The sequence below is a fragment of the Schistocerca americana genome, chromosome 7 (genome assembly GCF_021461395.2).
Source record: "Schistocerca americana isolate TAMUIC-IGC-003095 chromosome 7, iqSchAmer2.1, whole genome shotgun sequence".
Taxonomy (NCBI): Eukaryota; Metazoa; Arthropoda; class Insecta; order Orthoptera; family Acrididae; genus Schistocerca; species Schistocerca americana.
Window position 1 is genome coordinate 616,652,434 of NC_060125.1, and position 243,793 is coordinate 616,896,226.

Consider the following 243,793-nt stretch of genomic DNA (forward strand, 5'->3'; position numbering starts at 1 on the left):
GATCTCGACATTTCAGTCTGTTCGTTGACGTGTTCATGGTATTGTATGTACGCCAATTGTCTTCCGCTAACGCCATCTGTTATCTGACCGCGTAAACTCCGGCTACTGCCAGCCGCATTCTCCATTTCGCTTGGCGCATCTACCCCGTCTACGTTTCTGTCCATACTAAATGCCAATTGTACCACACTACTATACTTGACGCACACTGCAATTTACTTTGCTAAATATTATTGTAATTCGTGCCACTGAACATCCACTGTTCGGTATTTACATTAATTTGTAACCGACAACAACTGGATGTCCTGTCACCGGGAAACTACTTGTAACGCTTCCTCCCTGCTCGGACGTACGTTAGCTCTATAAAGCCTGTACTGTAATAAGTTCACGGGCTTCACCTTATAAACAAGGATTTTAGTACATTAGTTGACCGCGTGTACCTAATAGAAGCAAGATCGGACTTATACTCAGGCAATAACTACAGTGATGCATCAAGCAAATGTAAAGTATAATTACTCTTTCGCATGGACAAGAAGTACTCACAGTAAATGCTACCAATAATTAATAGTTCGGTCGCCAGCCTAGTTGGCAATGAGTGAGTTTTTCCTTGTACGAGTGGGTGCATGTACAAGCATAGTAACACGTAGTAATGATGCGTTATATGGCAAAGTTTGAAACCAGAAAAATCCACTGAACTAAAGTTTTCTCTTTTTGTACTAATTTGGACGAGCTAAATTTACACAACACCACACAGCAATGATTACTACGAACTGCATTTTGTATATTGATCAGACTGAAATCGGGCGTGGATTACCCTAGAATTAGCAATCTTGAAAGTACACACACAATGTCACTATTAAAGATGGAAAAACACTAATATACTTAAGATTAATATAGAACTTAGCTTTACTAGTCAAATCCGATCAGTACACTTCAAGGTTTGAAAGAATGGACAAGAGAAGGGGGGGAGGGGGCCTGAAACTGTTATAGTCGTTATACTGAAACTGTTAAGTACTGAAGGCAAATTAACACTCAAAATTATCAATCTATGGATAACTACTCTTTTGTCTTACTTCGGAATAATTTAACTGTCATTATTTCTGTCTCAAATTAATTAAATAACATCGTTAACTCAATTAAAAAAAAACTCTCTTCCAATTTAGTCATACTTTTGTTCTTTCTCAACATTTGCAATAACACACGGAACTTTAGACTTCTTTATTGCATAGATTAATCTGCTGATAATTTTCGTTAACACTAACATTAAACTTTCAGTTCAGGATACTCGGGTTGCACAAGACGAGGTAAGGACCCTGTCTAGGACAGTGATCAGGATCAGTAATGGCTAAGGCAATTCTGGTAAAAGTCACGTTATTATTGAACAGTTAGAAACAGTTTCGACACTGGTCCACACAGATACACTTCTAAAGATGAAATAAATATTTGACCTGTGCAAGTCGGTGCGGCGGTTGGCGGGCAGCGAGATAGCGGGCAGCACGGCGCACATACAAGCACGGCTAATGCTCACACTACATCGGCACTTTCCATCTTCTTAGCGTCGTAATCTTTCCAATTTTTGTGCCTCAGAATATAGCCATGCCAAGTAGTCGTCGGAATCGGCCCATCCGAGGCTCAATGGCATCCACTTTTCCTGGGTAGCCTCCTCGGTACAGTACGTGTTCCTCTGACCGATTCCCAACTCCGACTGTTGCTCGCCTCCGACTGTGTTACTGAGCCCGTTGTGCCGAACCGCGCCAGTGTGCGTTTTCCCGCCTCGCCTGCATCCACCTTTTCCCGCTCCCCTACAGGTAGGGTATTCACCACAGGTTTTCCACTACACATATCCTACTGCATTACCTACGTATGGACCAAGTGTATAAATTACAATTTTCACATCTTACAATAGTTTTAACCTTAAGTACACTTCCCTTTGATTACCACATTATTTAAAATCTAACATAAATAATAATATTCATTTCAAAAGTTGCTCACAGTTTCTTTAACACAACGATACGAAAAGAAAAAGAAGTTCAAAACATTGCTTACATTAATTTATCTAAATTCATAAAGAAAAAATTATTATATGTACAGTTGTCGTTACAGCTGCTTACAAAATTTCCTTAACTGTTTACTGGGGATACGATCATTTCGAGTCACTGAATCATTTATTAATGCGTAATAAAAGTATTTTTTTTTCTAAGTGTGTAACTGAGAACATAACAGTTCTCGAAGCAGACAGTGCCAGATCCGCGTCTTAATGGTGTTGCCTGCCCTACGTTTTATGTACTGGCGGAAGAAAGTTGCAACACCAAGAAGGATTTATGCGACATACAGGAAGTTTGGTGGGGCGTTTTCACATCTGAAACATGATTTCTATTCAGATTTCTCGCCGTCACATTAATGTGGCACTATTAACGCCACTATGTGAATGCAAATCAGGTTTGCTTTAAATACACGCTGCAGCGGTCCTGAGAGTGAGTTACCTTCTGAGATTGGATGTCGTGAGTTATGTTAGTGAACAATGACCTTAAGACGACAGAGACGCCACTGTCAACACCTCACCGACTCTGAATGAGGTCGTGTAATGGATGTTCCTCCAGCGCGGCTGTCAGGAATGTAGCCACCGTACATGGCTGCTCGCAGGTGTGATCATGAGAATGTACGGTCGCTAGTGGACCGGGCTCAGGACGGGCACGTGGCATTACTGAGAAGGAAGACATCGTGTTCTGTCGCATCGTATTGCATCTGCCGCAGCAATCTGAGCAACAGTTCGCACCGTAATGACAAACGAACTGTTACAAATTGGCTTCTTGAAGGACAGCTCCGAGCTAGACGCCGTGTAGCGTGCATTCTAATAAACCAAACCATCGCTATTTGCGACTTCCGTGGTGTCAAACGAGAGCTCATTGGAGGGCAGTGTAGAGGTCTGCTGCGTTTTTTTTTTGGTGAAAGCTTGTTGTGGCTCGGAGCCAGTGATGGCCGTGTGTTCGGACGCCAGTTGAGGTGGCGCAACCACCTTGACTGCGTGCTAGAGTCACTAGACCTATACCTGGAGTTATGGTCTGGGGAGCCATTTCATATGACTGCAGGAGCACTCTTGTGGTTACCCCACGCACCGTGACTGCAAATTTGTACGTCAGTCTGGTGATTCGACCTGTTCGGCTACGATTCATGAACAGATCTTTAGGGGGTGTTTTGCAACAGGATAGCGCTCACCCACACACCGCTGTTGTAACCATCGTGTGTTGAGATGTTCCCCTGGTCTGCTCAAACACCAGCCGAGTACATGTGGTACATCATCGGACGTCAATTCCAGCGTCACCTGCAAACAGCGTTAACCGGCTCTGCATTGACCGACAAAGTTCAATAGGCATGGGACTCTATCGAAAACAGTGACATCCAGCAGCTGTATAACACAATACATGCTCGTTTGCATGCTTGCATTCAACATTCTTGCGGCTACACACGTTATTTACGCACCTGCTTCTCAGATTTGCAATGGGTTATCTCGCGCTTACATTAACCTGTCATCTTGCAATCTTAATCACTTAAATATTTTAGCTTGACAAATTTACGCGAATTTCTGAAATTCTGTTACTGTAGATTCATTATTTTTTGAGTTTACGAAGCCGGCCGCTGTGGCCCAGCGGTTCTAGGCGTTTCAGTCCGGAACCGTGCTGCTGCTACGGTCGCAGGTCGAATCCTGCCTCGGGCATGGATGTGTGCGATGTCCTTAGGTTAGTTAGGTTTAAGTAGTTCTAAGTTCTAGGGGACTGATGACCTCAGATGTTAAGTCCTATAGTGCTTAGAGCCATTTGAAATTTGAGGTTACGAATTTTTCCGTCAGTGTGTATTATAAATGTGAATATTTTTGAATGTGTGTGTGTGTGTGTTTTTTACTATGTTTCTTACTCATCCACGCTGAATTGGCTAGACGGATTTGGATGATTTTTGAAATGGAAGCAGTTCATACCTTGAATAAAGAAGTATGATGACTTATATATGTCTACCTGTCAAAGGGGTGGAGGTATGGGTGGAAAATAACGGCAGTCCACAACGCACGAATATTCATATATTATTCATCCAGTATTTTAGAATGACTAGTAATAAACTGTACACATGATAACAAAACTTTATTAAACTTTTCCTCACTGACATCCCAATGATATAAAATAAATAATGTAGCGCTTTTAACATTTTCGCTGTTTATGTAGCAAAACTGACCAATCAAAATGGTTCAAATGGCTCTGAGCACTATGGGACTTAACATCTATGGTCATCAGTCCCCTAGAACTTAGAACTACTTAAGCCTAACTAACCTAAGGACATCACACAACACCCAGCCATCACGAGGCAGAGAAAATCCCTGACCCCGCCGGGAATCGAACCCGGACTGACCAATCAAGAATGACGTTTTAATTTGTTACTTGTTTCCTACTGACTGTATTAGCTACATATTTTGCAGGCGTATTCACTTATTCCAGTGAATGTACCATCAAAATCATCTTGCAGTGCGACATACAGTTCAGAAGAAATGACGTCGTAAACACTCAGATGCATGAAAAGCTGCGCGTCATGCATGAAGTTTAAAGATGTTTTTTCTTTACCACAAACTATATCTGCAACCATTTCGCAGACAGTATCAACATATTTTGCCGAATTTACCTGCAAAACTGTATCATCGCGTGGAGGTACGAGGTCTTCAACATTGAGCTGCTTGAAAATGAAACTGTATGGCAAAATTCTCTAGAGATACAGGTGAAATATGTGTACAAATGTTAAATACATGTGAAATACGTCTAACACGTGAGCATGTGGTCGAAATAATGGGTACAAAGCTCACGCTAAACGCATGGAGTGATTCCAAGGAAATTGTGTACACATATTTTCTTACGATCGGAAGAGAAATATCATGGGGGTAAGAACCACAATCTTCCTGTTGTTATGGAGCTGACAACATGGAGAGAGGAGGTGGGAAGAGCAGAAGGAAGACAGAGAGGGGAAGGCGGTAGTGGATGTTTATGGGGGAGCAGGAGATGGAGAGAGACATCGAGGAGCAGGTAATGGACAGAGAAAGAGATGAGGAGCAGATGGAAAGAGAGAGAGAGAGGAGAGAAGATGGACAGATAGAAGTATTAGGAGGGGATGAAGAGGGTGAGGGAGGAGGAAAGGTTGAGATGTGAGATGGGGGAGGAGGAGACAAATGAGGATGGGTGGGCGAGTTGACAGAGTGAGTGGGTGAAGACAGAAAGAGAAGATGCACAGAGAGAGGAAGGAGGAGAAAACCGACAAAGAGTTGGGGATGGAAGAGGTGGACAGAGAGTGGGGAAAGACGAGATAGAGAGAGTGGGGAAAGGAGGAGATGGACAGTGGGGCGGAAGGAGAAGGTCGCCTAATAGAAGATTGGAATAAATAAATGCCGAGGCATTTTTTATGAATCGCCGGTAACAGCGTAGATAGAGCTAGTAGAAAATTTGAGGACGTGCTGCGAAGTAACGCATCCGAAATTGTTAAATGAGCAATCTTAGGGATTTTTAAATAAAACAAATTTTATTGACAATCTTCATCTTTATTCTTCATGTCATAATATATGCAGCCCTTTGTCGGTAGAGGGTCCTGATCTGTAGTGTGTGACCTGGCGGTTTGTAATGCATCTATATCAGTGCATGAGAAAGAATGTCCTGTAATCGAGTTGCGAGTTGTAAAAGTACGTCACACGTGGAGCACATCCTCCCACATCCTCCCAGAACACGCACGAGCTCTGCGATACCTGCAGAATTCCAGTGTCTTCGGTTTGCTGTCATCAATCATCCTTAATACAGTCTCCAATTGGCTCTCTCCAATTTTCATCTGCTTTTAGAACTTAAAGAACACAATCGATGACTGAACTTTGATAATAAGGAAGGGAAGCAAGCTGAGGTGAGGCAGTGGCTCCAGCAACAAAGGCTAACATTCTACATGCGCGGTATCAGCAAAATAGTTTCACCGTTGGGAGAAATGGGTTCTTTAAGCAGGAGACTATGTTGAGAAATAAATCTGTAGACATCAAAAATAAAGACGTAGGGTACTAATAACGTTTGTTTCATGTAAAAATCCTTAATAAGAGTTTCCACATTAAAAATTTGGAGGCATTACTTTTCAGTACACCCATCTACAATATCCAAGGAGTCCGGTGGCAGAGAAAAGTAAACACATTACAAATCAATTTATGATGACCAACAAAAGTTTCAACTAAAAAGTTGACTGTATTCAGTATTTTAGCGTGAAGTATGCATTTTAATTTGACATTTTTAATCTGATTCCCAGCTGTGTAAGATGCAAAACATTCAACCATATATCATTCATGGCAAAAACATACCAAAGAAAGCAACTTTTCTCTTTGTCCAAACCAACAGAAATAAAAATAATAAAATATGTGTTTCAAGAAATTTCGATCGTTAGTGTTAATATTCGCGCTATGTATATGTGAATATGGCTGCATTTTGAGTGTCAAAGAATAAACAGTACCAAATCTTATATGCCTCATTGCATCAAAGACTCCTCATAAAATACTAATATGAGCTCACCAGTTCCAAAACGCCCACTGTGGTATTGCATTTCGAACCACCCTACCGGCCTCTTTAAGGTAGCGAAGGAACTGCCATTTTCCGTCAAACGCTGATAGTGATAGTATGGGATCCAGCAGACCCAATGGTGCAGGTCCACTGAGCCTCGGCTCCAGCAGCTCTGGACATTGAGAGCCATCTGCTGGCACAATACTGGACGACGGGCGGCAGCCATTCAGTCCATTTGCACTTTGAGCCACTTCACTGCATGATGCTACACATGCCATGATTTGTGCATAGTTCAGACACTCTCATCCTTGTTGATATTGTATCAGCTGGACTCTTAATTCTTGCTGCATTACACTGATGTGACAGAAGTCATGGCATGACTTCTGATGTCGTGTCGGAACTTGACGTGGCATGGACTCAAGAAGTCGTTCCAAGCCCCTGCAGAAATAATGAGCCATGTTGACTCTATAGCCATCGGTAACTGGGGAAGAGTTGCTGTTGCTGAATTTTGTGCATGAACTGACCTCGCGATAATGACCTGATGTCGGGTGATTTTGGTGGCCAAATCATTCACTCTAATTGTCTATAATGTTCTTCAATGCCATTGCGAGTAATTGTGGCCTGGTAACTGGGCGCATTTTCATCTATAAAAATTTTGTTTTCTTATTGCGGAACATGAAGTCCATGAATAACAGTATATGGTCTCCATGCAGCCGACCATAAATATTTCCAGTCAATGATCGATTCTGTTGGACCAGAAGATCTAGTCCATTCCATGTAAACACAGCCACACCATTTTTTCATCACCACTTCGTACAGTGCCTTGTTGACAACTTGGGTGATGGCTTCGTGAGGTCAGTTCTCACCAAACGAAATCGGGACTCGTTTGACCTGGCTCCAAGCGATATGTCACAAGACCTTAAGAGGCACTGCAAGCGACGTCGTGCTGTTAGCAAAGGCACTTGCGTCGGCGTCTGGTGCCACAGACCATTAACACATTTCGTCGCAGTGTCCTAAGGTTTCGTTCGTCATACGTCCCACATTAATAAAAAAATGGCTCTGAGCACTATAGGACTCAACTGCTGTGGTCATAAGTCCCCTAGAACTTAGAACTACTTAAACCTAACTAACCTAAGGACAGCACACAACACCCAGCCATCACGAGGCAGAGAAAATCCCTGACCCCGCCGGGAATCGAACCCGGGAACGCCCACATTAATATCTGCAGTTATTTCACTCAGTGTGAATTATCTGTTAGCACTGACACCACCACGCAAACGCCGCTGCTCTCCATCGTTAAATGAAGGCCATCGGCCACTGCGTTGTCTGTGTTGAATGCTAATAACGAAATTCGGTATTCTCGACACACTCTTGACACTGTGCATCTCGGAATATTGAATTCCCTGACAATTTTCGAAGTAGAGTGTCCCATGCGTCTAGCTCTAACTACAATTCCACTTTCAAACACTGTTACTTCGGTTACGATTATGATTGGGGCCGTAATCAGTTACTATTGGTTGCTTTTTAGAATTACACATAATTCATTTTAAACCAATAATTCCAGACTCAACTATAAATAAAAAATACCAAACGTTATTACTGAAGGAATAAAGAACAGTGTAAATAATAGTGTTTTCAGTGAGTTACTATTTAGCAAATGGCTCTGAGCACTATGGGACTTAACATCTATGGTCATCAGTCCCCTAGAACTCAGAACTACTTAAACCTAACTAACCTAAGGACAGCACACGACACCCAGTCATCATGAGGCAGAGAAATCCCTGACCCCGCCGGGAATCGAACCCGGGAACCCGGGCGTGGGAAGCGAGAACGCTACCGCACGACCACGAGCTGCGGACTACTATTTAGCAAATTACCATTAAATACAGATACAACAGATAATGTTTTAAAAGCAAGTCACTGTGGTCTGGGGAGAAGGCCTTACACGCCAGGAATGGCAATAAATTAAGAATTGTTTAAAACTCGCTACAACTTACAAATTACAGGTATTGAAATATTAAAGGCAAGTCGCCACAAGCACAGCAGTAGGCATCAGACGCCAGTAATTGAAGTAAATAAGGTTTTGAGGCTTACTGCTAAAATACGAATAACAAATTAAAATTTTAAGGCAAATGACCACCATCACGGCTGAAGGCCTTACACGCCAGGAACGGCAATAATATTAAAAAAATTGAAACCTGCTGTAAAAAAGCAATTACAATAGCGAAAGTTAATTAAAAAAGCAACTGATCCAGACGGTGCTCGAGGAATCGACCTCAGAGAATATTCGGCAACAAACACTTTCGCGAGCGATGAGATAGGCAGCCAAGTGTTGCATTCACTTCACAAGACGGTAAGGCAGAATAGTGGCAGTCTAACGAATGACTAATGATAATCTTGCTGAAGCTAACTGACGTCCGATAAACCAAATGCAACGACGGAACAATACGTCAAAGCCGGAACGGGTGGTCAGCACTACATCCCCAGAATACTGTGCTTAGAGCTCCCGGAACGAGAAAGGAATCACTACCACCAGAGCAGAAGAATCACCAACTGGCCCCCAGGGCATGTATCTGGGGCGTTAGCCGGCACCAGGTAAGAAAAATTACCGCTAGTTGAACTTCACAAATTTTAACAAGTTGAACGCAGTAAATACTAATAAGAAGTCGAGGAAAGCTGATCAGACCCGCCTTCCCCAAGCACCCCACTCGCTGCTGGGAGGTAGTGGTGCTCACGTCCGTAGGTTCAACCTTAAAATACCCTACACGTGCCTCCTGGGTGGTGCTAATTGAGCAACAGTGATTGCAGGCAGGATCTCCTGGCAATGACATATCAACTAAATAGCAGAAACAGTTCTTTTCAGAGCTCATCAACAAGAAACATTGGACCAACTATCAGACTCCTTCAACTGAATATCGAAAGCATTATCAGGGCAAAGTGTGACCACCTGTCAACATTTTTGCTGGACAAGAATATCGATGTCGCCGCCATTCAAGAAACTCGTGTTTCCAGCGAAGAAATATTCCGAAGCCGAGGTCGAATTCCTGGATATTCTGCACTTGGTGTAACTTACCACGGGGTGTATGGAATTGCTACATATGTCCGTAACAACATAAACGAAGCTTCACTGATTTCTGTAAGTGTGGAGGCAGATATACATACAGTTGTCATACAATTGCACGGCATTACTATTACAAATGTTTACAAACCACCCAAAACAACATGTCCCGATTTTGTCCTACACACAGCAGAACATCCTGCAATTTTCATAGGAGACTTCAATAGTCACCACGAACTCTGGAAGTACTCTCAAAATGATGAAAACGGGAGCATGCTTGCAGAATGGATCGAAGAGAATAATCTTCATCTAGTGTTTGATGCCAAAGTTCAAGGCACTTTGAGGTCAGCTGCTTGGGACAAGGATTCAAATCCTGACTTATGCTTTGTTAGCTGCAACGAAACTGACTTTCCCATCAACACCACAAGGAAAGTGATAGATGCCTTTCCTCACAGCCAACACAGACCTGTAATAATACAAATTGGCTGCACTGTTCCTGTCAGACGATCAACTCCGCATGATCGATGGAATTTCCAGAAAGCTGACTGGATGAAGTTTTCAACGGAACTGGATAAGACCATTCGATGGATACCTCCATCACATAATAACTATCAACGCTTCATTGGTGCAGTAACAGCAACACCTAAAACGTGTATGCTAAGAGGATACCGAAATGAATATGTTCCAGGATGGAATGATGAAAGTGAAACACTGTACCAACACTTCCAGCAAAGTGGTGACCCAGAGATAGCTACGGAACTATTGTCCAGCTTGGACATGTCTCGGAGGCAGAAATGGACAGTACCTGTCGAAACTATGGACTTTACCCACTCGAGCAGGAAAGCATGGAGTCTCTTGAGAAAACTGGGAGGAAGTGCGCCAGCATGCAGAGAAAATTCCGAAGTAACACCAGACCAAATTGCTTCCCACATCATTACTACCTCAAGAGTACCTCCTGACAAGAAACATACAAGACATATCAAACGACAGCTTCGTGACCTGAAAAAGAAGGCATCTCCCTCATCTGAGTATGCCCATTCCTTCACAGTTTCAGACATTGACTCTGGACTGAAGGACCTCAAACCTCTTTAGGCATCTGGATCCGATTGTATCCATCCAGAATTCCTGATCCATATGGGACGACAAGCTAAGAAATGGCTGGAAGAATTCTTCACTGACATCCTGCTGACTGGTCAACTTCCATCGGAGTTTAAAAAGGCGAAGATAATATCTGTTCTGAAACCTGGCAAACCCAGCAACAAGGTAGAAACATTTGACAGTATATACATATCACATATTTACTGATACCTCATGAAATTGTAGGAAACAGTTCTTTTTCTCATTGCAGCACAAATACACTTTACATGTACTACATTGTGAATGTGGTCTCGACTGAATTTTATTTTTCGCACACATTTCGCATCGTCCTCTTTTACAACTGAACACTACAAAATGGTTTCCTCGGTTGCCAAGACGTACATCCTTCGGAACAGAAATGTTATCCTTCCTTCTCTTTGGGAGAGTTATTTCATCTTTACCAGAGTTTCTCTTTTTGAGATTTGGCACTTGCTGTTCGTTCATTAGCCCTAGTGCCACAGCACACCTGAATTCCAGCAGTGGCAGTGCCCCATGTAGATAACTGAAAATGACGTAAGCATTGACAGAAGCAATTTCTATTGCTCCCCAGAAGAGACGGTACCACCGTTTCTTTGATCGCTTGTCAAGACCATAAGTTGAATGTAATCTGTCTGCATGATCCACACCACCCATGTTTTTATTGTAATCACATACAATAACTGGACATGGTATAGTCATACTAGTTCCATCTTTCTGTTTTCTTGTCACTACGCTCTGTTCAATGCCATGCAAGTTTGACGCAAAATATACTACTTTATTTTCCTTCCATTGAAATACTGTTAGGTCTAAAGATGACTCTCTGTGATTTGATTTAGACATTTTTCCTTAGGTAAATTACCTGGCAAACCTTTCCTGTTTGTTCTAATTGTTCCACAGGCAAATGTATTTACCGATTTCTGTGTGAGAAAAAGTGGACAGAACAACTAGTGAGAGGTAACGCATTGTTGCTACAATAAAGTGTTCGCACAACCTGACGGTACTAATAAGTCCGCTTTATATTTTCCACTTTATCTCATTCACTTGTAACGTAATGCTTCAAACTATTATAAAAAAACAAAGAAGGTAAGTACGTACAATGGAAAGCTCAACGGAAGTTTCAATAAATTGCGCACAAATTCAGGCAACACCATGGAAACAAGCACATACAATCTTCTGTTTTCACAGCAGCGCGCGAAAAACAATTTCAAGCTCTGACCGCCAGAGAGGTCTATGTATTGCACAATAACATCTATGAAACAGTAAAGCAGAGTTACTGTTACGTACCGACAGCCTCTCAGATCACGAAACTGCACCACGAGAAAATAATTAGAGTCAAAACATACTGGTACTTTTAAGTACCGTCAGGCAACAAAGGGTTAAGTCAATCTGTTCTTTAGTGTGTGAACTTCTTCGTTGATATTTCTGCTCTTGCCCAGCCTTCCTACGAAGACAGTTGCGTCATCACTGTGCAGCCGACCTCTCGATACACAACACTCACAAAATGAGCCGACGACACAAATCTCTGTAAATTGGGACGATGATACAACTCGTAATAAGCAAGTGAAACCTGACTCACCCTCTTCCCAGGTGATTTCCTTATTGCAATAGGTGTAGGCCATTCTGTTGTGGTACCTATCAGTCATGGAGTACAAACGAATATTTGAGAGTAACAAAGTTTTCAAATGTGAAGTGGATTCAGTTGCAGCTAAAGTATATAACTGATGACGATTTATTGGCAGCACACCGTGAAGCAGCAGTTCGTCCACTGAAAAGGCTTCATGCGAAACAAGTGCAGCTCGTACTAGGATCGCGCTCAAGTGCATGGGGGCCACATATTAGATCGTACTCACAGGATACACCGAGCGTATACAAAGAGGCGAACCGCCACAGACTTCTTTGACTGGCGAAAGTATGTAACAGAAGGGCTGGTAAATCTAAACAGACAGATATTCAGTAAAACGTGCTGTATTGTTCACAAGAATGGGCTTGTAAAGTTTGAGGACCCGTCTTTCAGCTCATAAACTATGCTTTTCATGTGTCTGTCGTATACAGCGCTCGCAAATAATATTGTACGAGGAACACTTCTTGCTCAGGCTTAGTAGAGGTCATACTACGTACGGTGATATCGCGAACGGAAGGGGATTTATGTACGATTCCAGAAACAGCACTCTCTGCCACTCAATTCTCAGAGATTTGCTGAATGTTTTTGCAAATGTAGACGTAGATGTAGATTGAGATATGCCTTTACTTTTTACTTCGTGAGGCGAAGGCACGTAAATGCAGCCTCCATCTCGTAGCTCAGTCATTTTCAAAGTTCTTTTGAAGACGCAACTCCCGACCTGAAGGCTTACCTCTCACTGTTTTTCCTGCGAGAATTTAAATTTCTCTTTCCCGAGGCAAAATGTCGTCCACACCACTGTGTTCAGATCTGAAGCCAGAATTCCGGCGCAGGTCTAGGTGTTTGTTTATCTAGGGTTCCTACCTTCACTGCCATTTTTATCCTCGGAGAAAAAGGTGCTCTTTTTCAATGCTGGCGAACGAATACCGCCCACAATTTCTTGTTTTCAAAATTAGGCAGGTGCTCAGAAAGTGCGTCAATACCGAATCAGCTTAGAAGAACATACTGACCAAACATTTATTACTTACTAACAAGTCTGAATGAAAATTAGTCGAAGTAAACGATTCTGCCTCTACATCTAGACTGTTTCAGAAGATGTACGAGTGTAAGCTTCGTTCTTTATGAAGTCTTGCGAAAGAAAGCTACAGACGGTTGTCGTTCCATCGTTCCTAGTGTGGAAAGGGAAAATCAATGCTCTCACCTACCCACCGAAATTCCAATGTTATTTATTGACGCTGGTTTACGGTACGGATCATTACCGGGTCATTCGGCGTGTGATTATCTAAATTATCTATAGATTCTTAACGAACTTTCAGCAGTAGAATCACCAGATGCTACGTTATTATTGTTTGCAGATGAAACAAACATTGCAATAAATAGCAAATTAAATCTAGCTTCGGAAAGAACGATTAATAAAAGTTTCACGGACGTCTATGATTGATTCCAACCAAATCAATATCGTTAAACTGAAAAATGTGGTTCAGAATCAATAAACGATTACTACCAACGTATATGAGCACCTCTCAGAGCTTGTGAAGTCGACGAGTATATAACGCATTTAAATTATGTGATGACGACTTGCTAATAACTGTTTCTTACGAAATCATCATCAAAAGATATGTTAAAAACTTAGAGAAGGAAATAGTACAAGACAAACTAACGTCTATTCACATCGATAGGTACGTGTAGACGTTACATAGAAACTTTTCAAAAGAAATCTTGGGTCACCGGGACTAAAGCGTTGTGTTATAGGCTGACATTCACTGAGCTGAAATACTGCAGTTGCCTACAAGGCATTATCCAAATAGCCTTACCGTGGTTTTATCAAGGGTTTCACTAAAACGGAAGCACTCCATTCATCTCGCCTGCTGATAGAAAAACGCCGCTAATCATAAAACAGTGATGATAGTTTTCCAGAAGCCTGATTGCCTAATATCGACTTGGTGTGCTAATGCTCCACACCGGAATAAAAAGAGCAGTGTCCTGAATTGTAACTCCCCACGACGTGTATATGTTACTCAAAGCGAAGCATATTTCACTTAACTGCGTTTGACACAGCAGGAGTCATTATATACGAGTAAATTTGGGATCGAAGCAGTTTAGAAACGTTCCTCGTACGTACATATAGTAATATCGGCATAGTGACAAATTTCTCTTGCTTTTCTCGACGTCTGAAGCAATATAGGCTACTGGCCGATAATGTTGACAAAACTAGCTTTAGCTGTTGGTAACCAAGTGAAACAGCAATGTAATTTGAGTATGGCAATGAAAAATTAATCGTAAGATTCGGAGTTTCTGTAAGACACTAGAACGAAGTAAGAAACCTTTAGGTTGGTGGATTGTAGTGCACCTGATCCACACACACCTTGAGGAGCAGGTGGAAGTACGTGCGAGATCAAATGAAAATTAAGGGTACTGATATTTTTCCATCGGTGTTGGATAATGTTCAAGGAATTATAGAAATCTGGCGTACAGGAGCTCAGGAGGAGGTCATATGCTAACAGGAGAGTAAAACCAGTGAGGATATAGCTCAGTGTGACGCTATAGTAAATGAACAAAATTATAGCAGAGAAAAGGTAGAATAAATTACTTGAATGCAAGATAAAAAGATCAATTGGAAGCATGTTCATCAACATAGCGGGACAATTGACCGAAATGAACAAAACACATATACATAATGAAAGAACATCTGGCAGTAACTAAAATAAAAGAGAAGGAACGCGCGGAGGAAATAAAAAAAAAGCCACATCAGTATTAAAGAGCACAAGCGCGGTTATAAATTCACTCCAGCGTGAAGAGAGTAAGACTAATGAAGATATTGTGATCGCTGTGATCTCTCGAATTTATATAAAGAGAAAGAGGTGGGAAGCAAGTTCTTGGCAGTGGTACAGATGGTAATTCTTTAGCACAGTATAAAGATAGTAGAGGAACCGTAATTAAAAAAGCGATGTTGTACCCATAGAAAAGTTGTTGCTCTCAAAATGACATCATGTCAGCCAGTAATGAGAGCAAGTGGCAGCTAAATCAAATTATTGCTATGTGTACTTGAGAGGATGAACTCAAGTCGAATTCTGCTGATTCATCCACTGATGGAGACGCTAAGGATGGTGAAAGTAGAGAAATAACCGGTAATGGTTTTAAAATAAATGAAAAATATGCAGAGAATGGGAAAAGTCGTTGAAGGAAAAATGGAAGTTACGGATAAAATATCAGATATGTAACTTAATACCGTGTATGAAGTGAAAGACTACGTCACACTAGTGGCAAAAATAAAACCATATCGAATAGCCCCATCCATACGGAATCTACATCTATATCTAAATCTACATGGATACTCTGCAAACCACTTTTAAGTGCCTGGCAGAGGGTTCATCGAACCACCTTCACAATTCTCAATTATTCCAATGTCGTATAGCGTACAGAAAGAACGAACACCAATATCTTCCCGTACGAGCTCTGATTTCCCTTATTTTATCGTGGTGATCATTTCTACAAATGTAGGTCTGTGTCAACAATATATGTTCGCGTTCGGATGAGAAAGCTGGTGATTGGAATTTCGTGAGAAGCTTCCACCGCAACGAAAAACGCCTTTGTTTTAATGATGTCCACCCCAAATCCTGTATCATTTCAGTGTCACTCTCTCCTCTATTTCGCGGTAATACGAAACGTGCTGCCCTTCTTTGAACTTTTTCGATGTACTCCGTCAATCTTGTCTGGTAAGGATCCCACACCGAGCAGCAGTATTCTAAAAGAGGACGGACAAGCGTAGTGTAGGCAGTCTCTTTAGTAGATCTGTTACATTTTCTAGGCGTCCTTCCAATAAAACACAGTCTTTGGTTAGCCTTCCACACGACATTTTCTGTATGTTCCTTCCAATTTAAGTTTTTCGTAATTGTAATTCATAAGTATTTAGTTGAATTTACGGCCTTTATATCTGACTGATTTATCGTGTAAGTGAAATTTAAAGGCTTCATTTAGCACTCATGTGGATGACATCACACTTTTCGTTATTTAGAGTCAACTGCCAATTTTCGCACCATTCAGATATTTTTTCTAATTCGTTTTGCAAATTTTTTGGTGGTTTGATGACTTTATTAGTCGATAAATGACAGCGTCATCTGCAAACGACCTAAGACGGCTACCCAGATTGTCTCTCAAATCGTTTATATAGATAAGGAACAGCAAAGGGACTATAGTACTACCTTGGGAGCCGGCAGGTGTGGCCGAGCGCTTCTAGGCGCTTCAGTCCGGAACCGCGCGACTGCTACGGTCGCAGGTTCGAATCCTGCCTCGGTCATGGACGTGTGTGATGTCCTTAGGTTAGTTAGGTTTAAGTAGTTCTAAGTTCTAGGGGACTGATGACCTGTGATGTTAAGTCCCATAAGCTCAGAGCCATTTCAACCACTACCATGGGGAATGCCACAAATCACATATGTTTTACTCGATGACTTTCCTTCAGTTACTACGAACTGTGACCTCTCTGACAGGAAGTCACAAATCCAGTCACACTACCTGTAATTAAGTGTATTACTCCTACTACCTTTCTTGAATATGGGTGTGACCTGTGCAACTTTCCAGTCTTTGGGTACGGATCTTTCGTCGAGCGGGCGATTGTATATTATTGCCAAGTATGGAGCTAATTCATCAGCATACTTCGAAAGGAACCTATTTGGTATACAGTCTGGACCAGAAGACGTGCTTTTATTAAGTTATTTGAGTTGCTTCACTACTCCGAGGCTATTTACTTCTACGTTACTTATGTTGGCAACTATTCTTAATTCAAATTCTGGAATATGTACTTCGTCTTCTTTTGTGTAGTCGTTTCGGAAGGCTGTGTTTAGTAACTTTGCTTTGTCAGCGCTATCTTCGATAGTTTCTGCATTGCTATCACGCAGAGAAGGCATTGCTTGTTTCTTGCCGCTAACATACCTCACATACGACCAGAATCTCTTTGGATTTTCTGCCAGCTTTCAAGACAAAGTTTCGTTGTGGAAACTGTTGTAATCATATCGCTTTGAAGTCCGCGCTAAATTTCGAGCTTCTGTAAAAGATCGCCAATCTTGGGGCCCTTGCGTCTGTTTATATTTGGCATATTTAATTCGTTGCTTTTGCAACAGTGTTCTGACCCGTTTGTATACCAAGGAGGATCAGCTCCGTCGTTTGTTAATTTATTTGGTATAAATCTCTCAACTGCTGCCGATACTATTTCTCTGAATTCAAGCCGCATCTGGTCTACGCTTGTATCATTAATTTGGAAGGAGCGGAGATTGTCTCTCAGGAAGGCGTCAGCTGAATTTTTATCTGGTTTTCTGGATAGGTATACTTTTCGTTTATTTTTGGAGGACCTGGGGGTTACAATATTCAGTCTCGCTACGACAACCCTGTGATCGCTAATCCCTGTATCCGTTTTGATGCTCGTTATTAACTCAGGATTAGAAGTAGAGCAAACACGCATGTCCGAACGAATAAGCGTTGAAGACCAATGGAAGATAGAGATAGAAACACGTCCACAACATTAAAAAAGTGGTATAAGCAGAAGAAAGTTTTTCTCTTAACATAAAGAAAACTTATAGAGATGAGATGCTGAAAACTAAAGAAGTCTTTAGTGCACTCGCTGTGAAACGGGTAGCTACAAATACAAAACCGCAAACAGTCCCGGAAGAAATGCACAACGTAAGAGGAGAGAAGTAAAAACAAATGGCGACGAAGGTTCGCCGGCCGAGCAAAAACATTAACTCTAAATTGCAGAACGGAAAAAGGCGAAATAATGTTACACAAGAATTGTACCTTGAGTGGAAACGAATTTTAAAATAGTTACTTCACTGATTATGCTTTCTGATGTCAATTTATGTCTGTGAAACAGCCTGGGTTGTCAGGTGATAGTTTATTTACCGAGCTGTTCGGTATTTCAGCTCCTTTCAGTGTTCGGTACCGGAGTTTGAATGGTTCGGTATTTTTAGAATTCCATTCATATCTATAATTTAGAATGTTTATACCAAGGGATCCGCATACTAAGTGAAACTTTGTAACAATTACAAAATCAAATATCTGTATCCACAATCTCGTTCTCGTGGAAAATGTTTTTGAACGGAGAAGAAAGGCCTAACACAAGACATATTGGCAAGAGGATAATGGCGGTTCCATGCAACAATGCCTGTGTGGCAAAAGTCTTTGGTCACATGAATCATGTACGGTCTGACATCTACATCTACACCTACATTTATACTCCACAAGCCACCCAACGGTGTGTGGCGGAGGGCACTTTACGTGCCACTGTCATTACCTCCCTTTCCTGTTCCAGTCGCGTATGGTTCGCGGGAAGAACGACTGTCTGAAAGCCTCCGTGCGCGCTCTAATCTCTCTAATTTTACATTCGTGATCTACTCGGAAAGTATAAGTAGGGGGAAGCAATATATTCGATACCTCATCCAGAAACGCACCCTCTCGAAACCTGACGAGCAATCTACACCGCGATGCAGAGCGCCTCTCTTGCAGAGTCTGCCACTTGAGTTTATTAAACATCTCCGTAACGCTATCACGGTTACCAAATAACCCTGTGACGAAACGCGCCGCTCTTCTTTGGATCTTCTCTATCTCCTCCGTCAGACCGATCTGGTACGGATCCCACACTGATGAGCAATACTCAAGTATAGGTCGAACGAGTGTTTTGTAAGCCACCTCCTTTGTTGATGGACTACATTTTCTAAGCACTCTCCCAATGAATCTCAACCTGGCACCCGCCTTACCAACAATTAATTTTATATGATCATTCCACTTCAAATCGTTCCGTACGCATACTCCCAGATATTTTGCAGAAGTAACTGCTACCAGTGTTTGTTCCGCTATCATATAATCATACAATAAAGGATCCTTCTTTCTATGTATTCGCAATACATTACATTTCTCTATGTTAAGGGTCAGTTGCCACTCCCTGCACCAAGTGCCTATCCGCTGCAGATCTTCCTGCATTTCGCTACAATTTTCTAATGCAGCAACTTCTCTGTATACTACAGCATCATCCGCGAAAAGCCGCATGGAACTTCCGACACTATCTACTAAGTCATTTATATATATTGTGAAAAGCAATGGTCCCATAACACTCCCCTGTGACACGCCAGAGGTTACTTTAACGTCTGTAGACGTCTCTCCATTGATAACAACATGCTGTGTTCTGTTTGCTAAAAACTCTTCAATCCAGCCACACAGCTGGTCTGATATTCCGTAGGCTCTTACTTTGTTTATCAGGCGACAGTGCGGAACTGTATCGAACGCCTTCCGGAAGTCAAGAAAAATAGCATCTACCTGGGAGCCTGTATTTAATATTTTGTGGGTCTCATGAACAAATAAAGCGAGTTGGGTCTCACACGATCGCTGTTTCCGGAATCCATGTTGATTCCTACATAGTAGATTCTGGGTTTCCAAAAACGACATGATACTCGAGCAAAAAACATGTTCTAAAATTCTACAACAGATCGACGTCAGAGATATAGGTCTATAGTTTTGCGCATCTGCTCGACGACCTTTCTTGAAGACTGGGACTACCTGTGCTCTTTTCCAATCATTTGGAACCCTCCGTTCCTCTAGAGACTTGCGGTACACGGCTGTTAGAAGGGGGACAAGTTCTTTAGCGTACTTTGTGTAGAATCGAATTGGTACCCCGTCAGGTCCAGTGGACTTTCTTCTATTGAGTGATCCCAGTTGCTTTTCTATTCCTTGGACACTTATTTCGATGTCAGCCATTTTTGACCCGAGAATAAAAAACTGAGTGTCGATATGACGAAAGCAGAATTATGCATTCCTTGTAATTTGAAGTTTTTGTCGTGCAACAACGACTACGTCCCCCCCCCCCCCTCCCCTCCCAAAAAGAAGGGAACAAAAATTTGTTGCAAGCTGTAACTTGTTTGTAATAATAAACACAATTTTTAATGTTTACAAAGTGTGTTGTTGTGTTCACACTCAGCACAAAATATCATTTCGCGAGATATTGCTCGATAGTTTTTTTTTTTCTCAATTTAATCTGGCAACCGTAGCAGTAGCGCTAGTTTCTTAGAGGACGTGCCGCAACACGACGTGGCATGGACACGACTAATGTCTGAAGTAGTGCTGGAGAGAATTGACACCACGAATCCTGCAGGGCTGTCCACAGATCTGTTGGAGTACGAGGTGGTGGACGTCTCTTCTGAAGAGTATGTGGCAAGCCATCCCAGATATGCTCAATAATGTTCATGTCTGGGGCCAGTGGAAGCGTTTAAACTCAGAAGAGTGTTCCTGCAGCCACTCTGTACCAATTATGGACGTGTGGGGTTTGCGTTGTCCTGCACTAATTGTTCAAGCCCGTTTGAATGCACAATGGACATGAATGGATGCAGGTGATCTTACAGCATGCTTACGTACCTGCCACGTGAGAGTCGTATCTAGGCGTATCGTGGGTCCCATATCACTCCAACTGCAAACGCCTGACACCATTATAGAGCATCCACCAGCTTGAATAGTCTCCTGCTGACATGCAGGGTCCAAGGATTCATGAGATTGTCTCCATACCTGTACACGTCCATCCGCTCGATACAATTTGAAACGAGACTCGTCCGACCATGTTTCCAGCTATCAATAGTCCAATGTCGATGTTGATGGGCCCAGGCAAGGCGTAAAGCTTTGTGTCGTCCAGTCATTAAGGGTACACGAGTGGGCCTTTGGCTCCGAAAGCCCATGTCGATGATGTTTCGTTGAATGGTTGGCACGCTGACACTTGTTGATGGCCCAGCATTGAAATCTGCAGCAATTTTCGGAAGGGTAGCACTTCTGTCACGTTGAACGGCTCTCTTCAGTCATCGTCTGTCCCGTTGTTGCTCGATCTTCTTCCTTCCGCAGCGATGACGGTGATTTAATGTTTTACCGGATTCCTGTGTCCCATCGCTTGTGCGCCAGCTGTAACACCAAGTTCAGACCCACTTAAATATTCATAACCTGCCATTGCAGCAGCAGTAACCGATCTAACAACCGCACCAGACACTTGATGTCTAATATAGACGTCTCCGACCGGAGCGCCATATTCTGCCTGTTTTTTGAATACGCATGCCTATAGCAGTTTCTTAGGCGCTTCAGTGTATAATATAGAGTGGAAGACTAATATGTGTACATCTGGCCAATATTACAGACATGAAAAAGAGTGTTATTTTATGTATGTGATGCCTTTCTGGCTTACTTCGACAAGGAAATTAGGTTCTGTATCTAAGTTTCATGTACAGAATGTGTAAGTAGGCTGTTTATGTGTTTGTATGTTGGCAGCACTGTGTAGCGCTCTCCATTAATAACTCTGACAGCGATGTGTGCACTCTGTAAATTATGTGGCTGGTCGGACTAGCAGTTGGATGATAACAGTCAGTGGTGGTGGAAGTTGGAGGTGAACCGCCAGCAGTGATGGAGATTGGGAGAGATTAATCAGCAGTGATGGAGGTTAGAGGTTAATAATAGGCAATAATGGAGGTTAGAGGTTAATAATTGGCAATAATGGAGGTTAGAGGTTAATAATTAGAGGTGCTGGAGGTTTGCAGTATTAGCACGAGCGAACGGTCTCAATGTGTATCTGCCACAGATATTTATTACTGATGATTATATAATTTTTTTTGGAACTGGTTGTCACTTGATTAAGGTAAAATTTCGTAAATACATTGTTTGCTCCGCAACAAAATCTTTCCTTTGCTAATCACATTCCTGTCAGTAGTTAGAGCCTTCAGTAGTTAGAATCATTTTTTTAGCTGGCAGTATTGGTGCTTGCGGAATTGCTGTAGTTCGTGTAATGAAGATTTTTGTGAGGTAAGTGACATATGAAATGTCTAAGATATTGTTAGGATTTCTACTTATTCAGGGCCTTATTTTTGAATTAATTATCTAAGTCAGATTATCATTTTTGTGCAGTCAGATCTCATTATCGTTGAATATTTTGAGTAATTAATGAATAGAATATGTTTGAGCTGTATTAGTGAAAGCAAATTCTGTAGGTCAGAAATGAAATGACAGATAAAAGCATAGAGATAGTACGTTCAGTTTCACTCAAAAGCTTAAGAACATTGAGTAAGCATTTAGCAGTTTCAGTAAAAAAAAAAAAATTATTAAGAAGTTTCAAACCTCACACAGACATCTCAATAGTACTCCCAGCAGCTTGACGGGCAGGAAAGAAACGTCGAAGAAATTGGATTTTACGCTGTTTACGTACAAGTACGAAACTGCTATGAACGTGTTCTGGAAGGGTTGCACTACGTTTCGATTTTAGTTTTACATGCGATAAAAAATTACTAAGACAGTATACGGGCAGTTTACGAAAATGCATCTTCTGACGATATTAGGTGAACACATTACACTAACTAAATCTTAAGAATATATCACATCGTCATCTCATCCAAACGGGAACACTGTTAAAGTTTTGTAAGACGAGATAATTTTGGGTAAGTATGACTCATAATGTTCCACCAGCTCGTCAAGTACTTAAGCTTGCCTTATGAGAAACCGATGGCTAGGTTTATAATAAACCAGTTACTGATTTCTGTGATTGGCCTACTTATTTCTAAATAACAAAATGTAAGGTCTACGCTGTGAGGCAACAGGACGAGGAACACCTGAAAATGTCAGTTGCCTGGTGTACACCTCAAAAGTCTCCTCCTACACCAGTCCGACGACATGGGTCTGTTAAATGGCATGAAAATCTGTGCGAAATCGTATGGGACTTAACTGCTAAGGTCATCAGTCCCTAAGCTTACACACTACTTAACCTAAATTATCCTAAGGACAAACACACACCCATGCCCGAGGGAGGACTCGAACCTCCGCCGGGACCAGCCGGGCATGAAAATGTTTTCATTTTCGCTTCCTTGAAAAAGGTCATACCTTTTTCTTTCAAGATTTCGGGATGAAATTTCGCCAGCGAAATAATATTTTTATTGTTAAACCTATATAAATTTATGCAGTTGCTCTCTTTACTATTTCTTCTCCCCGCGTACATTTTTCCCTTATGATGAACATACATTCTACTATTTTACTATAAAAAGATTGATATAACTTAATTTCGACAGAACTTACTAACCTCTAAGTCCGCTACATAGCTCACTTCAGAAAGCGGAGTGTGTTCTCCGACTGTGAGAAACCTCTCTAATTTTTTATTCATACGAAATTTGGGAATGTTTTTCGCGTGAGAATCTTCTCCCACCAAGTCAAGTACATTCTCCGACGCTTTTCATTCATGCAAACCTGAGGATGTTCTCCGAAATTCGGAGAATAAAGTACACACTCTGTTTTGTTGTCACTACCGGACGTCTCACGGGCAGTAATGCAGACCCCCAACATCGGCGAATGCGCCTAACCAGAGGTTGACATCGGCTGTGCGGCGCACGCAAAATGCACCACGTAAGCCAAAGTTAAGCGGAAAGAGAAAACAGTCTACCGGGGCAGGTGCTATAAACACATCACATGCAAAGTAGTACGGACCTCCCGCACAGTCAAAACTACCGAACGGAATACCAGTGACGCGTGGCAGAGCGCTGACGTTACGATGGAAGTTGGATCGGGACAGAGCTGCGGGGAAACTGTGGCGGTGACGGTGACCATGGGTTCGAATCCCTCACTCACTATTTGGGGCCTGCTTTTACAGCGTGCGCTTTACCAGCCTCGGACACGAGGGTGTGAGTAGGGGAGCGCACTTCAACCAGAATACTTCAGTTTGGGACCCTCACCACAATGAACCAATTTAAAACTGTTCTATGTGGAAGGTGTTAGTAAAGTGATAACAAAAGTAAGAAAGCATGTAGAGAAATTCTTTCATAGTCGCTGCTATTTTAGACACACAGTAACACATTAACAAAGTATTATAAATGTTATTGTTCAGTATTGTCCTTGTCTCTCGTAAAATGTTACGAGGGCATGCTGAAAAACAATGTCTTCGAATTTTGTATGTCAAGAAAGCCCTATAAATAAAACCAACCTTGTTATAATTATACATCATTATTCTTCAAGTCCACATATTTATATCCCAACACAGACAGCCTGGTAACGAACACATTTCTCCCAAGGAGAGAAGACCAGTTTCTTGATACTATCTCTGTAGAATGCCTGACTTTCTTGACGGAGGCACAAACTAACCTCTGCTTCCACCGCTTGATCGCAGTCAAAGTGAAGTCCTCAAAGGGGTTCTTTAAGTTTTGGTAACAGATGAAAATAGGCTGGGGCAAAGATGTGACTGAAATGAAATTGACTGTATGGAGGTGATCGTTTACAGTGAACCCAGGTCGTCGGATTATTGCAGGTATTGCAGCGCTCATGAGTCGTCTGGCGTTGTCACGCTGAATTAGACCATTCTTCATGTGTGGACGAACTCACCGAATTAGAAACTCGACCATACCACGCTGTTTCTCAAGCACAGAAATAGTTACGTTACACACTGTACGCTACACGCTTCAATTCGGAGCCCTCTAACGGGAGATGGCTGCAAATATGTGGACATGAAGATTAAAGGCATAGAATTTTAATTACTTTTGTTTTATTTAAAAAGCTTTCAGAGCTTTCACATAAAAAAAATTTAGAAACTTTATGTTTCAGCTCGTCCTCGGAATATGTACTAGAATTATATTTTTTACTTTTTGAATGTGCTCTGCACCAAATTCTGATTGGTTGTAGACCGATACCCCAATATATTCCTTAATATGAATAGCCATATTTTTAAGTAAATATTTGACGACATGTTTTCATAATTTAATTCATTTACTAGTAATCAATTTAAATAACGTGATTCTTGAGTTTCAGCCGGCGTATTTGATAATCAAAATATCCACGGGTGTGCTGCCGGTCTATAGTGTCCAACGGGCACAATATTTCGGCGATCATACATGTCGCCATCATCAGGTGAACTGACGGACTGAGCTCCTGTGAACGTGCCGGCACGGAGATCCGTACGCTATGGCTAAGGTTATGCATCACATCGATTCTGCAGCAGCTAAGAGAATCAAGAAACGAGCCAGCCTCGCATTGGTACGTGAGAGAGTGCAATTCACCCGCCGGAGCCTTGAGTTTATCTCACAGGAATTACTCAAACTACATTTGCAACTGGCTAGTAAGTTCACTTCTTGTTCCTGGGATTGGATTGATGGTGTCACCTGGGTGTCAGCTGATTCCGCACATAAGAAGGCTACGGGACGTCAAACAGCTATGTTCTCACGTCTCCTTGACAAACCATCTCTGCAGGTTCCGTGCAAGACTGTCATCAATTTGAGTGGCATGGTGTTGAGTGATGATGCGGTCTCGGTTTTGCAGAAAGGTCTCAACTTCGCTCCCACCCCCAAGATCACTCCGGTCGCAGAAATCGTTAGTGCTGTTGAACAGGTTGCAGCTCGACTTCCGCCAGAATCAGCCGAGGAAATACGTCGTGAAACTTGTCGTGCGTTGACGAAATCCAAGCCGATGAAGTCAAATATCAGCAGTAAAGAGAGGGCGGCCATTCGTGATCTGAGGGAGCGTTCTGAAATTGTAGTCTTACCGGCTGACAAAGGCAATGCTACAGTTGTTGTCTCCCATAAGGACTACACTGATAAGATGCAGAGCCTGCTAAATGACGATTCCTACCGGAAGATCAGCGTTGACCCTACAAAGAAGGTGGAGAACAAGACGAGGGCGCTTCTCAAGGACGCAGATTTACCGGAGGGTGACTCTAAGAAATTGTTACCCCAAGGTCCGGTACCGCCTAGACTATATGGACTCCCGAAGGTTCACAAAGAGGGGGTACCATTACGCCCCATTGTCAGCAACATCAGGGCACCTACATATTTGTTGGCCAAATACCTGACGGGAATATTAAGTCCTTATGTGGGTAAATGCCCTCATCACATCCGTAATTCCGTGGATTTTGTTAAACGCCTTGACAGCTTCAGGTTGGATGAGTCAGCTATCATGGTGAGTTTTGACGTCGTTTCCTTGTTTACGAGGGTACCCCTGCGAGAGTCACTAGAATTGATTAGTCAGAAGTTTGACGAGAAGACCACTGAACTTTTTAGGCATGTCTTTACTTCCACGTATTTTCTTTTAATGGAGAATACTATGAACAAACGGAGGGAGTCGCCATGGGTAGCCCACTCTCACCGGTGGTAGCGAATTTGTACATGGAGAACTTCGAGGAGAAAGCATCCGTATGGAAACCTACTTGCTTTTTCCGTTACGTGGACGACACGTTCGTCATCTGGCTACATGGTATGGATAAACTCCTTGACTTCCTTACCCATCTAATCTCCATACACCCCAACATCAAATTCACTATGGAGACTGCCGGCCGAAGTGGCCGTGCGGTTAAAGGCGCTGCAGTCTGGAACCGCAAGACCGCTACGGTCGCAGGTTCGAATCCTGCCACGGGCATGGATGTTTGTGATGTCCTTAGGTTAGTTAGGTTTAACTAGTTCTAAGTTCTAGGGGACTAATGACCTCAGCAGTTGAGTCCCATAGTGCTCAGAGCCATTTGAACTATGGAGACTGAAACGGAGGGTAAATTACCTTTCCTTGACGTCTTGGTCAAGAGAAGGGCTGACGGCACCCTAGGTCATGGGGTGTATCGGAACACAACGCACACTGATCTGTATTTGCACACAGACAGCTGCCACCACCCTTCACAGAGGAATGGGGTACTTAAACCTCTAGTACATAGGGCGCGCACTATCTCTGACGCAGAGAGTCTACCCCAGGAATTGGAACATCTGAGAACTGTATTTCGAAAAAATGGGCACTCAGAGTGGCAGATTCGACGTGCTCTCCGCCTAACCACTGCAGCACAACTTGTTGAGATGGATGAAGTCACGAGGGAGGAGGTAGGCACTGCATTTACTCCATACACAGGCGCACTCTCGGGGAAAATCGCCCGCATTCTGAAGAAACACAGGGTCGGAACTGTGTTATGTCCTCCAAATAAAACTCGTGCACTGGTGGGGAGCGCCAAAGATGACCTCGGTTTGAGGAAGGCCGGCGTGTACCAGATTCCGTGTCAATGTGGCAAATCGTATATTGGTCAGACGATGCGTACCGTCGAGGATCGATACCGTGAACACCAGAGGCACACTCGACTGATGTATCCGAGCAAGTCGGCGGTCGCTGAACATAGTTTGTCGGAAAATCACGCCATGGAGTATGACCGCACGAGGATTCTGGTACAGACGTCGAGATACTGGGCCAGCGTTGTTAGAGAGGCCATCGAAATTCGCACCAATGACGACCTCATAAACCGTGACTGTGGCTATAATCTTAGCAAGGCTTGGGAACCAGCGATTGGGTTAATCAAAAGTAAATCGAGCAAACGTATAGTTGTGACGACCACGGCGGACAGAGCCATCACACCGACGTCATCTCAGACGCCGTCGCAATTTGTTCCACCGCGCGACCGTGGCGCGGGGCGCGGACGGCGGAGGGAGCGCGCCGCGGGCGGAGGGTATTTAAATCGACCACCGCCGCGACCGAACCCTGTTCCCTCTGAGCAGCCATAGCGTACGGATCTCCGTGCCGGCACGTTCACAGGAGCTCAGTCCGTCAGTTCACCTGATGATGGCGACATGAATGATCGCCGAAATATTGTGCCCATTGGACACTATAGACCGGCAGCACACCCGTGGATATTTTGATTAATTTAAATAACATTTGGAAAGGAACTGAACACTTTTATATAATGGTAAGAAATGAGCTTGAAACTAAAGAATCTGTTTTTCTGTGTGTAATAATAGACTTCATGAGGAACCTTGTACAAAATATGTGATAGGTACTATATGTCCATCTGTCTGTCTCTATATGAAATATGTTTAACTATCTGATTTTGTATAAAGAAATAAACGTGTTGCAAAAACATTGTTACTTTACACGTAGGTATGCATGAACGTTGTAGCCTGCGCAAGAACGACAATGCCAAATTCTTATCATAGTTTTGTTGCTGTGAAAAAGGGTAGAATTTCAGATCGTATTTTACTTCGATTGTGATGTAAGGGAAGCCGTAGGGTCACATTCACGGTTTTGGGGATATGTAAATTGCTGTCGTTTACTTCTTTCATGTGGATAATGGGCTGCATTAGTTCTGAAAAAATTGTATAATTTTTAAAAATAATTAAAAATTGGTAAGTAGGAGTACCATATTTGGGTGACCAAGTTCTGTGCTAAACGCACATTCTTTGGGCATTATACTATTGCCAGTGTAATCTTCTGCGTTGAAGCGCATATGGATTTCCATGTAGTTAATTGGGTCTTATAGTATAGTGGAGGCAGGCAGAATTTTAATGAACGGGATCACTTTAAATGTTATTCATTACAAATTGTAAAATTGATATAGATAGGTAAGCGGTTAATATGGCAAAGATTGATACTAAAGATGTAGCATTAGAGTCAGAAATGGTTCTAGTGGTACGGTTCATAGCTTCGTGGGAATGTTAAGGAACAGTAATTAACATACATGACCTACAGTCTAAACTTCAGTCACTTTCATGGGAAAATTTCTAAAATTACTCTAACCACAGTGAAAACACTATTGTGTAAGAAGTGACGAGAGTCTGTACAAACTGAAACTGTTACAGCCGGCATTTTTGTCAAATAAATAGTGACTGTATTTGCGTAGTTAATTCCTTCTTAATTACTGAACACGAAGCGTATGCATCAGTTTAACAGCAATGAACAACAAACAATTTTTTTTATAAATTTGTCGTTGTGTCAATCGCTAGGGGCGATCTGAAGTATTATATTTTTCTCAAATATTAGATACGCCAAGGTTTCTTGTAAATATTTTTATTGGTTACTGTTTCCGACAGACCTGCGCTGTCAATATCGAATCTTGTTACACGTAACAGAAATTCATGATGTTTACGAACTTGCAATTTTTTAGTGTAAAATGACTCAGCATCACTAATTGGCTTATAAGATTGTAAACATCATGAACCTCTGTTAATTTGTTATAATATCCCGTGATGACAGCACAGAAACTCCGGACTGCTAATGTCCAGCGGACATAGGACGCAAAGAAAGTGAAAGCTCGCACAACAGCTATTCTGATACGCCACATCCACCGACATTGTATGTTGGTAGGGCGTTCTCATTAGGTGAATCCACTAAGATGTCAAATGTCGGACGGTAAGCTGGAAGAACCGTTTAAAGTTCTGTAGTTTGAAGGGAAAACCAAGAAAACTGAATATTTGGAATAGCCACGGCAGACGCAACTACGCAGCCAAACTGACTAGTTCAGCTGTCTTGTCTCGCTTATAAATCGGGATAGCAAGATGTTACCAGAATTTCGGCCGGCCGGTGTGGCCGTGCGGTTCTAAGCGCGTCAGTTTGGGACCGCGTGATCGCTACGGTCGCAGGTTCGAATCCTGCCTCGGACATGGATGTGTGTGATGTCCTTAGGTTAGTTAGGTTTAAGTAGTTCTAAGTTCTAGGGGACTGATGGCCTCAGTAGTTAAGTCCCATAGTGCTCAGAGCCATTTGAACCATTTTGAACCAGAATTTCGTGCACGAGGCAATACTGCATTGCTCAAATGGCGCAGTGCTATAGGACAAAAATATGAAACGTTTTAAATGAAATTGCTCCATACGAATCATAATGGCGGGTAGCTGCAACGAAATATGAAAAGCGCAGCATGGAACTGGAGTGAAAACGATGCGCTGGTATGTGTTAATCATGGGGCCAAAACATATGAAAAATTATCTTGTAAAGGAACGGTTTTAAATGGCAGCGAAGACCAAATAGTAAAGTGAAACGCGGAATATTTCAGTGCGCCTTTAACCTTGACTTAACTTGACAGTGATGTGAAGTTTCACCGGGAGAAAGATGTTGGGATTGCACTTTCTACTGTCGGTATCCTGCGTCCGTTAGGTTTATTGTAGTTCGTTAACAACACTCTTGCCGCCGACGTCGCTCCAGTTTGAGCTTGTACCGATTGTTGAGCCACCGTAAGTTACTGTTGAACCGAAGTGATAACTCCATCGCAATAATAGACTTAAAATACGTCCCATGAATAAGGTGACCGCGTAATTGTTCTAAGAAGCGACGGTTGGAGAAAGTGGTGGAGGGGAACTGCAAAGCTTCAGGCCTCAAACCCAAGGGTGCGGTCAGGAGGAAACTGACCGTAAGTAATCACGTAAGCAGACCATGTACCAGTGGGGGAGACAGATTAGGACAGAAGTTTTAATTCATATTGAATTTTCACCAAAATTAACGGATTAAATTTATTGCTCTGAGAACAACATAAGTCCGAAACTATAAGGCGAATGTAATTAATAAATACAGTGGTGAACAATCATATCAGTTTTTGAGTGTAAGAGTGTACTTTGACACTGAACTTACGACACGAAGCCATCTCCAGAACATTATTATACCTCAGTGCCCTGATTTACAAATTTATTCCAATTTTGACATGCATCGTGTTTTAGGGCTCTAGTAGAAACAGGAGCTACACTGTTGCCATATTTCATTCGGGTTACCATTCTGAGATGCCACGTCAATTGCCGTAGTTGGTGTGTCGGTACCACCACATACAAAGAAGTGCGACTACCAGACTATCAGTCTTAAAATAAACTTTCCTCCAGTACACCGCATTTGTGAACAGTCTCTCTTAGCTGCATCAAGCTGGAACGCCCCATCAGACTGACGCAGCAGTTCCCCATAACAACACGACCTTCCGCATCAGGTAAATTCTAGTATTAATTTTAAATTCCTTCTCCGGAACTACTAATCGGATTTTGAAGACTGAAACACCAGTCAGTTCGTCTTATTTAGGGCTACCACATAGGCAGCAGAAATCGCTTCAACTTAATTTTAATAAAACGAAGTTGATACCGATATTCTGTAATTAATATGGCGTTCACACAGTTCATATGCGTGGAAACAGTATTTTTCCGCCCACCTGGTTGGGAGAGGGCACAGTGTTCCGGATCTGAACTCAGTACTGAAATTGCTTCATGGGTGGTGAAATGCAGATTTGTTGGTTGTCTCGAGGGGCTGAAGGTATTCGTTATCAGAGATCTCGTCGTTCTCTTTTCCTCAAAGAACAAGAGGCAGTAAGAGGCACCCATTTTTTGGAGCTTTTTGAAAATCGCCTTATTGATAGAAGGCGTGATGGCGACCGGCGTAGGATGCATTCAACCTAGCGGACCCACACCTATGCAGTAACATTTTGACAGTGTACCACTCGAGTATAAACTTAGAAATATTTTTGCCTAGCATTTGATGTCCAGGACCCAGTTACTATAAGAAATAGCCACCACAGTGTGCGTTGCACCTTCAGTGCTAGGCAGTTTGGGAGTAGTAAATATCATTATGAGTTTTCTTTCCACAAATATTGGTTAATATTATGCACTGTATATGTTGCACCGTATCGGAAGCATATCTGAATTAGGGCTGGAGTGTAGACGCTAACGTACTTCGATTCCTAGCCACATCATCGTTAAATGTAAGATAATGTAGATAGTTACTGGTCCCTTTCCGCCCATACGTTTCTGAATACAGTGATTTTGAGTGTCGTGTCTCGATTACGTTATTTAGCAGGTACGTGAATTATGTGCCATTGATTACTGCGATAACTACAGTTATCATTCTGCCAACGGCCTTGTCAAAGAGGGCGGAGGAGCGGATAGAGTTTCAGGGCACACTCTTGTCCTAGGAGTGAGAAATTGCCCCTAAAGGCGGAAGAATCGGCAATGATCAACGACATGAGCATGCAGAAGGCAATGGAAACCACTGCATTAAAGACACGTAACGTGTATCACAGGACATGTGGCCTGTAATTGAAGGAGCGTCATGATGATCTCTCCATCGGTAAAAGATTCCGGAATAGTCCCCCATTCGGATCTCCTGGAGGGGACTGCCAAGGGGGAGGCTACCATGAGAAAAATAATCAACGAAAGGGTTACGTTCTACGAGTCGGGGCGTGGAATGTCAGAAGCTTGAACGTGGTAGGGAAACTAGAAAATCTGAAAAGGGAAATGCAAGGGCTCAATCTAGATATGTAGGGGTCAGTGAAGTGAAGTGGAAGGAAGACAAGGATTTCTGGTCAGATGAGTATCGGGTAATATCAACAGCAGCAAAAAATGGTATAACAGGTGTAGGATTCGTTATGAATAGGAAGGTAGGGCAGAGGGTGTGTTACTGTGAACAGTTCAGTGACCGGGTTGTTCTAATCAGAATCGACAGCAGACCAACACCGACAACGATAGTTCAGGTATACATGCCAACGTCGCGAGCTGAAGATGAACAGATAGAGAAAGTGTATGAGGATATTGAAAGGGTAATGCAGTATGTAAAGGGGGACGAAAATCTGATAGCCATGGGCGACTGGAATGCAGTTGTAGGGGAAGGAGTAGAAGAAAAGGTTACAGGAGAATATGGGCTTGGGACAAGGAATGAAAGAGGAGAAAGACTAATTGAGTTCTGTAACAAGTTTCAGCTAGTAATAGCGAATACACTGTTCAAGAATCACAAGAGGAGGAGGTATACTTGGAAAAGGCCGGGAGATACGGGAAGATATCAATTAGATTACATCATGGTCAGACAGAGATTCTGAAATCAGATACTGGATTCTAAGGCGTACTCAGGAGTAGATATAGACTCAGATCACAATATAGTGGTGATGAAGAGTAGGCAGAAGTTCAAGACATTAGTCAGGAAGAATCAATACGCAAAGAAGTGGGATACGGAAGTACTAAGGAATGACGAGATACGTTTCAAGTTCTCTAACGCTATAGATACAGCAATAAGGAATAGCGCAGTAGGCAGTACAGTTGAAGAGGAATGGACATCTCTAAAAAGGGCCATCACAGAAGTTGGGAAGGAAAACATTGGTACAAAGAAGGTAGCTGCGAAGAAACCATGGGTAACAGAAGAAATACTTCACTTGATTTATGAGAGGAGAAAGTACAAACATGTTTCGGGAAAATCAGGAATACAGAAGTACAAGTCGCTGAGGAATGAAATAAATAGGAAGTGATGGGAAGCTAACACGAAATGGCTGCAGGAAAAATGTGAAGACACCGAAAAAGATATGAATGTCGGAAGGACAGACTCAGCATACAGGAAAGTCAAAACAACCTTTGTTGACATTAAAAGCAACGGTGGTAACATTAAGAGTGCAACGGGAATTCCGCTGTTAAATGCAGAGGAGAGTGCAGAAAGGTGGAAAGAATACATTGAAAGCCTCTATGAGGGTGAAGATTTGTCTGATGTGATAGAAGAAGAAACAGGAGTCGATTTAGAAGAGATTGGGGATCCAGTATTAGAATCGGAATTTAAAAGAGCTTTGAAGGACTTACGGTCAAATTAGGCTGAAGGGATAGATAACATTCCATCAGAATTTCTGAAATCATTGGGGGGAAGTGGCAACAAAACGTCTATTCACGTTGGTGTGTAGAATATATGAGTCTGGCGACATACCATCTGACTTTCGGAAAAGCATCATCCACACAATTCCGATGACGGCAAGAGCTGACAAGTGCGAGAATTATCGCACAATCAGTTTAACAGCTCATGCATCGAAGCGGCTTACAAGAATAATATACAGAAGAATAGAAAAGAAAATTGAGAATGCGCTAGGTGACGATCAGTTTGGCTTTAGGAAAAGTTAAGGGACGAGAGAGGCAATTCTGACGTCACGGCTAATAATGGAAGCAAGGCTAAAGAAAAATCAGGACACTTTCATAGGACTTGTCGACCTGGTAAAAGCGTTCGACAATATAACATGGTGCAAGCTGTTCTAGATTCTGAAAAAGTAGGGGTAAGCTATACGGAGAGACGGGTCATATACAATATGTACAACAACCGAGAGGGAATAATAAGAGTGGACGATCAAGAACGATGCGCTCTTATTACGAAGCGCGTAAGACAAGGCTGTAGCCTTTCGCCCCTACTCTTCAATCTGTACATCGAGGAAGCAATGATGGAAATAAAAGAAAGGTTCAGGAGTGGAATTAAAATACAAGGTGAAAGGATATCAGTGATACGATTCGCTGATGACATTGCTATCCTGAGTGAAAGTGAAGAAGAATTAAATGATCTGCTGAACGGAATGAACAGTCTAGTGAGTACACAGTATGGTTTGAGAGTAAATCGGAGAAAGACGAAAGTAATGAGAAGTAGTAGAAATGAGAACAGCGGGAAACTTAACATCAGGATTGATGGTCACGAAGTCAATAAAGTTAAGGAATTCTGCTACCTAGGCAGTAAAATAACCAATGACGGACGGAGCAAGGAGGACATCAAAAGCAGACTCGCTATGGCAAAAAAGGCATTTCTGGCCAAGAGAAGTCTACTAATATCAAATACCGCCCTTAATTTGAGAAAGAAATTTCTGAGGATGTACGTCTGGAGTACAGCATTGTATGGTAGTGAAACATGGACTGTGGGAAAACCGGAACAGAAGAGAATCGAAGCATTTGAGATGTGGTGCTATAGACGAATGTTGAAAATTAGGTGGACTGATAAGGTAAGGAATGAGGAGGTTCTACGCAGAATCGGGGAGGAAAGGAACATGTGGAAAACACTGATAAGAAGAAGGGACAGGATGATAGGACATCTGCTAAGACATGAGGGAATGACCTCCATGGTACTAGAGGGAGCTGTAGAGGGCAAAAACTGTAGAGGAAGACAGAGATTGGAATACGTCAAGCAAATAATTGAGGACGTAGGTTGCAAGTGCTACTCTGAGTTGAAGAGGTTAGCACAGGAAAGGAATTCGTGGCGGGCCTATCAAACCAGTCAGTAGACTGATGACAAAAAAAAAAAAAAAAAACCGAGGGAATTAACGCACGCTTGTGGGTTGTGTTGCGCGGCTCGGAGCTCTACAGTTTGAGTGGTCGTCGTGGAAGGAATTTTCACCGCTAGGTTTTGAACGGGGTTCAGGTGGAGGACGGGTGATCGTATAAAGTTACTGATAATAAGACTTTGCGCCAGAGTTCTGAGTTAATTTTAGAATCTGTCCGCACTGTCTCATGGAGTGAGGTTATGTTTACTGTCGGTGGTGATCTGTTGGTCCGTTGAGCACATTAAGCTCGGTGGGCCGAGTGGTGTAATTCTAGGGGAGAAGGCTGCGTGTGGGCACTGGGTTTAAATTACTGTCTTGAAAAGACATTTTACAACACACGACACCGCACTGTGTGCGTACACTATTGAGTTATCTACACTCAACAGATACAACACCCACATGCAGCAACAAAAGGGGCAGTTGCGTGCAGAAACAGTCAACAACGCTTTCTCGATATTGAGGCCAACGTACCCCGTGGGGTCTCATCAGACACAAATGTCTTTTGCTTGTCTGCAAGTGGTTCAAATGGCTCTGAGCACTATGGGACTTAATATCTGAGGTTATAAGTCCCCTAGAACTTAGAACTACTTAAACTTAACCAACCTAAGGACATCACACACTTCGATGCCAGAGACAGGATTCGAACTTGCAACCGTAGCGGTCGCGCGGTTCCAGACCGAAGCGCCTAGTACCGCTACGCCACAACGGCCGGCTGTCTGCAAGTAATAACATAAAATGTTTACAGGCAGTAAGGCAAATTTTACTTCTAAGCTAAAATATTTGTTCTGGGCGGCTTCTTCTTCACAAAGCATTTTTAGGTGAATAATCGAAGCATTGGTAGGTAAAATACATTTGACTTTATAAGTACATCTACAAGGCACATCTGCGGTTTCAGTCATTCAAATATGTAGGCCGTTTTTCCGCTGTCTGGAAATTTTGCCTCTACCATCGCTGTACGTATACACTCAGCCCACCTGCTCTTAGAAGTTTTAAAACCCTCGAAGATGGGATTTCTTATTGACGGTATTGACTAACCCACAAGAAGTTATATTATCAGTTCACTGAACAACAGAGAGAAAAACGATTTGGGCGTGAATAACACTTTCGAAAGCATAGTAGAAAAAGGGGCAGACCGTCCAACGTCTTTCATATTGAATGGGCTTCCAGAGAAACGGAACAAGTCGAGTGAAAAACCGCTTGTCTGCCAATACAATTTGGAAAGTTTCCTTGTTACAAATTCCTTATATTCTGTAGAGGAGTGCCTCGTAGTAATTGAGAAATTTTCTCTGAAATGCATTGTTTATTCGTACTCTGACTCAAAAATTTTGTGTAGTATTAATTCTTTAATACCTTTCGTGTATGAATTTTCTGATCAACGTTCCGTATACTAGGAACATCGTTCCAGGACCAAGTAGCTTTGGGTCTCTTGGTGACAGGAAACCTCATAAAGAAACAAATAAATATGTCTACTAAAAATTTCTACGTTCACTATTATCCAGTTTTCGCCATGTGTTTTTCGGTATCACGTAAATGAATAGCTTTTAGTAGCTCTTACCGACCATGTAACACCTACATCACCTGAAAATCGATTTGTGGTAAATAATTTCAATACAAACACTGCAACTGATATACAGCGTAGGTAAATAACTGACTAATCAGCTATATTTATCGATATACGATATACCGACTGTTGAAAGTATACTGTTTCACTTGCCATGATAATTCTCAGGTAGTTTTGGCCATAAATGTGAATGAAATTGTGAATCTGATAAATGTACTCAACGTTCGTAGTAACGATATAACCACATTATTTGTAAGTCAGTTCCTGAGACCACAGATGTTGGTCAGAGAGGTTTTACGTTATCAGAGTAGCAGTAAGTGTACGTTAGACAGTCTGGCTACGTAGTTGCTTTGATAAGGGTGGAAGCTGGCGTGCCGTGTAGTGGAGGCGGCATTATTTTAAATTGATCCCGGGTTAATATTCTAAGGAAAAATTTTTTGGAACCAACATGATATGAATGCAGGAATTTCAGAAGGAAAGTATTCAAAGGTAATCCACAGTTTTTTATTTATTCGTAATTGTGTAGTTTCGTATTGTTAGAACATCGTGTACAGTTAAAGTTCACTATACAAATTTTATAGTGAAGCACTGGATTTGTCTTATAATTGGAACAAGAGTCAAGTAATATTTTGCTACCTTTTGTTGTTGTGAGAACTTCATGAAAATGTGTATTACTTTTCTGGCTGAATGAACCATAGTTATGCTTGGAGTCTTCTCGTTTACCTTTCATTAAATTTAGTTCTTCATTTTTCATTCTTTGCCTTTGTGAATATGTTTTCTATACTCGCCATGAAAATTGCGAGATGTGTGCTGCAGAAACTTTTTTGTAAAAATTGGTGAGATACCGTCTTGCACTGCACATCGCAAACACGGTAAATAAATTTGGTTTTGGACAGGGAGATCAATATTTCTAATAGTAACGGTTTCCATGGCGGACCAGCATTTCGCGAGCCACTTCATTTAATTATCATCAAAATGCATCCCCATTGTAAGGCACAGTGATTGTCAGAGTGTTGTTTCCGAAAATAATATACTAGTTCAGAAGCTGAATACCAGCAGATCACGGTAAAGTGTTATCTTACGAATTTTGGAGCATTTCATGAGAAAGTCAGATGAGTTAAATTTCATGTTCATTTGCTGTGTAATTAAATTAATAGTTCTGATAAAGTTACTGTTTGCATGACTAAAGATAAAGATTAATAATATTCAGGGCCAGCATATTTGAGTCATTTGTTTCGCAGTTAAAAAGCATAATCATTGAAAACGGGTTGTTCTCTCGCAGGCGAATTTTTGATGTACTGGTTAGCCTGGATTTCGCATTGTGTAGCATGAGCACCGCATATTTCAGTTCAAAATTTAATTTCAAATTTGTTGCACTGCACTGAGATTTACGTATTTCGGCATCAAAATAACTTTCATACATTTGTCAGAGACCAACGAGACGCAGACACTTGTTTATATAACATTTTTTACCCTAATGTTTCGCTGTGGTCGAAGGGTTTTAACGAATGACGGAAATGTTTCTAGTTATCCTTGTTGGAGATGCTCTTTGAAGGACTGACTGCGAAGAGAAGATATTGGTTCGATAGGAGTTTTCTATGGACATGAAGTAATATAAAACTCTCTTAAAGATGTAATTAAAGCTTTACGACGTCATATTTCATATAGGTGGTAAATCAGATATATCGGTCTATTTGTCTCGCATTCGCTATGGAATAATTAAATTCCGCTATTTCTCATTAAAAACGCAGAGAGCAATGCCGTTTCAACTAGCAACTGACAGACTGTATGAAAAAGGACTGCAGTTTCACGGGATGAAACTGACAGGAGTCCAAGCGCCATACAGTTCGCGTAACTAAGGCCATAGGTAAATAATTATTGTAGGCCGAGTCGAGCTTTGAAACCAACATCAAAGTCTCGTGACGGGTGGAAAAAGGAACGGTACCTCTGCTCTAAGCCGGCAGTCGCAGTGATTTTAATAGCTGAGCGTCTTTTTCCATATGTTGCTCTGAAATTAACATACTATTATTAAATTCGAAATATCAGAGGGATTGTTACCACTATACATTTGATGAGGTAGAGTACTAACAAAAAAAAAGTTTGAAATTACGAGGGTCGTTCAATAAGTAATGGTTCAAATGGCTCTGAGCACTATGGGACTTAACTTCTGAGGTCATCAGTCCACTAGAACTTAGAACTACTTAAACCTAAATAACCTAAGGACATCACACACATGCATGCCCGAGGCAGGATTCGAACCTGCGACCGTAGCGGTCGCGCGGTTCCAGACTGTAGCGCCTAAAACCGCTCGGCCACCCCGGCCGGCAATATGTAATGTCCCACATTTTCTTTCTCATTTGTTGTTAAGAGTCATTATTTGGTTACAATGTACATCAAAATGTCTTGTCCATGTCCTACGTGGCCGTTCTATGGCCGTACCCCAACGTTATGGAAGAGCATGTATTCCCTGCTGGCAAAAGATCTTGTCCTGTAGACGTAGCCATGTTTCGCTGCATGACTGAGGCTCTCGTCATTCTCAAAGCGTGTTTCCCATTGGTCTCAAAGAACTCCAACAATTCAGATGAAATGGACTTTCTTTGGATCTTGTAGTCCGCTGACAGTATGCGTGGAAAGCATCGTGGGCATCTCTTTGAATATCTGAGAGTCTCGATCATTGCAGACGCACTTCCACTGCTGACCGACAACTGTAAAGCCCATTATCGAGTTATGACGCACTGCTCGGCACGAATAATGGCATCCGCACTATTAGTTTTGTCTGGAGCAGTGGCTGATCATTGAGCTCTGCTGCTGTATTTCCTGGGGCTGTAACTTTCTTTATCCATGCCCAACATACACTGAACATGCCATACACTGATGTTCATCACTGTTTCTTTTTCTGCACACAAGAATTCAATAACAACGCACTGCTTGTAACGTGAGTCGTATGTAGACGCCATTTTGACGCTGTACTACCGCTCTGTCATCTGCCAGAACGTTCCGAAACTTCAACGGCGCACAGAACGAACGTCAAATGTTAAGCACCAACAAGGACGTTTGACTGTGTATATTAATGGCTTCTTAAAAAATGTGGGGCATTACTTATTGAACGACCCTCGTACATAACAATTTGTACCTGAAAGTGTTCCCGATGTACCGAGAGTATCTGGTTTGCAGCTAAGGTCTAAACCGCAGACTCAACCGATTTTGTGTTAATCTCGGACGTGGATTCTTCGACATCTGCTGTCGCATAGAGAAACAGATTCCCGCTAAATTGGTGGAGGTGCACTACACAAAGAAAGCTGATACTCGTCGGATAATGGACTACATGTGACTTGGAAGTGGTTTCTTTCTTTTTTTTTTCTTTTCAAGTTTTCATAAGTGATTATCGAATTTCCTGCTGTATTCAGAGACAGACCATCCATGTAAGTCTAGGAGAATGTGCGTCTTCGCAGTTCAGAAAGACAAAATATTGATGCAGGAGCTACCATGGAACAATCCCAGAATGTGTTTCACTTTTTAAGAGTACTGTTGTCCACACAGCATCCCTAAGAGAAATCGTATTGACATCAACAGTAAACAGCCATGAAGCATTAAATTAGTATATTAGTTTGGTGCAAAAGTTCCTAGCGTTTATGTTTTTCGTGTTGGTATTCCTGCTGCTATTGCTTTATTTATCGATTTTGATTTTTATATGTAGTTAAGTGTTGCTATCTGAGTTTACATGTTGTCATTAAGGACATAGACGAGCTGTGGACGCTAGAAAATGGTGTGTCAAGTGGAGAAATCTGAACATTTCTCAAATACTCTTCTGCTTGAGATCAATAGCGATGGCATTAGCGGAGGCAGCCAAAAACATGTGAGTCGCGTATGGGGACAATGCCACTGGACAGAGCACGGGAAAAATGGTTTTCTCGTTTTAAAGACTCAGTGACCCTTCACTCTAGGAAAGCTTCCATGTTTTCCGTGTTTGATGATGATATTTAAACGCATTGATGAACAATGATCAACGTCAATGTACTCGGGAGCCAACAATTGTGATGAACTGTGATCACTCCACCATCGTATGACACTTACGTGCAACGGGGAATATTCAAAAATCGGGTGTGTGTGTACGGCATATTGTAAGCCGAAATTACAAAAATCGTCGGGAGGCCACACGCGTATCTCTGCCTGTTCGTCCCCCAGGCTGTGGCTAAGCCATGTCTCCGCAAATCCTTTCTTTCAGGAGTGCTAGTTCTGCAAGGTTCGCTGGAGAGCTTCTGTAAAGTTTGCAAGGTAGTTGACGAGGTACTGACAGAAGTAAAGTTGTGAGGACGGGGCGTGAGTCGTGCTTGGGTAGCTCAGTGCCGGCACGGTAGCTCAGCGTGTTCGGTCAGAGGGTTAGCTGCCCTCTGTAATAAAAAAAACTGAGTGACTGGATCAATAATGAAATTCAACGGGCGTCACGGGACGTCCGCCACGAACAATTACAACGAACTGTGAAGAACAAAATGAGATTTTTTTAAAAAAAAACTTATTAGAGCACTTGCCCGCGAAAGGCAAAGGTCCCGAGTTCGAGTCTCGGTCCGGCACACAGTTTTATTCCTCCAGAAAAGTTTTATATCAGCGCACTCTCCGCTGTAGAGTGAAAATCTCATTCTGAAAATAATGTTGATGAAATACACTAATCAGGTGTCGATATTTTTAGAGACCACCTGCTTCAGAAACAGTAGCCGTAGAGTGCCTCCTGGAAAACGTGAATCCTACAGTGAAAATGTTTTCCTAACCGTGCTATTGCAACTGGTGGAGAGTTTAATTTGCCAGTTACAAAACTTGAAATTCATGTGACTGAAACTAGTACCAGCGACGTAAATTCATGAGAGACCGTTCTGCTTGTTTTGTAGGAAAACTGCTTCTAGGAGATGGAGAATGGGATCGCGAGGACATCGCAGTGGACATCCTAGTATAACGAACGGACACCAATACTTATCGAATCCGTTAACACAGAGCGTCAGTCATCATAATGCTGCGATGCCCCAGTGCTACGTACTGGTATAAGGAGAGTGCTAAGAAACGCAGCACCTACTTTTGCTTAGCAGAACGGACACAGAATAAAAGTGAATAATCAATATCAAATAATCAGCTCTTTGTGGAATAAAACTGGATAAAATTCGAAGGTACGATACACTTTACTCTTAGACCAATATGTCTCGGACTAGGTTTAAAGGTTGAGGAAGGGCGGCAGTGGTACAATGGAGGTGTTAGAAAGTTGCTAAGAAACCAAGTAGAGTCTCTTCACAGACATAAGTAAAGTCGAAGTATAATCAGCAAATAGAGGCTGGGAGAAGAAAAATTGTTTCTCGGAGTGCGATATGCTAGCTCCTTATAATATTTCAAGCAGTGGCAGAATAGTAAATACTGGAATGAGTGATGGTGGAATAGAAAACCATATAAAATCGTTCAATATGGAAAGGTGATTTAACCAGGTAAAATAACTGAGAGATTCGACTGAGCTTATGCGAAATAGCTTGCTCCCGTTCTAATGATAATTTACGGCAGATGCTGGACAAACTGAGGCTCCCGAGATATTGCAAGAAATAGTGCAGTTTATTCCCGTTTTACAGAAGGGTTGTCGATGCACGTAACTATAAGTCTAATAATACTACCGCCAATGTGTTGCTGATATGTGCTCGTCTGCAACTGGGATCGTATGCTGTTCAAATTCCAAGCGTACTTTCTACAGCAGCGTCCTCTTGCTCCACGACTTGCGAGTTCAATAGTTCAGAATGTTATTAGTCTGTTTTGGAAGATTTTTTTCCATTTGATTAATTAGTAATTAATTTCATATTTGTGGTACTATAAGTAAATGTCAGTTTTCTGTTTTTTTCATACTGCATTTATATGTTATTTTATAAATATAAATGTTTGTGATTATTTTATGATTAATAACATACACTTTCACGAATCCATTCAGAGGTTATATCGTAAGTTTAACACACTTCGAAGACAATATGTGATACAGCTTGCTTCGAGAGCCTAAACGTGTACAGTAGGCTAATAAAGCATCGTCCACTTGGCAAATAACGCTGTTTTAGTGGCAGTCACATGGAAGATTGAATGATTTGTGTAAATATAAGTACTTTTTTCTTTACTTTTCTACCAAAAAGCTGACTCACTTGTTCTAAGTCACTTGGACTCAAACGGATGAAATTCCAGAAACCCATGCTGTCGTCTGCTTTCAAAGTCCACAGTAAATTACAGCCAAAACGAGGCCCGTCCGCAAGTAATTACCGTTTCCACTAACGTCCGTTTTTAGATTTCTTTCGCTATAATGATTACTACTGCACAAACCACAATCCCAACAAAGTCAGCCCTACATAGAAAATCTGACGGAACAAGGCATGTATGTATGTACAAGCGATAACATCCCATGACGTCCATGTACATTGTGTAGCTACATGCCTGTCGACAGTCCCTCTACATTTTTCTACAGACAATCGCTCGATTTTGTATGCAAGCGTTTAACTACTTGTAGCCACTTGTTGCAATTGTGGTGTCACCGCCAGACACCACACTTGCTAGGTGGTAGTCTTTAAATCGGCCGCGGTCCGCTAGTATACGACGGACCCGCGTGTCGCCACTATCAGTGATTGCAGACCGAGCGCCGCCACACGGCAGGCCTAGAGAGACTTCCTAGCACTCGCCCCAGTTGTACAGCCGACTTTGCTAGCGATGGTTCACTGACAAATTACGCTCTCATTTGCCGAGACGATAGTTAGCATAGCCTTCAGCTACGTCATTAGCTATGACCTAGCAAGGCGCCATTGTCATTTGCTATTAATCTTGTGATGCATGTACCGTCAGACCGATGTTAACCAATTATGGATTAAAGTTAAGTATTCCCGAAGCTACGTACTTATTTTACTAGACTCGACTCCTTTGACTGTTCCAGACTTCACGCCAGCCTGCGTGAGCTAAAACGCGTGTCTTTCGGCTACCCGTCATTGTGGATTGGCTGTCTTGCCAGTCCACAACAGCAATATAGCGACATTTAAACATTGTTAATTCTGTAATGAGAAATTACCACCAAAGAAAAAAAGTTGCGCGACATAAAGTTCGTAGTCGTGTATCTACATCTGAAAGATAGTGTCAAAATGGCTCTGAGCACCATGGGACTTAACATCTGAGGTCATGAAACCCCTAAAGATAGTGCCCATTTCAATTTCGCGACAGTCGCAGACGAGTGGCATTAGCAGCCACGGTATGAGGATGCAATTCGGGTTTGCTTTAAATACAAACTGTAACGGACCTGAGCCTCAGTTATCTTTGCCATTGGACTTTTTGAGTTTATGTAGCGAAGAATGCCTCCAAGGCGACAAATATACCATTATCAACACCTCACTAACAAGGGGAGGCCGCCATTTGTGAAATTCAGATTCGATTCATACTGCTCATAATGAAAGCTCATGGCCAGAGGTGTAATGTGGCAAAGCACCAAGATGCACTTCTCAGCCGTTGTCGAGAAAATCGACAATTGAAAGAAACCGTTGCGGTGAAATACTCTCTACGATTAATAACTTTCTACAGCGCCGTGGCTCAGCGGTAAGCGCTCGGGTTCGTAATCTGAAGGTCGCCGGATCGAATCTCGCGCCATGCAACTCTTTTTTTTTTGTTTTAGTATTTGTTTTTTGTAATTCATATATATATATATATATATATATATATATATATATATATATAATTCCCGGCAATCAGTTGCAAAAATTATGCATATAATAAGTTGTTGAAAGTCGTTTGTCGTGGAAAAACTGGCGACTCGAACATCATTATGTTTTCCGCAAACAGAGTTGTATTTCACAAATGTTATTAATTGTCTTCATAATGTTAACCACGTATAGTTAACGGAAGACGTAGAAACTACATTCCGAAACGAATACGTATAGCGTAAGTGAAACGTTCGAATTAGAATAGAGACCCCACGAACACAAATTTGCTGTGGCAGGTATGAAATATAAACTCCGTTACTCGCTCGTTACACTTGAAGGACAGATGTTGAATGGGCCGAAACGAGCCACCGCATAACAGCGTAGTTGCCTGCTAACTTCGAAAGAAGGTAGATGCGGTCCATAGCGCAACTTATAACATCGTCGAAAATCAGTGTGGACGGGAGAGCTTTGGTACACCCTGTTAAAAAAACGGAAAAATGAAGGCGGTGCAATTGGAGAGCGATCCACCTTCACCAACATGCATAAGCAATTCATTAATAATTTATATATATATATTTGAATTATAAAAAACTAATAATAAAAAAAAAGTTGCATGGCGCGAGATACGATCCGGCGACGTTCGGATTACGAGCGCGAGCGCTTACCGCTGCGCCACGACGCTGTAGAAACTCATTAATGGTAAAGAGTATTTCACCGCAACGGTTTCTTTTAACTGTCGATTTTCTCGACAACGGCTGAGAAGTGCATCTTGGTGCTTTGCCACATTACACCTCTGGCCATGAGCCTTTATTATGCGCAGTATGAATCGAATCTGAATTTCACAATTGGCGGCCTCCCCTTGTAAGTTTGAATAGCGCTAGGACAATTTGGATGTTCCTTCTGCCCGTCCGCAGCTCGTGGTCGTGCGGTAGCGTTCTCGTTTCCCGCGCTCGGGTTCCTGTGTTCGATTCCCGGCGGGGTCAGGGATTTTCTCTGTCTTGTGATGACTGGGTGTTGTGTGATGTCCTTAGGTTAGTAAGGTTTAAGTAGTTCTTAGTTCTAGGGGACTGATGACCATAGATGTTAAGTCCGATAGTGCTCGGAGCTATTTTGTTCCTTCTGCGGTATTGCAGGAAGACTTGAAAACAATGTAGCCACCGTACTTGACTGCTGGCAGAGGTGAACGCAAGAACGTACAGACGCAAGAAGACCTGGTCCAGACGGTCACCTGTCACTATCGAGAGAGAAGACCATCGTGTTCAGCGTGTGGCTCTGGCGCATCCTACTGCGTCTGCAGCAGCAATCTGAACAGCAGTTAGCCTCACAGCGACACGATATACCGTTAGAAATTGGTTACTTCAAGGACAGTGCATTCCACCGATCCCAAACCACCACCATTCGCTACTTCAGTGATGTCAAGTGTGAGCTCATGGAGACCAGGCTGGAGGCCTGTTGGTTTTCTGATGAAAAATGGTTCTGCCTCGGTGCCATGATGGCAGTGTGTTGCTTAGAAGGAGCCCAACAGAGGCCGGCAACCTTCCTATCTGCATGCTAGACACAGTGGACAACACCTGGAGCTACTGTCAGGATGCGATTTCGTATGACAGCTGGAGCACTCTCGTGGTTATCCGACGCACCCTGACGGCAAAATTGTACGTCAGTCTGGTGATTCGACCCGTTCATCCGAATTGTTGTGCTGCCATTCGGGAACTGCTTCCCAGTGGGCGTTTTCCAACAGCATAACGCTGCCCACATACTGCTGTTATAATCTAACATGCTATATAGAGTGGCGACATGTTGCCTTGACCTGCTCGGTCTTCAGATCTGACTGCAATCGAGCACATATGGAACATCATCTGACGACAACGCCAGCGTCATCGATAACCAGTGAACATTAATGACTGCTGGAATCCATATATCTCAATAACAAAGAGGGTGTGGAATGGTAGCTGAGCGCAACAGCTATCATTCCTCAGTGCCTCAGATTTATACTTACACTCCTGGAAATTGAAATAAGAACACCGTGAATTCATTGTCCCAGGAAGGGGAAACTTTATTGACACATTCCTGGGGTCAGATACATCACATGATCACACTGACAGAACCACAGGCACATAGACACAGGCAACAGAGCATGCACAATGTCGGCACTAGTACAGTGTATATCCACCTTTCGCAGCAATGCAGGCTGCTATTCTCCCATGGAGACGATCGTAGAGATGCTGGATGTAGTCCTGTGGAACGGCTTGAGATGCCATTTCCACCTGGCGCCTCAGTTGGACCAGCGTTCGTGCTGGACGTGCAGACCGCGTGAGACGACGCTTCATCCAGTCCCAAACATGCTCAACGAGGGACAGATCCGGAGATCTTGCTGGCCAGGGTAATTGACGTACACCTTCTAGAGCACGTTGGGTGGCACGGGATACATGCGGACGTGCATTGTCCTGTTGGAACAGCAAGTTCCCTTGCCGGTCTAGGAATGGTAGAACGATGGGTTCGATGACGGTTTGGATGGACCGTGCACTATTCAGTGTCCCCTCGACGATCACCAGTGGAGTACGGCCAGTGTAGGAGATCGCTCCCCACACCATGATGCCGGGTGTTGGCCCTGTGTGCCTCGGTCGTATGCAGTCCTGATTGTGGCGCTCACCTGCACGGCGCCAAACACGCATACGACCATCATTGGCACCAAGGCAGAAGCGACTCTCATCGCTGAAGACGACACGTCTCCATTCGTCCCTCCATTCACGCCTGTCGCGACACCACTGGAGGCGGGCTGCACGATGTTGGGGCGTGAGCGGAAGACGGCCTAACGGTGTGCGGGACCGTAGCCCAGCTCCATGGAGACGGTTGCGAATGGTCCTCGCCGATACCCCAGGAGCAACAGTGTCCCTAATTTGCTGGGAAGTGGCGGTGCGGTCCCCTACGGCACTGCGTAGGATCCTACGGTCTGGGCGTGCATCCGTGCGTCGCTGCGGTCCGGTCCCAGATCGACGGGCACGTGCACCTTCCGCCGACCACTGGCGACAACATCGATGTACTGTGGAGACCTCACGCCCCACGTGTTGAGCAATTCGGCGGTACGTCCACCCGGCCTCCCGCATGCCCACTATACGCCCTCGCTCAAAGTCCGTCAACTGCACATACAGTTCACGTCCACGTTGTCGCGGCATGCTACCAGTGTTAAAGACTGCGATGGAGCTCCGTATGCCACGGCAAACTGGCTGACACTGACGGCGGCGGTGCACAAATGCTGCGCAGCTAGCGCCATTCGACGGCCAACACCGCGGTTCCTGGTGTGTCCGCTGTGCCGTGCGTGTGATCATTGCTTGTACAGCCCTCTCGCAGTGTCCGGAGCAAGTATGGTGGGTCTGACACACCGGTGTCAATGTGTTCTTTTTTCCATTTCCAGGAGTGTATTTTATTTATTGTACTATTACCATTTTTACATATTTATTAAAGTAATGTAAAATCATCGGACATTTTACGGTCACACAGTAAATGAATGCAGCAGGTAAAGTTTCACATTGTACTATACACTACCATATTGTATTTGTCAAGACTGTCTAACATACTCCCCCGGTCGTTATGACCCATCCTTACTCCTTTCCACGCACGGGGATATCTGACAGAACTAAAGTGCCAGTTAACCCAGGCCCTGCAACGTAAGGAGATCCCTGATGAAGTCGTGGTTAGACATCAAAATAACAGCGGTTCTACATGCCCTAAAATATTTCAGTGGGGAGAGGGATGCCTCTACTCAAGAACACACAAACGACAAAGAATGGTTCAAATGGCTCTGAGCACTATGGGACTTAACATCTATGGTCATCAGTCCCCTAGAACTTAGAACTACTTAAACCTAACTAACCTAAGGACATCACACAACACCCAGCCATCACGAGGCAGAGAAATTCCCTGACCCCGCCGGGAATCGAACCCGGGAACCCGGGCGTGGGAAGCGAGAACGCTACCGCACGACCACGAGATGCGGGCACAAACTACAGTTACCTGTTTTTACTACAGAATCACCATACACATTACGATCAGGTATGTTGTTGATGACGTTGGAAAATCCTTTATGATTAGGAAGATCGTGACAATGACTTCACAAACTAAATGAAGTTAATTGTGATAAACATCAACACGTAAGAACCATTCAAAAGCGATCCTACATGAGAAATGAAACCCTGAAGTAAATTACAATACAATGATCAATGAGAAGAAAATACGTAACACAACTCCAATCTCCAATGCAACTGATATACGCACACAAGCTAGTGACTCCCTTACTGAGCGCCTGACTGGTCGGTAGGAGCGTATGGCCGACCGTTGTGACCGAGCGGTTCTAGGCGCTTCAGTCTGGAACCGCGCGACAGCTACGGTCGCAGGTTCGAATCCTGCCTCGGGCATGGATGTGCGTGATGTCCTTAGGTTAGGTAGGTTTAATTAGGTCTAAGTTCTAGGGGACTGTTGACCTCAGCTGTTAAGTCCCATGGTGCTCAGAGCCATTTTGAACTAGTAGCGTACGATGACGGCGGCGCGTCGGTACTGTGCGGACCTGTAAACCTCAATACTCTTCTGGTCTTGACTGTAATAACAGTCGGACATGCCCTGTTTTCGTGTGGCGAAAAACTGTTTTTTCTTAGCTAAACTACTGACAATGTCTACTCACTCTGGCTTAGCGATGTGTACACCTCTGCCCTCTTTAACTGTTCCGCAGAACGTATCTAACTCTGGTCGAAATCCGTATTATCCACTCTGGAGATGTTACGAGATTTTCGAACACTGTGAACGCAACTGTTCACTAAAAAGCTCTTTTAGGCCGACAGAACGTGAACTACACACAACCATGATCTGAAGATACGTCTCTCCTTCTATCCACGGTCCCGATCTGTATGTTGCTGTTGTTGTTGTGGTATTCAGTCCAAAGACTGGTTTGATGCTGCTCTCCTTGCTACTCTATTCTGTGCAAGTTTCTTCATCTCCCAGTACCTACTGCAACCTACATCCTTCCGAATCTGTTTAGTGTATTCATCTCCTGGTCTCCCTCTACGGTTTTTAAGTTCCACATTGCGCTCCAACACTAAATGCCTCAGAATACGTCCTACCAACCGATCCCTTCTTCCAGTCAAGTTGTGCCACAAATTTCTCTCCTCCCCAATTCTGTTCAGTGCCTCCTCATTAGTTATGTGATCTACCCATCTAATCTTCAGCATTCTTCTGTAGCACCACTTTTCGAAAGCTTCTATTCTCTTCTTGTCTAAACTATTTATCGTCCGCCGGCCAGAGTGGTCGAGCAGTTCTAGGTGCTACAGTCTGGAGCCGCGCGGCCGCTATGGTCGCAGGTTCGAATCCTGCCTCGGGCATTGATGTGTGTGATGTCCTTAGGTTTGTTAGGTTTAAGTAGTTCTAAGTTCTAGGGGACTGATAACCTCAGCAGTTGGGAAAGTCCCATAGTGCTCAGAGCGATTTCAACCATTTTTTTTATTTATCGTCCACGTTTCACTTCCATACATGACCACACTCCATACAAATACTTTCAGAAACGACTTCCTGACACTTAAATCAATACTCGATGTTAACAAATTTCTCTTCTTGAGAAACGCTTTTCTTGCCATTGCCAGTCAACATTTTATATCCTCTCTACTTCGACCATCATCAGTTATTTTGCTCCCCAAATATCAAAACTCCTTTTCTACTTTAAGCCTTTCATTTCCTAATCTAATCCCTTCAGCATCACCCGGTTTAATTGGACTACATTCCATTATCCTCGTGTTTCTTTTGTTGATGTTCATCTTATTACCTCCTTTCAAGACACTGTCCATTCCGTTCAGCTGCTCTTCCAAGTCCTTTGCTGTCTCTGACAGAATTACAATGTTATCGGCGAACCTCAAAGTTTTTATTTCTTGTCCATGAATTTTCATTCCTACTCCGAATTTTTCTTTCGTTTCCTTTACTGCTTGCTCAATTTACAGATTTAATAACATCGGCGATAGGCTACAAACCTGTCTCACTCCCTTCCCAACCACTCCTTCCCTTCATTCCCCTCGACTCTTATTACTGCCATCTGGTTTCTGTACAAGTTGTAAATAGGCGTTTGCTCCCTGTATTTTACCCCTGCCACCTTCAGAATTTGAAAGAGAGTATTTCAGTCAACATAGTCAAAAGCTTTCTCTAACTCTACAAATGCTAGAAACGTAGGTTTGCCTTTCCTTAATCTATTTTCTAAGATAAGTCGTAGGGTCAGTATTGCCTCACGTGTGCCAACATTTCTATAGAATCCAAACTGATCTTCCCCGAGGTCGGCTCCTTCCAGTTTTTCCATTCGTCTGCAAAGAATTCGTGTTAGCACTTCGCATCCATGGCTTATTAAACTGATAGTATATTAGTTTTCACATCTGTCAACATCTGCTTTCTTTGGGAATGGAATTATTATATTCTTCTTCAAGTCTGATGGTATTTTGCCTGTCTCATACATCTTGCTCTCCAGATGGTAGAGTTTTGTCGGGACTGGCTCTCCACAGGCTATCAGTAGTTCTAATGGAATGTTGTCTACTCCTGGGGCCTTGTTTCGACTTAGGTCTTTCGATGCTCTGTCAAACTCATCACGCAGTATCATGTCTCCCATTGGATCTTAATCTACCTCCTCTTCCATTTCCATAATATTGTCCTCAAGAAAATCACCCTTGTATAGGCCGTCTATAAACTCCTTCCACATTTCTGCTTTCCCTTCTTTACTTAGAACTGGGTTTCCATCTAAGCTCTTGATATTCGTACAAGTCGTTCTCTTTTCTCCAAAGGTCTCTTTAATTTTGCTGTGCGCAGTATCTATGTTACGCCTAGTGATATAGGCCTCTAGTTCCTTACATTTGTCCCCTTGCCATCAAAGCTTAGTCATTTTGCACTTCCTGTCGATCTCATTTTTGAGACGTTTGTATTCCTTTTTGCCTGCTTTTTTTACTGCATCTTCGTATTTCCCTTTCATTAACTAGATTCAAGATCTCTTCTGTTACCCAAGGATTTCTATCATCTGTTATATCTGTATATCTGTTTTGTTCTCCCTCTGTACCTGGTGTTCATCCCCTACCACAATTCGTAGCAGTCAATGGTGATTGTGGTACGACTTGCGTCGTTTCTTGGCCCAATGAAGTTTGAGAAGCGTACTGGAGGTGGAAACTATTTACCTTCTGGCCTATAGCTTCATGTTTTGCTCCTATACTCTCAGACTCCGCCTGTACAAGAGCTGTCCACGTGTAACCTCGTGTTCTCCAAGCCTTCATCGCGTAGTATGCGAGTATTTGTTAAAAATAGCCGATTTATGATGTGAAAAAAAAACATAGGGACAATGTTTTCCACGCCTTTCTAAGACCTCCCATTGTCACTATGAAAGCATTCTTTTCCTGGAAGCTTTCCCAGGCATCAGGTGTCGTCTTTCTACATGTGCTCTGTCCAGTCTCTGCTCCGCTATTTACTTTATTGTGTGCGACTCAACATTTTTCGTAAATGCTAGTTCCGTGTATTGGTGCTCTAAGAGCACCCAAGCGGACCCCTGCTATGCTGAGATCTTTCTTTCCGTTCCACGCAAGTGTGAGACAGAGAAGCTCGCTATATGGCTTATTGTTAGCTAATGGTGCCTGCCTCCCGTCTGCGAAGGGTCGGTTTCTATGGCCTCTCTCGAAATGCGTTCCATGTTCTACTTCTCTCGACCGCTGGAAACTCCTTGGGTCCTGTTCAGCGTGACGGCGATACTACATTACTATTAACATGCAAAGTAGAGAATACTTGTTAGTACGAGTTCATGTCAGCCTCTTAGGAGTGATTACTCTCCATACTGTGCAAATTAGTATCACTTTACTTGAAGTAGGGAATGTATGGTATCAGACTCTTCGGCTTGATGAGTAGATTACGTTTCTGATATTTAAAATAGTGTGTTAAGAGGCAAAGTTATACCGCCACGTTACAACTGATAATTAAAATCTCATTTGTTAAATGAATAGTCAGTTTCACCAGCATTAGAAACTATTTTGATGTAAATATCTTTATCATTTGCAGCTGTTATAAGCGCGAATGTGCTACTTACTTGATAAAGTGCTTAAGTGTAAACTCTTATAAATTTTACATAGTCTTTGGTATCAACAGAATCGTAAGATAATGAGCTGTAACTTAGAACATACGTCAGACTTGTATATTTGTTAACAATCAAGTAATGGTCTGTTAACTATATTTTAAGTAGAACTGTGGAGTAGCGATTAGACAGTGAATGTTTCCCATTGGCGTGAGTGGTTCGGTGCGCAAGCGTCCTGATTGGTTCTAGCCAGCTAAGAAAGGTTTCCAAAGCAGTTCTGAGATACACTCTGTGTAGGGACTCCAGAGACAAGACATGGCGTAGACAGAGGTGCGAGACTTTGCGTGGAGTGGACTGTGTACGAGACGCTGAGGTCTGTCTGCACGATTTGGATGAGGTAAAATATTGAGTTCTGCGAGGCAAGCCACCCCAGGTACTTTAAATTTTGCTGATCCTTCTAAATTTTGCGTGTGAATAATTTTGTTACATATTTTTAAAAAAATCTGCAGGACCACCATGTTAACAGTTTCGATGATTTGTCCGATTCAAAAAATAAGTACATACCGCTTCAATCTTTTGTTTTCGCTTACAGCAGTTACTCACTTAAATTCAATTCTGTTTCATGTTTTATTATTAGGTTGGTGCATAAGGTGTAACGTTTTTCATTAAGTTTAATACACATAATAGATACATATAACTGAGAAATGTAGTCATCAATAATATATTGTCCCTAAGTATCTGCAACAGTCTGCCAACCCTGGGATAACTTTCTGATACCACAACTGTTGATGTCACGTGGTACTGAGGCGAGCCATATGCGGAGCACTTTTTCATCCGGAAAGGAAGTTTCTTGAAGGTTGTTCAATAGAGAGCGGAGAAGGTGAATATCTGAGGGCGTAAGATAAGACGAATGAGTTGGGTACGAAGTGACTTACCAAGCCAAACCCTGTATAACGTTTTTTCTCATTCTGGTAGAATGCAGGCGGGCGTTATCGTTGAGTAGCATCAGTTTACACAGTCTGCCTGGTCGTTGTTCTTGGACTACGTCTGCAAGACGTCTCAGTTGTTGACAATAGATGTCACCGGTGATGGCTACACCTCGGCGAGTCAATTCGTAGTACATCACGCAGTCGCTGTTCCGCCAGATGCATAACTTTGTCCTTTGTTGATGTATGCAGGTCTTTCTACCAGGAACTTCCGCTCTCTTTCGGCTCAGCCATTCCTTTTTTCTCCTTATGTTACCATAGATATACTATTCGTCGTCGCCAGTAACGATACAAAAGAGGAATGGTCGGTGTTGTTTACGAGTCAATTAATGGCTAGCAAGCAGAGAAAGAACAGACACCGTATCCATATAAGTATATAGTTCTGGCAATATCGACCATGGCCTTCTTCTTCTGTGCGGATGCACACATATTCCCCGAACTCTTACGGGTCTTGGTAAGAATGTCTTTCACGAGTAATGAGTGTGTTGGGAAGGGACAAATGGTTCAAATGGCTCTGAGCACTATGGGACTCAACTGCTGAGGTCATTAGTCCCCTAGAACTTAGAACTAGTTAAACCTAACTAACCTAAGGACATCACACACATCCATGCCCGAGGCAGGATTCGAACCTGCGACCGTAGCGGTCTTGCGGTTCCAGACTGCAGCGCCAGAACCGCGCGGCCACTTCGGCCGGCTGGGAAGGGACACTACGAATGTAGTGTGCCATACAAGGTGAGAATGTGGGTTTCGCGGGAGGCATGCGCGAGATAGTCCCTGCAGTAGCGCTATCCTCTGTCCCTCGGTGGCTCAGATTGACAGAGCGTCTGCCATGTAAGTAGGAGATCCTGGGTTCGAGTCCCGATCGGGACAGACATTTTGCTGAAGGTATTAATATATAATTCTAATTTAATTCAGATTATTTAATCTCTTTCCCAGAACTTCTGTTATCTTTGCTCCCTACATCAACTTGGACAGTGCTTTTTTCTGGGACTGCTGGAAACACACCGACGGGAAGAATCGCTACGAGATTAAAAAAAAATTCACCTACAGTAGAGTAATGATACTTCGACAATACATAGGTGTAAGTAACTTTTAAGTGATTAACAGTGCAAGATGGCAGGTTAATGCAAGCATAATCCCAAAGGAAGCAGGTGTTGACAGATGTGAAAATTACCGAACAATCAGTTTAATAAGCCACAGCTGCAAAGTACTAACACGAATTCTTTACAGACGAATGGAAAAACTAGTAGAAGCCGACCTCGGGGAAGATCAGTTTGGATTCCGTAGAAATACTGGAACACGTGAGGCAATACTGACCTTACGACTTATCTTAGAAGAAAGATTAAGGAAAGGCAAACCTACGTTTCTAGCATTTGTAGACGTAGAGAAAGCTTTTGACAATGTTGACTGGAATACTCTCTTTCAAATTCTAAAGGTGGCAGGGGTAAAATACAGGGAGCGAAAGGCTATTTACAACTTGTACAGAAACCAGATGTCAGTTATAAGAGTTGAGGGACATGAAAGGGAAGCAGTGGTTGGGAAGGGAGTAAGACAGGGTTGTAGCCTCTCCCCAATGTTATTCAATCTCTATATTGAGCAAGCAGTAAAGGAAACAAAAGAAAAATTTGGAGTAGGTATTAAAATCCATGGAGAAGAAATAAAAACTTTGAGGTTCGCCGATGACATTGCAATTCTGGCAGAGACAGCAAAGGACTTGGAAGAGCAGTTGAACGGAATGGATGGTGTCTTGAAGGGAGGATATAAGATGAACATCAACAAAAGCAAAACGAGGATAATGGAATGTAGTCGAGTTAAGTCGGGTGATGCTGAGGGTATTAGATTAGGAAATGAGACACTTAAAGTAGTAAAGGATTTTTCCTATTTGGGGAGCAAAATAACTGATGATGGACGAAGTAGAGAGGATATAAAATGTAGACTGGCAATGGCAAGGAAAGCGTTTCTGAAGAAGAGAAATTTGTTAACATCGAGTATAGACTTAAGTGTCAGGAAGTCGTTTCTGAAAGTATTTGTATGGAGTGTAGCCATTTATGGAAGTGAAACATGGACGGTAAATAGTTTGGACAAGAAGAGAATAGAAGCTTTTGAAATGTGGTGCTACAGAAGAATGCTGAAGATTAGATGGGTAGATCACATAACTAATGAGGAAGTATTGAAAAGGATTGGGGAGAAGAGAAGTTTGTGGCACAACTTGACCAGAAGAAGGGATCGGTTGGTAGGACATGTTCTGAGGCATCAAGGGATCACCAATTTAGTATTGGAGGGCAGCGTGGAGGGTAAAAATCATAGGGGGAGACCAAGAGATGAATACACTAAGCAGATTCAGAAGGATGTAGGTTGCAGTAGGTACTGGGAGATGAAGAAGCTTGCACAGGATAGAGTAGCATGGAGAGCTGCATCAAACCAGTCCAAGGACTGAAGACCACAACAACAACAACAAGATAAGTCATATAAAAAATGTGAAATGCTGGTACATAATAAGCGGAGTAACAGCCAGAATGTTAAACGCAAGCAATGAAATTCGCATGCATAGTGCTGTACAAGTACCAGGTGTCAGTTTGTGGTATGGAGTTCCTGTTGCACTTAGTCTGTCAATAAAGGGACATTTAATGATGGTTGTGGACGATGGCCAGCTCAGGGCTGTCTTTGGAGTAACCGATTTGTAACGGTTCTTTGTGTCACCGTGATGCCAGTTACCGCTCATATTGCTGCTCTAGATTCAGTGTGATGCTCCAGATCCACCAGCCGAACGTTGCGGTCTTCTCTCACGGTGGTGCCACGTGGCCGTCTGGAGAACGATCGTCTTTCCACCGTACATTCTCGCGACCACCGCTGACAGCAATGCTGTACAGTTACTACAAGCCCGCCAAGTCTTTCACCAATATCGCAGAAGTAACATCCAGTTTCTCTTAGCCCAGTTACACCAGCTTGTTGAAATTCAGTACCTGCTGATAATGGCGTATTTGTCGCCCTAAAGGGGTTGTTGACTAAGATCAACTCTCCAAGTCCAGTGTCAAGGGTAACAAACGCTTTCGGTAGTTACAGCGTGTATTTAAAGCAAACCTGATTTGTATCCTCATATTGGCGGTACTAGCGTCACTCTTACGCGACTAAGCACTAAATCGGAACAGATATCATCTTTCAGGTGTAGACACACGCCTACCAAGTTCCGTTTGAGTCGCAGAACTCCTGCTTGGTGTTGTGATTAATTTTCCGCCAGTGTAGTTTTACAAATATGGAGTCACTTTGGTGTTGACCTTTTTCAAAGGGAAATTCATTGATTTCTTCGACAATAATCACAACGCTGAGGAGGTTTTTATATGTTATATAAAACTTTAATACAGCCCTGTTCTGTTCCTTGCTTTGTTAGAGCTTCAAACACAGATGTGTGACTGATCGAATCGAGTGCCTTTCCTAAATCTATAAAGGGAAGACAGAGACGTAGATAGTATGAAATTGTTCTTCTAATTACAGGGTGATTCAAAAAGAATACCACAACTTTAAAAATGTGTATTTAATGAAAGATACATAATATAACCTTCTGTTATACATCATTACAAAGAGTATTTAAAAAGGTTTTTTTTTTTCACTCAGAAACAAGTTCAGAGATGTTCAATATGGCCCCCTCCAGACACTCGAGCAATATCAACCCGATACTCCAACTCGTTCCACACTCTCTGTAGCATATCAGGCGTAGCAGTTTGGATAGCTGCTGTTATTTCTCGTTTCAAATCATCAATGGTGGCTGGGAGACGTGGCCGAAGCACCATATCCTTAACATACCCCCATAAGAAAAAATCGCAGGGGGTAAGATCAGGGCTTCTTGAAGGCCAGTGATGAAGTGCTCTGTCACGGGCTGCCTGGCGGCCGATCCATCGCCTCGGGTAGTTGACGTTCAGGTAGTTACGGACAGATAAGTGCCAATGTGGTGGCGCTCCATCCTGCTGAAATATGAATTGTTGTGCTTCTTGTTCGAGCTGAGGGAACAGCCAATTCTCTAACATCTCCAGATACTGTAGTCCATTTACAGTAGCACCTTCGAAGAAAAAGGGACCAAAAACTTTATTGGCTGAAATGGCACAGAAAACGTTCATCTTAGGCGAGTCACGTTCATACTGAGTTGTTTCCCGCGAATTCTCAGTGCCCCATATACAGACATTGTGACGGTTGACTTTCCCGTTACTGTGGAAAGTTGCTTCATCACTAAACACAATCTTTGAAACGAAAGATTCATCTGTTTCCATTTGAGCGAGGATAAAATCACAGAAATCGATTCATTTAATCTTATCAGCTGCAGACAGTGCTTGAACCAATTTCAGACGATCAGGTTTCATAACTAACCTTTTTCGTAGGACTCTCCATACAGTTGATTGTGGAATTTCCAGCTCTCTGCTAGCTCTGCGAGTCGATTTTCCTGGGCTGCGAACAAATTCTTGTTGGATGCGTGCTACATTTTCATCACTCGTTCTCGACCGTCCAGAACTTGTCCCTTTGCACAAACACCCATTCTCTGTAAACTGTTTATACCAACGTTTAATACACCACCTATCAGGAGGTTTAACACCATACTTCGTTCGAAATGCACGCTGAACAACTGTCGTCGATTCACTTCTGCCGTACTCAATAACACAAAAAGCTTTCTGTTGAGCGGTCGCCATCTTAGCATCAACTGACGCTGACGCCTAGTCAACAGCGCCTCAAGCGAACAAATGTACAACTAAATGAAACTTTATAGCTCCCTTAATTCGCCGACAGATAGTGCTTAGCTCTGCCTTTTGTCGTTGCAGAGTTTTAAATTCCTAAAGTTGTGGTATTCTTTTTGAATCACCCTGTATATTCCAGAGATTGATGATACTACACGTTGTAATAAATCTTGTGAGAAAAGCAGCTAGCTCGGTAGGTTGAGCAAGGTCAAGTGTGGTGCTTGATTTGGTGGTCATAGTTCTGGTCAAAACTTTGTACAGTATGGACAAAAGACCGATAGGACGATAGTTCCTTACATGTTTAGTATCGCATGTATTGGGATTATTTAGGCTTGGTATGTAACTGAACAAATTCGTCACAAAGTGCGAATATTTTTGGCAGGGCCTAACGCTACTGAGGCCGGTAACAGTTTAATGATGAGAAATTAATCGCCATGTGGGATACGTCTATTTTGTGCAAGAGGGATTCAGTCACGCACTGTTGCTCTAAGCTCCTTAGAAGCAAGCGTCTATCATCAGGTGCATTGAAGTAGCAGATCGGTGAATTAAACAAATAAATTAACAATTGGGCTGAGAATATTAAAAGAGGAAACCTTAGGAATATGATCCCGTAAGATAATAATGTGCGCTACAAGCAAACTACTAATCATGACTATTAATTTATTTAAGTCAGACACAAATTTTCTTCGACGGGAGGCCTCACACAAGTCGTTCTTAAACGTAGTATAGAAATAAGAAAGCAAGTGATTGGCTTTAATAGGAAGAAGAGCGACAGCAGGCAGTAAAATGTATAGAGTAAAAGCATGGAGCGGTGAATTAATTCACTAAAACTGCGTCAAAAACATAAAGTACATTAAGTTCATTCAAGTGTTTGTAGAATAATAAAATTAATCTTCGCTCAAATGTTCACCACTGTTCACCCTGCTGTGAGTCTATGCCCATTGGCACTTACAGTCGCAAAATGTTTCTTAATCACGAACTGGTACACACTGAAATATTCCTAAGTGTGGGGCTGGTACACATCGAAATGTTTATAGGTCAAAAGACTTAACCCCAAGCTGCTCCGCAACACTTCCCAAAGTGAACCTCACCGACCAAGAGACGGAAACCAAAGACCAATTTGTACAAAAATATAAGCTGTAGATGTTACCGTAGGGCACGTTGTGCACATTAACGCCAGTTCGCGATCAGGGCTTACATCACTGTACAAATTTTTGAACGATGTGTTAGTTGATGCCCGAGTTTGGTATACTGAACCATGTTCTGCAAGTTCTAATCTCCCCAGCCGCGCGGGACTAGCCGAGCGGTCTCAGGCGCTGCAGTCATGGACTGTGTGGCTGGTCCCGACGGAGGTTCGAGTCCTCCCTCGGGCATGGGTGTGTGTCTTGGTTCTTAGGATAATTTAGATTACGTAGTGTGTAAGCTTAGGGACTGATAGCCTTAGCAGTTAAGTCCCATAAGATTTCACACACATCCAAGTTCTAATCTTTTTGGTAAATGTACTTTTAAAAATATTTTTAAATTTAAAGTAATCTTTAGTACGTTGTTGTTGTATAGCAAAAGCCTGTCGCTCGTTACGTTCCTCTAATCTTAATTGCATATACCGGACGATGACAGTTGCCCAAAACGCATAGTAAACAAAAAATAGCGATTTAGAATGTTTTGCTCACAAACTATTCATCATGATCGAGGACTCACACAAGAAAATGAATTCCTTGAGTAATGTATTTTTTGGGCTTGACACTTGTCTCAGATATCGTACTCATTGAAACATTGCGCCAAATATTGCAGGACAGTGGATTACTTTGACGGTTTGCATCCGCAGTAGAGATAAACCCTTTAAATTCGGATCAGGCACGGGGTGTTCTCTGTCTTAACAACACCCACTAAACTACACTGGTCTTCAGGATCGTATCAAGTAGCGAGTACTTAAGTTTCTCTACTCGACTTGGCTAGGAAAAATGGTTCAAATGGCTCTGAGCACTATGGAACTCAACTGCTGTGGTCATTAGTCTCCTAGAACTTAGAACTACTTAAACCTAACTATCCTAAGGACATCAGACACACCCATACCCGAGGCAGGATTCGAACCTGCGACCGTAGCAGCAGCGCGGCTCCGGACTGGAGCGCCTAGAACCGCACGGCCACCGCGGCCGGCGGCTAGGCAAACATTATATGAATTCCGACATATCGGTCCTTAGATTGGTCGGCGCCGCCATTCTTCTAATATGCCATAGTCTGGGAAGACAACATTTCGGTGCTACAGTCAGCTGTTAATGCGTTACATACAAAGTGGGTGACGCTCTAACTAGACAGTCAGCTGGGATTCGACAAGCTTCCTGGATTCAAACGTAGTCATCGAATAACACGCGCCCTCTCATGTTATATCTTACTACTGCTTGACAGCGGTACATCACAAATACTTGACTTATGTAATACAACTGGAAGTTATTTAATATTTTCCGAAACACGCCGTAATCCAATACACATTTTGCGGATTTTGAAACCTAGTCAGTTAGGTCAGACAAAACAGTAGTTATTAGTTGATACAAGGTGAGTGAACGTTCACCAGTACAAAACAGTCACATATTTTAGTAAGTAAGATAAGCGCGATCATTATACTCAAAGTTTCTACGAGTAAATTGAACTTTTTCACTAATTGTTACATATGAAAACTACTTCACAGAATGAACAAATCACTCCGGTAATAATTCTCCTGTTTTCTATGGAATACTCATCAACAACATGTCACATCATGACATTAATGTTTACGAAAGTACGCTTGATGTTTCTGAATAAATCAAAAAATGGTTCAAATGGCTCTGAGCACTATGGGACTCAACTTCTGAGGTCATTAGTCCCCTAGAACTTAGAACTAGTTAAACCTAACTAACCTAAGGACATCACAAACATCCATGCCCGAGGCAGGATTCGCACCTGCGACCGTAGCGGTCTTGCGGTTCCAGACTGCACCGCCTTTAACCGCACGGCCACTTCGGCCGGCGAATAAATCAACATAGGAAGTTTTCATGAGGGTTAAACTGCAGACCCACTTCCTTTGCATAGATACTATATTCACAAAAAAAAAGAATCGTAACAACAAGAAGGAGTTTTGCGACGTAAACGAAAGTTGGTGGGCGTGTTTCTACATCTTGAAAGTGACGTCCATTTCAATTTCGCCCGAGTCCTATAAGAGAGCGCCAATACGAGGATGCAAATCAGACTTTCTTTAAATACAAGCTGCAACGGTCGTGAGCGTTAGTAGTTACGTTCGACATTGGACATAGTAGTTTGATGTTACTGACGGATGTCTTTAAGGCGACAATGATGCCATTATCAACACCTCACTGAGTTTGAAAAAGGGCTTCTAGTAAGGTTACGAAAAGCTGGATGTTCCTACTGCGGTATTGCTGAAAGACTTGGAAGTAATGTAGCCACTGTGCATAATTGCGGGCAGCACTGGTCACGAAGATGTACGCTCGCAAGAAGACTGGCCTCCGGACGGTCATGTCTCACTTCCGAGGGGGGAGTGGCTCTGGCGCATCGACTGCATCTGCAGCAGCAATTGAAGAGTAGTTAGCACTAAGGTGACACAACGAACTGCTACAAATAGCTTACTTCAAGGAGAGCTTCCTGACAGCTGCGCCTGTAGCGTGCATTCTACCGATTCCAAATCACCGTTATTTGCTACGACAATGGTGACAAGTATGAGCTCACTGGAGGGCAGGGCGAAGGTGTGTGGTGTTTTCCGATGAAAGCTGGTTCTGCCTCGGTGCCAGTGATGGTTTGAAGAAGGCCAGTGGAGGATCTGCAAGCAACAGGGGTGCGCGCTTGACAGAGTGGCGCTGCACCTGTAGTTATGGTATGGTGGGCGATTTCGTATGAAAGCAGGTGCACTCCTGCGGTTAGCCCACGTACCCTGACTGCCAAATTGTACGTCAGTCTGGTGATTCGATCTGTGCTGTCATTTGTGAACAGCAATCCAAGGATTGCTTTCCTACAGCGTAACGCTCGCCCACATCATTCTGTGGTAACCCAACATGCTCTACAGAGTGTCGACGTGTTGACTTAGCCTGCTCGACTTCAAATCCGTCTCCAATGCAGCACATACGGCACATCATCGGACAACAACTCCAGCGTCATCGACAACGAGGATTAACCATCCTTGTATTGACCGGTCAAGTGCAGTAGACATAGAACTCTATCTCCCAAAGAGACATCCGCCACGAGACAATGCACGCATGTTTGCATGCTTGCATTCATCGGTCTGGAGGTTACACCGGTTATTAATGTACCAGCACTTCACATTTTCGCAATATCTTATCTCGTGCTTACATTAAATATATGTATTCCCAGAATTACATTACTCTACATTATTTATTTTTTGATGCTGCTTTTTCTTCAGTCACTGGTTCGTCGTAGAAGTATCCATTGTAGACCATACTCTGGCACACGTAAACAATGGAATTCTAAACAAAATTGAAACAAAATGGTTCAAATGGCTCAGAGCACTATGGGACTCAACTGCTGTGGTCATCAGTCCCCTAGATCTTAGAACTACTTAAACCTAACTAAACTAAGGACATCCCACACATCCATGCCCGAGGCAGGATTCGAACCTGCGACCGTAGCGGTCGCACAGTTCCGAACTGCGCGCCTAGATCCGCGAGACCACCGCGGCCGGCAAAATTGAAACATTTATTTTAAATTTCTTGAGTATCTCTGTTATTTTCAAATTTATTACTGATTTATTGAATTTCAAACTGTATTTCAGTTCTGCCCAGTAGCTCACTTAAGCCATTTCTTCTTTGCTCAGTCTCTACATTATCTATCAAACAAATCAACTAAATTTCCAGTCTCTGACAATCTATGCTGTTTACTGACTTTCATTACCTTTATAACCCTAAGATTCACAATATACAGGATCATTTAGTAATCGCGAAAAAGTTACGGAGATGATAGATAAACTCCAGTGGAAGACTCTGCAGGAGAGACGCTCAGTAGCTCGGTACGAGCTTTTGTTAAAGTTTCGCCAACATACCTTCACCGAAGAGTCGAGCAGTATATTGCTCCCTCCTACGTATATCTCGCGAAGAGACCATGAGGATACAATCAGAGATTAGAGCCCACACAGAGGCATACCGACAATGCTTCTTTCCACGAACAATACGACACTGGAATAGAGTGGAGAACCGATAGAGGTACTCAAAGTACCCTCCGCCACACATCGTCAGGTGGCTTGCGGAGTATGGATGTAGATGTAGATGTAAGATGGATTTTAGGATTCGGACCAGAATACTATCAGTGTTAAAATTGCGTGAATAAGTGGCAGGCTGCATACAAACATAGCTTAAAAATCTGACAATATATTCACAAGAACCATAAAATAATGTCTGATTCGTTCAGTTTTTCAATGAAAATAATAATTATCCAGAAATCGACGATGTGAAACGCTGTATCAGCGCAGGCGAGTATTATTTAGAGCACACCTCCACCTTTTGCATGCCTCACACATGCTTATTCTTTCAGTTAACCGTTACCGTGGAGCTTACTATCCGCCTCTGCAGCTCAGAGTCTGGCGTAGATGACTGTTCAAAAAATGGCTCTAAGCACTATCGGACTTAACATCTGAGGTCATCAGTCCCCTAGACTTAGAACTACTTAAACCTAACTGACCTAAGGACATCACACACATTCAAGCCCGAGGCAGGATTGGAACCTGCGACCGTAGCAGCAGCGCGGTTCCAGACTGAAGCGCCTAGGACCACCCATCACAGTGGCCGGCGCATATGACTGTCTGAGGGAGGATCCGGGTGTAATTATTTGCCAGCCAGGGTGGCCGAGCAGTTCTAGGTGCTGCAGTCAGGAACCGCGCGACCGCTACGGTCGCAGGTTCGAATCCTGCCTCGGGCATGGATGTGTGTGATGTCCTTAGGTTGGTTAAGTTTATGTAGTTCTAAGTCTAGGGGACTGATGACCACAGCAGTAAAGTCCCATAGTGCTCAGAGCCATTTCTGTAATTGTTTGTAATCGAAGACATTTGAGCCTCATGTCCAGATGGCAACGTGTACAGTGTGTTAATTGTCCACAGACTCGTCCATTGTTCTAATTTCGCGTGATCTCTTCATACCATCCACCCTTTCCTTTGTTGCATTCCCTCGCTAACATAGAGGGAACCCCTTCTGCTTTTCCTGTTCTAATAAGAGACCTCACTACGATCAAACTTTTAAAATTATTTTATAGTTACGGTACGATAGGTTCAGAATTCAAATAACGGTCGCCAAAAACAGTGCGATGGAACTATCAAAACGTCCCGAGGAAACCGGCTTCGAATTCTTACAACCATTTATTTAATACGTTAAAGTAACGTTGAGTTTTCGAGGAATACTGTGGCGTTGTGATAGTGTGCCTGGCTGCCACGTCCAGAAGGGGGGGGGGGTTGATATGTGTTCTATTATAGGCTTGTAGAACATGCCCTTTTCCTTAAAATTTTGAATTTAATGGGAATCGAACTGAGTGGGCAGGGCAGTCATTCGGCCAGTATCCTCTTGTTCCAAGACTTATTCGAGCTGTGAAGTTCAATGCAGTAGTAAGGCCACGCAAATAGAGGGACAAAGTTCGTATTGCCCCACTCTGCATTATTGCCAAATTTATTCAAGATGGCGGATCCAAGATTGGCGGCGATAGATATGGTAACGCCGCAATGACATCATGGAGGGAAGCTCAAATTTTGGCGGGAAGATAGCTCACTTGGGTTACCTCCACTAACGTAACACCGTCCCCCCCCCCCCCCATCCCCCCTCCCCTCCGACAGAAAATGGTGGGAAGTTCAAATTCCAGCAAGACAATGCAATGCACGATTGCTACCTACACTAGCGTAAGAAAATTACGGGTAAAAAGGGCACTTGTGTTACGTCCACTAATCTAAGTCATCCAACCGCCACCTCTTCCTAGGAATTGGCAGGGAAAGGACACAGCCTGTGTTGGGTTGCTGGATAGTATGGACATAAGTCTTTATTATGCATGCAGTGTTCATTTAAGCAATTTGAGGCAGTAGCGCCATCCACTCTGTCCACCATGACGTCTGGAGCCCTAGTACACAGTGCTGCCACCAGATGGCGCTGTCATACCTCCCATGACGTAATCCATAATGGCAGCCTGGGGGCAAAATAGCAGGAAAAGGACTCAGCCTGCGCTGGGCTGCTGGAGACAGAAACGCGTGTACTTTATTTTTGGAACAATTTATTTACGGATTAATTACACATAGTGTATTTGTTACACTGATACAAAACACTCACCCTTACATGCTTGGGGTCACAATACACAGCCTACAGACCTGTTAACAAGTCATAAATTACTGAAACAATGCAGTAGTATACTGATGTGCAGACACGGAATCAACTCGTAAATTATCAAAATAACACATGTAAAACATATTGCTGACACGTTCACTAATTACAAACTGTCCAAATAATGCAGTACATAGCTTACAGACCAGCAAACTCCTCGTAAGTCACCAAAATAAGACATGTATTACGCTCTGCCAACACGCTTACAGTGCTTGAAAACAGAAAATAATGTAGTGCATAAACACTCAGTGCACATATAAAACTCTTTCGAACTATCATCAACCACAACGTATCAGGGGTTACAACACTCGCACATACCGAAGCCGCCGCAAGCCTCTGCCAGACAGATGAGTACAGGGGTGTTAGCCATTAGTCTCTGGCCGCTATCACCTACAACCAGCAGGTAAATGTGGTGTCTTTTTTCAGGTATACAGTTAGAGTTCTTCAAGCGTTACACTGGCATCACGTGCATACGTAAATAAGAGGCAAGTCACCCTCTGAGCTGCACGTGCGTATTTACCATTGCTGGCACCATACCTCTATAACTGTGGATATGACGTCACATGTAGCACTATAGAAATCTGCTCCAAAGCTTCCCAAAATAGCACAGGCTGCATTGTTCCTAGTAATCCTAATGGGACTTGTGAGATGCCTCTGGCTGCGCACGTGTTTACTGAGAGCGACGTCTACCTGCAAGTCCAGCATCAAGCGAGAGATGTCTGCATAGCAGCTCACCCACGGAGATGCATCTAAAGTGTTCTTAGTGCTATACTGACATCACATTTCTATGTAAATAGGAGTCAAGTCGACATCTTGGAAATTGTAAAGTGCCCAGAAATAGTTAACAGTCGCTTTTGTAGGGGCTTTCGTGATGTCTCAGCTTGTCCACAGGGAGACTCTAGCACAAGCAGGAGCTGTTTACAAAAATAGCTCAGAATTAAATCGAATGCATTCTTTCAGTTTGTGCTTACGTGGCACCCCACCTGCCTTCAATAAACATCTCTGAAACAGCAAACGTTCTCACTTGTATGCAGAGGCTTCTATGTCCAGCACAAAGAATGTGAATGAATGGAGCATTCTGATTGACTCTTACTGAATTTACCCACCAACCTGCTGCTGCCAGCGTGGGAGCATTCTCTGCCTCTTTTTTTCTGCAGATAAGGCTTTCAGTGGCAAAACTATTTTGTACAGATTACGATATTGCACTGACAGTTAAACCCTGCCAAAGTGTCATTCAGACTGTCAATTGCAGAGAGACATTTTCTCAGTTATGCTGCTCTGCCACTAACAATGGTAGCTTGAACATTAGAGTGTGAAACCAATCTCCAACCCGGCAATATATCGCTGTGTACAGTGTCGATGTAGTAAACATACAATTCGTATCCTTCGGTGTTGAAATTATTGTAAAATTGCTAAAATTATTTGCACTATCAACTGTGATGTTTACTATTACAGTACATCGATGGTGTCTTTTCCATCCCCTCCATCCACTGGCACACTGGACTCGCTTTCGAGAGGACGACGGTTCAATCCCGAGTCCGGCCATCCTGATTTAGGTTTTCCGTGATTTCCCCAAATCGCTCCAGGCAAATGCTGGGATGGTTCCTTTGAAAGTGCACGGCCGACTTCCTTCCCCATCCTTCCCTAATCCGATGAGACCGATGACCTCGCTGTTTAGTCTCTTCCTCCAAACAATCCAATCCAATCCATCCACTGGTACACTGTTGGTTACCACATAATGATTGACTGACATAGCTTGTTGGAAATGGAGAAAGAGTTTTGGTGGAGGGGCAACACCTTTTGGGGATGGCAGCGCTGAAACAATGATCGCGTATGTGATTTCAATGTGAGGAATCTGTCAAAACGGAATCCAGAGCCATCAGCTATTCTGTCACTGTAACAGATCAGTTTAAATGTCAAAGTCGACAGTCACCTTCGTTCAGCAGATTGGAAACTCTCCATAATGATGCCAATCTCTTCCAGTTTCTTTAAAGTCAGTACCGCTGTTAGGCTGTTGTTTATTTACAGTGTTACGTTTACACTTACACAATCATGATTTCGGCTTCAAAGTGCAATTATCAAGTGTTTCAAGTGTTATAAATTGCTCAAGATAGCATACCGTCCAGTTTCCTTATGTTGTAACTGTCTTTTCTTTAAAATCATCCATTGTGTTATGGTGGCAGCAGTAACAACATGACTTACACCATGCGACATCTACTTTTTTGTGAGAAGCAATGGATCAGAACGTGTTAATGTCAGTTTAGAACCTCACACAGACGTCGAAGTCGTGGTGGAAAAAACAAAATGTATGGTAGTGTACAAAGCATGCTACAGCAGAAAAAAAACAATGTTCCAAACAACGACTGAGGGTCACAGGCAGGGTCTCTTTGACGTAAGTATAGTTTATGGGATACAGCCATCTTCTTACAGTACAGGCGATGCAACTTTACAGTGGAGCAATACCCGTATATTTAATTGGATCATCACATGTGCTCGATGCCTGCACACATATGGTATTAGTTTTCGATATATGGGAGGAAAGACATTTGGTAAAAGTCTTATGGAGTTCTCTATTGGATTAAGTTAGTGGAGCTTTTATAGTTCGTAATTTTGCTCTATTGGATGGTACAGAATAATGAAGATAGCATGTTGGGGTGACAGACGTGAATGGGTCCCGATGGATGTGAATCTGCTTCAGAGTGCTGTACCCGTATGTAGTTTGGAGAAGGACCACAATGCAGTAGCAAAATCATCGTCCTTCTACCAGTTCCTGTGCTGTCTTTTATACTACCTCATGTCAGGAGCAGGTTTCGATTGGCGCTGACCTTACATCTCATGCATAGTTGTGGGAGCTACGACATGTTCCTGTTTCCAGCGAATGGTCAAAATACAGTAAAGTCACACTAACTCAGCTTAGCTTGATTCTATACAGGTTTGCAGAAAGTGGTAGATATAGCTTTCTCACACTTCTACTTAGTTTCGACTTAAATTGGAACGATCACATACACAAAGCTGGAGGAATGGTAACGCAGAGCCTGAGGGGCAAGCTGCATAGAGGCTACCCAAAACCACGTTGGAATTTTATTGTAGCAGATATGGTCGAGAAAGGTGACTCGTATGAGATACGAGAGTTCAGAAAAATGACTCGCTAGTGGCTGTAATAAATAAATAAAAAATTCTCCATGTTCCCAGTTCCACTGAATGATCAAAACAGGGTCCTGTTGCGCTAACTCATATCACTCTGTTTTTAAATACGTTGCAGAAGATAGTGGATATAGCTCTCTTCGACGTAAGCTCAGTCCTGACTTAATCTGGAACGATCACATGAGCATAGCTGCGTAAATAGCAGCAGTTGTAAAGTGCATAGGGACTACCTAAAACCCCGTTGGAATTTTACTGTAGTAGAGAGGTTCGAGAAAGGTGACTCGTTTTGAGATATGAGAGTATAAGAAATATGATTCACTAGTGGCTGTAATCATTAAAGTAGCATAGGTTCCAACGCATGTGTGTGGTTGAATGGAAAGACTTGATTCCAAATCCCAGACAGCATTTCTAGCAGATAGCGTAACACCAGAGATCTGAAAAGCCTGTGTATATTTCTCACAACCACAATCAGTACACCATCTACTGTTTGTGATCCTTCTCAATCACCCTTAGCCTATAGCCCAGAGGATATATTGCAGAACCGCCGGCCGAAGAGGCCGTGCGGTTCTAGGCGCTGCAGTCTGGAACCGCGGGACCGCTACGGTCGCAGGTTCGAACCCTGCCTCGAGCATGGATGTGTGTGATGTCCTTAGGTTAGTTAGGTTTAACTAGTTCTAAGTTCTAGGGGACTAATGACCTCAGCAGTTGAGTCCCATAGTACTCAGAGCCATTTGAACCATTGCAGAACCTTTGACATGGCAATGACACAGAATGCATTACAAATACTGGTGAATTGTGTAGCAGCAGCGTGAGGGAGTTGCAAATACTGGCTTCATACCATGTTCCTTTGCTGAATCACTTTGTAAATTCGGTGATTTATCACGAGGTTGCACTGTCAGCGACGTGTAACCGCACTGTTGGTCTGATAATATATACTTTGACAATCACCGTCTGTATTCAGTGTCGTAGTAATTTGTCTGGAAAAACCACTTCGTTCGGAGGTAAGCCATAACTAGATTTATAATGCTGGTATAACTTTTAACATGGATAGTTTTGTGCGTCTGTAGAACCAAGACCGATTGTGATAGTAATTTGGTCATTGCGATCGTGTTTTATAACATCTGGCAGTTTGTTAGACGATTATGCCTCTCTCTCTAAGACAGGGTGGTACCACTAGCAAGAAAATCGTATGAGATGTGTCCACCCATTGCTTACTTTCTCTCAGTATTATTTAGTGTCACCAGCAGTGTGTGTGTGTGTGTGTGTGTGTGTGTGTGTATGTGTGTGTGTGTGTGTGTGTATGTGTGTGTTCCGACATGTGCAAAGGAAATGACTATTGCCGCGCGGGATTAGCCGAGCGGTCTTATGGTGCTGCAGTCATGGACTGTGCGGCTGGTCCCGGCGGAGGTTCGAGTCCTCCCTCGGGCAAGGGTGTGTGTATTTGTCCTTAGGATAATTTAGGTTACTTAGTGTGTAAGCTTAGGGACTGATGACCTTCGCAGTTAAGTCCAATAAGATTTTACACACATTTTGAACAAATGGCTATGTCCAGTAGTAGGGAAGGTATGGATTTCACGTGGAATACTGTGACACCAAAGGGAAGAGTATGTCAGGTCATAAGAACGGTACAGATTTTTCTATTTCCATAGCCACAGCAATCAACAGGGTGTATTTCCGATACTTCGCTCATTATCCAATGTCGCTCAATTGAGAACTCAGTCGTAATGTTTCATTGTAAGTATAGTTCAAAAATGGTTCAAATGGCTCTGAGCACTATGGGACTTAACTTCTGAGATCATCAGTTCCCTAGAACGTAGAACTACTTAAACCTACCTAACCTAAGGGCATCACACACATCCATGCCCGAGGCAGGATTCGAACGTGCGACTGTAGCGGTCACGCGGCTCCAGACTGTAGCGCATAGAACCGCTCCGCCACCCCGGCCGGTGTAAGTATAGTGATAAAATGTATATGTGGCCAGTATCCCAGGATGATTATGTCTATGCGCACTTGGCATGCAGCGCCAATGACCTGTGATGGGAATGATTCATGCTTCAGGCTAACAGTAGGAGCTGTCCAAACGTAGAGATATGTTGGGATGCAGGAATGTAGCTGACTTAACTCTTTCGTTCTCTAGACGGACGAATAGCCAACTAATACTTAATATGTGTTGAGCAGCTTTCATGAAGGCGTGTAAATTTGAGAAGATTCAATAGGGACATTTGTTTCCACTGGACCGTTATTCCCAACCATGTAAATTGTTTGATTGACTGCTTCTTCACATTTCCCATCTTTATTTACTTGAGAGTACATCGATTGTGGTATGCACATTTAGCAGGTGAAAGAATGGTGGAAGACATGTTTGCTGGTGCTCTAGTCATGAGAAACACCTTAGTTGACTTTGTAAATTATAGGGATGATTTGGAATATCCAGTTTCCTATATTTTTTTCGAGTTTTCATGTAAAGGTCTTTGCAGACAGAATATGTTTCAAGTTACTCAGCGGTTTATAGCCCGCTGCTCCTCGCTAAAGTTTCATATATCTAGAGAAATAATTTCCAGTCTGTATCTTAGGAATTATGTGGTGTGAGCAATTCTGTTATGCAAGCAATATTGCTATGTGCTTGATATCGAGAAGTATCTCGTAAACAGTATAATATTCTGGTAAACCATATGAAAATACATGTGTTCTTGTAACCCCAGAGTCTGGAGGTTGATGTAGAAAACAAGCAGGCAAGAAGGTTGGGACTAGAAACGATGAGGCCTTTGTGCCCAGAAGAACTGACCCAGACTTTGTACAACATTCTTCTCAGTATATGTATGAAAGTCTCGCGAAATTCTCATGATATTCTGGCATACCATGTGAAATTATGTATGTTCTTGTAATCCCAGAGTCTGCAGATTGGTGTAGAAAAGAAGCAAGCAAGCAGGTCAGGACCAGAAATGCTGATGCCTTTGTGCCAAGGGGAACCGACTTGCCTTTGTACAACAATTTGGGCAGTGACTTCGGTCCGCCGAGGGCGCTCTGGCCACGTGTCACAAGTGGATGACTTGTGACCGTTTGCTGTGGGGAAATATCTAGTGCTGCGAGGAGTATATATGGTGCTCTCAGTCTTTGCAATATATGTAGGAGTGTCTGGCAGTTGATAGCTATATACCTGATGCATAAGGGGCTATTTTGTGTCGCACAGGATACGAATTGTATGTTTACTACGTCGACATGGTACACAGTAATATATTGCCAGGTTAGAGATCGTTATCTCGCTCTAATATTCAAGCCTCTATACTCTGTGGCAGAGTAGCATAATTCAGCAAGTGTCTTTCTGTATTTGACGATTTGTATCCCACTTTTGCAGGGTTTAACTGTCTGTGCACTTTGGTGATCTGTACAAAATAGTTTTGCTGCTGAAAGCCTCATCTACAGAAAAACGGCGGACAGCGCTCCCGCACCTGCAGCAGCAGCAATTGGGCCAGTAAACTCAGTAAGAGCCAATCAGAATGCACCATTCTTTCACAAGACATTCTTTGTGCTGGGACATAGACCTCTTTACATACCAGTGAGAAACTATGCAGTTTCAGAGATGTTTGTTGAAAGCAGGACATAACGATTTCTGGAGGGGTAACATGTGATGGGCTGGGTGCCACATTAGGACCATCAGAAAGAATGCATTCAGTGTTATTCTGAGCTGTTTGGGCCAGAATATCCTTGCAGACAAGCTGAGACATCATGAAAGCTCCTACAGAATCAACCATTAACTATTCCTGGGCACTTTACCATTTGCAAGAGCCATGTGACGTCAGTATAACAATATCTTTTAGATGCAACGGTGCAGGTGAGCCGCTATGCAGACATCTCTCACTTGACACTGGACTTTCAGGTATATGACGGTCACAATAAGAACTTCTGTGGCTGGAGGCGACTCACATGTCCCATTAGGATCACTAGGAACAATGCACTCTGTGCTATTCTGGGAAACATTAGAAATCGATTTGTATAGTGTGATCTGTGTGTCAGTATCCTCAGATAGAAGGGTATTGTGCCAGCAATGGTAAACACGTGCGAGTGGGCCAGAGGGTGAATAGGTTCTTATTTACATATGCATGTGACATCAGCACAACACTCGAAGGACTTTAACTGTATAAACGAAAATAGACGCGACTTTTCCCTGCTGGCTGTAGGCAACAGCAGCCTGAGAGCAATGGCTTGTGCCCCTGCACTCATCTGTCTGACAGAGGCTTGCGGTGGTTTTGGTATTTGCACAGGTTGGAGCCTCTGATATGTTGGGGTTGATGATAGTTCTAAACCGTTTTTTATGTGCACTGAGTGTTTGTGCAGTACATTATTTTCCATTGTCTAAGCGTTGTAAGCATTTGGCAGAGAGTTATAAACGCATTATTTCAGTAATTTACGAGTAGTTTGCTGGTCAGTAGACAATGTACTAGATTATTTGGACAGCTTAGAATTGCTGAGCGTGTCTGCTGAGTGTTTTACATTCGTTATTTTGTTAATTTATGAGTTGTTTTCATGTCTGCATGTCAGTGTACTGCATTATTTCAGTGATCGACAAGTAGTTTGCAGGTCTGTGGGATGTGTATTGTGACCCCAAGCAAGTCAGGGTGAGTGTTTCATGTCAGTGTAGTAAATAAAGTATGTGAAATTCGTCCCTAAATAAATTGATCCAAAAATAAATAAATTACACACCTTCCTGTCTCCAGCAGCCCAGCACAGGCTGAGTCCTTTTCCCACCATTTTGCCCCCAGAGTGTCATCTTGGATTACATCAAGGGAGGAATGACAGTGCCCTCTGGTGGCAGTACTGTGTACTAGGGCCATTGGGCTCCATGCATCGTGGTGGACACACTGGATGGAGATACTTCCTCAAATCGTTTAGATGAACACTGCATGCAAGATAAAGACTGATGTCCATCCTATCCAGCAGCCCAGCACAGGCTGAGTCCTATCCCTGCCAATTCCTAGGAAGAGGTGGCGATTGGATGACTTAGGTTAGTGGTCGTAGCCCAAGTGTCCTTGTTTTCCCGCCATTTTCTTAGGTTATTGGAGGTATAAATGGTATGTTGCTTTATCCTGTTGGAATTTGAACTTCCCGCCATTTTCTGGAGGAGCGGAAGGTGGCGAGGTGGGAATGGTGTATGTCAGTGGAGGTAGCCCAATTGACCCATCTTCCCACAAAAATTTGAACTTCCCGCCATGATGTCATTGAGATGTGGCCATATCTATCGCTGCAATCTTGGATTCACCATCTTGAACAAATTTGGCAACAATGCAGAGTGGGGCAATACGAACATTGTGCAACTAGTCACACAACCTTCTGAGTGCCCACATCATAACAAATGGATCAACAAAATGACCATGGTGGACAAAATTCATGGGTGTGTTACGTTTTTCCACTTCTCACTAAATCTGCTCTCATTCAAGAAAAGTTCGTGACCCCATTCCTTCCTAGTCTAGTCTGTATGCCTTTGGCTCCACCACAGATGGTACTACTTACTGATGTACAGGTGTGAACATAACTGAAAGTATAGGTCATCGAGCAAAGAACCACTGCCATTGTGGAGCGTGACGTTTCGTGCTTGCTCTGTTGTTAAATGTGACTACAGTTGCACCTGCTGTTTTAAGTGGGTCCGTTTTTGGATGATGCACATTGTTGCTGTCATCTGCTGCTACAGCTGACTGTAGTCGACCATCTCCTTGTGTTCGGGAAGCAGTGTGTGTTTTTGGCAATACTCTTTATGCATGTGACACAATGTTGTGAGTAATAATAAATGCCTAATTGCGTTCCTCACACCTCGTTGATCATGGCATTTCTCGATGGTTTTTCGTGTGCCAAGTCATAGAGGTGTTGTCTCTAGGCCTTATTGTAATGAAGGACATAACCACAGGCTACCATAACTGCTCACCTCCCTGATTGAACACACTGTCTTTGCCCGTTCCTTCAACTGCCTCATATTGTAGAGGCAGTCCCATTTGGCACAGTAGTCATGTTCACCTCATACCATGTAAGTTCCAACATTCTGTGTACAAGTGGTGGACTTTTGGCATCATGCTCTCGGGCTTTCATTCACTTTCACCGAGTAGTTCTTACGATATGGTATTTCATCTTTTCCATCCTTAAGTTTTGCGGAGCGGCGTATATTACACAGGTACAGAATTGCAGTCAAGAATGGATAGCGCACTTGGAATCTGTCAACGTTTCCCGGATTCTGTGCTACAATCTGACACTTGTTGCCAAGTAAAACGGCTCTGCCCTTGTCAGGCCCACCGTGCTGAGGAATACACTGGGATCAAATGTACTGTGAAGAGCCAAAGAAACTGGTATACCTGGATAATATCGTGTAGAGTCCCGCGGACACGCAGAAGTGCCGCAGCACGACGTGGCACGGACTCGACTAATATGTGAAGTAGTGCTGGAAGGTATCAACACCCATGAATCCTGAAAGGCTGTCCACAGATCCATAAGACTACGAGGGGGTGGAGATCTCCTCTGAACAGCACGCTGCAAGGCATCCCAGTACTGCTCAATAAAATTCATATCTGGGGAGTTTGCCGAGCAGAGAAAGTGTTTAAACTCAGAAGAGTGTTCCTGCAGCCACCCTGCAGCACTTCTGGACGTGTGAAGTGTCGCAACTCCTTCGGAATCCACAATGGATATGAATGGATGCAGGCTATCAGACAGAATGCTTACATACGACTCCTCTGTCAGAGTCGTATCTATAACTATTAGGGCTCCCATAGTACTCCAGCTGCATACGCTCCACACCATTAGAGAGCCTCCACAAGCTTAAACAGTACCATGCTGACCTGTAGGGTTCATGGATTCATGAGGTTGTCTCCATAACAGTTCACGTCCATCCTCTTGGTACAATCTGATAAGAGACTCGTCCGATCTGGCAACATGTTTCCAGTCATCAACAGTCCAATGTCGGTGTTGACGGGCTGGGGCGAGGCGTAAAGATTTGTCCCGTGCTGTTGTCAAGGGTACACGAGTGGGCCTTCGGCTCCGAAAGCCGATCTCGATGGTGTTTCGTTGAATGATTCCCACGCTGACACTCGTCGAGGGACCGCCATTGAAATCTGTAGCAGTTTGCGGAAGGGTTGCACTTCTGTCACGTTGAACCATTCTCTTCAGTCGTCGTTGGTCCCGTTCTTGCAGGATCTTTTTCCGGCCGCAGCGATATCGGAGATTTGATGTTTTACGGGATTCCTGATGTTCACGGTAGACTCGCGAAATGGTCCTACGGAAAATCCCCCCTTTTTCGCTACGTCGGAGATGCTGTATCCCACCGCTCGTGCACCGACTATAACGCCACGTTCTAACGCACTGACATTTTCGTAACTTGCCACTATAGCAGCAGTAACCGATCTAACAACTGCGCGAGACACTTGTTGTCTTATACAGGCCATGCCGACAGCAGCGCCACATTCTACCTGTTTACATTTCTCTGCATTTGAAAACACATGCCTATACCAGTTTCTTTCGCACTTCAATGTATTTCAGTAGCGAGTAGATCGCGGACCTGTTGATGAATCGAGGCTGCCGAACGGAAAGTGTGTTTTGGAACGTTCAGATGGTGGCTTTACAGTAGTAAAGCACTTATTATACATTTCGTATCGATTCGTTTAAAATTACTAAAACTTTGACAGTAGGAAGAAAACTTTTCTAATAAAAATAGGGTAGTTTTGTTGATACTATCCGAAAATTAAATGGCTGGCGATAACTTGTTTTTAAAATTAAAAATTCAGTAGCTTAAAGCGTCGAAAGTCTTGTTTGCTTAGTAATGCTTAGTAGGTACGATACTGTAATAAATTGGTTTCAGTAGTTACGCTACATATGGCCTGTTTTAGTAACGGCGAAAGCCTCCACCTGCAGTCTATTTTCCTTTTGCAGAATCGAAGTCCGCAGGGCGGAAAGTGCCCCCAAAACGTACGCAAGTGGGGAAGCCCCGAGCGGCACAACAAAGGCCACCGTCTCGGCTGCCCACCTCTCTGTCTCTCTCTCTCTCTTTCTCTCTCTCTCCTGACTGGAGAAGAGGGCCGTCGCGTGCTGGAAGGAGTAGACGGCACGTGCCAGCAAGACGAGGGGACGACGGGGAAGCAAAGAACGTGGCCGCACCTGTGAGGCTGCCAGGAAGAGACGACGGCGGCACGGGAAGACAGACACGTGGAGAGCTGCACACAGGAGCCAAACTGGCCGCCGCTCTATGCGGCGGTGAAGGCACAGGCACGCCAGCTGCAGCGAGGGCTACCAACACCGACTCAAAGGAAGGCCTCGGCGCTTGTTCGTGACGTCACATCAGCTAGGCACAGAAAACGCCAGGTCTGTTGCAGGCATACTCATAATGGTGGTGACTCCCTCCCTGACACAGGAAAATGTGAAACTATTGGCGGTAGTTGACCAACACACGTTGTTCAAAATTGGTTCAAATGGCTCTGAGCACTATGCGACTTAACTTCTGGGGTCATCAGTCGCCTAGAACTTAGAACAAATTAAACCTAACTATTCTAAGAACATCACACACGTCCATGCCCGAGCCAGGATTCGAATCTGCGACCGTAGCGGTCCCTCGGTTCCAGACTGTAGCGCATAGAACCGCACGGCCACTCCGGTCGGCCCAACATACATTGTTCTGAGAGATTTCTGCAATCAATTAATTGTGCCATTCATTACACTTCTTAACAAATAGTGTACTCTTGATCTTAAATTTCCACCTGTTTTCAGGATTGACATACAAAAACAACTTCATGGTCCAGCAGCAACAGAATTCGTGCCTCTTTACCTTATTTGTAAATCTGAGGAAGTTACTGGGTTGCTTTTACAAGAAACTGTGAACATATTGGTGCTCTTCTTTAGGTATCTTGGCTGACTATGGGGTGAGGAGCACTTAATGTTAATGAAATATCTTGCGATTGTACACGTTTACACGTTAGGGGGGGGGGGGGGGGGGGGGGAGACAGAAGAAGAGGTAAAACAGAGATACTTGTTTTATCAAATAAAATTTTTTTAACTTATAAAGTTTCTCCTTTCAGTTGCAAGAGGGGAATATTTATCTTTTCTAATGTGCATGTTTAAAAATGTTTAAGCTCAGCAGTATTTTCGAAGTATGAAGCTATTTTGTTTCCAGTTCAGAATTCTTTCGTTGAAAACGACTGTAATCTAATGACTTGCAACAGTTGGACATTTACACATGTAAATTAGTTCACGTTTCCAGCTACGATGTCAAACGAAAATAAATAAATAAATAAAAGAAACGAGTTCATTGTACGGGGGTTGGAGTAAGTTTCGATAACAAAACGGATCAAGTAAATATACACTCCTGGAAATTAAAATAAGAACACCGTGAATTCGTTGTCCCAGGAAGGGGAAACTTTATTGACACATTCGTGGGGTCAGATACATCACATGATCACACTGACAGAAGCACAGGCACATAGACACAGGCAACAGAGCATGCACAATGTCGGCACTAGTACAGTGTATATCCACCTTTCGCAGCAATGCAGGCTGTTATTCTCCCATGGAGACGATCGTAGAGATGCTGGATGTAGTCCTGTGGAACGACTTGCCATGCCATTTCCACTTGGCGCCTCAGTTGGACCAGCGTTCGTGCTGGACGTGCAGACCGCGTGAGACGACGCTTCATCCAGTCCCAAACATGCTCAATGGGGGACAGATCCGGAGATCTTGCTGGCCAGGGTAGTTGACTTACACCTTCTAGAGCACGTTGGGTGGCACGGGATACATGGGAACGTGCATTGTACTGTTGGAACAGCAAGTTCCCTTGCCGGTCTAGGAATGGTAGAACGATGGGTTCGATGACGGTTTGGATGTACCGTGCACTATTCAGTGTCCCCTCGACGATCACCAGTGGTGTACGGCCAGTGTAGGAGATCGCTCCCCACACCATGATGCCGGGTGTTGGCCCTGTGTGCCTCGGTCGTATGCAGTCCTGATTGTGGCGCTCACCTGCACGGCGCCAAACACGCATACGACCATCATTGGCACCAAGGCAGAAGCGACTCTCATCGCTGAAGACGACACGTCTCCATTCGTCCCTCCATTCACGCCTGTCGCGACACCACTGGAGGCGGGCTGCACGATGTTGGGGCGTGAGCGGAAGACGGCCTAGCGGTGTGCGGGACCGTGGCACAGCTTCATGGAGACGGTTGCGAATGGTCCTCGCCGATACCCCAGGAGCAACAGTGTCCCTAATTTGCTGGGAAGTGGCGGTGCGGTCCCCTACGGCACTGCGTAGGATCCTACGGTCTTGGCGTGCATCCGTGCGTCGCTGCGGTCCGGTCCCAGGTCGACGGGCACGTGCACCTTCCGCCGACCACTGGCGACAACATCGATGTACTGTGGAGACCTCACGCCCCACGTGTTGAGCAATTCGGCGGTACGTCCACCCGGCCTCCCGCATGCCCACTATATGCCCTCGCTCAAAGTCCGTCAACTGCACATACGGTTCACGTCCACGCTGTCGCGGCATGCTACCAGTGTTAAAGACTGCGATGGAGCTCCGTATGCCACGGCAAACTGGCTGACACTGACGGCGGCGGTGCACAAATGCTGCGCAGCTAGCGCGATTCGACGGCCAACACCGCGGTTCCTGGTGTGTCCGCTGTGCCGTGCGTGTGATCATTGCTTGTACAGCCCTCTCGCAGTGTCCGGAGCAAGTATGGTGGGTCTGACACACCGGTGTCAATGTGTTCTTTTTTCCATTTCCAGGAGTGTAGTTACTTGAATGTAAAATTTCCGAAGCTTGCAATGGGGCAAAGCATCTTCTCATATTGATCAACGTTTGTTTCGACAGGATTCAGTAATACAGAACTATGATCTTCATTTCTAGCTTTACGACACTAATAAAATCTTTCATCTAAATAAAACTGCAAAACCCAAAACAATACCTAACATTTTGTCCAAAAATAAGAGATTTATAGTGATAAGCACCCCCAGGCGTTTCTGCCTGCAACAGACCTGGCGTTCGCCGTGCCTAGCTGACGTGACGTCACCAACAAGCGCCGAGGCCTTCCTTTGAGTCAGTCTTGGGTCTACACACTGGGTGGAGAATTTCTCCCGTTGTTAACAGAGCCAGAGGTCTGATTCTCTGAGGAGATGGTTCCACTTCAACGTCAACAGATCATGCTAGTTATATGAGCTTAATGCTAGCCTGCATTATCTGCTGAATCACTGAGCACACATTCCCACATCTGTTTGTCTGATGCTGGGAAGAGCGGTTGCAAAACTACTGTTCCCCACACGGCGACAGATGTGAAGCTCCTCGTCTCTCGTTAATGACTTTTTCTAGTTGATTTTCGTAGCTGCCGTACTCACGTATCGGAGCTTTGCATGGAGCTCACGATTCGTTAAGAAAATAACCTGACCATGTGCCTAATACGAATACGTCTCTCTTATACGTTGAAAATATTGATGTAATTTAATTGAAGGATTGAAAATATCACTTCGAAATGATAAAGGTCAAATTACTTTGGTTTATTGTACATTTTGCACATACACACTTACATAAGAATGTCTACGCTCGTCCAGTCGAGTGTAATAGTTATGTTTGTTTCACATTCGCACTGAAGTAACCATTTTTACTTTGCGTTTACACATTAATTGAAAAGGTAAGCACTGATCACGGATTCCTTTCCATTTACGTTCTACTAACAATATGTTTCTCCATGGCAATTACTGATTCTCAAACACGACACTGTATCAACCGTAAATCTCTTAATTAATGGCTCACATCTTTCCGCGGAATAACTGAAATACTTTTCTGCTACCAACAAAGATAACCCTTTTAACTACTCATTCCACTTCCTAGGAAATTCTGTGCCGCACTTACCGTCAATACGGCTTGGCACGTAATGAAAGAACACAAAATAGTTGTTCTTCTGACTAAATTTTACCTACGGAGAGAAAAAAGAGAGTCGTAAAAGTCCAGTTCTCTTTAAATTTAATGGATTTACACAATTAATTTTTACATTTGTGTATATTCTGCTCTGATGTTACATGTATTTTTCACCTTCTTCTAAAAGATATTGTTATTAGTAAAATTGGATCAAAACATGAACATGTTCGTTCCCAAATTCAAGGGCTGCGTGGCAATGGAACGTCTACACCAAAATTGCTCATACATTGGGAGTTGATCAAAAAAACCTTCTTCGTACAAGTTAGTAGAGGCAATGATTACATTATTGACAGTAACAGAGTTGGCGGCCCGAGATAACTCACTCCAAACACTAAAAACGAAACTAGACATACAGTGAAATATCTGTCGTTGGTCTTGGGTCGGAAGACTGTATTTCTCAGGTGGCTACAAGCATAGACAGAAGACCACCTGTCCAGTAACTGTTAAAGAGTATATTCATAGAAAAACCAACAAAGTCCATGTGGTCAGAAATAAAACTTTGTTGATCGCCATGAATTTTCTGAAAGAGTGATATCCAATGGTTTCTGTGATGCCGACCATGAAGTAAACAGGGATACGGGTACGTTTTGTTTCTAGACGAGTCTCCAACAGAACTTTAGCTAAAGCTCAACAATCTTCGCAGTTCATAGACCAAAGTAAAGATGGAAGAAAATAGAGGCTGATTAGAAAGAATTTATAACGAGCTTCTGACATTACATAGCGATTTTGAGCTAAAACGTACTATTTATGGAAAATTTTAATATAAAACATACTTTAAACTGTCATAGGCAAAAGGGTGTCATACCCATATATTTTTAACCAAGGATGAAAGACTCCTCTCGAATTATGACAATAGCCATTTTATTTGTTACGAGTATAAAGTACTTTTTAGCTGGATAATTTGTGTATAGCAGTTTCATAGATAATAATCAAAACCACTGTGGCAGTTCATTATCTCTGCCTGTGGTACAAGTTTAGTTTTGTAAACTAATGTATTTTCCGAAGCGACAAACGTATTTTTCATTGTTGCTTTGAATGGTGTTTTACTTATTGCCACTATTGCCTAACATCCTTACTGTAATTGAAGGTTGTTCAAAATTATGTGCATAAGAATGTATATGCTAGGATGTGTCATAAATTTGAGATTATTTTTTCATGTCGTTACGTTCACTTTTAACTTGTAGGTGAGCAATGCTGAAACCAGAGAGGCTGGTAACGGGAATCCTTCCCTCCGCTGCATGCGAGGTGGACGTTCTCGAACAAGAAAACTGTGAGTTACTACTCCTCTCGTATCACTGGACAAGAGTGTTCTGTTAATTTACTTCAAATCTGTTTTACAATTAATTCTTTTCGGTTCTTTACTTATGTTAGGTACAGGTTTTGTAATCCTTGTGCTCCTTTCCTATCCTTAATTTTCTTAAATAAATTCACGCGCTGAATGTGACTCTGTGTGACCTGCATTGTGTCGTTAGGGAAGCCGTTAAACTTATGCTCTCTTGGGTACAATGCTAAAGTATAATGGTCATCTGTATTTGCAGTGTGTTGCTATTCTTTCCTTATTTGTATGCAGAGTTCTAAAGGGTGTATTTTCTCATATTTTCATAGAGTTTTCTTCGTCTGAATGATGGCCCTCAGCTGAATTCTTGGCCATTATTTAAATTTTATTGATTAATGGCCTAACGTAAACTATAGAACTTAAATTTCGGGCCATAAAGAGTACTTACTCGCAACTGAAAATTGCTTTCCAGTTTATGAAATTATTGGACTTTATTTAAATTCTGTCCCTTATCCAGTCACGCGGCCTTTTCTTGAAGTTTATTGATAGCTGTTATTGCTTCAACAATGGAACTGAAAGTGTTGAGAATAACGAATATTCACATGATTGACAAATTTCTATTTATTTCACGAATTCTGATTTTATTGTTGATAGCACAAAATTGTTGCTCTCAGTGAACTTTGTACACACAGGTCGCTCATCGCCAGCATCTGATGCAAATAGTGTTTGACACTGGTTAATTGTGAATATAGTGCCGACCTCTATATGTTTAACATTTCTTCAGCTTACTGGTTTCTATGTATATATGTGCCACTTTATTGAATGGCTGTAGCTGTGCCTCAGCCGACCAGCTGTAGTCCCCTAAAACTCCTACTCACTCTCTGCGACTCAGTAAGCTGGTGTAAGGTAGACCTGCAGTTGTTGGGGACCCTGCATGAGTCAGTGTTTCAATAATAAATGTTCTCCGCTACAATTTCCTACATTGTTTTCGTGTACTTGCATGTGAGACTTGGCTTGATTAGGTGAGGCATTTTGTTCTTCCCAGTTCATAAACCACTATTCAAAATGTTCAAATGTGTGTGAAACGTTATAGGAATTAACTACTAAGGTCATCAGTCCCTAAGCTTACACAATACTTAACTTAAATTATCCTAAGGACAAACACACACTAATGCCCGAGGGAGGACTCGAAACTCCGCCGGGACCAGCCGCACAGTCCATGACTGCAGCGCCTAAGACCGCTCGGCTAATCCCGCGCAGCAACCACTGTTCATTAAGAGTTCTTAGAAGAACGGAATTATATTCATGTTGTCCATATGTGCCAACGGCCTTGTCGCAGTGGTAACACTGGTTCGTGTCAGATCACCGACGTTAAGCGCTGTCGGGCTGGGCTAGCACTTGGATGGTTGACCATCTGGTCTGCCGAGTGCAGGTGGCAAGCGGGGTGCACTCAGCCCTTGTGGGGAAAACTGATCAGCTACTTGCTTGAGAAGTAGCAGCTCCGGTCTCGGAAACTGACATACGGCCTGGAGAGCGGGGTGCTGACCACATGCTCCTCCATATCAGCATCCGGTGATGCCTATGGGCTGAGGATGACACGGCGGCCGGTCGGTACCTTAGGGCCTTGAAGGCCTCTGCGAGAGGAGTTGTCCATATATGGCAGGACTATACCCTGTTAGCCTTACCATGTTCTGTAATTAATAATGATAGATGAATGAAACTCATGTTTATGATGTCCTTAGGTTAGTTAGGTTTAAGTAGTTCTAAGTTCTATTGGACTGATGACCTCAGAAGTTAAGTCCCATAGTGCTCAGAGCCATTGGAACCATTTGTACTTAATGAACTTCCAAGTAATTGGTCGCATCCTAGTAGCCCATAATCTGTCTCCCACATCCGTACTGTCTGAGACTCGAAAGTACAAGTCTTTCTTTATACAGAGCCCATTCAAATTAAGGTGCCCGCGCGACAAAAGCCTGGACAGCCACCTTCTGCAGCAAAAAATACTACAAGACGTGTAGCAAGAGAGTCGATTTGGCTCTGCAAGGTGCGGTCAGGGATGTGGGCCATGGTTGTTCCATCGCCGTGACCAGCTGCTCTAGGTTTCTCGGTTGAGGATCCATGGCGTGAACAGCCCGATAGAGGTGGTCCCACAGATCCGCGACTGGGATCTTGGTGGCCGGTGAAGTACGGTAAACTCATCCCGGTGATCTTCGAACCATGCAAGTGTACTACGACCTGTGTGACTCGTTGCATTGTCCTACTGGTAGACGCCATAGCGCCGAGGATTATCAAACTCCAATCCTTTAGGATTGGACATAGTCGCCAAGAATAGTTGCATACTTGTGTTGATCCCTTCCAGAATGACGAGATCATCCAGGAAATGCCAAGGAAACATTCCCCAGACCATAACGCTCCCTCCTCCGGCCTGGATGCATCTGACTACTGATTCAGGATGTTAGCTTTCAGACGTTTTACGCGTACACACATGCGACCATCTGTCATCTGAAATGGAAACCTGTCGCCACTCACTGGACATCCATTTGCGGTGCTGGGGTGCGGAGAACAGCCTTCGTCGCCGCTTATCAGCAGTCAGTATGGGTGAGTGAACCAGGCATCTGCTGCGTTGGTCCATACGCAGCAGTGTTCGCTGTACGGCTTTTGAGGAGACACCGTTGGTAGCCCCTTGTTTCGTTAGGGTGGTCAGTTGCTCAACAGTTGCACTTCTATCTGCACAGCCGACGTTCACTCCTGTCATCTATGGCACGTACTGCACCACAGTTTCCTGGTTCTGAATGAACCGAAACCGGTCATATGAATAAAAAATTTTCAATCAAGACGGATTATAAGTAACAGTTTAGGGATGATCTGAAGAAGTAAACTATAACATAGACGTTTACCAGCACAGTCATTCATAATTTTTCTAAGGGGACGTTTCACAATTTTAGAGAAAGGAAATAAAATAACCCTTGAAGGTAGCACAAAAAGAGCTGAAAGGTATCTGGGTAAAATGAAAACTCCATAGGTGTCTTGTGTAAGGCGGAATTCCTCATCTTGGGACCGGAACCTTCTACCTACCAATCACCGCGGTTTCAGAAAGCATCGCTAGTTCGAAATTCAGCTTGCGCTTTCCTCACATGATATTCTGCGAGCTATGGATGAAGGGCAACAAGAAAATTTCATACTTCTAGATTTCCAAAAAAAGTTGAACAGGGTTCTCCACTGCCGACTGCTAACGAAAGTAGGAACATACGGAATATGTCCGTCAGTAGTGCCTCACGCAAGGGCGATAGAACTACTTTTTATTTTCTATATACGTAAATGATCTAGCGTACAGGCTGGGAGGCGATGTGCGTGGTTGTTTGCTGATGACGTTGTGGTGTATGGTAAGGGGTCGAAGTTGAGTGACAGTAGAAGGGGACAAGATCACTCAGCAAAAATTTCTAGATGGTGAGCTGGATGGCAGCTTGCTCCAAAATGAAGAGCAATGCAGGTTAATGTGGTTGACTAGGAAAATCAAACCAGTAATATTCGGCTACAGCATGAGTAGTGTCCTAGTTGACACAGTCACATCATTTAAATATCTGAGCGTAACATTGCAGAGCGGCATGAAATGGAGTCAGCATGCGAGAAACGTGTTGGAAAGGCGAATGGCAGACTTCAGTTCAAAAATGTTCATATGTGTGTGAAATCTTATGGGACTTAACTGCTAAGGTCATCAGCCCCTAAGCTTACACACTACTTAACCTAAACTATCCTAAGGACAAACACACACACCCATGCCCGGCGGATGACTCGAACCTCCGCCGGGACCAGCCGCACAGTACAAGACTTCAGTTCATTCGAAGAACTTTGGGAAAGTCTCGTTCATCTGTAAAGCAGACCACATACAGGATGCTAGTGCGAACTGTTCTTGAGTACTGCTCGAGTGTTTGGGACACGTACCAGGTCGGATTAAAGGAAGACATCGAAGCAGTTCAGAGGCGGGCTGCTAGGGCTGATGCTGTTATGACCGAACAACACGCAAATATTATGGAGATAATTCGTGTGCTCAAATTGGAATCCCTGGAGGGAAGGCGACGTTCTTCTCGAGATACGTTGTTGAGAAAATCTAGAGAACAGATATTTGAGGCTCACTGCTGAAAGATTCTCCTGCCGTAAACATACGTTTCGAGTAAGAACCACGAAGATGTGATACGAGAAATTAGGGCTCATACGGAGGCATATAGACAGTCGTGTTTCCCTCGCTCTGTTTGCAAGTGGAGCAGGAAAAGAAATGACTGGCAGTGGCAGAAGGCATCCTCTGCCACCCACCGTACGGTGGCTTGCGGAGTATTTAGGTATATGTAGATGTAGAACACTCACGTAACGCGTTGCTTATGTTGCCCATTCTACAGAGCACAAGTGTCGTGCACACTGCTAGTAAATATTACACGAGTTCACAGATGAGACTATTGTGAAGCGATGCCTTGGAGGATCGAATTTTTGGATTTATTGAAACTGACAGTGAGAATGAGGGGGACGCTAGAACCGATTGAGGTCATTCAGATGTCGCTCGTGACTATTATATTTACATCCCTGAATGCCCATCGGACAACCTTACGTTAAAAAATTGTACCTGGCCCAATGCGTAAGACGTTATTCATCGTATTTCACGTGCAGCGGATAACTAAAATGAGCACGTTCTGAATACTCGGAAGACGTTTTGGATGAAGGAAGCTGTTGTCATGAACAGTGCAATACTTTCCTGTTTCGTCGTTAAATTTTTTGAAACGAAACCACCCTTTCTTTAACTCATGGTACATACACGATACAGTCACATTAACGTAAGCACAGCCTATAATCTACGTCCATGTGCAGTAACCACTCACGGACAGCAGGTAGTAGCACCAGTAAATGTAGAAATCGGGGCGGTCGCTCTCGTAATGCGGAAACAGAACGATTTATCTGACGTCAAACCCGGCACGATGATTGGATTTCGGGACAAGAGTGGAAGCATTTCCGTAATGGTGAAGTTCTTAATATCTTCAGCTGCCGAGGTGGTTGAGGTATACCGTGCGTGGCAGAATGTCGCTATCCAAAATTGGCGCTGCAAATTTCACATGCTGCGCCACAGCATGTGAAAGTTGCTGGACTTGGACGAGTTACTCCTGTAACTGAAATATCAGATCTGAAGATGGTTCTGAATTAACCGAAACCGGTCATATGAATAAAAAATTTTCAATCAAGACGGATTATAAGTAACATTATAACATCACTGATAGCTGTTATCCCATCAAGCATTATGTCTGTTTTTGCATCACTAAACTGACACACAATATTTTTAAGCGCAACGCAATCTGACTTTCAATAATCTCTACAACATAATGGGCCTGACTAACAATAACCTATACCTTTCATGAATCGCTTACCTCTGAAAAATCTTCGTTACTGGAACTACTGCCATACAGCGAGCGCCAATACTGCCAGCTAAATAAAAGATTCTAACTACTGAAGGCACTAACTACTGATAGGCATAGTTAGCAAATGAAAGATTTTGATAGAGAACAAACAATGTATTTACCCTAATAAAGTTCAAAAGTCATCATATATATATCTATCAATTCATGACATACATCTTTACACATTTCCTCTTTCTGGCGATAGCAACGTCTCAAAACTCTGGCATCTCTCTCTCTCCACATACACCACTGTTGGCGGCTCACCTCCAACTGCACAACGCTACGCGCTGTCCACATCCAACTGCCCAACACTACTCAAGCGAATATTCCAACAAAGAGTCCAGCCAACCACAGACTGCACACAGCACACTCAGTCATTTTCATACAGAGCACTACGTGGCGTTACCAACATAAAAACGTAAACAGCCTAGTTACAGTTGTTATTACATATTAGCGTTTGGAGAAAACATTTGGTACAAAGTATTTTCATTTGTGAATAGAGAGATTGTTGACTAAATATTATACATGGCTTGTTTACACTTCACAGTAGAGGTATGCATCAACCCAGTAATACGTATTTCATCTGTGAACTGTAAACAAACCATGTATAATACAGGGTGTTACAAAAAGGTACGGCCAAACTTTCAGGAAACATTCCTCACACACAAAGAAAGAAAATATGTTATGTGGACATGTGTCCTGAAACGCTTACTTTCCATGTTAGAACTCATTTTATTACTTCTCTTCAAATCACATTAATCATGGAATGGAAACACACAGCAACAGAACGTACCAGCTTGATTTCAATCACTTTGTTACAGGAAATGGTGAAAATGTCCTCCGTTAGCGAGGATACACGCATCCACCCTCCGTCGCATGGAATCCCTGATGCGCTGATGCAGCCCTGGAGAATGGGGTGTTGTATCACAGCCGTCCACAACACGAGCACGAAGAGTCTCTACAATTGTTACCGGGGTTGCGTAGACAAGAGCTTTCAAATGCCCCCATAAACGAAAGCCAAGAGGGTTGAGGTCAGGAGAGCGTGGAGGCCATGGAATTGGTCCGCCTCTACCAATCCATCGGTCACCGAATCTGTTGTTGAGAAGCGTACGAACACTTCGACTGAAATGTGCAGGAGCTCCATCGTGCAAGAACCACATGTTGTGTCGTACTTGTAAAGGCACATGTTCTAGCAGCACAGGTAGAGTGTCCTGTATGAAATCATGATAACGTGTTCCATTGATAGTAGGTGGAAGAACATACTGACGAAACTAAAATGAGCTCTAACATGTAAATTAAGCGTTTCCGGACACGTGTCCACATAACATCTTTTCTTTATTTGTGTGTGAGGAATGTTTCCTGAAAGTTTGGCCGTACCTTTTTGTAACACCCTGTATACTGACAACGCTCACTTCATTCACAAATGTAGATCTTTTTTACCAAATGTATTCTCCAGACTCTAAATTGTAATAATTTTAGAGAATGGAAATAAAGTGACACACTGAAGATAGCACAGAAAGTGCTGAAGCGCGTCTGGGTAAAACAAAACTCCAAACGTGTCTTGCATAAGACGGAATTCCTCATCCAGTGTCCTTATCAAGCACGGGAAATAAGAAGAGCTGCAACACCAAAAGATGAAAATCTATTATATTCGAACTGAGAATAATTTAAACTATTCTGCGGCAAATCGGTGTTGGGAATATTGGCCTGTAATTTTAGCTGGTCCGTTCTTTTACCCTTCTTATACGGGGAATCAGCTGCGCTTATTTACAGTCTCTTTGGACCTCAGCGCTGCACGAGATACTCGCGATACAAGGCCACGCCATAGTTTACTCTTTGTACAACCGAACTGGGATTCCACCCGGACCTGCCGACTGAACAGTAGGCGACTTTTCTCGCCTTGATGCGATGCGACGCTGCGAGCGTGGTATAGTAGATGCGACGGCAGGCGTTGTGTGGCGGGCTGCCGAAATTCCCGGCGCCCGGCCAGACCGCGAAATGAAGTACACAGCAAACTAGGTCGCCGGCGGCGGCGGCCATTAAATTAACCCCTGGCGTCGCTAAGCAGGCGGCGTTAATGCGGCGCCGGCTTAAGCCCGCTTTTTGCCGCCGCCCGCTGTCTGGTGGGCTTATCAGGAGGCGCGCGCCGCGTCTTACTGCGCGAGGAGGCGCTCCAGCAAGTGCTCCGGGTGTAAATCTGAGATTCCGCTGGAGATGAGCGCCAGTCTCCCTCTCTCTCTCTCTCTCTCTCTCTCTCTCTCCGGTACTACCACTAACGGCAGCCTCTGATGTTTCGTGTCACACTCGCTCTTTTGTCTAATTCTACAGTCTGGGGAGTTAGAAAGGATATTTCTTTTAACATTTCCCGTATATTATCTCCCTTACGGAATTTGAAAGTTTGTTAATAAAACGGTATATAAGTCACACATGTTCATGAGAGACGTTTCATTTCCTTCATTCAAACTAAAAAAAATCGTCTACATGTGTTCAGTGTGTTAAAAATTTTGCACGCATTACGTCAAGATCAAATAAAGACAGTAGCTTTATATACTACTGGTCATTAAAATTGCTACACCAAGAAGAAATGCAGATGATAAACGGGTATTCATTGGACAGATATATTATAAAAGAATTAACATGTGATTACATTTTCACGCAATTTGGTTGCACATATCCTGAGAAATCAGTACCCGGAACAACCACCTCTGGCTTCAATAAGAGCCTTGATACGCCTGGGCATTGAGTGAAACAGAGCTTGTATGACGTATACAGGTACAGCTGCCCATGCAGCTTCAACACGATACCACAGTTCATCAAGAGTAGTGACTGGCGTACTGTGACGAGCCAGATGCTCGGCCACCATTGACCAGACGTTTTCAGTCAGTGAGAGATCTGGAGAATGTGCTGGCCAGTGCAGCAGTCGAACATTTTCTGTATCCAGAAACGCCAGTACAGGACCTGCAACGTCCGGTCGTTCATTATCCTGCTGAAATGTAGGGTTTCGCAGGGATCGAATGAAGGGTAGAGCCACGGGTCGTAACACAATTGAAATGTAACGTCCACTGTTCAAAGTGCCGTCAATACGCCAGTATGGCGATGACGAATACACGCTTCCAATGTGCGTTCACCGCGATGTCGCCAAACACGGATGCCCCACCATGATGCTGTAAACATAAAAAAATGACGTTTTACCATTCGTGCTCCCAGGTTCGTCGTTGAGTACACCATCACAGGCGCTCCTATCTGTGATGCAGCGTCAAGGTCAACCGCAGCCATGGGCTCCGAGCTGATAGTCTATGGTGCTGCAAACGTCATCGAACTGTTGGTGCAAATAGTTGTTGTCTTGCAAACGTCCCCATCTGTTGACTCAGGGATCGAGACGTGCCTGCACGATCCGTTACAGACATGCGGATTAGATGCCTGTCATCTCGACTGCTAGTGATACGAGGCCGTTTTGATCCAACACGGCGTTCCGTATTACTCTTCTGAACCCACCGATTCCATATTCTACTAACAGTCATTGGATCTCGATCAACGCGAGCAGCAATGTCGCGATACGATAAACCGCAATCGCGATAGGCTACAATCCGACCTTTATCAAAGTCGGAAACGTGATGGTACGCATTTCTCCTCCTTACACGAGGCATCAGAACAACGTTTCACCAGGGAACGCCGGTCACCTGCTGTTTGTGTATGAGAAATCGGTTGGAAACTTTCCTCATGTCAGCACGTTGTAGGTGTCTCCACCGGCGCCAACGTTGTGTGAATGCTCTGAAAAGCTAATCGTTTGCACATTACAGCAGCTTCTTCCTGTCGGTTAAATTTCGCGTCTGTAGCGCCTCATCGTTGTGGTGTAGCAAATTTTGATGGCCAGTAGTGTATATAGAAGGCCGTGGATTGCAGTAAACGGAACGCAAAATTACGTTGTATCTGTTGGTAGCACTTTCGAAAATGATATTGTGGCTTTTCATAAGCGCAACGGAATTAAAGCATCACTTTCTTGAAACCTCGTAACTGTCTCCAATTCTGCATCTACATCTACATGGATACTCTGCAAATCACATTTAAGTTCCTGGCAGAGTGTTCATCATATCACCTTCACAGTTCTGTATTATTCCAATCTCGTATTGTGCGCGGAAAGAACGAACACCTATATCTTTCCGTGCGACCTCTGTTTTCCCTTATCTTATCATGGTGATCGTTTCTCCCTATGTGGGTCGGTGTCAATAAAATATTTTCACATTCGGAGAAGAAAGTTGACGATTGGAATTTCGCACCTTCGTTTTAACGATGTCCATCCTAGATCCTGTATCGTACCAGTGACACTCTCTTCCCTACTTCGTGGTAATACGAAATGTGCTGCCCTTCTTTGAATTTTTTCGATGTTCTCCGCCAATCTGATCTGGTAAGGATCCCATACCGCACAGCAGTATTCTAAAAGAGGACGTAAAAGTGTAGTGTAGGCAGTCTCCTTAGTAGATCTGTTAAATTTTCTAAGTGTCCTGCCAATAAAACGCTGTCTTTGGTTAGGCTTCCCCACAACATTTTCTGCTACCATTTTAAGTTGTTCGTAATTGTAACTCCTATGTATTTAGTTGAATTTACGGCCTTTTGATTTGACTAATATATCGTGTAACTTAGGTTTAACGATTTCCTTTCAGCACTCTTGTGGATGACCTCACACTTTTTGTTATTTAGGGTAAAGTGCCATTTTTCGCACCATACAGATGTCTTTTGTAAATCGCTTTGCAGTTTCTTTTCATCTTCTGATGACTTTACTAGTCGATAAACGACAGCGGAATCTGCAAACAACCTACGACTGCTACTAAAAAAAAATGGCTCTGAGCACTATGGGACTCAACTGCTGAGGTAATTAGTCCCCTAGAACTTAGAACTAGTTAAACCTAACTAACCTAAGGACATCACAAACATCCATGCCCGAGGCAGGATTCGAACCTGCGACCGTAGCGGTCTTGCGGTTCCAGACTGCAGCGCCTTTAACCGCACTGCCACTTCGGCCGGCGACTGGTACTCAGATTGTCTCCCAAATCGTTTGTATAGATAAGGAACAGAAAAGGCCTATAACAATACATAGGGGAACGTCAGAAATCACTTCCGTTTCACTCGTTCACTTTTCGTCAATCACTACGAACTGTGACCTCTCTGAGAGGAAATCACAAATACAGTGACATAACTGAGACGATGTTCCATAAGCATGAAATTTCACTACAAGCCGCTTGTGTAGTACAGTGTAAAAAGCCTTCCGGATTTCCAGAAATATGGAATAAATGTGTAATCCCTTGTCAATAGCACTCAACATTTCATGCGAGTGAAGAGCTATTTATATTTCACAAGAACGATATTTTTTAAATCCATGTTGACTGCGTGTCAATAGACCGTTTTCTTCTAGGTAATTCATAATGTTCGACACATTATGTGTTCCTAAACACTGCTGCATATCAACGTTAATGATACAGGCCTGTAATTTAGGGAATTATTCCTACAACCTTTCTTGAATATTGGTATGAGCTGTGCTACTTGTCAGTCTTTGGGGACGGATCTTTCGTCAAGCAAACGGTTGCGTATGATTATTAAATATGGAACTATTGCATCAGCATACTCTGAAACGAATCTAGCTGGTGTACCGTCTGGGCCAGAAGACTGGCTTTTATTAACTGATTTAAGTTACAAAGGACAAGTTGCCTACAAGCTACCTCTGTAAAGCTACAAAAGCCTGGAGCCCTGCTACGTCATCCTTGGGCTCTACGACCCTTGAAACAGCAAGGTGTCGACACATGTGAAAAAAATGACAGAGTTCAGAATTTCGTGTGGGGAGTAAACTGGGTTAATGATGTTTGGACCAAATTTCACCACAACTCTTCCCAACGCCAGGGTACACGTGTCACTCCATAGGAAGGTACTCACTCATAGGACTGTACTTCACTCTGTGAAGCCCCCCTTACCTACATTTCACCCCTTATTTTGACACCTCTGTGATGGAGGTCAGAACCGCGACGCCCAGCATTGAAATCATACGGTTTTCTAACGGGTGACCGAGGAAAATATTTCAGACACCTCGCCATTCGGAGCTGAAACGTAAGGCCTCAAGGTCAATCATAAAGGGTGTTCATGAAACTTTTGTAAATCCTGGTCCTCAGTTTTGTAAAAGCCTCGTCCCTACTGCTGCGCAGGCCGAGTTTCCACTATTGTTATCTGTAGGCAGAGTTTGTGAGATCGTGAAACGGCTTCTTGTGCAGTACACAGCTAAGACAATTTCTCCCTGCCACTATTACCCAGCTAACGCCCCAGAGTCAGGTAACAGGATAGGAGAACGAAGTTTCTACAACATTCCAACAAATTAGTCTTTGTGACTAGTTGAATAAAGAAGTATGCAACACTGCAGGTAATATAATACTAAAAAGGCCTAAATGGCTACGTGAAAATAATCGTAGGTGAATTTCACAGTACATAGCAAATGCAATTTACAACAGTCTGTTCACTTCTAAGAGCTGACTAAACGGCGTTCCCTGTGTAAGTCAGCCCTGGAGGATGATCTTTAACCAAGTGGGCGAGAGGTGCTCTTCTATTTTCCGAGTAGGCTTCTGTGCGTTGTCGTCAGCTCATTGGCGGATTGTACTCGGTCGGCAATTTTCCGAGGCGAAGTCGACATCTTTATCCTCTGCCCGCCCGTGTCTCTGGACCAAGTAGCGAGTCTCTAAGTCACTGGCACCAGCTCGCACTTATGCGCCTGTGACGCTTTTTCCCTGGCTGTGTCGTGTTCGGAAGACACAGCAGCAATCTCGCTTTTTCTTGGGACGTTGATACCCACACCTTCCGCTTTCGACCACGACAGTTCGTAGTGCGATGAGGAGCACGAAGACATCCTTGACAACTTATGACGTCACTGACACCTTCGGACCTGCAGCCCCTCTCCATGGACTTTGTGAGGTTGCAAAACAATTGAACATCGTCTCACCCCTTCGCAGCGCAGAGTAATTTTTTCTCAAGTGTACACGGCGGAACCACTAGAGACCACTGAAACTGATTCGACAGAATTTGAAAGTTCTCTGAAAGCGACAGAGAGTCCTTAAGCTTTTTCATTGCTCCTGCTTCACACCATCCTGTGGTGTGATCACGGAGGGGTGAATTATTGACACACGAGAGGATAAAACGCCAAAGCGTCCCTCTAAGAACCCCATCCCCCCCTCCACCGATCAGCAAAACCCTAGGCCACACATGACCACCAATAGGGAGAACTTTAAAAACGTGCCTTTACAGAAAAAACCTGCGAAGTCCCTGTAGGGAGGCCTGGCCTCGATGGCGCATGAATTGGTTTCCTACCTGCAGGTACCTCACAGCTTTTCTCTGTGAAAGTACCCTCCTCAGTTGATGTGGATGGGTGCCACCGAGGGTTGTGCGTAACTGGGGGGTCTTATGGGGTCCTTTTGCCGTTTTACTCTCGCAAATGTCAATGACGCACCCCTCCATGATCACACCACAGGAAGACGTGGAACAGAGACAAGGAAAAATCATAAGGACCCTTAGCTGCTTCGGATCATCTACATCTACATCTACATCTACATCTACATTCATACTCCGCAAGCCACCTGACTGTGTGTGGCGGAGGGTACCTTGAGTACCTCTATCGGTTCTCCCTTCTATTCCAGTCTCGTATTGTTCGTGGAAAGAAGGATTGTCGGTATGCCTCTGTGTGGGCTCTAATCTCTCTGATTTTATCCTCATGGTCTCTTCGCGAGATATACGTAGGAGGGAGCAATATACTGCTTGACTCTTCGGTGAAGGTATGTTCTCGAAACTTTGACAAAAGCCCGTACCGAGCTACTGAGCGTCTCTCCTGCAGAGTCTTCCACTGGAGTTTACCTATCATCTCCGTAACGCTTTCGCGATTACTAAATGATCCTGTAACGAAGCGCGCTGCTCGCCGTTGGATCTTCTCTATCTCTTCTGTCAACCCTATCTGGTACGGATCCCACACTGCTGAGCAGTATTCAAGCAGTGGGCGAACAAGCGTACTGTAACCTACTTCCTTTGTTTTCGGATTGCATTTCCTTAGGATTCTTCCAATGAGTCTCAGTCTGGCATTCGCTTTACCGACGATCAACTTTATATGATCATTCCATTTGAAATCACTCCTAATGCGCACTCCCAAATAATTTATGGTATTAACTGCTTCCAGTTGCTGACCTGCTATCTTGTAGCTAAATGATAAAGGATCTATCTTTCTGTGTAATCGCAGCACATTACACTTGTCTACATTGAGATTCAATTGCCATTCCCTGCACCATGCGTCAATTCGCTGCAGATCCTCCTGCATTTCAGTACAATTTTCCATTGTTACAACCTCTCGATACACCACAGCATCATCTGCAAAAAGCCTCAGTGAACTTCCGATGTCATCCACAAGGTTATTTATGTGTATTGTGAATAGCAACGGTCCTATGACACTCCCCTGCGGCACACCTGAAATCACTCTTACTTCGGATGACTTCTCTCCATTGAGAATGACATGCTGCGTCCTGTTATCTAGGAACTCCTCAATCCAATCCCACAATTGGTCTGATAGTCCATATGCTCTTACTTTGTTCATTAAACGACTGGGGGGAACTGTATCGAACGCCTTGTGGAAGTCAAGAAACACGGCATCTACCTGTGAACCCGTGTCCATGGCTCTCTGAGTCTCGTGGACGAATAGCGCGAGCTGGGTTTCACATGACCGTCTTTTTCGAAACCCATGCTGATTCCTACAGAGTAGATTTCTAGTCTCCAGAAAAGTCATTATACTCGAACACAATACGTGTTCCAAAATTCTACAACTGATCGACGTTAGAGATATAGGTCTATAGTTCTGCACATCTGCTCGACGTCCCTTCTTGAAAACGGGGATGACCTGTGCCCTTTTCCAATCCTTTGGAACGCTACGCTCTTCTAGAGACCTACGGTACACCGCTGCAAGATGAAGATCATGATGGAATAACGTGGAATGTTTTCGAATGGTCCCTAGAAGTTCCATCCTCCACACAACTGCGGTCGTACTGCACTCCAAACGGGTGAGACGACGTTAAATAAGGTTCACGACTGTTATCAATATGGTCGAGTTAAAACGTCCTGGGGAATTACCGATGTCAAACATTGTCAACTACGTCTTCCCGTTTCTCATCGCACAACGGACTGTCGTTTTCTATCGCTAAATGTGTGGGAATCAACGTCCCAAGGAATGAGGTGGTTTCTCTGACACCCTTTATGGCACCCCCTAAGGCCTTTTCATTTCGATTGTGAGCGGCGGTGTGTCGAGAATATTTCATTCTGACTTCCATAAGAAAACCGAATGATTTCAACGCAGGTCGTCTCGCCGGCCGGGGTGGCCGAGCGATTCTAGGCGCTACAGTCTGGAACCGCGCGACCGCTGCGGTCGCATGTTCGAATCGTGCCTAAGGCATGGATCTGTATGATGTCCTTATGTTAGTTAGGTTTAAGTAGTTCTAAGTTCTAGGGGACTGATGACCTCAGATGTTAAGTCCCATAGTGCTCAGAGCCATTTGAGCTGGTCGTCTCGGTTCTGACCTCCCTCGCAGAGGCGTCAAAAGAAGGGGTGAAATGTGGGTAAGAGCCGCTGAAACTATCTTCCTATCGTGTGACACGCGCATGGTGGCACTAGGCACAATTTTGGTGAAGTTTGGTGCGAATGTGACATCGTTAACACATTTCAGACATCACATGAACTTCTGAACTCTGACCTTTCTTGCCCACGTGTCGACACCTTGCTGGGTGAAGCGTCATCGAGCCTGAGGGTGATGTCGCACACCTTTGAGCGAACGTTCGAACTTATCCCTCGGAAATGGAGACATTAACGGAGTTACGATGAAGCGGTTCATTAATCCTTTTGTGCAGTGTTTGTTAAAGTTCAAAGTGATCTGTTACTATGGTATCCAGTGTGGATACGGAAAGGATGATCGATTTTCCTTATGTAACAAACATTGTTATAAATGTAAATCAAGAAAGGAACTATGAAGGAATAAGTGAGGGGATGGAGGTGTCTGCAGGTATCGAAATTTTCAATCATTCCATAAATGAAACGGGTGTTTGTTACTCTAAGTTCTTAGATGATGGTGACTGAAAAGTATACAACAGTGTTGTGGCAACTTGCCCTTACTGTGACAATATTATAACAAAAAACGGAGTGTGTACGTCATTTCCAGGAGGGCGTCGGCACCAGCCGGATGTGGAAGTTGAAATAAAGTTTGAGAAACAAAAAATCTTTCTGATGGTAAAGCAATAACGGGTAGACTGACAGACAAAATTAATGATGAACTACGATGCCATGGGATAGCCTTTAGAAATAATGCTGATGATTTTTTCAGAATGAGACAAGCAGTATGGACTGCCTTCTTCCACAATCTGTCAACGTACCAGATCCACGAAGCAAGTAATGCAACAGCCAATACTCAAACCACTCACACAGCCGAAGTATTCCATTCCACAAGCAGTCATGGAAGTCTTAGAGCCCTTTTACAGAGCTTTGGCACAACATCACTGGTTGAAAAAGTGTCTTTTAATGTGGATGACAGATTGACATACTTATCGTGTATAGTCTGGAACATGAAATGTCAACCAGTTTTCTCGCTTCGCTTGTAAACACCTTGCAGCCAAGGTTAACTCTACGCTTTGTGTTGTGGCAACAACGTGATTTTATCTAGAGTTATAGTTGTTCGTAAAGAGGATCTGTCAGTTTCGTCCGAACAAAATGCAATTTCGTCAGTGCAAACACCAAGCCGCAGAAGCCCCGCGAGCTGCGATGTGCTGCATACAGAACTTAAGGCGTACTTGTGGACGACGAGATGTAATGATTAAATCGGTTGTAGTCAGCACATTTGTTTACAATAGCTCAACAAATTCCTCTGTTTTACCTAAAGGAGCAACAACATTTACAGATCTTACTTATACTTTCTCTCTGTTGTTATTAAATGGGTTTACCACGTATTCTTCTTCTCTACAGGCTCGGTCATCCACAGCTATCCAGAACGTATTACATAAATATCTCTAATCTCGCTATAGGAAACGTTTCTTTAAACAAAAATTTTAAAAATCTTCTCTACTTCTTTTTTTATCCTCTCTTTTTCTTCACTTTCTCTTATTTGTAACCCTTGTAGTATGGGGTTCCTTTCTTTTCCAGAGTTTCGAAGTTTCAGTTGCTTACAAGTACCTAAGTATGCTCAAGCAATATTTACCGGCATTCGCTTGAATGAGTAAGAAATGTGACGACTTGAGACCTTAACTTTTTCCGGCGAATCGAATGTTCAAATAACTTGTGGGTTTACTGCCGGGTGACGTCGTCGAACACCACCGATATTTCGGCAGGAGCACACCCTGCCATTCTCAAGGCACAAATGCAAGGAAGAAAAAATGTGCAAGCAAATTTAATACCACGGTTCACAGAAGACAAACAAGGAAGACACCATACACAGAACAAGTGTCAACACAACCAAAGGTAACCAACATCAGAAATATCGATAGTTACTATTAATCAACAGGTGAGGTAGCACTAATTCTGTCCCTCTGTTTTTTGATGAGAGACAGAGCCGGATTCCAAGCGGCATTTAAACAAAATCCAACATCTCTGTTAATATGGTTGCTTGATGTCAACAGCTTCCTTAATAACACTATCCCAATAGCTGGACGTGCAAGCCAGAATCTCCGTGTTGTTGTATTCCATAGGATGACCGGTGTCAAGGCAATCTTCTGCAATAGCGGATCCGCACGGCTGTTGTAAGCGTATGTTCAATACACCGGTCTTCCACAGTCCTGATTGTCTGACCGATATATGACGTTCCACAACTGCAAGGAATACGATAGACACTAGCCTTACGCAAACCAAGCTCATCTTTTACGGACGCCAACAGGGCCTTAATCTTAGAAGGTGGTCGAAAAACACATTTCACATCATATTTCCGCAAAATACGGCCAATCTTGTTGGAAATGCTTCCTGCGTAAGGCAAAAAGGCCGTAGACTTAGGTGCCACTTCGTTGCTATCGTCACTCACCCGTTGCACAGAAGGCTGATGGCGCAACGCACGTTTGATTTGCCTCTCACTATAACCATTCTGACGAAAGGTGACTTCGAGATGTGCTAGCTCAGCTGCCAAACTTTCAGGGTCTGAGATAACGTGGGCCCTGTGAACCAAGGTGCGAAGTACCCCTTCACGCTGAGCTGGATGGTGACAACTATCAGCTCGCTGATACAAGTCAGTGTGAGTGGGCTTCCTATAAACGGAATGTCCCAACGTACCATCAGTCTTCCTTTTGACCAACACATCAAGGAAGGGAAGGCATCCATTCTTTTCCACCTACTTAGTGAACTCCTTGGTTGACCCTGAAAGTTTGGCAGCTGAGCTAGCACATCTCGAAGTCATCTTTCGTCAGAATGGTTATAGTGAGAGGCAGATCAAACGTGCGTTGCGCCATCAGCCTTCTGTGCAACGGGTGAGTGACGATAGCAACGAAGTGGCACCTAAGTCTACTTCCTCTTTGCCTTACGTAGGAAGCATTTCCAACAGGATTGGCTGTATTTTGCGGAAATATGATGTGAAACGTGTTTTTCGACCACCTTCTAAGATTAAGGCCCTGTTGGCGTCCGTAAAAGATGATCTCGGTTTGCGTAAGGCTGGTGTCTATCGTATTCCTTGCAGTTGTGGCATGTCATATATCGGTCAGACAATCAGGACTGTGGAAGACCGGTGTATTGAACATACGCTTACAACAGCCGTGCAGATCCGCTATTGCGGAAGATTGCCTTGACACCGGTCATCCTATGGAATACAACAACACGGAGATTCTGGCTTGCACGTCCAGCTATTGGGATAGTGTTATTAAGGAAGCTGTTGACATCAAGCCACCTTATTAACAGAGATGGTGGATTTTGTTTAAATGCTGCTTGGAATCCGGCTCTGTCTCTCATCAAAAAACAGAGGGACGGAGTTAGTGCTGCCTCACCTGTTGATTAATAGTAACTATCGATATTTCTGATGTTGGTTGCCTTTGGTTGTGTTGACACTTCTTCTGTGTATGGTGTCTTCCTTGTTTGTCCTCTGTGAACCGAGATATTAAATTTGCTTGCACATTTTTTCTTCCTTGCAGTTGTGCCTTGAGAATGGCAGGGTGTGCTCCTGTCGAAATACCGGCGGTGTTCGAGGACGTCACCCGGCAGCAAACCCGTAAGTTATTTTAATGTGACGACTGAATAACAATGTTTTTACGTCACCCAAAATCTCGGCAGATGTATGTTCTACCTATACTATGTGCGAATAACTTGATGGAGAAGAAGTTTAATATTGTTAACATTGAGTAATAAGTGATTAGCATCAAGGTACGCAGCTGTACCTGGCTCATCAGCGTCCACAGCACATGTAATGGGAACAACAAGCATGGCTCCTGGGCTCCTGAAACAGAAAGCAACAAGTAGAAATCAGTCGATGTTTTTCGTTCCTCCTGAGATCCCTTATAAGAAATAGTGTAAAAATTTTCGGGAGTACATTTGGCTAGGTAACATATTTACCTTTTTATGGACTTGCATTACAAAAACTTGTTTCCGTTGGAAGGATGAAACTAAAATGGGGGACAAGTGATGCCGTTATTGCTTTTGTTGTATGCAGCTTCATACACAGCGGTAAGGAGAGGCGCGCTACAGAATGGCGCGGTAGCTGTCGTCATAGGCAAGCTGGACATGAGCAGAAATGATTAGCGAACAAGTTAACGCAAGAAACAGAAGTGCTACTTAACTTGCATATTTCTAAGCGAAAGAAGAATCTTACAAATAAGCAACAATAGAGTCCAGCCTATACAACTGCAACTACCATGAGGCTCGCTGTCCAAAGCACGAATGAAGGTGTCGTTTCGTAGTGGTTCCACGTGCAAATGGGCAGAGCGGCTGCTGCCGGCCGCCCTATTTCGCGGTGGCAGAGGGCGCTCGTAGCATATAGCTACTGGAGGTGTGGCTCAGCGGGCGCGCACACTGGGTCCGCCGGATTCCACGCGACATCTGTCGGCATTAGACGGAAAATTCATATCCGTTCAAAAATGGTTCAAATGGCTCTAAGCACTATTGGACTTAACATCTGAGGTTATTAGTCCCCTACACTTAGAACTACTTACACCTAACTAACCTAACGACATCACACACACCCATGTCCGAGGTAGGATTCAAACCTGCTACCGCAGCAGCAGCGCGGTTTCACATCTGTCACCAGGCTTGATATGCCATGGGGGTTGGGGGGAGAGAATCGATGTATGATACCACAGTTTGTATCGATGGAAACTATGTTAGGATGAAAGTGTTACAGCATATGGGACTTACTCCAGGTGTAAAGTGCATCAGAGAACTTCAACGGATGCACAAGGCTTACATCGATAGAGCGCGGTACGTAGCCGAATTGGCCAATAGATGAAGCACAGTATATAGCAGACATGGTCACTAAAGAGTCTAGAAAAGAGATCATGGAAAATGATCAAGAGCACGTTGCACAATATGGTGCAGAGTGCTGTAAAATGAGTAAATTAAAAAACTGAAACATGTATTAAATAATTTTCAATCATTTAAAACTGTTTCTGAAAATTTAATTTTTCAGTTGCATTTCTCCCTAATCCTCTACAACCGTTTGGAGTAGAGAATTCAGATTTTCAGGAAGTTGCGAGATACACAGACTGAGTCTGCCGAACTAAAATAATCATGTTAACAATAATTAAAATTATTTACGAGAAAGTACAAAAAGTTTAAAAAGATGTAGACGTATAGTTAAGAATTCTGTTTCGCAAACCATGAGGTCAAATGCAGTTAGCCGGCCGGAGTGGCCGAGCGATTCTAGGCGCTTCAGTCTGGAACCGCGCGACCACTACGTTCGCAGGTTCGAAGCCTGCCTGGGACACGGATGTGTGTGTCGTCCTTAGCTTAGTTAGGTTTAAGTAGTTCTAAGTTCTAGGGGACTGACGTCCTCAGATATTAAGTCCCATAGTGCTCAGAGCCAATTGCAGTTGCCTTAGTGCAGTACACTAAGAATACAGTGCGTAATGTCGTGCAGAAGTTTTATGTCAGCTGTTATCATGTTTCCTAAAACACAGCGAAGCCACGTAACAAAATATAATATTTTTGCGATAGGGCGTTCCAGGTCCCCTTAAGTGGTGTTCATTCTTCATGGGTTTACACCGTTTCTTTTGTGTGCATTTATAACCAAAAGTTAATTGTCTTCTTGTTGCGACCTTTCGCCCGAATTAATGCAATCCATATCCACTTGAACCCGGTTGCTGTAGTCGAGTCTAAGTCCCCTCTAAGATTTACGTCTCACCATACCACCCTCCACTAAAAAGTTAACTATTCTTTTATGCTTCACGATGTGTCATTTCAAACAACCTGACCCTATTTTAGTCATGTTCCTTCATAAATTCCCCTTTTATCCCCATTTTTGTGTCTCACCTCTTTACTGGTTACTCCATGTAATTATATGACCGTATTTCCGACGCACGATGTATCTAAAAGTTTCTATTCTCTTTTTGTCTGAATCGTTTATTGTTCATGTTTGAAGTCCATACATGCTACACTCGAAACATATTTTGAGAGAAGTGTTCCTCACGCTCAAATAGCATTTCATATCCACAACTTCATTTTTTCGGAGTCACTTTCCTTTCTGAGTGCCACATCGCATTTTATATTCACACTATTTCGACAATCCTCAATTACATTACTTCCCAAACACAAAATCTCATCTACTACACCGCGCAAAAAATTAAAGGATCGTGGTTTCGAAACCACGTTCTTGTCTCCCAATGCGATGCCCAAGTTTGAAATTCTGCTGAAAAGCACCTACAAACTTCCTGTTTGTTGGTGCAAGAGCATGGTGCCCTGCCGAGCCACCCCAGGGTTCGGCGACCCTTCACACAGCAAGGTGTTGATGCATGCGAAAAGGAAAGGCCCCAGCTCAGAAGCTCATGCGAGTTGTAAGATGCGTCAGTTATGACACATTGGCACTAAATTTCACGACAATTCTGCCCAATGCCTTCGTGGACGTGGTACACAACAGGAAAGTCGTATCACCCCTCCCCCCCCCCCCTTACCCACATTGCAACCCTTCGTTTGACGCCTCTGCAGTGGAGGTCAAGAACGAGACACTCAATGTCGAAATCACGCGGTTTTCTGATGGATGGCCGAGGGAAATATTTCAGACACACCGCTGCTCAGAATAAGCATGAAGATCTCTTAGAATGTGGCATAAAGGGAGGCAATGAAATCACCCCTTCCCGTGGGGCATTGGTTCCCACATATTACGTGGCTGAAAACTCTAGTTCGCAATGTGATGAGTAACAGGACGAATTTTTGGACAATGTCCGACGTTGCTGACATACTTCGATGATTCAACCAGCGTGGTCACAACCCCACTGAATGCTGTCTCACCCCTTTGAAGTGTTGTCCCCCCGTAGTTTTTGCTTAGGTACACAGTGTAGAAAGACAAGATACCGTTCACAACAATTCGAGGAAATCTGAACGTGATACAAAGTAGCAAAGGGGATTTTTGCATTTATAGGAGTCCTGTTTTGCACCCTCCTTTGGTGTGAAGATTTGACCAAAGGAGGCTGCAACATCGACGCATGTGTGAATAAAGTGGCAAACGGTCGCTCTAAGGCCCCCAGGTCGGCAAAATCCACACCTTCGTTGGGCATGTCAAAAATGTACCTCTGAGATCCTTGGACACCCATTTAAGGCCTGGCCAGACAGAATGCGGCCTGGCCGTCGAGCCTGTGGCCTTGAACCGCAGCCGGCAGGCCGCACTGTTGAATCGCACGTTACTGTATGGCGGCTGTCACACAAAGTGCGGCTCTGACGCACCGGCATGCGGCCTGCCGCACCGGCCGCCGCCGGGTTGTCACAGATTACAGATTCGCCGCAAGCCGGAGCGGCTGCTTGCCTCTGCGGCGCACTCAACTGCTCTGTAGTCACACTGGAAGCAGCGGCGTGGGCGGTTTTTGTCTCGCAGCTCGTAGTGCACGCATCATGGACACAGAAAGACTTATACAGGAGGTGAGGGAATACAACTTTTTGTATGATACACGTGATCCTGATTTGGAGGTAGAATACTTTTGCCCTCGATATACTCCTGATAGAAAGCTGAATTCTCAGAAATAGTGTTCTCACTGTGACGTCCATAATTGCCAATATCAACTACTGTAAACCCGTAGTATGGATCAGCGATCGCCAGGAGAGCTAGCGAAAAGAATTGTTTGTAACAGAAGAACTGGGATCCACTATCATTCGGGCATTTCAACCTGATGTGCTTTTCGTCTATGCTTCCAAGGCAGTTCGGAAACCCCCAAAGTTCTAGAAATCCTTCTTCAGATTTCTTCCACATCTCTGATATAGGAGTAGGTAAATACTTGGGTTGTAGAACAGTCCATATTGCCTGGGACACTTGTTTCACAATTTTTTAGACCGTTGAACGTCCTAACCGAAAAGAAAAAGCTACGGTCTGGTGACTGTCGCCTGTAGTCAAGTATCTGGAAAAGATTAAAATATATTATGCCGATAGAACGAATAGATAAGTTAACAACCAAAGATATGTTTGTTTAAATTCAATGACAATGTTATGAATACAATTAAACAAAACAATCTATTAAGTAGAAAGTTCTCTCTAGCGGAACTAGATGTTACTATCGTTTGCTGTATTCGTAAACACTGCAGATAAGTTTATCACTGCACTCGTAACTACGTTGTGGGATAGGACTTTCTTCCGCCGAACCTTTCATATCATACAGCAAAACTGAAATGGAATAAATTATATGACTTCTGTTTGAAGCACAAAGAGGCCACAAATGGTAAAACTTACCTCAAACAAATGGCTAGTCTGTGCCTTGTATCAACTGGCTTTCTTCAGTTCGTTGTGCACTTCTCGGTGCCACCTTTTTATCAGGCAACGCAGTTCCTCGAAACATTCTCGCGACGTACGAAAATATTTGAAGATCCTATCTTCGTCAGACTCTAGATCAATACACAGACGATGGTATTCTCCTAATCTTTCTCTCTTGCTATTAATGTCGTGCACCCAACATCTCCTCTCCTTCGTGCCATTTCGTATCGCTAGTGCGAGCTACTCATTTCCTCGCACAAAGATAACGTGTTCCGCGTGAATCTTCCAAATCGTCTAACGCCAGGACAATCGCGCTTCGCATGCAAGCTTAATAATGGGGTTCGGCCCTTTCCACAGTGTAACAGCTGACGCATCAACAGTCGCTGCCTGTGCGGCGTCCCTGGCCGCTGACTGGCCCGGCCTCCCGCTGCGCCGTCCGTCTCAGCGGCAGGCCGGATTCTGTCTGCCAGGCCTTAATAGTCCAGTGGTGGCCCACATCTGCCCTACTGTTCAAAGGTGTGAATTCCGAAGGGACCAAACCGCATAGGTTATCGGTACCTAGACTTACACAGTACTTAAACTAACTTATGCTAAGAATAACACACACACCTATACCCGAGGCCGGACTCGAACCTCCGGCGGGAGGGTCCTCACAGTCCGTGACATGACGCCTCAAACCCCACGGCCACTCCGCGTGGCGCTCTAATGCCTGAGGACACCACACAGTAGAATGAGTCTCCAAGGCTTTAACAGGCGCATTGTTAACATGTTCAACAATGGTACGTGGGTGGTATCGATAGCCTTGGGCAGTGTTGTTATGAAATTTTGTGCCAGTGTGACCTTACGTCTCACATGAACTTCTGAGCTGTGGAATTCCTTTCCGAATGTGTCGACACCATGCTGTTTGAGACGTTACCGAGCCCGAGAGGCATGTCGCAGGATGCCAAGCGCTCGCAGCATTACAAATGCAGGTTGTCGGCACTTTTGAGCCAAACTTCAAATCTCTGCGTCGTAATGAGAGACAATTTCAGGGCTTCGAAAAACTGATCTCTAAATTGTGTTGTGCAGATTAGTTCCAGTTAAACTTCCCCTTAGAAAAACTAATGAATTACTGTGCCCGTGAAGCCCTTACTTTATTTGATTTTCAAACAGCCGAGCAAAACTGAACGTACTCAGACATTTCTCTCTTTACTTATTCTGATCTTCACTAAACTGACACACAATATTTTTAGCGCAACGCAATCTGACTTTCAATAATCCCTACAAAAGAATGGCCCTGACTAACAATAACCTATACCTTTCATGAATCACTTACATCACAAAAATCTTTGTTTCTCGAACTACTGCAATACAGCGAGCGCCAATACTGCCAGCTACATAAAAGATTCTAACTACTGATAGGCATGCTTAACAAATGAAAGATTTTGATAGAGTACAAATAATGTGTTTACCTTAATAATATTCAAAACTCATATTTATATATAATGATATACAGTATTACAAATTTACTCTGATGGACACACGTCCAGGTCATCCGCTCTCAAAACTCCGTCATCTCACTCCCCACATCCACCACTGCTGGCGGCTCACCTGCAACTGCGCAACGCTATGCGCTGTTCACATCCAACTGCCCAACACTACAATAGCGAACATCCCAACAATGAGTCCAACGAGCCACAGACTGCACACAGCACAGCCAGTGATTTTCATACAGAGCGCTACGTGGCGTTACCAATATAAAAACCTAAACAGCCTACTTACACAGTTTCTGATTTCCTGGCCTAATTTTATCATCATCACCTGACATAATGTGACTACACTCCACTATCTTTGTTTCTATTGTCGAAGTTCATCTCATAACCTCTTTTCAAAACACTATTCATTCCCTTGCACTGCTCGTTCAAGTTCTTGACCGCCTATGAGAGAATGGCACAGTCACGGACAAACCTCTATTTAGTTTTATTTCTCTTGCCTGAACATTAGTTCTCTTTACAAATTTCTGATTGCTTTCCTTTACAGCTTGCTCAGTACACAGATTGAATAATTTAGGAAATATCCTGTAATGCCGTTAAGCCGGCCGAAGTGGCCGTGCGGTTCTAGGTGCTGCAGTCTGGAACAGCGAGACCGCTACGGTCGTAGGTTCGAATGCTGCCTCGGGCATGGATGTGTGTGATGTCCTTAGGTTAGTTAGGTTTAACTAGTTCTAAGTTCTAGGGGACTAATGACCTCAGCAGTTGAGTTCCATAGTGCTCAGAGCCATTTGAACCATTTTTCAATGCCGTTACACTTCCTTCTCAACCTTTGCTTCCGTTTCACGTCATTTGACCCGCAGAATCGCAGATATCAGAGTAGAAGAAGAATGTGAGTACCTTTAAGCAAAACGCGTGATTATGGACAAAACGTGTTACTACTTCTGTTAGTAATATGTTTCTTCTAACGTTATTTGTCGAACTGCAAACTTCTCGCGTTTTTGACACGACAGCACAACTACATCTACATGGATACCCCGATAGCCACCGTACGGTCAGTGGCGGAGGGTACTTGTACCACTACTTGTGATTTTCTTTCGTGTTATATTTGCATATGGAGCGAGCGAAAAACGACTGCCTGTATGCCACCGCATGAGTCTTAGTTTCTGGTATATCATCTTCGTAGTTCTTAAGCGCAATGTATGTTGGTGGCGATAGAATCGTTCGGCTGTTAGTTTCAAATGCCGGTCCTCTAAATTTTCCCAATGGTGTTCCTCAAAATTGCGGGCAAACACCAGGATGTTTGTAACTTTCTGCCACAATATTTCGGCGCAGAGTCTTCTGGCCATCTTCACCTGAAGGTGACAAGAAGACTCTGCGCCGAAATATTCTGGCAGGAAGTTACAGGCATCTGGCAGCTCGCCCGAAATTCTGTGGAACAATGTGTACCCAGGGAAAGTTATAATTCTCACATCAAGGTTCTCAATCATGTTTCTAGGAAAGAACGTCGCCTTCCCTTAGGGATTCATATCTGAGTTTCTAAAGCATCTCTGTAACACTTGGTGTTGTTCAGACCTATTTACAAATATAGCAGCCCTCCTCTGAATTGCTTTGATGTCTTCCTTCAATCCGACCTGGTACGGATCCCAAACACCTGAGCAGTTCTGAAGAACAGGTCGCACCAGCCTCTTATATACGTCTCCTTTACAGGTGAGCCACTCTTTCCCAAAATTCTCCCACTAAAACGAAGTCGACCATTCGGCTTCCCTATAACCAGTTCTCACATATTCGTTCCATTTCATGTTGCTTTGCAACGTTACGCCCAGATGTTTAAACTAATTGTCAGTGTCAGGCAGGACGCTGGTAATATTGTATCCCAATATTACAGTACTTATCGATGACTGTTTACATAGTATGTTATGTACTTGAAACTTTCCACACTGCATGAGATAAAAGGCGCCTCTGTTGCAGTTCTCGTTTATACATGCAGCTGCTAAGTTTAATATCTGAATAGTGAATGTCTTCGTTATTTGGCTGGAATACGCTGATTGACATTCTTAGTGTGGTTCTGATATCTCTCACTGTATAAGAAACTTAATAACATTGATTCACTTTGTTCGATAGGATTTTTTTATATTCCTTGATAGGAAACAGCAAACTATTGAGTTAGCTTTGTGACTTGGGTTGGTACTCATTACATTTTGATTTTGTTTTGTATACGAATGAAAGTCCCTTGAAAATGATCCAGTCCTTCTCGATAAACTAGAACGGTTAGAAGACTGCGGAACATGCGGTTTCAAGAATCCGATGAACATCGTGAGACGACAGTTGCTGCAGCTTGAGGTCGTCAGGCTTTAACTTGCTCTTTGAAAACTTACGAGAGTGAGGCACGCCGTATCTCTCATCGAGCTTATCTCACTCCTGAGAACCTCTCACTCAAAGAGAAAATTGCCGACATTGTCAGCGTGTCCGAACCGCTGCTTCACAGTTTCTCTCTTTTTAGTGAGGCAAACAAACTCTTTGTTGACGTCTCCAGTCATGCTAGTTCAAATTTTGTGTACAAAGAATCTTTACAAGTCAAAAATGAATTGCAGACATTCGGGGTCACAGGCACCGCTATAAATAAATCTACAGCAAATGCTGGGTTTCTCAACTAGTTTGAAATATGGCCATGATAGCGAATAGAAGATTTTACAAAATGTAAGATGGAAAAACCTGCAAAATGGCTCTGAGCACTATGCGGCTCAACTTCGGAGGTCATCAGTCGCCTAGAACTTAGAACTAATTAAACCTAACTAACCTAAGGACGTCACACACATCCATGCCCGAGGCAGGATTCGAACCTGCGACCGTAGCGGTCGCTCGGCTCCAAACTGTAGCGCCCAGAACCGCACGGCCACTCCGGCCGGCGGATGAAACAGCAAATTACCAAGCTCGCTGTGTGGTATAAGACTTCAGGGTGATTCTTCATATGGATATTAAACTTGGCACGAAAGTATCTTCAAGTTTTATGATAGAATAGACAGTGCTACAAACACTGTGTTTCAAACGTGTATTAGAATTACTACAAAGTTGTAATAAACTATGTTGCAATTAAATGTTATAAACAAGCCATTCACAGATTAAATCGTTATTTTAGAGGTTAACATAGTTCATACAATACTAGAAGTGTGTTGTCAAAACCAGGTTAACAATGAGTTCGTCAAGTTAACGAACAATGAATTTGCGCTCCAGTTTTTCTGATGCTTCAGAGAAGGTCGAAGAACTACCCGGGTGATACGATTCACAAATAATGACTAGAAAAAAAAACCACAAGCACTTATCGTGAAAGCAGTATACACACATATCGATATCCCTTTTGCACGTTTACCATAACGTTACGAAATTCTGAAAATATTTGACCAATAACCCTTAAGCCAATGTTTGTAAGTTGCAATTTTCAGTTTACGGAAAAGAAAACGCAGCAATTGCTACACACAAATCCTAGTGCCACTGAAATCCGAGACTAACAATAATTCAAAAGAACTGTAGGGTAGAATGAACAAACAAACTGAAAAGCTACGTGGTGAAACTCATATCCTATTTTGCAGACAAAGTTGAAATACAGGCCCAGCTTACTCCGCCACTACGTGGTACAAAAGTGTTCAAGGGAACAGTCGATCACAGCAACATAAATCTCTTAGGAGTTAAATAAGTGGAAAGTGCAGGGCAGCCAGTGCCAAATGGCTGAATGAAAAATGTGAATAAATCCAAAAGAAAATGAACGTCCTGATGACTGTCTCAACATAAAGAAAGGTCAAAGCAATCTCCGCTGAAATTAAAAGGTGGGGTGGTAATGTTACGAACACAATAGGAATTGCAGTGATAACATGACACAGCCAAAACATTCGTAAATAGCTTTTCAGAATCCAGCTGCCATCTTGTAGGAGCCTGCAGCAATACAGATATTGATGTACACGTACATCTCTTTGAATGGAGCTCATCAGTATTTATAAACGTTTCATATAAGTTGACGTTTAGCATCCCGTACTGGTCTACATATAGATCCATCTTGAACATTCATATGAGAAATGAAATGACAATTTACTGCATGGCATCAGAGAGTAAAATGGGTAAAAAAACAACCGTTTAGAGGTGGTACCATAAAAGTGCTTTACGCAGTCAACCCTTAAAATCAGTATGACAGTATTCCAGAATCATCAGTCGCATGGCGAGTAGTACCAAAAACGATATAGTCATTCATTGTAAGCGAAAAATCTTGATAAAAATGGCACGGTGTCCATGAGAATACGTCACTAACACCGAAATAAAAGAAATTGTAGGTATTATCCCTTAGACATCCATAAACACACTTAAAGTTACATACTGCAAGATATTCACAGCTAGGTTAACAGATCAAGCTGGTTGTTTCAGGCTCAAAAAATAGAACAACCCGCTGTGGCGAAATCATGTGCGAAGTTGATCACAGTGTTTTCTTTTCTGACTGTGAAGATAGATCTTGAGACATGTAGCAGAAATGAAATAATTTTATTTCGATTCAAAAGAATTGGCTACAAAATCTGATTATACTGATTATAAACACAGTAATTCAAAATGTTTCCGTTTGTTAGTCAGTTAGTTGGTTGTATGTTCCACTGATCAATGCATGATACGGTAGCCATTATGATGTGGAACGTGTCAAGTGCACAAGAAATGCACAGCTAAGGATTAATATTCCTTTTATTTACCCCATTCCCTTAAATGGGACAAAATGCATACACTATATTTATAGATTTATTTATTCCTATTCAAGAATTCATCTATGGTATAGAAGGAGCTGTCAAGGAGATATGATTTGAATTTTTTTTGGAGCTGTTACTGCTGCCTGTCAGAAATTTTACTTTATCTGGTAATTTGTCGAAAATTTTTATATCAGCATATTGTACCTCTTTCTGTGCCAATGATAGATTGAGTAAAGGATAGTGTAAATCTTTCTTTTTCTGGTATTATTATCATGAATGTCACTGTTGTTTTTAAACTGCTCCATCTAATTGAGAACAAATTTCATTAGTGAGTAAATGTACTGTGAGGCTGTTGTAAGAATTCCCAATCTTTTAAAAAGATCCCTACAAGATGTGCGACCATGAACCCCACACATTATTCTAACAACTTCTTTTGAGCAGTGAATACTTTTTGTCTAAATGTTGAGTTACCCCAAAATATTATTCTGTATGACATCAGAGAGTGAAAGTATGTAAAGTAAGTTAGCTTACTAATTTCTATATCCTCAAAATTGGCAATTATTCCGATTGCAAATGTTGCTGAACCTAGTTGCTTTAGAAGATCCAAAATATGAATTTTCCATTTAAGATTCTCACCCAAAAACTTAGTGTGCTCTACCCTGTCTACTGACTTCTGTTGATGTGTTATAATTATTGAAGGAACTGTACTTTTGAAAGCAGAAAATTGGATTTATTGTGTTTTTTCAAAGTTTAGAGTAAGCCCATTTGCAGAAAACCAATAAATGACTTTTCCAAAGACGTTATTTGTATCATTTTCAATTGAAGTTTCTTTTAATGGATTAATAGTGATGCTTGTATCATCGGCAAACAGTGTCAATGCAGCTTCCTGTTTCAGATAGGAAAGGAGGTCATTCACATATATCATGAACAGAAGGGGACCCATTATGGAGCCCTGTGGAACACCTAATGTAATTTCACCCCAGTTAGATAAAGTGGAAAACTTATTTAAATCACTTGACCCACATAAAGGAACTTTTGCTTCATGTTCTGTAGGTACGACTTAAACGACTCATATGCTATTCCATTTATACCATAGAACTGTAATTTTTGTAACATAATTTCATGGTTCACACAATCAAATGCTTTGGACGAGTCACAGAAAATTCCTATTGGTGATATATTACTATTTAAAGACTCTGTTATGTGGACAGTGAAATTATATAAAGCTGTCTCAGTGGAATAGCATTTTTAAAATCCGAACTGTGATATACTAAGTATCCCATTACCGTTGAAATGGCTAACCACTCTAGAGTACATTAATTTCTCGAAGATTTTTGAAAATGCTGTAAGCAAGGATACTTGTCGATAATTATTGACATCTGCGGAGTCCCGCTTCCTGTAGAGAGGCCTGACAATGGCATATTTTAACCTGTCTGGGAAAATACCTTGAGTCAGTGATGCATTACATATGTGACTCAGAACATCAGCTGTAATTGCTCCACATTGTTTTAATATCTTGTTAGAGATGTCATCTACTCCAACAGAACATTTATTTTTCAAAGATTTAGTATTTTACTTATTTCAAAAAAGGTTGTTAGGTGAAACTCAATATGACTAATTTTTTTTTTCAGAACAGACTCTCAAATGACTGCTCCAATTCCTAATCCCGTTTAGAGTATGTAGACAGTAGCGCAAATGATATGCAACAAAATTGGCTCTGCAGTTACTGCAGAGCAGATGATTAGCGTCTTTATTGTCTGCCACCATTATTTTCCCTCGTCTCTCATGTCAATAATTCGATCTTTCTCAAAGAACGGAGATGACGATAAGATGGACGTGCACATCGTGTTGTCATGCTGTTTGCCATCTCTGACAGAAGACTTCCATTCGAAAAATGAAACTGAATGAACGCACCACGTTACGTCAAACATGCTATCTCCATTGTGCGCTATATTTCCTTGCCTTTCGCTACAAGCTTCTCCCATACGCACACTGCAGTTCCGTCTTCACTTTACTACTTCAGCTATTTACAAGACCGCTCACTAACTCACCTTAAATACTGTTAACTAAATTGTGAATAAGTTTTGCTTCTGAATATGTGTTAAAGTGTCGGGATTAGTGTAATTTTGGTGGGCAACGTGTAGACTGTAAATAGGCGACTTAACGGAGAACTTTAGTTGCCAAAATGTGTCAAACTGCGTTGAGACGATGAGTTGAAGATAGGTTTAGCATCCTGCGGCCTGTTGTGAAGTCGCCAAGCGGAAGAGTATGTATTGGTGAGAATACTACAGAGTCCGTTCTCTGCCAGGAAATCCTATACATAAGACGAGGCCCTCTCGAGTCAGGAAATAAGGCTGTCTGTTTTTTTCTACTGCCGCATGATCGTGTTTGATGCGAAGTATTGCTTGGGTTATACAAGATTGCCTCCATCAGCAGTAGGTTTTCGATACATTATTGTTGATGGAAAGACAATTGTGCGCGAAGGATTTTTAATTCTGCACCAGCGTGAAGGTGGATTTATAAATCCCAAGCTTTAGAGATTCACACACATGCAAGACAGAGAGCTTTACGCCTCACCTGGGCACATCAACATCGACATTGGTTTGTTGATGACTGGAACAATTTGCCAGGTCGCACGAGTCTCGTTTCAAATTGTAACAAGCGAATGGACGTGTACAGGTATGGAGACAACCTCATGAATCCATGGGCCTTGCATGTCAGCAGGGGACTGTTCAAGCTAGTGGAAGCTCGGTAATGGTGTGGGGGCGTGTGCAGCTGGAGTGATATGGGACCACAGATACGTCTAGATACTCTGACGGGTGACATATACATAAGTGACATATATGTAAGCAACTTATCTGATCACCTGCATGCATTAATGTGCATTGTGGGTTCCGACGGACTTCGGAAATTTCTGAAGGACAATGCAACACTCCACACGTCCAGTATTGCTAGAGAGTGGTTCCAGGAACACTCTTCTGAGCTTAAACACTTCCGCTGGCCACCAAACTCTCCAGACGTGAACATTATGGAGCATATCTGGGAGGACTTGCAACGTCCTGTTCAGAAGGGATCTGCACTCCCTCCTACTCTTACGGATTTATGGACAGCCCTGCAGGATTCAGGATTCATGGAGTCAATTCCCTCCAGCACTACTTCAGACACTGGTCGAGTCCATGCCACGTCGTGCTGCGGCACTCCTGCATGCTCGCAGGGGCTCTACACGATATTAGGCAGGTGTATCAGTTTCTTTGGCTCTTCAGTGCATAAAACACTGTTCCAATAAGTTGCTCAAGTTCGCTGACAGTCACTGGAGAGCTTTGGCTGGATCCTTCTGAAGGGTATCGCAGTTCGACTGTTGAGTAATATGTTCCAGAAAATGACTGTGAAAAAAATGTCTGAAATACTCAACAGGTACCTTGATTGTTACCCATGCCGTTCATTCCCTTCTTGAAAATAACAGTACATTTGTTTCTAAGTATAGTATGAAACCCACCACAAGTATTTGAAAATATACTGCCACAGAGCGTCATGGTGTTCGAAAACTCATATGAAACCGATCACAATGATCTGAATTCGTATTGGCAGAGACTGTCTCAGCGACGTCTCTATAATCAATATTCTTTCCAAGTGTGCCATTTGAATGGAGTCGGGGAGTCGTCATTTTTTAAGTGTAAAGCTTTTTGTGAATATCGGTCATAGTATGCCTATTTGAAAAAGTTACAACCTGAGAAACGACCAACCCTTCCACTACTGCTCCAACACATAGCACCACTTTCTTGCTGTAAAGTGACTTACCTGGTGCTGTATAAAATGTATGGAAATAATAGCGCTAATAATGAAAAAAATTCCTGAAGTGGGTATAAGGAGGTCATAGCTGACTTAGGGAAGTCGGAGACATGGCACTTCCAATTTTGTACTACCTCCTAACAGTCTTGAACACGCCTTTTCGAGTCCCTTGGCACTGAAAAGCGTCTATAGGCTGTGTCCTAGCCTGGGGGTAGTTGTCGTAACACAGTACTTAATAACGTAGGTGATATATACAGGGTTATTACAAATGTTTGAAGCGATTTCACAGCTCTACAATAACTTTATTATTTGAGATATTTTCACAATGCTTTGCACACACATACAAAAACTCAAAAAGCTTTTTAGGCATTCACAGATGTTCGATATGTGCCCCTTTAGTGATTCGGCAGACATCAAGCCGATAATCAAGTTCCTCCCACACTCGGCGCAGCATGTCCCCATCAATGAGTTCGAAAGCATCGTTGATGCGAGCTCGCAGTTCTGGCACGTTTCTTGGTAGAGGAGGTTTAAACACTGAATCTTTCACATACCTCCACAGAAAGATATCGCATGGGGTTAAGTCGGGAGAGCGTGGAGGCCGTGACATGAATTGCTGATCATGATCTCCATCATGACCGATCCATCGGTTTTCCAATCTCCTGTTTAAGAAATGCCGAACATCATGATGGAAGTGCGGTGGAGCACCATCCTGTTGAAAGATGAAGTCGGCGCTGTCGGTCTCGAATTGTGGCATGAGCCAATTTTCCAGCATGTCCAGATACACGTGTCTTGTAACGTTTTTTTCGCAGAAGAAAAACGGGCCGTAATCTTTAAACCGTGAGATTGCACAAAACACGTTAACTTTTGATGAATTGCTAATTTGCTGCACGAATGCGTGAGGATTTTCTACCGCCCAGATTCGCACATTGTGTCTGTTCACTTCACCATTAAGAAAAAATGTTGCTTCATCACTGAAAACAAGTTTCGCACTGAACGCATCCTCTTCCATGAGCTGTTGCAACCGCGCCGAAAATTCAAAGCGTTTGACTTTGTCATCGGGTGTCAAGGCTTGTAGCAATTGTAAACGGTAAGGCTTCTGCTTTAGCCTTTTCCGTAAGATTTTTCAAACCGTCGGCTGCAATACGTTTAGCTCCCTGCTTGCTTTATTCGTCGACTTCCGCGGGCTATGCGTGAAACTTGCCCGCACGCGTTCAACCGTTTCTTCGCTCTCTGTAGGCCGACCCGTTGATTTCCCCTTACAGAGGCATCCAGAAGCTTTAAACTGCGCATACCATCGCCGAATGGAGTTAGCAGTTGGTGGATCTTTGTTGAACTTCGTCCTGAAGTGTCGTTGCACTGTTATGACTGACTGATGTGAGTGCATTTCAAGCACGACATACGCTTTCTCGGCTTCTGTCGCCATTTTGTCTCACTGCGCTCTCGAGCGCTCTGGCGGCAGAAACCTGATGTGCGGCTTCAGCCGAACAAAACTTTATGAGTTTTTCTACGTATCTGTAGTGTGTCGTGACCATTTGTCAATGAATGGAGCTACAGTGAATTTATGAAATCGCTTCAATCATTTGTAATAGCCCTGTACATAAAGGAAAAGAAAGAAAAACTGAAACACAGACAATGAAATTCATTCTGCTGCAGAAACAAAGGCACATTGGCAGGTATGAAATAGTACCACACAATCACTTCTAATGCCATCTCCATAACCAGTACAGAATGCAGACATGAATCACAATTGCTTAGTTAGTTACATGGTCAATACATCTTCTGAAAAGTTCTTTTATAAAAATGATGTGGTAAATTTACAGGAATGTATGCATTAACTATTTCAATATTAGTTAACACATTTTTTTTCTACTCCTGCAACTACACTTAAAAACCAGTTTTTTATACTGCCTACCAGTTTTAAAGCAGAAATTGGCCAACCGAAAAGAAGAAGTAGTCCCACACAAATGGTTTTATGTTAGATTTAAAACATTCTTTTCTAGCTGTCAGACATTTTATGTTGTTGGAAAAGCTTCCGTTGCTGCATATTGATCTCCTTTCTGAGACATTGACAGAATTACTCATGGGTAAAGTACAGGAGGGCGGCAGGGACCAGGGACTGTGACATTCTCCGGAATTGCGAGCAGCTATGCGGCGCAAGATGCGACACATTGACGAGCAGCGACTGGGAGAGTGCGGCCGAGTTCCAGGTGAGCGACCTTGCAGGTGGCAGCAGTGGTGTTGGCATACCAGGAGCTCCTGAGCCGGATGGACTCGCAGAACAGCACTGTGGGCGGCACGCCGACACTGTGCTGCTCTCATCATAGTACTCTGAAGGATGTGAATAAAGAAACGCTTCCAAATACCGCTGTATCACTGGATGTATAAATTTAGCAATCTCTGTTGAGCAAACCTTCTGGAATCCAAACTGTGGTACGCCAAGTGAATTGTTTCCACTTATGTGTGAGACTAATTAGAGTACGTTACTTTCTCGAATATTTCGGAAAAAGAAGTCAGGAAAGAAACCGAATGATAATTATTGAAGGTTGTCTTATCACTGTATATTTTAACCAGTGTGGAATAATTCCCTGTGTCAGTTATGCATTGTGTATATCACAAAGCACATTGCTTATTAGATAGCAACAATATTTCAGAATTCTGTCTGCAGTTCCATTGACACAATGTGAGCTATAGTTTCTGGGTATTTGTATAATTCTGCTAATCTCAGTGAAGAATGTTGGTACTACTTGCTAGTGGCTTAATATTATGTGAAATGATATTTTTTATGCTTTCTCTTGCCTCGTCAACTGAACCACTAAATCCTAGTTTTGCTGCTATATTTAGAAAGAGATTGTTCAATGTACTTGGAGCTTCTGAAGCATCAGTCACAAATTGTCATATAGTTGAATGTTATGATATCTTGTACACTGACCAGCTGTCCTATCTTCCAATTGAGAACATAGTTTTGATCTTCTTATAGACATTATTTGTTTGTTTCAAGATATGAAGATATTTGAAGAATATTTGCTACCGACAGCGCCTGACAACGTGTGTCAGCGCATTGTCAATGCATTGTCAATGCATGTGCGAACATTATGGAAGGTATAACAATATGTTTACGTAATGTGTATACATAAACATGCAGTTATAAATGTCCCCGTTAGTTGTCGCTAATTATAACAATATGTTTACATTTGTGCTGTATCTTATAGCTACAACCAGCAGTGGAAATATATCTGCGAACGCCGACCGTGTGCGGCTGTTTCTTGTTGGATCGTCTGATCAGTCGGAAGTTGCATTGCAGAGGGGAGTAAATGCCTATTCAAAATATAATTATTTTTGGATAGCTCAACATGAATTTCCTAAGGGACCGTAGTTTATCATGCATTTACCAGTAGAATATGGCGCGGAGAAAATATTTGCCGCATGCAACTTCCGTACGATCTCGACGAAAGAACTGTGAACTCTCTATTTGGCAGAAACATAAAGAAAATTAAATAACTTCATAAAGGAGTGAGACATAGATCCTATAATAAACAAACAGTCCATACACCATTTCCCTTTAACTCTGAATTTATGGCAATTAATAGATGAACTTACACTGCAATGAAGGATTTAACATGGATGCCGTTTTGACTGGCAATTCTCTTCTCGTAATGAAAATAATTCCTTTGACGTTTTCACATACACATCGCACAATAAATCTTCTGCTATGCAGTATTGCACTTTTAGTATTGCACTTTTACTTTACACTAAAATAATGTTATTTTTAACAATAATGACAAGGCGGCAAGACATGCGCGCCCGACACAAGTTACAAGAGACAAGAGAGAAAAATGAGTAACTGTTCATCGAGAATATCTCGTACATAAAAAAAAAAAATGTGTAAAAGGGTTCTTCTTCTGTCCGTTTTTCGCACCGCGGGTTTCAAAGTCAATAACTCACAGCATCTCTGACGGCGCTTCGACAATAAACAAGTTACGTCACAGGTGGTTCACCTTTTACATTCTCGCAACATTATTAGCTAACTGTAGCTGTTGCATAGCGACTGCTCCATTAGTGAACGATTCAAAATGATAAGGCAATCACATAATGTTACAAAGGCGAGCTACTCACTGTTGAGAGGAATGTCGTTATACGTATTGCCAAATGCATTGCGGTTGATGGACATCATTTTGAGCGTTTATAGCATTAGTGTGGTATTTACAGGTAATCATGCTGTAACAGCATACGTTCTCAGAAATGATAAGTCTACAAAGGTACATATATCACATTGTAACAACCGAAATAAAATGTTCAAACATACCTATGATCTGTATTTTAATTTAAAAAACCTTCCTGTTACCAACAATTGGTCTAAAATTGTGAGACACATGTTTGTGACTATTACAGCGCCATCTGTCACAAAGCGAAAAAAGTGGTCCAACTAAAACATTCATATTTCTTTATGTACTACACGAATATCTAATAAAAAATGGGGGTTCCTGTATAAAGAAACGCAGTTGATATCCGTTTGACCTGTGGCAGCGCCATCTAGCGGGCCAACCATAGCACCATCTGATGTCCCCCTTCAAGCTAGACAAGGTTCGTTCATTGTCGGTTTTTTCGTTTGACGCTTATTTCGGGAGATATTTGGCCCGGTCACGATCAATACACCACCCTGTATTACTGGAGGAAGCATCGCAGAAAAGACTTTAGATAGTGACTGAAATAGACACGGTGTCATCTGCTGAAAATTGACTATTGACTGACAAGAGACTTAGATAAACAGTGCGACATTAAAAAAAAAAAAAAGGTTGGAAAGTATTGTTTTATGCAACGAAACCAGTGGACATTGAAGCGTTGTTTTTAATGACACGTAAAGGTTGAGATACTAGCGCCACCATAACTGCTCTGCCAAATTTAACAGAAGATGTTGAGGTTGTCAGAGACACCATTGAGACGTGAAACACATTACAAGCAGTGTAAGGCCCGTAGATGATTGAAATGTCCCTGGACAAGAATCATGACCAAATTAAATGTATGGTGTAAATAAATTTAAATTTTTGTTAATTTCAAGAGACAATATACTATTGTTCCTGCCTTCAATTATTTTATGACCCACAACAAAAAATTTTACCAATCACCTGTGTTTGCATCAGTGAAATATAAAATGCAAGAAAGAAAAAAAGTGCCTAGTAACACTGGGTAAGACTCTTTACCGTGCGGCAGCTTTGCTGTGGACGTTTTAGTAAAGGGTTGGTAGAGCGTATCTGGGCACTCCGTCTTCAGGCCACAAGTGGCCCATCGGGACCATCCGACCGCCGTGTCGTCCTCAGAAAGAAAAAAAGTGCCTAGTAACACTGGGTAAGACTCTTTACCGTGCGGCAGCTTTGCTGTGGACGTTTTAGTAAAGGGTTCGTAGAGCGTATCTAGGCACTCCGTCTTCAGGCCACAAGTGGCCCATCGGGACCATCCGACCGCCGTGTCGTCCTCAGCTGAGGATGCCGATAGGAGGGGCGTGTGGTCAGCACACCACTGCCCCGGTCGTTATGATGGTTTTCTTTGACCGGAGCCGCTACTGTTCGGTCGAGTAGCTCCTCAATTGGCATCACGAGACTGAGTGCACCCCGAAAATTGGCAACAGCGCATGGCGGCCTGGATGGTCACCCATCCAAGTGCCGGCAACGCCCGGCAGCGCTTAACTTCCATGATCTCATAGGAACAGGCGTATCCACTGCGGGAAAGCCATTGCCGAAATCGTATCTGAAGTAACCGATTTTTTCCATTACGTATACTAGGCTTCCAGTTGTGCGAAGACTCCTCACACTTACACAGAAATACAACCCCCTCCCCTCCATCGCTTCCAAGATCCTGGTTTCGTTTGTCCACATCATGATGCGCTCTTCGAATATAGCTTTAGAAAACCAGGTGACAAGATAATATCCGTCTTTAATATCCAACCTTTAAGCGGCCAAATTGATTTCACTGTAGGTGTTCCCATATATTGAAGTTTCGCTTGTACAGCCTCATGTGTAGAAGCGGTCAACGTACTGTTATTTTGAGGCATGTATTGCAAACAAGTCGTCGCTCATTCCGACTGTATTTCTAAAGCTAAACTACAGTGTGCTGTCCCATTAGTGTGACCACCTGTCCAGTGTCTGATTAATCACCTCTTGCAGTGCGGACCACTGCGAAAAGTTAAAGGCGCTGCAGTCTGGAACCGCAAGACCGCTACGGTCGCAGGTTCGAATCCTGCCTCGGGCATGGATGTTTGTGATGACCTTAGGTTAGTTAGGTTTAACTAGTTCTAAGTTCTAGGGGACTAATGACCTCAGCAGTTGAGTCCCATAGTGCTCAGAGCCATTTGAACCATTTTTGAAAAGTGGTGACGTGGAGGAATACGGTCGGTGACGTTTTGGAAGGTACCCACATTGATATGGAGCTGTGTCGACTCCAATGCGTCGACTCAACTGCGCCAGGTTTTCTCGGTTAAGGATCCATGACCCCGGCAGACCGATCATGATCGTCGCACAGATTCTCGACTAGGTTTTAAATCCGGGTAATTTAGTGGGTGGGGGAGTTCGGTGAACTCATTCTGTTGCTCTTCGAACCAATCACGTAAACCGCGAGCTGTGTGAGACGCTACATTGTCCTCCTGGTACATGCCATCGTGCCGAAAAGAAACTGGCTACAGGGGTGGACATGACCCTCAACGATAGACGCGTACTTGTGTTGGCTCACTGTGCCGCCCAGAATGTATGATCACCCTTGTTATGCCACTGAAACATTTACCAGACCATACGGTTCCCTCCTGCGACTAGGACGCTTCCGACGATTCTTACAGGATGTTTGTTTCCAAACGCATCACGTCATTTGGAGAGACGTCTACAGACGTTAAAGTAACCTCTGGCGTGCCACAGGGGAGTGTTATGGGACCATTGCTTTTCACAATATATATAAATGACCTAGTAGATAGTGTCGGAAGTTCCATGCGGCTTTTCGCGGATGATGCTGTAGTGTACAGAGAAGTTGCAGCATTAGAAAATTGTAGCGAAATGCAGGAAGATCTGCAGCGGATAGGCACTTGGTGCAGGGAGTGGCAACTGTCCCTTAACATAGACAAATGTAATGTAGTGCGAATACATAGAAAGAAGGATCCTTTATTGTATGATTATATGATAGCGGAACAAACAATGGTAGCAGTTACTTCTGTAAAATATCTGGGAGTATGCGTGCGGAACGATTTGAAGTGGAATGATCGTATAAAATTAATTGTTGGTAAGGCGGGTACCAGGTTGAGATTCATTGGGAGAGTGCTTAGAAAATGTAGTCCATCAACAAAGGAGGTGGCTTACAAAACACTCGTTCGACCTATAATTGAGTATTGCTCATCAGTGTGGGATCCGTACCAGATCGGTTTGACGGAGGAGATAGAGAAGATCCAAAGAAGAGCGGCGCGTTTCGTCACAGGGTTATTTGGTAACCGTGATAGCGTTACGGAGATGTTTAATAAACTCAAGTGGCAGACTCTGCAAGAGAGGCGCTCTGCATCGCGGTGTAGCTTGCTCGCCAGGTTTGGAGAGGGTGCGTTTCTGGATGAGGTATAGAATATATTGCTTCCCCCTACTTATACCTCCCGAGGAGATCACGAATGTAAAATTAGAGAGATCAGAGCGCGCACGGAGGCTTTCAGACAGTCGTTCTTCCCGCGAAGCATACGCGACTGGAACAGGAAAGGGAGGTAATGACAGTGGCAAGTAAAGTGCCCTCCGCCACACACCGTTGGGTGGCTTGCGGAGTATAAATGTAGATGTAGATGTAGATGTAGAGTTGTTCGTTGGAGTATAAAATGTGATTCACCTGAAAAGTCACCTGACGCCACTCAGTTGACGTCCAGATGCGGTACTGCCGCGCAGACCTGAGCCTTCGCCGCCGATGAACCGCGGGCAGCATGTGTGACGAACCGGGCGCCTGTTGTGGAGGCCCACGCGCAGCTATGTTCGCTGAACGCTCTTTGGTACGTCTGGGCGGTCAGTCGCTAAACTGCTGCACGCCAATTCGCCCATACACCACGCAGCAGCACTCTTTAACCCCTATCGTCCATGGCCTACGGATCTATGGCGCGGTATACTTCGACCACGACAGCACGTGAACGGTTTACAGACTTAACTGTTTCATAAATACTTCCCTATTTATCCCGAAAGTCAATGATTGTGCCACTTTGACGTCAGACAAATCGCTCCCTTTCTGCATTACGCAACGGCTACACTATTTTCCGCGTCCGTAGCCCCCTCCGCCCACCCCTCTGCCCGCCACCGAATACACTTTACATACCCTCAAGTGCTAGTAAAGAGCATTTACATACCCTCAAGTGCTAGTGAAGAGTATTTACATACCCTCAAGTGCTAGTAAAGAGTAAATACATACCCTCAAGTGCTAGTAAAGAGTATTTACATACCCTCAAATGCTAGTTAAGAATATTTACATACCCTCAAGTGCTAGTAAAGAGTATTTACATACCCTCAAATGCTAGTTAAGAATATTTACATACCCTCAAGTGCTAGTAAAGAGTATTTACATACGCTCAATAGCTAGTAAAGAGTATTTACATACCCTCAAGTGCTAGTTAAGAGTATTTACATACCCTGAAGTGCTAGTAAAGAGTATTTACATACCCTCAAGAGCTAGTAAAGAGTATTTACATACCGTCAAGTGCTAGTAAAGAGTATTTACATACCCTCAAGTGCTAGTAAAGAGTATTTACATACCCTCAAGTGCTAGTTTCTGAAGAAGAGAAATTTGTTAACATCGCGTGTAGATTTAAGTGTCCTGAAGTCGTTTCTGAAACTATTTGTATGGAGTGTAGCCATCTATGGAAGTGGAACATGGACGATTAATAGTTTGGACAAGAAGAGAATAGAAGCTTTCGAAATGTGGTGCTACAGAAGAATGCTGAAGATTAGTGAGCGCATTATTGTGGCCAAGATGGACACGATTCCCATGCCTACTACAGTAGTACAAGTTTATATGCCAACTAGCTCTGCAGATGATGAAGAAATTGATGAAATGTATGATGAGATAAAATAAATTATTCAGGTAGTGAAGGGAGAGGAAAATTTAATAGTCATGGGTGATTGGAATTCGAGAGTAGGAAAAGGGAGAGAAGGAAACGTAGTGGATGAATATGGATTGGGGGAGAGAAATGAAAAAGGAATCCGTCTGGTAGAATTTTGCACAGAGCATAACTTAATCATAGCTAACACCCGGTTTAAGAATCATAAAAGAAGGTTGTATACATGGAAGAATCCTGCAGATACTAGAAGGTATCAGATAGATTATATAATGACAAGACAGAGATTTAGGAACCAGGCTTTAAATTGTAAGACATTTCCAGGGACAGATGTGGGCTTTGATCACAATCTATTGGTTATGAACTGTGGATTAAAACTGAAGAAACTGCAAAAAGGTGGGAATTTAACGAGATGGGACCTGGATAAACCGACTAAACTAGAGGTTGTACAGAGATTCAGGGAGAGCATAAGGGAACAATTGACAGGAATGGGCGAAAGGAATACAGTAGAAGAAGAATGGGAAGCTCTGAGGGATGAAGTAGTGAAGGCAGCAGAGGATCAAGTAGGTAAAAAGACGAGGGCTAGTTGAATTCCTTGGGTAACAGAAGTAATATTGAATTTAATTGATGAAAGGAGAAAATATAAAAATGCAGTAAATGAAGCAGGCAAAAAGGAATACAAACGTCTCAAAAATGATATTGACAGGAAGTGCAAAATGGCTAAGCAGGGATGGCTAGAGGACAAATGTAAGGATGTAGAGGCTTATCTCTCTAGGGGTAAGATAGATACTGCCTACAGGAAAATTAAAGAGACCTTTGGAGAAGAGAGAACCACTTGTATGAATATCAAGAGCTCAGATGGAAACCCATTTCTAGGTAAAGAAGGGAAAGCAGAAAGGTGGAATGAGTATATAGAGGGTCTATACAAGGGTGATGTACTTAACGACAACATTATGGAAATGGAAGAGGATGTAGATAAAGTAGAATGGGAGATGCGATACTGCGTGAAGAATTTGACAGAGCACTGAAAGACCTGAGTCGAAACAAGGCCCCGGGAGTAGACAACATTCCATTGGAACTACTGACGGCCTTGGGAGAACTATCAGTTTAATAAGTCACAGCTACAAAATACTAACGCGAATTCTTTACAGACGAATGGAAAAACTGGTAGAAGCCGACCTCGGCGAAGATTACTTTGGATTCCGCAGAAATGTTGGAGCACGTGAGGCAATACTGACCCTACGACGTATCTTAGAAAATAGATAAAGGAAAGGAAAACCTACATTTCTAGCATTTGTAGACTCAGAGAAAGCTTTTGAAAATGTTGACTGGAATACTCTAAAGGTGGCAGGGGTAAAATACATGGAGCGAAAGGCTATTTATAATTAGTTCAGAAACCAGGTGGTAGTTATAAGAGTCGAGGGGCATGAAAAGGAAGCAGCGGTTGGGAAGGGAGTGAGACATGGTTGTAGCCTCTCCCCGATGTTATTCAATCTGTATATTGAGCTAGCAGTAAAGGAAAGAAAAGAAAAATTCGAAGAAGGTACTATAGTCGTTGGAGAAAAAATAAAAACGTTGAGGTTCGCCGATGACATTGTAATTCTATCAGAGACAGCAAAGAACTTGGAAGAGCATTTGAACAGAATGGACAGTGTCTTGAAAGGAGGATATAAGATGAACATCAACAAAAGCAGAACGAGGATTATGGAATGTAGTCGAATTAAGTCGGGTGATACTGAGGGAATTAGATTAGGAAATGAGACACTTAAAGTAGTAAAGGAGTTTTGCTATTTGGGGAGCAAAATAACTGATGATGGTCGAAGTAGAGAAGATATAAAATGTAGACTGGCAATGGCAAGAAAAGCGTTTGTGAAGAAGAGAAATTAGTTAACATCGAGCATAGATTTAAGTGTCAGGAAGCCGTTTCTGAAAGTATTTGTATGGAGTGTAGCCATGTATGGAAGGACGATAAATAGTTTGGACAAGAAGAGAGTAGAAGCTTTCGAAATGTGGTGCTACAGAAGAATGCTGAAGATTAGATGGGTAGATCGTATAACTAATGAGGAGGTATTGAATAGAATTGGGGAGAAGGGGAGTGTGTGGCGCAACTTGACAAGAAGAAGGGACCGTTTGGTAGGACATGTTCTGAGGCATCAAGGGATCACAAAGTTAGCATTGGAGGGCAGCGTGGAGGGAAAAAATCGTAGAGGGAGACCAAGAGATGAATACCCTAAGCAGATTCAGAAGGATATAGGTTGCAGTAAGTACTGGGAGATGAAGAAGCTTGCACAGGATAGAGTAGCATGGAGATCTGCATCATACAGTCTCAGGACTGAAGACAACAACAACAACAACAACCGCTTCCAGCTTCAGCATGAAACTTTTTCCGACAGGTTTATCAACATGAGTTTGTCCATTCTGCAGGTATGCTGCACATCCTATAAAAACAGTTACAGATGGGAGATTTTATTAAAATATGGCTGGCGGCTGTGACCGAGCGGTTCTAGGCCCTTCAGTCCGGAACCGCGCTGCTGCTGCGGTCGCAGGTTCGATTCCTGCCTCGGGCGTGGGTGTATGTGATGTCCTTAGGTTGGTTAGATTAAAGTAATTCTTAGTCTAGGGGAGTGATGACCTCAGATGTTAAGTCCCGTAGTGATTAGAGCCGTTTGAACCATTTAATTAAAATATGCCACAAAATTAGACAGCAAGCAGTACACAGTTTATTTATTTCAAAATATTATAACAGCGTATTTTTGCAGTAAAAGTAGAATACAGAACGATGAATGATACACTGATTGGGACAGAGACGGTGTCTTGTGCTTTTGTAGTGGGAGCCAGCACATCAAACGGCGACAGCTGTCGAGAGCAGTCGTATGTAGGGTGCACTGTATGCCCGAGATGGCTTGGAGCCGTGACGGGTTGTCAGTCAGCCTATGCTGGGGCTGCCTCCTTGCGTCGCGTCACCCTGAGGTAGATGCCGCCCACGGGCGCCATGACGAATGACAGGGGTGCCAACTTTGGCGGCACAGCCGTCTCGGCGCACGTCTCGAAGCGGAACTTCTGCAGCATCGATGCCAGCCCCACTTTGGTCTGCAGTTGCCCGAATCGCATACCTGCCGCAGAACAAAATCCGAAATGTTCAATAATACCTTAAAATGTCCCTAGAGAGCGGAAATATCAAAGTCTGCAACCATCACTCAACAGTCGTACCGCTGCTGAGTTAGCTAGTAATGCCAGTAAGTAGACTTAAATCTGTACATCAACGTAAGGACCCAGGTCCTGACGGAGTGCCACAACAAACGGTGACATTTCGATTATATGTCTTATCAAATGAAATTTGTGACTGGAATTAGGATTTCTGGATTTTCAGTATGTATCATGTTATATTATATGGAGAGTCACTGGAAGATGCAGAAGTAACTTCAGGCCTGTTTCTAACAGAATTAGCACCCTACTTATTCTTATACATTCCTGATACCAATATCCCTCTTTTCTTTTACGATGTGCTTTTTCTTATTTTATTTTATGTTAGTACTGAAAACACATTAGCAGCGAGCCTCGTGGTCAATAAGTAGCGTATTTGATCAGTAATCAAAACGGTCTCGGTGCTGGGTTATAGCCCCATCACCGCTTCAATTTTGAATAAAAATGGTCAGAAACAGCGGCCGAAGACTTGCGGTACAAGAAATCGTCCTCATTCAGGCTACGGCCTCGTCAAAGAGGCTGGAGGAGCGGTAGACGTTCAGGCCACTCTCTGGCCCTTGTGGTGTAAAACTGGCCCTAAAGGGGGAAGAATCAACAATGACCAACAGCATGAAGAAGCAGAAGGCAATAGAAACCACTGAAGTAAAGAAACATAATCCGTATCCCCAGGACACGATGCCTATAATTGAAAAGGTGTCATGACGGACTCTCCATTGACAAATGATTCCCGAGTAGTCACCCATTCGGATACCCAGGAGGGCACTGCCAATGGGGGGAAGACCATGCGAAAGAGATTGAATAACCAACGAAAGAATAACTCTCTACTAGTCGAGGCGTGTAATTTAGTTTCAGCGTGGTAGGGAAGCTTGAAAATCTGAAAAGGGAAATGCAAAGGCTCAGTCTAGATACAATGGGGTTCAGTGAAGTGAAATGGAAGAAAGGCAAGGATTTCTGGTCAAACGAGTGTAGTGTAATACCAACAGTAACAGAAAATGGTATAACGAGAGTAGGATTTGTTATGAACAGGGAGGTAGAGGACAGACTGATTTTCTGTGAACAGCTCAGGCATAGGGTCGTCCTCATCAGGTTCGACAGCAAATGGCGGGGAGACAAGGGAAGATTTTAGTTAGATTACTTCATGGTCAGTCAGAGAATCCGGAATCATATATTGGATTGGAAGGCATACCCAAGAGCACGTATAGACCCAGATCACAATGTAGTAATGATGAAGAGTAGATTGAAGTTTAATAGACTAGTCAGGAAGAATCAGTGCGCAAGTAATTGGAAGTACTAAGAGAATGAAAAAATACGACTGAAGTTCTCTGGTGGTCTAGACACAACCATATTGAGTTCTTCAGTTGGCAGTATAGCTGAAGAGGAATGGACATCTCTAAGGAGGGCAGTTGCAGAAATTGGAAAGGAAACCATAGGTACAAGGAAGGCCACTGCAATGAAACCATGGATAACAGATAAAATATTTCAGCTGATAGACGAAAGAAGGAAGTACTAAAATGTTCAGAGAAATTAAGGAATATAGAGATACAAGTCAATTAGGAACGACATAAGTAGGAAATGCAGGGAAGCTAAGACGAAATGCCTGCTTCAAAAACGTCAAGAAATCGAAAAAGAAATGATTAACGGAAGGACGGATTCAGCATACAGGAAAGTCAAAACAACCTTCGGTGAAATTAAAAGCAAGGGCGGTAACATTAAGACGTCAATGGGAATTACACTGTTAAAAGTAGAGGAGAGAGCGGTTGGATGGAAAGAGTACACTGAAGGCCTCTGTGAGAGGAAGACTGCTCTGATGACGTGGTAGAAGAAATAGGAGATGACAGGGATGAGATAGGGGATCCGGAATTATAATCAGAATTTAACAGAGCTTTGGAAGAATTAAGATCAAATAACGCAGAAGATAACGCTCCATCGGAATTTCGATAATCATTGGGGCAGTGGCAAGCCGGCCGATGTGGCCGAGCGGTTCTAGGCGCTTCAGTCTGGAACCGCGCGACCACTACGGTCGCAGGATCGAATCCTGCCTCGGGCATGGATGTGTGTGTTGTCCTTAGGTTAGTTAGGTTTAAGTAGTTCTAAGTTCTAGGGGACTGATGACCTTAGATGTTAAGTCCCATAGTGGTCAGAGCCATTTGAACCATTTTTTTTGGGCAGTGGCAACAGAACGATTGTTCGCATTGGTGTATAGAACGTAAGAGACTGGCAATACACTGTACCATCAGACTTTCGGGAAAACATCAACCACGCTATTCAGACGAGAGCAAGAGCCGAGAAGAGCGAGAATTATCCAACAATCAACTTAAAAGTTCAATCATCTAAGTTGCTGACAAGAATAATATACACAAGAATGGAAAATAAAATTAAGGATCCATTAGATTATGATCAGTTTGGCTTTAGGAAAGGTAAAGGCACCACAGGAAGTTCTGTAATAGCTTTTGATAATGGGTGCAAGAGTGAAGAAAAATCGAGACGCGTTCGTATGATTTGTGGGTCTGGAGGAAGCGTTCGATCATGTAAAACGGTGTAAGATATTCGAAATTCTGAGAAAAATCGGGATAAGCTATAGGGAAAGGCGAGTAACGTACAATATATACAAGAACCAAGATGGAGCAGTAAGACTCGAAGACTAAGAACGAAATGCTCGGATTAAAAAGACTGCAGAAAAGGGATGTAGTCTTTCGACCCTGCTGTTCAGTCTATACATCGGAGAAACAATGACACAAAAATAATTCATAAGTTGGATTGAAATTAAGGATGAAAGAAGGTCAATGATAAGGTTCGCAGATAATATTACTATCCAAAGTGAAAGTGAGGAAGAATTGCGGGATCTGTTCAATGGAACAAACAGTCTAATGTGTGCAGAATATTGACTGAGAGTAAATCGAAGAAAGAGTGAAGTAGTGAGAAATAGCAGAAATGATAACAGCGACGATCTTAACGTTACAATTGGTGATCACGAAGCAGACGAAGTTAAGAAATTCTGCCACCTAGGCGGCAAAATAACCCATGACGGACGGAGAAAGGAGGACATAAAAGGTAGACTACTACTCGCGAAAAAGGCATGCCTGCGTAAGAGAAATCTGCTAGTATCTAATATAAGTCTTAACTTGAGAAAGAAATTTCTGAGAATGTACGTTTGGTGAACAACATTGTATGATAGTGAGACGTGGAATGTGGGAAAACCAGAACAGATGAGTATCAAGGTCTTAGAGATGTGGGGCTACTAAAGAAAGTTGAAAATTAGGTAAGGAACGAGGATGTTTTCCGCAGAGTCGGCAAAGGAAAAGAATATCTGGAAAACTCTGACAGAAAGAAGTGGCTGAATGATAGGACATCTGTCAAGGGATCAGGCGATAACTTACATGGTGCCGGAGCGAGCTGTAGAGGGTAAAAACTATAGAGAAAGACGGAGATTGGAATATATCGAGCAAATAATTGAGGATGCAGGGGGCAGCTGCTACTCTGAGAAAACTATATCTCAGAAGAAAAATCATTAGCGACTAGTTTCTCATGAATGTGCTATCTGACTAAATTTCAATATTCACAGTATAGTGTCCCGATTTGTGCTGGCAATACTCTCTTCGTTTTGAAAGATTTCATGTAAAGAAATACTCTTAATGTATTATATCTGTGAACGAAGTGCATGTCAAAGTTTCACCCGGCTAAAAATTGTTTGTTTCTGGATCGATGTAACTTATTTGAATGTTTACGTCTCCTCTTTCTCTTTCAAGCAACTGTTTTAATTATTCTGGAAGCATTGTGTTCTTCAAGGTATCGCTTTTAAAATTTTCATGTTCATAATATTCCTACATTAAAAAGTAAGTCTTACTAAAATTCAGTGCTATAGGTAAGTAACCACGAACGTTCCGTTTGCCAAAATTTGTGTTGTTATTTAAATAAATTGTTCATTTATCAGTTATTCCAATGACAATGATATATTTTCTAGAAATTTCCTGGCGAGCTTTGGGAATCCTCGTGAGTATTAAAACTATTCTTCTATAAAATTACTCAGCTTATAGTTGAACAAATCTACTTCACTGTCTATTGTATCCTTGTATCGTTCATTCTTACTATCTTTTATTTTAACTGGCAGCGAAACAGAAGCAAGAAAGTAAATTGTTTATTATTTCAAAAGAAATCGCCATAACTGTTATTCAAGTGTGAGTCAAGTGTGGTCAATGCCTTCATGAAAGAATGTTCACAGTTGCCTATGGGACCATGATTGTACACAGGCCTGCTCCTCTTCGTCCGATGCAAATCGTCGAGCATCAGTGCCTTTCTTCAGGCATCTGTAGTTGTGGAAATCGCATGGAGAGAGGTGAGGAAGGTCTGGAGATCGTTTTGACAACGCTGCAGAAGTTTCGCTGGGAAGTCTCGATTTCTCCACATGCCGGTTTTCCTAATTTTCGGAGACCTGAAGTAAGACATTAGTGGCCGTCGATAGGCTTTGGGTGAAGAGGTGCACGCTTGGTTAGAATCTTGTTCCGTAGGCAATCGCAAACATTTTCTCACGAAGTCATTGACCATCTTCCCTGACAGTGGGATAAATGCATTAACAGTCACGACACTTAATTAAAAGTTCACCAAGTTTTTTTTTTCCATCAGTGTCGTTTTTACTGGACTGTGTCTTACAATGGACATATATTTCACCGCTTTCTAAAGGCTCTGTTACGCGCAAAGCTCAGGCAATCGTGGATAAACAGTTGAAGTGCATAGTTAAAAAAAAATGGTTCTGAGCACTATGGGACTTAACATCTGTGGTCATCAGTCCCCTAGAACTTAGAACTACTTAAACCTAACTAACCTAAGGACATCACACACACCCATGCCCGAGGCAGGATTCGAACCTGCGACCGTAGCAGTCGCGCGGTTCCGGACTGAGCGCCTAGAACCGCTAGACCACCGCGGCCGGCGAAGTGCATAGTTACTGAGTGCCAATCAGTCAGCGCCCGTTAACCGAAATACATAAATCTGTTTAAGTTCTGAACATTACGTGGTCTTCATGGAGTGCTCAGCCAGTGTTCGGTTCATTAGTTTTCAGTCCCGGTGAAGATACGTAGTGTTCAGTTCATTAGTTTTCAGTCCCTGTGAAGATACGTAGTGATCATTTCCACTTGTGAACTTTTCGAATTTCCTGCTAATCTGGGGAGCTTACCGGTCTGTGTAACGTTACTGACGTGCTTACATTCTAAAGGATGATCACCTTGCTCAGTAAGTTACACAATCCAGGGAAGTGTCTTGATGCCCTTGGTGTTCTTGTGCAACAATGTTGATGGAGAGGATATTAATGGATGGGCTTAACTGTACATAGACTTAACTGGAATGAACTACTATCTGAAAATACTTGCGCAAATATTCAGTCAGATACTGATAAGATTCGAAGGTAGTGTCATAAGTTAGCATGTTTTTTCACAACGTTGTGTCATGCACTGGAATGATCACGGAGTGGCCGGATAACGTACGTCCCGGATCCTTGAAGATAGACCTCGATTTTACAACGAAAGGCTATTCAAAAAAGTTCAAGGAGCAGTATTTTAAACTCAAAACCATCTCAGAATAGCTAGAAATGACAGCGACCGAATGAGATTGGGATACCAAAACCGCCCCGCCAATCGTCGTCCAACAGCTCTGTGAGCCGAGACCGCATTTCGCATTTATCTCGCTCTCTCTCTCTCTCTCTAACCAACTCTCTCTCCCTCTCTCTCTCTCTCTTCGTATGTCTCTCCGCACACACACACACACACACACACACACACACACACACACACACACACACTTACACACACACACACTGGAATACCAGTAGTTGAAATCCGATTCATAATTTTTCCACTACAGTTCCACTCTAATTATTGCTACACAGTCCGTGCGAAATTTTGTACGCGGGACATTGTAACGAATTACGAACTACCAATCTGGACTGTCGTCATCTAGGTGTGACGGAATTTAATTGAAACTGTAATCGGATTTTTGCTGTACTGGCATGAGATATTCGATTCGTTTTGCAGTTGACGCCATCGATATGTAGCTGAGAAAAACTGCCTGACACGGGAAAGGTAGCGACGCTTAAGTCTTAACTGAAACATGGGTAATTTTAAAATGGTCTCAGTTCTAGTAGGTATGCTACGTATTTACGTATGACCGTCAGTTAACTGTGACGTCAGTTTCCTCAAAGTCTGTGCTTCTCCTGGACTTGGTGGTTCCACTGTCATTTATCGTAGAGAGTGGCAGCTACTTAAGCCCCTGATTTTGTTCATTTGTTAAAGTACTCAGTATGGAATATATCATACCGCAGAAGGGCATTGGGATAAAACCTATATAAAAGTAAGAAAAATATTATAACACTCAGATATAGATGGACCAGAAAGGTAGATAAAGTGTATCTATATCTATATCACCATCTACATGATTACTCTGCAATTCACAATTAAGTGCCTGACAGTGCGTGAATTTCTACACCGTTTCACGCTCTGATCTCTGGTGTACAGATTAGATGCATGTAATTTCACTTCTAGAAGTAAGAAACTAGTCATTTACTATACAGGGCGTTACAAAAAGGTACGGTCAAACTTTCAGGAAACATTCCTTACACACAAAGAAAGAAAATATGTTACGTGGAAATTTGTCCGGAAAAGCTTACTTTCCATATTAGAGCTCATTTTATGACTCACAGGCAAGAAATTTTTGAATTAGAAGACTGCTTCTTTTATGGCGAAAAAAATGGGTTTTAGCAACAGAACTTTTACTTGAAAAGACTGTGCTCGGTGCCTATAAAACTGCAGTGACCACTTGAATCTGCTACGTTAACAAGCGCCAAACCTATAGCTAATACCAACATATTCTATTTGCCGAAACTGAAGTGACCACTGACATCTACTAAGTTAACAAGCGCTACTTAGTAGATCGGTTTCCTGCAATTTTTAATGTAATTTTTCCCCATGTGTATGTTCCCAAGGTAAGCATAAAAATGGCATATTGCATTTCATTCACGTTAATGCTCTACCGGATTTTAACTCACGCTGCGATTTCCGCTGGCCAATTTTTCTGATGTCTAATGAACCATCACAGCATGGAGATTATGGGGAGATCCAGACATCAGTCAACCACATAAACGTTGGGTGCCCTAGCCAAGAACGCGAGTCAGAGCAGATGGTTTAAATGAAACAAGAACATCCCGTTAAGACGCTAGTACTCGTCACAACAATGAATATAGACATTGATGAACTGAAAAGTTGGCTAGAGTGAGCTTTTGCAGTCTCACAAATTGGAAACACCCTTTATTTACCGTAGCCTGTATTTTATTTATTTAATCTACTTATTTACAAATAAATCTACATGGCAGCAAGGAAAATGTGTTTTCATTTTTGAAACAGATATCTGTAAATTGCCCGTGGAGTAGTTGAACGTTTTCATAAAGCACAATGGATCGGATTGCCGGCCGCTGTGACCGTTCGGTTCTAGGCGCTTCAGTCTGGAACCGCGTGACCGCTACGGTTGCAGGTTAGAATCCTGCCTCGGGCATGGATGTGTGTGATGTCCTTAGGTTAGTTAGGTTTAAGTAGTTCTAAGTTCTAGGGGACTTATGACCACAGCTGTTAAGTCTCATAGTGCTCAGAGCTATTTGAACCATTTTTTTTTTTTTTTTTGTGGATCGGTTTGAATTTATACATTTTTATTTTGTTTTATTCAGAAACTAATTTGTTAGCCAATGTAGCAAAACCTCTGGACTGTTATACATATTTAAGTGTTACTGATAAAGTGAATGAAATTATTATTGTAAATTGATTAGCACGTTGTGGAAAAGCACCCCTCTGAGTCGGAATGCGCTGTATTTGTATATACAATGCCCAATGAAATAAAATAAAAAAAATGACTTTGACTTTATTCCCTGTCTGTGTTATAATAACAGTCTATTAATCTTCCCTGGCGTCAATAAATGGTATGTAAGTTAAAATAAATCTTAATCCACGAGTGCTATTCGTTCGTTAAGGTCCGATCTGTCGCGTAATGGAAAGCACAGTGAAAATCTGACGAGGCTTTGCAGAGATGTGTTGGCAGATTCTCTAGGATGCTCGTCGATAGCGTCAGGCCGCACTTCTCAGTTCTGAGCGTACTGTGAGCACGTAAAGATACATAGAAGATAGTACCTACCGGCAAGTACTGTATGGGTGCCTGCTGAGAAATCTCGCCTGGTTTCAAGCAACCGTCATAACGTAATTGTCATGCACTTCCTTCTTCATCACGATTCTCGGCCTCACTCTGCTGGGACAATTAAGACGCTCCTACAGCCTTTTCGGTAGGAAGTTCTTCCATTTTTTTTATTTTACACGTCTACATCCATCATAAGTTTATGTAAACGCAGTCAACAATACAGGGTGTTACAAAAAGGTGCTGCCAAACTTTCAGGAAACATTCCTTACACACAAAGAGAGAAAATATGTTATGTGAACATGTGTCCGGAAACGCTTACTTTCCATGTTAGAGCTCATTTTATCACTTCTCTTCAAATCACATTAATCATGGAATGGAAACATACAGCAACAGATCGTACCAGCGTGACTTCAAACACTTTGTTACAGGAAATCTTCAAAATGTCCTCCGTTAGCGAGGATACATACATCCACCCTCCGTCGCATGGAATCCCTGATGCGCTGATGCAGCCCTGGAGAATGGCGTATTGTATCACAGCCGTCCACAATACGAGCACGGAGAGTCTCTACATTTGGTACCGGGACTGCGTAGACAAGAGCTTTCAAATGCCCCCATAAATGAAATTCAAGAGGGCTAAGGTCAGGAGTGCATAGAGGCCATGGAATTAGTCCGCCTCTACCAATCCATCGGTCACCGAATCTGTTGTTGAGAAGCGTAAGAAAACTTCGACTGAAATGTGCAGGAGCTCCATCGTGCATGAACCACATGTTGTGTCGTACTTGTAAAGGCACATGTTCTAGCAGCACAGGTAGAGTGTCCCGTATGAAATCATAATAACGTGCTCCGTTGAGTGTAGGTGGAAGAACATGGGGCCCAATCAAGACATCACCAACAATGCCTGCCCAAACGGTCGCAGAAAATCTGTGTTGGTGACGTGAATGCACCATTGCGTGAGGATTCTCGTCAGCCCACACATGTTGATTGTGAAAATTTACACAATTTGATCACGTTGGAATGGAGCCTTATCCGTAAAGAGAACATTTGCACTGAAATGAGGGTTCACACATTGTTGGATGCATCATTCGCAAAAGTGTACCCGTGGAGGCCAGTCAGCTGCTGGTAGAGCCTGCACACGCTGTACATGGTACGGAAACAACTGGTTCTCCCGTAGCACTCTCCATACAGTGACGTGGTCAACGTTACCTATTGCCCCGCGCTAATCCACACATCAAATGGGCATCTGCCAACTCCGCATTTGTAAACATTGCACTGACTGCAAAACCACGTTCGTGATGAACACTAACCTGTTGATGCTACGTACTGATGTGCTTGATGCTAGTACTGTAGAGCAATGAGTCGCATGTCAACACAAGCACCGAAGTCAACCTTACCTTCCTTTAATTGGGCCAACTGGCTGTGAACCGAGGAAGTACAGTACACACTGACGAAACTAAAATGAGCTCTAACATGGAAATTAAGCGTTTCCAGACACATGTCCGCATAACATCTTTTCGTTATTTGTGTGTGAGGAATGTTTCCTGAAAGTTTGGCCGTACCTTTTTGTAACACCCTGTATAACGTAGGAATCAGCTTAATTTTTCGAGGAACTCCTGGACAGAATAAAAGGAGTGCGCATCAGGAAACTCTTCAGTATGGATTTGAAAGCGCGAGGACAACTGCTAAGATTTTTGAATTTTTGTGGTAATTTATTGAAAATGAATGCAGCAGTATACCGCACATCTTTCTGCACAAGAGACAAGGAAGTGAGACGGAATGAAGACTGGATTTCTGCCTAGTACTAACTGAGTGAAAGCTGCTAATTCTTGAGAATAAGCTTATATTGTTAACAAGAAACGACAGTACAGAATATATATATATATATATATATATATATATATATATATATATATATATATATATGTGTATATTAAGGGGCCAATATCAGAATACCGAGACTAATGAACAGAGGTTGACTAGAGCTTCGCGTAGTTTCTCCACTTATTGCCGGAACTGCCCGTTTCTGAGCCAAAAATGCCCTTTGTGAATGGGAAGAGATACCAAAAATATAATACTATGGACATAAGCTCTAGTCAACTTCAGATACCGTTCGAATAGTAAAAATGGCAGCATTAAGTCTTTGAAGTGTTTCATCACTCACCACACAGTCGGGACATGTCTCCCTCTGTGTTTCATCTCTACTCACACGAAACGCTGGCTATGAAGGCCACATCTTTACATAGACAGTGAGCTACAGAGCAGCGTATAGAATTGATGTAATGCACGATTGGAACGTTGGTACAACGCTACGACAAATGTCATAGTAAGAGCGACGACTATGTGGAGAGGTAGTAGCATCGCAAACTGTTGGAAGTACATTTTTGACTTTCACCTTGGCTTCCTCTTCGCGAACCACCGGATCTTAATAAAGAAAGAGCACTACTAGATTTTCTTGTTTTTATATTTTCTTCGGTGTTTTCAGCGCTCATTCGTTGCACTCGCAATTTTGTAAAAGCCTTTATCGTGATTATTAAGATATTACATTTTCATTTCTCTTGCACAGGGATACTATTGAATGAATTTGGTCAGGAACATGTTCACTATAACGAATAACAGCTCATAGCGCAGCCACAGGTGTCTGAACGTGGTGTCCTTTAAAATTCCAAAACTGTCAAAAGCGGAAACAACGCAGGACGAGCTGTGAGATCAGGGTATCAAAGTGTAGCACAGTTGCAGTCACAGTCTTACCAATGCAGTTCCTCGGTCCCTCCCCAAAGGGAAGGTAGGCGTTCCGGTTGATGTTGGCCCTGTTCCGCTCGTTGAACCTCTCCGGGTCGAACTTGTCGGGTTGTGGGAAGTACCGGGGGTCGCTGTGGAGGCCGCTCACCGGAATGAAGACCCTGGTGCCGGGTTCGATGACAGCTCCGGACCCCGGCAGCTTGTACGGCACCTCGCACACGCGGTCCAGGAACGGCACCGGCGGGTAGATGCGCAGCGTCTCTGCAACGACGTCGAGGAGCTTGCTGAGAGCCACACAGTAGTTTTACAAGCAGGTAGACATGAACTTACTGATGCAATCACATCGGGACTTTCCATTCCGCTCCTTCGTCAGATTTTGTTCACCAGACTGTCACCACCCGTATGTCTAATGGTAAGAGAGAGGTGCAGGAGTGCTCAGCTCTCACCCAATCGTCTTTGTCTCCAGCCGAAAGGAAATTCTTGAGAGGATATAAGGGAATCGCCTGTGAAGTAATACCCAGATTTCCTTGAACCCCTGTTGATAAGTCACACACGAATACTCAGTCTTTTTTTCCCTTTATTGTATTTCGATTCCCCCCAAAGGGGACGGGCTGGCAGCAGCTTATTACACTGCTCTGCAGCCTACAGGCTTTTTAAAATGTAAGGAGAAGTTAAGAAACAATAGAAGCAGGCCATAAAACGGGGACTTAAATTGTAAAACGGCGGAAAATTGGGGAAAGTTGAAACATAAATCAAAGGGTTGGCAAAGCGAATAAAAATACACAGGATGCAGACAGTTAACATACTAGACAGGCAATTAAAAAACATGGCGACACTCTGATTTCTGTTCGCAAAAGATATAAAATCACACCCAGCGACAGTATGATGGCCGTTCACAACACTTCGGAAAAGACACACAACACTTAACACTCACTGTAAACACTGAACTAAAATGTCGGCACAGAGGGGACTCACCGTAGCCTAGGGCATATGGGGGAGTGGACCTGGACAGATGATGGGGAAAACAAGGAGAGGAAAAACGAAAGGGGGGGAACCAAAGGTGGGAGAGGACTCATAAGAGGGGGGAGGGGCAGAGCAGACATGAGAGGGAATGGGAAAAGGCAGAGGACGTAAATGCAAAAGGACTCGGGGGAGAGAAGGGGGCCAGAGAGAAGGTAGGTGGGGAAAAAAAGGATGGAAGGGGGGGAGAGGAAGCCCAAGAAAAGGATGGAGGAAAGGAGGGGGTGTGAGGATCAGATTTGATAGGAGTGATAAATGGAGGGAGAGAGGGCATCATCCGGGAGGGGGAGTTGATGGAAGCCACCTTGGGAAAGGAGATGAAGGGTGTAGAGATGGAGGGTAGGGGGGACACAACAGTGAAGACGTGGCAGGGGGCGGGGATGGGAGAGGAGAGGAGCAACCAGGGGGTGAGGGGGATCAAGGTGGCGGGAGGTGTAGAGTATGCGGATATGTTCGAGGAACAGGAGCAGATGGGGGAAAGGAACGACGTCATAGAGGATCCGCGTGGGTGACGGGAGGCATATACGGAAGGCGAGGCGGGGTGCATGACGCTCAAGGATGTACAGGGACATATAGAATTTGGGGGAGGGGGGGGCAGATATCCAGGTGGGACTGGCATAGCAGAGGATGGGACGGATTAAGGATTTGAAGATGTGGAGGATGGTAGAGGCGTGCAACCCCCATGTCCGACCAGAGAGGAGTTTGAGGAGTCGGAGGCGGTTGTGGGCTTTGAATTGGATGGAGCGGATGTGAGGGATCCAGGTGAGAAGACGGTCAATGGTGAGGCCAAGGTAGGTGAGAGTGGCGGTGGTGTACTAAGCATAAGCTAATGCTAGTACCTGGTCGGCTGAGCAATAAGAGAACTGGCCGTTACTACTGGTATTCTTCCACAGCGAGGCTGCTTTTGATAGGCTCCCTCACAAGTTAATTTGGAAATATACATTGTGGTCCATTGATCGTGACTGGGCCAAAGGACTCACGAAATAAGCGTCAAACATAAAAACTACAAAGAACGAAACTTGTCTAGCTTGAAGGGGCAAACCAGATGGCGCTATTGTTGGCCCGCTGGATGGCGCTGCCATAGGTCAAACTGATATCAACTGAGTTTTTTTAAATACGAACCCCCATTTTTATTACATATTCGTGTAGTACGTAAAGAAATATCAATATTTTAGTTGGACCTCTTTTTTCGCTTTGTGATATATGGCGCTGTAATAGTCACAAACATACGGCTCACAATTTTAGACGAACAGTTGGTAGCAGGTATGATTTTTAAATTAAAATACAGAACGTAGGTACGTTTGAACTGTATAACTGTAACGTCTCCTTCTCTGCAGATAACAGTTAAAAGAGAAATCTTGTACATTCAGTAGAGATCGCCGGCGATTGGCTTTCCAATTCAGGTGTTTACGAACTAACCTGTAACAACTGTCCTTCATATTATATTGGTCAAACAGGCAGAACTGTGAAAACAAGATATAAAGAACACCTATTAGGTAAGAAAGGAGCGAATATACACAATTCTACTTTTGCTTAACATCTCCTGATAGCCAGTCATACGCCAAAACATTTAGAAGACATTGTTATCCTACACAGAGAAGACAAAGGGCGTAGATTAGATCTGTGGCAAGAGTTACAAATTTTCAAACATCTTGACCTCAAGGACGGTAATATACTGAACGACCAGTTGAACCTTGCTTGTAGACAATTTTTCGAAGGCTTTAAACCTGTACTGTTTACGGTATAACATTAATGCTGGTAACCTTAGTGGTTTATTTCCTCAGGAAGCTATGATGCACCTTCAGTGCTTTAAGCTTACTAACCTTTATAAAATGCTGGTTTTGTCACGATGTATGTTTGCTACTACATCGGCCCTAATGTGATTTTACCTGGCTGTAAAATTTTTGTTTTTCCTGTGAATGTGTAATTTCAGGATCGTGTACCAGTGTTCGTAATTCTTTCTTGACAAGAGCCATTATTGTCAATTTAATGTTCTGACATGTATACCGTTTGTGGGCTCCACTAATATAGTAATGTAATTTTTTTTTATGTTTTTGGCTGTATATGCCACTGGGTGTAAGTTTCTCGGCGTAAGCGCCACCTGCCTTTTCTTATGTATAACTACATTATTTTGTACCAATGCTACCATATTGTTATAACGGTAGTGTTAAACGCCTTCCATTTTTTATTGTTACACTACCTAGGACGTTATTAATATTGATAATTTACACGTTGCCTTTGTACGCCAATTGGCACATGTTTCTCGGCACGAACGCCACCGGCCCTGTTTCCAGAGTAACTACGCTCGCCTATTACACTCAGTCGGCTGTGAGCTCTGCAAGATCCATGAGCTATTTTATATTAACGTGACAAACCCTAATTCTAGGGCTATATTTTATTTTTGACACATGAATCTATGCCGACAACTGTAAAAACGGCGTGGTACATTAGTCCTTACTAATGTAAAACTGTAAGTACCAGTCGTCCTTCTCATACTTCTGTAACGCAAGAGTTCTCTAATCTGTCTTAAAATTTATTCTTGGCTTATAAGTTTCATACTTTTCTAATGTAAGCTATGATGTTCATTGCCCTTAGGTTACCTTCTGAAGAAGACAAATTTATATTTGTCGAAACCTAAGTAAAGAATTTCTTTATCCATTGCAGCTGGTCGGCTGTTTATAATAATTTTAAAAAAATTGTGAAAGTGGTAGAAGCCGATCTCCAAGAAGATCAGGTCCTATTCCGGAGAAATGTTGGCACACGCGAGGCAAGACTAACCCTACCATTTATCTAAGAAGCTAGTTAAACGATAGGCAAACGTACGTTTATAGTATTGGTATACTTGAGAAAGATTCTGACAATGTTGACTGGAGACACTCCTTGAAATTCTGAAGGCAACAGTGGTAAAATATAGGAAGCGAAAGCCTGTTTATAGCCTGTACGGAAAAGAAGACGGCAATTATAAGAGCCGAGGGCCATGAAAGGCAGGCAGTGGTTGAGACGGCAGTGAGACAGTGTTGTAGCTTTTTCCGGATGTTATTCAATCCGTACATGTGACCAGAGGAAACCGAAGATAATTTGGGTCAAGAAATTAAAGCTCAGAGAAAAGATATAAAAATTTAAAGTTTGACGATGACACTGTGTTTCTGCCACCAACACCAAAGGATTTGGAAGACGAGTTGAATGGAATGGATAGTGTCCTTAAAGGAGGATATAAAACATCAACAAAAGTAAAGGGAGAGAAATGGAATGTTGAGAAATTACATGAGGTGATATTGAGGAAATATGATAAGGGGATGAGACAGTAGTAGCTGAGTTTTGCTATTTGGTCAGTAAAATAAGTGGTGATGACTCTGAAGTAGGGAAGATATATAATGCAGATTGTCAGCGGCAAGAAAAGATTTTCTGAAGAAGAGAAATTGGTTAACATCAGATATAGACTTACGTGTTGGGACGTCTTTTCTGAAGGTATTTGGGCGAGAGCGTAGCGTTGTGTGGAGTGGAACTTGGACGATAAAGAGTTCAGACAAGAAGGGAATAGAAGTGTGGTGCTACAGAAGAATACTGAAAATTATATCAAGTAACAAATGTGGAGATAATAAACAGAATTTTCCAGAAAAGTGTGACATAGCTTGAGTATAAGAGGGGAATGTTTGATAGGATACAATCTCATATATCAAGGGGGTTAGCAATTTATCGTTGAAGGGGAGTGTGGTAGGTAAAAACTGTAGAGAGAGATCAAGAGATGAACGCAGTAAGCAGGTATAAAAGGATGTAGGTTGTAATAGTCATAGGGAGATGAAGAGGCTTACATGTAATACAGCGCTTTTGTGTGTGTGTGTATAGAGGATATAAGTCAGATCTCACTGATTATTCAATAACGTAACTGTTACAGCAAAAAATAAACAGAATAAGTTATTAAAACTTCCTGGCAGATTAAAACTGTGTGCTGGGCCGAGACTCGAACTCGGGACCTTTGCCTTTGCGGGCAAGTGCTCTACCAAATAATTTTTTTTTTTTTTTTTTTTTTTTTAAATCTCATTTTGTTCGCTTTTGTTCGATGCATCTGCTCAGGGCGGACGTCGTAAGACATCCTTTTAAGTTCGTTGTTGATCGATTAACTCAGTTTTTTTATTACAGAGGGCAGCTAACCCTGTGACTGAACACGCTGAGCTACCGTGCCGGCACCAACTGAGCTACCCAAGCACGACTCACGCCCCGTCCTCAAAGCTTTCATATCAGCGCACACTCCGCTGCAGACTGAAAAACTCTTTCTGGAAACATCCCCCAGGTTGTGGCTAAGCCAAGTCTCAGCAATATCCTTTCTTTCAGGAGTGCTAGTTCTGCAAGGTTTGCAGAAGAGCTGCTGTAAAGTTTGGAAGGTAGGAGACGAGATACTGGCAGAAGTACAGCTGTGAGGATGGGGCGTGAGTCGTGCTTGGATAGCTCAGTTGGTAGAGCACTTGCCCGCGAAAGGCAAAGGTCCCGAGTTCGAGTCTCCGCACGGCACACAGTTTTAATCTGCCATGAAGTTTCATATCAGCGGACACTCCGCTGCAGAGTGAAAATCTCATTCTAGAATATGTTATCATTGTTAATTTTCTTTCAGTATTGCTTTCTGTAGCTAGGCTGAGTAGTAATGGGAACAATACTGTAGCGGACACCCAAGAGCCACGTTACAGCAACACTGTTCAGAGAGATCATTTCATCTCGAATACTGAGATAGGTTCCCTCAAGTTACACACAACTTTAAGAATGGTCTGTGTCCTTTGTTTAGCTACGAGATGTCGTGAGTTTTGAAGGTCTCTGCAATTGAACCACCAAGTTCTGTTAAGATCATTTCCTTAGATGTGATGTTATGCTCCATATAAAAAGAGAAGAAACTTGATAGCGTCTGCGTATTGCGTGAGTGAAGACGCACCCGCCACGACCTGGTCGAGGTAGGTCATGTCCTGGATGGCGTCGTAGGTGATGGCGCCGCCGTGCTTGCGCACGACCGCGTCCACCTCCGCCCGGACCCGCTCCTGGACGTCCTGGTGCAGCGCCAACTCGTGCAGGCAGAAACTCATCGTCGTCGACGACGTCTCGAAGCCCGCCGCGAAGAACACGAAGCACTGCGCCGTCATCAGCTCGTGCGTGATTTCTGCAAACAGGAAAACGGCGTCTATGTCTAAAAAAAAATGGTTCAAATGGCTCTGAGCACTATGGGACTTAACATCTAAGCATTCAACGAATTCGAACATAAAACATTGGCAAACAATCTAAACAAGAACCCTAAAAAGTTTTGGTCATATGTAAAATCGGTAAGCGGATCTAAATCCCCTATTCAGTCACTCGTTGACCACGATGGCACCGAAACAGAGGACGACCGAAGAAAGGCAGAAATACTGAATTCAGTGTTCCGAAACTGTTTCACTGCGGAAAATCGTAACACGGTCCCTGACTTCAGCCGTCGCACGGACGCCAAAATGGAAAATATTGAAATAAACGATATCGGAATTGAAAAACAACTGCTATCACTTAGTAGCGGAAAAGCATCCGGACCAGACGAGATACCCTTAAGATTCTACAGTGATTATGCTAAAGAACTTGCCCCCTTTCTATCAGCAATTTATCGTAGATCGCTGGAAGAACGTAAAGTACCTAGCGACTGGAAGAAAGCGCAGGTCGTTCCCATTTTCAAGAAGGGTCATAAATCAGATGCGAATAATTATAGGCCTATTTCGCTTACGTCAATCTGTTGTAGAATAATGGAACATGTTTTGTGTTCTCGTATTATGACGTTCTTAGATAATACAAATCTCCTTCATCATAACCAACATGGATTCCGCAAACAGAGATCATGTGAAACTCAGCTCGCCCTATTTGCCCAAGAAATTCACAGTGCCGTAGACACTGGCGAGCAGATTGATGCCGTATTCCTGGACTTCAGGAAGGCATTTGATACGGTTCCGCACTTACGTTTAGTGAAAAAAATACGAGCTTACGGAATATCGGACCAGGTTTGTGATTGGATTCAGGATTTCCTAGAAGAAAGAACACAACATGTCATTCTTAACGGTTCAAAATCTGCAGATGTAGAGGTAATTTCGGGAGTACCGCAGGGAAGCGTGAAAGGACCTTTATTGTTTACAATGTACATAAATGACTTAGTTGACAACATCGGTAGCTCCGTGAGGCTATTTGCAGATGACACGGTTGTCTACAAGAAAGTAGCAACATCAGAAGACTCGTACGTACTCCAGGAGGACCTGCGGAGGATTAATGCATGGTGCGACAGATGACAGCTTTCCCTAAACGTAGATAAATGTAATATAATGCGCATACATAGGGGCAGAAATCCATTCCAGTACGATTATGCCATAGGTGGTAAATCACTGGAAGCGGTAACGACCGTAAAATACTTAGGAGTTACTATCCGGAGCGATCTGAAGTGGAATGATCACATAAAACAAATAGTGGGAAAAGCAGGCGCCAGGTTGAGATTCATAGGAAGAATTCTAAGAAAATGTGACTCATCGACGAAAGAAGTAGCTTACAAAACGCTTGTTCGTCCGATTCTTGAGTATTGCTCATCAGTATGGGACCCTTACCAGGTTGGATTAATAGAAGAGATAGACATGATCCAGCGAAAAGCAGCGCGATTCGTCATGGGGACATTTAGTCAGCGCGAGAGCGTTACGGAGATGCTGAACAAGCTCCAGTGGCGGACACTTCAAGAAAGGCGTTACGCAATACGGAGAGGTTTATTATCGAAATTACGAGAGAGCACATTCCGGGAAGAGATGGGCAACATATTACTACCGCCCACATATATCTCGCGTAATGATCACAACGAAAAGATCCGAGAAATTAGAGCAAATACGGAGACTTACAAGCAGTCGTTCTTCCCACGCACAATTCGTGAATGGAACAGGGAAGGGGGGATCAGATAGTGGTACAATAAGTACCCTCCGCCACACACCGTAAGGTGGCTCGCGGAGTATAGATGTAGATGTAGATGTATGGTCATCAGTCCCCTAGAACTTAGAACTACTTAAACCTAACTAACCTAAGGACATCACACAACACCCAGTCATCACGAGGCAGAGAAAATCCCTGACCCCGTCGGGAATCGAACCCGGGAACCCGGGCGTGGGAAGCGAGAACGCTACCGCACCACCACGAGCTGCGGACTCTATGTCTTGCCAGGAAAACTTCAGCAGAGTGGATTCGCGAGCTACAGATCAAGAGGTGCCAAAGAATACACGTTTGGCTGTCACAGGAATTATGCGTGAAGCTCTAGCTGACTGTCCAGCAAAATATTACTGAAAGATGTCTCGCAAAAACCAAAGCAATTGTGGTGACGCGTAAAGACTTCGTAAGGTAGTTTGCAGACTCATAGGTACCAAAGGAACTGAAATTGGTGACACCAGTACAGAAGCGGAAATGCTAAACATTGTTTTCAAGTATCATTTACGAAGATCAATCCAAAATACTGCCACGATTTAATTTTTACACTACCGTCATTATAAACGGCGTACTATAGACGTCAGTACACTGGATTCTAAACTACTGGCCATTAAAATTGCTACACCAAGAAGAAATGCAGATCATAAACGGGTATTCATTGGAAAAATATACGAGTATTATACCAGAACTGACATGTGATTACATTTTCACGCAATTTGGGTGCATAGATCCTAAGAAATCAGTACCCAGAACAACCAGCGATGTAACTTGCCTCTGCTATTCAGTTGATGGCACTGAACTTGACGTTTCACCGGCTACGATAACAACCTGCCTAGACCACCGGCCATCCGCTGCCAGACAGTCGCACCCAGCAGGGCACAGTCCACAAGTATCCTCAGAATCATGAGGACAATTCAGTCAGTCGGTGGCAGGAATCTTCGTCCTAGACGCGCCGGAACGGTAAACACATAAACTGCGGCGACACTCAGACGTCTCGCAGGTCGTTTCGCCCTGCATACAGTACGCGAAACTCGACCGACGTCAGTCGTTCCACCAGGTGCTTAAGCCTATTGTACGAACCCTTCAGAATTCAGGGAAGTGCAGCTCTCAACCGGAAACGCAGAGTGCCGCGTCCTACGATGCTCGCCTCGCCCAGGCCACACACAGAAGTAAAATAACATGTTTAGGAATCGAGTGAAAAGTATTTTTTGAGCTCTCAGTACAAATACTCTCATTACAATAACCTTATTCGGTCTGTTACTACAGTGCAATGAAATAGAGCATTAATAAAATTGATGAAAATGAGAGGAGACATGGGCATGGAACCTCTTATGGAAACAGGTTAGTTCGAAAGTTATCCTTCACTCTCAGATAGGAGAAACACTACAACTTACACTAAACCAACAGAGTTAGAACAATAGAATATTTTGCATTACTTTAACTCATGTTAGATCTGACTGTGCAGTGACAGCACACTTAAACAGCATGCAGTGGGTAAAAGTGCAGATATTTTATATGTGGTACTTCTGTACGTACACACGTTAGTGTGTTAGTTGCTGTACTTCTGTGTGGAACAGTCTTCACATACACGTCCAAACTTTACAGCTTGATGTTTTTTTTGCACAGTCGTACTGGAACACTACGTAGACCTCATCTGTCGGTACAGGCTGACCGTTTTGGGTCCACACTTCTTCACCCAACCAGTTGCCCATGGCAACATGTACTTTGAGGTGGTAATCAATGTAAAAATAAATGACTCTTAATAACTATAATTACTGGTAGTCTAATGACATAAATGCTAATGCAATGTGTTTTGGTAATCCTTCTTCAGACACCAACAGAAACACCTGTTACACACTGTGTATTCCATTGCAGTATGCAAGTTTGCTTAGCCCCAAATATTTCTCTAACACAAGTCAGATCGCCTTGTTGTTCGTTCTTGTCAAAATACTCTAAAAGAAAGGAGATTTTTCTGGTCATTAGTACCAGAGTCAAATTAGTTACGCATTTAGGTTAAAGTCAAATAGGTAATAACGTCTTTCACATGTGACAACCAGCGCTTCAAGTTTCGGGCACAAGATGTTCTTATCCAGTTATACAAACAAGTATTTCCTCCATATGTATAAAATATATTCAACTATTTACCACCTGGACGAACTGCAATATAAGTAACTAAAGTTGTTTATGGTTGAATCTAAGAATGTAATCATTTGATTTAAAAACGTGTGAATGTGTGTGTACGCGCGCGCGCGCGCGCGCGCGCGTGTGTGTGTGTGTGTGTGTGTGTGTGTGCGTGTGTGTGGGTGTGTATGTGTGTGCGCGCCTGTGTGTGTCACTACATTCGAATCTACACTCCTGGAAATTGAAATAAGAACACCGTGAATTCATTGTCCCAGGAAGGGGAAACTTTATTGACACATTCCTGGGGTCAGATACATCACATGATCACACTGACAGAACCACAGGCACATAGACACAGGCAACAGAGCATGCACAATGTCGGCACTAGTACAGTGTATATCCACCTTTCGCAGCAATGCAGGCTGCTATTCTCCCATGGAGACGATCGTAGAGATGCTGGATGTAGTCCTGTGGAACGGCTTGCCATGCCGTTTCCACCTGGCGCCTCAGTTGGACCAGCGTTCGTGCTGGACGTGCAGACCGCGTGAGACGACGCTTCATCCAGTCCCAAACATGCTCAATGGGGGACAGATCCGGAGATCTTTCTGGCCAGGGTAGTTGACTTACACCTTCTAGAGCACGTTGGGTGGCACGGGATACATGCGGACGTGCATTGTCCTGTTGGAACAGCAAGTTCCCTTGCCGGTCTAGGAATGGTAGAACGATGGGTTCGATGACGGTTTGGATGTACCGTGCACTATTCAGTGTCCCCTCGACGATCACCAGTGGTGTACGGCCAGTGTAGGAGATCGCTCCCCACACCATGATGCCGGGTGTTGGCCCTGTGTGCCTCGGTCGTATGCAGTCCTGATTGTGGCGCTCACCTGCACGGCGCCAAACACGCATACGACCATCATTGGCACCAAGGCAGAAGCGACTCTCATCGCTGAAGACGACACGTCTCCATTCGTCCCTCCATTCACGCCTGTCGCGACACCACTGGAGGCGGGCTGCACGATGTTGGGGCGTGAGCGGAAGACGGCCTAACGGTGTGCGGGACCGTAGCCCAGCTTCATGGAGACGGTTGCGAATGGTCCTCGCCGATACCCCAGGAGCAACAGTGTCCCTAATTTGCTGGGAAGTGGCGGTGCGGTCCCCTACGGCACTGCGTAGGATCCTACGGTCTTGGCGTGCATCCGTGCGTCGCTGCGGTCCGGTCCCAGGTCGACGGGCACGTGCACCTTCCGCCGACCACTGGCGACAACATCGATGTACTGTGGAGACCTCACGCCCCACGTGTTGAGCAATTCGGCGGTACGTCCACCCGGCCTCCCGCATGCCCACTATACGCCCTCGCTCAAAGTCCGTCAACTGCACATACGGTTCACGTCCACGCTGTCGCGGCATGCTACCAGTGTTAAAGACTGCGATGGAACTCCGTATGCCACGGCAAACTGGCTGACACTGACGGCGGCGGTGCACAAATGCTGCGCAGCTAGCGCCATTCGACGGCCAACACCGCGGTTCCTGGTGTGTCCGCTGTGCCTTACGTGTGATCATTGCTTGTACAGCCCTCTCGCAGTGTCCGGAACAAGTATGGTGGGTCTGACACACCGGTGTCAATGTGTTCTTTTTTCCATTTCCAGGAGTGTATTTATTAATATAAGTGTTACACATTATGAGTTGTAGAATATAATTGGAGGCCATCACATCAGGGAGCTTCCACATCATGAACTTTATCGTCACCGTCGTCATTAGTCAGTTTACTCATGGCTGAGTGTGATGACCTAACTTCTTCATTCATTTCTAAAGTTACTGCACATTCGACTAGACGTCTCCACCTACAGTGAGTTTCAGCCTTGAAACACGTATGTAACGTAGCAGCGATGGTGAGGCATGATAAAATCTTTGACCAGAGAGCCTTTTATCGTGGTTAGTCTGCGCTTGACCGCGCGAGTGTTACGAGCAGTACTCTGTCAGTAGTCGTTGCGAGCAGTAGCTCAGTTCAGTTGCGTCCAGTAGTCGGTCGGTAGTAGTCGTGCAGTACAGTTGCGAGCAGTCTGTCAGTGGGCAGTCTGTGAGCAGTTCAGTATGTCGGTAGTGTTGTGTGTGAGGAGTCGGCAAGCGTCGACATGGCATTCTGGTCAAGATACAGGACGAGGTATATTATTTTTAAATGCGCTCAGCTAATAATGTAAATTAACTGTAACTAATTTGTGCAATAATCGCCCCAATAATAATTTTGATTTCAAAGCAATTTTCAACAAAAGAACCAGTTAATTGAACCAACGATTTCCTTCCATTTCCTTTAAAGAAAAGTTTCAGTTAAATTAAAAAAAAAATATTATTTGCAATGCATTTCCTCCAAGCAGTGGCCAACAATAAGAGCAGAAACCTGACATGCAGTTATACTGAGGTAAGAAATTAATTCTGATTTTTGCACAGGGCCAAAGACCGACATTTCGGTCCAATTGAGTTATCATTATCACTGAGATTTTCTTATCACTGAATTGACTTTCATTGTTTTTGTGAGGAACTTACACCAGAGTCAGATTGCGAATTTTTATTTACTTGTCATTGTCATTAGATTTTTATTGCAGGGAGGTTACGTTTGGTCCCATTTCTATTAAATATTGTCTTATAAATTTCGGTGGGGAGGTTACACTTGGCGACACCCAGTCCAGGATCGTATTTCGTTGAGAATCTTTTGAACAACAGTCAGATATCTGCTCTTATTTGGTTAGATATAATTAGAATTTGGCGCAACGCTTTTACTAATCTTGTGACTTTCTTTCTACAGGGCAACAGCAATTCGTTGCTCTGTTGTATTTGTGTGTTGCTTTTGCATTGTGCTTATTTATTTTGTGAATAATTTTGACTATTGTAAAAATGCCGCGAAAGACTGTGAATAGTGTATCGCGAGGTATTATGAACGAAATAAGCGAATTAAATAACTTCACCAATAGTACTAGTGACACGCAGTGTAATGATGACAATCCTGCGTTCACTGACAATCAATGCGTTCCAACCAATAATGATGACTTTTGTCTTAATGATGAACAAACGAACTCGGCTATGTCTTGTGTTGATTTGACGACAATTGATGACGCGGGGCGCACTATTGTAATGAGCGCTGGCCAGCTTAACACACCCGGTTTGGGAAATTCAAGTGACGAACAGACAAATTTTTCTAATGAAAATGAACAGGATACCCAAAGTACGACGGATTCATTTAATTCCGAAATAGTGTCTGACAGTGTACATCCGACTGATAAACGTTTTTGTAAATTGCAGAATGACCAAATGGTCACACAAAGCGCGACGATTGCAGATACACCACTAAACAGCACAGAGAATATAAACGCTAGTTTTGACTTGGTACGAATTATGACAAGATTGCTACAACAGCAAAGTGAGAAAATAGACAATAGTGTCAGACAACAGAGGGAAAATTTCAAACAATTTATGAAAAAACAAGACGACTATTACAAACAGCGGTAGGAAATGATGAATAATTATTTCAAACAACTTAATGAAAGTGTCGACAACCATTACAAACAACTTAGCGAAACAATTAATGAAAGTTTCAAACTCACAAGCGAAAAACAAGACGACCTTAAAGAACAGAACAAACAAGTTAGTGAGCAGATTACAGCTGTTACCGTGCAATGTCGGGACAGTAAAGAACAATTACGTGAGGATGCTAAGGCTTGTGCTAATAACAGTAATGAAGAAGTTGGCACTGTTGCACAAGAATTAAGTAGCACACGTGTAGGCACAACAGAATCACATAAAGACGAGATTAATGCAGTCACTGAACAATGTTCAACGAACGAAACACAGATACACGAAATTAATGCAGTCACTGAACAATGCCCTAAAGACGCAGTAAAGATACGCGACGAGTTTAATTTAAAGTCACTGGAAGTTTCACACACTGTGAATACGGAAGTTGTTAATAAAAGTGAACGTCAGAACAACCAAATTGACGAAAGTAGTAAAGTAACAGAATTAACAATTATTTCAGTCACCAATACGTCACAGAACCCGCCACGTTGCGAGCATTTGTCAGACTTACGCAGTGCGTATAATTTGAGCAATTTACAGCAACTACGCGACTTAAAATCCGAAAAGCCATGCGACTTAAAATCTGAAAAGCTACGCAACTTGAAGTACGAAATGACACAGACGAACAGATTCACTCACAAACCTGAACGTGTCCTCAAATTCAGTGACGAGAACGTTGATAATAAGCAATTTGCATTTGTAAAAAAATCTAAGGAATTTAGTAATGACAGAGCACAGATACACGATTTGCACTGTATACGACAATTTATTTTTGTACTTTCACCGCTATTACCTGTAATGCGGAAGCGAGCTTTGAACCTGATGCGACAATTTGCTATTGTATTTTCATCAGCATTGCCTATAATGCAGAAATTTGAATTAGCACGGATACAACAATTTGCCTTTGGAATTTTACCGCTATTGCTTGCAACGCAAAAGCTAAAATTTATTTGCAGTGCGTAAAAGACCTCAGGGGATTCATTACGCTTTAATGAATATGTGCCGTAGTGAGCATAGGGCCCCGAGCTGTAGTAGTGCTGTTTCATCTTTAGTTTTCTGCACTGCTGCCTTCTCTTCTACTATCCTTTATATCTATCAAAACTGCTCTTTAACTATTGCTCTTTGTAGAATTAAGAATATGTAATGAAAACCCGATATGACAATTTTTTTACCGAATGTGACAATTTTCAGTAGGCACTCCCGTAATGACAACTACCGCCGTAATTTTAATTACAGATAAAAACGTAATCACCAGTATGTGTAAAATTATTAGTAACAGGAACCACATTTTTGTAACAATAGATGTTTTTCACTACAATAGCATGAAAGTCAACCGCTTAGCATACCTAACCAACAATGCAGTCTACAAGGTCAACCAAACTTTAATGTTTCGCCGCGTGCACGTATAGTCCCAGATCCAACAAATAGTAACGCACAGCAGCAAGGAAATAACTACGTATAGAAAACACAGTATTTGAATTCCTATCGCAATGCACCGTATAGAAGTGACTATCATGACCAACGTAAAAATAATGAGCACAATTTTCAGCGTACATTTAATAACAGTCGATCTTTTCAGCAGCAAGAACATCAGCAACAACACATTATCATGAATGAACCAGGCAATAGATGCCATCTATAGCGTAACACGTCAGTAAGAAATAACAGAGCAGTTCCAATAGTCGAAATGCCACAGCATCCTCCCGTAAATAATAGCACGTACGACAGAATTTGACCAGACACAGTACAGGTTGCATATTCCAGTAACGTAAGCAATAATTTAGACACGCAGAATCTTCTTCACGAAAATGTTATTAATTTTGACGCCATCCGACACACGTTTGCATTAAGGACAGAATTACGACGTATGTAGACGACATTCTTATTGCAGAAGCTAACTGGACTGAACACAGTCTGACTCTAGAACAACTGTTGCAAACTTTTCGTGCACAAGGACTTACAGTTAATCTTAGTAAATCGCACATTGGCAAAACTTCTATAAAATTTCTTGGACACGTAATTTCAGCAGAAGGCATTGCACCTGATCCGGAAAAACTTCAAGCTCTAAGTGACATTACTGTTCCTACGACGAAGAAGCAATTACGCAGTTTTTTGGGCTTAATTAACTTTTTTCGCAAATTTATTCATCATTCTGCTTTAGACACACCTAGATTATGCCATTTAACAGGTAAAAACAGTATTTGGTCTTGGGATAAGCAAGCACACTCTGAATTCATGAACCTGAAACATGCTCTGTTGAATGCAGCACTTTTATCGCACCCAGATCTTACCAGAAATTTCTCCATTGCCACCGACAGTTCTAACACGGCTTTAGGCGTACATATTTTCCAGGAAATTGAAGAAGATGGCTCTACAGTAATCAAAAACATCGCATTTGCAAGCCGCATTTTGTCACCTGCTGAACGAAATTACTCCGTTACAGAATTGGAAACATTATGTGTTGTATGGGCTTTTACGAGATTTCGGCATTTTCTTTATGGCAGACATACCACCGTTTACACAGACCACAGAGCGATACAATTTTTACTTTCGGCTAAATTCACTCACGACAGATTAAGTAGATGGAAACTTTATTTACAGGAATTTAATTTTACAATAGTTCACATTCCCGGCACATAAAATGTTATAGCAGGCGCACTATCGCGTTCTCTGAGCAACAATCAGCAAGACGTAGCAACGAACTTCTGCAAAGCAAATTTCAGTGTCATGTACATTCAGCAAGTTGCATTTGAAAACTTTATTTCATCGTCATTACAGGACATAGCACAAGAGCAAAATAAAGACAACGTGTGGAAAGAAATTAAACACCTTTGGCAAGATAGGAATAATGTTACGATTAGAATACACACATACTCTCATTCCAAGATGTAATTAATTCCATTCTAAATGAATCCACTATGCTATCTCCGTCTGTTATACTGAAAAACGTTGAACCACCAAACAAAATTAAAGAATTAGTAAACTTCCCTACCTGTCGTCGACTAAGACACCACGAAATAATTGACATTGCGCTGAACATCACCAAACGTGCCGCAGAGCGCCGGAGAAGACAGCAAAAACAGGTTTGTACACGCCGCGACTTTCACGTTGGACAGAAGATATTACTGCGTACACACTATTTATCCAGCAAATTAAAAGGTAAGTGCAATAAATTTGAACTTCTATACGCAGGTCCATATCGGATTCGCAGCATTCCTCATCCCAATGTTGTACACGTCGAAACTTTGAGAACCAGAAAATCGAAAGGCAACCACCATTGGTCAAATATTAAACCCTTTATTGAATGAAGACACTGTATGATTCGACACACTATGATGCCATTTACTAATGCAATTATATTCACATGACTAATTACTGATGATTATCGTATTTTTTGTTGGCAAGTGCCCGACAAGGTAAGGTTAGCAGGTCGCTTTTCTTGTCGTTACACATCAGACCGTGCACATTTTCCATTTCTTTTGTGTATATGATTGTATTCCAGTTTTGTTTGTATGCACTGTGAAATAGTTAAGATATAACACACACCAGTTGACTTTGACATTTTTGTTGCCCTATGATATCTCAACATCGTGACTGTTTTACATTTTTCTTTTTGCTGCTGCATTGTATTTTTCTCTGTACATTTTTGCATCTGAACACTGTCAATGTCTTTGACATATTACGTTTTCTGTCATGTTATGCTGTATGGTTAATTATGTCACCATAAACCAGACATTATTTAGTGGGTATATGATTTAAATGCAAGACATTAATCTCTGTTCATCAATTTCAGAAAGAAATGATGCGTGTAAGAAATAAATTCAACAGAAATGGGAATTTCACCTACGGAATAAACGAAAGAAGATGCAATAACTTTATGAGGAAGAGTAAATGGATCAGGATTAACAAGCATTAACAAGAATATACTATACTCATCATAGAATAGCAGTCTTAACTAATTTTTCTTTCAGAATACAAGGCGACTGATGCAGGCTGTAAGACATAACTACACATCTTAGTTTTAGTGATGAAATATGCTAGAGATAAGGAATAGTTGTGTAATGAGTAATGAAGTGATATTATTGCAGATGATAATGAATGGTGATGAATAATGATGAAGAATATGCTGTTATGAATAATGAAGTTTTTCTTTATAGGTGATGATAATAATGAAGTTATGATAATATGGATAATGAAGTGATTGATAATGAAGTTTTTTTCTTTACAGATGAGGATAATGTTGAAGTTATGTATTTATGCTATGTAGTTATTTAAGTATTTGTTGCAGTTTGCTTTGACAGCAGGTGTTATATTATATAGTAGGATGACGGAAAGTTTTGGAAAGGACAGCTATGGAACACATTTTTATACCCATTTCACTACCTGTTAATTCGAAGTTCACTACTTTTCAGCATAGTGTGCGTTTCTTCTTTCAGGTCAATAATCCATTTTGTATTTTTTTTTCCAGGAGAAGCTTTTCATGATACTTACTAAACCTGTTACTTATTATACCTGTTCTAGTACTTACATTTTTATTTTTTTACCCATTTGTGTCTATCATTTATAAATGTGATCACATATACTGCCTTGTTACATAACCTTGCTACAGCTGACTCATGACGAATGATGTTACCTATCCTCATTTGCAGCAATAGGTCAAAAGCAAATAGTGTTATGCCTCAGCAATTAATTATCGATCCCAACGCAATGCATTGCTAACAAAAAAAAATATATATATTACCAGTCCCACATAATGTCACTAGTTTATGATAATTCTGAATAATACTGATTAGCTCTGAATAGTATGTCACTTGAGTAATGACTTCTTAATGAGACAAAAAATATATATACACTCCTGGAAATGGAAAAAAGAACACATTGACACCGGTGTGTCAGACCCACCATACTTGCTCCGGACACTGCGAGAGGGCTGTACAAGCAATGATCACACGCACGGCACAGCGGACACACCAGGAACCGCGGTGTTGGCCGTCGAATGGCGCTAGCTGCGCAGCATTTGTGCACCGCCGCCGTCAGTGTCAGCCAGTTTGCCGTGGCATACGGAGCTCCATCTCAGTCTTTAACACTGGTAGCATGCCGCGACAGCGTGGACGTGAACCGTATGTGCAGTTGACGGACTTTGAGCGAGGGCGTATAGTGGGCATGCGGGAGGCCGGGTGGACGTACTGCCGAATTGCTCAACACGTGGGGCGTGAGGTCTCCACAGTACATCGATGTTGTCGCCAGTGGTCGGCGGAAGGTGCACGTGCCCGTCGACCTGGGACCGGACCGCAGCGACGCACGGATGCACGCCAAGACCGTAGGATCCTACGCAGTGCCGTAGGGGACCGCACCGCCACTTCCCAGCAAATTAGGGACACTGTTGCTCCTGGGGTATCGGCGAGGACCATTCGCAACCGTCTCCATGAAGCTGGGCTACGGTCTCGCACACCGTTAGGCCGTCTTCCGCTCACGCCCCAACATCGTGCAGCCCGCCTCCAGTGGTGTCGCGACAGGCGTGAATGGAGGGACGAATGGAGACGTGTCGTCTTCAGCGATGAGAGTCGCTTCTGCCTTGGTGCCAATGATGGTCGTATGCGTGTTTGGCGCCGTGCAGGTGAGCGCCACAATCAGGACTGCATACGACCGAGGCACACAGGGCCAACACCCGGCATCACGGTGTGGGGAGCGATCTCCTACACTGGCCGTACACCACTGGTGATCGTCGAGGGGACACTGAATAGTGCACGGTACATCCAAACCGTCATCGAACCCATCGTTCTACCATTCCTAGACCGGCAAGGGAACGTGCGGTTCCAACAGGACAATGCACGTCCGCATGTATCCCGTGCCACCCAACGTGCTCTAGAAGGTGTAAGTCAACTACCCTGGCCAGCAAGATCTCCGGATCTGTCCCCCATTGAGCATGTTTGGGACTGGATGAAGCGTCGTCTCACGCGGTCTGCACGTCCAGCACGAACGCTGGTCCAACTGAGGCGCCAGGTGGAAATGGCATGGCAAGCCGTTCCGCAGGACTACATCCAGCATCTCTACGATCGTCTCCATGGGAGAATAGCAGCCTGCATTGCTGCGAAAGGTGGATATACACTGTACTAGTGCCGACATTGTGCATGCTCTGTTGCCTGTGTCTATGTGCCTGTGGTTCTGTCAGTGTGATCATGTGATGTATCTGACCCCAGGAATGTGTCAATAAAGTTTCCCCTTCCTGGGACAATGAATTCACGGTGTTCTTATTTCAATTTCCAGGAGTGTATATAAAATAATGCTTTGTAACTGGCTAATAACTGCCACTGTTTATTGTAATGAGACTACTTATAATGCCCATGGTTATTAATGCTATGATTGTAATTAGCTGATTTTTAATAATGACTTCTTAATGATCTGAATAATACTGAATGAGGAACAATGTTTTATACTATTCGATACTTGATGGCCACTGAGTGCCAATAATTAATGTCACTAAATGAATTACGCTATTAATTATGCCATTAATTAGTTCCTGTTTTCAATGATGATTTTTCAAGTTCTATTACTGGCCACTGAGTGCCAATAATTAATGTCACTAAATGGATTATGTTATTAGTTATGCCATTCATTAGCTCTTGTTTTCAATTATGACATTTCATGTTTTGGTCACTGGCCAATGAGTGCCAATAATTTGTATCACTCAATGTATTATGTTAATGCTAGGCCAATAATTGACTCTCCTTTTCAATTAAGACTTCTGATGAACAGTATACTGTCATACTAAATATGCTTTGTAACTGGCCAAGGACTGCCACTGTTTATTGTAATACGATTACCCATGATGCCAATAATTTAATTTTATGAACATTATTCTGTAATACTACATACTTGGTACAGAAATGTTCAATAACTGGCTATGAATGCCGCGAACTACTACTGTAATTCTCAATATTATGTGACTTAATGTCCTTCACCTTATGAGCTAACTACCCTGAATTACTGCAATATCCATTTGTCCTGTCCATCCTCATAATCATGGAGCACTATATTCGGTTTTTGCACTAATTCTACGTTGGTGTGCCTTGTAAAAGCGTGGTGTTGACACGACATGCTGTCCACCACCGTGAGCGATGAAGACGTTATTATGGTCCCACTGTTTGGTGTACCTAGTGTACTGCCAAAATGAAAACATGGAACATTACTACGACAGTTCAGTGTCTTGGCTACGCTGATAAATTCTGATGGGAAAAGAACTTCAAATTGCGTCACTTGGTGTTGTACTTCTGTGGAATGATATGGACTTTCAGAACAGCTGTGTGCAATCTAAAGTGCTACAACCATGATGCAATCCTTCCCTTTCCTATCCTAATAGTGAAAATCATTTTTTGCTAACATCATTTATGTTCATGGCTATACATTTTTTCGATTCGCTGAACCCCAGTGCGAGTACACTTATGTCACTTGTCGACATGATTTTGCCATTATGTTTATTTGTTGTGAAAATGCTAAAGACATTTTTTCGATTTGTTCTGAAGTACAGTATATGTGCACTCTTGTCTTTTATATTGTATATACATTTTTATTTTGATTATATGTTCTGAATTACAGTGCATGTGCACTTATGTTATGTGTTAATATGCTTTCTACTGAACTTCAGTGCCTGTGCACTTTACTCATTTTTCAATATGATTTGTACTCATTCTGTATACCTTTTGTGATTTTCTGTATGTTCAATTCTTCAGTGGGTATGCACTTATGTCATTTGTTACTCATTGTATATACATTTCGTCATTTGCTGATATGTTCTCAACTCCAGTGCGAGTACACTCATGTCACTTGTCAACATGATTTTCTGCCATTATGTTCATTTGTTCTGAAAATGTTAAAGAATTTTTTCAGTGCGTGTGCACTTTGTTATGTGTCAAATAATTTGTACATACAGTTTTCTGATTTGCTACTATGTTTTGTACTCAGATCTTGTCTTTGTCTGAAATGTTTGTACTCGGTGCATATGCCCAACATTTATTTCATGTATCTAAATATTCTGTAAATTGTACAAGTTGACTAATTCAAGAAAAATTTTGCCGCGCTTGGCAAGTCCAAATGACTCACCATCGCTGCCAAATTTTTGCCCCCCCAGTGGAGGGTTATGAAACACGTATGTAACGTAACAGCGATGGTGAGGCATGATAAAATCTTTGACCAGAGAGCCTTTTATCGTGGTTAGTCTGCGCTTGACCGCGCGAGTGTTACGAGCAGTACTCTGTCAGTAGCCGTTGCGAGCAGTAGCTCAGTTCAGTTGCGTCCAGTAGTCGGTCGGTAGTAGTCGTGCAGTACAGTTGCGAGCAGTCTGTCAGTGGGCAGTCTGTGAGCAGTGCAGTATGTCGGTAGTAGCAGTCGAGTGCAGTTGTGTGTGAGGAGTTGGCAAGCGTCGACATGGCATTCTGGTCAAGATACAGGACGAGGTATATTATTTTTAAATGCGCTCAGCTAATAATGTAAATTAACTGTAACTAATTTGTGCAATAATCGCCCCAATAATAATTTTGATTTCAAAGCAATTTTCAACAAAAGAACCAGTTAGTTGAACCAACGATTTCCTTCAATTTCCTTTAAAGAAAAGTTTCAGTTAAATAAAAAAAAATAAAAAATATTATTTGCAATGCATTTCCTCCAAGCAGTGGCCAACAATAAGAGCAGAAACCTGACATGCAGTTATACTGAGGTAAGAAATTAATTCTGATTTTTGCACAGGGCCAAAGACCGACATTTCGGTCCAGTTGACTTATCATTATCACTGAGATTTTCTTATCACTGAATTGACTTTCATTTTTTTTGTGAGGAACTTACACCAGAGTCAGATTGCGAATTTTTATTTAATTGTCATTGTCATTAGATTTTCATTGCAGGGAGGTTACGTTTGGTCCCATTTCTATTAAATATTGTCTTATAAATTTCGGTGGGGAGGTTACAGCCTTTCTTAATGTGGATACTTAAGGCAGTAAGCTTCTTAGTTTGATCCAATCGTCTACTTCCTACTCTTTCTCATGGTCGTCTGTCTTCGATTTTGTCTTTGCAAGATTACTCCCGTCTCTTCTGAAAAATTGCCCAATTGGAAGTATCTGTGGCTGACATGGGAAGGTGAACTTGTTGTGATGCTTTCTTTAATGGAAACATTGATTCTTCTTTCTATCCATGGTATGAGTAAAACATGCCGCCAAAGCCACATCTTGACGGGATTCTTGTGACCAGGTGAAACTACTGTCGTGTGGCCACAGCTATGGGTTCTTTGATTGGTCTGGGAGAATTCTCGTCACACTAGATCCGAGGAAGTATTAGTGCAATTTATTACATAAATGATTGGCTTTGACACAGTATTTTGCTGCATGTGTACCGGATAATTTGCAAATGTCGTGAACTAGCAAAGCATGATTTGACGTGCAGATTGACAAACTGTTCTCTTGCAGCAAAAAATTTTTAATTTATGAAGCACATTTCACATGAACCGTTTTACTGTCACTGTCGTACCCAATGATGTTCAGTGTTCTAGCCGGCCGGAGTGGCCGAGCGGTTCTAGGCGCTACAGTCTGGAACCGCGCGACCACTGCGGTCGCAGGTTCGAATCCGGCCTCGGGCTTGGGTGTTTGTGATGTCTTTAGGTTGGCTAGGTTTAAGTAGTTCTAGGGGACTGATGACCACAGAAGATAAGTCCTATAGTGCTCAGTGCCATTTGAACCATCACTGTTGTAGCAGAGGTCTCGAATTGGCCGCAGCCCTTGCTAGCTCGACGCTATGTTGACCCCAGTTTGAGGGTACTGCTGTGCTGAAAGGGAAGGTGTGATCGTCAGAAGCGTCCCCTCCCCCCCATGCACCGTTGCGGGCTTCAGAGAGCTCTCGCTAATGTCTCTGGTATCGATTTGTGTTGCCTGCTGTGGTGTGGCACCACGATCTCTGGACGACACCAGAGGTATCATTTCTGCTGTTGATAGTAGCATCCACGGGCGAGCTCTCGCAGTCATGCAAGAGCATAAGGAACACCAATGGTTCCATCAGGTTCATCCTCAATGTTCTGGATATTGCTGACATACCTTAGTACGTTTAATCATCGTGGATTTGCCAAGGACGATTCATTATTTTATTTCTTCTTCAATCTTTCCTGTGTACCTACACGTACTGGATCATAAATATAGAAACGACAAGCATTAGCCGGCCGCGGTGGCCGTGCGGTTCTAGGTGCTGCAGTCCGGAACCGTGGGACTGGTACGGTTCGAATCCTGCCTTGGGCATGGATGTGTATGATGTCCTTAGGTTGGTTAAGTTTAGGAAGTTCTAAGTTCTAGGGGACTGATGACCTAAGATGTTAAGTCCCACAGTGTTCAGAGCCATTTGAACGATTTTTGACAAGCGTTAGGGGACCGGCCAGAATGGTGAATTGAACAGTTGGCAGTTCTACAACTTTTCACATAGTTAATAGTTCTCTACAGATAAACTTATTGAGAAGTTTCACAGTGCTTACCAATCGATTCCTCGGTCTGAACCAGAGCGTGGGAGTCACCCTCCAGGTGTCCCTTCTGCTTCAGCTGGATGAGCAGGTCGAGAAAGTCGTTCCTCTTGATGTTCTTCTCCAGCCGCTCGTCCACCGTCTGGCGGACCAGCTCGAGGAAGAAGTCGGAGACGGAGTTGTCTGTGAAGTTGTCCTTGAAGCGCTGCAGGAACGGCACCCCGTCGTAGAGGAAGCGCTGGACCATGCCACCTGTGGATGACGTCACGTAAATATTTCGCAAGTTATTCATGGTGAAGAAGTATTCCCGAGCATGGGCTTCCAAGCGCTGTTCCTTGAATATTGTCTATATGCGGCAAAAAATTTCCCCGTGCATACTTTCTGTTTAACATTGTCAACAAAGAACTTTACATGTAATCACCTTATCTAAAAGTACCACTATACATATCTTTACTACTGATCGATAACAACCACGTACTTGCACTGAGTAACACATCGTTGGCTACCTAGAACGTTAGAGACGGGGCAGTGTCGCGACAACGGTTTAGAAGTAGCTTATTAGACTGCACTCGCTTGAGAGACGATGCAGAATCACTTCAGTGGGTTATGAGTGGCCGAAGGTGATGGTCGAGGTGTGGCTCAGAGGCAGGAGAGTTTAATATCGTTAAGAAAATATTCGTTCTATTGAAACAATGAGAAGAATCATGTGTAGAGGATATGATTTTGCAGACACAGATGAAATTTTGTGAATTTATAAGTTAAGAGTAGTATCGAAAGCTATAAGCAGTAAAAGAGAGAGTAAAGTTATACGTGAGCACCTATTGGTGACAAATGAAAATTTGAATACAGGGTGTTACAAAAAGGTACAGCCAAACTTTCAGGAAACATTCCTCACACACAAAGAAAGAAAATATGTTATGTGAACATGTGTCCGGAAACGCTTACTTTCCATGTTAGAGCTCATTTTATTCCTTCTCTTCAAATCACATTAATCATGGAATGGAAACACACAGCAACAGAACGTACCAGCGTGACTTCAAACACTTTGTTATAGGAAATGTTCAAAATGTCCTCCGTTAGCGAGGATACATGCATCCACCCTCCGTCGCATGGAATCCCTGATGCGCTGATGCAGCCCTGGAGAATGGCGTATTGTATCACAGCCGTCCACAATACGAGCACGAATAGTCTCTACATTTGGTACCGGGGTTGCGTAGACAAGAGCTTTCAAATGCCCCCATAAATGAAAGTCAAGAGGGTTGAGGTCAGGAGAGTGTGCAGGCCATGGGATTGGTCCGCCTCTACCAATCCATCGGTCACCGAATCTGTTGTTGAGAAGCGTACGAACACTTCGACTGAAATGTGCAGGAACTCCATCGTGCATGAACCACATGTTGTGCCGTACTTGTAAAGGCACATGTTCTAGCAGCACAGGTAGAGTATCCCGTATGAAATCATGATAACGTGCTCCATTGAGCGTAGGTGGAAGAAACTAAAATGAGCTCTAACATGGAAATTAAGCGTTTCCGGACACATGTCCACATAACATCTTTTCTTTATTTGTGTGTGAGGAATGTTTCCTGAAAGTTTGGCCGTACCTTTTTGTAACACTCTGTATAGTAAAGATGACCATCGACATACACAAATACCGGAAGAGTCATGAAACTTACCGAGGATCTTAAAGAGTCAATTAAATCCTTCTGAACGTAATTTGCATGGTGATCTTTCGTCGTTACTGTACAGAATGAGTGGTGTAAGACTGTGTGAGATTGAGTAGAGATCATATACTTTTTCAAAGATAAATAAACTGCGTTGACATGTTGCGACTTTCGTTAATTAGTACCGCCGTTAAGCGTAGTTCCTTATATGCACAACAAGCAGTACATAGGCTTTATAGTAGGTAACTTCTTATCTGGTACAGACGCTGCTCTTTTCACTATTCTGGTCGGGTCCATATAACTGAGTGCGTCGCCATTAATAAAATAAGTATAAGAATAAATAAGATAGCTTCCCAACTGGAGAAAAAATTAAACATACCCAGAATAACACTGTGCAAAACCAATCTTATATATTAAGGTCGCCTCAGTTGAGCAAAGGAGAGAGTCCACAAGGGTACCATATCAAGCTGAAGAATGTACGGCTCACATCTCGTTGACTGACCAGTATACTACATTTCACCCACTGTTCCGAATACTTTTCAGACATTTTCGGCGACATTAACACTGACAACTTAACTTGGTCAGTTGAGCGTGGTAGAGTACCTGAGTGTACACCAACTAGCGATATGGAAAATTTTGCACCATATCAGGTTCCTCTTCCTCTGGGTGGCTTTTTATTTTTTTAAATTTTACATTCCATTGGGATTCTGAAGCTACCAGAAGTATTTTTCTGCTTTAAACATGGCCGCAGAGAATAATTGCACCGACCGAGAAACTAGTTCTCATGTAGGCCTTGGTAACGAATAGTACATATGGCGCCGTAGTGAGCCACTGGAGGGGGCAGAGGTACGCAAGCCATGAGAAAATATCTTCTTTGACGATCCACACGTAGAGGAAGGCAAAAGCTTCCTTATAGTACTTCAAGATGCATCTTGGTCGTAAAATGGGTCTAACTGTTATCAGTTAAATACTGTTGATGTTGTTGAGGTCTTCAGTCCAGAGACTGGTTTGATGCAGCTCTCCATGCTACCCTATCCTGTGCAAGCTCCTTCATCTCCCAGTATTTACTGCAACCTACATCCTTCTGAATCTGCTTAGTGTATTCATCTCTTGGCCTCCCTCTACGATTTTTACCCTCCACGCTGCCCTCCAGTACTAAACTTGTGATCCCTCGATGCCTCAGAACACGTCCTACTAACCGCTTATAATGGATTATACTGTAAATGATGAAAGTATGTGAATGCAGCTTGCCGCTAACTTGGTGTAATGTCTCTCACACATATACCTGTACAGTAAAGTAAGGGCCTCCTGTTTTATCTTTAGGCTGATCTGTGATAAGACAGGCAAACAATTATACTAATGGAGGATTCTGCGTATTTTCTCTAATTTCGTTCGCTCTCTCTCTCTCTCTCTCTCTGTCCTTTATCGATATACAGTTTTAAATATAATATTTCATTACGTGAACTCAGCCCAATAGAATCTCTAGTGGAGCCCTTCGTCTTAATATTCAGCGGCTGGCTTGCTGTAAAAGATCTTTATATCTATTATTATTGTTAAGCGCTGCATTCAGTTGGGAAAATCGATCGTTTGAACAATTCGTTCATTTTACGACAGATTTAGAATTTCAGATGTGTCCGAAGCCTTTTTGGACGATTTTTATAAAATCTCGGTGATTGCAAGCTCTCTTCGTCACAACTGAAACTTCCCCACTAATTACAGGGCCAAGACAATCATCAATGATTCAGACAGAGAACTCATTCGTCATTCACCCTAGAATAAAAGGGTCACAAACCTTATTTCTGAGGAAAATTGTATATTCAATCCATCTCCATTACATGTTCCGTTTTCTGTTGATTACCAGTCTTACTTAATTTGCGTTTACAATTTCTCTCTCTCTTCAAATAACCCGCTAGTGGCACAAACGTTAATAGCTCGTTTTAGCGAAAGAACAGCAAATATGTCTCTTTTAGCAACCCAACAATCTTCCAATCGATACTTCCGAAGCTGTCCTAGTTATCCGTCTATAATAACCATGGAGAATACATGTATGTATCTCTGTTATTCCAAAGAATAAACGTACTAGAAAAATACCTTGGCGTCGACGAGCTGTCGGCGCATATATTACTAGAAAATCCGATCAGATACTTTTCAAAAGTGAATAAATGTGGATGATTTGATTGACCATTATTAATTATTGCGTGGTAGAGGGTAATTTTCCGTGGGGAGATTACAATGCCCCTCGCAGCGAGCGAAGTTTGTGAGCTCAATTTTGATTTACCGAACACACTTCGCGAGCTATCTATTAGTGTGGATAACCCGGAAGTGATGATTGTCAGTCCTCCGACTGAAAAAGAATATTATGTTTAAGACAGACGAAGAAAAGAAATGTTGAAAACAGAAGAAATGAAGAGACAGGTACCGCGGCTGTATTGCTTTTACGTGCATCTAGGTGTTATGTTTGCTGTGCACAACGAAGGAAGATGATCGTTCATGAAACTGTTATCAGGGTCTACCCATTCGGGAACTTTCTTAAGCAGGGAAACCTTGGAAAACCTCTTAAGCCTAGACCCCCAGCCTACGGTACATAGAAGATAGGAAAGCCTATAGAAGAAAAAAAAATAACTTTGAAATAGATCTCTAAAGGAAAGACAGGGATCAATTTATATCACGATTTGGAGAAAAAAAAAAAAAAAAAAAAACATTTTATAATAAATAACGTGAATTCTCGTTTTACAATCTTGCTCCTGGTACAATATCTTGCGGTGCTAAACTCCCCCGGGTCTTGCATGTCCCCGACGTCCACATTTGTAGTCGGTCTTCTACGCGGCCCACTTTGTAGTCGGTCTTCTACGCGGCCCACAATGGGAAGAGTAGAAGGGACAGGGATACTCGAATTCACATGCAACATTCCTTTCCAAAAGAATTAGCAATGACCAAAAGGGAAACTCTTCCTGTAAGAGAACTGGTTTGGTTGCACCGTCCAAGATTCTCTTTTTTGAAAGCAAAATCCTTATGGCTTCATGGATCCTTTTTTGTTACGACGTACTTCAAGGAATTTAGCCATTATCTAATGATGTTGCCAAAAGCATCATCAAATTTACTCTCGTTTGAATACTCTTTTTGACTTTGCATCCCCACTTGTGCTTATAAGTCCAAAAGTTCGGACACATTTTCTATCACTGATTTGTTCTTCGTAATTTAAAGGATTCATGCAACTTACAATAGATTTTGGATTCAAATCATCGAATAACGGAAAGTTTAGTTCATTTTATACAAAGACATAATCCATCATTTCCTTGAAAGTCATATAATTTATCTATACTCAAAAACTTTTTATCCTAAATACATATATTTCTCCGCTTGATTGCTGTAATGTAAAAGTTATTAGCATTGAGGAATGCGGATTCACTCCTTTCATTTATTCTCTGATTCATACGGCGTTCATACATGCACATATATGGAATTGGATTTTTCAAACAAAATTCCCAAACGAACACGAACCATTAAATAACTACTAATTCTATGAATATTACTTTCTTTAAACATTTAATAATAAATTAAAAACTCTTAACTTCTAATTATAACACCTTTTCTTGTTAAAGTTCAACATCAATCAGTTTACCCTCGCGTTTGGTGCGAGTCTCTTACAAAGCATATCTGTGTCGTCTATATCGATTCTAACTCTCGCGCCGACGTCAACTGTTTTGCGCGGGAAATTATCTTTGCGGCGTTAACCGTCACTCATGATTCACTGCCTCAACACATCCCTTCACACATTTACACATCTAAGCGTGCGCTTGAAATTATATATGAACCTTCACTCAGAACCTCTTTTGATTATTCAGCGTCATTTACGGGAAACATTTCATTGTTCTTGAAGGTCAGTTAGATCCTTTATACATCTTGATGACATTAGCAATGCTAAAGTTCCATGTTCACCCAAACACAGGTGAAGCCTATCTCCACTATCTTCTTTGCAACACTCGATAGTAATAGTTAGTCACTATTTCTATAGTCTATGTCACTGATTAATTATTTCAATTTAAAGTTTTCTAACACTACACACACGTTTTTTTCTTTTTTTTTACGGGCGTTCATCTCTGTCACTCGCAACACCATTCCTCCCTATCTTCTAATCTTCATTAAATTTCTTCAAGTCGTTATGGGAAAATAACCCTTTTATTTTATTCGATCCCGGGTATGCTAATAGATAAGTCCCAGGACTCGGAATTTGTTGGATAATGTATGGGCCAGTATATAGTAACTCCCATTTCCTTATACGTTTCTTTATTAAGGATGATTTGGTATGTCTTTTGACTAATACCTTTTCTCCGACCCGGTATGTCTGTACCCTCTTGATTAATTTGTCAAATTGTTGTTTTCTCTGATCAGCCTTTTTCGTCATGTTTATGATGGCTTGTCTTATTTTTTCTTCCCAAGGCATCTCAGTTTCCTGAGTTTTGGGCATATGGTCAGTCCTGAAGTTTTCCTCTTTTGCTTCGAACATCAATTCACGAGGTGTATATCCAGTTGAGGAGTGGGGCATGTTATTGTATATCTGCTCAAACTCTTCCACATAATTTGCCCACGCAGTCTGCTTATTATGGTAATACGTCCTCATAAATCGATTGAATTCTCTAAAAATTCTCTCAACCAAATTGCCTTGTGGGTGGTAAAATGATGTTAGTATGTGTTTCACACCGACTTGAGACAAAGTCTGTTTCCATCGGAGTCCCGTGAATATTTTAGCATTGTCTGTTATGATCGCCTTAGGTGTACCAACATGTGGAAGATATCCCTTATCAACCTTAATACAATTACTTTGGCTGTAGCCGCCTTTATCGGGTATAGCTTTACGTATTTCGTACACACATCGAGAAATGCCAACACATATATAACACCACCTCTTGAAGTAGGTAACGGTCCACACAGATCGCACGAAATTAATTCTTTTGGTTCTTGGACTAATATAGAGCATAATGGGTGCTTAGCCCCTTTAGAATCCGGCTTTGTTTTTTGACAGATTATGCATCTCTTTAAGACCTCATGCACTCTGCGCTTTATGTTGGGAAAATAACAGTACCCACTTATCTTGTCTGCACATTTTGTCGCACCGAAATGTCCCCAGGTTAAATGAGTGAACCATACAAGTTTCTCTATTTGCGCCGCAGGTATACAAACACACCAACGGACTTTGTTTTGCCTTCGACAGCGGAAAAATAATACGCCGTTTACCAGTTTGTAGTAATTTGTCATCTGATCCGAAGGTTGGTGTTGTAACCTTTGAATGACACTTCCCCATTGAGCTTCTCTTTTCTGTAACTGTGCCATATGCGCACACAAATTGACGTAGTACGTCTTAAATGGATTTCCCTGCAGCAGCAATACAGGGAATTCAGCGTTATTATTTACTTCAATCTCTTTAGTCAAACCCTGCGGTGACCTTGATAGAGCGTCAGCAATAATGTTTTGCTGTCCTGAGACATGCACGATCTTAAATTGGTATTGTTGCAGAGCAAGAGTCCATCTATCCAGTCTGGGGTGTAACAGTTTACACGTTTGTAAAAACGTTAATGATTGATGATCGCAATATACAATAGTCTTTGACGCATATAGATAATAATGAAATTTTTTAAAACCCCAGATGACTGCAAGAGCCTCTAATTCAGTCACGGTCGCCATTATAATGGATTATACTGTAAATGATGAAAGTATGTGAATGCAGCTTGCCGCTAACTTGGTGTAATGTCTCTCACACATGAACCTGTACAGTAAAGTAAGGGCCTCCTGTTTTATCTTTAGGCTGATCTGTGATAAGACAGGCAAACAATTATACTAATGGAGGATTCTGCGTATTTTCTCTAATTTCATTCGCTCTCTCTCTCTCTCTGTCATTTATCTATATACAGTTTTAAATATAATGTTTCATTACGTGAACTCAGCCCAATAGAATCTCTAGTGGAGCCCTTCGTCTTAATATTCAGCGGCTGGCTTGCTGTAAAAGAGCTTTATATCTATTATTATTGTTAAGCGCTGCATTCAGTTGGGAAAATCGATCGTTTGAACAATTCGTTCATTTTACGACAGATTTAGAATTTCAGATGTGTCCGAAGCCTTTTTGGACGATTTTTATAAAATCTCGGTGATTGCAAGCTCTCTTCGTCACAACTGAAACTTCCCCACTAATTACAGGGCCAAGACAATCATCAATGATTCAGACAGAGAACTCATTCGTCATTCACTCTAGAATAAAAGGGTCACAAACCTTATTTCTGAGGAAAATTGTATATTCAATCCATCTCCATTACATGTTCCGTTTTCTGTTGATTACCAGTCTTACTTAATTTGCGTTTACAATTTTTCTCTCTCTTCAAATAACCCGCTAGTGACACAAACGTTAATAGCTCGCTTTAGCGAGAAGAAGAGCAAATATGTCTCTTTTAGCAACCCAACAATCTTCCAACCGATACTTCCGAAGCTGTCCTAGTTATCCGTCTATAATAACCATGGAGAATACATATATGTATCTCTGTTATTCCAAAGAATAAACGTACTAGAAAAATACCTTGGCGTCGACGAGCTGTCGGCGCATATATTACTAGAAAATCCGATCAGATACTTTTCAAAAGTGAATAAATGTGGATGATTTGATTGACCATTATTAATTATTGCGTGGTAGAGGGTAATTTTCCGTGGGGAGATTACACGCTACCTTCTTTCTGTCAAGTTGTGCCACAAACTCCTCTTCTCCCCAGTTCTATTCAATACTTCATCATTAGTTATGTGATCTACCCATCTAATTTTCAGCATTCTTCTGTAGCACCACATTTCGAAAGCTTCTATTCTCTTCTTGTCCAAACTACTTATCGTCCATGTTTCACATCCATACATGGCTACACACTATATAAATACTTTCAGAAACGACTTCCTGACACTTGAATCTATACTCGATGTTAACAAATTTCGCTTCTTCAGAAATACTTTCCTTGCCATTGCCAGTCTACATTTTATATCTTCCCTATTTCGACCATCATCAGATATTTTGCTCCCCAAACAGCAAAACTCCTTTACTACTTTAAGTGTCTCATTTCCTAATCTAACTCCCTCAGCAGCACCAGCTTTAATTCGACTACATTCCATTATCCTCGTTTTGCTTTTGTTGATGTTCATCTTATATCCTCCTTTAAATACACTGTCCATTCCGTTCAACTGCCCTTCCAAGTCCTTTTCTGTCTCTGATAGAATTAGAATGTCATCGGCGAACCTCAAAATTTTTATTTCTTCTCCATGGATTGTAATACCTACACCGAATTTTTCTTTTGTTTCCTTTACTGCTTGCTCAATATACAGATTGAATAACATCGGGGAGAGGCTACAACCCTTACTCCCTTCCCAACCACTGCGTCCCTTTCATGCTCCTCGATTCTTATAACTGCCATCTGGTTTGTGTACAAATTGTAAATAGCCTTTCGCTCCCTGTATTTTACCCCTGCCACCTTCAGAATTTGAAAGAGAGTATTCCAGTCAACATTGTCAAAAGCTTTCTCGAAGTCTACAAATGCTAGAAATGTAGGTTTGCCTTTCCTTAATCTTTCTTCTAAGGTCAGTATGGCCTCACGTGTTCCAATATTTATACGGAATACGAACTGATCTTCGCCGAGGTCGGCTTCTACCAGTTTTTCCAATCGTCTGGAAAGAATTCGCGCTAGTATTTTGCATCCGTGACTTATTAAACAGATAGTTCGGTAAATTTCACATCTGTCAACACCTGCTTTCTTTGGGATTGGAATTATTATATTCTTCTTGGAGCCTGAGGTTATTTCGCCTGTCTCAAACATCTTGCTCACCAGATGGTAGAGTTTTGTCAGGACTGGCACTCACAAGGTCGTCAGTAGTTCTAATGGAATGTTGTCTACTCCCGGGGCCTTGTTTCGACTCAGGTCTTTCAGTGCTCTGTCAAACTCTTCACGCAGTATCGTATCTCCCATTTCATCTTCATCTACATCCTCTTCCATTCCCATAATATTGTCCTCAAGTACATCGCCCTTGTATATACCCTCTATATACTCCTTCCACCTTTCTGCTGTCCCTTCTTTGCTTATAACTCGGTTTCCATCTGAGCTCTTGATATTCATACAAGTGGTTAAATACTAGGGTAGATTATTGGAATAACAATTTTTCAGTAATGAAGGCGGCCACCTGCGATTTCCCGCAATATCGCACGGTGGCCTGCAGCTGTAGCCTTTGCAAAATTCTCTCCGCATAGCCAGCAGATTGTGTGAGACGGATATAAATCAGAGAGAGATAAGTCCGGACTATTTGGTGGCTGATCAAACACTTCCTGTCTAAAACGTTGAAGGAGCGTCCTCGTTACCCTACAGTTGAGGTCAAGAGCTGTCATGAAGAAGGTAACATGTAACAGCTACGTTATGTTGGCTGCATTAAATCAAGCGAAGTCCCACAGTAGGGTCTACACTTGGCGGGAGACACTATTTCCTAGGCATTTTAATATGCTCTCATGACACGTGGTAGACAGGCGCATTCGATACACTACCTTAAATACCTGCACAAAGCTTCAGAGGCTTTTCACTGCGATTTTAGTCTTAGGACAGATCGGAGGTGGAAAAAAATGATACCCCTTGTAGATACAGGTCCAGTGAGGTGAAGGATAGATACCATTAATGATAAAATTGATGAACTAGAAGTAGATGTCAGGAATGGTAACAGTCTCATAGAAATACGTATCATGGAAACTTATATGAATACAGTTGAAATATTTGCCTTGTATGAAATACTATCTATGAAGATGGGAAGAAAGTAATAAATGTCAAGATGAACAGGAAAAAGGGTCTCAAAGGGAAAAAAAGACAAAAGTAGAATAAACAAGAAAAATCTACATCTACATTTACACTCCTCAAGCCACCCAACGGTGTGTGGCGGAGGGCACATTACGTGCCACTGTCATCACCTCCCTTTCCTGTTCCACTTGCGTATGGTTCGCGACAAGAACGAGTGCCGGAAAGCCTCCGTGCTCGCTCGAATCTCTCTAATTTTACATTCGTGATCTCCTCGGGAGATATAAGTAGGGGGAAGCAATATATTCTATACCTTATCCAGAAACGCACCCTCTCGAATCCTGGACAGCAAGCTACACCGCGATGCATAGCGCCTGTCTTGAAGAGTCTGCCACTTGAGTTTGCTAAACATCTCCGTAACCCTATCACGCTTACCAAATAACCCTGTGATGAAACGCGCCGCTCTTCTTTGGATCTTTTCTATCTCCTCTGTCAACCCGACCTGGTACGGATCCCACACTGATGAGCAATACTCAAGTATAGACCGAACGAGTGTTTTGTAAGCCATCTCCTTTGTTGATAGACTACATTTTCTAAGGACTCTCCCAATGAATCTCAACCTGGCACCCGCCGTACCAACAATTAATTTTATATGATCATTCAAATCGTTCCGTACGCATACTCCCAGATATTTTACAGACGTAAGTGCTACCAGTGTTTGTTCCGCTATCATATAATCATACAATAAAGGATCCTTCATTCTATTTATTCGCAATACATTAGATTTGTCTATGTTAATGGTCAGTTGCCACTTCCTACAACAAGTGCCAATCCGCTGCAGATCTTCCTGCATTTCGCTGCAATTTTCGAATTCTGCAACTTCTCTGTATACTACAGCATCAACCGCGAAAAGCCGCATGGAACTTCCGACACTATCTACTAGGTCATTTATATATATATTGCGAAAAGCAGTGGTCCCATAACACTCCCCTGTGGCACGCCAGAGGTTACTTTAACGTCTGTAGACGTCTCTCCATTGATAACAACATGCTGTGCTCTGTTTGCTAAAAACTCTTCAATCCAGCCACACAGCTGGTCTGATATTCCGTAGGCTCTTACTTTGTTTATCAGGCGACAGTGCGGAACTGTATCGAACGTCTTCCAGAAGTCAAGAAAAATAGCATCTACCTGGGAGCCTGTATCTAATATTTTGTGGGTCTCATGAACAAATAAAGCGAGTTGGGTCTCACACGATCGCTGTTTCCGGAATCCATGTTGATTCCTACATAGTAGATTCTGGGTTTCCAAAAACGACATGATACTCGAGCAAAAAACATGTTCTAAAATTCTACAACAGATCGACGTCAGAGATAAAGGTCTATAGTTTTGCGCATCTGCTCGACGACCCTTCTTGAAGACTGGGACTACCTGTGCTCTTTTCCAATCATTTGGAACCCTCCGTTCCTCTAGAGACTTGCGGTACACGGCTGTTAGAAGGGGGGCAAGTTCTTTCGCGTACTCTGTGTAGAATCGAATTGGTATCCCGTCAGGTCCAGTGGACTTTCCTCTATTGAGTGATTCCAGTTGCTTTTCTATTCCTTGTACACTTATTTCGATGTCAGCCATTTTTTCGTTTGTGCGAGGATTTAGAGAAGGAACTGCATTGCGGTCTTCCTCTGTGAAACAGCTTTGGAAAAAGGTGTTTAGTACTTCAGCTTTACGAGTGTCATCCTCTGTTTCAATGCCATCATCATCCCGGAGTGTCTGGATATGCTGTTTCGAGCCACTTACTGATTTAACGTAAGACCACAACTTCCTAGGATTTTCTGTCAAGTCGGTACATAGAATTTTACTTTCGAATTCACTGAACGCTTCACGCATAGCCCTCCTTACGCTAACTTTGACATCGTTTAGCTTCTGTTTGTCTGAGAGGTTTTGGTGGCGTTTAAACTTGGAGTGAAGCTCTCTTTGCTTTCGTAGTAGTTTCATAACTTTGTTGTTGTACCACGGTGGGTTTTTCCCGTCCCTCACAGTTTTACTCGGCACGTACCTGTCTAAAACGCATTTTACGATTGCCTTGAACTTTTTCCATAAACACTCAACATTGTCAGTGTCGGAACAGAAATTTTCGTTTTGATCTGTTAGGTAGTCTGAAATCTGCCTTCTATTACTCTTACTAAACAGATAAACCTTCCTCCCTTTTTTTATATTCCTATTAACTTCCATATTCAGGGATGCGGCAACGGCCTTATGATCACTGATTCCCTGTTCTGCACTTACAGAGTCGAAAAGTTCGGGTCTGTTTGTTATCAGTAGGTCCAAGATGTTATCTCCACGAGTCGGTAAATAATAACTTAGTCACAGATAAGCAGATAAGATCTAAACTAGCTCTTAAAGGAGATTATGTTAAACAGTTTGATGTTGGTAATCCAAAGGAGGTTGTTTTAAAAGCAGCCTGGTTTCAGTATAGGATCAGTGCTTTTAATAACTTTGCACGCTAACTTTGACATCGTTTAGCTTCTGTTTGTCTGAGAGGTTTTGGCTGCTTTTGAATTTGCAGTGAAGCTCTCTTTGCTTTCGTAGTAACTTACAAATTGTTGGTTCCAATAAATAAGAGGGCATGAGCACGTTATATGGTTACTAACAACAAAACAGGACCATTTTACAGGGATGCTGAGGGAAAGTTTGAGGAACTAATGAAAGTTACGTAGGAAGGTGTTAAAGAGATTATGGCTGTTGTGTCTAGACAAGACAGCCTAGACACAATGAGAGGAAGCCGAAAAGCACGCGTTTAGTTCACGCCGGCAAGAGATGGGTCTGTAACAGGATACGTAATGAATGCTATAAAGAAAAGTACGTAGCTTCTGGAATACTTAACTTTAATCCATCCTTGTGGTACATCGCTCTTGATGAGACAAGTGAGACTCTTTAGATACAAGCTATGTAAGGCTACTGGCGCCTTGCTAGGTCGTAGCCATTGACTTATCTGAAGGCTATTCTAACTATCTGCTCTGCAAATGACCGAGGCTTCGTCAGTGTGCATCGCTAGCTACGTCGTTCGTACAACTGGGACGAGTGCTAGTCCGTATCTCGAGACCTGCCTTGTGGTGGCGCTCGGTCTGCGATCACACAGTGGCGACACGCGGGTCCGATATGTACTAATGGGCCGCGGCCGATTTAAAGCTACCACCTAGCAAGTGTGGTGTCTGGCGGTGACACCACAATGGCAATAGCAGGTCGGCAAATAGAGAGAATACGAGTGAAACCGTTGAGGTGAAACCTAGTGCCAAGTCAATGAAAATGTGGCAATGACATTCATACTTCGCACGCTACTGCCAGTGATGGTAGTGAAGAATCTAAAAGGACAGTGTTTGGTGTAAATAATAACTTAGTCACAGATAAGCAGATAAGATCTATACTAGCTCTTAAAGAAGATTATGTTAAACAGTTTGATGTTGGTAAAACAAAGGAGGTTGCTTTAAAAGCAGCCTGGTTTCAGTATAGGATCAGTGCTTTTAATAACTTAGACATTGAACTTTCTGCTGAAAATGTAAAGATGGAGATCAATTCTAAATCGAATGGTAATGGTAAATGAAAAAATAATAGCGGAAATGTTAAAAAAGTAGACCACTTGTGAGTTAACGAGAATTGCGCTCTCATTTAAATAAATGCCGGAAAGAGTCAGCCTACAGAAATTATGAAACGAACCCTGTTGTCCAGGACCACGTGCCACAAAGGTCGCAGATTCACCACGAGATGGGGAAACTCACAGGAGTCTATTGTCTATTGAGGCCTAAGCGGTGTAATGTGCGAGGAAGACAGACGAGAACCTACGTCATACGGATACCCAGTAGAAGGCTTTTGTGGCCAAGGAAACGTAGCAGTGGTAAATATGGCGGACCTAAGGTCGGCCACAAAGGGAAACATTTATGAAAACTATTTATTTCTGCAGTAATGCAGGGAATGAAGCCACACTAATTTTGATCTGCCATCCTCCATTAATTTTCATGGTAATGTCAATAAAACTTGAATATTGACCATATCTATAATAGTTTACGGTTTACTGTTAAAGAAGGAATTAACAAGTTTTGTAACAAAGACTTGAATGCTAAAATATGAACGCCTTGGCCGATCTTAACGATCGACATTTCATATTGAAGCCCGTCATCAAAATTACAAACGTTGTAAATATCAACTCTGTAACTTTATTTGTTTAAAATGTAAAGTAGATTTCAATTATCAGTATTTTCAGTTAAGCATCAGATCACGATTTCCTCCACACAAAACTCATTAAACGATGACAGCATGACACCTTATTGAATCATTAGGTAACAGAATATTTATTGTAAAGTTTAGTGCATAGACGTTACTTTCGTTCTGTATTTATTTATCAGAAAGCACATTGGCTGTGACATTCAAAGTTAAGAAGGAAATTGTATTGGGTTAATGTAAAAGAATTTTACGTTTGTTACGTAATGGATATTATTGTTACTTTATTTAGAACGGGAAAGTGGTCAAGCTTTGATTATTTAGATATGTTAAAATGTAAAGTACTGTAGAATATGCTGTAGCCAATCAGATGGACGGAGTCAGGAAAGGGAACTGCGCTAGTCAGTTCAGCGAAGGCGTTCGCCGCGCGGGAAACGCTAGTCGGAGACGGGCAGAGGATAGTTCTGGTCTAGACACCAAAGAGTACAGTTCGTCTGGAGACACCAAAGGGTTCATTTCGGATTGAGACGCGAAAGTGGACAGTCGGTCTTTGGGTACCTGTGAAGTGAAACGACTTAGAAAGTTTCGTGTTTTGTGGTATTACGGGACTCTCTGAGCGGTCAGCAGCCACGCGCCTGGTACGAACTCCAACTTTTCGTGTAAATAACGAGGTGGAGTATCGGACTTGTAATTCGCGATGAGATTGTGAATGATCGGACTATTTCAAATGGAGATGCGCTCGAGTGTAACAGTAACTCTTAATACGACCACTTTCGCTATTCGTTTGCTTTATGAATAAACATTATTCTAACCAAATCGCAACTGCGTGGCCTACATCATTGATGGGTCGTTAATTTAGTTCCCGATATTGTTATTACCGTTATTATATGTTATGTTAACTTTGCATTTCGCAAACTTGCCATCAGCCAGACAAGTTAACCAAAGGGTCACAAGTGTCAAATTTAGGGCGTGTACTGCGACACGTGCGGTTCAGTTCTTAGATGAGTTTGAGCCAAGACATTTAGACGGAGTGGAACCGCATGTGAGGCCGAACATCTTAGGGATGTTAGTTCGCACACTCTGTGAAAATAAGTACTTTCGACAACTTTTGTTGCTAATAGAGGAGAACGCGATATATGAAAGTACAGAAAGGAAAATGGAAATGCCTTACCAGAAAAGTAAGGAAAGGTAAAGGTTGGAAAGGCATGAGATAGAAGACAGAGGATAATGGGAACGAAAACAGTAACAAGGTAAGCAATGTTGGTTCAAAATGGTTCAAATGGCTCTGAGCACTATGGGACTTAACATCTATGGTCATCAGTCCCCTAGAATTTAGAACTACTTAAACCTAACTAACCTAAGGACATCACACAACACCCAGCCATCACGAGGCAGAGAAAATCCCTGACCCAGCCGGGAATCGAACCCGGGAACCCGGGCGTGGGAAGCGAGAACGCTACCGCACGACCACGAGATGCGGGCTAAGCAATGTTCCAACAAATTGAAACGAAAGACATACTAATGGGTTCCGCAGAAAAGGAATACAAAGGAAACACTAATGGGAATTTACTTTTGCATGGTAAGAGACAATACAACGATTATTACAAAGAGGATCGTAATGGGTGTTCGGATTTTCACTTTAGTAGACGATAGAGTCAAATAAAACGTACATAGATGCAAAGACGTGAGGGATGAGATTATACGGGAGTACTGGATTATTGAGAGTGTTAAAGTAAATGGTATTCAAACAAAAGTGATCTTCAGAATCAGTATCAAATAAGACGTCACAAAAGGAAAATCTTATGAGCAAGAAATATGCGAAGAGAGCATACCAGTTTCCCCAGCGCAGATACTTGATGTCGTAGATGACATTGGAATTAAGAAATAAATATTAGTTAAAATCAGGTCTAATGAAAAATTTATGAGAACTATCTATCTATCTCTTTATCATGGGAAAGGATCTGTTAGTACACTATGCTGTATTATGAGTTTAGACAAGAACAGTATGAACATTAAGGTAGATGGTATGAAGAATAAGATAAAATTAGCAAAGATTACAAGTACTTGCAAAGGAACGCTAAATTGGTGCTATGTGACAATCATGGGCGAATCTTTTCAGTAGGAATGCAATGAAGACGAAACTACCTTACAGAGATAAAAGAAAATTTATTACATAAACACAAAATATGAAGACAGATGCCTTTATTAGCGACTGATTACTGTTCACGATATTCAGTCACACTACACAAAGGCCATTTCCCCTTTTAAGGCGCCCTAGGACTTGTTTCAAGTAAATTAGCTACCCGCAAGGACACATAACCACAGGTCGGTTGATCGCATCTTCTTAAGATTCCAGAGCATTACAAGAACTATTTCGAGGGAAACATCAACGAGAGATCCACAGAAAACAAATAGGAGGAAATCCTACATGCCATTTCCATTCAGGAAAACATTAACTTAAGCAGTAAAATTTCGGGGTTGAAGCCACGACTAGTGATATTGTACATCAGCTACACGACTTTCTATGGACACGTGGCTAAATTTAGAAACTTTTACAGAGTGTTGGGATAATTCAAGCAAGGCACTGGAATAGAGAATTGATGTGGCTGGGAGTTGTGCGGGTGCAGTTATATTTCCAATGTAACACAACTTTACTACAGAAGAAAATTGAATTATAGCTAGAATATGTTTATGCACAGAAGTATGCCTGGTTTTAAGAGTTAACAATAAGAATATAAGAATAAAATAGGCACAAACACTAAAATCCAGACAATGAAATAATCTAAAAAATAAATGGGCCAATGTGTTCTGTAACTAATTTCAACAACAATCTGGTTCACAGGCAGTAAAAAACACAGTAAGTAAACTAACGCACAAACCCATTCCACATCAAAAACTATCAGATCGTACATTCATTCTCTTCTCCATAAACTATTGAGAAAATTTAGGGAAGTAGCATTTGAAGTTGTCTGCAGAACTAATCTACTGTCAGCAATGTACATCTGGTATAAAGTCCACAAAGATAAGAGTAATTTGTGGTATCATATAACACACGCCTCCATGGGCGTTGTAGCAATGGTTTTCCAAGTTTTTGTCTGACGCTGACAGCGATCAAGCACGATCTGGCGGACCCTGTGCTGCGCGCCCGCTGAGCCACACCACCAGGAGCTCTGGCACAGCGATATAGGATGGCCGGCTGCAGCCTCTCTGCCCACTTGCGCTTGGAGCCTCTTGGCTCACAGACGCTACGATCACGCTGCCCTGTAGCCTGTCCTGACACTGACTTCACTTGCGAGAAGTTTAGACTGGGGAGCCTTCGGTGAAGTTCTTACTGTACCGACAGAGTGACTTCAAACGTCTCAGCCTTCGTTTTTGGTTTATCAGTCTTGAAGTCAAGAAATCCTTGAGTAACAGAAGAGATACTGAATTTAATTAATGAAAGGAGAAAATATAAAAATGCAGTAAGTGAAGCAGGCAAAAAGGAAAACAAACGTCTCAAAAATGATATCGACAGGAAGTGCAAAATGGCTAAGCTGGAATGGCTAGAGGACAAATGTAAGGATGTAGAGGCTTATCTCACGAGGGGTAAGATATATACTGCCTACAGGAAAATTAAAGAGACCTTTGGAGAAAAGAGAACCACTTGCATCAGTATCAAGAGCTCGGATGGAAACCCAGTTCTAAGCGAAGAAGGGAAAGCAGAAAGGTGGAAGGAGTATATAGAGGGTCTATACAGGGGCGATGTTCTTGAGGACAATATCATGGAAATGGAAATAGAAGAGGATGTAGATGAAGATGAAATGGGAGATATGGTACTGCGTGAAGAGTTTGACAGAGCACTGAAAGACCTAAGTCGATACAAGACCCCGGGAGTGGACAACATTCCATTAGAGCTAATGACAGCCTTTGGAGAGCCAGTCCTCACAAAACTCTACCATCTGGTGAGCAAGATGTTTGAGACAGGCAAAATTCCCTCAGACTTCAAGAAGAATATAATAATTGTAATCCCAAAGAAAGTTGTTGACAGATGTTAAAATTACCGAACTATCAGTTTAATAAGCCACAGCTGCAAAATACGAACGCAAATTCTTTACAGATGAATGGAAAAACTGGTAGAAGCCAACCTCGGGGAAGATCAATTTGGATTCCGTAGAAATGTTGGAACATGTGAGGCAATGCTGACCCTACGACTTATCTTAGAAGAAAGATTAAGGAAAGGCAAACCTACGTTTGTAGCATTTGTAGATATAGAGAAAGCTTTTGACAATGTTGATTAGAATACTATCTTTCAGATTCTGAAGACGGCAGGGGTAAAATGCAGGGAGCGAAAGGCTATTTACAATTTGTACAGAAACCAGATGACAGTTATAAGAATCGAGGGACATGAAAGGGAAGCATTGGTTGGGATGGGAGTGAGACTGGGTTGTAGCCTATCCCCGATGCTATTCAACTGTATATTGAGCAAGCGGTAAAGGAAACAAAAGAAAAGTTCGGAGTAGGTATTACAATCCATGGAGAAGAAATAAAAACTTTGTGGTTCGCCGATGACATTGTAATTCTGTCAGAAACTGCAAAGGACTTGTAAGAGCTGTTGAACGGAATGGACAATGTCTTGAAAGGAGGGTATAAGATGAACATCAACAAAAGCAAAAGAAGGATACTAGAATGTAGTCGAATTACTCGTAAGTCGGGTGATGCTGAGGGAATTAGATGAGGAAATGAGACACTTGAAGTAGTAAAGGAGTTTTGCTATGAAAATAACTGATGATGGTCGAAGTAGAGAGGATATGAAATGTAGACTGGGAATGGCAAGGAAAGCGTTTCTGAAGAAGAGAAATTTGTTAACATCGAGTATAGATTTAAGTGTCAGGAAGTCGTTTCTGAAAGTATTTGTATGGAGCGTAGCCATGTATGGAAGTGAAACATGGACGATATATAGTTTGGACAAGATGAGAATAGAATCTTGCGAAACGTGGTGCTACAGAAGAATGCTGAAGATTAGATGGGTAGATCACGTAACTAATGAGGAGGTATTGAATAGAATTGGGGAGGAGTTTGTGGCACAACTTGACTAGAAGAAGGGGTCGGTTGGTAGGACATGTTCTGAAGCATCAAGGGATCACCAATTTAGTACTGGAGGGCAGCGTGGAGGGTAAAAATCGTAGAGGGATACCAAGAGATGAATACACTAAGCAGATTCAGAAGGATGTAGGCTGCAGTAGGTACTGGGAGATGAAGAAGCTTGCACAGGATAGAGTAGCATGGAGAGCAGCATCAATCCAGTCTCACGACTGAAGACCACAACAACAACAACAACAACAACCACAACAGTCTTGATGTTTCTTATTATTGTGCACTCTGTCGCACAAGTAAACCAAATTGGTCCTTGGTACAACCAGCAAATGAGGGTGTCACACACTGAAATCTGCTGTGATTTCAGGGCTCTGGTAGAGAGTAAATTGCGATCCGTCTGCCTGATTGCTAGACCGTGAGATGTTTACAGTTATTTCGTGGCCACGATCGATTCACAGGTACCGCCTCCACGTCTCACCTCCGCCACACATATCCCGCAAGCTGCAAGTTACATCGCTGCGCAAAGCAAAGATTGTAATGTACTGCCGACCCGGCATTGTCAGGGCCTGCATATCTCAATCGCCACTTGGTCTCAGGTGCACCTATGTACAGAAAGTTCAGTTGAATTGATGTCAAGGTCTGCTCAGCGACAGATCAATTCTGATTGCGTTATCCACATTTTTAAGGACAGAGTACGGGACTCACTTCTGCCAACCAGGATCCTAGTCCATTGCAGTTTTAAACCACCTGTTAGTTGTTTACGGTATTCAATCAATAACATTTTTATCATAATTTATGTCTGTTTTTTCTTTTGAAAAATAAATGTTGCTAAAACACTAAAGTTACGCGAACACAATCAATCATTTAAACAGTGCCCACTAGGGTTACCCATTCAGTCTTACAGTTCCATAAGGGAAATAACTATAGGTCTAATTGCAAATGATATTATGTGGCTGAAATAATAGGAAAGGTGCAAGAAACATCAGTGAAAAAAGCAGCAAAATGTTGAGCAGCAGATAATAGGTTGGTGCATTCAGTAGTATATCATCCAGAACTTTTGTACGTTTTATAAGAAACCTTCTCGTTTTGCTAGGATAAATCATCGAAATACAATTCACCTTTAGCATCAAAACAAAATAGTATACTGTGATACTGTGCAAAGGAATATTTTAAAAAAAATGGGATTAAATACTATGGAGGAAACTCGTGGCGATCAGAGCAGTAGCAGCGGTGAAAACAGTGACAATTATTAATACATCTGTTTTGATGTTGTCTGAGTCACAAACGGTCACCACAGTGATAGTGAACTCTAAAATGGTTGTGTTTAATATTAAATTGCCAAGCCTAGGTTTCGTGTCCAAGAGCCAGCCTTAAGCCTAAATAGGGACTGTTAACAGTATAGAACGTCAAACTTCCGCCGACTGAGTTTGTTTGCGTGCGCTGTTGGTTAGAGAGGCTCTGGAAGTAATCTGCATCTGGACGACAAATTTTCAACAGTTTCTCTGCTGTCTGGTTTCGGCAGGCGTTTTGAATGGGTGTGTGCAGTTGGGAATATCAGTGGCGTTGAGCTTTCTAATGTTCAGGATGCTGAAATGCTATCCGTAACTAATTATCACTTATTCTAATTTCGCGTCGACTGAGATACACGCATATTCGAGCAGTAAGGCCTCTGCGTCCAGTGCGGTTAGCGGTTCTTCACACAACAGAGATTGCCTCAACGTTGTTCGTTATTCAGCCTTGTTTGACGACAGTGAAATGGTCTGCGGCACCTAATCGCTATGTCCTGACCTGCTCTCTACCAAAACTATGGTTTGGTAATTTTGGCACAGTAGATAAATTACGTATTGCATGGTAGGATTATCGATAGTATTCGCAGAATTGTCAGGGAAAGAAACTTAAATGAATGTGCAAGAGAGAATCTGGAACTGAGGACTTCTCGTTTTCTTCTTAGTTTGTTTGATACATAATTAGAACAACACATCATTCAGTGTTAGTTCATTATGTAGTTCATATACTTAAAAAATTTGAACTGCGTTTTATAAGCAACAAAAATTTATCGCACGTGTAACTCTTCATTTATCTAAAGACGTAATATGTTGACATGCAACAGGTAAGTTTTTCTAATCTTATCATCTCCCTGTACAAGGATACTCTCAGTTGCCGGAATTTATCTTTGTCATGGTCAATTTCAATATTACGAAATATCATCTTAAGAAATCCTTCAGTTTCCTCTCCTTCATAATCCTAATTTGAATTTCTGCACTTTTTTTCACCAAAGCAGTATTACTTTTGACACAGTACAGCTTACATGCACAAGCATAAAAAATCTTAATACTTATTGCTGTTATTTGGTTCTCAACAGAACCTTATTCATCATGATCAAAGGGAAGAGTTTCCTGTACTATTGATAGAAGCGAAGGCTGTTTGTGAAAAACAGAAAGATATTTTATTCAAGTTCAACAAACTATTGAAGCGATGTTTGATATATTACTGTTTTGTATTTTTATTTTACCTTTAAACGTCTATGAAACGTACCCTTAGAAAAATTATACATGACTGTGCTTAAACTGACACACAATATTTTTAGCGCAACGCAATCTGACTTTCAAAAATCCCTACAAAAAAAAATGGCCTTGAGTAACATCAACCTATACGTTTCACAAATCGCTTACCTCACAAAAATCTTGGTTACTCGAACTACTGCAATACAGCGAGCGCCGCTACTGCCAGCTATATAAAAGATTCAAACTACAGAAGGCACTAACTACTGATAGGGATAGTTAGCAATGAAAGATTTTAATAGAGAACAAACAATGTATTTACCTTAATATCATCAAAAGTCAAATATATATATAGCAGTTCATGACATCCAGTCTTACAAATTTCAAAACTCCACCATTTCTTTCCCCACATCCACCACTGCTGGCGGTTCACCTCCAACTGCGCAACGCTACGCGCTGTTAACATCCAGCTGCCGCTGCCCAACACTACAATGGCAGACAACAATGCAAACTAGCCACGGGCTGCACGTAGCACAGCCAGTCATTTTTCATACAGAGCGCTACGTGGCGTTGCCAATAAGAAAACATAAACACCCTACTTACAACCTTTTTCGGAGGGAAATTACTTTTTTCTACCTCTTTGTAATAAATCTGCATTACTTTTATTTAAATGTTTACCCCAACATCCCTATGTGTCACGTTATGAATCAACAGTTTTGTAATAAAACCAGAATTAAACATTATCAATTCCCGTTTTTCTATAAATACCGTTTAAGTAACGTAGGCGAAGTACGTAGGAGAAAAATGTTTCGTAGGTTTTACGACCATTTATACAGGGCGTTTCACAGTTCATGTTTTACAGTTGTAGAGGTTTTTAAGGAGACTTGATACCTTACGTTCTGCATAGCAGTACATCTCTGGCAACGTCATCCAACGTTGCGACAGTGTGTCAGAGTTATATAGGCTCCGGCTGCTGTAAATGTACGTATATATCCAGGATGAGTCCGTGCTGAAGTTACAAACTTTCAAGGATGATGGAGAAGGATAAATGTACCAATTTGATGTCATGGTCCCTTAACCGCAAACGAAGGAGTAGAAAATTACCAGAGAAAACCGTTCTGATACCCCTGACAGTGGAATACATATACCAGTACTGTTGTTGCTACAGTTGTAGGGTATAAAACTTTCAGAGGTGGTAGTAAGGAGCAAAAGAAGAAAAAATGTCTAGTAAATATGGACTGTAAAACGCATACCTTAAGAGCTGTAAGCGCTTGTTCAGTAGAGGATATGTGTTTCACACTCAGGTATGCATTTTAGAGCTCATGTTTAGCAGACTTTTCTCTTGTCTTGGTCCATACTACCACATCTGAAAGTTGCATACCCTACATTTTTAGCAACAACAACACCACTGTCAGAGGTATCAGAATGATTGCCGCTTGTAACTTGCGAGTCCTTCGCTTCCACTCCAGTGACCATTACCTCAAACTTATACAATTACCCGTCTCTATCATTGTTGAAAGTCTGTAACGTCATCACGGAATTCCCCTGCATATACATACATTTACAGGCGCCGGCGCCCATAATTTCGACATTCTTCAACGTCGTCGGATGACGTTTCCATACATGGGGTTCCTGTCCACCTTCTACATCACCTCGAAGATTGTGGGTGTAATTTTGAAACACCCTGCGTATCCTCACCCAGTTTCTAGATGATTCAGCACTTTCCATTGCTAGGAGAATGGAGTAAGAAACAGGTCGCAGACGTACACAAAGCAATGGATAAACGGTAATACCTGACAGGTGCCGGCCGGAGTGGCCGAGCGGTTCTAGGCGCTAGAGTCTGGAACCGCGCGACCGCTACGGTCGCAGGTTCGAATCCTGCCTCGGGTATGGATGTGTGTGATGTCCTTAGGTTAGTCAGGTTTAAGTAGTTCTAAGTTCTAGGGGACTGATGACCTCAGAAGTTAAGTCCCATAGTGCTCAGAGCCATTCGAACCAATTCAACCTGACAGGTAATGCAACACACATAACAGAAAGTCAATGCAGGTATAACCTACACTGACCAAAGCTACTAGGATAACTACCGTAGTTTACATTTACTTATTATGGTGGCGTATGGTAGCTTTATAACCGTAACTGTGACATAAACGTCGGGATTGTTGCCATGGACTTCCTTCGATCTAGGATGGATTGTTGTAGCATCTTTATCCTTCAGAGGGAGCAAATGTAGTATCACACAATACTCCACTTCATCACTGCGTACCCACATTTAGTCTGGGCTCGTCTGTAGTACTGTTGCTTGGGGATTTCAGTGTGTACCGAAACAGCAAACAAAGAAAAAAAAGTTTGTAACATAATCTTTTTTCAGACGCTAATCAATACCTTATGACTAACCCTCGTGGTTACTCTGATGAGTGTTTCATATCTAGGAAAGATTTTAGAAGGTGGTCAGAAATAATAATGCACTTACTTATTCTAGGTGTGAACATCATCCTGCCGATCTGCCGGAACTTCGAGTCAGGCTCCTGGAGCGCGTTGCACTGCAGGCCGAAGGCGCAGGTGCCGATGACGTCAGTGGAGAACTTGGCGAGCGCGTCGCGCATCTCGAGGACGGCGCCGGCGCCGTGGGCGTCGGCCAGGGCGGCGTCGGTGCTGGCCTGCAGCTGGGCGGCGCACTCGGCCAGCAGCGGGAACATGGCCTTGATGCGGCCCGACGTGAACGTGGGCGACAGCTTGGTGCGCAGCGGCCGCCACGTGCGGCTGCCCACGTGGAACAGGTTCAGCGCCATCGGCGTCGTCTGCTCATCTGACACCTGCGATCAAACCGGGAATTACTGTTTGCGGGGACATCTCTGTGGGTTATTCAGGTCCGTAATCTGAATGGAGTTCCTCTCCCTCGGCACGTAATGGCCTGCTTCTCTGTGATGTATGAGATTATTGTCTTTAGTGTACCTATACAGTATAGCCACCTGTGAAAGGTATTTTACATTAGTAGTCCATTTCATGAAATCTGGGAAAGGCAAAGCAAAGCAAAGCCTTGCCACATTGGTCACAGATGGGCCAGCTGGGACTGCCATCTCACCTTCGGCCAAAGTCACATACTGCTGAGTCGAAGTCGCACAAGGCTATCATCGCGCCTACATCTACATACATACTCTGCAAGCCACCGCACGATGCATGGCGGAGAGCACCTTCTACCACTACTTGTTATTTTCTTTCCTGTTCAAATTTCAGATAGAGCGATGGGAAAACGACTGCCTATATTTCTCTGTACGACCACTAAATATTTTGTGTACTATTTTGTACAGGACTGTAAGGAGAAGAGCGCTGTAGATAGGTGCGGTATTTTTCATCGTAGGAAAGCTGGTCAGCAGCAAAAATGATTAGCGAACAGAACTTGTATTTCTACAAGTGAATGTAGACGCATTACGATGTATGCAGCAAGAAATAGAGTCCAGCTATCAGTGTCAACATTCATAAGGCTTCTAGGCAGCGTCAGCGTAGCGTCTGTGAGCTAAGAGGCTCCGAGCGCTAGTTGTCAGAGAGGCTGCCGCCGGCCATCTTATATCGCTGTGGCCGAGCTCCTGGTAGTGTGGCTCAGCGGGCGCGCAGCATTGGGTCCGTCAGATCGTGCGTGGTCGCTGTCAGAGTCAGACAAAAACTTGGAAAACCATTCATGGAGACGTATGTTATATAATACCACAAATTACTGTTATCTTTGTGGACTTTACACCAAATGTACATTGCCGACAGTAGAATCGTTCTGCAGACAACTTGAAATGCTTGTTCCTTAAATTTTCTCAATAGTGTTTGGCGAAGAGAATGTCGTCTACCCTCTAGAAATTCCCGTTCGACGCACTCGAGCTGTACTCAAGACTGCGTTGCACTAGCATCCTATATGCAGTCTCTGTTAAAGATTTTTCACAGTTTCCAAAAATCCCCCTGTAAACCGAAATTGACCTTTCGCCTTCCCTACTACTCTCTTTAAGTGCGTATACCATTTCACATCTGTTTGCGAAGTTAAATCTAGATATCGACGTGACTGTGTCAAGCAACACACTACTAAAGCTGTTTTAACATTACAGGAAGATTTTTCCTACTCATATGCATTAACGTAAATTTTTCTTCATTTAGAGCAAGTGGCCCGTCACCACACCAACTACAAATTTTGTCTAATTCATGACATATCCTCATATAGTCACTCAACGACAACACCTTTTAGTACGCGATACCGTCATCAGACATAGTGGGTTCTACTCCCATATCTACTCCCTACGCTCATAACTTCGTTAACAGTCTACAGTCAGGCACCGTGTCGAAAGCTTTCTTAAAAGCGATGTTTAGGGAATCTGTCTGTTGGCTTTCATTCACTGTTTGCGGGGTATTACACGAGAAAAGGGCAAGCTGAGTCTCTCACGAGGTTCCTGTGAATGTTTTATTTTATATTATTAGCCCATTTGAAGAAACCCTTGGAAAGCAAAGAAAAGTTCTGCCAATCTGGTTACACACGGACCAATTGGCATCAGCTGTCTGCTGTGTCATCCGAAGCCCATGGCGTCGTTTGGATGGGCTATATAGGGGCGTGGTGTCAGATTATCGCTCTCCCAGCCATTATCGTCTTTTGCAGGCCTTGGGATCGCTACATTTCGTGCAGTATCTCTTCTGTTCGCAACACGAGGGTGAGTTGACCCTGGTCCAGTTATCCCACCAACGAAACATCCCTGGCAATACCACGAACTTTACTCGGATGGACACAAAAACCTGTTAGGAATCTCTCAAACGAAAGGTGGCTATCAATAAATTTGGTAAAAATGCGCGAATACATACATGTGCCATGAGCTACAAAATGAAAGAGTGGTTCACCAAAATCCAATATCATATACAACAAAACTAGGCGTAGAATACCTGTAACGTAGCGCTGGGCGGTAAGGGTGCTGCGGGTAATAACCATAGTAGTCCTGCTATGAAAATAAATGGTAGCCTAGACCATCACTCGTGGCTGTCAGGCCGTATGGCGGGTGACAGTCAGATTACTATTCTACCGCTGTCTGGGCCGTTTCCTGACACGTCGTCCATGCCCATCAGGGACTAGTTCCATGCGGGACGCATCACTGAAGACCATTCTACTTCAGTCAGTGAAATTTCACCCTGAACGCCGTGTCTACCTTGGTCAGCAAGATTGCCCGATCTCTCCTTAGTTGAGAACATTCGAAGGTTTGGATTCTTATAGGGAGGGCCCTCCATCCATTCCGGGATTCTGACGACCTAAATCTTCAAATTGGTCACAATTTGGCATGACATACCTCAGGAGAACATCCAACATCTCTGCCTGTCAATACCAAGCCAATTAATTGCTTCCAAAACTGCCATAGGTGGACCAACACAATAATGACTTCCTCGTTAGTCACGCTCCTTATCTAGAATATATCATCCGATTCTTCTGAAATTGTAATCATGCGTTTGTGTGTAGGTGTAAGTCACGTCCACAGATTTCCATCCCATTCGTATAATTACTTCATGGTGAATCTTTATTTTTTTTGTCTTAGAGTGTATTTTCCGGCCCCCATACATAAGCGAAAGGACCAACACCCAAGGTAATATTTGTTCTGTGCCTCTCCGATGGAGAAGTAGAATATCGAGTATTATACACTCCTGGAAATTGAAATAAGAACACCGTGAATTCATTGTCCCAGGAAGGGGAAACTTTATTGACACATTCCTGGGGTCAGATACATCACATGATCACACTGACAGAACCACAGGCACATAGACACAGGCAACAGAGCATGCACAATGTCGGCACTAGTACAGTGTATATCTACCTTTCACAGCAATGCAGGCTGCTATTCTCCCATGGAGACGATCGTAGAGATGCTGGATGTAGTCCTGTGGAACGGCTTGCCATGCCATTTCCACCTGGCGCCTCAGTTGGACCAGCGTTCGTGCTGGGCGTGCAGACCGCGTGAGACGACGCTTCATCCAGTCCCAAACATGCTCAATGGGGGACAGATCCGGAGATCTTTCTGGCCAGGGTAGTTGACGTACACCTTCTAGAGCACGTTGGGTGGCACGGGATACATGCGGACGTGCGTTGTCCTGTTGGAACAGCAAGTTCCCTTGCCGGTCTAGGAATGGTAGAACGATGGGTTCGATGACGGTTTGGATGTACCGTGCACTATTCAGTGTCCCCTCGACGATCACCAGTGGTGTACGGCCAGTGTAGGAGATCGCTCCCCACACCATGATGCCGGGTGTTGGCCCTGTGTGCCTCGGTCGTATGCAGTCCTGATTGTGGCGCTCACCTGCACAGCGCCAAACACGCATACGACAATCATTGGCACCAAGGCCGAAGCGACTCTCATCGCTGAAGACGACACGTCTCCATTCGTCCCTCCATTCACGCCTGTCGCGACACCACTGGAGGCGGGCTGCACGATGTTGGGGCGTGAGCGGAAGACGGCCTAACGGTGTGCGGGACAGTAGCCCAGCTTCATGCAGACGGTTGCGAATGGTCCTCGCCGATACCCCAGGAGCAACAGTGTCCCTAATTTGCTGGGAAGTGGCGGTGCGGTCCCCTACGGCACTGCGTAGGATCCTACGGTCTTGGCGTGCATCCGTGCGTCGCTGCGGTCCGGTCCCAGGTCGACGGGCACGTGCACCTTCCGCCGACCACTGGCGACAACATCGATGTACTGTGGAGACCTCACGCCCCACGTGTTGAGCAATTCGGCGGTACGTTCACCCGGCCTCCCGCATGCCCACTATACGCCCTCGCTCAAAGTCCGTCAACTGCACATACGGTTCACGTCCACGCTGTCGCGGCATGCTACCAGTGTTAAAGACTGCGATGGAGCTCCGTATGCCACGGCAAACTGGCTGACACTGACGGCGGCGGTGCACAAATGCTGCGCACCTAGCGCCATTCGACGGCCAACACCGCGGTTCCTGGTGTGTCCGCTGTGCCGTGCGTGTGATCAGTGCTTGTACAGCCCTCTCGCAGTGTCCGGAGCAAGTATGGTGGGTCTGACACACCGGTGTCAATGTGTTCTTTTTTCCATTTCCAGGAGTGTAGAATAGCATAACTTTTGTGCACAGTTATCATGGAAAATGCAGGGCTTGCAACATACTTAAAAATTGGACACTAAAGAAAAATATTGTAAGAAATAATTTTTCCATTACATGATGGAGAAATGCATGAATGGCAGACGCAGGCGACCATTCAGATTTGCTATGGCTCTGAAATGTAGCAAGGTCTTGAAACGTGCTTCCAACGTGCGTTAACCGCTAGGTCGCCAAACACGGACGCGACCATCATGATGCTGTAAACAGAACCTGGATTCCTCCGAAAAAATTACGTTTTGGCATTCGTGCACCCAGGTTCGTCGTTGAGTATACCATCGAAGGCACTCCTGTCTGTGATGCAGCGTCAAGGGTAGCCGCAGCCATGGTTTCCGAGCTGATAGTCCATGCTGCTGCAAACGTCGTCGAACTGTTCGTGCAGATGGTTGTTGTCTTGCAAACGTCCCCATCTGTTGATTCAGGGATCGAGACGTGGCTGCACGATCCGTTACAGCCATGCGGATAAGATGCCTGTCATCCCGACTGCTAGGCCGCTGGGATCCAGCACGGCGTTCCGTATTACCCTCCTGAACCCACCGATACCCTGTTCTGCTAACAGTCATTGGATCTCGACCAACGCGAGCAGCAGTGTAGCAATACAATAAACCGCAATCGCGATATGCTACAATCCGACCTTTATCAAAGTCGGAAACGTGATGGTACGCATTTTTCCTCATTATAAGAGGCATCACAACAACGTTTCACCAGGCAACGCCGGTCAACTGATGCTTGTGTATGAGAATTCGGTTGGAAACTTTCCTCATGTCAGCACGTTGTAGGTGTCGCCACCGGCGCCAACCTTGTGTGAATGCTCTGAAGAGCTAATCATTTGCGTATCACAGCATCTTCTTCCTGTCGGTTAAATGTCGCGTCTGTAGCACGTCATCTTCGTGGTGTAGCAATTTTAATAGCCAGTAGTGTATATTTCAAAGTTGTGCCATATGGTGTTTTTGTGGATCAGAACGTAGAACCATGCGGTTGTGAGCTGTTACTGCAGAATACTTCTGTCGTAACTGTAACAGCCAATAGGTCCCCTCCATGAAATGCATTATTGAGTTACCTGTCAGACAAGAAGCAACAGTTTGTAGTTGTGGAGATTTCATTGTAGATTTCTTAAAAGATTCGGATGGGGTAAATGAACTGGAACCATTATTTACTTGCTTCTGTCGGATGCATACCGATTTATTTAAATTTCGGTTTAGTATCTTCATTCGTTATCCGATTTTCCCATCTAATCGCCTGCATTTTCTTTAGCAGCACATTTGAAAAGCGTCTGTTCTCTTATTGTCTCAGATAATTATGGCCAGCATTTCACTCCTGTAAAATGCTACAATCGATACACATACCTTTAGAAGAGAGTTCCAAACACGTGAACTCGTGTTAGAAGTCAACTAATATCTCTCTTTTTAGGAGCAGATTTCTTGGTATTGCCTGTCTACATTTTATATCCCACTATTTCGGCCACCGTCGTCTATTTTTCTTCACAAATAGCAAACCTTATCTGCTACCTTTTGTGTGCCATTTGATCACCTAGTTATATCAGTATCTCCTTATTTATTGTGACTACTTTCCATTATATTTTGTTTTACTTTGTTGCCGCGCGGGATTAGCCGAGCGGTCTAGGGCGCTGCAGTCATGGGCTGTGCGGCAAGTACCGGCAGAGGTTCGAGCCCTCTCTCGGGCATGGGTGTGTGTGTTTGTCCTTAGGATAATTTAGGTTAAGTGGTGTGTAAGATTAGGGACTGATGACCTTAGCAGTTAAGTCCCATAATATTTCACACACATTTGAACATTTTTGTTTACTTTTGTTGATGTTCATAACACCTGTTCAAGACTTTTTCTTATGCGGAGTATTTACAAATTAATTTGATAATTAGTAATAGACCGATTTACTACTTTATATTGGCAAAGCTTGCAGCATAAACAGCAGCAACTGTTGGAGTTTCTGATGCATTACCCACACCCTGATGGTTACCCAGATCACACGACACGCATCTACCCAGTAGTCTAATTCTTCTCACACTGGGTGTAGCATGTCCTCGGTATTGCATGCTTTATCCGCTCACACACATCCTAGAGGGTTGCGGGCATTGGCAGAATGAAATGGCAAGGCGTTAAATCCGGAAAACGAGGTAGCTAGGGGAGAAGGCTGATCTATGCTGTTACAGCAAGTGCAGTCATGCTTTGGCGGAGAAAATGCTTAAGAAGCTCTCGTACATTCGCGTGAAAATGTGGCGGAACACTGTCCAGTATCCAAATGTAATCCTAATAACTGGTGTTCAGCTGGGGTAAGAACTAGGTGTCCCACACTTCCTGAAACGAGTTACCCGTGACAGTTTGAAGAAAAATGGGCAGTACACATTCTGACACCGCACAGAAGATGTTTACTTTTGGAGAGTGACGCCAATGCTCTATCAGCCCATAGGGTTTCTCGCATTCCCAGACACGGACAGCGTTGTTTTCACCTTACCACCTACGTGGAAAATGGCTTCATCACAGAAGATGTCTTTTTTTTTTTTTTTTTTTTTTTTTTTTTTTTTTTTTTTTTTTTTTTTTTTTACAAAACCAGCGTCATCCACATATAACTGGAGTTTCAGTTTGTCTGCCTGTATACAGGTCTGCACTAATCCCACTTTGTACAGATTAAAACTTAGCCCTTACGCAACACCTTAAAAGCCGTAGTCTTTGACGCGAACAATTCTCTGCTTGCTTTACTAAGTCACTTGTGTGTACTTTGGCGAAACACCAGGCACACTCTTTCGACGATTGCCTCAGACACACGAGATCGACCAGGACTCTTCCACTTACATAAGCATTCGGTTTCTACTCGCTTTCGACACCACCTACCTGCAGTATTCTTGTGTGGTTGGTCTTTCTTAAAGCATGCACGGAACTCACGCTGCACAGCAACCACAGATTTGGCCATAGCAAAATGAAACCCACAGAAAGCCTTTCCCTTCTGCGACACCATCTTGAAAAAAAAAAAAAAAAAAGAAACGCTACGCCTGTACAGCAACCATGACAAGTGAGTAGCGCAGTAGCTACTGCTTGTGCTGTAAAGTTTGCCCATATAAAGTAATAAAACGGTATCTTATTAATTTTTAAAACCGTACCATTCATATATAAACACCCTGTATGTCTAACTCCACTCACAAATTTGGGTAATCTTTTTACCGTGAAACTTTTACGTGCACTTATTTGTGAGATGTCCAGAAGCTAATGTTCCTTACCATATCTTTATTTTGTCATGAGGGCTACCCGGAGTATCTCTGGCGGGTGAAATAATGTGTCAGACCTCACTATCAAGTAGACAAGGGTGTAAGACAAGGATTTCGTCCTTTGCCCCTACTGTACAATATGTAGAGCGAAGAATCAATGATGGAAATAAAAGAAAGGTACTGGAGCTGAATTAAAATTCATGGTGAGAAGATATCAATGATAAGATTCGCTCATATCTACACTGAGTAAAAGTGAAGAAAAATTACATGATCTGCTGAATGGGATGAACAGTCTACTGAGTGCAGAATTCAGACTAAGAGTAAATTGAAGGAAGACAAAAGTAATGAGAAGTTGCAGAAATGAGAATTGCGAGAAACTTAACTTTAGGTTTGATTGTCACGAAATAGATGAAGTTAATGAATTCTGCTACATAGGCAGCAAAATAACCAATGGCAGGCGGAGCAAGGAGGACATCAAAAGCAGACGAGCACTGGCAGATATCATTCCTGCCCAAGACAAGCCTATTAGTATGAAACGTAGGTCTTTGTTTGAGAAAGAAATTTATGAGAATGTATGTTTGGAGTACAGCATTGTATGGCAATGAAACATGGACTGTGCATTTGAAATATGGTGCTATAGACGAAGGTTGGAAATTAGGAGGACCGACAGGGTAAGAAATGAGGATGTTTTGCCCAGAGTTGGAGATGAAAGGAATATTTAGAAAACACTGACAAGGAGAAAGGACATATTGATAGGAGATGTGGTAGTGCATGAGGGAATGTCTTCCATGTTACTAGAGGGAACTGTAGAGGGAAAAAGCTGCAGAGGAAGACAGAGATTGGAATGTTGTTGTTGTTGTTGTGGTCTTCAGTCCTGAGACTTGTTTGTTGCACCTCTCCATGCTACTCTATCCTGTGCAAGCTTCTTCATCTCCCAGTACCTACTGCAGCCTACATCCTTCTGAATCTGCTTGGTGTATTCATCTCTTGGTCTCCCTCTACGATTTGTACCCTCCACGGTGCCCTCCAATACTAAACTGGTAGTCCCGCGATGTCTCAGAACATGTCCAAACAACCGACCCCTTCTTCTAGTCAAGTTGTGCCACAAGCTCCTCTTCTCCCCAATTCTATTCAATACCTCCTTATTAGTTATGTGATCTACCCATTTAATCTTCAGCATTCTTCTGTAGCACCACATTTCGAAAGCTTCTAGTCTCTTCTTGTCTAAACTATTTATCGTCCACGTTTCACTTCCATACATGGCTACACTCCATAAAAATACTTTCAGGAATGACTACCTGACACCTAAATCTATACTCGATGTTAACAAATTTTTCTTCTTCAGAAACGCTTTCCTTGCCATTGCCAGTCTACATTTTATATCCTCTCTACTTCGACCATCATCAGTTATTTTGCTCCCCAAATAGCAAAACTCCTTTACTAATCTAATTCCCGCAGCATCACCCGACTTAATTCGACTACATTCCATTATCCTCGTTTTGCTTTTGTTGATGTTCATCTTATACCCTCCTTTCAAGACGCTGTCCATTCCGTTCAACTGCTCTTCCACGTCCTTTGGTCTCTGACAGAATTACAATGTCATCGGCAAACCACAAAGTTTTTATTTCTTCTCCATGGATTTTAATACCTAGTCCGAATTTTTCTTTTGTTTCCTTTATTGCTCGTTCAATATACAGAATGAATAACATCTAGGATAGGCTACAACCCTGTCTCACTCCTTTCCCAACCACTGCTTCCCTTCCATACCCCTCGACTCTTGTAACTGCCATCTGGTTTCTGTACAAATTGTAAATAGCCTTTCGCTCCCTGTATTTTACCACTGCCACCTTCAGAATTTGAAAGAGAGTACTCCAATCAACATTGTCAAAAGCTTTCTGTAAGTCTACAAATGCTAGAAACGTAGGTTGTCTTTCCTTAATCTATCTTCTAAGATAAGTCGTAGTGTTAGTGTTGCCTCACGTGTTCCAACATTTCTACGGAATCCAAACTGATCCTCCCCGAGGTGGGCTTCTATCACGTTTTCCATTCGTCTGTGAAGAATTCGTGTTAGTATTTTGCTGCTGTGACTTATTAAATTGATGGTTCGGTAATTCTCACATCTGTCAACACCTGCTTCCTTTGGGAAAGATTGGAATACATCCAGCAAATAGTTGATTACGTAGGTTGCAAGTGCTGCTGTGAGATGAAGCGGCTGGCACAGGAGACGGATTTGTGGCAGGCCCCATCAAACTAGTCAGAAGACCGATGACTCAAAGAAAAAACTAAAGTACAAGTATTTGAGGGTCGCGTCATGTAATCGCAAAAATGTTTTGTTCAACGAACCTGATAGCGGCTGGGGAAGTGCGCGAAGTCCTTGATGAGGACCAGTTTGACCATCTCGGGGTCTCTGACGAGCAGAGCCGGCTTCGCCTGGAAGAAGAAGCCGACGACGGGGTGCGGATCGCTGTCGTTGTAGAGACGGCCGAACACTTCGGCGTAGGACTTGCGCATGAGCACGAAGTCGCGCATGTTGCCGAAGAAGGGCTCCGGCTTCAGGTAGGGGACTCCCCGGCGCGCCCAGTAGTCGAACTGCGCCGTCACGTGGCGGTACACGACCAGTAGCAGCAGAGCCAGGCCCAGCAGGACCTCCGTGCTGCCGTCCTCCAGGAGCAGGCCCATGGTGGCTGGAGAACCCTGGAAAAAGGTCCGTTATGAAGTCAGTAGACGAGAGCGTGCCAAATCTACATATACTAGCCTCATTACTCTGTTCTCTACCAGAAATGCTGGGAAACTAAGTGAAATACATGTTAATGTCAGTACCGCTGAGGAACAGCTCGGATAGCTAAAACAGCACCGAGGTCCCGTGTCAGATGTATTCCTTCAGACGGCATATGTGACGTAGGGCACAATTAGCCAATCGCAAGGTCGTAATATACCGTAGATGCCTTGAACAAAACACTGTGCCTCCCAGCTGGAAAAAAAGCGCAGTTCACACCCATTGCGAAGGATGGTAGGCATAGTTATCCACAAAACTACTGTCCAATACCTTATCATTCTCTTTTGCTCTCAAACGTAGCGAAGCGAATCTAACATTATGATCTCTTCCATGTCAACGAGAACAGACCAGCCATGCGAAACATAACATGCGATTTTCTCATACGAGCTCTCCAACAATCGTGGGAGATGCCCAATGTGAGCCGACGGTTACAGTTTAGTCACATTACGGAAGATTAGCATGCAAACAGTGAACAGTGTAGACAGAGATTGCTGAGATAAGACCTTGCTCTTCTCCAGACCACAGAAGTACTACCAAATCGCGTACTTTACCTTGTGTTGTTCCCGATAATCATTGCGGGCATATTTCCCGAAATTGCTGCGGTATAGGCAAGCTGCAAAATTTTTTACTGTCAACAACAATCTTGATCACAATTTATTCATTACGGTGACCGGTTTCGACCACTTCTGTGGTCATCCTCAGACCAATGAGTAAGAACCTCCTTTTGGTGGTAAATCACTACTCAAAGTGATTTACCACCAAAAGGAAGTTCTTACTCATTGGTCTGAAGATGACCACAGTAATCGTCGGAACCGGTCACCGTTATAAATAAATCGAGATCAAGACTGTTTTCGATAGTAAATATTGTAACACATTGATCACTGTTCCCTCCCACAATGTATTCAAAAGTAATTAAGGTGATAAATGTTTAATAATGTTTCGTCGCACTTAAATGAGTGTTGTTAAGCTTAGGAAAAGTATTCTCAAAACTGAATAGCTTCGTGTAACGATCGTTTCGGGTGCATTACCGTTGATTCTGCAAACTGAAACGTCGTGTTGGTGGAGGATGATATTGTGCCTGAAGAACAAATGAACATGTAAACCAATAAAACAAACTCTTCGTGGAGTGTTAACTAAACAGATCTCGTCTTTAAGAACTAATAAAGGTCACCATGTGGGCGAAAAATCATAACACCCCGCAACACATCAGGAATGAAAACACTTCTTCAGAGAAAAACTCTAATAGCATCCCTTTTCGAGAAATTAGAAATACACTTATAACACTTTGAACAAAAAACACAAATCACGAAGACTTTTCATCAAAAATGTGTTACATCACCTCGGTTCCGAGAGCTCCGGAACCGGTACAGAAAATTGGAATGGAGATCGACATAAACATCATTTCAGCTATTTTTATTGCTCATGAACATTGCATGTTGTACCACCATACAGAGAGACCTTCATATGTGGTAGTCCAGATTCATGTTCACAGCGGTACCTCTAATGCCCAGTAGCACGTCCTCTTGCATTGATTCATTACTGTATTCGTCATGGCATACTATCCACAAGTTCATCAAGGCACTGTTGATCCAGATTGTACCACTTCTCAACTGTGATTCGGCATAGATCCTTCAGAGTGGTGGGTGGATCAAGTCGTCCATAAACAGCCCTTTTCAGTCTATCTCAGGCGTAATGAGATTTTCACTCTGCACCGGAGTGTGCGCTGATATCAAACTTCCTGACAGATTAAAACTGTGTGCCGGACGGAGACTCTAACTCGGGTCCTTTGGCTTTCACGGGAAAGTGGTAGAGCACTTACCCGCGAAAGACAAAGGTCCCGAGTTCGAGTCTCGTTCCGGCACACAATTTTAAACTGTCATTACGTTTCATATCCCAGGCATGTTCGATAGTGTTTGTCTCTAGAGAACATGCTGGCCACTCTAGTCGAGTGATGTCGTTATCCTGAAGGAACTCATTCACAAGATATGCACGATGGGGGCGCGAATTGTCGTTCATGAAGATGAATGTCTCGCCAATATGCTGCCGATGTGGTTGCACAATCGGCCGGAGGGTGGTATTCACGTATCGTACAGCCATTACGGCGCATTCCATGACCACCAGCGGCGTACGTCGACCCCACATAATGCTATTCCGAAACAGCAGGGTACCTGTACCTTGCAGCACTCGCTGTATAGTGTGTCTAAGGCATTCAGCCAGACCGGGTTGGCACTAAGCACGACTTCGACGTTTGTCGGTGAAGAGAACGTGATGCCAATGCTGAGTGGTCCATTCGGCATGTTGTTGGACAACCTGTGCAGTGTTGCTTGGTGTTGCGATTGCAAAGATGAACCTCGCCATGGACGTTGGTAGTGAAGCTGCGTATCATGCAGCCTATTGCGCACAGTCTGAGTCGTAACACGACGTCATGTGGCTGCACGAAAAGCATTATTCAACATGGTGGCGTTGCTTTCAGCGTTCCTCCGATCCATTGTCCATAGGTAGCGGTCATCCACTTCAGCAGAAGCCCTCTGGGGGGCTGAGCGATGCCTGTCACAGTTCCTGTCTCTCTGTATCTCCTCCATGTCCGAACGACATCGCTTTGGTTCATTCCGAGACACCTGGACACTTCCCTTGTTGAGAGCTCTTCCTGGCACAAAGCATTGACAGTCTAGGCGTGTTTGAACTACAGACAACACGAGCTGTGTACCTCATTCCTCGTGGAATAACTGAAACTGATCGGCTGTCGGACTCCCTCCGTCTAATAGGCACTGCTCATGCATGGTTGTTTACATTTTTGGGCGGGTTTCGTGACATCTCTGAACAGTCAAAGGGACTGTGTCTGTGATACAATGTACACAGTCAAAGTCTATCTTCAGGACTTCCGGGAACCGACGTGATGCAACACATTTTTGATGTGTCTAGTACCCTTTTCGAAGAACAGAAAACTTCTTGTACGGGAACCTCATTCTGCTTTACTGGCAGAGGAAGCTAGATAATTTCAGAAAACTTGTTTATATTTATGCAGCAACTTGGTTTTAATAAACATTGTTGCTGATTTAAATACTAGCGTTGCCACTGGAGTTTAATCCGTAAGAATGGAAATACAGCGTGAACCACATACCACACATAGCTATTTTGTTTTGTAGCTCGATAGAAGTGCCGATCCGGTCGTAACAAATTTTCTCGTGTTATTTGTGAAGGTGCAGTGGGCATTATGTGTGGACAACCTCTCTTGGACCCATGAGCACTTTTGTTTCTATTAGCGTACATTAAACGGCGTTGTTGGGCATTTTGTCGTCCTCACATTACCTAACATGTATCTGGTGGCATTCCGATTCGAAATAGTTTCTCTCGTGTCATCATTTTGTCATTGACAGTGTTATACAATTGCGACCTAACGTTGATACTAAGAATGGTTTGACTCGCATTAAACCACACACGTGGCCTGATCGTTCTATGATGGACGATAAGCCTTACATGCACGGGAGGCAATTCGAAGAATATGCTGTACAAGTTTGCCATGGACAGGCGCACATTGTCTTCGACATATTACTTGCATCTAATTAGTATTGCCTGTGATACAGAAAGGGGGATCCGGAGCATTCCATGTGTGGGGGTGATGTATCTGGATGTCTACAGTGAAGCATGAAAGATCTTGTGACGGACATTGTTCTTACTTTCAGGATGCGGTTGTTGACCTTTATGCATATGATGCTAAAATAATGTACGGATTTCGTAAACCAGTTACTCCGACTGTGGTCGGTGTTGTGTTAGTCTGGAAGTGTACTTCCAGAACATTTTCTTACCGTATGGTTCACCACCAGCTGATGCAGTCTGCTTTAGTATTTCGGGTGCATAGACAAACTCTATCTGTTACAGCTGTGGTAGAATATACATATTTTTAAAGAGCAATGTCTGTAATTGGTTCATGTGCTGTTGTCAGTGTTCACGTATCACATACGACATGATGAACATTCTGGTTTTCTGGTTCGTTTGATAACGTGAATACCTGCTGGGAGATATGTCGCTAGTGGTTTGTCTTCCGTTACGCTCGGAAGGACCTCCATGTGGAGTGGTGGCATCCCGCACCTAGCTCGTTAGGTGGCGGATTTGTCCCTGTTAAGAACCGCTCCTCTTACTTGTTCTAAGCTTCTACTTTACATCTCAGCATTAATGGATCATCTGCATCTGCTGAAAGTGTTCTAACGTCATCAGCGTACGCATTTACTGAAATTCGGCAGCCTTACAGAACTGCAGCCTTTGGTGTTCTACTCTCACGGAGAAAAAATCGCAAAACGAAGAAGAAGTTGTAGGGCCTAAACAAAAGCTGGTAGGAGTGTTTCTATATCTGAAAGACGATGTCCGTCAAAATTTCACGCCTGCCGCGGAAGAGTGGCGCTAGAACCGCCTCTATGAAAATGCAAAGTTGGTTTGCTTTAAATAGATGCTGTAATGTTCGTGACCGTTTGGTACCTTTCAGAACGGACGTGTTGACTTGAGTTGATGTTAGTCGAGTAGGCCTGTAAGGCAACAAAGACGCCGTTATCAACACCTTACTGTGTTTGAGCCGGCCGCGGTGGCCGTGCGGTTCTGGCGCTGCAGTCCGGAACCGCGGGACTGCTACGGTCGCAGGTTCGAATCCTGCCTCGGGCATGGGTGTGTGTGATGTCCTTAGGATAGTTAGGTTTAAGTAGTTCTAAGTACGTTCTAGGGGACTTATGACCTAAGATGTTGAGTCCCATAGTGCTCAGAGCCATTTGAACCATTTGAACTGTGTTTGGGCGAAGTCGAGTGATAGGTCTACCAGGAGCTCGACGTTCCTTCGACGATACTGCAGAGAGACTTGGTAGGAATGTAGCCATTGTACATATTGTACATGAATGCGGGCAGCGGTGTTCACGAGAATGTACGGTCACAAGAAGACTGCGCTCCGGAAGGCCACGTGGCACTACCGAGAGGAAAGACCATCGTGTTCGGCGTACGGCTCTGGCGCATGTTACTGCATCTGCAGCAGAAATGTGTGCAGCAGTTGGTGCCACAGTGAAACACCGAACTGTTACAGATCGGTTACTTCAAGAAGAGCTGCGAGCCAGACGCCCTGGTAGCGTGAATTTCACTGGCCCCCGACCACCGCCATTTGCGACTTCAGTGGTGTCAAGCGAGAGCTTATTGGAGGGCAAGGTGGAGGTCTGCTGCGTTTTCCCGTGAATGGTACTTCTGACTCGTTGCCAGTGATGGCCGTGTGTCTGTTAGAAGAGGAAGGTTGACGGACTGCAACCAACCTGTCTGCATGCTAGACATAGTGGACTAACACCTGGTGCTACACACCCTGGACTTAGACCTGAAGTTGTGGACCTGGGTGCGATTTCGTAGGACAGCTTCATGGCTTTCGCGGTTATCAGATTGCATCCTGACTGAACATTTGTACCTCACTCTGTCGATTCAATCCGTTGTGATGTCAACGGTGAAACAGGATAACGCTCACCTGCATACCGCTTTTGTAACCCATCATGCTCTTCAGAGTGTCGTGATACTGGCTTGCCCCCTCGATCATCGGATCTGTCTCCAATCGAGCACATGTTGGACATAATCGTACGACAACTCCAGTGTCCTTCCAGATTACGCTGATACAACAGCTCCCTACTTATCAATCATATACAACCGCTCGCTCACCGATAGATCTGTACCTACAGATTGGGAAATTGCGCAGATCGCACCAGTGTTTAAGAAGGGTAGTAGGAGTAATCCATCGAACTACAGACCTATATCATTGACGTCGGTTTGCAGTAGGGTTTTGGAGCATATACTGTATTCAAACATTATGAATCACCTCGAAGGGAACGACCTATTGATACGTAATCAGCATGGTTTCAGAAAACATCGTTCTTGTGCAACGCAGCTAGTTCTTTATTCGCACGAAGTAATGGCCGCTATCGACAGGGGATCTCAAGTTGATTCCGTATTTCTAGATTTCCGGAAAGCTTTTGACACCGTTCCTCACAAGCGACTTCTAATCAAGCTGCGGGCCTATGGGGTATCGTCTCAGTTGCGCGACTGGATTCGTGATTTCCTGTCAGGAAGGTCGCAGTTCGTAGTAATAGACGGAAAATCATCGAGTAAAACTGAAGTGATATCAAGTGTTCCCAAGAGAAGCGTCCTGGGACCTCTGCTGTTCCTGATCTATATAAATGACCTGGGTGACAATCTGAGCAGTTCTCTTAGGTTGTTCGCAGATGATGCTGTAATTCACCGTGTAGTAAGGTCATCCGAAGACCGGTATCAGTTGCAAAGCGATTTAGAAGTGATTGCTGTATGGTGCGGCAGGTGGCAGTTGACGCTAAATAACGAAAAGTGTGAGGTGATCCACATGAGTTCCAAAAGAAATCCGTTGGAATTCGATTACTCGATAAATAGTACAATTCTCAAGGCTGTTAATTCAACTAAGTACCTGGGTGTTAAAATTACGAACAACTTCAGTTGGAAAGACCACCTAGATAATATTGTGGGGAAGGCGAGCCAAAGGTTGCGTTTTATTGGCAGGACACTTAGAAGATGCTACAAGTCCACTAAAGAGACACACTCCACTCGTTCGTCCTCTGTTAGAATATTGCATCGCGGTGTGGGATCCTTACCAGATGGGACTGACGGAGGACATCGAAAGGGTGCAAAAAAGGGCAGCTCGTTTTGTATTATCACGTAATAGGGGAGAGGGTGTGGAAGATATGATACGCGAGTTGGGATGGAAGTCGTTAAAGCAAAGACGTTTTTCGTTGCGGCGAGATCTATTTACGAAATTTCAGTCACCAATTTTCTCTTCCGAATGCGAAAATATTTTGTTGAGCCCAACCTACATAGGTAGGAATGATCATCAAAATAAAATAGGAGAAATCAGAGCTCGAACAGAAAAGTTTAGGTGTTCATTTTTCCCGCGCGCTGTTCGGGAGTGAAATGGTAAATAGTATGATTGTGGTTCGATGAACCCTCTGCGAAGCACTTAAATGTGAATTGCAGAATAATCATGTAAATGTAGATGTAGATGTCATCCCTGTAATGACCAATCAAGCGCATCAGTCGTGGATCTCTAGTGCACAAACTGAAACTCGGCACATATGGAGCTCAATGCATGCATATTTGCATGCTTGCATTCAACATTGTGGCGTTTACACTGGTTATTAATATACCAGCCTTTCACATTTGCAGTAGGTTATCTCGCTCTTTCACTCACCTGTGATCTTGCATTGTTAATCAGACATGTTACTTCGGCATGGTATTCCCGAAATTTCATTCCTATACATTATTTTTCGGTGTTGCTGTTTTTTTCCCCCCATCAGTGTATATACTTTAAATGTCGTAGCAACGACACCAATGCTAGAGCAAACATTCCAGGCAATAGTGGGCATTCTCCCCTGAGTCCTCGTCGTAACAATACTGATGAAGCGAGGGAGTGGTTAACTTTAATTTTTAGTGGTAACATTAGCAACACGCTGTATGATTATCTCAGGAAAAGTGTGGTTGGCACTACTTCGGCAGATATCACTTTGGTGCAAAGTAATGAGCCTCTCGACTTTATGGCTTCTTAAAGTCTAGAGAAAGCAGGTTTGCCTATCGGGTCGTCGCCAGCACACTACAACGTTATTTCTATGATCATAATTGGAGATATTAGCGATATTCAAACTTGTTAAAATTAAAAGGCAATATTAATCGCACATACGTATTTATTTGTAATGGTGACTGCTTTAAATCTGATTTACATCATCATCATACCATGCTCCAAAGGTGTTCGGCGGAGATGCGCGAGACTTGGATGTCGACTGCTCGCCAGTGGCACGATCGGCGCAAGCAATGGTTGAAAACATCGGTGAAATGGCTATGTAAACACGCCGGGCCCAACTTGTTCAACCCCGGTCATCATAGGGTGGAAGATATTTTGGTGAGCAAGTTTTTGAACATTTGCTTCCGACATTTGTGCATGGAGGTATGCCTGTGAAAGCTTGGCTTGCGAAGTTAGTTTGATCTGTTGTTTCAGCAAATGTAGGTGATGGTCGTTGTGGACACTGTTTTAGGTGTCTGGTGTTCCTGTCCTTGTGTCACAGTGCAAATCTGAAAACTTAAGGCCTATTTTGTTGCTTAGCTTCACAAGTTAATTCATTTGTCCTGCGTGTGTTCCAGGTTTAAAATTTCTTTTAATTTATTTAATTGTATATTGTGAAGAAACTGGTAGAAACCGACCTTGAGGAAGATCAGTTTGTGAGACGCCCGGCTAAGCCCGTAGGACAAGCAAAGTACCAGGAATTGTGGAAGGGCGCCAGAATGAGCGGCTGTCAGTCACACTCCAAACACGACACTTCATTTAGTGGTCCAAACATTACAGCGCAAATTCTAAGCTTGACTATCGACAGAAAATTTCTTTAATTTTAAAGCGGCTGGAGACCCATGAATTAAATACAACTGCTGTAAATATTTGTTTTGAGACAGAAGGCTGTAGGCTTTAACCTCAAATAGTATTTAAGGCTAAGCGATGTAAGACTTGACTAGTTAGATAGATTAAGTCTTTTGCAAGGCGCCACCAATCTTGGCGTGCACTTACTCTAAATCGTTTTATACCCCTGGCCTTGGGCTCGAAAACTCTTGATAAGAACAACGTTACCCGCATTTAACCTGGCAGCACGCCTCACCTTTCACCATTGTCCAAAATCAATACAGCTCCTAGCTCGAGTGTAATTCTTCTGGATTGGGTAACTTGCTACAGTAGGAGGTCGTTTACACACCACATGTCGGACAGAGAGGAATTAAGAGTGTACGCAAACTTCAAAACCTTCTGGGGTTGTTTTATCGATCGCTATTGAAGACCACATTTAGCTGTGGTATAGATCTATTCCATTTCATTTTCATCTGAGAATGAAAACAATGAGGGAGTGGTATGAGACTGCAGTACACCCGTTCAGCGAAAAGTTGGCTGTGGCTAACAAGGAACGGCGGTCATGTGAGATGTCGCATTCCCGAAACACAGTTTTGAGCGGACAAAGGGGGGTGCATTATCACTAAGGAAATCTTAAGGAAAGTCACAGCTGCAAAATACTAACACGATGGCAGTTATAAGAGTCGAGGGACATGAAAGGGAAGCAGTGGTTATAGCCTCTCCCCGATGTTGTTCAATCTGTTGAAACACGTATGTAACGTAGCAGCGATGGTGAGGCATGATAAAATCATTGACCAGAGAGCCATTTATCGTAGTTGGTCTGCGCTTGACCGCGCGAGTGTTGCGAGCAGCACTCTGTCAGTAGTAGTCGTGCAGTACAGTTGCGAGCAGTCTGTCAGTGGGCAGTCTGTGAGCAGTGCAGTCTGTCGGTAGTAGCAGCCCAGTGCAGTTGTGTGCGAGGCGTCGGCGGGCGTCGACATGGCACTCTGGTCAAGATTCAGGACGAGGTATATTATTTTTTAAACAAGGTTATGAATCAGCAATGCTCAGCTAATAATGTAAATCAACTGTAACTAATTTGTGCAATAAACGGCCCAATGATAATTTTGATTTCAAAGCAATTTTTACAAAAGAACCTTTTAATTGAACCAACGATTTCCTTCCATTTCCTTTAAAGTAAAGTTTCAGTTAAATTTCAAAAAAAAAAAAAAAAATATTATTTGCGATGCAGTTCCTCCAAGCCATGGCCAACAATAAGAGCTGAAATTTGACATCCAGTTGTACTGAGGTAAGAAATTAATTCTGATTTTTTACACAGGGCCAAAGACCGATATTTCGGTTTAATTGAATTTTCATTGTCACTGAAGTTTCATTAGCATTGAATTGTCTTTTATTATTTTTTTTGTGGGAGCTTACACGAGAGTCTGATTGCGAATTTCACAGATTTTATTGTCTTTGTCAGTACATTTCAATGCAGGGAGGTTACGTTTGGCTCCATTTCTATTAAATATTGTCCTTTTTAAAATTTCTCTGGGGAGCTTACACTTAGCTCAATGACCATTAGCATTCATAAATAATATTGCCTTTTGAATTTTTGTGGGGAGGTTACACTTGGCGACACCCAGTCCAGGATCGTATTTCATTGAGAGTCTTTTGAAAAACAGTCAGATATCTGCTCTTATTTGCTTAGATATAATTAGGATTTGGCGCAACGCTATTACTAATCTTGTGACTTTCTTTCTACAGGTCAACGGCAATTCGTTGCTCTGTTGTATTTGTTTGTTGCCTTTTTGCATTTGTGCTTATTTGTTTTGTGAATATTTGTGACTATTGTAAAAATGCCGCGAAAGACTGTGAATAGTGTATCGCGAGGTATTTTGAATGAAATTACCGACTTAAACAGCGTGACCGATAGTAATTGTGACACGCAGTGTAATGATGACAATCCTGCGTTCACTGACAATCAATGCGTTCCAACCACTAATGATGATTTTTGTCTTAATGATGAACAAACGAACTCGGTTATGTCCTCTGTTGATCTGACGACAATTGATGACGCGGGGCGCACTATTGTAATGAGCGCTGCCCAGCTTAACACAACCGGTTTACTAAATTCACGTGACGAACAGACAAATTTGTCTAATGAAAATGGACAGTGTTCTGAAAGTACGACGGATCTATTTAATTCTGAAACAATGACTGACAGTGTACATTTGACTGGCAAACCTTTTTGTAAATTACAGAATGACCAAATGGTCACACAAAACGAGACAATTCCAGATCGACCATTGAATAGCACAGAGAATAGAAATGCTAATTTTGAATCGGATCCAATTATGGCATTTTTGCTGCAAAATTTCAAACAGTTTAATGAAAAATTTGATAAAAATTCCAAACAACAGAGTGAAAATCTCAAACAACTTAGTGAACAGATCAAACAAGATAACGAAAAACTCAAACAACACTTAAATGAAAAATTAGACGACTTTCACAAACAACTTAGCGAAACAATTGATAAAAGTTTCGAGCTCACAAACGAAAAACAAGACGACCTTAAAGAACAGAACAAACAAGTTAGTGAGCAGATTACAGCTGTTACCGTGCAATGTCAGGACAGTAAAGAACAATTACGTGAGGATACTAAGGCTTGTGCTAATAACAGTAATGAAGAAGTTGGCACTATTGCGCAAGAATTAAGTAGCACACGTGTAGGCACAACAGAATCACATAAAGACGAGATTAATGCAGTCACTGAACAATGTTCAGCAAACGAAACACAGAAACACGAAATTAATGCAGTCACTGAACAATGCCCTAAAAACGCAGTACAGATACGCGACGAGTTTAATTTAAAGTCACTGGAAGTTTCACACACTGTGAATACGGAAGTTGTTAATAAAAGTGAACGACACAACAACCAAATTGACGAAAGTATTACAGTAAAAGAATTAACCATTATTTCAGTCACCAATACGTCACAGAACCCGCCACGTTGCGAGCATCTGTCAGAGTCACGCAGCGTGTATAATGTGAGCAATTTACAGCAACTATGCGACTTAAAATCCGAAAAGCCACGCGACTTAAAGTCTGAGAAGCAACGCAACTTGAAATCCGAAATGACGCAGACGAACAGATTCACTCACAAACCTGAACGTGTTCTCAAACTGAGTGACGAGAACGTAGATTTCGAGCAATTTGCATTTGTAAGAAAATCTAAGGAAATTAATAATGGCAGCGTACAGGTACACGCTTTGCACTGTATACGACAATTTATTTTTGTACTTTCACCGCTATCGCCTGTAATGCGGAAGCTGGCTTTGACCCCTATAAGACAATTCGCTATTGTACTTTCAACAGCATTACCTGTAATGCAGAAATTGGAGTTAACAAGAATACAACAATTTGCTTATGGATTTTTACCGCTATTGCGTGCAACGGAAAAGCTGAAATGTATTTGCAGCGCGTAATTGACCTCAGGGGATTCATTACGCTTTAATGAATATGTGCCGTAGCGAGCATAGGGCCCCGAGCTGTAGTAGTGCTGTTTCATCTTTAGTTTTCTGCACTGCTGCCTTTTCTTCTACTATCCTTTATATCTATCAAAACAGCTCTTTAACTATTGCTCTATGTAGAATTAAGAAACGTTGTAATAAAAACCCGATAAGACAAATTTTTACGGAATGTGACAATTTTCATTAGGCACTCGAGAAATGACAACTACGAGAACTTTAATAACAGATAAAATCGTAATCATCGGTATGTACAAAATTTTCGGCAGTCGCAACCACATTTTTGTAACAATAGATGTTTTTCACCACAATAGCATGAAAGTCAGCCGCTTAGCATACCTAACCAACAATGCAGTCTACAAGGTCAACCGAACTTTAATGTTTCGCCGCGTGCACGTATAGTCCCAGCTCCAACAAATAGTAACGCATGGCAGCAAAGAAATAACTACGTACAGACAACACACTATTTCAACTCGTATCGCAATGCACCGTATAGGAATGACTATCACGACAGACGTAAAATTAAAGAGCTCAATTTTCAGCGTAATTTTAATAACAGTCGATCTTATGAGCAGCAACAACATCAGCAACAACATATTATCATGAATGAACCAGACAATAGGTGTCATCGATAGCGTAATACGTCAGTAAGAAATAACAGAGCAGTTCATATAGTGGATATGCCACAACATTCTCCCGTAAATAACAGCACGTACGATAGAATTTGACCATATACAGTACAGGTTTCATATTCCAGTAACGTAAGCAATAATTTTGACACGCAGAATCTTCTTCACGAAAATATTATTAATTTTGACGCCATCCGACACACGTTTGCATTAAGGACAGAATTACGACATATGTAGACGACATTCTTATCGCAGAAGCTAACTGGTCTGAACACAATGTGATTTTAAAACAACTGTTGCAAACTTTTCATGCACAAGGACTCACAATTAACCTCAGTAAATCGCACTTTGGCAAAACTTCTATAAAATTTCTTGGACACATAATTTCAGCAGAAGGCATTGCGCCTGATCCGGAAAAACTTCAAGCTCTACGTGACATTACTGTTCCTATGACAAAGAAGCAATTACGCAGTTTTTTGGGTTTAATTAACTTTTTTCGTAAATTTATTTATCACTCCGCTTTAGACACACCCAGGTTATGCCAATTAACAGGTAAAAACAGTATTTGGTCATGGGATAAGCAAGCACACTCTGAATTCGTGAACCTGAAACATGCTTTGTTGAATGCTCCACTTTTATCGCACCCAGATCTTACTAGAAATTTTTCCATTGCCACCGACAGTTCTAACACCGCTTTAGGCGTACACATTTTCCAGGAAATTGAAGAAGATGGCCCTCCAGTAATTAAAAACATCGCATTTGCAAGTCGCATTTTGTCACCTGCTGAACGAAATTACTCCGTTACAGAATTGGAAACATTATGTGTTGTATGGGCTTTTACGAGATTTCGGCATTTTCTTTATGGCAGACATACCACCGTCTACACAGACCACAGAGCGATACAATTTTTACTTTCGGCTAAATTAACTCACGACAGATTAAGTAGATGGAAACTTTACTTGCAGGAATTTAATTTTACAATTGTTCACATTCCCGGTACACAAAATATTGTAGCAGACGCACTATCCCGTTGTCTCAGCAACAATCAGCAAGACGTAGCAACCAACTTCTGCAAAGCAAATTTCAGTGTCATGTATATTCAGCAAGTTGCATTTGAAAACTTTATTTCATCGTCATTACAGGACATAGCACAAGAACAAAATAAAGACAACGTGTGGAAAGAAATTAAACACCTTTAGCAAGATAGGAATAATGTTACGATTAGAAACCATTGCACTGTACGCAATGACATTCTGTTTCGACGCTCTCATCCTGACAGCAACAATTGGTTATTATGCATTCCTGACGAACTGGTTAACAAATATGCTATCTCCGTCTGTTATACTGAAAAACGTTGAACCACCAAACAAAATTAAAGAATTAGTAAACTTCCCTAGCTGTCGTCGACTAAGACACCACGAAATAATTGACATTGCGCTGAACAACATCAAATGTGCCGCAGAGCACCGGAGAAGACAGCAAAAACAGGTTTGTACACGTCGCGACTTTCACATTGGACAGAAGATATTAGTACGTACACACTATTTATCCAGCAAAATAAAAGGTAAATGCAGTAAATTTGAACTTCTATACGCAGGTCCATATCGGATTCGCAGCATCCCTCACCCCAATGTTGTACACGTCGAAACTTTGAGAACCAGAAAATCGAAAGGCAACCACCATTGGTCAAATATTAAACCCTTTATTGAATGAAGACCCTGTATGATTCAACACACTATGATGCCATTTAGTAATGCAATTATATTCACATGACTAATTATTGATGATTATCGTATTTTTCTTGGCAAGTGCCCGGCAAGGTAAGGTTAGCAGGTCGCTTTTCTTGTCGTTACACATCAGACCGTGCATATTTTTTCAGATGAATTTACGTATTTTATGAATAATTATGCAATTCTATGTAGTGACGTATTAATTTTATCAAATTCTCTCTCCATTAAAGTCTTTAATTCTCTCCTCTATTAACTACAGTACATACAAGCTGAACACAACGAACATCACATTTTTTGTTTCTTATATATATATACGATTTTTTCATGTTTTGTCCGTATGCATTGGGAAATAGCTAAGATATAACACACACCAGTTGACTTTGACATTTTTGTTGCCCTATGACATCTCAAGATCGTGACTGTTTTACATTTTTTTTTTTTTTTTTTTTTTTTTGCTGCTGCATTGTATTATTCTGTGTACATTTTTGCATCTGAACACTGTCAATGTCTTTGACATATTACGTTTTCTGTCATGTTATGCTGTATGGTTAATTATGTCACCATAAACCAGTCATTATTTAGTGGGTATAGGATTTCAATGCAAGACATTAATCTCTGTTCATCAATTTCAAAAAGAAATGATGAGTGTAAGAAATAAATTCAACCGAAATGGGAATTTCACCTACGGAATAAACTAAAGAAGATGCAATAACTTTATGAGGAAGAGTAAATGGATCAGGATTAACAAGCATTAACAAGACTATACTATACTCATCGTAGAATAGCGGTCTTAACTAATTTTTTCTTTCAGAATACAAGGTGATTGATGCACATCTTAGTTTTAGTGATGAAATATGCTAGAGATAAGGAATAGTTGTGTAATGAGTAATGAAGTGATTTTTTTTGCAGATGATAATGAATGCTGATGAATAATGATGAAGGATATGCTACTATGAATAATGAAGTTTTTCTTTACAGGTGATGATAATAATGAAGTTATGATAATATGAATAATGAAGTGATTGATAATGAAGTTTTTTCTTTACAGATGAGGATAATGTTGAAGTTATGTATTTATGCTATGTAGTTATTTAAGTATTTGTTGAAGTTTGCTTTGACAGCAGGTGTTATATTGCATAGTAGGATGACAGAAAGTTTTGGAAAGGACAGCTATGGAACACATATTTATACACATTTCACTACCTGTTAATTCGAAGTTCACTACTTTTCAGCATAGTATGCGTTTCTTCTTTCAGCTCAATAATCCATTTTATATTTTTTTTTTCCAGGAGAAGCTTTTCATGATACTTACTAAACCTGTTACTTATTATACCTGTTCTAGTACTTGCATTTTTATTTTTTTTACCCATTTGTGTCTATCATTTATAAATGTGATCACATATACTGCCTTGTTACATAACCTTGCGACAGCTGACTCATGACGAATGACGTTACCTATCCTCATTAGCAGCGATAGGTCAAAAGCAAATAGTGTTATGCCTCAGCAATTAATTATCGATCCCTACGCAATGCATTGCTAACAAAAAAAATGTATTACCAGTCCCAAGTAATGATACCAGTTTAAGAGAGTTGTGAGTAACGCTGATCAGCTCTGAATAGTATGTCACTTCAGTAATGACTTCTTAATGATACAAAAAAAAAAAATATATATATATATAAAATAATGCTTTGTAACTGGCTAATAACTGCCACTGTTTATTGTAATGAGACTACTTATAATGCCCCTGATTATTAATGCTATGACTGTAATTAACTGATTTTTAATAATGACTTCTTAATGACCTGAATAACATTGAATGATGAACAATGTTTTATACTATTCAATACTTGCTGGCCACTGAGTGCCAATAATTAATATAACTAAATGAATTATGACTTTTCATATTTTGCTAACTGGCCACTGAGTGCCAATAATTAAGTCACTAAATGAATTATGTTATTAATTATGCCATTAATTAGCTCCCGTTTTCAATTATGACTTTTCATGTTCTATAACTGGCCACTGAGTGCCAATAATTAATGTCACTAAATGAATTATGTTAATAATTATGCCATTAATTAGCTCCTGTTTTCAATGATGATTTTTCATGTTCTATAACTGGCCACTGAGTGCCATTAATTAATGTCACTAAATGAATTATGTTATTAATTATGCCATTAATCAGCTCTTGTTTTCAATGTTGACTTTTCATGTTTTGGTAAATGGCCAATGAGTGCCAATAATTTGTATCACTCAATGTATTATGTTAATGCTAGGCCAATAACTGACTCTCCTTTTCAATTAAGACTTCTGATGAACATTATTCTGTCATACTAAATATGCTTTGTAACTGGCCAAGGACTGCCACTGTTTATTGTAATACGATTACCCATGATGCCAATAATTTAATTTTATGAACATTATTCTGTAATACTACATACTTGGTACATAAATGTTCACTAACTGCGCTATGAATGCCGCAAACTACTACTGTAATTCTCAGTATTATGTGACTTAATGTCCTTTATCTTATGAGCTAACTACCCTGAATTACTGCAATATCCATTTGTCCTGTCCATCCTCATGATCATGGAGCACTGTATTTGGTTTTTGCACTAATTCTACGTTGGTGTGCCTTGTAAGAGCGTGGTGTTGACACGACATGCTGTCCACCACCGTGAGCGATGAAGACGTTATTATGGTCGCACTGTTTGGTGTACCTAGTGAACTGCCAAAATGAGAACATGGAACATTACTACGACAGGTCAGTGTCTTGGCTACGCTGATAAATTCTGATGGGAAAAGAACTTCAAATTGTGTCACTTGGTGTTGTACTTCCGTGGAAAGATATGGACTTTCAGAACAGCTGTGTGCAATCTGAAGTGCTACAACCATGATGCAATCCTTCCCTTTCCTATCCTAATAGTGAAAATCATTTTTTTGCTAACATCATTTATGTTTATGGGCTATACATTTTTTTTTTTCTATTTGCTGAACTCCAGTGCGAGTACACTTATGTCACTTGTCGACATGATTTTGCCATTATGTTTATTTGTTGTGAAAATGCTAAAGACATTTTTTCGATTTGTTCTGAAGTACAGTATATGTGCACTCTTGTCCTTTATATTGTATATACATTTTTATTTTGATGATATGTTCTGAACTACAGTGCATGTGCACTTATGTTATGTGTTAATATGCTTTCTACTGAACTTCAGTGCCTGTACACTTTTCTCATTTTTCAATATGATTTGTACTCATTCTGTATACCTTTTATGATTTCCTGATATGTTCATTACTTCAGTGCGTATTCACTTATGTCATTGTTACTCATTGTATATACATTTCGTCATTTGCCGATATGTCCTCAACTGCAGTGCATGTGCACTCATGTCACTTGTCAACATGATTTTTTGCCATTCTGTTTATTTGTTCTGAAAATGCTACAGAATTTTTTCAGTGCGTGTGCACTTTGTTATCTGTCAAATAATTTGTATATACAGTTTTCTGATTTGCTACTATGTTTTGTACTCACATTTTGTCTTTGTCTGATATATTTGTACTCGGTGCGTGTGCACCACATTTAATTTATGTACTACATTTGAATATTCTGTAAATTGTAAAAATTGATTAATTAAAAAAAAAAATTCTTGCGATGGCAAGTCCAAATGACTCACCATCGCTGCCAAATTTTTGCCCCCCCAGTGGAGGGTTATGAAACACCTATGTAACGTAGCAGCGATGGTGAGGCATGATAAAATCTTTGACCAGAGAGCCATTTATCGTAGTTAGTCTGCGCTTGACCGCGCGAGTGTTGCGAGCAGCACTCTGTCAGTAGTAGTCGTACAGTACAGTTGCGAGCAGTCTGTCAGTGGGCAGTCTGTGAGCAGTGCAGTCTGTCAGTAGTAGCAGCCCAGTGCAGTTGTGTGTGAGGAGTCGGCGGGCGTCGACATGGCATTCTGGTCAAGATTCAGGACGAGGTATATTATTTTTTAAACATGGTAATGAATCAGCAATGCTCAGCTAATAATGTAAATCAACTGTAACTAATTTGTGCAATAATCGCCCCAATAATAATTTTGATTTCAAAGCAATTTTTACAAAAGAACCTTTTAATTGAACCAACGATTTCCTTCCATTTCCTTTAAAGTAAAGTTTCAGTTAAATTTCAAAAAAAAAAAAAAAAAGAAATATTATTTGCGATGCAGTTCCTCCAAGCCATGGCCAACAATAAGAGCTGAAATTTGACATCCAGTTGTACTGAGGTAAGAAATTAATTCTGATTTTTTACACAGGGCCAAAGACCGATATTTCGGTTTAATTGAATTTTCATTGTCACTGAAGTTTCATTAGCATTGAATTGCCTTTTATTATTTTTTTTGTGGGAGCTTGCACCAGAGTCAGATTGCGAATTTCACAGATTTTATTGTCTTTGTCAGTACATTTCATTGCTGGGAGGTTACGCTTGGCTACCATTCATTTATTATTTCAGACTTTCAAAATTTCTGTGGGGAGGTTACACTGTATATTGAGCAAGCAGTAAAGGAAACAAAAGAAAAATTCGGAGTAGGTATTAAAATTCATGGAGAAGAAATAAAAACTTTGAGGTTCGCCGATGACATTGTAATTCTGTCAGAGACAGCAAAGGACTTGGAAGAGCAGTAGAATGGAATGGACAGTGTCTTGAAAGGAGGATATAAGATGAACATCAACAAAAGCAAAACAAGGATAACGGAATGTAGTGTAACTAAGTCGGGTGATGCTGAGGAAATTAGATTAGGAAATGAGGCACTTAAAATAGTAAAGAAGTTTTGCTATTTGGGGAGCAAAATATCTGATAGGGAAGATTAAAATGTAGACTGGCAATGGCAAGGAAAGTGTTTCTGAAGAAGAGAAATTTGTTAACATCGAGTATAGATTCAAGTGTCAGGAAGTCATTTCTGAAAGTGTTCGTATGGAGTGTAGCCATGTATGGAAGTGAAACATCGACGATAAATAGTTTGGACAAGAGGAGAATAGAAGCTTTCGAAATGTGTTGCTACAGAAGAATGCTGAAGATTAGGTGGGTACATCACATAACTAATGACGAAGTATTGAATAGGATTGGGGAGAAGAGAAGTTTGTGGCACAACTTGACCAGAGGAAGGGATCGGTTGGTAGGACATGTTCTGAGGCATCAAGGGATCACCAATTTAGTATTGGAGGGCAGCGTGGAGGGTAAAAATCGAAGAGGGAGACCAAGAGATGAATACACTAAGCAGATTCAGAAGGATGTAGGTTGCAGTAGGTACTGGGAGATGAAAAAGCTTGCACAGGATAGAGTAGCATGGAGAGCTGCATCAAACCAATCTCAGGACTGAAGACCACCACAACAACAACAAGGACGGGCTAAAAATTAAAAAAAAAATAATACGTTAGTGAGATTGTGAATGGTTAGTATGGTGGTCATGCCGACACCAGACGCCGTGTACAGAAAATGAGAAACTGTGTCAATAATTACAGGCATCTATCAGTTCCCCTAATGAGTACGAGGAGGAGGCACCAAATAAGAGACAAAAACGTTCTGCATGGGTATTTCCTCAGGAGCTAAGGGAAGGATATCGGACGACTATTTGGAGTTAGCTTCGCCACTTCACACGCCTCGCACTCACTAATCAGCCCTCAGTCTGCTTTCCAAATGTGGGTGTACTCTTTGATTTTCAGAGTAGTTTTCTAGATTCTCAAATGTTCCCCAGGTAAGGATTCATGGAAGTTTTCAAAAAAAGGAAGGCACTATTTTCTCAGAGAGAGAGAGATCGTCAATTTATTATCACAATGAGTGACATACCAAAGGTGGCCTTTGTTGACTTAGTAATCGCATACTAGATCGACAACGACAAGTCGCTGATGACACTATGAACCATCGGCTCCTACTCCTGTGTTTCTTTCTTCTACTCCTGTGTTTCTTTCTTCCACTCCTGTGTTTTTTTTCTTTTTTTTTTTACTGAATGACAAAAGTATCTCAGTCGATACAACGGGGACACAAACTATCCCCTCGGTGTGTTCCAAATCTCCGGGACGACTGAATGCAATCTTCCTCAAACATATGGCGAAAGGCATCAGCAACTTACTTATCCAATCCTCATATGTGTTTCACGAATATCGGAAAGCGGAAATGCGGCTTTCCCAATGTGCAATGTGCCCAGTTTTTTTCACAATTGGGTAAGCACCCATCTCTGGTTACTGGTTTCTAGAAAGAACAAGAAGTTTTTTTAAGGCGAACATGACCACCAGCTCCTCCAACTCATAAACAGAGTGCTTCAGCTTAGCAGCCGACAGAGTCCTGTAAGCATATACTACCAGTAGCCTGTCAGCGTCTTGCTCCCTAAGAGGACCGCACTGATACTAGAACTCGATGCATCTGTTTGAACTATAAAAGGTCGCTCGAAGTCGAGAGTTGCCAAGAACTTCAGCAACTTAATGATAACCATTAAGGAGTTTAAGTTCATCTTGGAATACGTTAGGAGGCTGGCAACGATCCACAAAACTCAGGAAGTTGGAAAAACACAAAGGAATTTAGTTACAATAATCCACAATGTTACTGTTGTGATCTTCAGTCTGGAGACTGGTTTGATGCAGCTCTGCATGCTACTCTATCCTGTGCAAGCTTCTTCATCTCCCAGCACCTACTGCAACCTATATCCTTCTGAATGTGCTTAGTGTATCCATATCTTGGTCTCCCTCTACGACTTTTACACTCCACGGTTCCCTCCAGTACTAAATTGGTGACCCCTTGATGCTTCAGAACGTGTCCTACCAGTGAATTCCTTCTTCAAATCAAGTTGTGCCACAAATTTCTCTTCTCCGCAATTCTATTCAGTACCTCCTCATTACTTACGTGATCTATCAATCTAATCTTCAGCATTTTTCTGTAGCACCACATTCGGAAAACTTCTATCATCTTATTATCTAAACTCTTTATCGTCCATGTTTCACTTCCATACATGGCTACACTAAATACAAATACATTCAGAAAAGATTTTCTGGCACTTAGATCTATGCTCGATGTTAACAAATTTCTCTTCTTCAGAAATGCTTTCCTTGCCATCACCAGTCTACATTTTACATACTCTCTACTTTCACCATCATCAGTCATTTTGCTTCCCAAATAGCAAAACTCATCTACTACTTTAAATGTCTAATTTCGTAACCTAATTCGCTCTGGATCACTTGATTTAAGTCGACTCCTCCTTTTACTTTTATTGATGTTCATCTTATACAGGGTGTTACAAAAAGGTACGGCAAAACTTTCAGGAAACGTTCCTCACACAGAAAGAAAGAAAATATGTTATGTGTACATGTGTCCGGAAACACTTTCCATGTTAGAGCTCATTTTATTACTTCTCTTCAAATCACATTAATTATGGAATGGAAACACACAGTAACAGAACGTACCAGCGTGGTTTCAAACACTTTGTTATAGTAAATGTTCAAAATGTCCTCCGTTAGCGAGGATACATGCATCCACCCTCCGTCGCATGGAATCCCTGATGCGCTGATGCAGCCCTGGAGAATGGCGTATTGTATCACAGCCGTCCACAATACGAGCACGAAGAGTCTCTACATTTGGTACCGGGGTTGCGTAGACAAGAGCTTTCAAATGCCCCCATAAATGAAATTCAAGAGGGCTGAGGTCAGGAGAGCGTGGAGGTCATGGGATTGGTCCGTCTCTACCAATCCGTCGGTCACCGAATCTGTTGTTGAGAAGCGTACGAACACTTCAACTGAAATGTGCAGGAGCTCCGTCGTGCATGAACCACATGTTGTGTCGTACTTGTAAAGGCACATGTTCTAGTAGCACAGGTAGAGTATCCCGAATGAAATCATTGCGGTGAATCGAGGAAGTACAGTACATACTGACGAAACTAAAATCAGCTCTAACATGGAAAGTAAGCGTTTCCGGACACATGTCCACATAACATCTTTTCTTTATTTGTGTGTGAGGAATGTTTCCTGAAAGTTTGGTCGTACCTTTTTGTAACACCCTGTATACTCCTTTCAAGACACTGTCTATTCCATTCAACTGCTCTTCCAAGTCCTTTGCTGTCTCTGACAGAATTACAATGCCGCCGAAAAACCTTGAAGTTTATATTTTTTCTCCATGGATTTTAATTCCTACTCCAAATTTTTCTTTTGTTTCCTTTACTGCTTGCTCAATACACAGATTGAATATCATCAGGCCGGCCGGTGTGGCCGTGCGGATCTAGGCGCTCCAGTCTGGAACCGCGTGACCGCTACGGTCGCAGGTTCGAATCCTGCCACGGGCATGGATGTGTGTGATGTCCTTAGGTTAGTTAGGTTTAAGTAGTTCTAAGTTCTAGGGGACTGATGACCTCAGAAGTTAAGTCCGTTAGTGCTCAGAGCCATTTTTTTAATATCATCAGGGATAGGCTACAGCCATGTCTCAGTCCCTTCTCAACCTTCCAACTTCAGAATTTGAAAGAGGGTGTTCCAATCAGTATTCTCAAAAGCTTTCTCTAAGCCTAAAAATAATAGAAACGTAGGTTTGCCTTTCTTTAATCCATCTTCTGTGGTAAGTCATAGGGTCATTATTGCCTCACGTTTTCCAACATTTTATGGACTCCAAACTGAGCTGTGCATGGCTGGCGCACGTGCTACCTATAATTTTACAACCAGTTTTTTCGTGTGGCCACCTCGTTATGGTAGTTAAAATTTTGTGTTGTCTGCCCGTCAGTGCAGCGGCAGCACCTATCGATGTAGTCCTCACATGTTATCTTTGCTGCACTGCTATTACTTCCCAGTTGTCGTCTGCCGTGGAGTGAGTTGGAACGTGCCAGGAGGGCAGTTCGGACCTGCCAGTCGTGCAGTTGGAAAGCGTCTCTAGTTCAGTCTGGTCGGAGCAGCAGTGAGGCCTGGATGTCCATGGCTCACCCGACCATTGCCGCCACGCATCAATTGCGTCGGGGACGGTCTTCGTGGATCGTCGGTTGGTCGTCCTACTGGACGACGTGAATTGGCTCGCCGATCGCTTGTGTGTTGGCTGTGTGTGTGAGTGTATCGACTCCCGATTTGTCTTCGTGATTGCACAGCCACTGCTGAGAATTGTTCAAGTCTTCGTGCAAGTGCGTGTCAAACTGCGTGTTTAGTTGGTGTCATTTCCGCAGACAACTTGTTTTAAATGTCGTTGGCATACTGGCAGCCAGTCGGTCGGTTGGAGCGGATCAGCAAGCAAGTGTCCGCGTGGCGAAGTCGGCCGGGCCCACTGGCGGTGTCTATGCAGTGTTGGAGCATGTGGGGGCTGTTCGAGTGCTACGAGGTTCATGGTCCACTGACCCAGGACATGAAAAATTGAGTGATGATTTAATTACTAAAGCCACATCTGTTCACGTTGTCCCATTGGTTGGCGGTATTCCTGGGAACAACAGTGAGTGGTGGAGTTCGTGAAGATTTAGCCGCTGTATGGTGGAATTAACTATACAGGGTGTTACAAAAAGGTACGGCCAAACTTTTAGGAAACATTCCTCACACACAAAGAAAGAAAACATATTATGTGGACATGTGTCCGGAAACGCTTACTTTCCATGTTAGAGCTCATTTCATTACTTCTCTTAAAATCACATTAATCATGGAATGGAAACACACAGCAACAGAACGTACCAGCATGACTTCAAACACTTTGTTACAGGAAATGTTCAAAATGTCCGAGGATACATGCATCCACCCTTCGGCCGGCCGGTGTGGCCGCGCGGTTCTAGGCGCTACAGTCTGGAGCCGAGCGACCGCTACGGTCGCAGGTTCGAATCCTGCCTCGGGCGTGGATGTGTGTGATGTCCTTAGGTTAGTTAGGTTTAATTAGTTCTGAGTTCTAGGCAACTGATGGCCTCAGAAGTTATGTCGCAAAGTGCTCAGTGCCATTTGAACCATCCACCCTTCGCCGCATGGAATCCCTGATGCGCTGATGCAGCCCTGGAGAATGGCGTATTGTATCACAGCCGTCCCCAATACGAGCACGAAGAATCTCTACATTTGGTACCGGGGTTGCGTAGACAAGAGCTTTCAAATGCCCCGATAAATGAAAGTCACGAGGGTTGAGGTCAGGAGAGCGTGGAGGCCATGGAATTGGTCCGCGTCTACCAATCCATCGGTCACCGAATCTGTTGTTGAGAAGCGTACGAACACTTCGACTGAAATGTGCAGGAGCTCCATCGTGCATGAACCACATGTTGTGTCGTACCTGTAAAGGCACATGTTCTAGCAGCACAGGTAGAGTATCCCGTGTGAAATCATGATAACGTGCTCCATTGAGCGTAGGTGGAATAACATGGAGCCCAATCAAGACATCACCTACAAAGCCTGCCCAAACGTTCACAGAAAATCTGTGTTGATGACGTGATTGCACAATTGCGTGCGGATTCTCGTCAGCCCACACGTGTTGATTGTGAAAATTTACAATTTGATCAGTACATACCGACGAAATTAAAATGAGCTCTAACATGGAAATCAAGCGTTTCCGGACACATGTCCACATAACATCTTTTCTTTATTTGTGTGTGAGGAATGTTTCCTGAAAGTTTGACCGTACCTTTTTGTAACACCCTGTATATGTCGCTTTGAAATTCAAGTGCACCAGCGGAATTTTCTGCCATGTGGCCGCTGGTGTTCCGGTTACCTGCCCTGGTCGCTGACGTAAATTCAGGCAGTGTCCTTTTCTCACCTGTTGTCGCTGTCCAACATGGTGTGTAGTTTTTGACAGCTTAATGTATTTTTGGTTGTGGGCGACTGTGTCTGTAGAGTTTTGGCTTTGGAATCCTCGTATACATGTCAGTGGTTAGCAAGTCGTCTTGTCGATAGGTCCCTGACTGCCTCTTGGTTGTGTTGCCAGCGGATCGAGTATAGTTGGGTCGACTTATCGTCTCAGCTACGCGAATGTTAAGATTTGAAGGGCAGACCGAGCCACTTGGAAACTTCTGAGAGCCGTTGCTTCTACTGCCTTTCTTCTTGGCGTGTATTTTTAATGGCTCAAAGCCGATGGTTGGAATTTGAATACATGTAATTTAAAATCAAAGGCTTTCAGCCGTTTTAAAAGTAAGTGTTTCTAAATTGGGCAAGTCTTACATTGTCTGAGATAAATCTTGGCCCTTCTGCCTGTTGAAAATTTATTGTATTGTTTTAAACCATCGGCCTTCAGCCGCTTTAAGTTTTAAGTATCTTACTTATCAAGTATTACCTTTTAGAAGATAAAGCTGTGGGCTTTCTGCCAGTTGAAAATTTATTGTAGTTGCATTGTTTTTTTTAAATGATAGGCCTTCAGCCGCTTTAAAATTGTGGATTCCTACTTATCAAATTTTACATCACTTGGGCTTGAATAGTATTTAAGGTTAAAAGCTTTGGGCCATCTGCCTTGGAAAATTTATTGCAATTTTTTTTTAAACAAAGGCGTTCAGCCACTTTGCATTAAGATTTCTTATTGGTCATAAAGCTTAGGCCTTTGACTATTGCCCGCATCTCGTGGTCGTGCGGTAGCGTTCTCGCTTCCCACGCCCGGGTTCCCGGGTTCGATTCCCGGCGGGGTCAGGGATTTTCTCTGCCTCTTGATGGCTGGGTGTTGTGTGATGTCCTTAGGTTAGTTAGGTTTAAGTAGTTCTAAGTTCTAGGGGACTGATGACCATAGATGTTAAGTCCCATAGTGCCCAGAGCCATTTGAACCATTTTTTTTGAACCTTTGACTATTGACCTTCGTCTGTGCGAATACGCACAGGTTGTCCGGACTCTTACGGGAATCGTCACCTTAATGTGCGCGAGTAATGAGTACGTGGGCAAATATCAATTAGGTATATTAGGTATGTAGATTGTGGACAGTTGGGAGTGTGGGTCTCACGGGAAGCGTGCAAGGGATAATTCCCTGCAGTCGTTCTATTCATATGTGTGGCTAAGATGGATAGAGCGTCTGCCATGTAAGCAGGAGATCCCGGGTTTGAGTCCCGGTCGGGGCACACATTTTCAGCTGTCCCCATCTAGGTATATCAACAACACCTGTCGGTAGCTGAGGGTTTCAATTAATTATCATTTATTCTAGGGAAGCTGCAGGGTCATCAACAACACCTGTCGGTAGCTGAGGGTTTCAATTAATTATCATTTATTCTAGGGAAGCTGCAGGGTCATCAATGGTATCAGTTCTTTCGAGAACAGTTACTATCTTCATATATATTGTGTAATTGTTTGTAGTATTGCAATGGCTTTCTCTCCTAGCTCGGCTCTGTTGTTTGCCGTTACTACAACTAATAGGTCATCTGTTAGGCGACAATTCCGTCTTACCTGTCATCCCTTTCTAGAAATTTTAGGAGACGGAGCAGGAGGACATCATCAAAAGCAGACCACCACTGGCAAAAAGGGCATTTCTGACCAATAGAAGTCTACTAGTATCAAATATAGGCCTTAATTTGAGGAAAAGGTCTGTGAGATTGTACGTTTGTGTCATAGCATCGTATGGTAACGAAACAGTGACCGAGGGAAAACCGGAACAAAAGAAAGTAGAACCATTTGAAACGTGATGCTACAAAGGAATGTTGAAAATTAGGTGGACTAATAAGGTAAGGAAAGAGGAGGTTCTGTGTAGAGTCGGAGAGGAAATGAATATATGGGAAGCACTGGCAAGAAGATGGGACAAGATGACAAAACATCTATTAAGACATCAGAGAATAACTTCCATGGTAGTGGATGGAGCTATTGTAGTAAAAAAGTGTAGAGGAAGACAGAGGTTGGAATACTACATTGAGGACGTAGGTTGCAAGTGCTCATTTGAGATGAAGAGGTGAGCAGAGGAGCGGAATTTGTGGCTGCACACAATAATCAGTAGACTGATGACTTGGAAAAAAAGACATATTGTTGTTAAGTCCCAGTGGATGTTGGCTTATGACCCTGAGAACTATGTGGGTATGCAAACGTTTACATAGTACCTTCTCCTGTATCATTGCACATTAGATCGTGAAAACCCCAAGCTGATTGGAGGACCCTGCTCATAACACTGGAAATGTTCTCAGTTGGGGAGCAATCTGGCCAACTTGCTGGCCAAGGTAGGGTTTGGGAAGCACAAAGACAAGTAGTAGAAACTCTCTCTCTCTCTCTCTCTCTCTCTCTCTCTCTCTCCCTCTCTCTCTCTCTATCTCTGCGGACGGACAGTATGTTGCTGAACTGTAAACGCAGGATGGCTTGCCATGAAGGACAACAAAAGGGGGCTGAGAATATCTTCGAACCGCTTTGCTGTGTGGTTGCCGCGGATGGCAACTGATCGGGTCCTGCTTTGAAGAACAATAGCACCCCAGACCACCAGTGCTGGTTGTCGGGCCGCATGGTGGGCGACGGTCTTTGAAACGCCCGCCAAACCCGCTGGGCAGAACAGGTGATTAAGATTGTGCAAAGGGCCAAATAAGATGTCGGTCAGTTTCACTTCAAAACTGTAATTTATTGTAATTTAATAACAGTTTTAAACCAAAACGCCACATAGCCGAACCTTTACAACTACGAGTTTCTAAATCCCATTCTTTCACGGCAGAAGTCCTTCAAACAAGAAATCGTAAAAAGCAACAAGATAAATTTCAAGTGACTGAAGACATGCAGCTAAACTTGCAAATGTATCACAGCTAGACGGAAAGCCTCAAGGCAAGAGTGGACAGAACGAACATATACAAGGTGCCATACAAACGGCTGAAGGCCACAATTAAATTTCAAAATTTCAAAACATGTTACCATAATTTCTTCAGGTAGAAGGCCACAATGTTTCTGCTTAATGAGAAATTACGAGAATAAGGCTTTAAGCGGCTGAAGGCATACAATTTGAAAAATACCTTAACCTTTAAGTTTTCAATGGCGGAACGCACACTAAATGGAAAAGCAACGCAACGACAATAACTGAACTTAAGAATAAAGTTTTAGGCGGCTGAAGGCCCACAATTGATTTACATAAATTGATTTACATAAAAGTTAATAATTGTTTTTTCTTTTAAAGCATTGGCTATAGTAGATTACCAACAGACCATTAAACACCCATGAAAAGGAGGGGGGGGGGGGCTGCCTTCGAAACATTAACCTTCAGTTAGGTGAGACAGGTGGTGGGCCCAACTACACTTGATCCGTCGGTAACCCAACCAAGACACAGTCGTGGACCGACCGACCAAACGACCAGCTAGCCACCAACCGGTACAAAATACTCAAAGACCAAACTGTTACCGACGTGATCATCCACAATGAAATATGTATGAAGCTGTCAAAACTACACACCATGTTGGACAGTGACAAGAGGTGAGGAAAGGACGCCGCCTGAAATTACGTTAGTGGCCAGGGCAGGTAACTGGAACACTAACAGCCACAAAGCAGAAAATTCCGCTAGTGCACTTGAATTGTAGTGAACCAATGTAGTTAATTCCGCCGCAAGGCGGCTCAATTTCACAGCTACAAACACTCGGTGTTGCTCACAGGAAAAGCTCCCCGACAGCGAACAACCGAAAAGAATGATGCAATATGAATGGACGTGGTTTGGGTACTTAATACACCACTCAAATTTGACGTCCTGGGTCGGTGAGCCACGAAGTTCGTAGTGACCGGAGAAGCTCCATACACGCTCCGACACTGCGCAGGGACCGCCAGTGGGCCCAGCCGACTGCACTGCACGGAGATATCTTCTCTGTGCCGCACCATCCGACTGACAGCACGCAGACACCCTACCCGGAAACTACACGCACAAGACCGAAGATGGTACAGGGTGTAATATCGATATACATCTCTGCTGCCACAGGAAGAAGGAGGAAGGTTCACGGCATAACCGCAACAACGGCGGGAAAGCGAACACAGATAGACAGCCCAGGAAATGCATAGTTCGGAGTGAGCACGGCTAAGTTTTGTTGATATCCCACCGCTGCCCGGAACGTCTTCAGACATGGCTTCAGCCTGGAGTCTCATTGACTGTTGTAGAACTGTCTTCGGTGACGACTCACGTTCCGAACTCAGTCCCGATGAACAGCGCAGGCGTGTGTGGAGACGCCCCAGAGGGCAGTGGGATGCCAACCTGGCTATGGCCTGCCATATGGTCCAACACCTGGTAGTGACGGTCTGTTGCGCTATTTCATTTCACAGCCTGACCTTGTTGGATGTCATCCGCAGCATCCTTACAGCACGGCAGTACGTCAGCGGCTATTCTATACCCCGTCATGTTGCGCTTTATGGCAAGACATCGTGGGCTTACGTTGTAACAAGATAATACCGCCTACACAATGCGAGTTTGCACCACTTTTCTTCGTGCTTGCGAAACCCTACCTAGACCAGCAAGTTCTCCCAGTCTCTCGCGAATTCAGAACATTTGGGACATTACTGGGAGGCCCCTTGGGATTTTGACAACTAAAGCGACAGTTGAACTGAATTTGGCTCCATATCCTTCAGGAGGACGTCCAACAACTTTGTCAATCAATGCCAAGCGGAATAATTGCTTGCATAAGTGCCAGAGAGAGACCAATACGTTATTAATTAGCTCAGTTTTTGCAGCAGTTTCTCTTGAATAAATCATCCAATTTTTTGTGAAATTGTAATCGTTTGATTGTCCGTACATGTACACCGTATTTACCGATTTCCGTCTCATTCGGATAATTCCTTCATGGCGTGTCTTTTTTTTTTGTCTTGGAATTTATATGATCATCGTCAAAATCCCAAATTTTTGCATTAAGGGAGGAGACTGAAACGTGCCACTTCGTGTTGAGAATACAATACAACTTACTTTTACTTTTTCGTGTCCGGTAACTACAATTTGTTTGCCCAGTCTTGGGCAACGTAAAATGCTTCTTCTTTAGCCAGCCATAGATCGTCGAGGGTGCATCTGTGGGGGCTGCCAGGGCATTGTAGGAGATGTTCCACGTCCTGCCGAGTGCCGCAGTCGCATTTGTCGTCATTTTCGTCCAACAAACCCCATTTGATCAGATTAGATTTCACAGGAGCCACCCCAGTTCTGATGCGGTTAAGCATTCTCCAGGTTTTCCAGTCACCAGAAACGCCGCTTGGTGGGTCCTCTCTTAGTGGATAGAAGATGGGGGGGCTCATCTAAGGCGCAACTTAGGAAACGGCGTCTGGATATGAGTCTGCTGGGGCCACACTCTGGGCCAAATATTGAGTGGCCGGCATCAAAGGTTTGTTTAAGCTTCTCGGTATGTTCATGGGCTTTCCTACGCGAGTCAGGGTTTGTGAAACCTGCGGTCCTGTGAAGATTTTCTATGGGGGTTGCTTTCATGCAGCCTGTCACTATCGTGCATGTTTCATTCGAGCTCGGGAGGACGACGGTTCAATTCCGCGTCCGGCCATCCTGATTTAGGTTTCCCGTGATTTCCCTAAATCGCTCCAGGCAAATCCTGGGATGGTTCCTTTGACAGGGCACTTCCTTCCCCATTCTGTCGAAATCCGATGAGACCGATTACCTCGCTGTTTGGTCTCTTCCCCCAAACAATCCAATCCAATCATTCAAGCTAATATCTATCTTTTTTGCGTGGGCTGATCTGCACCGTACCGGGCAGGCATATTCGGCAGTTGAGAAGCACAAAGCTTGGGCTGAAGTTCTGACCACGGTAGGTTTGGCACCCCATTTGCTACTGCACAGCTTTCTTATTAGAGAATTTCGTGCTTCAACATTTTGGATTTTTTTTGTGATGATATTTGTATGTCAATGTTCTGTCAAACACGACGCCAAGGTAGGTGGGAGTATCTGTGTGTTCTAGTAATGTCCCATCCCAGGTAACATTGAGCCTGTGTTTTGCCTCCCTCGAGTTCAGATGGAATGCTCCCCGGAAACGTTGCCCAGTCGGACAACGGCCAAACCTTCCACCACCGGAAACCAATACAATACAACACTAAACAATACATTAACAACATACTTATAGAAGAGGTACTCATGTGTTAGCAGGGTCCAGAACATGAAAATATCTTTCAGCATATTTTTTGGTACATAGTGAATTTTCGATAACATATACTAACAAGCTGTAGGTACTTTACTACCACCACAAAAAATTTAAAACGTAAATTTCGTTAATTATTGTTGACTTTTGCTCGAAATATACCTAAACAGATACGCATGCGCAAGCAAGGCCCTGAATCTGAAAATATTGAATCTGACATTCACTGTGGGAATGACACCTACTACACAGTCTAAAATTTTTGGGTTTAAGTTTAACTAAAATATTTAAAACGTTTTTGGAATCTGATAGAAGAATTTATTAAAAACTGTAAATAGTTTTTAAAACATTTCAAAATGTAAAGTAATGACTAGAGTACAATATTTTCGAAAGGTAAGAGTTAAATACCTCCCCATCCCCGTTCGTACAGCGAGAGTTAATAAGTTTCCTTTCTGAACGTTATAGTACGGCGAGTCGCTGCGTAATCTTAGATGGAGAGTAGCATACTATTGGTTACCGGAGCAGACTTCTCGTTGGCTGCATTACGCTGTAAAGACTTTTGCTGTTCTTCTCTGAAAATTTTCTGTAACTGTACGCCTTTTTGTAGCTATTTGTGGTTTAATTCAATTAACCCAGTTTTGGCCTGAGTGAATAAAATTTAGTTTTTTTATTCGAATGATGTTCATTTCGTGCCAGAAACTTCCACTACGAGATCCTCGCCCACTACCTCTTACTGCAGTTTGATGCAGAAACAGCCAAAATAGCTAAATTCAGTTTCTATTTAATTCATGACCGTTTTCGAGTATCGCAACCGATTCTCAAATCACCCAAACAAATAAAATAGTGTATTCTGTGATAGCAAGAAAACCATGTTAATGTTGTACGTATTTGTAAGTAAGTCAAGTTTTTTCCATGATCCTTTGCTGGATAAACTTACTTCTGCAGACTTTTCCGATTGGACTTTAGCTGTGACCATGCCTTTGGTAATTTAAACTTTGTGTCCACAAAGGCGTATGCATCCCTTAACACCTGGTGTCGGGTGTGGTACCTATTGTTGTATTTGAAGCATTCTGGATTAATAACAGGACAGCAACAGGGTGAGTTTGATGTAAAAAGAGACAAAATAGCGAAATTAAGTTTTTTATTCAACTGGTGACTGGTTTTTGGGTATCAGAACTTATTTTCAAACCGCTCGAACAGAAAAACTGGTGTTTCCTTGGTAGCACGCAAGCCATGTGACCTTTGACGATTTTGTGGTGTGATGTTGTTGCGATGTTTTTCATTTATACGAGGGTAATCCCGAAAGTAAGGTCTCTTATTGTTTTTAAGTACAGAACTGTGTGTGGCAGTTGGTCACACTGTTATGAAGAGTGCTTCACTGCCGGCCGGAGTGGCCGATCGGTTCTAGGCGCTACAGCCTGGAACCACACGACCGCTACGATCGCAGGTTTGAATCCTGCCTCGGGCATGGATGTGTGTGATATCCTTGCGCTAGTTAGGTTTAAGTAGTTCTAAGTTTTAGGGGACTGATGATCTCAGTAGTTAAGTCCCGTAGTGCTCGGAGCCATTTAGTGCTTCACGCGCTGTGTGTAAACACGCGCACGCCGCACCGAAGCGCTCAATCTCGGCTTGGCAGCCGTTGAGAATGGAGGTGTCGTTGGATGTTACCGTCAAGTGCGAAGAGCGCACAGTTATTCGGTTTCTGAACGCAAAGGGCACTGCGCCGATTGAAATCCATCGCCAGTTGACGGAAGTGTATGGTGAGTCGTGCATGGATGTCAAAAATGTTCGTAACTGGCGTAGAGAGTTTGCAGCTGGTCGGACCGAAATTCACGACGAACAAAGGAGCGGGAGACAATCAGTTTCTGAGGAGACAGTGTCGAAGGTTGAGCAAAGCATGCGTGAGGATCTGCGGATCACCCTGGATGACATCTACACGTTGGTTCCTGAGGTTTTCCGAAGCACCGCTCACAGAATTTTAACGGAAATATTGAACTAACGGAAGGTGTGCGCAAGATGGGTGCTACGCATTCTGACTGAGGACGGCATGCGGCAACAAGTTGATGCTTCCTGCGCCTTTCTTCACCGCCTTGCAGCTGAAGAGGACTACTTTCGGGACTCAATTGTCACGGGTGACGAAACCTGGGCGCACCACTACACCGGAGACCAAGCAACAATGACGCCAGTGGCGGCATCCTTCTTCGGCAAATCCGCGGAGCTGGCGGCGAGCTGGTATGACATGGGCATACAAAAACTGCCACAGCGTCTACAAAAATGCATCGACAGAAATGGTGATTACGTCGAAAAACAGCTAAATGTTCAAGCTGTAAACTGATGTAAACCATTGTAGAAATAAACAGGTCTATGTATCTATAAAAATTAGGAGACCTTCTTTTGGGAGTACCCTCTTAATATGGAATTCTGTGAACTTTTTCTGAAACTCGGTTAGGTGATCCCTTGACGTATCCCTGTGTAGCGACGTGCATTGGTTTTACGATTTTAGCTCTATAACATATCAAAATAGTTCAAATGGCTCTGAGCACTATGGGGCTTAACTTCTGAGGTCATCACTCCCCTAGAACTGAGAACTACTTAAACCTAACTAACCTAAGGACATGACACACATCCATACCCGCGGTCGCGCGGTTCCAGACTGTAGCGCCTAGAACCACTCGGTCACAACGGCCGGCCTGTAACATTTCATTTGCACTCTGTTTTGTTGTGCACTTTCTGTAGTGTCATAAAGCTGGTTGAGCGCTAAGTAATAATAATTTCGGGAAAAAACAGAGAGAAAGCCTAAATATTTGTTTCGGTCTTCCGAGGTTGTGTCCTCGTGGAAAATAGTATCACGATCCCGTCTTTCAATCGTCGTACGAGCACCGACATGGTATCAGGGCCTGATGAGATATCGGTAAGATTCTACAAAAAATATGCCAAATAAATTGCGCCCCTTCCAGTAGCAGTTTATCGTAGTTCGCTGGAGCAAGGAAAGGTACCTCACAACTGGAAAAAGCGAACGCCATTCCCGTTTCCAAGATGGGCCGTTGGAGAGATGCACAAAATCATAGGCCGACATCGTTGACGTCAGTATGTTGTATAATTGTGGAACATGTTTCATGCTCAAGAACTGCGACGTTTTTGTGGAATGAAAATCGCGTCTGTAAAAATGAACATGGTTTCCGCAAACTGAGATCTTGCGAACTCAGCTCGCCCTGTCTCTCCGTGAGATGTGTAGCACTGCAGACAACGGCGCTCAGATTGATACCATGTTCCTTGACTTCAAGAAGGCATTTGACTCCGTACCGCAGCTGCCGTTTCGCGACAAAGTATTCGAACTGACAGAGTATCGGATCAGATTTGCGGCTGGACTGAAGGCTTTCTTGCAGATAACTCACCACGTCGCTTTTACCGGAACAAATTCGACAGATGTGAAGGTAATATCCGTATTACCCCAAGGATGTGTGATACGACCTTCATTGTTATCAGTGTATACAAATCATATAGTACGAAGCGCCGGAAACTCTTTGTACACAACATTCATGGAACACATATGCAAATTTAAAAGATGCACCAAATTCACAATTTTGAATATAAAAAACATACGCAATTTAAAAGAGGATCCAAATCCATGGATAGGGCAATGAAACCTTGTATCATGGTTCACCTGAAATTTACACATTTACTGTCAAGTTCCTTGGATTATATACATGTAACGATTATTTGGAATTTAAAAACTTTCTTTAAAAGAAAATTTATATGCACCTTTTTCTCAGAAACTATTCAAGACATTTCTACAAAATTTTCTCTGCTTAATCGCTTTGTATACAGTAATCTTTTCGCCCGAGGTTTTTTGAATATATCGAATAGGAGAATTTTAATAATTTTGGTTACAATCCGGTATGTCTAATGTAAAATTCATGCAGGATTCCATTAACTTTGTCCCACATTTTGGCTTACACTCACTCTTTCAAAATTTACCCTTGAGACAACATCTGTTGGCTTTGTGGAATTAAGTGTACGAAAATGTCATTAATCTAGCCTTCATAGGAACATAAACCTTACGAAACATAATTTTCAAGAAAGGCAGTTTAATGTTCGACCTAACGTGTTTCCTTATGTCATCTGTCCAGAAGGCCTCCAAATTTTTACCCAGGGTCCTGTTTCCCATCAAGGCTTCTCTTCTAGTTTTTTGTTTCCTGCCTTCTTTCATTTACCAGGGCTTCAACTGACTTTTGAGCTGCAGAGCAGCACTATAAATTTATTTTTTGCAAGATATCTTCTGTGAAATTTACGATCTTAAGGCCCATTCTAATACCTTCATCTTCACTACTTTCCTAGCACAAGAACGGCGTCGTAAGTTGCAATTATGACGACTTTAGCAGATAGAAAAGTATATTTTGGGCATCGTTTCCACGCGAGTGAATTTAAAGACTCATTTGGATTCTGAGTCTTGCCATGAGCATAATTTATTGGGAGTTCAGGATCAATCAGAAACCTGTAAGTAGGCTCGACAACATCGAGGATACAATTTGAAAGCCTCTCCTTGTGAATGTAAGGGCTTTTATTCCTCTGAGCCTGTAGATATTTACACCAGCCAGTGTGACACAGATGATAAATGGCATGTTCATCTGTTGACACCATGTAGAAATATGTAGCCTACACTGCACTTTTCATGTCACTTACACTGGGTAGGTTCTATCTTACAGCCTTGGAGGGTATCATATTTTTCGTATGATTGTTGCGACCACCAATAACCTTCCCATCTCCCAAATTTGTTATGGTTCTGAGTGTGCATAACTGTCTTCCGCATGCGTCCCGTACCAGTTTGCTTGAAAGTACAAGACACGCAATCGTTGTTACCGAGCTGGTATTGGAGTGTTGCTTCAAAATCTCTTCGTGTGATGAATGTCACGTCAGACATTTGGTTATTTTTCAGGCACTTCGGATGTGATTTCATCATTGGAACTTTGGGAACTTACTGTCTAAGAGTTCTATAATAAACATTGTTCTCATGCACCATTTACGAATGGAAAGGTGAAGGCAGGAGCAATTAGTGGTACCAAATGTACCCTTCGCCATACACCTTTAAGTGGGTTGTGGAGTATGATGTAGATAAATCAATAGCTTTTTGAAACTCTGGGTAAGAAGCGACACGCAATCCCAAAATTTTTCGAATTCGGATTCTACGTTACTCTTCCAGTGATTGATATTTAATTACAAGCGATCTCTGTTTAGCATAATTTTTGTTTAGTTTGCCTCCGTTCAGTAAGGTGTTGAACACTTTCATTGACAGCAACTGATTATCCAACGAAAGCACACACTCATGTGGAAACATGCTTTTTTATTGATCAAATTGACCTGTTAATTTTGGGAGAATATTTTCTTTTTTTTGTCAACTCACCAAGTTTAAATATGCGGCGTTAATCACATACAATATTCAGACGCAAAGCAAAATTTCCTTTCTATTTGACTACCTACTCTCCTCAATAGTAGCCTTAAATTGTTACTCTGCTATGATCCACTCGTTACCTACTTGGCTGCCGAGCTTATTATTTAATAAATTAGTGTGTTGGTAATTTATGAGGATTTTCAAGTTGCTTATAGAAAATTTGTTATTGTTGTAAGACTTTCCCCACACTTTGAGCCAATTTTTAATTTTTAATTTTTAATGATTTTATTTAAATTTACAGTGTGGAAATACAACTTCTGTGACCAGAATGGCGTTGCACTCACAGACTGGGTGGAAGAAAACAGCTTAAGTCTCATATTCGATGCAAAGGATAAGGGAACTTTCAGATCAGCAGCATGGGGTAGAGACTCAAATCCAGAGCTATGTATCTCCACCCGGAATCACAGTGGCCAACGAATTAGCATAACCAGAACGATCCTACCAGATTTCCCACGCAGTCAACATGGACCAGTCATATATGAAATAGGCATACAAATCCCGGTGATCCGAGCTATACCAATACCTAGATGAAATTTCCAAAAGGCAAACTGGAAACTGTTCTCTCAAGAACTTGACAAGGTCGTAAGATGAATCCCAGCAACACCTAAAAATTACAACAGACTTGTAGGTGCAGTGATTGCAACAGAGAAAAAGTGCATCTCACGTGGGTACTGCAAGGAATACATTCCGGGCTGGAACAAAGATTGTGAGGAACTTTTTGAAATATATGTAAAACATAGTGATACAGACGTAGCCGATGAACTGCTACAGACACTGGATGAGGCTCGAAGAAATAGGGGGATTAAGACAACTGCTGAAACGGATTTTAAGAAGCCAAGCAGAAAAGCTTGGAGCTTACTAAAGAAGTTGGGGGGGGAAGTAAACCACCAATCAAAGTAGCTCATACAGTGCTACCAGACCAAATAGCAAGTCGAACTGTATCACTATCTAGAGCACCATGAGACAAACACCACACACAGAAAGCAAAAAGGGAATACAGAAACATACAGCGAACAACACCTCAAGAAACTGAGTACTCTCGGAGCTTCACAATTGAGGAACTAGAAGCTGCTCTCAGTGATATTAAAACGGGTAAGGCTGCCTGATTATGATGCAATGCATCCTGAATTCCTGACTCGATGTGGGAAGGAAACGAAGAAATGGCTGACCAAGTTTTACTCATGCATACTAACATCGGGCTACCTGCCAAAAGCTTTTAAAATTACGAAAATAATTGCTGTGCTGAAACCAAACAAACCATCAGATAAAGCCGAAAGTTACCGCCCTATCGCTCTTCTCAGCTGCTGCTACAAACTTCTGGAATGGCTACTCCTCAACAGGCTGGGCCCACGAATCCTAGAAGTCATCCCACCAGAGCAGGCAGGTTTCAGACCCAATTAGAGCTGCACAGAGCAGGTTCTAACGACATATATTGAAGCAGGTTTTCAAAAACAAAAAAAGACTGTGGTAGCTTTCATAGACCTAACAGCTGCCTATGACACTGTTTGGAAGGAAGAACTTCTACACAAACTGATAACAGTAATCCCCTGCCGTATGACACTGAGACTTATCAGCAACATGCTTTTGGATAGATACTTCCAGGTGATACAGGGTAATCACATAAGCAAACAGAGGAAACTGAACAATGGACTGCCTCAAGGATAAGTTTTAGCACTGATGCTCTTTAATCTTTACTTTTCTGGTCTGCCTGAAACTATCTCAAGGAAGTTCAGCCATGCTGACGATATGGCCCTTGCTATCCAAAGCAAGCAGTTTGAAGACACTGAAAACATCCTCACAACTGACCTAAGCAAAATGCATGAGTATTTCACCAAATGGAGGCTAATACCAAAACCCACTAAGACTGAAGTCAGCTGTTTTCAGTTGAACAACAGAATGGCGGGATATAAGCTGAAGGTTCATATGAATAGCAGTCAACTGCAATATCAGCCACATCCAAAGTACCTGGGGGTCACTCTAGGTAGGACATATCCTTGAAAAGACACCTGGAAGATGTATCCAATAAAATAAGTTCACGGAACAGCCTCATTCAGAGGCTCTGCAGCACTAACTGGGCAGCAGCAGCAGCAGACACACTACGAACCTCTACGCTCTACAGTCGAGTACCGTGCACCAGCGTGGTTAACCAGCAAGCATGTAAACAAGGTGGACACCCAGCTGGACGCTGCTATGAGAACCATAACTGGATGCATAAAGACTACCCCACTATATTGGCTTCCAACACTTAGTCATACAGCTCCATCCCCCCTGGGTGTTGTGTGATGTCATTAGGTTAGTTAGGTTTAAGTAGCTCTAAGTTCTAGGGGACTGATGACCGTAGATGTTAAGTCTCATAGTGCTCAGAGCCATTTAGCCCATCCTCCCTGCGAAGACAGTAAGTTCTGATGAAGGAATATTCAAAAATAATGAATAACCTCCTACTTCCTATCCATGTAGATGTCCCAACTTTGGAAAAAATACGACTCCGCTCAAGAAATCCCTCTTTACGACTGGTCCAACAACTGTCAGCTGCCAACTTCAGCATGGATACTAAATGACACGAGAGCTGGAACAGGAAAGGGAGGTAATGACAGTGGCACGTAAAGTGCCCTCCGCCACACACCGTTGGGTGGCTTGCGGAGTATCAATGTAGATGTAGTAGATGTAGATTGTGCCTCCCCTGACAACCGTGAACTTATCCGTCCATCAGAGAAACCTAATGGCTTTGAGCTTCCACGACAGCTATGGAAAAGCCTAAACAGAATCCGAACAGGACATGGACTATGTGCACACAATCTACACAAGTGGGGAAAGCTCCACAGCCCTAGCTGTGACTGTGGGGCACCTAATCAAACAATACAGCACATCGCCCAGGACTGTGAATTAAGAGCCTACCGGGGCAGTCGGGCTGCCTTCTTCAACGCCACACCGCCCTGCCTCGAATGGATCGCCAATTTGGACGTCAGAATTTGAAGACTTGTGTAACGCAAAATATCTGCTCTGATGTTACTTTTTTTATGTGTTTAAATAATATATTTTATCTGAATATGTATCCTTCACTTGTGTATTTTATAGTGAATTTTATCATATAATTTCATAATGTAATAAGTGTAAACCATGTGTGTAGCACCATACTCTAAATAAACAAATAAATTTAAATTTATATTTTAAAATAACTCATGCAGGCCACGCCGCCACTGACCTCCAAGAGGCGCCTAGCCCAGTGTTTAACTGTTTACAGGCTTGACGACGACACCTGTGTCGGTCAGTTTCTCTACACTGCGTCTGAATGAAGCCACATGCCTACAGTTCTGAAAATGTGGTTCTGTCTCTGCACCGCCGTGCCTGCCGCTGTGTGTGTATCGAAGGTAAAGTTTGCACTTTTCATTTTGAGTCCGCTGCAGTACTTCTACTTCGTTTTTAAAGATCTTCTTATTACTCTTATTTATTTCATATGTACACTCCCGTTTATACGGAAGTTTACTTCACAACTTAACAGGAAATGTAAGTTTTTCACTCTAATGATTTATAGATGCTTCTTTGATATTTGTATGTCGAACTGTGTGTAATACCCATGGCTTTTTTGTATTTCCCTTTCTACTTGGTTATAAAAGGTCTAATGACACCCTACAACGTAAAACAAATGATTACATCTACATGGATACTCTGCAAATCACATTTAAGTGCCTGGTAGAGGGTTCATCGAACCACTTTCACAATTTTTTGTTATTCCAATCTCGTGCAGCGTGCGGATAGAACGAACATCTTTATCTTCCCGTACGAGGTTTGATTTCCCTTATTTTCAAATCGTGTATCATTTCATTAACACCCTCTCCCCTATTTCGCGATAATACAAAAAGTACTGCCCTTCTTTGAACTTTTTCGCTGTAGCCGTCATTCCTATCTGGCAAGGATCCCACACTGAGCAGCAGTTTTCTAAAAGAGGACGGACAAGCGTAGTGTCCGCAGTCTCCTCAGTAGGTCTGTTACATTTTCTAAGTGCCCTGCCTATAAAACGCAGTCTTTGGTTAGCCTTCCCCACAAATTTCTATGTGTTCTTTCCAATTTACCGTGACCATAATTGTAATTCCTAGGTATTTAGTTGAATTTTCGGCCTTTAGATTCGACTGATTTATCGTTTCACCGAAGTTCAACAGATTCATTTTAGTACTCATGTGGATGTCCTCACACTTTTCGTTACTTAGAGTCAATTGCCAATTTCCGCACCATACAGATATATTTTCTCAATCGTTTTGCAATTGGTTTTTAACGTCTGATGACATTACTAGTCGATAAACGACAGCGTCATCTCCAAACAACTTGAGACGTCTGCTCAAATGTCTCCGAAATCGTTTATATAGATAAGAAAGAGCAAAGGGCCTACAACACTGCCTTGGGGAACATCAGAAATCACATCTGTTTTGCTCCATGACTTTTCGTAAATTACTACGAACTGTGACCCCTGTGACAGGAAACCAGTAGTTCAGTCACATACCTGAGACGATATTCCATAGCCGCGCCGTATTAGCCGAGCGGTCTGAGGCGCTGCAGTCATGGACTGTGCGGCTGGTCCCGACGGAGGTTCGAGTCCTCCCTCGGGCATGGGTGTTTGTGTTTGTCCTTAGGATAATTTAGGTTAAGTAGTGTGTAAGCTTAGGGACTGATGATCTTAGAAGTTAAGTCCCATAAGATTTTACAAACATTTGAACATTTTTTGATTTGACATTCCATAAGCATGCAGTTTCACCATAAGCCGTTTGTGTGGTTCCGGAAATCCAGAAATACGGAATAAGTTAGAAATCTCTTGTCAGTAGCTCTCAACACTTCGTGCGAGTAAAGAGCTAGTTGTGTTTCACAAGGATGATGTTTTCTAAATGCGTGTTTTCTAAATCTTCCAAAATTCTGCTACGTGCCGACTTTAATGGTATGGGCCTCTAATTTAGTTGATTACTCGTACTACCTTTCTTGAATATTGGTATGACCTGTGCAACTTTCCAGTCTTTAGCTATGGATCTTTCGTCGAGCGAACGGTAGTATATATTCTTAAGTATGGAGCCATTGCATCAGCATACTCTGAAAGGATCGTAACTGGTATACAGTCTGGACCAGAAGAGTTACTTTTATTCTGTCATTTAAGTTGCTTCACTACTCGGTGGATATCTACTTCTACGTAAGCTATTCATGTTGGCAGATGTTCTTGATTCGAATTCTGAGATATGTAATTCGTCTTCTTTTGTGAAGGCATTTCGGAAGGCTGTGTTTAGTAACTCTGCTTTGGCATCACTGTCTTCGATATTATCTCCATTTTTATCGCCCAGAGAAGGCATTGATTCTATCTTGCCGCTATCATACTTCACATACAAGGAGAATCTGTTTAGATTTTCTGCCGGGTTTCGAGTCAAAGCTTCGTCGTGGAAACTATTATAAGCATATCACAATGAATTCCTGTCTAAATTTCGAGCTTCTGCAAAAGGTCGCCAATATTGGGGATTTTAGGTCTGTTTAAATTTGGTACGCCGTTTTCGTTCTTTTTGCAACACTGTTCTGACCAGTTTTGTGTGCCAAGAAGGATCAGCTCCGTCGTTTGTTAATGTATTTGGTATAAATCTCTCAATTACTGCCGATACTGTTTCTTTCAATTCAAGCCGTATCTGGTCTACACATTCGTTGTTAATTTGAAAGGAGTTGGATTGTCTCTCAGAATGGCGTCAAGTGAATTTTTGTCTGCTTTTGTGAACCGATGTATTTTTCGTTGTTTTTTGTAGGATTTGGGGGTTTCAGTATTTAGTCTCGCTACGACAACCCTGTGTTCACTAATCCCTGTATCCGTTTTGATGGTTGTTATTAAATCAGATTTTTTGCTAAGAGGTCAAGTGTGTTTCCTCAACCGTTTACTATTCGCGTGGGATCATGAGCTAACTTCTCGAAATAATTTTCAGAGAATGTGTACAGCCCAATTTCAGATGATGTTTTATGTGTACCTCCGGAATTAAAAATGTATTTTCGTGAACATATCAAGCGTACATTAAAGTCACGACCAACTATAATTGTATGAGTCGGGTACGCATTTGAAATCAAACTCGAGTTTTCTTCGAACATTCCAGCAATTGTGTATCTGAATTGGGAGGTCGGTAATAGGATCCAGTTATTATTTTATTCTGGTTTCCTGCAGTGACCTCTGCCCATAATAATTCAGAGGAACTATCTACTTCTGTTTCGCGACAAGATACACTACTTCCAACAGCAACATACACGCTACCGCTGAACTTTGTTTAGACTGTCCTTTCGAACACCGCTAGGTTCTTCGCAGAGATTTCGGTTGAACGTATCTACGGCTTAAACACTAATTTTCACAACCAAGTCTCTTTCTCTTTAAATGTTATTCTTTTACTTTTATGGACGAGTTCCATCGATTTCATATAATCGGCTCAGGTGAAGTCCTATGAGTGTGGCGTTTATAATCGGTAAGTCAGATTGATTATACATTCCATGATCAACTGATAAGTCTATCGCAAGGTTTTCTGATGAAAATGAGAGAGAATACGTTCCGTTAACTGTCTTCTAGCGTATTACTTATTTCCACTTATATCCGAGAAATGACAACGACTAGAATATCTGAGTTCCATCTTATCCAGACTACATATATGAAATGATATTTTTCTTAAAGTTTTTAAGTGGGTTTCCTGAAACTGAATAGCTTTAAATTTTGAAGAAAGCGCATTTGATTCAGGTTTGTACTGCAAAATATACCCGTTCTATTACGAATGTATTGCACCCCTTCCCTAAGCCACCGAAAAAAAATCCACAGATAAAGATAGGTTACAAGCTCTTGTGTGTGCTCATTGACGAAAACTTAAATTGTAGGAAGATGGATGTATAGTACATTTGCTGAAACGTTCAGATTTAGCCGACTACTGCATTAAGAAAAACTGCCAATATACTTTCATTCACTAATATCCTATGGAACAATATCCAAACTTAACTAATCAACAGGCAAAAACAAGTCATTTCACAAGAGAAAGCAGTTATATACGTGGAGTTTATAAACATTCATCTTGCAGTAATGGGTTCAAAATATTGGGCTCAATGTAGATGAAAGCCGGAAGAAGAACACAAAAGTGAATTCAAGTGAGCGAACCTTACCTCGGCTGATTCCGGTGCTGCTTTGATGAAGTGCAGCTGCCTCCGCCGTACGCTATAGCAATTCCTCTATCACGGCTCTTTAAGAACCATAAACAGCGTCTCTCGCGAATGTACTCTGGACTTGTTGATAAGGTGATATGCAGGCTTTGTACAGAGCTCTTATTGCAGATAAATGGCATCTGACTGTAGTGAGCACATAGTGGGCGTGACTATGCAGCTATCGCGATGTGTCACTGCTAAATAAAGAAATTCTCGCCAAGGCTGACGTCTGCTTCCCAGATGAAGTGTGATTCGAAGAACTCACGTTCCAGATTCTAACAAACATATAAGCAGTGGATTAGTTCCCTGAAATCACAAACTGTCACACAACTTTTTGTAAGAACCACCTCTTTTTTATTGCAGGTATGATCCTTGTTTGATTTCAGAAGACACTGGACACAAATTACAGGACAGAGTATTCACTCAACATGTTTCATCAAAGCCTCCATTTACGCCGGGATCCAAAATATCTCTCCCCGGAAGCGATAAAAATGTCATTAGTGTGTTGTGTGCTGACATAACAGTCGCAAGAGAAACAAACGCAAAGCAAAAGTTTACCTACATACCACAACGATATGTAGGAGCCATATATGAGAAACTGAACGCAATATTAAAGAAAACCACAGTATGGTTTATATTTTGCACCGCGCACAACATCAAAACACCAACCCGGTCTGGAAAAACAAAACCACCAGAATGAGATTTTCACTCTGAAGCGGAGTGTGCGCTGATATGAAACTTCCCGGAAGATTAATACTGTGTGCTGGACCGAAACTCGAACTCGGGACCTGTGCCTATCGCGGGCAAGTGCTCTAACAACTGAGCTACCCAAGCACGACTCACGCCCAGTCCTCACAGCTTTACTTCTGCCAGTACCTCGTCTCCTACCTTCCAAACTTTACAGAAGCTTTCCTGCGAACCATGCAGAACTAGCACTCCTGAAAGATAGGATATTGCGGAGACACGGCTTTGCCACAGCCTAGGGGATGTTTCCAGAATGAGATTTTCACTTTGCAGCGGAGTGTGCGCTGATATGAAACTTCCTGGCAGATTAAAACTGTGTGCCGGACCGAGACTCGAACTCGGGACCTTTGCCCTTCGCGGGCAAGTGCTCTCCGCAATATCTTTTCTTTCAGGAGTGCTAGTTCTGCAAGGTTCGCAGGAGAGCTTATAACACTACCGTCTGCTACTGCTATACCATAACCCTAAAGCAGGAGGCAGGTCGTGAAATATAACTATCTAGTTAAAACAATTATGATATAAAGCAACAGAGCAGTGTTACCCTCTGAGAGGAATTTTGTTGTGTTGACCGAGTTGTACCTAACGGGGGTGGCTTATCGGAAATGAAAGTCAGAATTACGTAAATATTTGAACAGTAACAAACAAAATTATTGCCTATCTGCACTGTTTAACGGATAAAGAAAACGGTCGCCAGCCTAATTAGGCAAGAGAATGATTAACATTCTCGTTCAAGAAAGTAGTTTTTAGTAACTTTAACGGATAAACACAACCTATACTTTGTCACACGCGAGTGCAATGAAAAAATGGTTCAAAAATGGTTCAAATGGCTCTGATCACTACGGGACTTAACATGTATGGTCATCAGTCCCCTAGAACTTAGAACTACTTAAACCTAACTAACCTAAGGACATCACACAACACCCAGTCATCATGAGGCAGAGAAAATCCCTGACCCCGCGAGTGCAATGAACTCTGACACATACATACGTTTACGATAATATTGAAGCTAACAGCTAGAGCAGCACAAACTATTGACAAAAATATAACAGATACCGAGACACACTATTACTTTCAGGGCTTGTTCAAACTGAATGGTCTTTATAACATTACTATTAACATTCACTGCAGGATCATAAATTGGACGTAGGTTAAGTCTCTCTCAGTTAAATACTTTACTATTTAAAATGAGAGCTAATTGGAATCCACTAGCAGATTGCTTCTCACTATCTTTTGAATAAAGAAATTATGGTTTTCATAAATAGTGGTCTACCCGTTACTTGTGACCTAGCATTAGCACAACAGACAAACTTTGGATCTGGTTATACTATTAATATGCTCTTCCAATACACAAGAGAGACAAACACTTAGCAATCATGAACTAATAACTCTC

General features: G+C 42.6%; 1 protein-coding gene across 1 annotated transcript; it reads right to left on the reverse strand.

Moving 5' to 3' along the window:
• Positions 1–126,912: 126,912 nt before the first annotated feature.
• Positions 126,913–241,738, reverse strand: LOC124622047 (cytochrome P450 6a2-like). Its single transcript, XM_047147609.1, has 7 exons — positions 241,624–241,738; positions 197,386–197,736; positions 187,176–187,518; positions 162,485–162,721; positions 144,263–144,484; positions 138,331–138,582; positions 126,913–127,328 (listed from the first exon to the last, which is right to left on the reverse strand). Exons 2-7 carry the CDS (start codon positions 197,719–197,721, stop codon positions 127,147–127,149), a joined length of 1,572 nt encoding a protein of 523 aa, XP_047003565.1. The 5' UTR covers positions 197,722–197,736; positions 241,624–241,738; the 3' UTR covers positions 126,913–127,146.
• Between the last annotated feature and the right edge of the window lie 2,055 nt (positions 241,739–243,793).

Excerpts from the sequence above, each read along its gene's own strand:
- LOC124622047 (XM_047147609.1), bottom strand. The coding sequence starts at position 197,721 with ATGGGCCTGCTCCTGGAGGACGGCAGCACGGAGGTCCTGCTGGGCCTG. Across the intron at positions 162,722-187,175 it reads GATGTTCACACCTAGAATAA|GTGGCATGGTCCAGCGCTTC; the intron begins GTAAGTGCATTA and ends CGTCATCCACAG. Across the intron at positions 144,485-162,484 it reads TCAGACCGAGGAATCGATTG|AAATCACGCACGAGCTGATG; the intron begins GTAAGCACTGTG and ends TCCTGTTTGCAG.